The sequence below is a fragment of the Ahaetulla prasina genome, chromosome 4 (genome assembly GCF_028640845.1).
Source record: "Ahaetulla prasina isolate Xishuangbanna chromosome 4, ASM2864084v1, whole genome shotgun sequence".
Classification (NCBI taxonomy): Eukaryota; Metazoa; Chordata; class Lepidosauria; order Squamata; family Colubridae; genus Ahaetulla; species Ahaetulla prasina.
This window is the reverse complement of record NC_080542.1, coordinates 129145642-129433999: the sequence shown is the minus strand read 5'-3', so window position 1 is coordinate 129433999 and position 288358 is coordinate 129145642. Positions and strand designations below refer to the sequence as shown.

The 288358-nt window shown below is 37.6% G+C and overlaps 1 protein-coding gene across 1 annotated transcript; it reads left to right on the top strand.

Annotated features, from left to right (window-relative positions):
- Positions 1-78043: 78043 nt before the first annotated feature.
- Positions 78044-250549, top strand: NRP1 (neuropilin 1). Its single transcript, XM_058181143.1, is given in 22 exon segments — positions 78044-78239; positions 78471-78577; positions 78884-79030; positions 82154-82328; positions 144362-144543; positions 151800-152027; positions 174567-174722; positions 177529-177695; positions 204435-204593; positions 207144-207288; positions 211599-211933; positions 218686-218830; positions 220299-220382; positions 223776-223835; positions 234576-234737; positions 237618-237889; positions 240759-240852; positions 242062-242118; positions 245488-245748; positions 245751-245781; positions 245870-245979; positions 247270-250549. Coding segments are annotated over 20 exon segments (2937 nt in total). The 5' UTR covers positions 78044-78239; positions 78471-78577; positions 78884-78963; the 3' UTR covers positions 247317-250549.
- The last annotated feature ends 37809 nt before the right edge of the window (positions 250550-288358 follow it).

Sequence of the window (288358 nt, the reverse complement as noted above, 5' to 3'; positions counted from 1 at the left end):
CCTCACCAGGCTCAAGGTTGACTCAGTTTTCCATCCTTCTGAGATTGGTAAAATAGGACCCAAATTGTTGGGGGCAATACTCTGACTCGGTAAACCACTTAGAGAGGGGTGTAAAGCACTCTGAAGCGGTATATAAGTCTAAGTGCTTTTGCTATTGCTATACTCATATAACCACTGTGTGCACCAGCATAAGCTAACCATGTTTTTCCAGGTTGTACTCCACAATAGTGTAGCATAATTCTAGGAGAAGATTTAGTTTAGATTTTAAGGGTTGCTGACAAACGCTGTGTTTGTGCTGACACATGCTCTAAACCACTTTTCCCTCTTCAAAAGCCACAGAATAGCAGAACCCTAGTGTTTAGAATAAGGCTGGTTTCACGAATGCTTAAAAACCATGAGAAAGGACATATGGCATATACAGTCAACATGGTGTTAATAAGAAAGATTTTTCCCAATGTCAATTATATTTTCAGAATGGGGGGGAGGATTCAGATTGCTATGGGTAGGAAAGTGTTCAAATGCACCCATCTGTTTGTACAACACTTTTTAAAATTTTGCATAGCATTAAAAATGTACATTAACTGCAAAATGCAGATATTAGTTCTGGCTTCTTCTGCTTCAGTTATGGACTACTTTAGGCACTACAAAGGCCTCTTCTCTTCCTACTTTCAGTAAAGAACATTTTAATTGTGTTCCACTGTTTTGATTGTTTTTTTTAATTGCTTTACTTCTGCTTTAATGCTTTATTGTCTTATTCTTTCATAGCCATTTTTAATATTTGCATTTAGTATTAATACTTCATGCTCCATTGGGTGTATGCCTGGATCAAAGAGCATGGTAAGGATGGAATGAATAAGTAAAAATAAACTGACATGAAAACTGCACTTTACAAAAAGTGTTATCTCTCCCAAAGAGACAAGAAAAGAGATTCTGAGAACACTAATTCAGGAAGGCGGCTTCAAATGACAAATATTTAACCTGACTTAACTTTATGGTGATGGTATATCTCTTAAGTAGCAGCCTAGACAATATTTTTGAACAGATGCAAAGCACCAAAGTATATAATGGTTTTCAGTATATATGTACATATGTTTGCAGCATTAAACAGCTAGGTATTAAACAGCTAACTTTCAGCATTAGGACTTCTGGGAAGAGTTCAGTATCAGAGAATCTGAACTCAAAGAAAACCTGTTCTGAGTGTTTAGCCTGGGTGATTTTCATTTCAGAAATGAAAAGTCAGAGCTCTATAAAATTTACAGTCCAGAATATTCCTTTCTCTTCCCCTTCATGATGTTGACCTTCATTCCATGGTTACCAAGCATATTTAGTCTCTATTGCAAAATTCCTATCTCTGCAAGTATTTTCCCTTTTACTTGTAGGTCTCTCAAACCTGCCAAACCCATACCATTTTGGCTATTTTGTTTTATTGATTACACTTATATTGATCATTCAATTATAAGGTTGCAGAGCTGGAAAGGCTATCTAGCCCAATTAGTCCTCTCTGACGCTCAAACTCAAATTAAAGCATCCGCAGAAGGATGGATGCCTAACCTCTGCTTAAAAACATCCAGCGAAAGGGAGATCAACATCTATCTTTGGTTAACTGGGTTCACTGTCAAAGTGTTTTATGGTTGGAAGTTTCTACTAGCATTTAATCAAGAATTAATGGACACAAGTTTGACATTAGGACTCAAAACAAGGGCAGAGTAATAGCAGAGCATTTTAACCTTCCAGGACTTTCCATTACTGATCTCAAAGTAGCTGCTCTGGAACAAAGGTTTCAAGCTATCTCAGGAGGTCTTTATACAATGGGTTTTTAACACTTGTACTTGTACAATAGTATACTACCTGTATAAAAACATTCTGAGGTAGCAATTAAGATATGCTAGAAACTAGGAAACCGTGTTCTAATCCCATTTTAGACATAAAGCCAGCTAATGACCTCAAATCAGTCACACTTTCTCTCATCTTAGAAATTAAGCAATGGCAAACCACTTTCTTGCCAAGAAAAATCAAGACTCCCCCCCCACACACACACATACACATATACACAGTAGTGGGATTCAAGTAATTTAACAACCGGTTCTCTGCCCTAATGATTTCTTCTAGCAACCAGTTTGCCAAACTGCTCAGACAGTTAACAACCGGTTCTCCCGAAGTGGTGCAAACTGGCTGAATCCCATCACTGCATATACACAAAGATATTTGTAATTTGTCTCACACACAGCCTGTATCTACAAAACCACTCTGTCTCTGCCCTTTTCTCCTCTATCACACCCCAGTTGTAATCCTACCTCAGTTTAACCACTCCACACATCTGATGAAACAGACTGTTCTTCACAAAGGCTTATGCCTTTTAATAAAATGTGTTGATCTGAAAAGATGTTACCTGACTCCTGATTTTTAATCTATCTTCCAGATTTGATTTGATATGATATATATATATATGAGATGTGATGTGATATAATTTCATTACTTTGTGTCCTGCACTCTGGAATAATAAAAAACAGTCCGTATTCTGTCTAAAATGTCATTTCAGATTGTTCTTGTGTACCCTTTCAGTCTAACCATGCCCAGTTCCTTTAGTCGTGCTTGTTTCTAATCCTTTGGTCATACGTATTGCCATTCTCTAAACTTGTTCCAATTTCCATGGATGTTTTTTAATCTCACTCACCCCTCAGTTTAGGCCAAAACACCCAGCCATTCCTGGAGAAAGGAAAAGGAAAAGTAGGGATTTCTGGGGGGCGGGGGTGGAATCTTAGCCAAATGTTCCATTTCAATACTAATTGTGAAAGAAGTAGAAAAACCTATTTGGCGGGGACTGGTCTTGGAAAAAGCATAGAAGACTGATTCTTATTGAAAAGAAAACATTGGTCTTAAAAGATATTTTAAACACAATTTGCTCCCTTAGGATGGATGGTTGCTTTGATGTTCTGGATTAGATAGAAAGAAATGCAGCACCAGAAGGCTTGAAACTCTTGATATGGAGACAACTGAAAAGGATGAAGTGTTCTTTCTAGACCACAGTTTCTCAACTTCAGCAACTTTAAGATGAATGGACATCATCTTTGTTATTTCTTCATTTCTGCCATTCTCTGTGGCCCTCTAAGATGTTCTCTTATCTCACCAATCATTCTTTTTTCAAAACAGGTGGAAATTAAACTCAACCACCTACAATTTGGTTTTTGTTTTGTATGACGTTCATATCCATGAACAATGGTTTTAGTACTTAAGAGATTGTTATTATTGGTTCATCGTACAGTCAGCCAGACATTTAAACTGGTTTTTAGCATGTCAACCTATAAAGTCCTTTTCAAGGGTCTGGTATAGGCTGATGTTCTTGTTTGGTGGTGTTAAATGTATCATCACAGGATGTAAGCTGTGCTGAAAAAACCTGTCATTATAATTGGTTGATGGTGATTTTGTCAATGCCAATGGTATTCAAATCATGCTAGAACAATCAGTTAGAACAATTAATAAGTGGAACAATGTGCCTGCAGAAGTTGTAAATGCCTCAACACTGGAAATTTTTAAGACGATGTTGGATTACCATCTGCCTGAGATGATGTAGGGTTTCCTGCCTGGGCAGGGGGTTGGACTAGAAGGCCTCCAAGGTCCCTTCCAACTCTGTTGTTGTTGTTGTTGTTGTTGTTGTTGTTGTGATGATGATGATGATGATGATGATGATGATGATGATGATGATGATCCAATTTTTGTGGGATTATTCCCAAGGCACCTATTTCTATTGGTACTTTCTTTGCTTTCGTTTGCCACAGCCACTCTATTTCTATTTGCAGGTCATTTTATTTCGTTATTTTTGCCAGTTCTTTCTCTTCTATTTTTCTGGTCTTGAGGTACTGCCACATCCATTGCCCAGACTTTTTTGTTTTTCTTACCAACAATTATTAAATCTGGTTGTTATGATGGACATTACCTTACAGATGACCCCCATCCCGTTAAAGACCATGGAGTTTTCATGTCAAATGATCTAAGTGCCAAAGCCCACTGCAACTACATAGCAAAAAAAGCTCTAAGAGTTGTAAACCTAATTTTGCGCAGCTTCTTTTCCAAAAACACCACACTGCTAACCAGAGCATATAAAACATTTGCTAGACCAATTCTAGAATACAGCTCGCCTGTTTGGAACACTCACCACATCTCTGACATCAATACAATTGAACGTGTCCAGAAATATTTTACAAGAAGAGTTCTCCATTCCTCTGAAAACAATAGAATACCATATCCCACCAGACTCGAAATCCTAGGCTTAGAAAATTTGGAACTCCGTCGCCTTCGACAAGACCTAAGCTTAACTCACAGAATCATCTATTGTAATGTCCTTCCTGTTAAAGACTACTTCAGCTTTAATTGCAATAATACTAGAGCAACTAATAGATTTAAACTTAATGTCAACCGCTTTAATCTAGATTGCAGAAAATATGACTTCTGTAACAGAATCATCAGTGCTTGGAATACTTTACCTGACTCTGTCATCTCTTCCCATAATCCTAAAAGCTTTAACCAAAAACTTTCTACTATTGACCTCACCCCATTCCTAAGAGGATCATAAGGGGCATGCATAAGCGCACAAACGTGCCTACCGTTCCTGTCCTATTGTTTTTCTGTTTTTCTTTCTATATATATGCTTATACCTCCTTATAATCTTTTGTATGATTCCTACATATATTGTTCTAAATAAATAAATAAATAAATAAATAAATAAATAAATAAATAAATAAATAAATAAACAAAAAAAGATATCTGTTTAAATTCTAAAGTCCCAGAGCAGTTTAGCCACTTCATTTTCTATTACTTCCTCTACTTTATGGTCCCACCAGTTCTTGCTTATAGGCATATTTTTTTCAGATCTTCCAATGCACCATTGTTACTACTTTGTCATGCTGTTACTTGTAGTCAGTCTGCATGATCTTGCAGCAGATAACCTGTTGATTCACTATTTCTTTAGCTTGTTTGCAGAGGCAGCATTTGCTTTCTGTTTCGGTTTTTCAGTTCTGGCTTTATATGCATTTGTTCTTAAGGATGGGTCTTGTACAGCCAGAATTAGCTTTTCACTTTAGTCTTTCTTCATCTTCCCTGCTGTTGGCCATTGTCAGGTCTTGATATTGTCTGCACTGCTTGCTATTTTTTTTTTAATTTACTGGCTATGTCAAATTTTGTCTTTCATCTTCTTCACTGTGCTTCAGATATTTTTCCAATGCCCTTTTTTCTTCTTCAATTATCTGATGTACTCGCAACATTCCATGTTTACCCATTTTCCTTGATAAATAGAGTCTGTCAACATTGCTGAAAGGATGAAGGCTATCATTCACTGTCATTATTTTTCTGGTCTTCCTATTCAGGGCCCTAAATTCTCTTTGGGTTCATTTTTCTATCTGTGTATCTAATTGCCCAGATGTTAATTGACTTGCTAGTATTTCCTTCACTGAATTTGGACTTTATTATTATTAAATTTATTTGCTGTCCATCTCATGGTTGAAGGCGACTCTGAGCAGCTTATACAAAATTGTATAAAAGATGGCTAGGGTCTATTTTCTGTCGTACCACAATGAACAGGAAAACAGGTTTCTGCTGAATGCTTTTTAAAAAAAAATCTTCCTGAAGTTTAGAGAAGGTTAGTGTTTTGTCCATGAAATGAATTACACAGGAAGATTGTACACACCCTTTCTTTGAATGACTTCAAGAAAAGGTTAGAGAGCAATCTGTCCAAATCCATTTATCTGAGTTTACATAATGAGTTGGAGGTTGGAATTGTGGTCCTGAATGGTCTTTTCAAACTCATTATTCTGTGATTTTTTTGCACAAAGACTGATGGTCAGTTCTGAGTCTAGCATTAGTATATATCTGCTTCCCCCAACATGTTGGCCTCTGAAGCTGTTGAGCTGCAATATCCCTCAAGACAAGTGGTAGCATATATAGTTGAAGACGTCATAGATAGGCACATATTACTATAATGAAAGAGATTTGGTATTTTATAGCATTTTGCTTCTATAACATTTCTTCTAGCAATTATTATTAAGAACTTCTGGAAGACAATCCAACCATAATTATCTCCACCCTTACACTCTGCCAAGCCTAGCATTAAGCAAAAGCAAAGAATCAACCAATATCAAGTGACTGCAGTTGGTAGCATTTATTTAATTTTTATGCTACAATTTCCATGAGGGATTATTTCAATTTCTTCTTATAGGATACAGTTAGAAAGCAGTATGAGACTCTATCAACTGCCGCTATAGTGGGTTTTTTTTATTATTTGGACAAGGACACTCTTTATTTCCTCATAGATCTCTCAAAGGCCTAAACTAATTAGCACTTATTAGAAAACAAATTAGAATGCATTTCATTTCTCCATATGGCAAAAGTGCAAACTACAGCACAAGGCTAGGGTGGTGACAGAGCTAGTTTAATGATTTGCAATGAATAATTTATTTGACAAGTTGTGTCTTTCTGTCTGTTTTTGGATTGTACCAGAACAGATTATTTTAAGAAAAACATTCAATATTCAGAATGATTTAGCTGCTAAATTCATACTAGCATGCAAATAAATGGCTACACATAAAGAACACTTACATATGAAAATCAGTCTTCATGTTTTCATTTGTATGAAATGTCATGTAAGATTATCCAAGGGATAAAAGCCTCAGAAGTGGTGCCTGACTTCTGAAATTAATTAATACACAAGTTGTAATGTCACAAAAGAATAAAGATGGGGGGACCTCAATCATAATAAAGTTAATGTGGCTACCTTGAGATTAGCTATGATGCAGTGGTTAAAGTTTTGGACAAGGACCAGGAAAATCCAGATTTGCATCCATCCTTAGCTGTAGTAGCTCCAGGAGTGACTTTGGACCAGTCATTTTTAACAAAAAAATTTTTTTACTAAATTGTTGTGGGGGACTCCTTTTTCTCTTTATGAAAAAGTTAGATACACATCAAAACAATTTCAGAAATAAATAATTCTATATGCTATTAATAGGGAGCAAAGGAACAAAGAACTCTGAGAAAAGAAAACTGCAACTTGAGGAAAATGATGGAAGACATAAATCTATGGGACTGTCACATTCCACAAACTGAATGATCATGGAATGCAGAACCTTATCCCAAACCTATAATTTTGCAATTGGACAGGATTACTCATCAGAGAATGTGAGAGGGAAGATTCAGTTATGTAAAAAATATATATATCAAAAACAGCAGTACAGAAAGGACAAAATTACCATAACTATGAATTATACATGTAAATATTGCTGTAATTCAAATTTGGTATAGCCCAAGTACAATCCACAAAAACCTACATAAAGCATACTGAAATGAGTGGGAGTTGTACCAAAGCATAACATACCTCACCATCTTCTTCTTTCCCCCCCCTCCATCACACTCCTCCACCCCAGGGAAGGTGGACATAATAATTTCTAATGAAACTAGACGTGAATGTGTAGTTTAACATTATGGGCAGGGCATTAAGTACATTGATCTTCCATCACTTCCTAATTGTCTGAAGTAAAGTCTTGAGAATTTCCCACTAGAGTATGACTTCAGGTTAGAATTCAATTCATGTTATATTTGTTTTGTTTTGTTTTTCACATTTCTAACCCATCCATTCCTCTCCTTATGAAGTCAAAACAATCCAACACTCTTAGCAGTTTCGGTTTTGACAAGTCTAGAGAAAAGAAAGACTAGGAATGATATGATAGCAGTATTCCGATATTTGAGGGGCTGCCAGAAAGAAGAGGAGGTCAACCTAGTCTCCAAAGCATTAGAAGGCAAGGCAACATACGCTGGATGGAAACTAATCGAGGAGAGAAGCAACTTAGAATTAAGGAGAAACTTCCTAATAGTGAGAACAATTAGTGTAATAGCTTGCCTTCAGAAGTAGTGAGTGCTTCACCATTGGAGGTTTTTAAGAACAGCCACTTGTTTCAAATTGTATAGGGTCTCCTTTTTGAGCAGGGGATTGCACTAGAAGACCTCCAAGGTCCCTTCCAGCACTGTTCTAATTCTGATTCAATGTACAGGACTAGAATAATGATATCCGGAATTGGTGGAAAGTTTGTAATAACAGAATTTTGTAAAACACAAGAGTACAGCTAAACATTAGTGCACCAGCAGGTTTTAAAATTAATGCAAAAAGGACACAAAAAGGATAGCAAAGAATATGAAGATACAGGATCAAACTAAATTGATGAATAAAACCAATTTTAAGATTGGCAAGAAGATAAAGTAATTGGGTATTACTATGACAAATATGAATTAGATATTAGCTCAAAATAATTACGTTAAGACATGGAATGAAGACTATTTAGTTCCTTGAAGTACACATCAATGTATATAAATAGTCAGAAACTCAATATACAATCTGATCTTTAGGAACATCTGCTTAATAAAAATAAGCACTCAAAATACTATGTTCACTGAGATATAATTCTATTAGTCTGAGATAACTATAACCTTATAATTATAGCTTCCTCTACAATATATTGTGCCAATCTGGAATTGTTGCTGTAGTCCTGTGTTTCACAATATCAGAATTTTTAGCAATTCTTCCATCCCTGAGCCAATTTAACTTCCTGCTAACCTGTAGTTCAAGAAGTAATGCTATGAACATCATATTGTAGCAATGTATTTTCCTACAGAGAGCCAATTTGGTGTAGAGGTTGAGGCACCTAAAACTCAGGAGACTGTAAGTTCTAGTCCCACCTCAGAGAAAAAGCCAGTTGGGTGACCTTCAGCCGGTTACTCTCTCACTTTCTTTCAGCCTTAAGAAGGAGCTAATGACAAACTGCTTGTGAAATCTTGCCTTGAAAACTGCAGGGACTTGTCCAGGCATTCAATAAGAATCAGCAACCGTTTGAAGGCATAAAAGGAAAAATTTTCATATCACCTACCATCATCTCAGTTCTCTGAACAAGTCCAGGCACCAGTTATACCTCACTACCCTCTCTCAGTGTGCTTTTTAACTGAGCTGGTGGCAGTTATACCACTCTCCATCACTGTTACTAGGATTTTTTTCCCCTCTGTGCAAAAATATACACATGCAAAGAAGAAGGGACAGAGCTGGGGTACAGGCTGAATATGTTTCTCTATTATATACTGGAAATGTTTCTGTTTGCCTTACTGTACTGAATACTCAGTATAGGAGGATCTACTTCTAGGAATACATTTCTGTGGCTTTAAGTGAACACCCAAGTAACAGTTCTAAAGTCCATGGAGTTGACCTATTTAAGTTATTACAGCATAGGTTTCCTGGACAGACGATTTCATTAGATGCAAAACAATGTGCAACTGAAATAATCATAAATAAAGCTATATTGGTCAGAGTTAATTCTTTTGAATCCCAGCATTTCACTCTTGCTGGAGCCCAGGTTCTCATATTTTTAGCTGCCAAAAAAGCCAATGCAATCAAAAGGATGCATCAGAGAGAGAGTTTCAAGATCTGTGAAATGATAGTATTATAGCTTTATACTGCACTCCTGAGACCACACTTGGGATACTAGCAATATCACTTAGACTTATATACCACTTTCAGTGCTTTACAGCCCTCCATAAGTGGTTTTATAGAGTCAGCATATTGTCCCCAACAATTTGGGTCCTCATTTTACCCACCTCGGAAGGATGGAAGGCTGAATCAACCTTGAGCCTAGTGAGATTTGATCTGCCAAATTGTAAGCAGCCGGCAGGCAGCAGCCGGCAGTACTGCAGTACTAACCACTGCGCTACCATGGCTCATTCTGATCAATTCTGGTCACCATGATACAAAAAATACATTGAGACCCTAGGAAAAAGTGCAGTAAAGAGCAACAAAGATGAATAGGCGACTGGAATTAAACTATACAATGATCAGTTAAGAGAAACAGGTATATATATTCTAACAAAGAGAGGTGTGACACGAGAGCAGTCTCCCAGTACTTGAAGGGCTGTCACAGAGAAGAGGGAGTCAACTTATTCAACAAAGAACCTGAGGGCAGGAAAAACAGATGGAATATTCCTAAAGAGAGATCCAACGGAGAAATTTCCTGACAGTGAGAACAATTAATCAATGGAACAACTGGCCTCCAGAACTTATGGGTGCTCCATCACTGGAGATTTTCAAGAAGAGATTGGACAATCATTTGTCCAGAACGCTATAGGATCTCTTGCAATGGGCAGAGGTTTAGTCTTGACTAAAAGCATCCAAAGTCACTGCCAACTCTATTGTGCTCTGATATCTCCAAAATGCCTAGCCCACTTTAGTCAGATACTTGAGTTCCATGAGAGAGTTTTGCAAGCAGGCACTTTGTTGTGGTTGTTGTTCCATTGTCTTTTGCTGCAATTTGTTCTATTAATTATGAAAAATAAATACTAGTTTCTAAGCTTTCAGTATAGTAGATGGGTATAATAGAATTTCATAGTGAACAGACAATGAGTATCAAATAATCATGTACTCCATTTCTTTTTTTTTTTTAGAAACAAACTTCTTTTTGTAAATTGGCAGCATATGAGGATGTACATTATATAAGACCCTAAGTAAATTAAAATAGTCACCTATCTTAGATTATGTTACTCAAGAGATTTTATTATTGACAGTAAACAGATGAGCTCAATCTCTGGCTGCAGTGTGACATAACTCAGACTGTTGGAATTAAACATGTTTAATTCAGCCCAGTCCACCAACAGTTTAAAGATACCATTACAATAATCTTTGGGCTGTCAGAATATTACTCTTCTCCAATGATGTCTTTCATTAACCAGAAAAATGGAACAGCAAAGTGTTTATTCTGATAGCTTTGACAAAGCACATATTTCACATCTGCTTCAAACAAGATGGCAGGGCCAACCTCATAGGACAATGGACAGAATACAATTAAATTAGAAATGTATAGATCAGTGTAGACTATTTAATAATCATGGCAATCAGATAAAATGAGCTATCTTTGAACAGATCAATCTAATGCCCATATGTTATTTATAGCATAATTACATAAAAATTTTGATACAGATAATGACCTAATTCTTTTAATATAGGTTGAGCTGTCATGTCCTTGGTGAAGTTAGTTATTTGCTTGCAGACATTTCATAACTCAGCTAGGTAACATTATCAGTACAAGTGAGTATGGAGTTTGCTCCCAGTAGCTTTCCCTGGCAGTTTTAGTAGGGGCATGATTTTCTCCTTCGTAGTTCTTTGACTAGGGAAGTGTTTTCTGCTTGATTGTTTGCCTGTTGCTAATCCCTACTTATTTGGGAGTTAGTAGTTTTTTGCTTTCTTCTTAGGTTTTTTGTTTTCTCTTTTGAATGGTGCATATTTCTACTTAAGCCTTCTATGTTTGGTTGCAGAATCTGTACCTTTTGTACTGACAATATCTTTTGTCAGTGAGTTCTTAAAAGAACTATTATAATCTAATTGCTGCCTCTGTAGATTTTGATCATGAGATCAATATCCAGTTCATCTGCCATGTGTGTACATTTTTAATCCTCTGCCTGGGGTTTACCATCATGGAGTAGTCTACACTTCATACCCATATGTATCATACCCATACCCATATCTACACTTCATACCCATATCCAATGCCATATGCTAAATTCATAAAATAAATAAAGGATGTGTAAATATGGTTTATTTCTATGTGTCTACTGTGTCTGATTTATCTGAATGCCAGGAATTCCTTAGCATTTTTTTAATTTAGCTTGGTCTAGGATCTGGATCTTTTGGTTTACTTAAGAAGTTTTGGAGGGCTTTAGTTAGCTTGTATGCTATAATGATGCCATATGGTTGTAATAGCCCACCAGTTGTTTCTGAGACATTTTTGATGTATGGTAATGTTGTCCTTTTCATAGCTTGTATTGATTGTGCTTTAGTGGGTTGAGTTGTCAGGCACTTTTTGGTCAAGTTATATGGGGCCCATTTTGTTGAAAGATGTAGCCTAGGTGGGTGTTTTTTTTTTTCTAGTGTTCTGGATTGCTGCAGAGTATTTGTCCGAATAATGTTCCTACACAGCTCCTCTTGTGAGAGGTTGGGTTTAGAAATGATGCACTTTACTGTAAGTTGTGTTTCAATAAATTTTATTTTCTAATTTCCCACTGTTTCCTCTGTTGATGAGGATATCCAGGAAGCTAGTGAGTTGTTGTTTTCTTCTTCCCCTGTGAATTCCTTCAAAGAAATGTTATTCCTTTGAAGATGTTGTTGATAATTTTGTGTGTCTTTTCTAGTTTTCTTATTATGACAAAGGTACCACCTACACCAGATTCATACTTCTGGTTGTCTGAGAGAGTTCTAGATGCTGCATTACAGTCTCTGCTATGCATCCTAAAAAGAGCAATAGCATTTAGGCTTATTTATTTTATTTATTTATTAATCATATTTATATACCGCCCTATCTCCCAAAGGGACTCAGGGCGGTTTACAGGCAATTAAAAACAGATAAATAGAATATAAATACAATATAAAACATTTAAAAAACTTATTCTAAAGCCCGTCCAATTAAAAATAAAGATAAAACCCAATTTAAAACCCAAAATTTAAAATCTAGCTCAGTCCTGCACAATTAAATAAGTATGTTTTAAGCCCGCGGCGGAAGGTCCGGAGGTCCGAAAGCTGACGAAGTCCGGGGGGTAGATCGTTCCAGAGGGTGGGAGCCCCCACAGAGAAGGCTCTTCCCCTGGGCGTCGCCAGACGACATTGCCTCGCTGACGGCACCCTGAGGAGACCCTCTCTGTGAGAGCGCACGGGTCGGTGAGAGATATTCGGTAGCAGTAGGCGGTCCCGTAAGTAACCCGGCCCAATGCCATGGAGCGCTTTAAAGGTGGTCACCAGAACCTTGAAGCGCACCCGGAAAGCCACAGGTAGCCAGTGCAGCCTGCGCAGGATGGGTGTTATACGGGAGCCACGGGGGGCTCCATCTATCACCCGCGCAGCCGCATTCTGGACTAACTGCAGCCTCCGGATGCCCTTCAAGGGGAGCCCCATGTAGAGAGCATTGCAGTAATCCAGGCGAGACGTCACGAGTGCGTGAGACGTCACGAGTGCGAGACGTCACGAGTGCTTATATACATCCCATAGTGCTTTATCACATTCTCTGGGCAGTTTACAATATAGAAGCATTACTTGCATATTGCCCCAAACAATCTGAATCCTTAATTTACTGACCACAGAAAAATGGAAGTCTGAGTCAGCCTTGAACCCTGTCAGTACCAAACTCCACACTGTGGGCAGAATTAGCCTGCAATCCTGGACATTAATCGCTATGCCACCAGAATGGTGAATCCATAGATATTCCTCTGATTTGTTGAACTGTATGTATACTGAGAGCAAACCCCACATTGACTCACACTGATGATATTACCTAATCACTAGTGCAAGGGTCAGCAACCTTAAACCTCAAAGAGCCACAAAGGTCCTAACCAAAAGCCCCATGTTCAATTCTGGAGCCAACCAGAAGTCCGGTTCCCACACCATAAAGTCTCCCCCTAATGCCCCTTTTCCTCTACCTGTCCTAACCAAAAGCCCTATCAATTGTGGAGCCAACCAGAAAACCTGCCCCTTGCCATAGAGTCTCCTCCAGGCCGCCATGCTTCCCACCCACTCCAATTAGAAACTCCTCTCAAAATTGTGGTGCTGACCAGTGACAGGGAGCTGCAGCAGAGGGATGAAAGAGCCACATGCGGCTCCAGAGCCCTGGTTGCTGACTCTAAGTGGATCACTAGTGGATAATAGTGGATACTGAAACAACTGCAAGCAAGCTTAGAGAGCACCAAGGACTCCACACAATCCATTTAGGAAATTAGGAAACTATAAAGTTGGAGGAGGTACAGAAAGAAGTGGCCAAAATAATCAAGAAATGTGTTTAGAATATAAGGGACTGTTTGTTTAGGAAGTGGGAGAGAGAGAGAAGTGTAGGGAGGGAGGGAAAGGAAGGGAGAAGGGGGAAATAATTATAAATTAGTTTATTGAGAAAAGAGGTTTTTAATAAGTCAGTTGTCTTATGGGTGTTGCATGGTGAACCAGTTTGCAATCCTCTAAAGTTTCAGAATAGAGATCTGGAGTAAAGGAACAAAGAGATCCAGCTTAGTCTTGCTTTGTCCTTTGGCAATAGCTGTGAAATCTAGTTTTCACACAGAAGGTACAAAGTTTCATCTCAAATTATAGAATCATGGGTTAGAAGGGAGCAGTCTAATCACTTGTCCAAGGCAGGAGAAGTTATACCATCCTGGACAATGATGTCAAATCTTTTCTTAAAAACAGCCAATGATGGACTCACAACTCGGGAAGGCAAGCTGTTCCAGTGATTAATCGTTCACATTAATCATATTGATATAATCATCATATTATATTATAGTTTATATCAGGGGTGAAATGCTCCCAGATCGGACTGGATCGCACTATCTGGTAGTGATCGTGGCTGGTAGTTCGGCAATCCGGTAGCAATGGCTAAGCAAAGCTCTGCCCACCTGCCCGGGTATCATTACTTCCTGGTTTTAACGAGGAAGTAATATGTTTTTTACCTTCTGTGCATGTGCAGAAGGTCTGCATGCACATGTGACACACGTGCACGCAGTGTGTGAACTTCCGAGCCGGTTAGGAAGGTAAGTAGATTTCACCCCGGTTTATATATTACATTTATATAAAATTAGGCCCTGTGAAGTATTCCAGCATTAGAAAAATCATCCTATAAGCAGTTCAAGTACTTAGAAAAATGCTACAACTAAACTTTTAAAAAAGCAAATATAAAAACAATTTGTGCTAAGCAATGGATCTGCTTACTATGGTATTAAGCAAATTAGGCAATTAACTTACTGAACCACTCTGCAAGGAATACAAACATAGCACTAATACCTCTAGTAGACTGCATAGCAATTCCTGAAATTGAGATGCCTGAAAGATGTTATACTCAGAAGAATTTAAAATTATTAGTTTTTCATTGGTTTGATGCCTGCAAACTCAAAGAATATGACTGGAAAAGGACAAAGACAATGTTTTAGCAAATTTTGATTGCAATTTGTACTTCTTTATGTCTCAACAATGTGCATAGGGTAACAGCAGTTATTCAGAAGTTTGAAAGAACAATTATAACTACATTTAGGTTAGTTCAAGCTGAATAAGAAAGAAACCTTACAACCTCAAAGTTTTAGGGATTATATGTATCTCAACATTTTTGAATCATAGTCCTGCATATCATAGTTTTCTGGGTTACATACAATATATTGCAAATACTTATTATCAGTATTATTATAACCTACAATAGCACCTACAGGATAGCTTATCTGTGTCAAAATGCGTCAAAATGCGGCACAGTCCCTGCCATGAATTCATGATGCCTATTAATAATAATAACAGGGAAGGGACCTTGGAGGTCTTCTAGTCCAACCCCCTGCCCATCCAGGAAACCCTACACCATTTCAGACAAATGGTTATCATTTAACATCTTCTTTAAAATTTCCAGTGTTGGAGCATTCACAACTTCTGCAGGCAAGTTGTTCCATTTATTAATTGCTCTAACTGTCAGGAAATTTCTCCTTAGTTCTAAGTTGCTTCTCCCTTTGATTAGTTTCCACCCATTGTTCTATGCTCAAGTGCTTTGGAGAATAGTTTGACTCCCTCTTCTTTGTGGCAACCCCTGAGATATTGGAACACTGCTATCATGTCCCTCCTAGTCCTTCCTTTCATTAAACTAGACATACCCAGTTCATGCAACCGTTCTTCATGTTTTAGTCTCCAGTCCCCTAATCATCTTTGTTGCTCTTCTCTGCACTCTTTCTAGAGTCTCATCTTTTTTACCTCGTGGCGACCAAAACTGAATGCAATATTCCAAATGTGGTTTTACCAATGCATTATAAAGTGGTATTAACACTTCACGTGATTTTGATAGACAGCAAAACATTTTTTTAAAAATTAAGTGTACAGTGAATATTTATTTACTTATTTATTTATTTATTATTCATACTTTTATACCGCCCTATCTCCCTAGGAACTCAGGGCGGTGTACAGCCATATAAAAACACATAAATATACAAAGTAAAACATTAATCTAAAAAACTTATTATATAGGCCGAATATTTAAAATAGAAATATAAATAATAAAACCCGATTTAAAACCAAATAGAATAGATATTATTCAACTAACTCTGAAGATGTATGTGATTTAAACCTTATTTATTTATTCTAGATTGATTCAAAACATAGTGACTTTTTACAGAAATATTAATGTTAAGCAATTTAAAATCACTAAATAAATAATCATAAGAGGTATAGTATTCATCCAAATAGTCTCCTTTCTTCTCTAGTATCAAATTATCTATGTATCCTTAATTTCAAAAAGCACTGCATTAATAAATAAGTGATGACCGGATGTAAAGTTTTCAGAGTTGGAGGATTGAGATGTTGACAGGCCATGCTTCTTTCAGCAAGACAATGAGATATTAAGAAGAATTTCAAATATTGCTAACACTGATTTAATAATTATAGCGATAATGGTCCATGAACAAGTCCAAAATCAATAGACAAGATTCAGCTTCAAGAGAGAACAGCTTCTGCTGTAGTAATGATTTTACTGACCATCCTGTATAGGATTCCATGGAGAGCCATTCAAATGTCCCAAAACAAGTTCATTAGGAATTAGTGACCCAGCAGGGTATCAAAAGGGCATGGTCAACAAAGTCAAGTGATATTTTATTAGAAATAGGTGCTGCTCTGCATTTGCACAATTTTCTAGAAAAAAATTCAATCTATCCCGTAAGATCTCATCAATCTTCAATAGGTTTGGGACTCAAAATGGGAGATGTGCTAGTTTTCTTTTTATGGGGGAAGCTCTCCTCTTTGGGATGTAGCTCAGGTGCTCCAAAGGAGACAATGCAACATATTGTCTAAAGAAATCTAAGGGATTTTTTTTTATTGAAAAAGTTTTAAAAAACAAAAACATTTTTCCCCCTTTTCCCCCCCTCCCTCCCAGAAAACCCCCTTCCTCCCTCCCTTCCCCCCCCCCCCCGGCTTCCCGGGTCAATCACAAGGTATTGTTATACATAAACCAAACATAGAATAAAATTTTCCCTTCCAATCCAATTAACCTCATCCAAAGCTTTTCATCTCCCAACCCCCTCCCCATTACATAAAATAACTTCCTAATTATTTAAAGGCAATCTGATATTTCTTAATCTGATATCTGTTTTGTAGATAATCAATCCATTTTTTCCATTCAATTAAATATCTTTCCTGCGTATTGTCTTTTAAAAAAGCTGAGATTTTAGCCATCTCAGCCAAATTAATGACTTTCAGTATCCATTCTTCTATTGTAGGTACCTCTTCTTTCTTCCAGTATTGTCCAATCAACAGTCTTGCTGCTGTTATTAAATTCAGAATCAGTTTAGTCTCAATCCCTGTACAATCCGTTATAATTCCCAAAAGGAAAAATTGTGGCAGGAACTTTATCTTCTTCTTCAGTACATTTTGAATAATCCACCAAATTCTTATCCAAAAGGCCTTAATTTTCTTGCAAGTCCACCAAATATGAAAATATGTAGCGTCATCACAATCACACCTCCAACATTTCGCTTGGATATTAGGATACATACATGATAATTTTTTGGGATCTAAGTGCCATCTATAAAACATCTTATAAAAATTTTCCCTTAAATTCTGTGCTTGTGTAAACTTAACATTTCTAACCCAGATTTTCTCCCATGTTTCCAACATTATTGGTTCCTGAATATTCTGTGCCCATTTTATCATACAGTCCTTTACCAAATCCTTTTCCGAATCTATTTCAAGCAACACATTATACAATCTCTTTATATGCTCCTGGGTCTGATTTCTAATTTGCTTTATTAAATTTTCCTCCCTTTGCATTATACCAATTTTTTGATCTTCTTTCCATCTAGCACTTATTTGCCCATATTGAAACCAAGTATAATTCCTCCCTTCTTCATTTAATACCTGTAATGATTTTAATTGCAATCTACCTCCTTCAGCATACAAAAGTTCTTTATAAGTAATCATTTCCTGTTTCTGTTCTATATTTATATTCTCTATTGCATGTCTGGGGCTTGCCCATATAGGAATCTTGTAATCTAATATATATTTTTTCCAGACCCGCAAAAGAGCACTTCTCAACACATGATTCTTAAAAGCCCTATCCACTTTTTTTTCATAAAATAAATACGCATGCCATCCATATAACAAGTCATAACCTTCTATATTCAAAATTCTTTCCTCCGTTAAATTAAACCAGTCACTTATTACTGAAAGGGCTACTGCTTCATAATATAGTTTAAAATTAGGCATTTTTAAGCCACCTCTTTCCCGTGAGTCCTGTATTATTTTCATTTTAACCCTCGCCTTTTTACCCTGCCATATAAATTTATTAATCCCAATCTGCCAATCCTCCAAATTTTTATCTTTCTTAATTATTGGTATCATCTGGAACAGAAACAAAAATCTAGGTAACACATTCATTTTAATAGCCGCAATCCTTCCCAATAGCAACAACTGCAATTTTTTCCAGACACTCATATCATTCTGAACTTTTTGCCATAGCAAGTCATAATTATTCTTATAAAGTTTCTTGTTCGATGAGCTAATATAAACCCTAAGTATTTAACCTTTTTTACCACCTCAAATCCTGTCATTTCCTCTAGTTTTTGTTTCTGTTGTATAGACATATTTTTGATTATCACTTTTGTTTTATTCTGATTTATTTTAAATCCTGATACCTTTCCATATTTATCAATTACTTCCAACAAAAATCTACTTGAATTTATAGGATTTGTTAAAGTAACCACTACATCATCTGCAAAAGCTCTAACTTTGTACTCATATTGTCTAATCTTAATTCCCTCTATTTTCGTTAATTCTCGTATTTTATCTAATAATGGTTCCAGAGTCAAAACAAACAATAGTGGTGATAAGGGACATCCCTTATCTAAGGGATTTTTGTATGCAACCCAGAAGAGGTTGCAGGAACTGGGTTTATCTAATCTAGTAGAAAGAAAGATGGGGGGGGAGACACACATGATAGCAGTGTTACAATATTTAAGGGGCTGCCATAAAGAAGAAGGTGTTGTAGGAAGTCAGCATCCACTCCTCTCCTAAAAGAATGAAATATTTTGAGAAATATGTTAAAAAGGCAGAATATTATGTTTTCCTAAAGGGAGAAATGGAAAAACGTGTTTTTTTAGAGGCAGGAAACAGACTCAGTCTTTCTTAATAGCCCCAGCAGGTACGGGGGAGGCATTGCTACCAATTTGCCTTCCATTGAGGACCTGTATACTGCACAAATCAAGAAGAGGGCCATGAAAATATTTACAGATCCCTCACATCCAGGACATAAACTGTTTCAACTCCTACCCTCAAAACGACGCTATAGAGCATTGCACAACAGAACAACTAGACACAAGAACAGTTTTTCCCCAAAGGCCATCACTCTGCTAAACAAATAATTCCCTCAACACTGTCAAACTATTTACTAAATCTGCACTACTATTAATCTTCTCATAGTTCCCATCACCAATCTCTTTCCACTTATGACTGTATGACTTTGTTGCTGGCAATCCTTATGATTTATATTGATATATTGACCATCAATTGTGTTGTAAATGTTGTGCCTTGATGAACGCATCTTTTCTTTTATGTACACTGAGAGCATATCCATCAAGACAAATTCCTTGTGTGTCCAATCACACTTGGCCAATAAAAATTCTATTCTATTCTATTCTTTTAGTAATCCATTCAAGACAGGATATTTTGAAACTCTCTGCAGCAAAGTTTGAACAAAGGCAGAAGAGTAGGATTAGCCCTCACTCAAGATCCATTAAGCCACAATAGGAATTGCCCAATCCTTTCAGAATACAAGCCCCTTCATTGCATCATCTCAGAGCAAACCAAACCTAGGAGCTCAGACAAAGGATTTGCATTTCATCTTTTGCCTATAGAGCCAGCTATGACCCATACATAACCCCTACATGGCCACATAGGAATCTGACAACAGCCAATAGAATAGATGTTCTTGCACAGGTACAGGAAGCTCAATACAAAACCCAGAGAAGGTATTTTTAAAGCCCATTTTCAACAAAGTCAAGTGATATTTTATTAGAAATAGGTGCTGCTCTGCATTTGCACAATTTTCTAGAAAAAAATTCAATCTATCCCGTAAGATCTCATCAATCTTCAATAGGTTTGGGACTCAAAATGGGAGATGTGCTAGTTTTCTTCATTTATGGGGGAAGCTCTCCTCTTTGGGATGTAGCTGAGGTGCTCCAAAGGAGACAATGCAACATATTGTCTAAAGAAATCTAAGGGATTTTTTTTTTATTGAAAAAGTTTTAAAAACAAAACATTTTCCCCTTTTCCCCTCCTCCCAGAAAACCCCTTCCTCCTCCCTTCCCCCGGCTTCCCGGGTCAATCACAAGGTATTGTTATACATAAACCAAACATAGAATAAAATTTTCCTTCAATCCAATTAACCTCATCCAAAGCTTTTCATCTCCCAACCCCTCCCATTACATAAAATAACTTCCTAATTATTCAAAGGCAATCTGATATTTCTTAATCTGATATCTGTTTTGTAGATAATCAATCCATTTTTCCATTCAATTAAATATCTTTCCTGCGTATTGTCTTTTAAAATGCTGAGATTTTAGCCATCTCAGCCAAATTAATAACTTTCAATATCCATTCTTCTATTGTAGGTACCTCTTCTTTCTTCCAGTATTGTCCAATCAACAGTCTTGCTGCTGTTATTAAATTCAGAATCAATTTAGTCTCAATCCCTGTACAATCCGTTATAATTCCCAAAAGGAAAAATTGTGGCAGGAACTTTATCTTCTTCTTCAGTACATTTTGAATAATCCACCAAATTCTTATCCAAAAGGCCTTAATTTTCTTGCAAGTCCACCAAATATGAAAATATGTAGCGTCATCACAATCACACCTCCAACATTTCGCTTGGATATTAGGATACATACATGATAATTTTTTGGGATCTAAGTGCCATCTATAAAACATCTTATAAAAATTTTCCCTTAAATTCTGTGCTTGTGTAAACTTAACATTTCTAACCCAGATTTTCTCCCATGTTTCCAACATTATTGGTTCCTGAATATTCTGTGCCCATTTTATCATACAGTCCTTTACCAAATCCTTTTCCGAATCTATTTCAAGCAACACATTATACAATCTCTTTATATGCTCCTGGGTCTGATTTCTAATTTGCTTTATTAAATTTTCCTCCTTTGCATTATACCAATTTTTGATCTTCTTTCCATCTAGCACTTATTTGCCCATATTGAAACCAAGTATAATTCCTCCTTCTTCATTTTAATACCTGTAATGATTTTAATTGCAATCTACCTCCTTGAGCATACAGAAGTTCTTTATAAGTAATCATTTCCTGTTTGTGTTCTATATTTATATTCTCTATTGCATGTCTAGGGCTTGCGCATATAGGAATCTTGTAATCTAATTTATAAGAATATTTTTCCAGACCAAAAGAGCACTTCTCAACACATGATTCTTAAAAGCCCTATCCACTTTTTTCATAAAATAAATCGCATGCCATCCATATAACAAGTCATAACCTTCTATATTCAAAATTCTTTCCTCCGTTAAATTAAACCAGTCACTTATTACTGAAAGGGCTACTGCTTCATAATATAGTTTAAAATTAGGCATTTTAAGCCACCTCTTTCCCGTGAGTCCTGTATTATTTTCATTTTAACCTCGCCTTTTTACCCTGCCATATAAATTTATTAATCCCAATCTGCCAATCTTCCAAATTTTTATCTTTCTTAATTATTGGTATCATCTGGAACAGAAACAAAATCTAGGTAACACATTCATTTTAATAGCAATCCTTCCCAATAGCGATAACTGCAATTTTTTCCAGACACTCATATCATTCTGAACTTTTTGCCATAGCAAGTCATAATTATTCTTATAAAGTTTCTTGTTCGATGAGCTAATATAAACCCCTAAGTATTTAACCTTTTTTACCACCTCAAATCCTGTCATTTCCTCTAGTTTTTGTTTCTGTTGTATAGACATATTTTTGATTATCACTTTTGTTTTATTCTGATTTATTTTAAATCCTGATACCTTTCCATATTTATCAATTACTTCCAACAAAAATCTACTTGAATTTATAGGATTTGTTAAAGTAACCACTACATCATCTGCAAAAGCTCTAACTTTGTACTCATATTGTCTAATCTTAATTCCCTCTATTTTCGTTAATTCTCGTATTTTATCTAATAATGGTTCCAGAGTCAAAACAAACAATAGTGGTGATAAGGGACATCCCTTATCTAAGGGATTTTTGTATGCAACCCAGAAGAGGTTGCAGGAACTGGGTTTATCTAATCTAGTAGAAAGAAAGATGGGGGGGGGGAGACACACATGATAGCAGTGTTACAATATTTAAGGGGCTGCCATAAAGAAGAAGGTGTTGTAGGAAGTCAACATCCACTCCTCTCCTAAAAGAATGAAATATTTTGAGAAATATGTTAAAAAGGCAGAATATTATGTTTTCCTAAAGGGAGAAATGGAAAAACGTGTTTTTTTAGAGGCAGGAAACAGACTCAGTCTTTCTTAATAGCCCCAGCAGGTACGGGGGAGGCATTGCTACCAATTTGCCTTCCATTGAGGACCTGTATACTGCACAAATCAAGAAGAGGGCCGTGAAAATATTTACAGATCCCTCACATCCAGGACATAAACTGTTTCAACTCCTACCCTCAAAACGACGCTATAGAGCACTGCACAACAGAACAACTAGACACAAGAACAGTTTTTTCCCAAAGGCCATCACTCTGCTAAACAAATAATTCCCTCAACACTGTCAAACTATTTACTAAATCTGCACTACTATTAATCTTCTCATAGTTCCCATCACCAATCTCTTTCCACTTATGACTGTATGACTTTGTTGCTGGCAATCCTTATGATTTATATTGATATATTGACCATCAATTGTGTTGTAAATGTTGTGCCTTGATGAACGCATCTTTTCTTTTATGTACACTGAGAGCATATCCATCAAGACAAATTCCTTGTGTGTCCAATCACACTTGGCCAATAAAAATTCTATTTTATTCTATTCTTTTAGTAATCCATTCAAGACAGGATATTTTGAAACTCTCTGCAGCAAAGTTTGAACAAAGGCAGAAGAGTAGGATTAGCCCTCACTCAAGATCCATTAAGCCACAATAGGAATTGCCCAATCCTTTCAGAATACAAGCCCCTTCATTGCATCATCTCAGAACAAACCAAACCTAGGAGCTCAGACAAAGGATTTGCATTTCATCTTTTGCCTATAGAGCCAGCTATGACCCATACATAACCCCTACATGGCCACATAGGAATCTGACAACAGCCAATAGAATAGATGTTCTTGCACAGGTACAGGAAGCTCAATACAAAACCCAGAGAACGTATTTTTAAAAGCCCATTTTCAACTCCATTTTGTCAGCTGCCCAGAACCACAAACCCTGGTGGTTCTTTTCATCAATAAATGGACCCACTTTCCAATCATCCTCCAGCCTCCATTTTGTCTCCAGTGTCTTTCTCCCAGCTTGGAACTGAACCAAATGGATATTTCTTCCCATAGATTTGACTTATTTTCCAAAACACCCAGAAGCAAGACAAGAAGCAATGGATGAAAAATTAACCAAGGAAAGAAGCAACTTAGAACTAAGGAGAAATTTCCTGACAGGAAGAACAATCAACCAGTGAGACAGCTTGCTTTCAAAAGTTGTGGGTGCTCCAGCACAATATATATATATTGTGCTGTCTTTGGTTGTTCGGGTTTTCTCCCGTGTAAAATTGGAAGTGTCTTGGCGACGTTTCGACGAAGTCTCATTCGTCATCTTCAGGCTTCAGCTTCGTGCTTCTGGGAGCAATGTGTGATCGCAGCTGTTTCTTCCTTTTAACTGCTAGTGGGGGTTTGAACTGATTGGGTGGGAGCTTGGCTGTGCTCTGATTGGATGGGCGGGGGGTTTGTGCTCTGATTGGCTGGGGGTGTGTCCTGTGTTGGTGGGGGCTTGTTTGTGCTCAGTTTAGTCTGTGTTGCAGGGGGATTTGAGCTGGTGAGCTGCATAGCTGTTGTTTGGCTTTGTGGTCGTGCTACATCTTCATAGTGGGTGTCGGTCTGCTGCATATATGGATTGGAGGGGTTTGAAATGGCTAATTTGCTCATTGAGAATGTAACAGCGATGTACTTTTTAACATTTTTGCCATATGGCGAATGAATGAATGAGTGAATGAATGAATGAATGAATGAATGAATGAATAAATAAATAAATAAATAAATAATCTTAATATTTGGCTCCATCCCTAGGAAGAGATTTCAGTACTGAAAGCCTGTATTTCTTTTTTAAAAAAATTTCAAGTTCACACATAGGATATTTTTCATACTAACAATTGTTCAGACAACCGCTGCCTTGAAAGAGGCAGTGGTGAGACCTCTCCTCAAGAAGCCTTCCCTGGACCCAACTGTTTTAGGTAATTACCATCCAGTCTCCAATCTTCGCTTCACGGCGAAGGTTGTAGAGAGTGCGGTGGCATGTCAGCTACCCCAGTACCTGGATGAAACTGTCTATCTAGACCCGTTCCAGTCCGGTTTCCAACCTGGTTACAGTACTGAGACGGCTTTGGTCGCGTTGGTGGATGATCTCTGGAGGGCCAGGGATAAGGGTTATTCCTCTGCCCTGGTCCTATTGGACCTCTCAGCAGCTTTTGATACCATCGACCATGGTATCCTGCTGCGCTGGCTAGAGGGGTTGGGAGTGGGACGCACCGTTTATCGGTGGTTCTCCTCCTACCTCTCTGACCGGACGCAAACGGTGTTGACAGGGAGGCAGAGATCGACCCCGAAGTGCCTCCTGTGTGGGGTGCCGCAGGGGTCGATCCTCTCGCCTCTCCTGTTCAACATCTATATGAAGCCGCTGGGTGAGATCATCAGTGGTTTTGGGGTGAGATATCAGCTGTACGCTGATGACACTCCGCTGTACTTTTCCACCCCAGGCCCAACGAAGCTATCAAAGTGCTGTCCCGGTGTTTGGAAGTCGTACAGGTCTGGATGGGGAGGAACAGGCTCAAGCTCAATCCCTCCAAGACGGAGTGGCTGTGGATGCCGGCACCCCGGTACAGTCAGCTGCAGGTGCAGCTGTACATCAGGGGCGAGTCATTGGCCCAGACGGAGAAGGTGCGCAACTTGGGCGTGCTCCTGGATGGACGGTTGTCTTTTGAAGACCATTTGATGACCGTCTCCAGGAGAGCTTTTTATCAGGTTCGCCTGATCCGCCAGTTGCGTCCCTTCCTTGACTGGGATGCCCTATGCATGGTCATTCATGCTCTCGTTACATCTCGCTTGGACTACTGCAATGCTCTCTACATGGGGCTCCCCTTGAAGAGCACACGGAGACTCCAGTTAGTCCAGAATGCGGCTGCGCGGTTTATTGAGGGAGCAGCACGTACCTCCCACCTAACACCTCTCCTGCGCAGACTGCACTGGCTACCTGTTGTCTTCCAGGTGCGTTTCAAGGTATTGGTTACCACCTTTAAAGCGCTCCATGGCTTAGGACCGGGATATTTACGGGACCGTCTTCTGCCGGCTTCAATCTCCCAGCGACTGGTGCGTTCTCACAGAGAGGGACTCCTTAGGGTGCCGTCAGCCAAACAATGTCGACTGGCGGCCCCCAGAGGGAGGGCCTTCTCTGTGGGGGCTCCTACCCTGTGGAACGAGCTTCCCCCTGGACTCCGACAATTGTCTGACCTTAGGACCTTTCACCGTGAACTTAAAACCTATTTGTTCCGTCTCGCTGGACTGGCTTGATTTTTTAAAATTTTAATTTGATTAATTGGGGTTTTAAATTTTTAGTAATTTATAGGGTGTAACTATGTTTTAGTTTTGGCCAACTGAATGAGTTTTTTAAGGGTTGTTTTTAATATTGTCTTTTTTCCTGTATTTTAACTGGCTGTTCACCGCCCTGAGTCCTTCAGGAGAAGGGCGGTCTATAAATTAAAATATTATTATTATTATTATTATTATTATTATTATTATTATTATTATTATTATTATTATTATTATTATTATTATTATTATTATTATTATTATTACCTGTTTTATGGTTTTGGGGAAATGATATATAGGCAAACCTCAGCTCCCTTTTAGAACAATACTATTTTCCATTTATGTTTCTAGTTTCCTGTTTGTACATTCTGGTCAGACCAGTCTCGTATTAAGCTAAAGTGAGGAGAGTACAGGATTTGTAATCATCCTTAAAATGTTTCTTGGCCAGAAAATGCTCCCAATTTATATGATGCATTACCCATGCTATGTTCTAAAACACCGTGCTGGCCTACACATATAATTTATGCAAATTACAACCATATACAAATCCTATTCTTTGCATCCTGAACGATTCCTTGACCTCCCCCCCCCTCCCGTTGGTTTCTCTTAGCAAAAACATAGCTGCAACCTTCTTATTACCTCTTTTAACAGCATTTCCCTAATCCTTAGGCAGCATGTAAATCCTTTTCCTTTCTTTGAAAATGTTTTCCATATTACATCCTGCTTTCAGAGCTGTATTTCAAAGTGTCGTTTTAATCCTTTCTATTTTAGTGATAACCTGGAATATTGTCCCCGTCTTAGGCATTCCAATCACATGCTGCTTTGCTGCATATGAAGCTTTCGAAGAGGAACAAATGCTTTGGCAAAATGAACCCTGAACTCTGGTGACTTCAAAATTCTCACTGTGGGTATATTGAATGCAGCCTGAAAAGCTTAACTTAAGTTCATTAGTAACACATTTACATTACAGAGTTTGCACTGGATTGCTTTTCAAATAAGAAGCTGGAGTTGGAAGAAGAAAAGGGAGAAAAAGGAAAGGAGGTTAAGACATGAGCTCAGAACCGAAGATGTTAAAAGCCCACCCAAAATAATTTGATGTTTTGTGGGATACTGCAAACAATATAAATACCATTATAATAACTATCCATGGGATATTGATGGATATGGCATTCCCTTGATTTGATATATCTGAATACTTCCAGGTCATGGTAACCCTATAAAAGTTAATGTGTATTTTCCTTTTTAAATACCACTTGTATACTGGAGAACTAGTACCTGCAGTGAAATTGCTTTTAAAAAGTGAGTTCAATGCCCTTTAAAAATGTTCTAATAGAAAATGAGATTATTCTTGATTGTTAGGAAATGAGAATTTGAAAAAAATAATAATCTGATGTTATTTATAAATTATTTTTTTAATTTTATTAAAGTATAAAATACCAGTGAAAATAAAATAATGGGAAAGAGGGGGAGAGAAAGGAAAAAGAATAGGATAAGGAGAAAAGAGAAAGGGAAGCATTGACTTCCAGCTCTTTTTAGCATATTAACATTACAGTATCAACATTTTATTTTTACATATTTAATATTTAAATGCTTAAATGGAGAAAGCCAGTTTGATTCAGTGGTTGAAACACCAGTTTAGAAACCTGGAGACCATGTGTTCAAGTCTAGCTTAGCCATTAAAGCCAGCTGGAGGTATGGGTCAGTCATTTTCTCTCAGCCCAACTCACCTCACAGTGTTGGTGTTGTGGGAAAAGTAAGAAGGCGAAAGAGTGTTAGATATGTTCTCTGCTTGAGCTATTTAAATAAAAAAAAATATATTAAATATTAAATAATAATAAATAATAAAGTTAAATACAATAAAATATGTCCTATTCATTTCCATAATAACGAACTCGTCAAATCATCAAAACCCAAAGTCAAAGTTCCAATTTTTTACCATTCAAAAACAAAATTCATAAGCAGTTTCCAAGTAGAAACAGTTTGATGAATTATTTTTTTTGAGTACAGCATTTAATTTAACCATTTTTGCTTTTTCTATTGGTTTGTTTCCATCCTTCATCCATTGTGGTAATTAAAATATCTTTCCATTTTTGTGTTGTCAACATATATAACAGCAAAGCTCCAGATTTTTTTCAAGCACTTTTTCGATTAAACCTAAACAAAAAGTCTCTGATTTAATTTTAATATTCACTTTAATATTCTGTTAAAATATGAATCTTACCCCAGTATTTCTTTGTTTTGTCACAAGTGCATGAAAGATAGCAAAAAGTTCCTTCTTTGTATTTACATTTCCCACATACATTTAAAAAAAATTTCTGACAATTTATCTAATGTTAAATACCAACAGTACATCATTTTATAAAAAATTTCTTTTAGATTACAATTTAATATATGTTTTAAACTCTTTGTCCATATGTTTTCCCATTGTTCAAATATTATATTATACCCAAAATTCTTTCCCCACTGAATCACGCAATGCTTCACTTATTCATTCTCTGTTCAATACAACAATACACGAGCTCACAATAGATTTAAACTTAAAGTGAACCGCTCCAATCTTGATTGTAGAAAATATGACTTCAGTAACAGAGTTGTTAATGCCTGGAATGCACTACCTAACTCTTTGGTCTCATCCCAAAATCCCCAAAACTTTAACCTAAGACTGTCTACTTTTGACCTCACCCCATTCCTAAGAGGTCTGTAAGGGGCGTGCATAAGATCACCAGCATGCCTACCATTCCTGTCTTAATGTTCCCTTTGGTTGTATTCCATTTATGTAGTTATTTCATGCTTATACTTACATATATTGTAGTGTTTGACAAAATAAATAAATAAAAAATAAAAATAAAAAAAATTCAATAACAATTTATAAACCTTGGCAATTCTTTTGATGACACTTAAGATTAGAAGTAGTGTTGTTGACAATATGTAGAAGAGTGACAGCATTCTTATCAGAATGCAGAAAGTTTGAGGAAGTTATTTTTAAACTCAGAGAACAAATTGGAACATATTTTCACATTTGCAGTATACACTTTTTTTCATAATTCAACCCCATTTCTACAGAATATGCTGAAGTTGAATACTTGTAACTAATTTTAATACTAATTTAATAATTTTAAATGGGGGCACTTTAAAATCATCCTTGCAAAATTAATACATTTACAGATAGTCCTTGACTTACAATAGTTCATTTAGTGACTGTTCAATATTACAATGATACTGAAAAAATTATTTAAGACCATTTTTCACATTTACAATCATTGCAGCATCCCCCTGGTCACATGATCAAAGTTCAGGTACTTGGCAACTGACTCATATTTATGACGGTGGCAGTGTCCCAGGGTCATCTTTTGCAACCTTCTAACAAGCAAAGTCCATGGGGAAGCCAAATTCACTTATGTAACCATGTTACTAACTTAACAATTGCAATGATTCACTTAACAACAGTGGCAAGAATGGTCATAAAATGGGGCAAAATTCACTCAGCAAATGTTTCACTTAGCAACAAAAATTTTGGGCTCAATTTTGATCGTAAGTCGAGGAATACCTGTATATGTGAATGAATGTATCAAAATCAAAATGTCAGCATTCCAGAAAGTCCCTAACTCCAAGTTAAAACTCTGAGGCAGGCATTTCTCAAAGTTCCATTTTGTTAGAGTAGATATACTGGCACATCTGGGAAAACCAGAACAGTAAACAGATTAACAGTAAACAGATTAAGGGGCATGCATAAGAGCACAAACATGCCTACCGTTCCCTGTCCTATTGTTCCTCTTCATTATATCCAATTAATATAGTTATTACATACTTCTGCTCATATACATGCTTATATATTATATAGTTATTTCATGTTAATGCTTATATATACTGTTATGACAAAATAAAATAAAATAAAATAAAAGATTTACCTCAGTAAATCAAAACCCCAAATCCAGCCCCTTCACCCATCAGTCTGTCACATGGTCCAATCACCATCTGTCCCAACTTGAGCCATCCCTGCAACCACTCCTCTAGATGCATAAACACCATGACCTTGACCGAAGGGAAGAATGTTATTATGTCTAACTACAATCACTCTTCTAAATTCCCCCTCCTACTTTCCCAGGTCATGGAGTTGGCAGCATGGAAGCTTCTGGTGCTAATATGGCTTCCAAAGCTAACACAAAGTATATTTTCTTTTAAAATATGTATTTCAATACATATTTTTTTTCAAAGTACTACTGAAATTTATAAAGTTAGTATTTGGTTAACAATAGTATTTGGGACTGAGAACTCCAAACAATGCAGTCATAAAGTGTAATATCACATATTGGGCATGACCATCAGTGAGCTTCTCCGTTGACTTTGCTGATTGGAAGCCAGCAATGAATCCACAAATGGCAATTGTGCTGCCATGTCATAATTGTGAACCAGTTGCATAGTGCCTGAATCATGATCTCATGACCATGGAGACATTGCAACAACTGCAACTGTTACGTCAGACCTTAAAGCCCAAGAAGGACATGCTGAGTTATGTCTAAGCTATTTTGCTTATTGTTCTTTACCTATAAACAGAAATCTAAAGCAAACTACTTGCATTATTAAAGATATACTGTGAGAGGTTCTAGGAAGAAATTAGGTTCTAGGAAGAAATGCTGATCCTCTTTCTCCCAAGCAAACTAAATTTCACTGAATCTTAGTCCTCTGGAAGACAGTCCCTCCCTTATGGGAATCCAGATTGCATTCCATCTCATATGTGTACCCATTACAAATATCCTTGTTCAGTGGCATGTAATTTTGAATGATCACTGAACAAGGATCAGTTGTATTTAAATGCCCACAATTTGCATTCTTACAACGTTTACACACATCAGTGTGTGTGTATGTGTGTATTTCAGAATATTTACTTTCAAAGTATATATTACTCTACATATTTCTAAATGGTTGAAATCTATATTGTGATTGATTTACTTGGGCAGAATTATATTCAACAAACCTGAAAGCTCTCACTAAATACCAAACTTCACAGTAGTTTAAAAGGTATAGATCAGTTTGTAAAGGCCATTAAATGGATGGCTGAAGTGAATGATACTTCAGTGAGATATATGCAAATAAAACAACTAACAACGATTCTGTAGTTTTGCTTTGCTCCAGAATTAAAGCCTAGGACTATCTTGAAAAACAAACTTTGCTTAGCCATAAAATAGAACAAGTGAGGATTAAACACTAGTATTCTGCTAAAATATAAATAAAAGAAAAAGCTTCGTACAGTAAGTGGAAAAAGCATACACAAGATATAATCAGTGCCCTCCTGGCTCAGACCCCTGGCCTTAACAATCTATGTTTGTTCTCACAGTGGCTTGCAGAAGGAAGTCCTCTAGTCTCTAGCAGATGACCCTGCCAACAAGACTAATAGCCATGGATCCCCATGACTTCTATGAATTGGTTCAAACCATTTTTGAAGTCAGCCAAGCTGGTAGCAGTACCAGTTATCATGGTACAGTGGTACTTTGGTATATAACAAAACAATAGTACCAAACAAATTTTTGCCATAAGGAATAATGTAGTGAGTTACAAGGCAGGCAACACTGACATGTTTGAGCTTGTGCATTGAGTACCAAACAAACAATGAGTACCAGGATAAAATTTTCATGTCAAAAATGCATTAAGTACCAAATTTGATGAGTTTCAAAACAGCTGAGTACCAAATACAGGGTTAAAATGGTTAAACCAGAAGAAACAAAGAAATACAGGTAAGGTAGAAGAAAGCTGAAAAAGACAAGAAACTTGAGAGAAAGAAGGTGTTTTGAAAAGATGTTCTTGAATACCAGGAAACAGAGCATGAAAGATGCTAAGCTAAAGGAATGTGAATAGGATATTGAAAGGAAAGAAAGTTATGATACTGTACATGAGAAACATCCTTTCCATGGGCTGGAAAATTAAAAATGTAGGAACTGATTTAAAAAAAAACCTAAAATACATCAAGAGAGAAATTCATGGTCTGGGAATAAGGACACTCCAAATTTACTATCTAAGCTGCTTCTGTTCTGTGCTCGTATCAGTTTGATTATAAGTCAGTTTAAGAAATTGCTGGATGTACTAAATGACTTTGGATCATCTTGCAAGTTCCAGTTGCAGACTGCCACATTGTTCCATTGGACAATTCCTGCTGTTATGCCTCTAATTTTTGTCTTCCAGGAAAGTCAATCACCTTTCCTGTAGGCATTTCTAGAGAGAAGAAACAGTACTGCATTAGGTGAGATTGAAAATGCATTGCTAGATGGATTCTGATGGCTGATTGCAAATCAGGGCATATATTATTAGAACCCTGTCCTATTTAGATGTTTTTGAAGTGAAACTAAATAACATTCCAATAAACAAGGTTAATGCCAAATATCTCATCTATATTTATCTTGTAAAATATTAATATTATATATAATGTTTCAGTGTTCCTATTTCGACAACAATCTCCCAAACATACTGGCAATTTTGTTTATTTGTTGGTTGGTTGGTTGGTTTTATTCCACTAGTAATATTTTTTTGCAAATATATCCAACCAAATTTCCTCCTTCTATTTTTCCCACAACAACTACCTTGTAGGGTAGGTTGGGCTAAGAAAGAGTGACTGGCCCAAACACACTTAGCTGGCTTTCATGGCTAAGGTGGGATTTGAATTTATGAACTAGACCAAACTTATGAACTTATGAACTAGACCAAACTACTTCAGTATTAACAAATCTTAGATTTATAACAATATACAAATGGGGGGGAAATGCCTAACATAGATATTATGTGTAGTTCCAAGGCATGTGACTTCAGTAGTCACTCTGGAAAAAGAGCAGCTCCCTATATACATACATGGACTTGTCTTTTAAAAGGAATTATTTCCCCAAACAAACTATAGCAATAGCAATAGCACTTAGACTTATATACCATTTTACAGTGCTTTACAGCCCTCTCTAAGCAGTTTACAAAGTCAGCATATTGCCCCAACAATCTGGGTCCTCATTTCACTAACCTCAGAAGGATGGAAGGCTGAGTCAACCCTGAGCCTGGTAAAATTCGATCTGCCAAACTGCTGGCAGCTGGTGATCAGCAGAAATAGCTTGTAGTACTGCACTCTAACCACTGCACCACTGCAGCTCATCTATAAATATAATTGTTGTCATACATTCATTCACTTCATCATGAATTAGAGAATTGTAACCAGGTGTGTTTTTAATTTTTTTTTAAATTATTTGGGTCTCTATGTTCTTTCTTTTTTAAAAAAATATTTTTTTATTTTTTTTAACAAAAAAGAACAACAATAGATAACATACATTGACATAAAGCATATATTCCTTCTTTACATCAACTTCGTTTCCTTATTCTTCTCATATTTATATCCTTATTCCCCCTCTCGTTTCTTTTAATTGTATTTTTCTTTTTTGTCCCATTCTCTCGTTTCTTTTTTCTATCCTATCTATCCTTCTAACTATTCATTTTCTTCCATACATTGCCATTATGTGTGTGTGTGTGTGTGTGTGTGTGTGTGTGTGTGTAGGTCTTTGGTTATTTGAGTTTTCTCCCACGTAAAATTGGAGGTGTCTTGGCGACGTTTCGATGAAGTCTCATTTGTCATCTTCAGGCTTCAGCTTCGTGCTTCTGGGAGCAATGTGTGATTGCAGCTGTTTCTTCCTTTTTAACTGATAGTGGGGGTTTGAACTGATTGGGTGGGAGCTTGGCTGTGCTCTGATTCGAGGGGGGGGTTTGTGCTCTGATTGGCTGGGGGTGGGGGCTTGGTTGTGGTCATATTAGTCTGAGTTGCAGAGGGATTTGAGCTGGTGAGCTGCATTGCCGTTTCCTGGCTTCGCGTTCGTGATCGTGCCACATCTTCACAAGAACTCAGTCAAAAAAGAGGAACGAACTTCTTCCCTGGTCCAACACCTTAAAGACACAGGACACGATATTGACTTTAAAAAGACCAGAACTATCGCCAAAACTGAACACTTTAACAACAGAATAATCAGAGAAGCCATCGAGATAGAAAAACACCCACACAGCATGAACAAACGAGATGATACTTCCCGCCTACCAGCCATTTGGAAACCCGCCCTTGTTGACAAATGAGTCCCTGGCACAAGGAATGACGCCAGACCCATACTCGTGAGGTCCACACAGGATGTCGCCACCACATATCCGCCCAGAGGGCAGACCCAGGCCCGCACTGATCGTGAAGCATGACCAAGGACCAGAAGCCAGACCGCAGCTGCAACATTAGTCATTTCAAATCCCTCCAATCCATACATGCAGCAGACTGACACCGACTGTGAAGATGTGGCACGACCACGAACGCGAAGCCAGGCAACGGCAATGCAGCTCACTAGCTCAAATCCCCCTGCAACTCAGACTAATCTGAGCACAACCAAGCCCCCACCCAAACAGGACACACCCCCAGCCAATCAGAGCACAAAAAAACCCCATCCAATCAGAGCACAGCCAAGCTCCCACCCAATCAGTTCAAACCCCCACTAGCAGTTAAAAAGGAAGAAACAGCTGCAATTACACATTGCTCCCAGAAGCACGAAGCTGAAGCTTGAAGATGACGAATGACGTCGCCAAGACACCTCCAATTTTACGTGGGAGAAAACCCGAATAACGAAAGACCTACATACAAACACCCGCAAAAAACTCAAAAAACATATATATATATATAAATATAAATATAAATATAAAGCTTTTCATCTTTTTTCATCATATAGTGTTTCTAGTCTCTAGCCAATTATACAATTTGTTCCATATTATGTAGTACTCTGACTCTTCTTTTTTCTTTTAACTTCTTTGATAGTTTGTCCATCTCAGCACATTCCAAGATTTTGTTTATCACCTCCTCCTCTGTTGCTATATTCTCGTTTTTCCATTTCTGTGCGTAAACTATTCTGGCTGCTGTTATTATATGTAAAATTAAGTATCCTATTTCCTTACTATATTTCGTGTTAAATATTCCCAACAGGAAGGTTTCTGGTCTCCAGTCTATATGTTGATTAAGGGTCTCTATGTTCTTTCAAGCAGAGGACTCCTTCCAAGTGAGTGTAGTCTAATTACAACAATTCTAAAAGAGTTTTCTCTTCTGGAAAGCAAGATCCAAGGCTGTCTTAGCTTGAGATTGATTTCACTATAACAGTAAAACTTTCTTTCCACAGCAAGAATTGTATATGTATATGTGCAACAGTGGAAGAATGAAAACACCCCTTCAGAGGAGGAGGCAATAAGGAAGATACTAGACTGTGTGGAAATGGACAGACTAACGCTAAAAATAAAAGATAAAGAAGATACAGAATACTATTCAGCATGGAATAGATTCTATCAATGGTTAGAAACATGAGGTAGAAGTTGGAATGCGAAAGAATCAGGTTAAGTGGATATGGAAAGAGATATTATTTTTAATATCGATATAGGAATATGACCATTAGAATGATAGATAAGTTGATATGCTAAATATGAAGGTCAGAAACTATCGTAGCACTGTTTAAAATAGTATATATGTTATTCTGGTTTTGTTTTTTAACTTTTGTTTTAGGGTAAGTGGAATGCCAGGACAATTACACTATTCCATATATTCATATGTAAACAATAAAAATATATCTTAAAAAAACTTTCTTACTTAAGATAGTTGTAACCCAATTCCCAGTAGCAACTTATGGCATTTTCATACTATTTCTGTGCTGAAATGATTCAAAGGAGATCTTTCCACTGTTATTATGGCAAAATAGTAGCTGAAAGATTGTAGAAGTTGCTAAAAGATGCTATTGAACAAACACAGTCTTGACTAACTTCTGTATTTTAGACATTAAGAGTCTAAAGGCTATGGAAGTAATTGTTCAAACATATTGTCTTCTCCTTTTGTCATGAATACTTCTGTTCTTAAATTGAACCCTGGGCTATCAGCTGATTTTCCTTTGGCTACTACTTATACCACTGAATTGTATCCCGAATTCCAGTGATACTGATTCAGAAATTATGATTGGAGCTAAAAAGCCAGAAAGGAAACATGAATTTTAATAATAAGTGGGGCTAGCAATCTGGATACAGGGCATTACTAAACAGTTCTGGAAATAAGTTTTCAGTTTCAGAGGGAAAAGCTAGAGGCTAATTCAAAGTACTTTATTTCTCACACAAACCTGGAGCCCTTGTAGCTGTCTTCAAAAGCAAATCTTAGCTATTACTTGGAGTGAAAAGGATGAGACACAGAACCTGTATCTTTCTCTCATGCTTGTTTCTAAATCTATATCTATTTCTCAACTGTTTTTGTATGAAATAACCTTTGAGTTTAATTTCACATGAAACAAACCTTGATTTCAGGCTCTGAAAACTCAAAAGGTCCTGGATGTAAGCTATATATCAAGTAAAATAAAAATCAGCCTACATTGGAAGAGGTAATGTAATCCTTGACAGTGTGTTCCTTAAGTTAAACTCTTATCTTTCTGCAGCATTAGAACAAAGACTTTGATCATTGATTGAGGCGCTTAATCGCTTAAAGGTAAGTTTAATGAATTCTTCCTTTCTCAAAATCAGTTTTTGGGTGATTGAATACAGTAGGTAATTAAATAAGCTCATCAGTTTCTGAATCCCAAAAACAAAATCATAATGAATAACCAACCAACATAATATATAAAATGATACTTGAAGCTAATTTGATTATAAGATAATGACATAATCATTTGATAGGTACTCTTCAATTTATGACCACAATTGAGCCTAACGTTTCTGTTGTTAAATGAGACATTTACTAAGTGAGTTTTGCCCCATTTTACAACCTTTCTTGCCACTGTTGTTGAGTCAATCACTGCAGTTAATAAGTTAATTACCCAATTGTTAAGTGAATCTGGCTTCCCCATTGACTTGTTTGTGAGAAGGTCTCAAAAAAAGGTGATCACATAATTTTGGGACACAGCAATGGTCATAAATATGAACCAGTTGCCAAGCATCTGAATTTTGATCGCATGATCATGGGAAGCTGTAAAGATTGTAACTGAAAAACAGTCATAAGTCACATTTTCAGTGTCATAACTTTGGTCACTAAATGAGTTGTAATGAGGGTGAAGGTTCGTTTTCCAAGCTTGTAGGTTGGTTTCTGAACATATCATTACCAGGCTAGGTAACATTTTAGAGGAGTTTAGGGGATGTCAGTGTTCTGCTGATAAGAACTACATGTACTCAAGAACTTGTGATTGGCCAGGTATGGGTGTGGCAAGTGAGAGTCTTGTAATGTATCTTATGATGAGTGAGGTGTGTGTGTGTCAAGTGAGGGTCTTGTAATAGATCTTGTAGTCATTCATCAGTGGGAGTCTTGTGGTGGGTCTTATGAAGAAGAGGATACATCAGGTGAGGGTCATTAGAAGATGAAGGGCTGGTTGGGAGGGCTTGTATGGGTTAGTTGAGGGTTGATGCTGTCTCTGGTTAGCTGTGTGGTTGATTTGGAGTCTGAGGGGCTCATAGGCTAGTTGTAGGTCAATATGTCTGTTGATGGAATTGCTTGTGGAGTACCAGGATTTGATGAACTCAAGAGTGTGGTGGATAGTGGCTGATTATTTTTGTGTTGCTCCAATCAAAGTGTGTGATTGGTGTCAGAATGGGTAGAGGTTAAGAATTTGGGATCATGTCATTGACTGCCATTATTCGCCACTACTGCAGAACTGCTGTAAATCAAGAACTATCTGTAGTTACAATTAGTCATTTACAAGTTAACACAACAATCTTAAGCAGTTAATACTCTACGGGCAGTTTAATACATTGAATTCAACGAATAAGTAATGGAAATGTGATGTGAAGATCTTTACCAAACTAATAAAAAGTTTAAACATGCTAACAGTTTTCAGCTTAATTTGGAAATCTAAGTCCACAGAGTTAATCAGAGGCTGATTATACAAGGAAAGAATAGGAAGACTAATGGACTAGTTTAAGAGAAAGATATGTGAGGGTTTGTGGTGTGGTGTTTTTTTGGTTTTTTTTTTTGTTTGTTTTGCGGGAATTGAGTCTGAGGGGAAAAATGCAAGAAATAGACAAAGAAACATTTCATAGCTTCTGAAAGAAAATGAGTTCTCTGTTCTTATTTCATCATATGGTTTTCCACATCACCACGTGTATATGATGGCTTAGCAACTTGGAGGATACAAAAGGAAAAAGGAGGAAGAAGAAAGGGTGCCATTTTCTCTAGAGGAATGCTGCTTGTTAGAAACAGTGTTTTTGATTTTGGCCATTGCCAGAATATTGAAGCTCATCTACCCCTGAGCCAAGCCTAAAAGTGCAATTCAGCAAGGTGGAAGAGAGACCCAATCCAATAACAAAGCAACTCTGCAGTAGGAAAGGATTAGTGTTTAGCTAGCATACCGAGTATTTTCCTTTTAAATATTCAGTCTATTTATTGTTGAGTAGAGAATGAGTCCATTTAAGTCCATTTAAGTATTTTTATATAATTGCTGACAAAATACTCAGACATGATGATTTATATTCTCATAAGATGCAGTAGTTAAAGAAATATATTGTGTTTTGGGTAAAAGGAATAGTTGGAAATAGTGGAGAGCAAAAGAACCCTACAATAACTATTTCCGTGTCCTCTTTTCCTAAGAGACATACATTTCTAAAATAAACTCTAACAAACCAACAAAGCTCATAACATACACAAACACATAAACACATTTTGTTCAAATATTCTCAATCTTTTGAATGTTTTATTTTCAGGGAAAGAAAGAATTGCCTCCTTAAGTATATTTAAAAAAAAAAACCCACATGGTTCTTTTCCAGCATCAGCCCTCTCCTAAAACTGCTTTCTCATATTTTCTTTCCAATTTAGTTGACTCTGGTCAAATAGATTCAATATTAGAGAGATAATTTAAATGATTCAGTCATTTAAATGTTAGTCTGAGGGAAATGGGAGGTTCAGAAATGTGAAAAACAAATTAAAAAAATTTAAATAGCCTGCTGAATTTTCTGCAGTATCTATGCAAAATTTGTGTAACAGATTTCATATGTAAAGATTTCTAATTTCTCTTTCAGATCGCAGAGAAATTACAACTGCTCATTGCAACTGTTTAGGCAATGGTGATCTGGGCTCCTTTGCAAAAGGAAATATGGGACATGTGTAATCTCCAGAAGAAAATAGAAAGTAAAAAGGGAAAGAAACTCTTTTTCTGGTTACTCTTTTTAAAGTTATTACTTTTAAAGCCTTTTATGACATGGGCCCCAGTTACCTCAGGAATCGTGTCACACACAACTCATGAGATTGGCCCATTTTACACAAAAGGGAAGAAGGGGCCTGCTATGAACACCATTGGTCAAGGACCTCACCTGGTAAGGTCCAAGAAAACAGCCTTTTCTGCTTTGGCTCCCTCCCTGTGGAACATTGTACTTCTCAAGGTGAGATCCATTGTCATCTACTTGGCTTTTCAGAAAGACCTCAAACCTAACTTTGCCAATTGACCTGGAGTCTGGATGGATGCGTGTCATACTGGGGTGGTTAATGGACTGACACTTTATGCATATCTTGCTCCCTTCCTTCCCATCTGTATTAATTGTAAGTCAATTTTAAAGTTATTTTTGTTGTTGTTGTTGCTAATACATGTTTATAAGTCACCAAGCCTTGCCTCTAGGCAGGATGAGCAGCAAATAAATTTAATTCATAAATAATAAATAAATCTTGGATTCTTTAACTGTTCACGTGAAACAGATGTGGCAACTAAGAAAAGATTTATTAAAGTTAAATATATGAAACTCCAATAGTGATGGTGTCTTAATCTAAAACAAATGTATGAGAAGAAGAAGAAAATAATCCAGATCCTGAAGTATACTTACTTGTCAAATAACAAGGAAGAATGTAAATCCACATCTTGTAGAGGACAACTCCTCTATCAATTTCACCCAGACAAAAATGTTATTGCCAGTTTTCTCCAGATCTTCTGCAGCCTTGGATATTTGATTGTTGCAGTAGTGACAAGCAATTAGCTTGTACTTCTATATCCTAGATTGAAAGGCAAGCATTTAAAAATTTAGAATCTACAAAGACAGAGCGAGAATGCACTGTTGATAAAAGAAGCCGTGAAATCATCGGGACTGACAAACCGGTGGACTATGAAGACGTATACTGTATTCTAACAAGTCTGATTTTCTTCAGTTCAAAATGGAATAACAATTCTGCCCCATCAGGGTTTTTGTTGTTGTTGTTTGTTTGTTTTTTGGACTACATGCGGGATCCATTGCACACTAAATTTGGTTGCCTTCTAGGAAAGTACATTCCTCTACCTTATTCTTTCTCCATTATGGGTAAATTATTGTATATTTTGCCTGTCTGGATTCAGCTTAAATGTCTGAGACTAAACACTTCATTTCCTCTTTCATCATTGTCACTTAGAAGGTTTTCATCAGGCTTAAGCAGCAATAGGTTGGCAACAGTGCACTGTGAAGAGCCATTGGTCCTAAAAGTAGTTCTCCAGGATTGTTAAAAGAATTTATATTTGTATACAAAGCCAAATCTTATTTTTCTAAAGTTTGGTACTTTGCAGTCCAAGCCATGATTTTGTAACTCTAATTTTACAACTACATCACATGAGTTCAGTTAAAAGAGTTCTAGAAAGTAAGTAGGAAGAGTAAATGCTTACCAAACTTCCCTCAAATTGTATTATATGATTATAAAAATCAAAATGACAGTACTTTGTGCAGCCATTTACATTTTTAAAAAATAATTACAGATAGAAATTAAAGTTAGAGTAATAAAGCCACAGTGATAAAATAAAAACTTCTCTCTGTGTGTGTGTGTGTCTGTGTATAGGTTTCTCTATATATAGAACAGTTTTTCAGCTATTCTGTTAGCCATCTGTCTTGGATTCTCAGAAGGAAGGACATGACAAGTGGCTGCTACCAGCAGAGAGATATGATCTGTCACAATTGGGTGACATCCAGCTAAGCCATTACATTTTCTTCCTTCGTAAGTCCAAGCATATAACATTATTCTTCTTATTGGAATAATGCCATGTCTTCACATAATGTAAAGTAGCAATCCCAATAAACTGGAAACTTGCTTTGTAAGATATTCTAAGATCCAAAGAATGATCTTTCTAAATCATATTCTCAAGTATTCTCTTTTCAGCAATGTTAGGCTACAAATATTCACTTCATAAATTTTAAATGTATAAGACCTAAGATTTGTTCAGATTGGAAACTTGAATCATAAGTTTCTGATGTAGAACTAGCAGGACACTCAAAAGTTAGAAGAGATGATGAGTTTATATATTATTGAAAGTTGTTAGAGCATGCAACAACAAGCAAAGTCTCTCTTGCTTTTTTTCTGCATTGTGAATATGTATAGTTGAAAGTTGTTCTTCACATGCTAGCGGACTTGTGCCAGATATAAGCGTCTCTAGCAAGCTGGTCATATTATAGATTCCCCCTCTACGATAATAGGCTATAATGGTCACCCTCCTAGCCATAACAGGCAGGAAAAGGGTGGGAAAAAGAAACTCAGATGTTAACATTTTGAGGATGAAGTTATATATAACTAGATTCTTATATGCTGATCCTAGTCATTACTAGGTCTGCAGAGTAGTCCTGCAATAAAAGCTACTCAGGCAGTCATTGAGCTTCCCATGAGAGTTCCTAAGTGCAGTTTGAATTCCTAGAGAGAATTATTACAGTAACTTCTGACTATTTCATATATTGGAAATCATGAGAATTTGAGGTCAGCTACTACTTCTCTCCTTTTCAACCTATAAAAATAAGTAGGTTGAAAATTCATGCTGTGCTACTTACTAACTGGATTGTAGAAAATTTAGTAAAAGGAATTCTTTTTGAAAGCATTAAATTTCCATAGGAAATGTGGGAAACAGTTCAGCTCTTACCTACTACAAATCTACTTAGAATGTATAGAAGCTATGAGTAATTTTCAGGAATTTAGATGTTATCAATATGCTTATGACAGCAGCTATAGTCCTGGTCATCAGACTGAGATTATGTCTAGAGGTTGATTGGAAGTTCATGAATGTTGGTTTCTTGATTCTGGATGACATTGAAGATCCCTTCTCATTGAAGGAGAAGATATATGGATAGGATATACACATGTATTCATCCCTTTTTCTTGAGATCCATTAGAGGATTGTGGTGCAATTGACCAAGATCTACTTGGTCCAGTATATGCAGCTCTTCTTAGAAAGGGAATGCCTTACTCCAATTGGTGCAGTGGGCTCAGTTACAGCAGCTGCCACCTCGCTCATGCCTTCTCATCCAAGTTGCTGAGTGTTGCTCGTGTTCCTTCTGCCACAGCTATGCAGCCTTTTCTTCCAATTCTAGCTATGCCTTGGCACTCATAGCCATGGGACCCCAGCACTGTGGTTCCCTTCACTCCAACCAGTAGCCTCTGCTAATATCAAGAAGCCGGCAGCCAGGTGGGAGGAGGCCAAAGATGAGTGCAAAGTGATATGCCATTTCTGGGCCAGTCCAGCTGGTGGGTGGACAAGCAGGTGGCCTTCAGGGTAGAGTGCTGCACTGGGCAATGTGTTCCCCAGTCACAGACTGGACATGGGGCCCAAGGCGGAGCGGAGGGCAAGTGTGCAACAGGCACCCGGAGGCCCTGTGGAAGCCAAGAAGCAGGCCCGAAAGGCAGTTGAGGCTCACCATCCACAGCCCCACTGAGGCCACCCTTCGGCCGAGCACAGCAGGTCTGGGGTGGATTTCCCCTCCCCTGCTGTTGTCCTTACTTTCTAGTTCCAGTCCACAGTACTCACACCACTCTGCTCACTGTGGCTGTCTGGAAAAGTAAGTCCCGCACTCAGCTGAAGGTCGTGGGCCAGTGGGAGAAGCCAGCTGGCAGAGAGGCAATGCAGGAAGCACAGCCTTGTGTTCTCTGGCTGCTGGCAACTGACGCCCAGCAGCTGTGGTGAATCTGGGCAGGGAGCAAGATGTGGGCTGGTGGGGTTGAGCGGCAGCAGCTCACTTTCCTTTCTTCCACCAACCATGGGAGAAAGGGAAGAGCAGGCTGGGATCAGGGGTCATGGCCAGCCGGGAAAGCTGAACCACTGCCCAGCCCAAAGCAGGGCCCGAAAGGCAGCTGAGCCTTGTCATGTCCACACACACACCAAGATGGCCCTTCAGCCAAGCACAGCGGGCCCAGAGAGGATTTCCTTCCACCACCATTGGCCTTTCCAATTGCAGCCCACAGGGCTCACACCACTCTGCTCCCCATGGCTGTCCATGAAAGTAAGGCCCGCGTTCAGCCAAAGGGTGGGGCCCGATGGGTGGTTGGAGTGATGTGGGTGGGGCAGCCTCATGGTCCTGCCCAGGCTGAATTAATTGCTTCTGCAGGCCATATCTGGCCCACAAATCGTAGTTTGAGGACCCCTGATTTAGGGTTTTAGTACTGATGCTGAAGGCCTTTAATACTATAGAACTTCAGAACTTGACAGAACACTATTCTCAGTCTATGAGAGTAGAAGGGATGTCTTAATATCCCATGGTTGGATAAAATAGTTTAAATAGGTATGAGGAAAAGGAGCTTCTTTATTGTGGCACCTTAGTTTTTGAATACACTTTCTTGGAGACCAGACTGGTCCTGATATCATCTATCTACTGATATTACATATTAAATTGTGCTATTGCTCTCACACTCAAGATTCCACAGCCCACACTTGCCCTTTGTCCTTAGCTTCTATGACTTTTTTTTTTTGCCTATTGCTTTTGAACAGCACAATGGCCTAGAGGTGAAGCTGCTTGCCTCCCACTCAGAATTTTGAAAGTTCAAAGCTAGGCAATGACAGCTGTTTCTCTATCAGGGCTTACAGAGAAAATATCTGCTGCAAACTCCACTTAGGTGTTGGGAAGGGCATCCAGCCAGTAAGCACTCAGCTCCATCTAGTCACCTTGACTCCACCCCAATAAAAAGGAATTACAGGGTTACAAAAAAAAATGCTGTTATTGCTTTTACTTAGTTTTATTCTCTTACTGGTTTTTAATGGATTCTAGGCCTCCACAAGATTTTCTTAAGATGAGACTCTGATTTAGTATCACCTTTTCTAAGGTGTGACATGACTCATAAATATTCAGTTCTGAGATTTGAGGTATAATCTCATGCCAGTTAGTATCCTAATCTTATATTAGGAAGCACTAAACTGATGTCTGAAGAGATGTGGTGGCTCAGTGGTTAAGACACTGAGCTTGTCGATCAAAAGGTCGGCAGTTCAGTGGTTCAAATCCCTAGTGCTGCTTAGTGGGGTAAGCTCCCATTACTTGTCCCAGCTTCTGCCAACTTAGTACTTCAAAAGTACCTAAAAAATGCAAGTAGAAAAATAGGGACCACCGTTGGTGAGAAGGGAACAGTGTTCCGTGTGCTTTTGGCATTTAGTCATGCCGGACATATGACCATGGAGACATCTTCGGACTGCTAGCTCTTCGGCTTTGAAACAGAGATGAACACTGCCCCCTAGAATCAAGAATGACTAGCACACATGTGAGGGGGACCTTTACCTTAAACTGATATCCTAACAATCTTCATATAGATATTTACAAATATGGTTACAAACATATATGATCCAGCCATTATTAATTATGGCTAAATCAATGTATCCTTGTCAGCACCTTTGGATTTTCAAAGAAACCATTGACAGGATTCATTCCAGCATCATAAAAGTGTGAAAATCCATTTTATGGCATTATGCCTGGAAGTAAAATATACCTATCCGTTGTGCTACATATTCAATGGAGACATACTTTGAACATTCAAAATATTTCTGAAACATCTTAAAGTAATGATGCTTAGATATTTTACAGTTTTATGGAATGGAAAATATATAGTTTTGGCATAGGCTATAGGTACAAAGCAATTTGAAAACATGACAGTATCACCACAAGAAATAAGGACATTTTTATTCTTCAGTTATTTTTTTTAAAAAAATTACTTATGTGGTTTTATTTTTCTGAAGATATTTAAAACAATGGGTCAATTCTGATCAAGTTCAAAATCTATCATCACTTTTAAGACTTTTTAAAAAAAACCACAGATCTTAATCTTTCTATGACAGGCATATTTTGGAAACTAGGAACAGTAATTCCTCAGTAAGATATGTTCATCAAAAATGTAAAACATTATAAAAAATTCAGATGTTTTGGTGCAATAGAGACCCTCAGCTGGCATAATGTCATCCTCAGAATTTACATACTATGATGTTATTTCTAGTGCGCCTTTTTCCCATTCATTTACAGTGCTTCTGATTTCAAAAGTTCTCCAGCTCTTAAAAGGAACTATGGTAATAATTATTTTGATCTGTTATCACCTTGCCAGATCATGGTATTTCAGGTTTTTTGTTTTGAGTAAATTTAATTCCTTATCTTTTCAGCTTCATAAAACAAAATTCATTTTGAACAATAAAGTATAAATAATGCATTTCTATTTTTGAATATGTTCTTGGATATGACTGCAGTGTATGAGAAAAGCAGCTATAATTATGAATGCAAATGATTTCACAGTTATTGCAACAGATTTTGTTTATATATGTTAAACTGTCTTGAAAAAATAGCCTGCTTTCTCAAGAAGAGTTTAAGCATCTTTTTTTTTTTTTTTTTTTGAGAGAGAGAGAGAGAGAGAGAGAGAGAGAACACTGGAGTAACAACTATGAAAAGTAGGATATTTGCAGTAGGAAGGACTGAAATGTGCTTGTTTGGGTCATATATACTGTGTTTCTCAGATAGAAAAACTGTTAACTTGAAAATGAACAGAAACGTTAATTATTTTAGGACCCATTATTGTCAGAAATTCTACTTCTATTCTATTCTTGCTGAAGTGTAGGCTGCCAAGATCAAAAGTAGCCTACAACCTGAGAAACAAGGATTTGGGATGATTTTAACTCTTTACCATCCACAATTATTTCCCTGAAATTCTTGAATGATGCTATATGTGTATACACAGAAATAATCACAATTATATTCAATGACGCTTAAACTCAAAGACTTGTAGTTGCTCCAACAAACATTGGAAGTTTTAAAAACAGATTGGACAATGATTTGTCTGAAATGGTATAGAGTAGGGGTGAAATGCTCCCAGTTCAGACTGGATCACATGATCTGGTAGCGATGGCGGTGGGTGGTTCAGAGAACCAGTAGCAAAAATCTCTGCCCACTCCCCGCCTAGCTGAGCCACGTGATCATTTTTTTTACTTTTTTTTTTTACTTTTAAAAGCATTTTTTCTTCGACCGAAAAAATGCTTTTAAAAGAAAAAAAAGCCTCTGATGATCGTGTGGCTCAGCTGGGATTGTCAGAACTCTTTAAAAGCATTTTTTCTACAACCGCTTTTGCTGAAGAGGGTGTAAAAGGTTCTGGCGACCAGGCAACTCAGCTGGGTTCATCGGAACCCTTTAAAAGCATTTTTTTCTACAACCTCTTCAGCCAAAGAGGCTGTAAAAATGCTTTTAAAGGGTTCTGGCGATCCTAGCTGAGTTGTCTGATCACTAGAACCCTTTAAAAACATTTTTTCTACAACCCCTTTGGCCCAAGAGGTTGTAGAAAAAATGCTTTTAAAAGGCTCCTCTGGCAATCTCAGCTGAGTTGCCTGATCATCAGAGGCTTTTAAAGCATTTTTTTACAATATTTTTTTTTTTGCATTTATATCCCGCCCTTCTCCGAAGACTCAGGGCAGCTTACACTATGTTAGCAATAGTCTTCATCCTATTTGTATATTTATATACAAAGTCAACTTATTGCCCCCCCCCAACAATCTGGGTCCTCAGTTTACCTACCTTATAAAGGATGGAAGGCTGAGTCAACCTTGGGCCTGGTGGGACTTGAACCTGCAGTAATTGCAGGCAGCTGTGTTAATAACAGACTGTCTTACCAGTCTGAGCCACAGAAGCCCCTGTGGGCTCAGACTGAAGAGGTAGAAAAAATGCTTTTAAAAGTAAAAAAATGTTGGCCACGACCACCCAGTCACATTAAACCCCTCCCCGCACCAAGCCAGGCCGATAGAACCGGTAGTAACAAATTTTACATTTCACCCCTGGTATAGAGCAGTGTTGGCGAACCTTTTCAGCACCAAGTGCTGAAACGGGAGCATGCGCATGCAAACAGGGGAGCTCCAGAAACCAAATGCCTGCGCCGGTAACCTGATCTTCTAGTTTCTGGTGCGCATGCGCAGACAAAGACTAGTTGGCCAGCGCTTGCACGTGCCCAAAACCAGAAGCTCAACTTCCCTGCATGTGCATGCACACCAGAGAGCTGCTCTTCCGGTTTCTAGTGCTCCCCCATGTGAAGACCAGCTGGCTCATGTGCATGAGAACCTTGAAGAGCAATAGGCGATTGCTGGCATTCCCAGATGGCTCTGTGTGCCACTTCTGGCATGCATGCCATAGGTTCGCCATCACGGATATAGAGTTTTCTGCTTGAGCAGTGGGTTGGACTAGCAGACTTCCAAAATCCTTTCCAACTCTGTTATTCCGTTAAGAAAAATGTATATAGGTTTTTAGATTAAATGGCCTCACTTCAGGACAGTTCCATTTTATATTTTTACTCTTCATAAATGTAGTAGTTAACTACCTAGTTATTAAGAACAATTAAAAATTTGGTAGCTATGTTTGGAAGTGCTCTATGGCTGCATCCAAAGCTTTTACAGTTCACCCATCTGCTTAGTTCCGCCAATTGGGCTTTTTTAGGGAGATTTCTGGGAAATTAGCATATTGTATTTTGTCTTCTCAGTTGTGGCACTCCAGATATAGTATAATTTCCCTGGAGGTGTTTATTAAACTGTAGGAATTTGTGAAAACATACCTCTGTTTTTTCTTAGCACTCCTGGGTTGCCACCATCACAGTATCGCTGTGTATTTTTATAACATAATTATGATTCTATTGCTGGCATTTAATTTTACTTTTGGTAGAATCTGAATGTATATTTTGCATTTCCTTAGATGCTTTCAGCAAAGATGATCCATAAAAATAAGATAATGGTTTTGGCTTTGGAAACATATCACTATCAAGCTGCTTTGTCAAGGAAGTTGTATGTTACTTACGCACCTCATCCTTCAAGATATGAAAGTTTATATTTCAAAAGAAAGAAGGCTCCATGTTTCCTTATTTTGGCTAGCCCTAGAAATCTTCTCTCTGTTGTTTGATAGTAAAGAAGAAGTCTCAAAAATGGCATTCAAAGCTTCAAAAACAAGTAGTAGGCTGTAACTAAAGACATCTCTTTTCGCTTGTAAAGATAATAGCAACAGCACTTAAACTTATATACCACTTTACAGTGTTTTACAGCCATCTCTAAGTGGTTTTAAAGAGTCAGCATATTGTCCCCAACAATTTGGATCTTCACTTTACCCACATTGGAAGGATGGAAGGTTGAGTCAACCTTGAGCCTGGTGAGATTTGAACTACAAAATTGCAGTCAGCTGGCAGTCAGCAGAAGGAGCCTGCAGAACTGTACTCTAACCACCATGGCTCATAATAGTTGTCGTGTCCACTCCTCCGCTGACGGCCGGGTCGGGGAAATCCGAATCAGGCGTACCTCTGCAGCTCTGCCAAAGTCCTAGCAAAGTTCTCAAGGCAGGCAGGAAACCAGAAAGTGACTTCAGCAAGATAAGGTAGACTTTGCCTGACTCAGAGAATGCCAGAAAGCAGATCCTTTATATAGGCCATGGGGTGTGGCTCCATGACTCAGCATTTATTCAGGCCTGCCCCTCCCTTCCTTCTGTTGCCGCCGCTTATCAATTCTCCTGAAGTGAGGGTCACTCCAGTCTGCAGCTGTTGGTAATTGACCTTCCTCAGGCTCACATGCTGTGGGGGAGGGGGAGGGGTCTAGTTGCTCCGTTTGCCTGGGCATGGAGCCAGAGCTGGGGGCTGGAGGCACTTCTTCCTCCTTGGCCTGTCTGGGCATGGAGCCAGGGCTGGGGCCGGGAGGCATGCTAGGACATTCCTCAGCGTTCGGAAGCAGATAAGATGGGCCCGGCTGCGGGGAAAGCAGACGAGGCACAACAATAGTCTCATAAATTGTTTAAGAAATTAAAGGCACAGCTTATTGTTCATTTGAAAAATAAATTCCAAAATGGCTGTTTTATCCAACAACGACATGATTTTGACCCCACCTGACAGCTTCAGCTCACCAGTTGTTCTCAAAGCTCAGCTTCTAAAACTGCTTACAGACTGTTCCTGTTATCAGTGGATCTTGGGGGATGATTCTGCGACTTTTCTTAACTTCCAAGAGTCAAGTAGACAAATGGAATCCTGTTCCTTCTGTTATTGAGTTGGAAAAAAGTCGGCCATGACTTCACAGGAAGTCCTGTGAAGTTTAAACAATATGTTGTGTTACTACCTCTATCATCTATATAATAACCTAGCATGACATTGTAATCAATTAAAATTGTCATATAATAAATAGTTTAGTTTTAATATGTTTTTCCCAGCTAATTTCAAGTTAGAGGGATGAAGTCAGGAATAAATGTGTTTATTTAAGGCCAACACAGACGAACATGCCGACAAGTGACATATCACACTAGCAAATAACTCTAGTAAGAATATTTAAGGCCAACATTTCAGTCCATTGCCCATTGCATAGCACTTTGTAATCATTTTCCTATTCTAATTCATAAGCTATTGAAAATATAATAAAGGTGAGAAATGAGTTCCATTCCAATAGTCAGTATTTATAAGTGAATTTAAGAGGCATATCTACATGTTGGGCTTATATTGTAACCATTATAGAACAAAATAGTAATATTTGTATTCAAGAACCTCATGGATCATAACAATTTTTTGGTTAATATTTATATTACCACTTTTGCAAACTGTAAAAGCTGATTATTATACCGGAACGGATCTACACACTTGAAATGGAGGTAGAAGTGCTGTTTATTAAAGTAGCCCAAAGGTTTTAGGCTTCTGTGAAAACATGAAAAAACAGATGCTTAATCTGCTTATTAAAGTTAATACTGTTTTTAGGTTTAAGCAGAATTCAAATGAAATTGAGCTAGTAGAATTAGTTTAATGAAGGACAACAAGCTCCATTGTCTAGGGTCAATCTTACATTCCTCAGTATAGAAAACACAATAAATAAAAAAACCCTGAAATGTTACACAGTGATCAGTACTAACAAAATGTTTCCACATTTGCCAGAGCTGGGAAGAACAGGTATTTGTAACCTAGGAAACAATAGCAATATTTGAAAAAGTGGCCGTTCTCTAGCTATTGATGCAACTCTGGTTAACTCTATGACAAGTTTCTACCTATTGTTGCAGTTCTGTTAACTATATGCCAAAAAAAAAATGAACTGCCATCATGTGTAATATGTGAATATCACTGCATCTGTAATATTTTCAACAATTATGTGACATTTAGAAAGCATGTAATAAGTCATACAGTACTGGGACAGAAATTACTTTGAAACTATAGGAGACAAATGGTTAGAAGTCTCTCAATCTTCACTTACAGATCAGCATAATAACTTTGCACTGAAGGTGAAATTTTAATAGAATAACAGAGTTGAAAGGGACCCTGGAGGTTTTCCAATGCAACCCCTGGTCAGGTAGGAAGCCTTATACTATTTCAGACAAATGGCAGTCCAATCTCATCTTAAAAACCTCTAGTGTTGGAACACCCACAAATTTTGGAGGCAAATCATTCCACCGATTAATTGTTCTAACTGTCAGAAACTATTAGGTTCCTTCTATGTTCCTTCTGTCCTTGCTTAGTTTCCATCCATTGCTTCTTGTCCTGCTTTCAGGTGCTTTGGAAAATAGGTTGATCCCACCTGTTTCTTTGTGGCAGCTCCTGAGATATTGGAACACTACTATCATGTCACTCCTATTCCTTCTTTTCATTACACTAGACATACCCAATTGTTGCAATTGTTCTTCATATGTTTTAGCCAGAGGTGGGCTTTATATAATTTAACAACCTGTTCACCCCAGCACTGAAAATTTGAGCACAAGCACACACTTGTTACACTCATGAGTGCACCTTCTGTGCATGCACTTTGCTCTCTCATGCACCCTTGCATGCATGTGCACAGCTGAAAAAATGCAGTTAAATTGGGTGGCTTAGCACCAGGGCAGGTGGGCGGGGGCAGGCTTACCCACAGGTACAATTACCATTTCACCTGAACCGGTCCGAACTGACTGAATCCCACCCCTGGTTTTAGCCATTAGTCCCCTAATCATCTTTGCTGCTCTTCTCTGCATTCTTTCTAGGGTCTCAACATCTTTTTTATATCATGGCAACCAAAACTTGATGCAATATTCCAAGTTTGGTCTTACCAAGGGATTATAAAGTGGTATTAACACTTTGTGTGATCTTGATTCTATCCTTCTGTTAATGCAGCCTAGAACTGTGTTGGGTTTTTTGGTAGCTGCAGCATACTTCTAGCTCAAATTTAAGTGATTATCCCCTAGGACTCCAAGATCCCTCTCGCCGTTACTACTACTGAACCAGGTACCACTATTCTATACCTGTTTTGGTCTGTTTTTTCTTGCCTAAATGTAGAACTTTATTTTTCTCATCACTGAATTTCATTATGTTACATAGGGCCCAGTATTCCTGACTGTCAAGATCCTTCTGTGTCTTAAGTCTATCGTCTTTAGTAAATTATATCCGCAGAATTTCACTGATCCCAATAAATTTGTTTTTGCAAACCCATGTTGGCTTCTGGTTATAACTTTGCTTGCTTCTAGGTGTTTGCAAATATGTTGCTTGATTTTCTTCTCCAGAATCTTTCCAGATATTGATGTCAGGCAAATTGGTCTCTAATTTCCTGGATTTATTTTTCCCCTTTTTTGAAGATAGGAACCACATCAGCCCTTTTCCATTCATCTGGTAGTTCCCTGGAAGTTCCTGTATCTTTGAAAGATACAGTTCATTGATTCTGAAATCATGCCTGCCAGTCCCTTCAGAATCTTGGGGTGTAATCCATCTGGTCCTTGGTGATTTGAACTCATCTAGAATGGCTATATGTTCTCTTACCATTTTCTTGCTTATTTTGACTTGCATTCCTCATCTGCATTTTACAGGGTTTGTTTTTGTTTTTGACAGATTGGGCTACAAAGAAAAATAAGTTAAGCAGTTCTGCTTTCTCCCTGCTGCTAGTCAGCGTCTTGCCATTTTCTCCCATTAGTGGACCAATCATTTCCTTGATTTTTCCTTATTTTTTACATGTTGACAAAAGCTTTATTTGTTATTTTTGTTGCAAGCCTTATTTCATTTTGAGTCTTAGCTTTCCTGACTTCATCTTTGCAGTCTTCGGCTGTCTGCTGATATTCTGCCTTAATTATGTGCTCCTTTTTCCCTCTCTTTATACTTGTCCTTTTTACTTACAGTTTATCAGATAGCTCTTTGTCCAGCCATGCTGGTTTCTTTTGAAATCTCTTTTCTCTAATTTCTCAGATAAATCCTATCTCTCTGCCTGGTTATCAGGACTTGTGAACTGAGTCATTGGTGGGATGCTGCTGGTTTAACAACCGGTTTGGTGAGCATGCGCTTCGCACTGAAAATAGAGCATTTAGAAGCTCAGTTGCTTATCTTGCAAGTCAGCAACAGTAAGTAGAACAACGAGGGGGGGGATCAGCTGTGCCATGTAATTGAGATGAGCTCGAAAGCAGGAAGTAAAGGACAGGATATGGCAGGGGCAGGTGGGCAGGGCCAGCTGATTGTCAGAGCTACTGGTTTGCCTGAACCGGTCTGAACCGGCTGAACTGATTGCAGACATACAAAATGTATGCACATAGCTTATATGTATGTGGTTTAGATCACAGGTCTCCAACCTTGGCAACTTTAAGCCTGGAGGACTTCAACTTCCAGAATGGAAGTTTGCTGACTGGGGAATTCTGGGAATTGAAGTCCTCCAGGCTTAAAGTTGCTAAGGTTGGAGACCCCTGGTTTAGAAGACTATTGGCACTGTTCATCAGGCGAAATATAGCTAAGAGATTATGAATAAGATTGTGAGCCACCAGCTGACTTCATCTTCCATGTGTTGAATTAATATCAATTTATTGTGTGAATAGAGCTGCAATGTGAGTGGATTCAGAGAGACCCAGGTGTAACCAGTCTAGGGAATCATCATCACCTAACTGTAATTCAAAGGCTTAAAGGAGGAAAAGGACAAAATAAACTACATATTTTGCTAGTGAGGAACTTTTTTCCTTGTCTATAGTTGATTATGGCTGACAGCATTCTCATTTTTTGGATCAATAGGGCAATAGGTTAATATCATGGTTAAAGAACAATCATTGAGGAGCAGAGCTGCACTGCAATAGTTGACAATGGCAAGAATAAGGCAGAATTTTATGATCATTATTTTTTTCCCTCCGAGGACAGATAAATAATTTCCTGCGCTTTATTTTACATGCACAGTGCATGATATTTTCCACAAATGCACCACTGAATCTTTGAAATCACTATAACTTTAAATAAAATCGTCTTTTAAAACTTTTCAAGTTTTTTAAAAAAAAGCTTTACAACTTTTCAGCAAGTGCATTCTTTTTATAATTTGCATATGACCATATAGCAGAATAAATTAATTAATATTAACATTATTAACCATATGCCTGATTTAACCCTTTTCCCATTCAAAACATATTCAATGTTAATATTTGAAGACATTTTAATTGGAAACATAACAAATAAATTAAAATAGTATATGCAAATCAAGAGCGGCATAATGAGCCTGCATATTAGTAAAATACTGTAAATAGGTGGTGAATGAGTTTGTTTATCCTTCATGTAGTGCAAAACTGAATTTTTTATGAACAATTATATATATTTGAAAAAAGTGCTTGGAATATACTTCTAATTTTAAGGAAAGCAAAGCTTGAATATTAAAGCCAGGGATAAATCTTTGTTTCTCTCTGCTTGTACTTTTTGATATTTTATTTATTATTTCAATTTATACAGTTGCCCATCTCAAATATACGACTCTAGATAGAAGGAAATTAAAAAAAACAATGTAAAACCTCCATACAATACAAAATCAATAATTTAAGAACAATAAAAACCATATAAAACCATACAACAAAATCCATGCACAAGATACTCTAACATCCATCAATAACAATCATTACAAGCAAGCTCTATCCTAGGTCCCTATGGCTGTTGGCAAAATCATATTTCCAGGAACTTATGGAAAGCTAGCAGGGTTGGGGCCAATCTAGTCTCTGAGGTGAAGAAGTTCCAAAGGAAATGAGTCACAACAGAAAAGGGTGTCTTCCTAGATACTACCACTTCCTAGGTGATAGGGCTCATCATGTCTCTTCTGCTAGACCTGATTGGACATGTAGCAATAGCACTTAGACTTATATGCTGCTTTACAGTGCTTTACAGCCCTCTCTAAGCGGTTTTACAGATTCAGCATATTGTCCCCAACAATTTGGGTCCTTATTTTACCCATCTCAGAAGACTGGAAGGCTGAGTCAACCTTGAGCCTGGTGAGATTTGATCTGCCAAATTGTAAGCAGCCAGCAGTCAGCAGAAGTAGTCTGCAGTACTGCACTCTAACCACTGTGCCACCAAAGCTCATGTAATGTGATTGTACAGAAGTATTCCCTAAATTAGCCTGGTCCCATGCCAAGGGAAGGCATCGTTAGCATCCCGAATTTTGAAGTTCATTCCATCTTCTTTATGAAACATTTTTTGCTTCTTTATAAGAAAAAGTACATACAAAATTTTGTGTGCAGGTTTGTTTAGTACGCACATCTTGAAATTTCCTTTAACATAATATTGCACTTTTTTTTGTAATTCACAAATCACATCAAGCTCTGACATACTATATTTGTTTTAATAGAAACATTCCATTGTATTTTTCTACAATAGAAAAATTTTGACCACCTCTAAAATAAATAAATTATTTGCTTCTATCTCTAAGATTTTAAAATACCTTCTTACAGATATATTTTCTGTTACTTCCATTCAGTCTTGTACAGTTTGTAAAGACTGGCTAGAGAACTTCGTCAAGTTTTCTTGGTAAGATTTTTCAAAAGTAATTTGCCACTGTCTCCTTTCTAGGGCTCAGAGAAAGTGACCATCCAAAGTTCACCTGCAAAATCAATGAGGAAGTAAGATTCACTTAACAATTCTGTGATTCGTTGAACAACTGTGGTGCTTCTGAGAAGAATCTGACAAGAAGGTTTGTAGACTTGCAGGGCCAGTGCAATGTGCAACATGTTCATACCACTGTAATATAATATAATATAGTGTTATATACAGTGGTGGGATTCAGCCAGTCTTGTTCAGATCAGGCGAAGGGGTAGTTACAATTCTGCGTAGACCCGCCCACCCCATCCCGCCCAATCATTCCTGCTGCTGCTCTCAGTCACCGCTCGGGTCCCCCCTGCATCTCCCCCCTGCCTGGATTCTCCACAGCTGGGGAGGGCAACTAGGGAGCACGACACTACGCCACCCTCATCACCCCTCTGAGATGCAGGCTGTGACTCTGTCGGTGAGAGTCAACCACCTTTCAATCTGATCAGCTGGGAGGCTGCTCCCCCTTCCCCCGCACCTCTGCAGTACATTTTTAGGCTGGAGAGCTTCCTGCGAACTCCTGCAGCAACCACCATTCCCTCACTTACCTGCTTTCCAGGTCAGTTCTCTTGCATGCAGGGCAACAAAAGAAAACCATGTGACTACCACATGGTCTTTGTGGTCTTCGCTTTGTGGCGAAGGTTGTTGAGAGTGTGGTGGCATGTCAGCTTCCCCAGTACCTGGATGAAACTGTCTATCTAGACCCGTTCCAGTCCAGCTTCAGCCCTGGGTAAAGCACAGAGACGGCTTTGGTCGCGTTGGTTGATGATCTCTGGAGGTCTTGGGACAGGGGCTGTTCCTCTGTCCCGGTCCTATTAGATCTCTCAGCGGCTTTTGATACCATCGACCATGGTATCCTGCTGCGGCTGTTGGGGGGTCTGGGAGTGGGGGGCACTGTTTTTCAGTGGTTTTCCTCCTATCTGTCCGACCGATCGCAGACGGTGTTGGAAGGGGGACAGAGATCGACCTCAAGGCACCTCATATGTGGGGTGCTGCAGGGGTCGGTTATCTCGCTTCTCCTGTTCAACATCTATATGAAGCCACTGGGTGAGATTATCCGTGGTTTTGGGGTGGAATACCATCTGTACGCTGATGACACTTAGCTGTACATTTCCACCCCTAACCACCGCAATGAAGCCGTAGACATGATGTCCCGGTGTCTGGAAGCCATGCGGGTCTGGATGGGGAAGAACAAGCTTCAGCTCAACCCACCCAAGACAGAGTGGCTGTGGATGCCAGCATTCCGGTACAGCCAGCTTACTCCATCACTGACTGTTGGGGGTGAATCATTGGCCCCCAGGGAGAGGGTTTGTAACTTAGGCGTTCTCCTGGATGATTAGCTGTCCTTAGAAGAACATATGACGGCCGTCGCCAGGGGAGCTTTTTATCAGGTGCACCTGATTCACCAGTTGGGTCCTTTTCTTGACCGGGATTCCCTTCGCACGGTCACTCATGCCCTTGTCACTTCCCACCTGGACTACTGCAATGCTCTCTACATGGGCCTCCCCTTGAAAAGCACCAGGAAGCTCCAACTGGTCCAGAATGTGGCTGCGCGGGTAATAGAAGGGGCACCGCGATGCTCACATATAACACCTCTCCTGCGCAGCCTGCACTGGTTGCCGGTGGTCTTCTGGGTGCAATTCAAGGTGTTGATCATCACCTTTAAAGCGCTCCATGGCACAGGACCGGGTTACTTACGGGACCGCCTACTGCCACCTATAGCCTCCCATCGGCCTGTGCGCTCCCATAGGGAGGGCCTCCTCAGGGTGCCATCAGTCAAACAATGTCAACTGGCAGCCCCCAGGGGGAGGGCCTTCTCTGTGGGGGCTCCAGCCCTATGGAATGAGTTGCCTCCGAGGTTGCGCCAACTCCCCGACCTCCAGTCTTTTAAATGCGAGCTCAAGACTTTCTTATTCCACCATGCAGGGCTAGCTTGATGAAATTTTAAGTGGGGTTTTAGGATTGTTTTACTTTAGTTTTAATTTTAATTGGCCATTTTATAATCAGTTTTTTAATACGCTTTTTAATTTTTGTCTATGTGCATGTTGTTTTTACTTGGTTGTGCACCGCCCTGAGTCCTTCGGGAGAAGGGCGGTGTAAAAATCTAATAAATAAATAAATAAATAAATAAAATACCACTTAAAAAAAATCTTCAGTCGTATCTTCCAACTTTGCAATATCTCCAGCCCCCCCTCAACCAGAAGTTGGAAGGTCTGACTTTTTTAAAAAAACTGGTGGTCACATAGTCTTTTTTTGTTGCCCTGCAAGCAGGAGAATGGAGCTGGGAAGCAGGTTAGTAAGGAAATGGTGGTTGCTCTGGACTGGTGTGGAAGTGGGGATTTTGCATTATGATTGGTCATAAATAAGTAGGAACAAGTAAAAAGGAATGTAAAAGGAATCCTTATCTGTGGATCAGCGTTTCTCAGTCTTGGCAAGTTTAAGATGGGTGAACTTCATGCTGCCTGGGGAATTCTGGGAATTGAAGTCCAGACACCTTAAAGTTGCCAAAGTTGAGACGCATGGGTCTTCACTAAGGTTTAGGATTTTCCATTCCTGTTTTATTTTGGTGTGATTAAATATATCAGTTATGGTTTCCTTAACAAATAGTAATTAAAGCAGTATGAACTGGACTTTTTGTGAGAAACTGAAATTAAAAGTTGATCTGTGCTTTGATGATTAGATTATTTATTATTTATTATGATTAGATTATTTATTTTTATTTATTTATTTATTTATTTTGTCATAACAGTATATCTAAGCATAAGCATGAAAGTAACTATATAATATATAAGCATATATATATAAGCATAAGCATGTAATAACTATATTAATTGGATATAATGAAAAATGAAAAGATTAGATATGGGATTATGGAAATAATATAGACAAATGTTAATCTTAGAGTAAGAGTTTGATATATTTTTTACTTATATCTGTACCAAAGAAACTTGGTACAAAAAGTCATTCTTTTTTGGTTTTCCTTCTTTTCCTCTTTCCTTCCTCCACTTTCACTCTTTTTCTTTCCTGAGCCTTTTCTTTTTTCAAATCTTTTTATTTGTTTATCCCTTAGCCTTGTATTTTTTGATGTATGAAGGATTAAATACTCAGCCATTTTAATTCTACATTCCTTATTTACAGGTATCGTATCAAAATTTAGAATGAAATCCACTGAGAGCCATCTCATATAAGGCAGACTCTATTTATCAATAGAAAAGAATATTTGTAGCTCAGGGTTGAACTGTGGGGTTCTTGGTGCTTTCTGAGATTGATGATTTTCTTGTAGATGTTTCATTACTAAACTAGGTAACATCATCAGTACTAAAAGGGAATGGAGTTTGCTCTTATTTTCATATACCATATTTTTCAGAGTATAAGACGCAGCTTAGTTTTGGGAGGAAAATAGGGGAAAAATTTTTGCCTACCTGGTATTCATCTGGCTAGCGTTCTTAGTCTGCTCAGCTTCAACACATTAGTTTGCTAGTTTTAAATGAGCGTGCATGCTTTTTATTCCCTGCTTGGGGATAAAAAACAGCTTCTAAAGCTGATCTTTGGAGAGAGAAGCAATGAGAAAAGCTGGTGAAGCTCAGAAGATCGCTTCACTCACTAGCACCTTGTTAGCGACAGTTTCTAAAGCACAGCTAGGAGTTGGAGGGAGCAGGCAAAGTACGGAAGATTGCTGTACTTGTTGGGGCTGAAAAACAGTTTCTAAAGCACAGCTGAGAATTGGAAGGAGCAGACAAAGCCTGGAAGATCACTTCACTTGCTAGCACCTCATTAGGGCTGAAAAAACTTTCTAAAGCAAAACTGAGAGTCAGAGGGAGCAGGCAAAACATGGAAGATTGCCTCATTCGCTGGTGCCTCATTAGGGCTGAAAAAAGCTTCTAAAGCACATCTGAGAGCCAGAGGGAGCAGGCAAAGTGCGGAAGATCATTTCATTCACTAGCGCCTTGTTAGGGCTCAAAAAAAGTTTCAAAAATGCTACATTTGGATTATAAGATGCATCCAAAATTTCAGCCTCTTTTTTTGGAGGGTGCATCTTATACTCTGAAAAATACGGTACTAGTGGCTTCCCCCTGTCAGTATTCATCACTTGCTTCACAAAAAAGTGTTTTGATTGGTGCCAGGTCTCTGCAGCCTCAGGCAGAGAAGGACTATTCTGCACCTCTCCCTCAAATGTTATTTAAAGCATTTTTTTAGGAACCTCCAACATGCAAACTGTGGTTACGCATCCTAAAATGAATCCTCTTTATCTGGAGCTTCAAAATTTGCTGTTTGCTAGGAAGATGTGTAGCTAAAAGTCAGTCTACATTTAGTGTACATCTGACTTTGGGGTTATTTCTTCGTAAGCAAACAAAAGTGTATTTTCTGTACAGTTCACACCCCTTGCTCACTGGGTCTGGATGTCACAAAGCAAAACCCACATTTTGTAATTAACCCCTACAGCTCATTTTGATTGGCAGAGTGTTGCAGGAGGCTGAGTGCTGTCATACCCCCTGCCGACACCCACCCAGCCAGTCATTAGGGCACAGAACTGGTTGCTAAGAAATTTGCAGCCCACCACTGCTCTAAGATATCTTCTGATTCTAAAGTCTCCAAAACAAGGGAATTTGCTTAAATTGAGAGTGTGTGTGTGTGTGTGTGTGTGTGTGTGTGTGTGTGTGTGTGTTTCTCAGGAATAATGGAATAACAGAGTTGGAAGGGACTTCTGAGGTCTTCTAGTCCAACCCCCTGCTCAGGCAGGAAAACTGAGGATGCCAAAATCTGAGTAGAGGGCCTGGGAAAGGTATCAAAATAACAAAAGAACACTTAGAAGGGACTTTGTGGGGAACCCTATACCATTTCAGAGAAATGGCTGTCCAGTCTTTTCTTAAAAACTTCCAGTGATCGAGCACCCAAACGTCTGGAGACAAGTAGTTCCACTGGTTAATTGTTCTCACTGTCAGGAAGTTTCTCCTTAGTTTTAGGTTGCTTCTCTCTTTGTTCAGTTTCTATCAATTGCTTCTTGTTCTGCCTTCTGCTTCTTTGGAAAATATATTGCCCCCACCTTCTTTGTGGCAGCCCCTCAAAAGCCTGTTTTGTGACTTGCCTATCACGGTCTCGGGCAAAGCATGTAAGCCATTTCCTCCTTTCAGTGGTCTATGAAAGTACATCTATAGTATGTAGATGCAGATAATAAAGTTGAAAAAAGGTGAACAACATTTTTACAGAACTATAGATAGGTTGATGCTGGGCATGACAAGGAGTGGCTGGAAAAGGAGGGGCCGGCCAAGGCACCCCTTGACGTAAGTAATGTTGAGTTGGCCACACCCACCCAGTCACATGATCACCAAGCCACTCCAACCCAGTCACATGACCACCCAACCACACCCGCCCAGTCACATGACCACCTAGCCACACCCACCAAGCCACACCCGCAGAACCAGTAGTAAAAAAAAATTGAATCCCACCACTGGGATTCATATATGTATATGGGAATGTGTGCTAGTTATTACTTATCTGGATTTAAGGATTTCCTTTTCTTTTATTTTGAATTATTGAGATGTATTCTGTGTTTCGGGGTGGGGGGCTCTGCCAAAAGGGGCTCATTCAATCTCATTGTACACATGTTGTACATTGAACAATAAAGATTTGATTTGATTTGTAAAATGGGACAAAATGCACTTGCTTAGCAACAGAAATTTTGGGTTCAGTTCGAGGTGAAATCCAGCAGGTTCTGACAGGTTCTGGAGAACCAGTAGCAGAAATTTTGAGTAGTTCAGAGAACCAGTAAATACCACCTCTGGCTAGCCCCAGAGTGGGTGGGAGTGGAGATTTTGCAAAATCCTTCCCCTTCCACACCCACCAAGCCATGCCCACAGAACCGGTAGTGAAAAAAAATGGATTTCACCATTGGTTCAGTTGCAGTCATAAGTCAAAGATTACCTGTAGTATAGACCAATTCTAGAATACAGCTCGCCTGTCTGGAACCCATACCTCATTTCAGACATTAATACAATTGAGCGTGTCCAGAAATATTTTACAAGAAGAGTTCTCCACTCCTCTGATTACAACAAAATACCTTATGCCACCAGACTTGAAATCCTGGGTTTAGAAAATTTAGAACTCCGCCGCCTTCGACATGACGTGAGTTTAACTCATAGAATCATCTGTTACAACATCCTTCCTGTTGAAGACTACTTCAGCTTCAATCACAACAATACACGAGCACACAATAGATTTAAGCTTAATGTGAACCACTCCAATCTTGATTGCAGGAAATATGACTTTAGTAACAGAGTTGTTAATGCCTGGAATGCACTACCAGCCTCTGTGGTCTCTTCGCAAAATCCCCAAAGCTTTAACCAAAAACTATCTACTATTGAGTGGCGTGCATAAGAGCACCAACGTGCCTACCGTTCCTGTCCTAATATTCCCTTTGATTGTATCCAATTTCATATAGTTATTTATTATTTATTTATTTATTTATTTATTTAATTTTTATACCGCCCTTCTCCCGAAGGACTCAGGGCGGTGTACAGGCAAAAATAAAACAGATAATACAATATACAATTTAAAATGCAAATTAAAAAACTTATTTTAAAATTAGCCTGAGAAGTTAAAATATACCATAAACTAAAAACCCCATTTAAAATTAATTAATAAAAATTTAAAATTAATAAAATTCAATTCAAGCCAGCCCCGCGCGAATAAAAAGATGTGTCTTCAGTTCGCGACGGAATGTCCGAAGGTCAGGTATTTGGCGTAAACCCGGGGGAAGCTCGTTCCAGAGTGTGGGAGCCCCCACAGAGAAGGCCCTTCCCCTGGGGGCCGCCAGCCGACATTGTTCGGCGGACGGCACCCTGAGAAGTCCCTCTCTGTGAGAGCGTACGGGTCGGTGGGAGGCATGAGGTATGTGGTTATCACATACTTATGATTATATTTACACATATATTGTATAGTTATTTCATGCTTATGCTTATATATACTGTTGTGACAAATAAATAAATAAAAATAAATAAATAAATCTGATTGCTCTATTCAAGTCCACTGGTTCTCCAGCCTGAATTTATGCATAATGGAAAGAGGCAATGGCTACATGTGTTATATTTTCTGAATTCTGCTTTCAGCTCTCTGTATCTTCATACATGCATCTGAAAAGGCTATTTTTTTACAACACAGAAAGTAACAGCATGGTTTTCATCAAGCCTGTCTCAGGTGCAGCCTCTGAAGTTTATTAGAACATTACTGAGATATTAAAAAAAAAAAGAACAGTACTCTCTATGGATAACAAAACTTGGGTCCAATCCATTGTAATCATTATTCTTGGGATGTTTTTAAATATTTCATGTGAGTTCCTGTTCTGAAATCCCCCCATTTTGGCTCTGATGGTTTTGCTAAAACTTTTCTGAATTGATTATGCTTAGAAGCAAGTGATACATTTTTGACACCTCTTTCAAATCCTCAAAGTGCATTTCTTTTTTTATTCTTCTGCTGTTTCAAAACCTATGCTTTATACTTCCTTGACAGAACTTGATCCAAACACGAGTGAGGAATTTAATATTTATGCAAATGGTTGGCCACTAATACTACCTCTAAGCCATGGACAAATAGCAGGAATTCTACTCTCTGCAGGATATTTAAACAAGAGCTAATAATGGAACAGCTGAATTTCAGACATTATATAATTTTTCAGATTCAATCATTCAGTAAAAGTTGTATTATGCTGAGATGATTTCTAAAGCCTAGAGAGGATTTCATTTTAAACCTAGCTTTATAATATGCACTCATAGTATCACATTTTTTCCCTTTTTACAGCCCACCAAATCAAATAAGTTGTTCACTATCAAAGGTCTTATGGAGCCGGTCCAGATGGCCTTTCGGAATACAGCAGTCTACTTGTTAGACATATAATTTACAAATAAGCCTCTTGAAGAGATCCTTCATTAAGCTAATAAGGTGTCCAGTTACTCAGTACATAGAAGCTAAAGGATGGACAGCATTTTCATAAAAAGGAATAGGTTGTAGCTGCTATGGCAACCTGGATGATTCATTCCATAAATTTTTCTTAATTATCCAGACCTCATGAATTCCTCAGTTTTATTGTCAAAAGGAAAAATGTTTAGAAAATTAAAATAATTTCATATTATTTGAAATAAGTATTTTTATTAGTCCTATGTGGGGTCGTAAATATAGTATCTATTGGCTGCTCATTAAAGCATTCACATTTTCAGATTCATATCTGGAAAGAGATTCAATAACTTTAATTAATCACCAATTGGTGCTACTTTCATGTACTTTACAAGCTGTGAAGTATCTTTTCAGAATTGAATCTCAATCACCATACAAGCTTACTTATTTATTTTAATCCCACTCTTTATTTACACTGCTAGAGTATAATTTACAAAATTATAAAAGTTGAAAAAGCAAAGTCAATGCAAAAAAAAAAAGTTGTAAAAAATAATAAAGCAACAAGCAGGATTAAAATTATCTTTTTTTAATGGATTGAAAAATGGCTTGCCCATAATACAAAAATGACAATAGAATAAATGTCATGCAAAATCTTAGAGTTTGTATACTAAGGGCCACTATAAAGGTGAGGATGTTTGTGTGAATTCATAATACAAATGCTGCAATTTAAATATCTCCAAACGCCAAGTTGCAAATATTCAATGAGAACATTAGTTTGATGACATCATCACATATTCTATTGGATTTACTGCTGACCATTCCACTGCAGAGAACAGATTTTTCATTAGTCACCTCCTCAATTAGAGTACATCTTGGTAGAAATACTCCTTGACATACAAGGAGTTTGGCAACTGTTCCAAGTTAGGACACTGAAAATAATTACTTATAACCGATCCTTGCACTTATGACTGTTGCAGAGCTCCGATGGTCATATGATTAAAATTAAGACGCTTGGCAACTAGCATGTATTTAGGAAGGTTGAAGTATCCCAGGGTCATGTGATCACCATTTGTGACCTTCCCAATTGGCTTCCCACAAGCAAAGTCAGTGAGGGAAGATGGATTTGCTTAACAGCTGCATAATTCACTTAATAACTGTAGGCATTTGCCTCACAAATGTAAAATAAAATTGTGCATGACTCACTTAACAATTGTCTTGCTAAGCATTCTGGTCTCAACTGTAGTTGTAAATTGAGGACTAGCTCTATGTTAGTAAAATATCTAAAGAAAACCTGATAGTCCACACTTATCCCTTTGCTGATTTCTCTCTCCTAGTAGTAATTTGTTAATGAAATAGTGACAGAAAAGGTTTTGCCATCCCTGGAACCATAAATGATGAAACCTGACCATTATTGCAATCTTTCCCTGACAATCTATGGGCAGGCATCATAACCAAAGCTTCTTTTTCTATGTTTCCAACACAATAGTCTCTTTAAACATCTCTAGTTTCTGGTTTTTCTAAAATATCTATTTAGGTGACTCACCCAGTGAATGCAGAATAGTATCACTACACTTCCACAAGGCATCTTGGGTTTTGCTAAGTTTGTGCAAGAAGAGAATTTTTGCTCTGAAGGCACTTAATATCTATGTCAAACCTTTCTCTTTGCAACTATAACCTCGGTTTCTCAGTTGTCAGAAAGGAGTAGTTGATATTGTCTGGGTCTTCGAAGCTAAACAAGACAAAGAAAACCAAGAGGATTTCAGCTTGACATGAAAAATTTTTAGATGTAACCTCCACTAGCGAGAAAGAAGGGATCATATCATCTCCAATCTCTCTTAACTCCTGGGATAGGATTATTTTGTTACTGGCTATTTTTGTATAATTACTGAGTTTTCAACCCTAACCAATACTTATTTAGATCTATGCATGACTTTCCATTTGTTACTTATGATTTCTATTACTTGCATTTATTCTTCTGTCTTATTGTAACTTGCATTTTGATCTTTAATCTATAAGAGCTAATTAATTCCATATTAGATTTTGATTGCTAGCTTCCCCAAAAGAAATCATTTGTTTGCTGGCTAATTCCTCTGAAAAGAAATGCTTTTGAACATTGTTATTCAAGATGCTTTTGTGTGGCTTTGTAAATTACTTTTCTTCAAAGTGATTGTTCCATGCACAGTTAATAGATAGATTTATAAAAATGAACTATTGCTAAAGAGCTTACTTACATGTCTGTCAGATTATCATCTGAATTCTAGTCATGCTTCATGAACAACTGTGGTATGGCTGTGCAAAGCTTGGGTGAGTTGATTCAATCTAAGGGTGGTTTGAATCAGTAACTCAAAATGAATTGGTAGGCTGGATTGGAGCAGGCATATCATTGTCCTGACTGTTATTTTTTCTTCTAAGTCAGGGGTGTTAAACTCGATTTCATTGAGGGTCGTTGTGTTTGACCTTGGAGGGTCAGGGGGCATGTCCAGGGGTGGGGGTGGCCATTGTGCACATGGTAAGTTCGAAGTCATTCGTGTAGGGGCACCTGTGGTTGTCAAATGCTAAGGCAGAACTTCCCTGAGAACCTTCCCTCACTCTCATTATAATCTCCTTCCTTCCTTCTCCTCTTCTTTTTCCTTCTCTCTTCCTTCCCCTTTCTTTTTCCTTCCCCTATTTCCTTATTTTTTCCTTCTTTGCTCTCTTCCCATCTTTTCTTCTTTTTCTTTGCCTTTCCTCTTTCCCTTTCTCCTTTCCTGTCCCTTCTTGCATGCTCAAATACAAAAGGGGAAACATTTCTCCCTTTTTTTTTTTAGTTTGTTTTGCTAGCCCTCTATCAGCGAAAACGGACCTCGGGGGGGTGAGTGATGGCAGAGGGACTGCAGGCCAGTCCTTTGCTTTTCCAGGCTGGCCAAATCTAAGCACCCTGCAGGCCAGATGCGGCCCGAAGCCCTTGAGTTTGACACCCCTACCCTATGTGATTGTGTGTGTATGTGTGTGTGAGAGAGGGGGGGCCGCGAGCAAGCTGTCTATACCTGGAAGTCATCTGCTTCTAAATAAAGAGACTGCCATGACACAGACTGGCATCTCCTTTACAGACCATGAGATGGTCCTCATTGCTTCTGATGCTTCCCTTTGAAGAGGCAAAATGGAATATGTTGCTTCTGGTGCTCAGAATGAAATGCCGATCTGAATCCTACCTGTTTAGAGAACACATATCAAACAAATCGAATCTGAGACAGAGAATCATTGAGTCTCCCATAATTTATCAGAAGCAAACCCATTCAGCAGCTTTTTCATTCCCCACAATTCCACATGGTGCAGCCAGCTTCTACCGGTAGCATTCGGTAAATGGGTCTGGCCATTTCATGTGAAACAGGAAAGTATACTCCTGCAAATGTACTCAAGTTCATAAATAACACAAACATACATTTAGTTGAAAAGCCATTTAATATCAGCTGTAATAAGTGACAGACAAATTATGATGAACACCTATTGAAGAAAATGAAATATGACTCAGAGAAATGGGAGCTGATCTGTAATGAATGCAGTACAACTGCTGTTTACCATGATTACTGTGTTCAATCTGAAGGGAATGCATTAAAACAGGTCGAATCATGATTATAGCTCCAATTTTCCTAATAAGTTTGTATCCCTTCTGGTATTATTATGAAAAATATAAAATGCTTGCATTTTTGTTATGGTGTTCAATAATGGTACAATGTCAATTTATAAACGCACAAAGGCAGATAGATTATATTGATGCAAAGTTTGTTATCAAGCCAACCAAACTCAGACTTAAAGCAAAGGGCTTTTATTTTTTATAGCCTTTTTTAAAAAAATATCTCGTTATATATTTTATTTCAGATTGAACAGACGCCTCTCTTTGTTATTAAGTCTACTTTCCTGAAACACAAACATTAGTATTTAATTTCTTTTGCAGGCAGAATAAAAATTGATGATAATAAGCTAATTGTGTAAGTTAATTATCTAATTATCTAGGGCTGGCTCTTACTCCCTGTGAAGTCAAATGGGAATTTTGTCATTAGAGTAAAAGGAGACATATTGTGGTGAAATGTTACTGAACTCTACTAAAAAGTTAATGAAAATGACTGTATCTGGTGGTACCTGATACTGTAATAGTGTAGATGCTAAGTAAGCAACAACTGAAAGTCTCAGAATGGGAGACCTCAAAGAGTTTTCTACAAGTCATTCTGAGATTCTCAAGGGAGTAGAGTATGAAAGGATTAATACAATCAGCAGCTGCTGGTAATAGTCTATTCTGATGCCACAGTAAAGCAGAGGGGTTGATGTTCTGTATGGCTACAACCAAATCAAAATAATAGAAATTAAATGCTAGGAAAAGATCTTCAAGGTTCTAGGCATGTTTTCTATTGAGAAGAGAATACTCACTGACAGCAGTTTTCATGTAAGTAAAAGTAGCTATGGAGGGGTGAAGGCAAAAATCCAGTGGCACACTTTAGCATCTCATCATCTATGGGCCACAACAGGAGTCTAGGGTATAAATAGTGCGATGACCCAGTGCAAGGCATAAAGGCAACACAGTCAGTTGATAGTTCAAGTCGCTCCTTTATTGCTCCAACTTTCCTTCAAATGTTACCACGTTATGGCAAGTCCCAGAACAAAGTGAACACACAGACACACACACCTCCAGCAGCCTTTGGCTACAAATAGTCCAGCAAAATGCTGTGAGCACAGTGGCTGCAAAGTAAGAAATCCAGCAGGGCAAGGGAATAAGTCAATGAGTCCAGGAAACAAAAGAACATGGCAATGGTTTTAGGAAGCAAAGTTACAAGGCAATTAAACCAGGAAGCAAGAAATAAAGCAAAAAGTCCAGGAACTCCAAATGTCGGCAATGGCACACAAAACTCCATGAAATTAGTGCTTGTTCCTGACAAACACCCTTTCCCACAGCGTCTCCTTATGTCTTGATTCCCAGGTGTGCCTTGTGAAGAGGGGTGGGACGCTCTCCTCCCGAGTTGTCAGGTTGGCCTGACAGACAGTTAACTTTGCCTGCTCTGCATCTGGTGTCAAACTGGCAACCTGTGGGCCGGATGCATCATACGCAGGCCATGCCCATTCCAGCTCCATGAAGGGGGAAAAAATGTCATGATACGTCAGTGACGGCAACGTGACATGGCGAGTTTCACACCCATGATCTAGGAGATTGCTAATGTGATGTCAGTGTCTTCTGCCTTCCTTCCCTCTATTCTCCTGGTAGAATAGAGTTAGCTAGGAGCTAGGCTTTGCCTACCTTATAAAATATTTTTATAAGGGATGCAGTGGCTCAGTGGCTAAGGCACTGAGCTTATCGATAGAAAGGTAGGCAGTTCAGTGGTTTGAATCCCTAGTACCGCATAATGGGGTGAGCTCCCGTTATTTGTCTCAGCTTCTGCCAAATCAGCAGTTCAAAAGCATGTAAAAAATGCAAGTAGAAAAATAGGGACCCCCTTTGGTGGGAAGGTAAAAGCGTTCTGTGTGCCTTTGGTGCAGAGGTGAAATCTAAAAATTTTTCCTACCGGTTCTGTGGATGTGGCTTAATTGGTGGGCGTGGCTTGGTGATCAGATGACTGGGTGGTCGTGGCCAATAACAATAAATAATAAAAATAATAAACAAAGTATAAAAAAACAATAAGAGGTATCAAAAACCAACTTTCACACTTTACACACACACAACACAACACAATTGACTCACACACAATGTAAAAGCAGCTGCACTTCACACTTCACACAGCCACAAAAAGCTCAAAAACCAGCTTTCACACTTTACACACACACACCTCTCTCTCACACATACACACACACACACACACACACAAAATGCCACATACGGCTTTCTGAGATTTTGTGTGTTTGTGTAGTTAGAGTACAGAAACACACCAAATTTCAGAAAGCTGCACTAATATTTTATTTTTTTATTTTATTTTATTTTATTGTGGACTTCAAATCCCAGAGTTCCTCATTCAGCAAAGCAGGAAGTCAAAGCAGGCTGTAATCAGTAGCTGAAGAAAAATGCATGTCGTGCCCAAAAGGAGCAGTAATTATAGGTAAGTGAGGAAGGGAAATTGGGTGGGCATGGGTGGGGGCTCTTGTAAGTGGGGGCTGTTAAAAAGTGAGTTTAAAAGCCTGTGAGGATCAGGAAACTCCTCTGGGATCGACAGAGGCTTTTAAAACCTCATTTTTTTTCTTGTTTTCTTTTTCCCTTTGAATGAAGAGGGTTTTTTTAAAAAAACTTTTAAAGGGTTTTGATTATCTCTGCTCAGCCCCGCAATCATCAGAGGGTTTTTTGAGTTTTTTTTACTTTTAAAGGCATGTTTCGGCTGAAGAAAAACTTTTAAAAGTAAAAAAAAACCATCTGCTGATGGTGCGGCTCAGCAGAAGCAGGGGGGGTGGGGCCAGGGATTTTTGCTATCGGTCCTCTGAACCAGCAGCTACCTGATCGGGTGAGCCTGTGCAAATCGGGAGAATTTCACCCCTGCTTTGGTGGTTAGTCATGCCGGCCACATGACCATGGAGATGTCTTTGGATAGCGCTGGCTCTTCGGCTTTGAAATGGAGATGAGTACTGCCCCCTAGAATTGGGAACAACTAGTACATATGTCCGAGGGGAACCTTTACCTTTACCTATAAAATATTTCTTGCAAATAAATATTCTTTCTGTTATAGCTATGAAATGTGCTTCACTACTTCTTCCTTATGCTAAATTTCTGAGGAATGCTCACACATTTATGCAAAGATCTTCAACCTTCACTCACTGAGGGCCAAGATCTGTTCTCCATCATACCAGGGGACATAATAATGGATTAAATTACAGCAATATTGGTTCTTGAAAGTTAAGAAACAGGGAAGTAGATCTGATTACCTATAGAGATAGCAGACCCTTTTTCACTTAATATGTTCAACCAAGTCAAGCCACCTTACATGGTGGATACTTTAATTTAGATACCTGCAAAAACTAAGTGTTTAGACTTCATGGCCCAAAGAATCTTTTCAAACCCAATGGTCTTTTCCTTACTATTATTTTACACTGCCTATCATATAATGAAGATAAGGGTCTTTTCATCAAAGATGATAAGTTGTCTGGAGGCTAAGTCATACAATGAATGGCTAAGGGAACTAGGTACGTTTAGCCTAATGAACAGAAGGCTTAGGAGAGAACCTGATACTTGAAGAGCTGTCACCGGGAAAGGGCATTGATTTATTCTCTGTAGGACCTGAGGGCAGGGCAAGAAGCAATGGGTAAAAGCTCAGTAAGGAGACGTCCAACCCTGAACTTTCATGAACAGGAAATTTACTGTCATTGACAACAATTAAACAATGAAACAGCTTGTCTCTCTGAATTGTGGGTGTTCCATTGTCGGAGGTTTTCAAGAAAAGACTGGACAAACATTTGTCCGGGAAGCAGTGATGAAATGTAAAATTTGTTACTACCGGTTCTGTGGGTGTGGCTTGGTGGTGGGGGTAATGTGACTGGGTGGGCGTGGCCAATTTTTTTTTAAAGCATTTTTTCTACAACCTCTTCGGCCTAAGAAGTTGTATAAAAAATGCTTTCAAATGGCTCTGGCGATCCCAGCTAAGTTGCCTGATCGTTAGAGGCTTTTCTTTTAAAAGCATTTTTTTTGATCAGGCAACTTAGCTGGGATCGTCAGAGGAACCTTTTAAAAGCATTTTTTTTAACAATCTCTTCAGCCGAAGAAGTTGTAAAAACAATGCTTTTAAAAGCCTTTTGGCCAAAGAAAAGATGCTTTTAAAAGTTAAAAAAAACAACTTCTGATGATCGCGCGGCTCAGCTAGGCATGGGGGTGGGCAGGGATTTTTGCTACCGGTTCCCCGAACCACCTGCCGTCATCGCTACCAGATCGGACAATGTGGTCCGAACTGGGAGCATTTCACCACTGCCAAAAAATATAAGGATTCTGCCTTGGACAGATAATTGGACCAGAAGACCTCCAAGATCTCTTCCAGCCCTATAAGTCTATGGTTTTATAAGGTCACACAAGTATTATTGTTGCAGTAAAAGAATAATAAAGGTAAGTTCTATATCATCACAGCTTTAGTTGGATTATATTACTAGGAACACACTATAAATCCCTTCCAAATAAATACCCTGCAATTGATAGGGCACTGACCGTTGAATCACATTCTTCATTCCACAGCATTAGTATCTTATTAGATGCTAGACTTGTAGATTTGATAGCTGTGGCAGATCCCTTACTGCCCAGTTCTCCTTGCCCAAAACACACCTAATAATAATGTGCTAGGCACTATGGTAACAAAGGATTTTCTACCCAAGATTGAGTGAATATATTTGTGGCTCATAAGATACAAGACCTATTGCATGTATATCTACTCTTTTATAATAACACACCATATAACCTTCCAATGCAAGTATCTTAAGTTTATTTTCATTTATTTTATCTTTATTCCAAAATAGCACAAATAAGTAAGACTTGTCATGATTAATCATCTGCCAAGCTTATTTTTAAAATTATTTTATTCTTAGCTTGTTGAAATTCATAAAAAGAGTAAACTTCAAATGTATTTAAACACATTGTTTAACTGATAAAATATCTTTGCTTTCATCTGCAGTTTTATATTATACAACGTAACTTAAGGCATTTGTTTTTAAGACTGAACTAAAGTTTTCCAGGAAGTAGGTTTATAATCAGAGGACAGAATAATTTTCAAAAGAATATTGTAAATATGAAAATCAAACCAGAGAAAATCTGAACCAAAATAAAAGTCTCTAAGCTCAGAACAGAATCAAATTACAGAGTAAAACAGAAGGTCAACTCATCCAAGTTGTCCAAAATACAGGTACATACAACAGAATATAATGTGTTTCTGTTAGGTTACTAATACAGATCAGAATTCCAATTCACTTGTACATGTTGATACTAGAAAAATTAGAAAAAAGGTATATTTAATTTATTGATACATTCCAGAAAATTATATTTTTCATATATAGTTTTCCATGAAATTGTTATTTAATAATCAGCATATTGATTCAGGGATAGTCTATTTAAATTTATTTACCCTAGAACTAGATAGTCCTTTTTTAATCTGAGGTCATTTTTGACCTTTGTTGTGACCACATTCAAAAGGGTAGGCAAGACATGTCAAAAAGGTAGACAGAGATGGGGAAAGAATTAAAAGCAATCATCATTAAATATTTAAAGATATTTTAAAAATCAATTCAGTGTCTACTTATGGCAACAAATTGCATCACTAAGTATTAGTAGTAGTGGGGGAGTGGCTTGCGCAAACAGAAAATACTATTATTTATGGTCTTACATGTTCTCTCATTCACTGACTTTCCATTGACTAATTTTGAACTACTAGAAATCTTTCTATTGACTATTGATGAGGCTAGCTGTGTCTTGATGGGCAAAAAGAGTCATAAAGTAAAGTATTAAAAGGAAAAAGCTCTTTGACCATCACAAGTTATTGCCATGGCATAGGACTACTTGACTTGGGTTCATCAAAAATGTATGTCAAAGAACCAGTGCAACATTCAGTATAAAAAATGTAAAACTAGAACTGTTGATAATGTGTGAGTTAACATTACCAAGAATGATGATATTGATGATGATGATACAATATATATTAATTCACTGATGACAGCAGGATTACATTGGACTTCTGAAAATCAAGTTTTAGTTTTCACTATTTTGTGAACAGATATCACAAATTTAAATGTTTTAGAACCTCATGAAAATGGGAGCCTTTTTTTCCCCTCTCTCTCAATATTAGAATGGAGTCCCTGGATTCTTAATCAAAACAGCTAGAATGGTGGGTGTGTCATCCATCATAAGTTACAGTTATTTTGTAGAATAAGCAAAGCATCAAAGCATACAAACTATTAAGGAAACTACAATATTGTTTTGAAGAAGCAAAAAAAAAAACTATTAACAAAGTACAGATGAGTTCTAATTTATTGTCCCTTGGCTTCATAGAGATAATGAGATAGAACGAAATTAACTGAAGAAGAAAACCACGATTTTCATATGATAGGTATAACTTTTTAATACCAGCGACTTCTTTTCCAGATGTCTGCTCACTGAGCAAAGCCACACTTACAATAAGCCTCTGTTGCTCTTTAGCACACATATTTCCCAAAATTACTTTAAATATGCAATGCACAGCTTTAACCTTGCCTATGTTTTCTCAGGAATAAGCTGCAGAGAGTGCTAATTTAGCAATTATGAGGAAAGATTCAACTCATTGGTTTGTATTATGAAGCACGTTAACAGCTGGATTTTCACAGCATGTTAACCCACTGCTAACTTATACGGATGTCATTTAAGGAAAACAAAGAAAGAACTTGATGCACTAGTTATAAAATATGCATTACTCTTAGTCCAGTAAATGTATAAGTATTGCATAAGATACACTCAGGGACTGGCTAGAGATGAAGAGTAAGACAAGGCTGGGATGGAGTCTACCATTTTGTCTGACTCTGGTGCCAAATTTGACATGGATGAGCTCTGAGAATACAGTCGAAGATAGTGCAAAAGGCTGACAAGATAATGGTATTGAGCTAGCACAGCTCACAGTGTAATGGGCTGAGAGTCATTGAGGTGTGTATTTGATTGTATACAGTTTTCTTGGACGTCAGGGACAGGATCTTCTTTAAATGAGAAAGTGTCTATGAGCATCTTCAGATGTGCTGAGTTTAAGATTGCACTCAAGAAGAAAATGAGCTATAGGATCCATATGGTTACCACACACAAATGAAAAACGTTTGTAGTTTCGCTGTCTATGTCTGCCAACTGTTACAATTGTTTGAAAAGTATTTCAAACAAATTTATAACTCAGTGTGTTGAATAGAGATTTATGCTCTAGCTAGCCTAGAAAATGAAGTGTATTCCAGACACAAGCAATTTTCTTCCCCACCATCTCTGCATAGAATTGGCTGATTTTTTTTAAAAAGCATACTTTCTGTGACCTGTACTAATATATTTATCCCTCATTTGCTATATGTCAGCAATGTTGTTCAGAAGGAGGTAGGGGATTGTAATGTAATTCCATGTTAATCATCACATATTACTTGAGAGAAACTTTTCTTCCTTTTCCTACTAAGATTTCTGTGCAATAGTTTGTTTGGATCAAATGTTCTATTATGATTTATTTATTTTTGCACAGAGGAAAAAAATATGCTATTTATTTACTTTCAGTCTTTTTTTTCCTCTTTGAAAAGTGTTCAAAGATGATAAAGTAAAGCTGTAATAACCCATATCACTTCCAGAACCACAACTGCTGCCAAATACTACTGTATGATTGACAAACAAGATTATTAGTAATTGCAATTACTTAAATAATTTTAATTTAATTTAACTTACTTCAAATCTAGTCTAGGCCACTGACACTTCACAGTTCTGCTTTTCTAGCTTTTTCAGGTGTGGTATCTGGCTAACTTTCACTGCTACCCATAAAAATTGCCCACCCATGATTTAACACCACCAAAATAGTTATTTGTTGCACCAAGTATTGATTTGTCCACTTCAAAGGAAGTAATTTAGTTATTCAGAAGGAAAAGAATCCTGAATTTAAGACTCTCAAAAATCAGGGAAAAACCACCACCCCAACTGCCAGAATTATACATACTCAAAGAATCCTAGGTTTTAGTGTAATCCTAATCCTAACCTTAAAGTTAATTCTAAATTAAATAAAGTGAAAGCATTAATATACTTGTACTTCGTTTTTCTGAGTTTTATAACATTAGTGCACTTTGCAGAGCCTCTAGTAGAAACTTTAAAAAAAACAAAAACAAATTCATTTCGATACAACAGAAGGTTGGAAATGAATTATGTAAAGAGGTTCAGGAATCTGTTGTCAATCTGGGTGTCCATGAGCAAGATAACTCTCCAAAACTGAAACTAAAACAAACCAAATTTGGTATGATGGAGGAAACCAACAAAAGAAATTATGGGTTTAAAAGTGGTCGAATTGTGAAAGAGAAAATAATTCTCTTTCAGTGATGGCTAACCTTTTTGCTGTCGCGTGCCAAAAGGGGGGGGGAGCGTGGTGGGTCACGCACACGTGTGCCCACACCTATAATTCAGTGCACCCTGTGCATGTGTGCACAACCCCCACTTTTGCACGTGATGGCACGGTGGGCCCAGTAGGACCATTTTTTACCCTTCCCAGGCTCAGAGGCTTTCTAGAGCCTGGGGTGGGTAAAAACAGCCTTCCCCATTCTCCCAGAGGCCCTCTGGAGACCAGAAAAAGCCTGTTTCCTGACTTCCTGTGGGCCCGGAAGGCCTGAAAATCAGCTGGCCGGCATGTGCATGCATGCTGGAGCTGAGCTAGGGCAACGCTCACATGCCCACAGATATGGGTCCACGTGCCAAGGTGGCACAGGTTCGCCATAACAGCCGTAGGGAATTCTTACAGAAGAGGCAATAGGTCAGGGTTCAGAATGCTACTAGAATTCTCCATTCTAAGTTTCTTGCCTTCCTTCTGGATACATGACCAAAAATGGAATCAATGCAGTCCATCTGTTTCCATCTGCACACAGAAGTGTAGATCAATTCAACACAAGGGAGAGCATAAACACACCCATACATAAAAGCACATACAACACATACCTCTCACACAGAATCAAATACAGAGACTTCCTACAGCAGGGGTATCAAACTCGATTTCATTAAGGGCCACAATAGGGTTGTGTTTGACCTCGGAGGGCCAAGTGGGTGTGGCTGGGGTGGGAGCGGCCAGCTTGATGTTCTGCAGCCCTCTGCCAGAGAAAATGGAGCTTGGGAAGGCTGCATGCGGTCCTCCTGAGCTCTGTTTTCCCTGGCAGAGGCACTGCGGGCCTTTACTGTTTCCAGGGCGGTCCCGCAGGCCACATCTAAACGCCTTGAGTTTGATACCCCTGTCCTATAGCCTTTGCTATTGATGGAGCTAGAAAGAATTGTAGGAGCCATGTTCTGCATGCTTTTGCTAACTTGATGAACCTGGGCAAGGAAACAACTAACAACAAATTAACTTCCTGATTCTGGGGTGAGCATTCATCAGCACAGCTTGATTTTAGATACTAGTCTTAGTGAATCTTACAGGGGACTTTTCAGCCAGGAAATGCCATTATCAGCTATAGTTGTGTAGCTTCAGCTAGGACCAATCCTCTCATTCTAATTCTGTGCCTTACATTCCTGATGTTGCAACACAACATACAGAAACTGTCAGTTAAAATCAGTCTGCATACAATATTCACAATGGGCCTGAAAAAAAAAATAGAAGTTTGATCCTGTCACCCTTTGCTAAATACATTAAGTACCAGCTAGGATGTTGGGAGGCTTGTTTATGGCCATGTGGGGAGTCATCTGTCATGGGCAATTCAGAGACTCAAGAAATCAGCAGGCTGGATTCCCTAATTTCACTATTGCGGTGCTTTAGTTCTTCAGAGCAGGTAGCAGTTCTGCTTTCCAAATGTGATGGCCTCGATCTCAGTTCTGTATTTTCTCTTTCTTAGGTGAACTTGCTACCAAGAGTAGTGTTTCTTAGCTTTAGCAACTTTTAAGATGCTTGGATTTCAACTTCCAGAATGTCCCAAGAATTGAATTATCAAGGCTGAGAAATACTTCTCTGGATTCATTGTACCCCCCCATTGCCATCTATCAGCCCCTTCATCCCCTCCTTCCCTCTAGCGAAGCAGGAAGGCGGCACGCCCTCTGCTCTTCCTCCCTCTGCTCTTCCTCGGTCTTTCTCTAAACATTTCTGCTCCGGATCTACAGTAATGTCTTGGACCTTTTATTTCAATCTCAACTATTTCTGTTTAATTGAGAATAATTGCCAGGGTTGATCGGATTTACCTTTTTATGGTTTCACATTGTTTATTGTTTTATTGTTTCAACTTTCATTCTTCTATCCGCCTGGGCGCTGCCCTTCCCTAACTGAGAAAGCGCTAAGGAAATGTGTGGCATTTCTCTCCGCAGAGCCCACCAGGAGTGTGAGTGTGTGTATGGGGAGGGGGGGAGAAATGTGCGCGGTGTCGCTTCGCCTTATCCTTGCTGTTTATGCTGACACAAACAGATTTACACGCGCGCACCCTCCACAGCGATCCGCCACCTCAGTTTCCATCGCGGGCTATATTCCCGATTATTTGAAGGAACAGGAGGGAAGCAGCCACGAAGTGGGCGAGCGGAGGGAAGTGCTCAGTGGCGAGCATCGGAGGAGGGTCCGTGAGCAGAACACGCCCGATCCCCGTGGGCCATAAGGCGCCGCCGGTGAGTTAGGAGGCGGAGGAGAGACTAAGGGAACAAACCTGAGGCAGGTGTGAGGTGCTGGAAAACTGCCAACGTACAAGGTGTAGGCGGCGGTTTCTCCCTCAGAGTACAAAGCTTCTGCCCCGGGGGTTTGGTGGGGAGGTGGGTTGCTGACGAGAACTACGAGCGAGCAATTGGCGAGGCTGAGAAGAGGCTGTGCGCTTTCAGGCTCGGGGTCAAAGCTGGGGGCGTAACCTAGGGGCGGATACCGCTGAACTGGGCTTGACAAGGAAAAAGTGGAAGGAGGACAAAGCGCAACAGCGCACAAGCTTGAGGCCAGGCTGTTAATGCCCGCGATCGTAGAGGTCTCTGTGGGGCGCACTGACCTCTGAGTGGCTGGCAGGAGGCAGCGCATCCGTTGATGAGAGCCAGACGGGCGCCAAAGATCTATAGGGTGGCGAGAGTCTTGAAGATGCTGCACTAGAGCCGATCTTGCACACTCTTAACCACGGAGGGAGCAGGGCTAAGGGGAAGAGACGCTCGGCCCTTTCAGGTAACCGGGCCGTTTTGACACCTTTGGAGAGCCGCGCGGAGATTGAGAGCTTGGATGAACCCCACAGCTGGCCCGGACTTTTTTCTGTGTGCACTGAGTAGCCATCTTACACCTGGAGGGGAAAGAGCCACAGGGATGCCCTGAAATACCCGCGTGGGGTGATCGGCTGGCAGAGTAGGTGGGCGTGTTGGGTTGACGGCAGTCAGCCAAGGCGAGATCTGGGAGCGTGCTATCCGCGTCTTCAGACGGGCGCTTCAAGCCATGTCAGCCTCACTTCGCTTACCTGCTGCGCGAAGACCCCCTGCTTCTTCAGAGGCGGTCAAATAGCGGAGCAGGAGAAGGCGGCTCCCCATAGCCGGCGTACTCCTGCCCGCCTCCTCTTGCTTCGGCTTCGTGCGTCTGTCGGTCCCTCCCTCTCTGTCTCCAAGCCTCTCCACCCCTTTCTCCTTTTCCACCCATTCACCCTTCGAGTAGATTTCGGGGCTTTGGTGAATGTGGATTCTTGTTTCGTGGAGGGGGGGGGGAGACGGACGGACGTGGGGGCGGAGAAGGGGTGGGGACTCGGGGCTTTGGAAATTGCGTCGGATCCTCTCTTATTGCCACTGATTTGGGCTTCTTCTCCTTAGGCTGGAGGAAGGAGCTGCTTGGCACTTCTGCCAGCGTTCCCACCGCCGCTGCCAGCCGCTTGGATCAGCGCAGGCAGAGGCGGCGTCCCATAGCCGAGGGGCTTTAGGACTGCAAGCCCCCGCCGCGTTTGCAGGGCGCACGAGGCGTCAGGTCAGTCGCGAGCGAGCGAGCGAGCGCCGGGTCTGGGCACTGGGCAAGTCTCGAGCTCCCCCGAGGGCAGATCCGTCTCCCTCCGAGGGGATCGCCAGGGTGGAAGGTCTTGCGCCCCTCCTTCCGCGTCTGGCGAGACGATCGGGAGGTGAAGAGGGCAAGAGGGAGGGGAAGAGAAGTTGGGGAAAAAGTCGCCTCTTGCCTTACCAACTGCTTTCCATTCCTCCTCAGTGCTATAGACAGGCGCCCTGCTGAGCTTTTCCCTAGGAGAGTTGAGAACCGGCTTAGGAGAAGAAAGCGGCGAGGATTTCCGCGCGCTTCGTCCATCTGTTCCGCGGGTGCGACTTCGTTATTAGTTTTTCCGCTGTTGGCTTCCCCCCCCCCCACATGTTAACCTCTATTTGAACATGGCAAGGACAGTATCTCCTGGAAATGGATTCAGTGTGGGGAAAAACACAGGAAACCAGAGCTAAATGACAGGATACGGGAGACTTAAGGCGATAGTCGAGAGAGAGAAAGGGAGAGAGAGAGAGAGAGGAGAGAGAGAGCGCGCCTACTGCAATCGACAAGACTTCTGGTGCTACTACTACAATTGTTGTCGGCTGAATCAGTTTTCTTTTTCTTTTTAACTGCCCGTGCTGAAGGAGGATTTAAGATCTGAGAGGAATTGCGTGGAGAGATTGGATAATCTTGTTCCCTTTCTTCAGACCTCCTGTATCCGAAGATGGCCTGGGGTCTACTTTTGCACTGTGCAGCCCTCACAGTCGCCCTTGGCAGGGCTTTGAAGAGTGGTAAGTGACTCAAGATCACTTTCAGGTGCATCCAGATTGCATTCTGCAAGTTGGAAGTCCCTTTGCCTGAGATGATGATGATAAGCCTGAAACAGGTTTTAACTGTATTGGCTAGAAGGAAAGGTTGATGGATAACATGCTGGGTATTCATCTAGAATTACACCTAATCAACACGCTTAGTCTGTCAGCCCTTCCTTTTTGGCTCCATATTCTAATGCAATATGTAACACTGGGCTTACGGCTTTCACATAATAGCCAATCATTTTAATGTTTCCTTCCTTTGGCAGCTGCACAAGATTGTCCAGAAAAATTAAACAGATGAGTATTTCAAATACCCAAGTATTGTTCACTACTGAGGAAGTGAAGGCTAAGGGAGATAGAGGTATATAGCTATATAACCATCTTTGCTAACTATACAAGTACAATTTCCCTTGCTACAAAATGAAAAAAGGTTTGAGTTTACAGACTGCAAGGAATATAAAGCATTCTTCTTCGCAGGCAACAATTCTATGAAAGAATTCCCTCAAACAGTCTTTGTATATGGCCTTAGGGCAATGCTTGATAGCAGCAGCTTCAAAACAGCATGGGTTTCTGGCACAATAGTGGTCAGGCATCTGGAATATCTCATTATATTATGCATTCTTTAAAATGTTGTTACTTAGGAGTGGCTGGCATTTAACTTGCATGCATGGAGTGGGGAAATCACCTGGGTTTTTCCTCTCAGAACCAAGTCTAAGCAGTTATTAGCTAATTACTAAATATTAACTTCTTGCTTGACTAGGATTTCAATCAAAGTAATTAAATGAAGGGACATCTTCCTCTGTACTTCGGGTGGTATATTGTTTTAATAAGCGACTGCATGTAGTGTGTGTGTCTTACAGGAACAGATTTAAATCACATGTTATGAAGGAAATTAATCTTTTTCCAATATGAGGAAGTTGGCTAATTTGGTCAAAACTCAACAAGTTCTCTTGTTTGCTTCTTCAGTAATGTTACAGTAGGATCTGGAAATTAGTGGTGCTTTGGAATTAGATCTTCTCTTTCAGTTGTCAAGTCTTTCTTTTGGGGGATTACAGGTTCAGGCTGTGCATTTTCAGTTATACATGAATAGTACCGAATTTAACTGGGAGGTATAAATCAGAAGAGGCTCATTGAAAGCCTGGTGGAGTGAGATGTGCTAAATGCCTTTGTGCCATCAACTAATATTCTTTGATGAGCCCGATCTAGGAAGAAACTACAATGCTACCATTGAGTCTGAGTAATTGTGGGCAAAATATTTTTAGCCCCACTGAAGTCATCGCAGTTCCTTGGATCTGCAACAATTCAACAGATCCACAAATGCCAGATCTTCCTCTGTCCAGTTCAAGTGTCTGCAAAATTAATTCATTAACCGTATTTAGAGCTAATGGTCCAAAGTCATTAGAAACTGCTTCTCTTAATCAAGTAAGAGAGAGAGATTTCACAGAGCCAGAGAGTCTTAACAGCCCACATTATCTTATTATATTATCACTTTCCCAGGAGATAGCGATTAAAGTGTTATTGGTGGTGAGTCCACTAAATGTTTCCTGGAGTGACTCTGTCAAGTGATTTACTGGTTTATTTCAACCATTTCACATATTCCAGAATATGCCGTGTTGTTTGCATAGTATTAGAGAAGACTTAATGAAGTGGGATAGTTTTCTTCCTAAGTCTGCTACAGATGGCAAATCATGCCAGATTGTCTCTCCTACCACATGCAAGAGGTTTGTACAGGAATATCATTGGCTGTTCACTTTGAACTCCTAAGGACAACATCTTTTGTTCTCAGGGAAGACACATACTATGCAAACTGCCAAAGCAGGGATAAATAGGAACATGCAACCAACTCAAAAATCATAATTTGTTGAAGGAAATAAACCATTTCATTCTCTCCTAATTTTTGGCAGATGTTTCCTATAATTGCTGTGGTTGGTGCATTTTATGTCCTCTTTCTTTCAAACTGACTTTGTTTTCAATAGTAAAATTCTGCACACCAATAATTTCACATTAAGAACTATTGATAACTATTTTCATATCACCAATTTCTCTTAGAAGCAAGATTCCAACCTGTGTATGCCATTCCTGGGAAAATGTTATGCATTGCAAAGCTACACATGCTTGGTTGGGTGATATTAATGGAATATCAGTGTCATTGCAGATTAGTGGTCCATAATTTTTAAAACTAACCAGTGCAGACTCACAAGCAATAATGGCATTATTGACACTGGAGGCTCATGAGTTGTCTTTTCTTCCATCTTTATAATTCTATAAATTGTAGTTAATCTTAACATGAGTCAGAGCACTTTTACTCAAGAACAACGCATGAGATTTGAAAGACTGGGGAAGGCAGGAATTTTGTAATTGGAACTAAAGTTTGCTTTGTTTTCCTTTCCTTTCTGCTTTGCTAACCCTTATCTGCTTCCCAAGCAGCATAGGTGGGGGAAAACTTCCGTAATGGAGCTAAGTAAACCTTTGCTGTTTTAACAATGTGCTTTGTTGCTGGGTAGTCTGGATCTCTGGAGCACAGATAACTTCAAATTGCTTAGATTTAGTATCTGATAAACCAGAAAGAGAGGGATGCTGTAAACAAGCCAGATTGTCTAATGACAAAGAACAGGCTCATTATCAGAAAGCTTAACAGTAAGGGGTGGGGGGTGGCAAAAGGCACTGTGTTAGCTTCAAGTTGCTTCCTGTGTAAAATTTAATATTTAATAGCATTGTAGCAACATAATCTATAATTAACTACTTATTGTATACTACTGTAGTATACTACTATGAGTACTGTTAGTACTTTCTATTCTGTAGTCATTAGGTAACAAAACCTTAATTTGGATAAAAGGTATTCGGTAAAGTTACCTGGTTTGCATGTATTTTTAAAAATGATTTGAAAGAAGATGAAGTTGATTCCGCTATTTATTTTGTTTACAGAGAAAATATATATATATAAACAACTGAATAAACAATTGTGCAACCTATGGGAAAGTAAATATATTAGCTTGAGTTGACCTGAGCTGAAGTACTGAATGGCCTATTATTTATAAGATGGATCGATCAAATGATGTGATTTCAATATAATATATGTATGCTTGTGTGTTTTAATTGCAGATCGATGTGGTGAAAACATAAAAATTTTAGAGCCTGGATATCTCACCTCTCCTGGCTACCCTAATAGTTACCATCCAAGTCAAAAATGTGAATGGTTGATTCAAGCTGCTCAGCCTCACCAGAGGATTATGATCAATTTCAACCCACACTTTGATTTAGAGGACAGAGAATGCAAGTAAGTGAAATTGACCTGTAAGGGGGAACCACAGCACCATCTAGTGGACAAAAGACATTGAGGATGTCTTATTCAGGGGGTAGGGAGTTGAAACAGCTTATAAGTGTGAAATTATGTGTGCAAAATTCATTTCTTGGTGATGTGACTTCAGATTGGACCACATGTAAAAGCAAGTACACATTTCATAGTAGACACTGTCATAGTTATAATCTTAGAATCCATCTGCTTATTTTGTTGGGAACTTGGACCAATTAGCAGTTATTTCTTCTGAAACTTGCAGGAGAAAAAAGGCAACTGCTTCTTTTTTTAAAAAAAATGTTATAGTTATGAAAAGAAGAACACAGTCATGTTTTTTTAAAAAAATAAGCTCAATTTATTGACTAATTGTATATCATTTTTTGTTCATTTGATGGCAGTGATATTTATAACAGAGTGGAACGAGGCTTGGGTATACATGTATTTTAGAGATTTCCCTTAGAAAATATTGGTGTACTGTCAAGAAAAGTATATCGATTAACAGAAATGATTTTTCAATACGAATTGCTGAGTTAGCTGAGAATTTTACAATTGTACTGATAAGTATATAGTTTATAGAATGCAATGTGCAAAATCTTTATAGCACTAATATCTAATTAAAAGTTAGTTGTGGTTAAAGTGTTTTCACTGGTTAGGTCGCTCTTTATTATGGAAGCTCACTAGGTGACTTTTGGCTAATATTTCAGTTTTCTTGTTGTGAAGGAAATTAAGATAATCACATACTTGCACCTTAGAGAAACAGCACAATGTAAATGTAATACATCAAGTGATCTCATGCCAAAGTAGCGTTCATTCTGAGATCGGTATGAAATAATTTATTTAAGCAGTACTCTCACAACATCGATTGAAAGTAAACAGGTAAAAATGTATTCCATCAGAGAGTATTTGAGAACTAATTTGCCCTCTGAGTTTATATGTAGAAGATGGGAACCATTAGCTTCCAGATGTTGTTGAATGTTCCCAGCAGTTCTAACCCACATAGTCAGTTTAAGGGGTACTAACATAGTAACTGAGCAGAAATTGGAAGTTCATAGATTGCTCATAAAGGTTTTGTTATATAGGATGTATAATGTGACTTCTATGTGGTGGCATAGTGGTGGTGCAATGGCTAGAATGCAGTAGTGCAGGTTAATTATGTATTCCACTGCCAGGAGTTCGATCCTGACCGGCTCAAGGTTGACTCAGCCTTCCATCCTTCTAAGATTGGTAAAAATGAGGACCAGATTGTTACTCTTAGAGAGGGCTATAAAGCACCATGAAGCAGTACATAAATCTAAATGCAATTGCAATGCAATGTGCGAATAAGCTCAAGCTCTTCCTGTGATATTGAGGTTGTGAGTCTTTGTAATATTTCTATTGTTACAAATGGGATAAAAGATAATTGTTTGTCATAAACCAGACTCTTATCTTGTTTCTGACTGGGGACTATTTTTGTTGTTTTTGTTACAAAACTGGAGAACCAGATTCAAAATCTTATCATTGCTGGATAAAGTGATTAAATAAGGAAATGTTTAGCATTAATTATCTTACCATTAATAGACCCACCTTTAGACAAAGTGAGGCTGTGGCCTCAAGCAGTAAATGTTGTATATTCTGATATTCTGAAGGAACACCCACTATGATTGCCTTGCATTTTTAGCACAGGGAACAGAAGAGATACCCTTTCTTCCAATGACCAATGCTTGGTTTTGTGAGCTTTTTTATAATACACTCTACTATATACCCTTGACTTGGAAAATACAACTTATCCAGAATGCAATTCCATGACACATTGCAATGTGCTCTGCATTTGACACCTATGCTTTGCAATCCATACCAGTTATCAGAAAGTTTCCAGGTAAAATTCAAGATATTGGTTGTCATCTATAAATCATTTGCATGGCTCATGACCATCATTACCTACACAAGTGCTCTTCTTTTCTCCAATTGTCTTTGTCCTGTAAGATAGGATGAGATGGGCATGTCCCACATCCCTTCCATTAAAGAAGGATTGTGGGTTGCCAGAGGTGTGCTCTGTTGCCACTCCTGGCTTCTGGAATATCTATGGATAGACCATAGAATCATAGGATTGGAAGGGATCTAAGAGGCATTCCGTTCCAACCCCCTGTTCAAGGCAGGAAACCTTGTACTCTGCAGGTCAAATGGTTGTCCAGGCTATTTTTTAAAATCTCCAATGATGTAGCACCCACAACCCCAGGAGGCAAGCTGTTCCATTGATTAATTGTTCTCCTTGTCGGAAATTTTTCAACTTTCTCCTTAGTTTTAGGTTGCATCTCTCTTTTTTGTCCTGCTTTTTGTCCTGCCCTCTGGTGCTTTGGAGAACAAATCAATCTGCTCTTCTCCATGACAGCCCCTCAAATACTGGAAGGCAGCTATTATGGTACCCCTAACTATACCTACTTCCCTTAACTGTTCATCATATGGTTTAATCTCCAGAGCCCTTACCATTTTTGTTGCTTTTCATTGTACATTTTCTATGGTCTCAGGCCTTTGTTTGTATCCTGATGACCAGAACTGGATGCAGTACTCCTGTGTGGCCTCATTAGTGGGGTATAAAATTACAATATCACTATTTGTGATCTAGATGCTATCCTTTTTTTCATACAGTCTAGGACTGCATTGGGGGTTGTTTTTTTTTTTGGCAGCTGCAGCACATTGCTGGCTCATCCCTACAAAGACACCTTAGATGCTCTCCCAGTTACTACTGTTGAGTCAGGTGCTACCTAATCTATAGCTAGGCATTTGGTTTTTACTGACCAAGAATGACTTGGAAAATACAACTTATCCAGAATGCAATTCCATGACACATTGCAATGTGCTCTGCATTTGACACCTATGCTTTGCAATCCATACCAGTTATCAGAAAGTTTCCAGGTAAAATTCAAGATATTGGTTGTCATCTATAAATCATTTGCATGGCTCATGACCATCATTACCTACACAAGTGCTCTTCTTTTCTCCAATTGTCTTTGTCCTGTAAGATAGGATGAGATGGGCATGTCCCACATCCCTTCCATTAAAGAAGGATTGTGGGTTGCCAGAGGTGTGCTCTGTTGCCACTCCTGGCTTCTGGAATATCTATGGATAGACCATAGAATCATAGGATTGGAAGGATCTAAGAGGCATTCCGTTCCAACCCCTGTTCAAGGCAGGAAACCTTGTACTCTGCAGGTCAAATGGTTGTCCAGGCTATTTTTAAAATCTCCAATGATGTAGCACCCACAACCCCAGGAGGCAAGCTGTTCCATTGATTAATTGTTCTCCTTGTCGGAAATTTTCAACTTTCTCCTTAGTTTTAGGTTGCATCTCTTTTTGTCCTGCTTTTTGTCCTGCCCTCTGGTGCTTTGGAGAACAAATCAATCTGCTCTTCTCCATGACAGCCCCTCAAATACTGGAAGGCAGCTATTATGGTACCCCTAACTATACCTACTTCCCTTAACTGTTCATCATATGGTTTAATCTCCAGAGCCCTTACCATTTTTGTTGCTTTTCATTGTACATTTTCTATGGTCTCAGGCCTTTGTTTGTATCCTGATGACCAGAACTGGATGCAGTACTCCTGTGTGGCCTCATTAGTGGGGTATAAAATTACAATATCACTATTTGTGATCTAGATGCTATCCTTTTTTTCATACAGTCTAGGACTGCATTGGGGGTTGTTTTTTTTTTTGGCAGCTGCAGCACATTGCTGGCTCATCCCTACAAAGACACCTTAGATGCTCTCCCAGTTACTACTGTTGAGTCAGGTGCTACCTAATCTATAGCTAGGCATTTGGTTTTTACTGACCAAGAATGACTTGGAAAACCTGGCTTTTTAAACAGTACACGAGCCAAGAAGTTTTGTGATCCTGCCAAGTGATGACTGATGAAGGTTGTTGATGGCCAGACTGATGTTTTATGTACTTCCTCATAGCATCATTTCATTTTTATAGCTTCTGCAATTTGATTGTATGTTTCTGATGAGTTTTTATCATAAGGCACCTTGAATCTTTCTGATCTGGTGGCATTTTAAGTGTAACAAATAAAGAACACTTGTGTGGGAGGAATACTCTATATAGGTTGCCTCAAGAAGCAAAATCTCTGTGGCTGGGCCTAACTAATGAATAGACTGCTTCTTCTGACACAGGTAAGTGATTGAATGATTATTGAGCAGGAACTGTAAAATAAGGCTACTTGGGTAGGGTATTTGGCAGGTGGAAGAGAAAACACCTTGATGATCTTAGTCTGATGAAAAGGAGCTTGAATCTCCATAAAAGTAGCCTCTGACATGTGACCACACGTGGGACCAAAATTTCCATTGTAAGTCATTGCGGTCGTAAGTCAAGTCATCACAAGACTGAACCTGATTTTAATAACATTTTTATGGGAATCATGTCACCATGATTATTGAGCTAATCATGTAGTCATTAAGTGAATATAGTTTCCCCAGTGAATCCAACAAAAAGTCGCAAATTGTGATCATGTAATCGCAGGATGCTGAGACCAATCATACATGTAAGCCAGTTGAGAGTATCCAAACTGCGGTCACATGACAGAAAGCTGTGTTGCAACCGGTCATAAATGTGAATTTAAGTCGTAAGTGGCTTTTTTGAAGGTTGACGTAATTTCAAACCATTGTTAAAATGAGCAGTCATAAGTGGAAAACTACTTGTGTGGATCAATGGAGTCACAGTTGCTAAATGTGACAATCAAGATTTTAAAATGAGCTTTTTAAATAAATTTTTAAAGCTCCTGTTTTCTGAGCATGTCTTTTTCCTGCAATTCAAAGAAGAAATTTACATTGTTGTAATATAAATAATTTAGTATTTATTTAGAAAAGCTGCTGGATGGCAATGTAACAGCATAGTAATTGAGATGTTATATTATAGCACCACATGACCATCCTGTAGAGGTAAAAAGTTAACAAACTTGGCTTGGTGTAGGTGTATTGCACCCATGGGCATAATGTATTTTTTCTTTTCTGCAGAATATTTGCTCCCTTTAGTGCATGCTTTGAAACCTAATTAGTGTCTTTTTTCTTTTTACTCCACTCTAATTGGGCAGTTTTGTTGTCAGGCAAAGATAGGTAATTTTACAGCCAAAAGCTTTGTAGGCAGACCTACTTAAATTGGCCTTTCATTGTACAACTTAAATGCTTCCTGTGTTATTTTTGTGTTCCATTTTAAATACTGACCCTTTGACTTTCACATTACGACAATTAAACTCAAATGAAGAGATTTGTGTCAAAGGAGCAAATCTGCCTCAAAAAAGAATTTCACAGGAAAATTTAAAAACTATGTTCAAACCATAAAGAGCCTCACACTTTTCAAAAATTGCTATTATTATTATTATTATTATTATTATTATTATTATTATTATTATTATTATTATTATTATTATTGCCATATTCTAGGTGGTAAAACGCTATATTAGTGCATTTGTCAAAAAGTCTTGGGTTTTTAGCATTTAAGCAACCTATTATTTTCCAGTTCTTGGTTTTGGTTTATTATCACAGTTATATAGATAAAAGATACAATATTGCAATCAAAGCAGTTGATGTATTAGTTTCAAAACCCCCACACATCACATTTATGCATGAGTGTGTGTGTGTGTGTGTGTATGTATATATATATATATATATATATATATATATATATATATATATATATACACACACACACACACACACACACACATACACACATATATATACATACAGACACACACACTCAAACCAGAGATAACAAATTACTGCTTTTGATGAAAGAAGTACAAATAAGGGTTCGTGTTTATTGTTACATCTTAATTGCATTTGCCCCTTAATAACAGTTATGGAGACATTGGAAGGTGGTGGTAATTGTCACATTGAAGCTGTCTGAAGAGCAGCTACAGCCCTGCCTGGGTCTGAGCAAACAAACTCAGAGGCCTGCCCAACTGAGACTAAACAATTCTCTTGTTTTTATTTCAGTCTGGCTTCAGTAACAATCAGGGTGCTGCATTTGCTGCTTCTGTTGTCTCCTTAATCATCTTCCTTTAATGCAAATCTGTTTTCTTCCCTTTTAAGCCGCTTTCATGTCTCCAGGAATTTGTATCTGAATTTCTTTCCATTTCACTAGCCTCTGTTCCTTGTCTGGGCCCAGCAGGCCTTTTGCAAGTCTCTCTTTGTGCTTATCTTTTTTCTTGCTTCTTATCCTTCTCCGCCCAGAGACGCCTAATCCCTAATAGGCTGCAGTCCTTTTCTCAGTTAGTATCCTCTATGTCTTCACTTTTTCACCTTTTATTTCTCAATGATGCCCTGATTTGTACAGCTGGACTTGCCCCATGCTTGCAAAGGGTCATTCATCAAGGGATTGGTCTCCTTACAGTACGAGCAGTTAATTGAGAAGTTACAGGACCACACAGTCTTTCTGGGTTATTTATAAAACTAAGCAGCATTCTAAAGATACAAAAGTAGGGGAAAAAACTTTGAAACTGCTCCAATATCTTGTGAATTTCCAAAATGCAAACTTATTTCTCCAAATGATCCATTTCCTTTTAATTTTTAATTACAAATGTGGAGGACAGCTGGTTAAATTGCTCCCCAAAACATTTAAATTCAAAACACCTTACCTTCATCTTGCAATCCTTATTATGCTTGACGACTCTGAGAAAAAGGGAATTTATGATCTGGATCCAAAGTTCTGACATCACCCCTCTCCTTGGTCATGTGACTTACTTTTGGCACTTGGCAGCATGGACATATTGACAGACTCTTTGCATGATCCCACAGTCATGTAATACCATTCTTATGATGGTTTTGAAAAAAATCAGATCTTATTTCTGGTTTTTGGCAGTGCTCAGCCATAGCTAACAACGGGTTCACTTAATGTTCTGGCATTATTTAACGAGCATGCACTTATGACTACGTCACTCATTTAATGACTGCCACAAAAATGTTAAAGTGGGTCATTTATGTGATCTACCCATTTTGCAACTACTACATGTGTAATGATCAACCTCCATTATGGTCATAACCTGAGGACTACCTGAACAGGAAGTGAGTGCATACAATTTTTAGAGTAGTGATAGAGGTATCCTCAGGAAGATTTTTAAAAGTCAAAATGGTGACCATGATTATACAATCAAAGCTCCATCGCTGTCAATATCTTGAACATTTTTTGTAATCCGCAAGAGAGAGAGACAGAGGGAGACCCACACACACAGAGAGAGAGATACCGAGAACATCAGAAATCAGATTGAACAGCTTGATTATATTTGAGATGTTTTAGCATTACACTTTCATAACTACATTCCAGTTTTGTTTCTTTGCTCTTCCTTAGATATTCTTTGGGTAGAGTGTAATTTTAAAGATCTTGTGAAAGTTTCTATCATGTCATTTTTATGTTTATAATTGCCTTTGGGAGGAGAAAGCTATTGCTTGTTTTATAGAAAATTCCGCATGGTGTAATGGTTGATGAATTCAAATCAGGGAGCTCCACTTCAAATCTGCCATCAATCATGGAAGCTTCCAAGATAACTTTCAACCAGTTGCCCTTTCTCAGCTCAACTTATCTCACAGGGATTGCTGTTGTGGGGTAAAAGGAAACTATAAATCAAGGAAAGAAGAACTGTTGGAAATAAAAAGAAAAATAATTGCAGGAATGTTCTGAAAATTGTTCTAATCTACAGACCTGTGAAGCAAACTCTAAACCTTAAAAACATAAACACTGCATGCAGTATTATAATGCTGTATGTTAAACAATGTACATGAATGTTTCAATTCAATCATGTATATTTGTGATATATTTATGTTCACATTTGAAATTTGGTCTTAAGACAAGATGGTATAATATATAATATTTCTGTATTGATTCATTGCACTTTATTAGCGTTGTTTATGAAGAACAAGAGCTAATGTACGTAGTTACAATGAATAGAAGAAAATATTTTCAATGCTTATGTTTTCATGTTTGTGCCTTTTGCAAATATTTTGGGGGTGCAGTTCTGTAACTAATAGGATTTGTTTACTCTAATACATTAGCTATATATATTCTTTTAAAACTTTATTCTTTAAAACTTTATGTCTGAATAGTAAACAAGAATGTCACTGATTCACAGGCCTTTGGATTTATGGAAGTTTTCCGGTTTCCCAGCAATGCAAACTATCAGCATGATAATTTATAATGGCTTGTGACAAATGCTGCTGAGCTTAGAGGTGTGTGGTTACATTCAGATCAAATGTCATCAACTAGGGAGCAATAAAAATTTCACAGACACTAGGTTAAAAACATTAAGAAAATGGATGTGAAGTTTCAGACAACAAAGTTTTACAAAGTAGGATGGAATCACTAGTGGAAGTCAAACAGTGGGGTTTTTGCAAACAAACTATTCATCCTGTCCCACTGGTAATACTATTGTTTTATAGGTAAAAATTATTAATATTGAGCTGGTTTAATTGACCGTAGTGTTTGACGGTTCCTAGGTTTGCATGCCATATTGCCAGATCAGTTCATACTGAAAATTCATTTGGGTTTTGGAAATATTGAAAGTGTAACAGGAAGGCCTCAGCAGTTAATTGTTCCTTAAATTGGTTTTAACAAGAATAAGTTACATAGCTGAGATTAAAGCTATACAAGGATTGTAATCAATTATTTTAGCTCTTTAAAAAGCTATTATAAAATATGCCTGTTTATATATATATATAAATAGATGGGTCAAAAATCTAAAACAGATGCTGCAGTTAGAATTCTGAACCGGAAATCACTCAGTATCATTTACTGTTGGGCAGGATTATGGATAACATAATTTTGCCATAAATCAGTCTGGAAAAAAAATTCTAAAACTCATAAAACAAGGTGGGATTTCAGACATAATGAAATCAGAGAAAATATTATAAAGGTTGACACAGATAGTTGTGATGTAAATCTTTTCAGATTTACATTTTAACCAGACTGAAAATGAATTCCATCACTTGTTTATTCTTTTTTCAGCCGCCATTATAAATCACCTAATTATTCAGCCAGAATACTAAAAACTTTCCAAACAATTCTGTAATATGCAGTTGAAACATTGATTGATGAAGGCTAATCTGTATTGTTGATGTTTGCCAAGTTAAGATATAAGGCTGTGCATGTTTTTTTCTATCTGCTTTTTTCCCTGGAGTAATTCAGGGGCCAAAATAATTGCAGAATCAGAGCCAAAAGTGATTGGCTCTCTATATTACCTCTTTCCAAAAACTTTTTTTTCTGATCTAAAACTCTTATTCTTAGTTCTTTATTCATTCTCTTTCTTGCTCATATAGCAGCTATCAAACAAGGGACAGGTCATTCTTGTCAGAAATCCGAACAGCTTGCTCGGAGGATATTTTTTAAATTAGACATTGGCTACAAGAAAATATGCTGAAGGTAACATGCTTCTTAGAACTATAAGTTCATCTTCAACAACAACAGCATCACATATTTCCTTCAAGAGGACATTTTTACCATATTAAAACAGGGCTAGTCTGACAGGTTACCCAGGGAGAGAGCATGAATAACAGATCAGTTTGAATTCCTTCATCTCTCATTTTACAAATTGAATCTGGGCTGTACACTTAGCTATATTCAACACATAGTTGGAATGAGCCCAACTCATCAGGCAATCTGTATAGTGCTGTCTAGTTGCCCTGTCCTTGCCATTTATTTACCACTACTCCAATTTATATGTAGTACACAAAATGTAATTAATGCCAGTCAACTTGATTTTTTAAAAAATAGGTCTTGTCAAACAAACCTGATTTCATGTTGTGATGAAATTAAAGTTTGGCTGATGATAGTAACAGAGTTGATATAATGTCTTTTGACATGTCCATATGATATATAACAGCTGGTTAAACAACCGTACTCAGTATGTGTTCATTAATCAACCTGTTGGGCGGTCTCAAATTGGATGCTACAGGTTTGTTGTAGGGGTGTTTGATCCAATATTTTTATATACAGTCTTCATATGAATATGAAGAAGGGTTGCTTATCATATTTGCAAAAAACACAAAACTAGAATAAACAATATTATAGAAAACAGATTTAAGATACAGTTAATTTTGTCAAGTGGGAACCGTATTTAAAATTATTTATATGAAGTAAAACAGACATACTTTAAGCCTTTAGTACAAAGAGAGAAGATTGTGATAAGGCATAGTTTGGAAGATATATTTAGGGGGGAAAAGTGTTCTAGATGTTCTGGAAAAGTAGCTAAAGATGGAATTCCTGAGAATTGGTCCAGCACATCTGGCAGCATCAGACTGAGGAAGACTTTCTTTATGGATAATAAATTCCATGTGATCCAATTTTTAGAGAGATGCTAAAAAAAATAGTGTAAATTTCAACTGAATTAACAAAACCATGATGTCCACATCAAAGAAAAAAATAATAGTTTCACTATATTTTGCACCAGCCAAACTAACTTTTATACTTTATGTTCTGGACATTTAATTTAAAGAATTGACAATCCGAACAGCACCCATCGAAGAGGCTACAGGATGGTTAGACTGAGAAGTCTAATATTTAAAAGATTGTCATGTAAAGGTAGTATAGGATTGTTTACTGCTACTCCTGTAGTAGATGAGACTGGATGAGAATAATAGCCAACATTTTGTCATGCAAGGACTTATCTTTTTTTTCCAGATCTTTATCTCATGAGGTATTTAGAATAATTTGAGATTCTAGTGGATAAAGAACATTAACATATTTGCCCTTGTTCCAGAGGATTCAATTTGTCTTTTATAGACAAGTGTTTGTAAAGATACTTTAATTTTGGCGTGATTGTCTTATGCCTCTGAGATTGTAAAAAACCGGTAATTATATTATACAAGTAATCCTCAATTTATTAGCACAACTGGGAATGGAAAATTCATTGTTAAGCATTAAGTGAGCACCATACAATCACATCTGATTTAACTTTAAAATATAGAATAACAGAGTTGGGAGAGACTTTGGAGGTCTTTTAGTACAACTGCTTGAGTAGGAGACCCTACACTATTGGACAAATCTCTTCTTGAAAACCTCCATTGATGGAGCACACATAATTTCTTGAGACAAGCTGTTCCGCTGATCTCACTGCCAGGAAATGTATCCTTAATTCTACATTGGATGTCTCTTTAATAATCTTCCACCCATTATTTTTTGTCCTGACATCAGATGCTTTGGAGAATAGTTCATCCCCTTTTCCTTGTAACAGTCCGTCAAATAATGGAAGACAGATTAACAGATTAACAGAGTTAGAAGGGACTTTATAAATCATCTAGTCCAACCACCCGCTCAAGCAGGAGATCCTACACCATTTCTAACAAATAGCAGTCCAATCATTTCTTGAAAGTCTCAACTGATGAAGCTCCCACAACAGCAAGCTGTTCCATTGGTTGAGTGATCTCACTGTCAGAAAGTTCCTCCTCATTTCGAGGTTGATAGTTATCATGTTATCCTAATCCCTCTCTTCATTAGAACAGACATACTTAGTTCCTGCAATCTTTTGCCATACCGTTTAATCTCTAATTTGTTGCTCTTTTTTTTTTTTTTTACATTTATACCCCGCCCTTCTCCGAAGACTCAGGGCGGCTTACAATGTATAAGGCAATAGTCTCATTCTATTTGTATATTTTTTTTACAAAGTCAACTTACAAAGTCAACTTTGTTGCTTTTCTCTGCCCTCTCAACATCTTTTTTATATCATGGTCATCAGAACCCAAGTGTGGTCTTACCAGTGTGATATAAAGCACTGGCATTTATTTATTTATTTATTTGTCAAAAGTTCAAGGAAATAAGTAACAGTATAGACATAGACATGGACACATAAAAAAATTGGCACATATAATAGGATATAAATAGGCAAAACATAGCCATAAACACATAGAATGATTACATATAAATAGGGACAGTAGGACCGGGATGGTAGGCATGCTGGTGCACTTATGCACGCTCCCTTAGGGACCTCTTAAGAAACATGAAAGGTCCACGGTAGACAGTTTAAGGTAAAAGGTATGGGGATTAGCGAGACTAACAACAGGATCAGGTAGAGTGTTCCAGAAATTTACTACTCTATTGCAGAAGTCATATTTCCTACAATCAAGATTAGAGCGAATTACATTGAGTTTGAATCTATTGATAACCCTTGTGTTATTATGGCTGAAATTAAAGTACTCATTTACAGGTAGGACGTTTTGGTAAATAATCTTATGAACTAAACATAGGTCAGAACATAGACGGCATAATTCGAGGCTATCCAGACCTAAAATTTCAAGCCTGGTGGTATAGGAAATTTTATTTCAAGCAGAATATTTGAGTACTCTTCTAGTAAAATATCTCTGGACCCTCTCTAATGTATTGATGTCTAAAATACAGTGAGGGTTCCAGGCAGGGAAGCAGTATTCAAGTATAGGTCTGGCAAAGGTTTTATATGCCCTAGTTTGAAGTATAGCATTACCAGAGAGAAAACTTCATAAAAAAAGATTGATAACTCTTACCGAGTGTTTTGCAATGATGTATTGTATCATGTGAGCTTGATATTATTTCTCTGTTGATACTGTCTAGGATTGTATTGGCTTTTTTGGCAGCTGCAACTCACTGCTGACTCATACTTAAGTGTTGGTTCACTAGGACACTTAAATCCCTCTCACAGTAACTACTTTTGAGCTAGGTGCCATCTATTCTGTACCTGTGGTTTTTCTTGCCTAAATGTAAGACTTAACTTTTCTCACCGCTGAATTGCCTTTTTGTTGGATAAGGCCTAGTATTCAAGTCTATTAAGGTTCTTTTGAAGAGTTTTTCTTCTAAATTGTTGGCTTCTCTTCTCCCCTGCCCCTTCCCCCAAGTTTAGTGTCATCTGCAGATTTGATACTTCTCTTTTGTCCCTTTGGCTAAATCATTTATGAAAATGTTGAAGATATTGGGCCTAAGACAGAACCACTGCATGCCTGCTCCATTTAGATGTAGTTCATTGAGTGCAGTTGATCAATCAGTTGTGGTATTGTCTGTAAGTAAACTATGTCCACAGTATTTTCCTGATCCACCAATTTAGTCATTTTGACAAAGAAGGCAATAAAGGTTTATTTGACATGATATGTTATTAACAAACCCATGTCGACTTCTAGAAATAGCTTTGCTTGTTGTTGCTGGCAAATCTGTTGCTTGATTATCTTTTGCAGAGTTTTTCTGGACTGGTAGGTTTGTAGTTTCCTGGATCCATTTCCCCCCCTTTAATTGAACATTGGAACCACTTTAACTCTTTTCCAATTGTCTAGTAGTTCCCTGGTGTTCCAGGAGCTTTGAAAGAGTTTGTCCAGTGATTCTGATGCCTTTTTGCCCCATTCATTGAACAAGACATCACATATCTGCAACTTGCAACATTCCCTGCTGGCATCCCCATTGACTTTGGTTACTGGAAGCCAGCTGGTAAATTCACAGATGGCAATGCAAAATACTACAACAGTGATAAGTGTGTGGACCAATCATAAATCCCATTTTTAGCATTATTGTAACTTTGTATGGTCACTAAACAAACATTGTAAGTTGTTGTTGTTGTTGTTGTTGTTGTTATTATTATTATTATTGTTATTATTATTATTATTATTATTATTATTTAGATTTTTATACCGCCCTTCTCCCGAAGGACTCAGGGCGGTGTACAGCCAGATTATAAAAAACAATACAATATACAAATTAAAACAGAAAGTTAAAATAACATATTCTATAAATGGCCGAAAATTTAAAACCATTAAATTAACCCATAAAATTCATAATATACCCCAATTAAAATTATTTAAAATTCAAAAAGTTTAAAAAATTTAGGACAGTCCCGCTTGAATAAACAAGTGCGTTTTCAATTCACGGCGAAAGGTCCGAAGGTCAGGTAGTTGACGCAAACCAGGGGGAAGTTCGTTCCAGAGGGTAGGTGCTCCCATAGAGGCCCTTCCCCTGGGGGCCACCAGCCAACATTGCTTGGCGGACGGCACCCTGAGAAGATCCTCTCTGTGTGAGCGTATGGGTCAGTGGGAGGCATAAGGTAACAGCAGGCGGTCCCGTAAGTACCCGGGCCCTAAGCCATGGAGCGCTTTAAAGGTGGTAACCAAAACCTTGAAGCGCACCCGAAAGACCACAGGTAGGCAGTGCAGACTGCGCAGGAGCGGTGTTACACGGGAGCAACGTGTGGCTCCCTTGATCACCTGTGCAGCTGCATTCTGAACTAACTGAAGCCTCCGAGTGCACTTCAAGGGTAGCCCCATGTAGAGAGCATTGCAATAATCCAAACGAGAAGTGACAAGAGCGTGAGTGACCGTGCATAAGGCATCCCGGTCAAGAAAGGGGCGCAACTGGCGAACCAAGCAGACCTGGTAAAAAGCTCTCCTGGAAACGGCCGCCAACTGATCTTCAAACGACAGCCGTCCATCCAGGAGAACGCCCAAGTTGCGCACCCTTTCTGTTGGGGCCAATGACTCGCCCCCAACAGTCAGCTGCGGTTGCAGCTGACTGTACCGGGGTGCTGGCATCCACAGCCACTCCGTCTTGGAGGGATTGAGCTTGAGTCTGTTTCTCCCCATCCAGACCCGTACGGCTTCCAGGTACCGGGACAGTACTTCGACAGCTTCGTTGGGGTGGCCCGGGGTGGAAAAGTACAGCTGCGTATCATCAGCGTACAGCTGGTAACTCACTCCAAAGCCACTGATGACCTCGCCCAACGGCTTCATATAGATGTTGAACAGAAGAGGCGAGAGAATCGACCCCTGAGGCACCCCACAAGTAAGGCGCCTCGCGGTCGATCTCTGCCCTCCTGTCAACACCGTCTGTGACCGGTCAGAGAGATAGGAGGAGAACCACCGATAAATGGTGCCTCCCCCTCCCAAGCTCTCCAACCGGTGCAGCAGGATACCATGGTCGATGGTATCAAAAGCTGCTGAGAGATCTAACAGGACCAGGGCAGAGGAACAACCCCTATCCCTGGCCCTCCAGAGGTCATCCACCAACGCGACCAAAGCTGTCTCCGTACTATATCCAGACCGGAAGCCAGACTGGAACGGGTCTAGATAGACAGCTTCATCCAGGTACCGGGGAAGCTGCCATGCCACCACACTCTCTACAACCTTCGCCACAAAGCGAAGGTTGGAGACTGGACGATAATTTTCCAAAATAGCTGGGTCCAGGGTAGGCTTCTTGAGAGAGGGTCTCACCACCGCCTCTTTCAAGGTGGTGGGGAAAACCCCTTCCAACAATGAAGCATTTATAATTCCCCAGAGCCAGCCTCGTGTCATCTCCTTAGTGGCCAGCACCAGCCAGGAGGGACACGGGTCCAGTAAACATGTAGTGGCATGTAACCTCCCCAGTAGCCTGTCCACGTCCTCGAGAGCCACAGAATCAAACTCATCCCAAACAACCTCAACAAGACACGACTCTGTCATCTCACTTGGATCATCGCAATTTTGGTCCAAACTATCCCGAAGCTGAACAATTTTATCGTATAGATAACCACAGGGTGGCCGGGCGGTTATCTGCCGACGCAATGAGGGTGGAAACATAGGAACGTTTTGCCTCCCTCAGTGCCACTAGGTAGGTCTTCGAAAAAGATCTAACTAGTGTCCGATCAGCCTCGGAACAGCTGAACCTCCAGGTACTCTCTAGGCGTCTTCTCCGATGTTTCATTTCAAGTTGAGGATTATCTAGGTCCTGCTTTGAATAAACATTATTTTGTTATATATTCAAACTCCGGTGTACAATGGGAAACCTCCATTGTCAAATTATTTAAATAATGTTTTGCTAAGTACTCATTTATAGCCTGAGGAATTGAAGGAGTTGCCAAATATCGACAATTAAAGTCTTCTTCCCATGAAGACTTTCATTTATTTAAAAAATGCTACATCTAAGAAACATTCCAATAGAGCAGAAATCATACTACAGAAATAAAATTTAATAGTACCCAAACTACTTCCACTGGTATTTATGCATGGTTTCATTGATTATGGTAGATCTAAATTCAAATTTATTGAAGAATTTTACTGTTTCAGAGTCTCTAGTTAACAGAGTTGGGAAAATTTAGTGCAGGTGGTCCTCAACATATGTCCACAATGGGGACCAGAAATTCTGTTGTTAAGCAAAGTTGTTAAGTGAGTCATGCCTGATTTGGCAGCTTTTTTCCCATGTCTCTTCAATGAATTACTCAGTTAAGTGAATCGCGTAATCCTTAAGCAAATCTGGATTCCCTCTTTACTTGTTGGAAGCTGGCTGGTGATATCATGAATGGCAATCACATGATCATATGACACTGCAATGTCATAAAGCATGCCAATTCCAAGGCCCCTGAATGTTGTTCATGTGACCCTGTAATACTGCAATGGCTGCATATGTGAGAGCCGGTTGTAAGTCACTTTTTTCACTGCTACTCAGAGGTGTGTTTCAGTAGGTTCTGACTGGTTCTGGAGAACCGGTAGCAGAAATTTTGAGTAGTTCAGAGAACTGGCAAATGCCACCTCTGGCTGGCCCTGCCCCTATCTATTCTCTGCCTTCCAAGTCTCAGCTGATTGGGAGGAAATGGGGATTTTGCAGTAACCTTCCTCTGGAGTGGGATAGGAATGGAGATTTTACAATATCTTTCCTCTGCCATGCCCATCAAGCCACACCCACCAAGCCATGCCACGCCCACCAAGCCACACCCACAGAACAGGTAGAAAAAAAATTGAATTCCACCACTGGGCTACTGTAACTTTATTCACTAAATTAATGAGTTTGAGGCCCACCTATTCTAAATTAGCTGGCACATAGAGAGGAACATTTAAAATAAAAGTTTTGAAGTTTATAATATGGACTATATAAAACAGGGATGTCAAACTCATATCATCACATTGTTATCTCATGACAAATCGCAACTTTTTCTCCTTCGCTAAAACAGGGATGGCTGTGGCCAGCACATGATGCATCCAGCCCGTGGGGCGTGAGTTTGACATCCCTGATATAAAACCTCAAGAACAAGAATTCAAAAAGCAGAACAAAAGTCATAATGCTTCCCAAACCGAAAATCTAGTAATTGGATTTTTTCTTCTCCCATAATTACGCTTTTTGGTGTTGATTTAATTTAAACAAGCTTTTCTTCTGTATGCTGGAAAAATATCTGCTTGCTTAAACTGTAACTTGTTGCAGTCTCTGCCTGTTAATGATTATAATGCATTATGTTGGTAAAAAAAATACAATGAATTTGTTTGCAGTTTGTTAATATTCACTAAATGTTTTGTTAAATTTTATGTTCTTCTGTGTAAGTTTAAGGTAATAAGCACATAGACTTACAGAGTGAACATTGTCCATACACACACAATATAACCATTTCTATAGAAGTTCCAGGGATAAATCTAGTAATTAAGCCATAATAGTCATCTTAAGCTGATAATTAGGTTTAAAAAAGAACACAAGACAGGATTAGTGTTCAGATCATGTTCCAAATACTTCTTAATTGTCTGTTTGTAATCAATCCTGATTACAGGAGGCTGTGATTTGGCAAACAAAAAGAATTTCGAAAGCTTTTTCTATATTATTTTTCTATTTAGTTGGCTTGATTGTAATATTTAGCTTGGATTTCAGGGGCATACTATCAAACAAATTTGGCTTACCATCTCTGGGAATTTTTCAGAAGAACATTAGAAGCCTGCCTAAAGCTCATAATTTTAAGTTTTTAATACAATATTCCTCAGAGCTTGCTGAAATGAGTAAGCTGTATTCCTATTGAATCGTACAAAGAATGCTGAAAATTGAAGTAGATCTTTGTGTTCTCTGCTCCCCGTGGCCTTCTAGTTTCATGACTTATTCATTGTCTGGTCTTTACTGTATTCTTAGTATTTATGAGTTCTTAAAGTTAAATAACAAAATAAGTATTTGGAAGAAATGCCAGGTTCCCTATCATGGGAAATAAATATTTGCAACTTTTAAAGAGACCCATAGTCTTTTCTTCAATTAGAAGCAGCAGCTATATCCATGGTAAATTTCCCCAGGATACCACATGCATTGATGTCATAATTAATTGACTGAATTCACGTATCATCCTTGGGGAACATGAAACAGCTTAGCACAGTGGGAGAAAGCACCTATTACATGAATGGAGGCTGCATACAGTGAGTCCCTTCCGATCCTAATAAATAATATTGGTTAAGTTTGAAGAATGGACATCCAGGTAGTCCACAGTGTGAAATATTCAAGAATGTCTCTGTGAGACAGATAACCGATCCCGTTCAAACAGAATTAGCATTTACACAACCAATCAGAAAAGATAAATCCATAAATGTGTATGGATACTGGGACTACAGCAAGGCAGCCATGCTAAAGGTGTAACATATACACATTTAGATTGAAGCACATTTATTCAACATCAGATATTAATATCTTGGCATCTGTAGTCACAATGTTCATGATAGCATAATATCTTACATTCAGTGTGTGTTTTGCCCCATTTTACAACCTTTCTTGCTGCAGTTGTTAAATGAATTACTGCAGTTGTTAAGTTAGTAATATAGTTGTTAAGTGAAACCGGCTTCCCAAACTACTAACTTTGCTTGATAGGAGGTTGCGATCACATGATGTCAGAATACAGAAACTGTCATAAATATATGCCAATTGTCAAGCATCCAAATTTGATCATCTGACCATGGGAATGTTGTAAAGGTCATAAATGTGGAAAAACAGTCATTTTTTTCAGTGACATTATGACTTTAACTGTCACTAAACAAATGGTTGTAAATTGATGACTATTTATATATCGCTTGGCTACTCATTTAGCAATATTTGCAGATCCCTCGCATCCTGGACATAAACTGTTTCAACTCCTACCCTCAAAACGACGCTATAGAGCACTGCACACCAGAACAACTAGACACAAGAACAGTTTTTTCCCGAAGGCCATCACTCTGCTAAACAAATAATTCCCTCAACACTGTCAGACTATTTACTGAATCTGCACTACTATTAATCGTTTCATAGTTCCCATCACCAATCTCTTTCCACTTATGACTGTATGACTATAACTTGTTGCTGGCAATCCTTATGATTTATATTGATATATTGATCATCAATTGTGTTGTAAATGTTGTACCTTGATGAACGTATCTTTTCTTTTATGTACACTGAGAGCATATGCACCAAGACAAATTCCTTGTGTGTCCAATCACACTTGGCCAATAAAAATCTATTCTATTCTATTCTATTCTATATACAGCACAAAATGTCTTTGTTCATCAGGCATATATTCCAAATTACAGAGTGGTTGGTTGGTTGGTTTGTTGCTATTCCCATACAGCCCTTGGGAACTTTATCATCATCATCCTACAAACTTTTATTCATTTCTATATTCATATCTGGGCTCAAATCCAGAATGTCTTTACATATATTTATATCAGACATTGTAGGTTGTTCTGTTACAAAACAAGATGCCAAATGCATTAAGTAAATGTCTCAAAATATTTTTGAAAACTAACATTCAAAAATAAAAGTCTTACATTCTATTATATGAACAGCTGCAGTTTGGGTTATATATACATAGACTTCAAAAAGAGATAGCACTCAGTTGACTAATATAGGATTTAGGCCAAATGGTAACTTAGAAGCTTGATGATTGGGGATGTTAACTTTAGGAAATATGTGGACATAATAAATACATAATATAATAGCAAATTTTATCAAGCCAAATAAATACATGGATTAAAATGAAAATTGACATTTATATACTAGTAAAGCTAATATCATCATGAGAGATAGAGTTATAAATTTTTTTGTTTATAAAATTTTGTTTATAAAATTTATCTGTAGAAATGGCTATTACTGGGGAAAAAAATACAACTGATTGAACTATATATTACCCTAAAATATGTTTAGGCAGAGTAGTGCAAGCTAATAAAAGATATTTTAGGATGCAATTATCTAGAAGCAATTCTTACCTAACTCAACCAGGACAATAACTGAGTTATTTAATACAATGAGCTTTGCCTTGTCAATAGTTTAAATCTGCATAAATTTACATATGAATAAGAACATATTTAGTGGTGAAGAAAGTATACTCTCTGTATTTTTAAATTATACTTGCCCTTGTCACAATGGACATCATTTTAGAAAAAGTATTCTTTCCAGCTGCAAACCATTTCTAAGGAGCTGCTTGCTTTGTATGTTTTTTGTGAGTATTTATTTACACTTCTTTAATGTTGGAAAAATAAGAGCATACCCATCTTAAATTACAACAGGCCATTGGTCTGTCTTTGTGGTATTTCAGGTCTTTAGACTCAAATCAGATGAGAAGGGTTGAGTTAAAGTAGTGATGTAGGAATGGAAAAATGCAAGAATCCTTTCCTAATCATGATGTAACCATGGTCTAAGTAATTGTGGTTAACTTCTTAATCTAATTCTGCTACATTTCAACTCAGTAACCCTCTTCATAGAATAGAATAAAATTTTATTGGGCAAGTGTGATTGGACACACAAGGAATTTGTCTTGGTGCATATGCTCTCAGTGTACATAAAAGAAAAGATACATTCATCAAGGTACAACATTTACAACACAATTGATGGTCAATATATCAATATAAATCATAAGGATTGCCAGCAACAAGTTATAGTCATACAGTCATAAGTGGAAAGAGATTGGTGATGGGAACTATGAGACGATTAATAGTAGTGCAGATTCAGTAAATAGTCTGACAGTGTTGATGGAATTATTTGTTTAGCAGAGTGATGGCCTTCGGGAAAAAACTGTTCTTGTGTCTAGTTGTTCTGGTGTGCAGTGCTCTATAGCGTCGTTTTGAGGGTAGGAGTTGAAACAGTTTATGTCCTGGATGTGAGGGATCTGTAAATATTTTCACGGCCCTCTTCTTGATTCGTGCAGTATACAGGTCCTCAATGGAAGGCAGGTTGGTAGCAATTATTTTTTCTGCAGTTCTAATTATCCTCTGAAGTCTGTGTTTTTCTTGTTGGGTTGCAGAACCGAACCAGACAGTTATAGAGGTGCAAATGACAGACTCAATAATTCCTCTGTAGAACTGTGCTTCTTTGTGCTAAGAAAATATTGTAACTTCTTTGTGCTAAGAAAATATTATAACTCCTCTGTTTCTGTGACATTTGCATAACAGTAGCCGGGACAGAGATCTTAAATCTGGTTGCTGTGCCAACATGTTGATGCTTTAGCTTTGTAAACAATAGTAAGTTTTTATGAAGTATATGTGACCAGTGAGACCTCACTGCAAAAGGCAATTGACAACTGCCTTTTTGACATGGAGAGACAAGCAGCAGAAGAACTGGGGACTGCAGTAATCAGAAAGCTAGACTGAACTCCTGTAGAATTTCTGGTTTCAGGCGAAATAAGAAACTGGTTACTTTATTCGGTTTCAATCCCTGATGTATTTCGATAGCCAAATGTGACTCTAGGTATGCTGGTATGTTAGACCCCAATTAAAATTTTGAGATAGGAAGCCCCTGAATTTATGGTTTATATTATGTTGTGGGCTGTGGTAGGCAATATAGATAGACAGCATAGCTACAACAGCATTTATTGTCTTAACTGGAATGACTGCTGAACAACAGGCAAATTCCTGTAATTGATACCCTGGGCCCACAGGGCCTCAACCTATCATAATACTTGAAAAAGCCCACCCAAATATGAATGTTCTAAGTTTCCCTTCAAAACAGTTAAAGTTAACAGTTAGGATCATCTAAAGGTTAGTTTCACTTTAGCTGGGCTTAACACAACTGTATCTATTCAATACATAACACCCCTCCCCCTTACAATAGTTCTCACCCTCAGTTTATTCAATGTTCATAGTCTTTAAGATAGGCTGGGGGCCCACGGATCCTGGGGGACTGCCATAATGTTACTGGAGAGTCCTGTTTAAGGAAAGTATTGTCCATCTCCACTTGGACAGAGTCTTGATGGCTGTTTTGGTCTCCTGTGAGTGGTGGTGGCTCTATGGCCCTTGGTACCTCCATTTCTCTGGAGGCAACCATGGTTTGTGTAGGCAGACTCAGAGGAAAATAGTTCTCTAGTGGCTCTGATAAAGCCTTGGGATCGTCAACTGGCACTGGCCCGGCCTGCTGATGCCATAACTGATCAATGTGGCATTGGATTGTATGATCATCCCCCAGAGTAACCTCGTATGATAATGGGCCCATTACCTTAATTACCCTGGCTGCCACCCAAGGTGCCCCGACTCCCATAGTTCCTGGCCCAGACCAATTCACCTTGCTGTAAGTTCCGTGGTGGTGGGGAGATTGGCTGAGCCATCTCCACTGTCTGAGTGAAGTTGGTCGAGCTTCATTGTGAGCCGGCAGCCCCACTTCAGCTCCGCTGGACCTGTTGCTTTACTGGGTATTGTATGTTGACACAGGAGGAAGTTCTCCAGGCAATGATTCCAGTCCCATTCATCATTCATTTGAATGCCTGACCATTTGTTCGGCCTGACCTTTGGTCACAAGGTGGAATGGAGCGGATGTTACATGCTAAATCATGTTGGCATTGAGGAATGACTGAAACTCTGCTGCCATGAATTGTGCCCCACTGTTGGACATGATTAAATCTGGCAGACCATGTGTGGCAAATAGCCAATGAAATTCTTGGATGACCCTGGTTGTTGTCATCGATGAGACCAGTATCACTTCCAACCACTTGGAATAACTGTCCACTACTTCAGGAACACTTGCCCCTCGAAGGAGCCTGCAAAGTCAATGTGCACATGAGACCATGGGATCTTCCAGCAGTGCACTGGTGCTTGTGGTATCTCCAGTCAGGTTTCTTGGCAGACCTGGCAACTCCTTACTTGCTTCTCTATGTCTTTGTCTGGCCTGGCCACCAGCTCCTGGCTATAACCTACATCCAAACAATTCCTGGGTGCCCTTTGTGTAGGGAATTCAGCACCTTGGAGCAAAGACTGGGTGGAATGATGATCCTGCTGCCCCAAAACACACATCCCTTGGGGGCTGACAGTTCATTTTTTTGAGAAGTATAGTGTTGGAACTCAGAGCCTGGCCAGATGTCTGGCTATCCCCTTAACACCCAGTTAAGAATGAGACTATTGCCTTATACACTGTAAGCCGCCCTGAGTCTTCGGAGAAGGGCGGGATATAAATGTAAACAAAAAAAAAAGAATGTGGCTAAGCATTCTTTCCATGGTGGTTTTAGCTGCAATGTCCCTTTCATGTAGGGGTACATCAGGCAGGCCCTGGATTACCAGAATACCACAAGCTGGGGCCAGATCTGGCCAGTCTGTGATAGAGGCAGTTGGCTGAGAGCCAGACCATTTCCTTATCCAGCTTGACTAGCCAGTACGAGTATGCAGCCATGAAAATGGACCATCTTAGCATTTGTGGCAACAAGATCTGCGATGTCTGTTCGTCAGCTATGATGAGACCAAGCAGAAGCTTATGGTCTATAAAGATGGTAAAGTTTCGTCCATATAAAAAGTCATGGAACTTCTTAATGCCAGCCACTATGGCGAGAGCTTTCTTGTCTATCTGGGCATAGTTCCTTTCAGCTGATGATAACATTCTAGAATAGTATGCGATGGGGACCTCTGTACCATCTGGCATCCTGTGGCTTAGTACTGCCCCAATGCCGTATGGTAAAGCATTACAGGCTAGTGTTACCAGTAGGGTTTCGTTGAAATGAGCTAGGACAGAGTCCAAGGATAGCAATAATTATACCGTCTTGAACTCTTTGTCTTGAGTGCTCGACCAGAGCCAGGGTGCTTGTTTGTCCAGTAGGCGGTGCAGTGGGCAGCCTTATGCTTGTTTGTCCAGTAGGTGGTGCAGTGGGCAGCCTTATGCGGTAAGAAGGAGTGGTAAAAATTGAGCAAGCCCAGGAATGCCTGGAGCTCCCCCTTGGATTTTGTAGTTGGGGCTTGCTGACTAGCCTTTAGCTTTGCTTCAGATGGGTGGATTCCGGCAGCGTCAATATGGAAACCCAGGAATTCTATGGATTCCATGCCGATCTGGCACTTTTCCCTCTTAAGTTCCAGGCCTGCCTCATGAAAGCATTGGAGTACTGCATGGAGACATTCTGCCAGGACTGCCACTGATTTACCTGCAATCAGGATGTCATCAAAGTATGGGCAGATGCCAGGAATGTTCATCAGTGTTCGTTTCATTATACTTTGGAACAACCATGGTGCTACACTTACCCCAAACTGCAATTGTCGCACCCGGAGTGCACCTCTGCAGTATATGTTTAGAGCATGTTTAGGCTTAACACAACTACATGTATTCAATACATGACAGTTTATTTACAAGGTTCCAAAATAAAAAAGGATTTTATAAGAAAGAGAACCTGGAACATAGAATTGCACTTCTTTTTATAGTTTGCACAACAAAGATACTTCAAAGTAAAAATTGGTTGGATTAGGCAAAATCATCTGTCTAGTTACATCATGAAAAATTAGACATCCAATATTATATAAGCATAAGAGTTGAAAAGAACATTGTATTCTGAATAAAAGCAAAAGAAACATTTGCAAAGGGGAAAAAACCATCAAAATGGATATTGGTAAATATACATTCAAATGCTTTCCCAACCACTGGGCTCAAATCCTTGCTTTGTTTGTGTAAACTTGGAACAACAGAAAACTAAAGTATTTTATTTAGAATACTTGGTCAGTCCTAGTTTTTAAAAGAAAAGGCTTTTTTACATTCTTCTTGAAGTTTAAGGATTATGCAACTTATTAGCAATGAGTTTGAAAAGAAAAAAGAAATAAGGCTAATTAAAATACAAGAAAACCCATAGTAGTTAACCAGTACAATAGTAATACCATATTGCAAGTATTGCAAAGTCCGTACTGCGTGATCCTCACTTTTCATGGCTTCATTAATTTAACCAACTACCATTTGCTTGCTTGTATGTTGGATTTAACTGTAATGCAGCTAAGGAGATTCTCTACAGTTACCACAGTGGTGTCTGACCTTGGCAACTTTAAGACCTATGAACTTCAACTCAGCTCCCTAGTCAGCCATTCTGGCTGGGGAATTCTGGGAGTTGAAGTCCACAAGTCTTAAAGTTGCCAAGGCGGATCTCAACAGCTTACAAATGTTAAGAATGATTTATGAAAGATCTAGCCTAAGTTTGACTAAGTCAATTTTCAGCAGAAAGAGAAGCTTTTTAAATCTAATTTAAAGCATGGACATAAATACTCATTTGAATGCTTAAATTCCATTTATTTTGTCGCATTACAGTGCTCCCACCAAGTAGTTGCGGATAATATTTCCAAAGATAGTGAAATTAGAAGCAGAGTTAAGCCATAAATAGAAAAGTTGCTAAATAGTTCCTTTAAAAAAATCAAAAAATTACATGTACTGCTTTTTCAAATAAATGTAACACATTTATTTAGCTGTCTCTTCTATAAATAAACCAATTACATTTTCTAGCATGGTAATCATTATCTCTGGTAGCATTAAATCTCAGTAGGAATACTTATTCAGTGTTTTTAGAGGCTCAAGGAAAATTCAGTCTCTCCTGAATATGTTCTCAGGAGATCACAATTTATTCCATTTCTCCTAATTTGGCCATGAAGACAAGCCCTATAAGCAGAATGCAATAGTGAATATAGAACACTGAATTTGTTACATGTGTGAATAGTCAGCATTAATGATGCAGTAGAATTTGTTGCTGTTGTTCAGTCATTAAGTCATGTCCAATTCTTCACAACCCCATGAACCATAGCATGCCAGGCTCCCCTGTCCGCCATTATCTCCTGGAGTTTGCCCAAATTCATGTTCATTGCACTGAGGACACTATCTAACCATCTGATCCTCTGCTGGTCTCTTGTCCTTTTGCCTTCAATCTTTCCCAACATCAGAATATTTTCCAATGAGACTTCTCTTTTCATTTGGTAGCCAAAGTATTCAAGTTTCAGCTTCATTTCCTGTTTTTCCGAAGAATGGGCAGGGTTCCTTCCAGCCACTTCAGTCTTTCTGGATCTACTTGTAATTGCCCTTTGCTCATTTCCTCTTCTATGACCTGAAGGACTCATCTTCCTGTATCCTATCTTTTAGCCTTTTGGTACTGTCTATGGAGTTTTCTTGGCAAGGATACTGTGATGGATTGCCATTTCCTTCTCCAGTGGACTCTATTTGCACAGAAATGTCCACTATCTGTCTTGACTTAGCTCCTACTTTTTTTTTGAGCCTCAAAAGCTTCTTCACCGCACCAAGGCGGCAATCCAGAAAAGGGCACATTAGTATACAGTAATACTAATTTGTATAATAATATATGCAAAGAAATAGCATGCAAGGTCCCAAGCATGTCCTACCTTGCAAATCACTGAGGATCCCAGATTCCTATTCTGGTGTAGGGGTGAAGGAATGGAAGCATAGAGATCAGGGGTGAAATTCAGCAGGTTCTGACAGCTTCTAAAAAACTGGTAGTGGAAATTTTGAGCAGTTCGGAGAACCGGTAGCGGAAATTTTGAGTAGTTTGTAGAACTGGCAAATACCACCTCTGGCTGGCCCGAGTGAGGTGGGAATGGAAGTTTTGCAATATCCTTCCCCCAGGAGTGGGGAGGGAATGGGGATTTTGTAGTATCCTTCCCCTGGAGTGGGGTAGGAATGGATATTTTGCAGAATCTTTCTCCTGCCACGCCCACCAAGCCATGCCCACCAAGCCACACTATGCCCACCAAGCCATACCCATAGAACTGGTAGTAAAAAAAAAAATTGGATTTTACCACTAATAGAGACTCTCCTTTTCTGTTTTGGGTAATTAGAAACCATTGAATCATGCTGTTATTTAGGGCCCAGAAAAAAAGTTTGTAAAATTACAGCTCTGTTTCTCTTCAGAAAATATTTCATCTTATGGCGGCTCGCATTTTTAAATGCATTTTGTTTAAACTTTTTAAACAAAAATATCATAAGGTTTTTCGTTTAACTATTTTATTTGTTATTTAATGGCCTGCCTGACCATTGAAAATGAATTTAAGAAGTGGAAATAAAAACTTGTTAATGCAACAAGGGATAAGATGATAAAGGAACTAATCTGCCTTATTGTGGGCTCTTATGTTAATATTTGTTTTGGTAAAGGAAATTTGAATTTGGTCATATTTTGCATTCTCCCTGATAACAGGCCTCTGCTGAACTGGAGTTCTGGGGAACTTGACTGGCTTGAAATGTGCAAGATTCTGATTTTTGAGGGGGGGGGAATCTTCCCAGTAAAAGCTTCAAATTAAAATAATGTGCATGAATTTAAAGCTACAATCCTAAATTGATCTAGGGGAGTTCAGACCAAAATTACTTTGACTCCTTTGTCATCTTCATTGTTTGGCTGTTTGAATGCTTCTTTTGCTCGGATGGATGGATAATTCCATTTTAGACAGCAGGATAACAATACAAGGACGAACAATACAGATTAAATGTACCTATACATACTATGAATATTAAAATTGATGTTATTTCTTCACAAGGCATACTAATTTAATTTATTCAAGATGACAAAATTCCAGAATTATTATTTTTTTCTAGCAGAAAGTACTTTTCATATTAAGCTACTTAAGAGTAGTAATTCTTCTTTCACAGTGGAATTGCTATTCCTATGCTCTGGTTAATGTCTTCTGTAGCTGTGTGTCCTTATTTCTGAGTTTTTGGTATAACAAGGAGACCTTAAGAGGTTTGTCCTCAATCTCATTTGAGCAGCAGTAAAGTTCAGTCATATGTTACTCTGCCATTTGTTCTCAGAGGCACCAAGTAGTATCAACACAATGTCAGGCTATAATGATCATATGTTAAATTTAAAATCTAAATATGCAAAAAAATATTATTGAATTCTTCATTCTTGAATATTCCTGTATTACAGTTGTTTGTTGCTTTTTTAGCACCTCAATAGTGTGATCTTGAAACCCCTTCTTGGTGCATTTCATTAATACTCTGTAAAAATATCAATTGTTTCTCATTTCATTAAGCTGAGAAACCTGAGAAAGGAAAACCATGTACAAATCAAGATTTTAATCCAATATTTGGAAAAGGTTTTTAAGATACGGGCTTTTCCCAATTAAGTTTAGTTATGTTGAAATGAAAAACTATAATAGATAGATACCCTGTGTTCCAAGCAAGATCGGTATTAGCACAGTGAAGCATTTCTTCTTCCTTTGCATTAGACTCCAAGTCTTTCCCTCTCCTTGTACCCCAGAGGTTGAAGGAACAGAAAATCTAGTTATCTAGTGCTCTTTATGTGTGTCATTGATGACCTAAAGTTATCTCCCAAGACAGCTTCTGGATTTAGTACAATAAGAAAGACATTCAGTCTTTAGATGTCTGTAGCTATGTTCTTTCCTCCCACTCTCTCCTCTTTGTATTTCTGAAAAAAGAAAAACTTATAGCAATTCTTGAGTTCAAGTCAAACTCGGATGAAAGAAATTTTCAGTGGCTGTAATAGCATCCCACATCTCCACCTCCCCCATCACCCCTCTTGATTTCTATAGACATCTGCCTTTGTAAACACCATGTCAGAGTCCAGCAGAGACGTTTCATATTCATTGTTCCTCCAAAATAAATAAAAGAGGCAGAGATTACATGAACTGGATAAAGACATCCCATTGCTAATAACTGAGCCATGTTTGTAATTGCTAATAACCAAGCTATGTAACAATCTGGGAATGCTATGAAAATGTTGATCTGGCCTGAATTAAAAGATACAGATGGAAACCTTATTGCATATTTCTCCAAAATTGAAGCTGAAATTTCAATGGGAGGTAGGGAAAGAGAATGTCGTGATTTATGAGTATACTCACATTTGTTTCTAGACTTTTTGAAATTGTACATTTATACTGAGATCTTTAGTGACTGATGCTAATTAATTCTACATCAAAACTGATAGACATTATATTTTACTTTATTAAAAAGCAATGTGTCTACTGAATTATGCAGTGTTTGTGTAGTCAAGCACTGTTTTTATTATTATTAATGTTATCTTTTCAGCCTGTAATGATCTCTTGGGTTGTAATGATGATGCATTGATAGCACCAGTGGAACCTGAATGGAATTTTTGTCCCCTTTTTAGCAATTTCTGAGGACAGAATTTATTAAAAAGTAAAATATTTTTTAAGCATTATGGAGATACTTTATACCGATTTCACTGCTTAGATTCTAAAATTATATTGGTCTAAATCTGTTTCATCAACTCCCTCTTTTGGGGTCCACAGCAGAGGTGGGTTTCAGCAGGATCTGACCAGTTCTGGAGAACTAGTAGCGGAAATTTTGAGTATTTCGGAGAACCGGTAGTAAAAATTCTGACTGGCCCCGCCCCCATCTATTCTCTGCCTTCTGAGTTCCAGCTGATTGGGAGGAAGTGGGGATTTTGCAGTATGCTTCCCTTGCCATGCCCACCAAGCCACGCCTACAGAATCAGTAGTAAAAAAAAATTGAAACCCACCACTGGTCCACAGGCACTAAATAAATGAATCCATGGACCATAGCTTGTCCATACTCATTTTTTAATTTCTCTAAAAGGAGTAGCTCACTGACATTTTAATTAAATATGTTAAGCAGAAGTAATAATGTATGACTTTTCCTTTCTGAGGAATTAGCCAAAAGGGCCCAAACATTTTTCAGGATTCCAAGAGATTTTCCATACCTTTCATGCAGCAGTAGTAAGCAACAAGCAGCATAGAATGTGTTCAAGCATTGGTGGTATTCAGCCGGTGTGGACCAGTTCGGACAAACTGGTAGTGGCAACCCAGCTGCCCTGGTGCTACGCCGTCCTATTTAGCCACATTTTCTAAGCCATGCACATGTGTGCAAGCCACGCACACAAACAAAGCACATGCACAGAAGGCTGCGTGCATGCACGGAAGGCGCACAAGTGAAGCGAGCATGCACATACATTCACATTTTGGGTGCGTGGCAAACCAGTGGTAAAATTATGCGAAACCCACCTCTGTGTTCAAGGGCACAGCAGATCTCCTTGACATGTCAAGTTATACTGATAACTTCCATAAATATCAAGCCATTATTGTGAACGACTCCCACCTTTTTATTAAACTGTTAACACATGAACAGATATACATACCTCACTGGGAATCCAGCAGAATTTTGAAAATGCCATATGAAATAATACCTCTGCTACAAAAATTATAGAGGTCAATGTTTCCCTTTGATAGAATAGGAATAGAATAGATGAAAAAACCATCCTGTCTCCTCAGATGAATTTCCTGTTTATCAAATATAAAATTCCTTTGAAAAATGTCTAGACTGTTGGGATTGTATTTACAAAACAATCTTGTGTTTATTCAGCAGTAAACTTTATTTTGTTCAATTAATGTGCTTTTTCTAAGAATGTTTATGCCCCAGTTTTTCCACTGGAATGTTCTCTAAATGTTATTGGAATTCATATCACATTCTTTACATTCAGCGGGCTGAATACCAGAGATGGACAACCTCTGTTCCCTGGTCTTCCTTATACTGCTTTTAGAGTCATTTCTGATCTGTAACTGTGTCTCTTTAAATCAGTGTTGACTCCTGGAGATTGCCTGGATTGGACCCTACAGTTTTGTTGACATGGAAGCATTTGCCATTGCTTATTTCTTAGGTCTGAGAGAAAGTGATTGTCCCAAGATCACTTTGTGTTTAAGGCAATTTACAATCTCCTGATTTCTAAACATTTTTCCAAGAAAACTTCAGGAATTGTTCAGGCAGTTGCCAGAAGTATTGTTTAAAATTGTAGGGAATTCAGATAAACAATTTTGTTTGGAAAAACTTGTGGGTTTCTTATACAGTAGTGCTTTTAGCCTAATTAGTACATGATTGGTGTTTTGTTTTTTTTCTAAAAGTGAGTCATATTTATGTGATATGTGCAAGAAATAAAAATGATGTTTGTGTAACTACTGGCAATCTTTTATAATTGCTCTGTAACCACAGTGGAACAAAAGCCTAACTTTTCAAGGGGATATTTCATTGATTTTACTAAAGTCGCATAAACTGAAAATATAGCCCAAATTAACTATGGTTCTTGCATTGACTAATCTCCTGGTTTTCACTTCATATGTTGTAATTTGTATTTAATGACATTTCTTCTGAACTCAGATAAGTAGGTTAATTATTATCATGTTTCCTAACTGAAGTTAGAATTAGCATGTTTTATAATTAAAGGACTCACTAATAGAAAATGGAAATATTAAATTGCCTTTTCCAGATGGTTTGACATTAAAGAAAGGGGAGGAAATGCCAACTAATTCTAAGAATTACTGTTCCAAAAATTATGTGATGATAGCAACAATAGTCTATCATAAGAATATAGATGAGTTCAAACCAAAAGACCATTTTGTTTTGAACAGAATCCAAGCATATGTATATGCCTCTGAGGAATTTAAAGGGATTATATGGACAAGCCCTTCTGGCATGTACTGTACTAAATATTCAGTATCATGTTACCATTGCTGTTTCACTTGGCTTTCAGTTGAGGTTAGATAAATCAGTTAAATTGATCTAATGCTTTAACATTTTTATTTTATTGCTTTTACATTCAAAAAAGGACAAAAACAACAAAGCAAACAACAAAGAACATAATATTAGATAGAAAATAACTCAGGCAAATTTTAGACTCATTGTTACATTACACCTTCACTATACAGTCTTTTTTCCCTTACATTAATAAATAATTCATAAACAGAATATGGGCACATGTTAATCCAAGAGCATAAATCTACTTTCCAACTACAAGATAGTCCTTGACATACAATTGAAATGGAGTCTGCCCAGTGGTGGGATTCAGCCAGTTCACACCACTTCGGGAGAACCGGTTGTTAACTTTCTGAGAAGTTTGGTTGTTGGAAGAAATCATTAGGACAGAGAACCGGTTGTTAAATTAGTTGAATCCCACCACTGAGTCTGCCTATTATGGCAGTATGTTGTGACAGTTATAAAGTATCACAAATTTTAATTCTAACGTTTTGTAAAGTAACTAATATATATCTATAATGGTGTCTGGAATTGGCCTTGGGAAATTGGGCCCAGAGACACTACCTAAGGAAGGGTTAGATAAGAGACAGCATAGTCTACAGCTGGATAGTGGATAGGCAAGAGAAGCCATGATGGTGCAGTGGTTAGAATGAGATATTGCAGCCTGCCAGGAGTTCAATTCTGACCGGCTGAAGGTTGACTCAGCTTTCCATCCTTCTGAGATGGGTTAAATGAGGACTCAGATTGTTGGAGGCAATAGGCTGACTCTTTAAACAGCTTAGAGAGGGCTGTAAAGCAGTATATCAGTCTAAGTGCTATTGCTATTGCAATCAAAAGAGACCTAGTTAAAAGAAAGACAAGGACAGACGCAGCAATCTGTGTATTCATACTTACAAGATTCTGTTAATATAGCCTTATAATGATCATGTTTCCTTAGCAGTATTCTTAAACTGTTTCTAAAAGAAATATTACTGATTTTAATAATCCAAAACACATTTGCCATGCCGTAATAATTAATGGGTTTTAAATGCTATTAAGGAATCTGGTGCAAATTATGCAATTCAGAGAAGTTATAATTCAATGTGCTGCCATTTCACAATTATAGGCAATCCAAATTCATCTTGCAATGCTTCAAATAGTTTAATAATTCGATAGGCAAAAAGCTGGTTCAAAGTACCATATCTGTAACGTCCAATAAAAAAATAAATGCCCTCCTGTAATTTTCAAACTCTTATCCTAGAATATATATATACCATCAATAGTGGGTTTTGTTTTTTTCAGGGTCATAGCATTCTTTAGAGAACTCAAAAGAATGTATGTATGTATGTATGTATGTATGTATGTATATACACCCATGGTAACACTGAAAGTCAAATTAAAATCTGCAAAATCATCTGCTGGCCATAATTTAAATAAAATTCAGCAGGTTGTTCTTCCATTAGAAAAATATGGTGATATCTTAAACTTTTAAAAATAATTTCAAGTATATCAATCTTTTTAAAAAAAGTTTTGTATTTTTATTTTTAAATATACATCAATATTAATATCTACAGGAGATGTAACATCACTCAGTGTGTTATTTTATAGCAGTGGTCCCCAATCTTCCTGGCTCCACAGACCAGTACCAGGGGTGGCGGCAACAAGGAGAGGGAATGGTTTCTCATGCACAAGCTAATCCCACAAATTTGCAATCAGCATGCTTTGCGCTCTTGCGCGCTACTTACGCAGCCCAGTTCTCAATGGGCTACACATTGGTTGCAGTCCTCAGTCTGAGGACTGAGGACTCCTGTTTTATAGGGTCTCCTCTATTCTGTGAGAGAGGACTTCTGCTTGACACCAATGTTGGAAAAGCTGATTGACATGTATAGTTATGCAAAGATGAGAACTGATATTACCAGTGCTATACTCATTCAATGACAAATATACTTCTGATTGAATCCAAATTTAAATTTGTTCCCAAGAACAGATAATCCTTTCTAATGGTTGCTCTGATTGTTTTATAAAATATCCTACAAGTTAATTAACATTCATACTTTGTTATTACATTTACCTTTACATTATGAAAGAATTTTTTCTGTTTTTACAAAAAAAAAAATCACAAGTGCTCTTTTGCAGTGATCTATGATGACAACCAACTATAAGACACAAAATAAATTGATTAGTAGTTCACAGTTAGAAGGTATTTTAACATAGATTGCACTAGTTAAGTTTCAGATCCAAATCTGCATTGACTGAACTGACAAAATGGTGAAAAGTTAATACCTTAATAATAGGTGAAAATTTGAAGCTGCCAGATTTATGGATTGCCTTGTACTTAGAAAGCTTTTAGAAGTTCTAGATAAAGACTGCTTGCTTGGGATGCCTAGGGATCATGGTCTTTATAAAAGGTACACATCATAACCCTCTCACCAAAAGTGCTATTGGAAGACTACGTGTGGTATTTAATCTATAACCTTTTATGTGCAGCACCCTACAGTGGTCCACAACACAGGAAATCAGGAGGCAAAATGATCAAAAGTCTGTTAAATGTCACACAACAGGACAATGTTTTAGCCTATTACCCCTGATGCTTGCTTGCTTTCAATAATAGCAAGGCTCACACTGAATGAAAAATACAAATTTTATTTTAAACCACTCCATTTCCAGAAGCCTGCTTTTGAAATTTATATGCCTAGCTAAAGTATTATATAGAGATGCAACAGCAAATGTGTTAGATAGCTTTATTCCTAATATACACATTTTTCTAGTACTTATTGCCTTGTTTCTTAGTGCTAAAAATCAGTAAACTTCTCTCTACAAGTATTTCCTGAAGTTTGGTACAACCAACTACTTCATCTCATTCTTTGTGTGTCTGTGGCTTCATTCTATCATATTTCTTTGTGGGTCTCACAAATCTGAGGACAGCTGACTTTCATTCAGGGAAAAAATACTTAAACTGAAGATCCAGAACATGGATTTGATCTTTATATATCTACAGCAGTTCATTCCCATTGTCTCAGTTGATATTCTTTTGTATTTATTTATTTATTTTATTTATTTATTTGATTTTTATACCGCCCTTCTCCCGAAGGACTCAGGGCGGTGTACAGGCAAAATAAAAACAGACAAGACAATATACAGTATAAAATGCAAGATTAAAAAACTGATTATAATTAGCCTAAAAATTTAAAATGTATAGAAAACTAAGACCCCATTTAAAATTAATAATAAAAATTATAAAATCAATAAAATTTAAGCCAGCCCCGCGCGAATGAAAAGATGTGTCTTCAGTTCGCGGCGAAAGTTCCGAAGGTCAGGTATTTGGCGTAAACCCGGGGGAAGTTCGTTCCGGAGTGTGGGAGCCCCCACAGAGAAGGACCTTCCCCTGGGGGCCGCCAGCCGACATTGCTTGGCGGACGGCACCCTGAGAAGTCCCTCTCTGTGAGAGCGTACGGGTCGGTGGGAGGCATGTGGTAACAGCAGGCGGTCCCGTAAGTACCCAGGCCCTAAGCCATGTATTGCAGGTAGTCCTTGATTACAACCATGATTGAGCCTAACATTTTTGTTGCTAAGTGAGACAGCTATTAAGTTACTTGTACCCCTTGCTTGCCACAGTTATTAAGTGACCTACTGCAGTTGTTAAGGTAGTAAGCTGGTTTTAAATGAATCTGGCTTCCCTGTTGATTTTGTTTGTCAGAAGGTCACAAAAGCTCACATGACTTCAGGATATTGCAACCATCATAAATGTGAATCAGTTTCCAAGAATTTTAATTTTGACCATGTGACTGTTGGGATGCTGCAATGATCATAAGTGTGAAAAACAATCATAAATCACTTTTTTCAGGGTTGTTATAATTTTGAACAGTCACTAAATTAACTGTTGAAAATGGAGAACTACCTGTACTTGATATTTTGATCATAAACTGGAGAGCTACTTTCTGCAGTAGTGACTCTTAAGTACCACCGATTATTATCATTAAAATAAATCATTATAAATAATTAAATAATTACAGCAACATAAAAAGTGAGAATCTAAATCTGGCTATATGAGATCTGAATCATTTTAGTCAACTAAATATTAATCTGCATGGATACATCTATGCTTGCATCAATGAGATTTGGAAAAAGTAGTTGGAACAGGTTTCAAAATGAATAGATATTACAACCATACCTTACAAAGGCATTGAATAAGGACTGCCATACTTACAATTTGGAGTTCATTTTCTGTGGGACCATTTTTCTTGTTCTGGATTTATCTAGTCAATATCTTCTTCAGAATGTTTCTATGCTCATGCACCTTGGTCACTTCTAAATTATGCAGCACATTCCTTCTGCAGTATTATTTGATCTGATTTCTCCATTTTACGGGGGGGGGGGGGGGGGGAAGACACTCAGTTTTAACCAGGATTTTAGAAACTATTTTAAGGAACAATCTAAGACTGTGTTTAGTATTTTTTTAATTTGGGTGCATTTACATTGTCAACTACTTTGATCATCCGACATAACATCCGGCAAGACATAAATGAAATAAGCACACAATAAATAGTAATACAAATAACCTTGTGATGTCCTTGGTGGTCTCCGAACTGGGTTGTTTGCTTGTAGACATTTCATTACTCAACTAGGTAACGTCCTAAGTGAAATGACCTTGCTTTTTCTTTTGTAAGTGTGGGAAGGCTACTATTGTCAAATAGTATTATATCAGCTTTGCCTATGGTGTTTTATCTTAATACAATAGTATATTTACTGTCCAGTTGTTAACAAAGAGATCTTCTATTCGTAATATTTTTCAAGTACTGAGCACTCAATCAGGTCTAAAACTGAGAAATAAGATTGTTGCTGACAGACTATTATACAGGAATAGTCCCTTTTTCATCTAAAATAAATTCCTATTTTCAAAGAAAGGCCATTTTTAATATTCTTTAGCAAAGCCAGATAAAATAAATATTGAATATGACTATTTCTTATATGCATTAAAAATTTATTACTTTGGGACATTTAACTGAACTATAAGAAATATCAGGGTAGTCTTTAATTAATGCTGAGGTCACACTGGCCATTAAATGTGTTGCAAGATTGCAACTAAATTTTTTTCCCTTTTCAAAAGTAAGTGAAAAGATCCTGAATCACCCATCTCAAACAAAAAAGAAATTCATGAATATCCCTCTTTGAAGAGATATTATGTAGAAGTCAACTAGATTTAAGGGTTTTTAGTATTACAGCCTATATTCTCTACCCTCATAATTAAAACTCATGTCTGTGACTGGGTGTACAATAGACATTTTCCAATATCTTGGGAATTACACAGCCAACTCTTATTAACACTAATGGGAGTTATGTGCGTAAGTCCCTGTTCATTTAGACAAGTCTGTGCCCCCAAGCATTTATGTGTTATGAAGAGATGTTATTGTAATGATGCTTATTATGGACAGATTTGATGTAATTGGAAGGATGGCACTATAGTTAATGTCACAGACCACATTGACAGACATAAAGTGGCTGAGCTGCTGAGCATCTCTTTGTTCTTTTTATTAAGTCTCAGTGTAAACAGAAAATTTAAAGCTGTATCTGCTGAAATTTCTTAGAATGTAGGCTGAATAGAACAACAGGGACATTACAACTAAATATTTGGTACCATCAATTTTTATATGATACCTTATATAATGGACATGCCATACTATTCTTAAATACTGCATTTGTATTCAAGTCACCCAAGGATGAAATTCTCTGCTTTATATCTTGGCACTGAACTAAAGTGTCCTTTTTCACTGAGTATTTATGAATTGCCAGTCTCCCATAAGGAATATTTGACATCAGTTATTTATTTCTTTGTTTTATTATCTTTATTTCTTGGCCTTACTGCTTTTTAAGTATATTTCATTGATTCATATTGTCTGAACACTGTTAAATTACACATACACATGCACATGTGCATACACAAGCACACACATAAACCAGTTGCCCTTTATTTGTGAAATATCACATTTTAATGTCAGGTGCCATATTTTCTATAAATGTAGAACCAAAACAAAATAATTAACGTGTTTGGTTGATCTCCTTGTTACTTAAATTTTCTGAACAAAAGGGTCATCATGCAATATGGTATGATCAGAATCAAGATGGATTGCCATATGGCTTTTACAATGGTATGGGCAGTATTGCTAAATTTTAAGATTTTCAGGAAGGAATAGGAACAACATTATCATATAATAAACCTTTTTAAAAGTATGCTTATTTAAAACAATATATTGTTTTAAACAGGAGTATGAATTTTCTTATAGATTAAGAATTTGTTAAAACACAAAACAAGAATAGAAATCAACCCAAATTTCTCCTCATGTTTCTGCCTACAATTCTCAATCATGCAGTTGTCTACAAAATATCTGGAGGAATGAAGATATGTGATCAACTTTTGCAATAGAGGAAAGGGTAAAAGGTAAAGAAATCCCTGTGGATTTTACTCTGCTAGTTGTTTCCAACTATATGGGGTGGTGCTCATCTCAATGGCCATTTCAAGGCCATTGAGCCAGTGCTGCCTGAAGGCATTTTCATGGTCATGTGGCCAGCATGATGTAATGGACTGCTGTTACCTTCCCACCAAAGTGGTACCTATTTATCTACCTGCATTTACATTATTTCAAACTGCTAGGTTGGCAGGAACTGGCAAGAATGAGAAGTTCCCCCAAATGGGCACTCGGGTCTTGAACCTGGGCTACCAGTTTCTCAGTTGACAAGACCAATGTCTTAACCACTGAGCTATTATGCCATCCCAACAGAAGAAGAATAAGCACAAAATTACCTGAAAGAACTGGGATGAATTAGAACTGCTCAATATTATGGGGCAGGGATTAAAATTTAATCTCAAGATCGCATCCTCATCCCACTGTATGCTTTTATTGGCCAAGTGTGATTGGACACACAAGGAAATTGTCTTGGGGCATATGCTCTCAGTGTACATAAAAGAAAAGATACATTCATCAAGGTACAACATTTACAACACAATTGATAGTCAATATATCAATATAAATCATATACCTGTGGCCTTCCGGGTACGCTTCAAGGTGTTGGTGAATGTCTTTAAAGCGCTCCATGGCATAGGGCCGGGTTACTTACGGGACCGCCTGCTGCTACCGAATACCTCTCACCGACCCGTGCGCTCTCACAGAGAGGGGCTCCTCAGGGTGCCATCGGCGCGACAGTGTCGTCTGGCGACACCCAGGGGAAGGGCCTTCTCTGTGGGGGCTCCCGCCCTCTGGAACGAACTCCCCCCAGGACTTCGTCAACTTCCGGACCTCCGAACCTTTCGCCGCGAGCTTAAAACCTACTTATTCATCTGCGCTGGACTGGGTTAGTGTTTTAATGGGTTTTAATGGGTTTTAGTTCTAAATTTTAATTGTGGCCAATTTTAATAAGTTTTTTAACTGTATTTTAATTTGTATTTATAGTATTGTATTTTTACTTGGCTGTGAACCGCCCTGAGTCCTTCGGGAGAAGGGCGGTATACAAATTTAAATAATAAATAAATAAATAAATAAATAAGGATTGCCAGCAACAAAGTTACAGTCATACAGTCATAAGTGGAAAGAGATTGGTGATGGGAACTATAAGAAGATTAATAGTAGTGCAGATTTAGTAAATAGTAAATAGTTTAACAGTGTTGAGGGAATTATTTGTTTAGCAGAGTGATGGCCTTCGGGAAAAAACTGTTCTTGTGTCTAGTTGTTCTGATGTGCAGTGCTCTATAGCGTCGTTTTGAGGGTAGGAGTTGAAACAGTTTATGTCCTGGATGTGAGGGATCTGTAAATATTTTCACGGCCCTCTTCTTGATTCGTGCAGTATATAGGTCCTCAATGGAAGGCAGGTTGGTAGCAATTATTTTTTCTGCAGTTCTAATCATCCTCTGAAGTCTGTGTCTTTCTTGTTGGGTTGCAGAACCGAACCATAAAAGTATTTCTTCTCATCGGTATATTTTTCTGTTCACTTTTGTCAAATTTTCCAATTTGTCCAGTGATTCCTTGGGTAGGTTCCTGCAGGTTTCTTGGCAAGATTTTTCGGAAGAGGCTTGCCATTACCGCCTTTCTAGGGCTGAGAGAAAGTGAACCAAGGTCATCCAGCTGGCTTCAGGCCCAAGGTGGGACTAGAACTCATAGACTCCTGGTTTCCAGCCTGATGCCATAACTGCTGTACTAAATTTGCTCTCTTGTCAATAATATGAGTTTATATATCTGTAATATTATATAGGTATGTTACAGACTGGCCACAAAGAGTTAGCAGTATGATCATGCACTGAAATAATTCATCAAATGCTAATTCTAAAAGATTCAGGAGAAGGTTAAAAAAAAATGAAACAGAATTCTTCCAATGTTGCCCAGATTTGAACTCACCTAAAACTTTCTGTGTAATGTTGAGAGAAGAAAAACATAGATACTATGGAAATTTGGAAAAACTTATTTCAAAACTTTCTGTTTAAATCAGTAGGGGGGTCAGAAGTGAGGGGTAAGACTGCAAAAGCATATCAAAATATATGTGTCATCTCTTTTATGTATGCATCATGGTAATATGTGCAGATGCAAAAGGTATAGTGTTTATTCTAATGAAAGCAAGCAAGCTCCTATGAATGCCTTTAAAAGGCATATTACTTAGGTCCAATAACAGAGAATGGCATCATTGGGACTTGATTTTGAAATAATAATCCTAGGATTGTTATGTGTTTCAAGTTATTTAATTCAAATTTGTTCTAATTTGGACAATCAATTCTTTTCCATATTTTGATCAATTCTTTACCATATTTCTTCAAATCAGCCCAAGATTTATTCTGAACTGACTCTTATAGTGGTACAAATCCAAAGAACATTAGATGTAAATGGGAAGTAATTCTAATTTCTCTCTCTCTCTTTTAAATCAATTCCCATTTTATCCAATTGACAGTGGGATTTAAATTGCTTTCACTTTGCAAAACAGATATTAGGTCTTTGTGGAAATCTCATTGAAGACTTAAGCTCTGTGAAGTTGTGAAAAGAAATCATGGTAACTGATTGCTAGTCAAAGAATGCTTTAAAAGATACATAAAGATCTTCTTGGAATAATTATTGTGATCACAAGATGGTGATCTTTGAAAGATATAAATTCAAAACCTTAAAAAATAATCATGTATTGAATTATTTAAATCCATAATATGTTGTACGGTAATAGCTTTGAGATTTATTGGGGAAGAAAAAGAAAACACAGGTTCTTCTAGATTACTTTTAGGTTTTCTTAAAACTTCAAAATATCCATTACAGGAGTTTATAAAAATTAGAGTTGATTCTGAAATTGCAACTGTTGCATTGTTTGTGATTTGCCATGTACCATATAACTTTAAAATAAGCCCATTTAAGTTCCTTAAATTTTAACTCCTGAGAAGAAAAAAGAAAGAAAGAAAAAAATGAATCTCCTTGGTTTTCTGTTACCCAGGAGACCAAATTAAGTTTACAATTAATGATGACTATGTATATTTTATTGGTAAATGGGGATTTCTAAATGTGCCTAGAGAGGATGTTAACTATTTCAGACATGCAATCAAGAACAGGATACTGTCTCTTAAATACTTTTTATGAAGGAGCAAATGGGTTTTTCTCACATTGTAAAATTTCAAGATGAAATAGCTAGATCAACCTTCCGTAGAATGAGAAAAGCTTGAAATGTACATTAAACAACAAGCCATCATGAATGTCTGTTGTTTCTGAAGCTTAAAAGCAACACAAACTTGATTTCCTGTATATGCTTAAGTTGGATTCTGTAGCCAAAATATTTTTTAAAATTATATTAAGCTGTATTCTTTTAAAAAATCTGTAATAATACAATAATAAAATAGAGTGCAATGATAAAAGGGGATAACTTTTTAATTGTCTTTTTTTTTTAGTGTGAGCACACTGGCCCACATTAAAAATGGAATTCTGTTGCTTGCTATCAAGAGAAAGTTTATATTTAGCCAAACACATAAACACATAAATAAGACACATATACACATGCTATATACATTCATATACCTGCAGCATATATATATACACACACAGTGTGTGTGTGTGTGTGTGTGTGTGTGTGTGTGTGTGTGTGTGTGTTTGTTTTCTGAGGTTTTCGCGGGTGTTTGTATGTAGGTCTTTGGTTATTCAGGTTTTCTCCCACGTAAAATTGGAAGTGACTTGGCGACGTTTCGACGAAGTCTCATTCGTCATCTTCAGGCTTCAGTTTCGTGCTTCTGGGAGCAATGTGTGATTGCAGTGTTTCTTCCTTTTTAACTGCTAATGGGGGCTTGAACTGATTGGGTGGGAGCTTGGCTTTGCTCTGATTGGATGGGTATTTTTTGTGCTCTGATTGGCTGGGGGTGTGTCCTGTTTGGGTGGGGGCTTGGTTGTGCTCAGATTAGTTTGAGTTCCAGGGGTATTTGAGCTGGTGAGCTGCATTGCTGTTGTTTGGCTTCGTGTTTGTGGTCGTGCTACATCTTCATAGTGGGTGTCTGTCTGCTGTATGTATGGGTTGGAGGGGTTTGAAATGGCTAATGTTGCAGCTGCGGTCTGGCTTCTGCTCCTTGGTCGTGTTTCCTGATCAGTGTGGGTTTGGGTCTGCTTTCTGGGTGGATGTGTGGTGGTGACATCCTGTGTGGACCTCGTGAGTGTGGGTCTGGTGTCATTCCTCGTGTTAGGGACTCGTTTGTCAATAAGGGCAGGTTTCCAAATGGCTGGTAGGCGGGAGGTATCATCTCATTTGCTCATGCTGTGTGGGTGTTTTTCTATCTCGATGGCTTCTCTGATTATTCTGTTGTTAAAGTGTTCAGTTTTGGCAATAGTTCTGGTCTTTTTAAAGTCAATATCATGTCCTGTGGCTTTAAGGTGTTGGACCAGGGAAGAAGTTGGTTCCTCTTTTTTGACTGAGTTCTTGTGTTCTTCAATGCGTGCACTTATTCTTCTGTTGGTTTGTCCGATGTATGTGGTGGGGCAGCGGAAATCCCATGCCTCCCAGAAGGTAACAAGGAAAACAGGTTGTGAATAGGATGTATAGCAGTGGTGGAATTCAAAATTTTTTACTACTGGTTCTGTGGGTGTGGCTTGGTGGGCATGGCAGGGGAAGGATACTTAAAAATCCCCATTCCCTCCCCATTCCTGGGGGAAGGATATTGCAAAATATCAGGAGCCAACCAGAGATGGTATTTGATGGTTCTCCAAACTACTCAAACTTTCTGCTAATGGTTCTCCAGATCCTGTCAAAACCTGCTGAATAGCACCCCTGATGTATAGCATCCCAGACAATTCTGTGGACCCTGATCAAGCAGAGCTTATATGCTATGTCCTATATAAAAGGAAGTGAACCAGCAATGATCTTTTATTCCATCCTCACCAATCTCTGCACTCCCTTCCTGTCTGAAGCAGTAATGCTTCCAACTAGACTGTAATGCAATATGCAATACACTTTTGATCTTCCCACTATAGAAAGTGGGAAGGACAGGGGAAGGAAGATGAATTTTTCTCATGCAATGCAGAAAATGCAGGCACAACTGTGCCCACTTAACCAGTGTTTCACTGTTAAGCAACCAAGATAGCCTACTTGTTAGCTGCACTCCAGAAACTTGCTGCTAACCACCTCCACAGGTGAATAATTAATACATAGAAGTGTGTGGCTGTGCTGACTGATTCTTAGAAAACATGTAAGACAGGGGTGTCAAACTCACATCATCACGGCAGTGTCACGTGATATATCAGGACTTTTCCCACCTTCACTAAACCAGGCATGGGCGGGACCAGCACTTGATGCATCCAGCCTGCAAGCCAGCAGTTTAACATCCCTGATGTAAGGTATATCTAGTAAGTGTGTATTGTAAATATTAGCATATCTAATTTTAATCCTGTTAATTATTCCATTTTTATTTTAACAAATTATTTATGTTTGGATGATTTATGTAGATTGACAAAAAATCAATTTAATTTCATTTTAATTAATCTATTTAATTAATCCATAAATTAACAACAAACTTTTCTGGATGGATATAAAAATTCTATCCAAATAAAATTATTGCCACCTATTTTGAAGAAGGCAGAGATTTCATTTTTATTAAATGCAAATCTGACAGAAGTTAGAGAAAGCATATATTTGGTATCTAGAGTCCTCAATTTATAACAGTTCATTTAGTGACTGAAGTTACAACAACATTGAAAACAGGTCTTATGACCATTTTTCACACTTACAACTGGTCACGTGATCAAAATGTGGATGCTTAGCAATTGGCTCATATTTATGACAGTTGCAATGTTCTGAGGTTATGTGACCACCTTTTGTGACCTTCTGATAAGTCAGTGAGGAAGCCAGAGTCATTTACCAATCATCTTACTAAGTTAACAAGTGTAGTGATACACTTAACACCATGCCCAAGAAAGATCGTAAATTGGGGCAAAACTCACTTAAAAACCGTCTCACTTAGCAACAAAATTTTGGGCTCAATTGTGGTCATAAATTGAGAACTACCTGTACTGGTGAAGGTATTTAGAAATCAGGAGACTGTGAGTTCTAGTCCTTTCTTCAGCATGAAGTCAGGTGGGTGATCTTGAGCCAATTACCACACATTTTTAGCACTAGGAAGGAGGCAATGGCAAAGCATTTCTGAAATCTTCTCAAGAAAACTGCAGTGAGTTGTTCAGCTAGTCACCAGGGTTGCTTGACTAGAAGGCAAATATACAGAGAGGGAGGGAGGGAGGGAAAGGGGTAAATTTCTATTGAAAATAAATATTTTAATATTTTAAAATCATCTAGGTTGATACATACATAGAATATATTAAATGTGTTTATGAAGTATGTATTTTTAGAGGTCATAGATTTAGCATATGCTTATCAGTAGGGGGTTTCACTTACCTTCGCTATCGGTTCGGAACTGTGAGTGCATGTGTATGCTCGCTTTGCTTGTGCGCGGCCCTTTTCTGCATGTGCAGAGCATCTGTGATGATGTCTGGGTGGGTAGGCGGAGCCTCCCGCTGCCACCGCTACCAATTCATCTGAACTGGGGCGAACTGGTAAAAACCCACTATTGATGCTTATGCAATTCACAGAGCTGTATCATACATATCCATCCATTCTGCAGTTTTAATGGTGAGCTGGCACTTGACTGTAGTGTCATATTACTGACCTTAACTAGCAGGCTACTCCTGCATTTTAGCTACTGTGAAGTTTTATTGGCCTTCGTTTCCCCCATACTTACTTCTTAAAGCTCATATAAATCACACAATCACATAACTCATAAAATTTGTGATATTTGAATGATATATGAAATAAAGAGAAGCCACTAAGTTGGCTTTAGTGGCTTCAGATTTCTATGGCACGTTTTATCGTAATATCAGTATAGTTATAATATTTACATTTTAGTTTAAACAGCACACGCAGTAAAAGCAGCAGTAAAATTTACTGAACAGGATTAATTTTTATAGAGAAATTATGATGAGTGCCATGTTACATTTAATTCTGCTTTAATGTGTGTCAGCAAGTTTAAAGCAGAGCATTGGTGTGCTGCAATATGTATTACGACTTTATTAGGAGAATTTAGATAATGAGATTAAGCGGTTGGCAGTGCAATCTTTTTTTAATCCACTCAGATGAAGGTTCTACTTTCAGTGAGATTTACTTAGAAGAAAGTAAGGCACCCTGTACTTGTGTAAATGCTTATATGCATTTTTATGTGCAACAGGTATATTTCAAGACAGAAAAGAATCCTTGGGTTTGTGGAATTTATCTGTACTCATATTTAAATCCTGACAAAAGTAGGGGATTATTTTTGCTGGAAATTACACTAAGAACTAAAAGTGACATTAGAAGTATCAAATCCTCTTCCATCCTCTGTGAAATTTCCTATTTTATTTCAAGCATTGAAAACCTGAAAATTGTAAATTACAATAGTAGTTTATCAAAAGAGGGCTGTGAAAATATCTATAGACCCCTCACATCCTGGGCATAAATTGTGTCAATTTCTACCCTCAAAACCACAATATAGAGCATTGCACATCAGAACAGCTAGACACAAGGACAGTATTTTACTGCATGCTATCACTCTGCTAAACAATTAATTCCCACAACCCTGTCAAACTATTTACTAAGGCTGTATTACTGTTATTCTTCTCATCCTTCCTATTACCTATCTCCTTTTCTACTTATGACTTTAACCTCGTTGTTTAATAATAATAATAACAACAGAGTTGGAAGGGACCTTGGAGGCCTTCTAGTCCAACTTCCTGCCCAGGCAGGAAACCCTACATCATCTCATACAGATGGTTATCCAACATTTTCTTAAAAATTTCCAGTGTTGGAGCATTTACAACTTCTGTAGGCAAGTTGTTCCACTTATTAATTGTTCTAACTGTCAGCAAATTTCTCCTTAGTTCTAAGTTGCTTCTTTCCTTGATTAGTTTCCACCCATTGCTTCTTGTTCTACCCTCAGGTGCTTTGGAGAACAGCCCGACTCCCTCTTCTTTGTGGCAACCCCTGAGATATTGGAACACTGTTATCATTGTATCTTTACGATTCATGTTGTTTTATTTATTTATTTATTGAATTTATATTGCCGCCTATTTGCCCATGGCGACTTATTTAGTTTCCTAATATGATTTTGATTGCTTACTTAGTATCCTATGATTATAACTAAATGTTGTATCTTATGATTTATGATGAATGTATTTTATGATGATTATGATCATGATTTATCACTTATATATTTTATCTACACTGAGAACTTACACACCAAAGACAAATTCCTTGTTTGTCCAATCACATTTGGCCAATAAAGAATTCTATTCTATTCTGTTCTATTCTATTCTGTTCTATTCTATTCTGTTCTATTCTATTCTATTCTATTCTACTCTGATCACAAGTTTACATGGTAAACTGGAAATTACCATCATAGTGTATGTTTTCATGCTATTCTTCATTCCACAAAAGTACAATTTTTTCTTCATCTGGTCATAACATCTGCACTGAAGAAAAGTGTGGAAGGAATGAGTCCTTGCATACATCTTTCAGACAAATACAGATATCTACTGGTGTTGTAAGTTTTGATCCATTGCCCGGAGAAGTTATTATTTGTTTGTTTGTTTGTTTGTTTGTTTGTTTGTTTGTTTTTCAATTTGAACAGCCACCAATCTTAAATCAGTGACTGGGTGGTGAACGATTATTAAAATAGTTAAAACACAATGCAAAAATACAAATAGCAGCCAAAGATTACTATAATCTGTTAGTATCAACATAACCAGACAACAGAGCCCTTCACATATTCAAGATCCCAAGCCCAGACACTTAGCCAGATCTTCATGGTCTTCCAAAAGACTAGCAGGATCAGGACAGAGAAGGCACACTTCCTGCTCCCTGCCAGCCAACATTTCTTGAGTGATGGACGTGAAGAATGTCTATTGTGCTAGATTGGATTGGAAAGGTTGAAAGAAGTTCTCTCTTCAAGTAACCCAGACCCAATTAATCAGTGGAAAGACTTGTCTCTAGGAGTTGTGGGTACTTAACATTGGAGGTTTTAAAAAAGAGATTGGACAACCATTTGCCTGAAATGGTATAGTATCTCTTACTCAAGCAATTGGACTAGAAGAATAACAGAATAATGTTATTCTGTTAAGTCATGCGGTGCTTTAAAGATGACAGTCTGCACTTCAGATTGTACCTGGAAAAATTCTAGCAATCATAGAAAGGGGCCAAATACTTTTCAAGAAATATGGAGCAATGTGGCTTTACCTACTTTTTTATATTCTCTATAAAAGTGATCTAGATGAAGACTAATCTATTTCTTTATGTACTATTGCTATTGTGATTAAAAGTATCTGACCTTTAAAAAAAGCTTTGATGGTGGAAATAAATTTGCATTTCAAAGAACACTATCTAAATGTTGCAGACTGTATGAATGCCAGAAAAACTGACTGCAGAAATATACAGAGGAAGCTATTAATTCATGCTAATGATGTATGCAGGTGGCCAAGTCTTTGTATATTCTGGGTCGGCTCACAGGGAGTTCATTATAGGATTTGAATCCAAGTAAAAGCTGTGGAGCAGTACAATCTTTTGTGTGCTTAGCTATTGGCTTTAATGGCCTATAGTGTTACTTAGTGGAATTCTTTATCTACCTATCAATCATTCTGCTCCATTTATAGATTATCGTTACCTGATTACCCTGGAGGGAAATTTCTATAAACTACATTATATAGCTATAATGCATGCTGACAGTTTGGCTCTTCTTGCTTTCCTAAACATGGATTGTAGCCAAAGAGATGATCGATGAAGCTAAATAAATAAAGAATTTCAAAAGTCTGAAATGCATATGAGAACATACAAAAGGCAGCAATCTTTTTAAAAGAAAAAAAAGTAATACCAATGTAATTGGCAGTTTTTCTTTGCTGATTTCTTTATTTGAGTTAGCTTTTTTGTGTGGTTATTTGCCTCAGCCAAAAATGTTCTAAATACGTAAGGAATGAGAAACACATAAGAGAGCCATCTCTGTTGAAACAAGAACAAGAGAAGGGAAGGGCAATGAACTTAAAACAAAAGGAGATTGAGGGATGCTTAGTACACTGTTTCCCAATCTTGGTCATTTCCATAGATGAGAACTTTATATCCCAGAATTCCACAGGCAATACGATCTTGGATGAAAATTTAGGGAGTTGAAGTCCATACATCCAGAAGTTACCAATGTTGGCAAGCATTGAGAAGTTCTTTCATTGAGCATTGGATTCGATTAGATGAATGAAAAACTAAATAGTAATTAATTTCACTATTTTAACAAAATTTAAAATAACTGTTATTAGATAATGTCCTGTTCTTTTTGAGATGTACTGTAATATATCTAATAAAATATAACTACAATTTCAATTCTTTTGGACAGCAGAAAATGGCCCAAACTAAGATTTTACAGTGAACTGTTGAAGTAAACAAGTTGTAAATAACTAATATTTTCCAGATGACACCTTCATACTTGGAGAGTTAATTTGAAGTAATTTAAAGGTATGTGAATTTCCCAGAAAGATTTAACTTTACCAAGTTGAGTTGGAGAGCTCTTATCTACTCTAAACTGTTTAGTATGACATTATTTGAAATTCCTACATTTGTGAGAATTTCTTATTTCATACAAATAGAACTTTTTCCCAAGAAAAAATACAATAACATTTATGACATAGAATAGAATAGAATAGAATAGAATAGAATAGAATAGAATAGAATAGAATAGAATAGAATAGAATAGAATAGAATTTTATTGGCCAAGTGTGATTGGACACACAAGTAAATTGTCTTGGTGCATATGCTCTCAGTGTACATAAAAGAAAAGATACATTCATCAAGGTATTTCACATCATTTTACATCATTCATTTGATGAATGCATTTTTTTCTTTTTATGTACACTGAGATTTCCTTGTGTGTCCAATCACACTTGGCCAATAAAGAATTCTGTTCTGTTCTATTCTATTCTATAAGGGAAAATGGTGGTGGTAGAACCTAGAGGAGAAATGTTTAAAATTAAAATACTCATGAAACACATCTGCTATCGTTACCATATTAAAGCTTGATTAGCTTGGTTAGAAGTTAATACTTCTAGCTGTAATGTGAAAGTATTATTGTGTTTCATTCAAATTTCACAATCCACTATACTTATTTTTTTTTTTTTGTCACAACAGTATATATAAGCATAAGCATGAAACAACCACACAACATATAAGCATATATATAAAGAAAGGAAACAATAGGACAGGAACGGTAGGCACTTTTGTGCTCTTATGCACGCCCCTTATTAAGGAAGGGAGGGATGGAGGGAGGGAGATAAGGAGAGAGAGAGAGAGAGAGAGAGAGAGTGAAAGAGAGGAGCAGGGAGGGGAGGACAAGGGGAAGGGAGTGGAGTACTGGTTGCACATCAAGGTGGTCATGCAAGAATCCACAAATACATTAGTGTTCATAGATATCATGCCACTTAATTTACGGTGCTTTAAACTTCAGTGAATGTAGAACAGTATTCAATAATTTTGGTGTGCTCCAGATGCTATTCTATTTAAGGATTACGAGGTTGGGGTCCAACACATCTGGAGGAAACCAGGTTGGAAAGATTGGCAAAGAGGGAGAATGCACGATTGCCTGCCATTTATACAAAACCTTAACTTTCCAAGTGAGAAAAGTTCATAGAAGAGAGCTTAGAGGAACTCTGTATTCTTTCGTAAGTCTAGTGGGAACCTTTCCCAGACATTGCATTGCTGAACCATAAAATTAGGACTGTCTAGTAGCAGCATGTTCACCCACTGATTGAAGAATTGGAAAATAAGGGGAGAGATCACTATATTGCCCTTTAACTACTTTCCATATAATAACAAGGCATACACTGCCTTGTTTTAAAACTCAGACATTTTTGCAGTGCTAGAGCTTCTAAAAACATGGAAATCTGAATTCTCAGGAGAATCCAAGGAGTGCAAATGTGATTGCTTGGTTATGTTTATTTACCATAATCTGGGCATGAACCCAAGTGCAAACCACAAGTAGTTAGATTTTGTTTCTCTTTCTTTCCAAAATGCCATTGCTGCTTATCACATAAAACACACAAAGCTTTAAGTAGTGCTTTGCTACATATTTGTATAGCTATGCTCTCATAGATCCTGTAGAGCTATAATGTTGTAAAATATTTGCCAGCCACTGGGTAGCAATAACTGAGCAATGATTTTGCTGGCTGAGAGAGTTACAGTTGCAGGCTCAGCCTCCTAGGATGGATGCCAACCCTGTCTGGGTATGTTGTTGAAGTGACACATTTAGTCTCCTTTGAGGAATGCCAATGTTTCTAATGCATCCCTGGCACAGCATTTTTTAATGACAAACTTATGGAGTGGAACTGGTACCAACTCCAGAGGGAGATGCAAGCTGCTTCTCCTGTCTTTTCCAATAATGCCCCTACTTGCAAATTAGAACCATATATTTTTCTGTTTTGTTTCTAAATCTTAAACTTTGTCTTCACAAAGTGTATTTTTTTGAAAATAGAAATATGGAGATGATCCATAATCATATTTTGGAGTTCTTATGCAATAGTTTAATGTTAATTGACTAGAGGTTCATTCCTCATAATAAACATCAAGTACTAGTTCTGATTCCAGAAATTTGTAGTTGTTGGATGTCATCCTTTTAGTATGAGAATCCTAAGCCATTGGCTTTTTTCAATTCCCCTTTCCCTGTCTACATATTTGCACAGCTAAATGTGCGATACAACTGTCATGAAATGTTTGATTTTGTTAGACTAGAAACTCTACAGAGTCTGTTGCAGGCAAGAGTATATTATTTGGAATTTTTACATCTGTAAAAACAATTTGACTATTTATACAGATGAATCTGAAGGTTGGGGAATCATCTTTGTTCTGCTTGTACAGTTGTGAAATTGTCAAGCATTATAAAAATCCTTCAGCTCTAAAATTGATTTCTAGAAGTTTTTAGTTTTCAAAAAGGTTTATCACACGTAAAAATTCTAACAACAAATGAATACAAGTAATGCTGCTATTATATTAGAATTCAGGAGACAATTTTGATTTTCAGTGGTTTACATGATTAAGGGAAAAAGTGCAAATTACTCTGTTGTGGATATTTGAGCCTCAGCTGACCAATGCTTGTTGATGTATGGAAGAATACTCTATTTGTCCTATATAATTGTCAAAAAATTCCTATAGCAAATGTTGTGCTGACCAAGCATGCCTGACTTGGTTCTTCATGAGGCAGTGTTGGCTTGGCCAGGCCTTCACACCAAATGCCCTGATAATCTCCAGGGCAAGGCATAAAACAGTTGCCCCATTGGGCATGCCAAACACCCAAGAAATTGGGTGCAAAGAAGTCACAAAAAACCAAATGCTCAGGGAGACCCATCTGCCCCAGCTCAATCATGCTAATCCAGCCACTTTCACTGTTCTGAAGTCCCCCATGCCAGTCTGGATATTAACAAGGCAGTTGCTGGTGATGCCAGGCTTTATTCTGAGGCCACCAGACCATTCTCCAAATAACACAATGCCTTGTCTAACTCATACGTGGCCTTATTATGAAGGTTTCCTGGGTGTTTAGAAAAAACATATACCGTATATACTCGAATATAAGCCGATCCGAGTATAAGCCGAGGTCCCCAATTTTACCCCAAAAACTGGGGTAAACTGGGGACTCGAGTATAAGCCGAGGGTGGGAAATGAGGCACCTACCGGTTGGGGAAACCCTCCCTCCCTCAGCTGAGAAGGCTGGCGGCTCCCCCGCCCCGCCCTCTCACTGCACCGGCAGGGCTTCCGTCCGGTAAAATGTGAAAAAAGAAAAAACTCGAGTATAAGCCGATATACTCGAGTATAAGCGAGGGCTTAAAAAACAAAACTCGAGTATAAGCCGTATAGACCCGAGTATAAGCCGAGGGGACGTTTTTCAGCACAAAAAATGTGCTGAAAAACTCGGCTTATACTCGAGTATATACGGTATGCATCCAAGACCAAAAACAATACAGGGAATAACTTCAAATTTCAAAGTTTCAAACATTAATCTTAGATAATATGCTTCTTATAATATATTCATGTGAAGTAAACTGTTGTTTCACTCTTTTCACAGGCATTAAAAAGTATTTAAATAATGCATATGGTAGTAAGGTACATGGGGAGGTTCTGGTTATAAATCAATTGTTTGACATTGATGGTCTTCTTGAATATTTACTAGAATTATTCTTTTAGTGATTCTGCTGCAACCTTCATTAGCTACTCTTTGAGTGTCACTAGAAGGTCAAATGCCAGCCTTGACAATTTCATCTAAGGAACTTAGAAAACTTGTAAATAAGATGAAGAATGTTAGTGTTATTGCTCCCAGGAATTTGACAGCACATTAATCAAATATATCTTTCTTCAACTGTTCTCCATTTGGCCTCCAAATGACCAACAGTTTAATATTTTCAGAGACAACAACTCACATAGTACCTATCAGTTAAGATGGAGCCATGCTGGTATTGAAGCGATAGACATTGATAACACAACTCCTAAAATCTTTGTAAAGTACCAAAGGCTAAACTGTTTCCACTTAAATGGTCTGCCCCAGTTCTAATTAATTAGAACTGCAACTCCTATAATTCTCCCAGAATTATGGAAGTTATGCTAACTAGAGAATTCTGGGAATTATAATTCCAACAGATCTGGTTCTAAATTGATCAAGATTGCTCTAAGCACTATTCCTGTTCCTAAACCAGTATTTCTGGCATGTTGCTAGAACCTGCATTTTTACAAAATGCCTCCCCATACTTCTTATTGAATACTGATTTCTATTTTCGGGTTTCTATTTTATCCAGAAATAAGAGAAACTTTCCCAAAATTTCTCAATGCAATTAATGAGAGTAACATCACTCCTGGGGGGAAAAAAAACCCTTTCAGATTGAAACATGGGGACCCCAGGATGCCGTAGACGAGTGATGGTGAACCTTTTCAGTACCGAGTGCCCAAATTGGAACAGGCATATATGTGTGTCCATGTGCATGCACATGCGCTGGAGCGCTGGAAACCTGAAGACCAGGCCAGCTGGACTTCGGGTTTCTGATGTGTGCATGCACGCTGGCCAGCTGGTCTCTGTGTGCACCAGAGCACTGGAAATCCAAAGAACAACTGGCCAGCACACGCATACCTGTTTTTTGATTGTTTTCAAGCCATTTGGGGGATCATTTTGGGGGCCAAAATGGCCTGAAAAGGACCAGAAAAATGGCCTGTTTTTTGGCCCTTTTCGGCCATTTTACAAGCTGTTTCCTGGCTGTTTTAGAGGCCATTTTCAGGGCGTTTTCTGGCCGGTGCCTGTGAAGACATGCCAGAAACCAGAAGAGCAGCTGGCGACGGTGCATATGCCCACAGAGAGGGCTCTGCGTGCCACCTCTGGCACATGTGCTGTAAGTTCATCATCACGGCCATAGACATGGAAAAATAATTGTATGACTAGAGTTTCTTACATTCTTTCACGATCTTGCAATTAACAAGTACGCTATGCTCTAATCAAGAAAAAAAATATCATTTAAAAGAATGTCTAATTTTTTGGGTCTATTTGAATTATAATTTATAAAAAAGATGAAGAGAATTTTCCTCTTGCAGGCAGGATATTGTATATCATTATTATAGTGCAGTGTAATGTAGTGCTGTATACTGTAGTGTATCAGCTTTTAAATATTCAGTAACAAGGCATTTTATGTCATCTTCTATTCTTTTTAACTAGAAGTATTAGGAAGCGAAGTTTGTGACCTTATATATGCATTTTATATATTGGGTTATACTTTGGAGCTGTGGTGGCACAGTGGTTATAATGCAGTATTGCAGGCTAATTTTGCCGACTGCTAACGGTTCGATCCTTACCATCTCAAGGATGACTCAGATGACCTTCTGAGGTCGGTGAAATGAGCACTTAGATTGTTGGGGCATTATGCGGACTGATTATGTAAACTGCTTAGAAAGTGCTGTAAGGCATTATGAAGTGGTATATAAAAGTTTAAGTCCTGTTGCTATTCCACTTCTCCCATATCTATCCATAATATGGTAATCTTCAGGTAATCAATGTTTTAAATACTAGCTCATCTACTACTTCAAAGAAATATTTCTGAAAATGTGAGTTGGGAGTTTGCTGAGTTAATTTCATTACCATTTTGTCACCAAGTAAGTTATTTTTGGATAGCTATAACTAGGGAAAAAATTATTATACTTGACAAAATTGAGAGAAGCAAAAGGGGAGCAAAACAGAAAAGCTAGATGACCAGTTTGAGTAATATTTATTTATATATCTTTCAGGAGTTGAAACTATCTTACAATTTTTAATCTGAAAATTCATTCTGAATTATTCCTAATCCATCAGATTAGAGTAGCATTATAATCTCAGATAGTTTTCGTTTCAAGCAGCTGAATGGCTAGTTTTAGAAACTGGGGCCTCTTGTTTCTTTTATTTAACTTTTCAATAGTTATTTCACAATTTTAATAGAACCATCCTGTAATCATTTGGCATTTATGAGCAATAAAAGAAGAGATAAAACCCTCAAATTTATCTGCATCCATAGAAATACTGTTCTTCTTATCAGTAAACTTGCAGCACCTATAATCTAAAGCATGGGATGAGCAAAACAATTTCCATTCACAGTATTTTTCAAGACAGAAGGGCAACTGTAGCATCAAGCAATTTTTATAATCTCTTTTGTAAGCCAGTTTAATCACATGAAACATCGGCAAAGCTGTCTTCAAGAGAGCATTTCTTCTTTTTGTTCCTTTGTCTTTGAAAAAAAAAACCCACAAAGCTTGTACACAAAGCTGATCAATGGCGACGAAAACATCAGTGTGGAAGAGGAAATGCTGTTAGCACAATGTTTCACATATGTTAATGCTTACAGTGCCATCAGTGTCAGCTTTATTTTCAAATTGATATATACCAAAGCTGGCATACAAATTTAACTGGTGAGGTAATGTCATTTTTAATTTACAGAGCCTTTAACTGTCCACTTTAACTAGTGATATCATCTTCATAGTGCTCTCTAAGGTCTCCCGTAAACATAACTAATGGACCCCAGACAGTTTAGAACTTAATTGTTAAGTGTGGCAGTGGTCATCATATCTTTTTTTCCCTATTGTTCACTTCAAAATTGTCAAATACAGTTTAAATTATTGTCATTTTTTAAAAAAAGTTTCCTATCCATTAATGTAATTGGGAGCTTTTTCACATAGGTAACAATAGATGAAATGGCCAGAACAAATTAATATAACATTACTTTCAGGTATAGTAAGATACCTCAAACTGCATCTCCAACGATCCATCTGTTAAACTACTGAAGTTCGCAGATGACACAACAGTGATTGGTCTCCTTCAAGACAACTATGAATCCGCATACAGATGGGAAGTTGAACAACTAGCCTCATGGTAACAATTTGGAACTAAACACACTCAAAACTGTAGAAATTGTGGTAGACTTAAGGAGAAACACTCCCATGCTACCACCCCTTACAATACTAGACAACACAGTATCAACAGTAGAGACCTTCAAATTTCTAGGTTCTATCATATCTCAAGACCTAAAACGGACACCGAACATCAAAAACGTCATCAAAAAAGCATAACAAAAAATATTCTTTCTGTGCCAACTAAGGAAGCTCAAACTGCCCAGGGAGCTGCTGATACAGTTCTACAGAGGAATTATTGAGTCTATCATCTGCACCACTATAACTGTGGTTTGGCTCTGCAACCCAACAACACAGACACAGACTTCAGAGAATAATTAGAACTGCAGCAAAAACAATTGCTATCAACCTGCCTTCCATTGAGGACCTGTATACTGCATGAGTCAAAAAGATGGCTATGAAAATATTTACAGACCCCTCGCATCCTGGACATAAATTGGTTCAACTCCTCAAAAGCTATAGGGCACTGCACACTGCACAAAAAACTGCAGGAACAGTTTTTTCCCAAATGCTATCACTCTGCTAAACAAATAATTCCTTCAGCACTATCAAACTATTCACCAAGACTATTAATATTAGTCTTCTCATCATTCCTATTACCCATCTCCTCCCACTTATGACTGTATTGTATAACTGTATAACTTTGTTGCTTGTATCCTTACCATTTATACTGATATTGTTTCCTAGTATGATTTGATTGCTTATTTGTACCCTATGACTATCATTAAGTGTTGTACCTATGATTCTTGACAAATGAATCTTGTCTTTATCTACACTGAGAGCATATACACCAAAGACAAATTATGTATGTCCAATCACACTTGGCCAATAAAGAAATCTATTCTATTCTGTTTTTGTTCTGTTCTGTTCTGTTCTGTTCTGTTCTGTTCTGTTCTATTCTATTCTATTCTATTCTATTCTATTCTATTCTATTCTATAAAATAGGATTGTCCAAATAAACATTCATTTCATGCATTTAAAAAACAATTCCTAAGGGTAAATTAAAAAAAAATATCTCTAGCTTCTTCATTAAGAAACAACAGCATAAAACAATACCTGAAATGCAGTTTCCTAAGAATGATTTTTTTCTTTACAAGCAGATACAGACACTTTATTTTTAATTAAATCAACATAAACATTTTGGCTTGATGTAATCAGCTTTAAAGACTACAGGTGTGTGGGTTTAATTGTATGCAAAGTTATGGACAGCACACATTCAGTTCACATTCAGTCTAGGAAAATGAATAATATGATTAAGGACAAATCTCATAAAAGACTATAAACAAGAGACTGGAATACACGCTTAGCAGAAGAAAGGTGATTTGATTCTTTCCCATCATTTTCAGATCTAATTAGTTGTCATTGTTTTTCATTTCATTTTGATAATTGCAGGTTTCAGCAATGAATTTTTTGGGGTGAGTCCTCCCCTAGATTATGTTAGAAGTTGGGCAAGGATTATGCAGCGGAAAATGAGCCTTATCATAGTATTATCCAAAGAATTATAATTAAGAGTTCTAACCGTGGCACACATTCATTTAGATGCCTTTAGCCATTGTCTCTTCCTGATATAAACCTGCTTTGATCTAGAAAGCAGCTTTATATAATTATGTTTGCATGAAAATGTAAAGAAAATTTTCCCAAATGAGTTACAGCCTGGTTAATTATGTGATGAAATATTTCATAGCAACAGTGATGACCCACTAGAGCTAAACACATGTAATAAATTCCATTTAATCAATACAAGAGCTTAAGTCATACTAAAGTCAGGAACACAGACCTGGTAGATATGACTATGAAAAGCCAGAATCCATAGCTGCATTGAATTGATATCAGGATTCTATTAGTGACCTAAAGATTCCCAATTAGAAGCAACACTGGGAAAGGAACAATACCGAAACATGAAAAATTATTACTGCCTCATTGATATTGCCAGGAAATACAAAGGGGTAGAGCTTCAGTGGCAATAACATACCCACCATTATTTATGTTTTGACCACTTAATGGTGGATGCCAGTATTCTTGAATTATCTAAATGGGACAGCTTGAATGTGGAAAATGTAAACATTCAACTACCTCTAACGGAAGGAGGTTAATTCACTTCTTAAAAAGAAGCAACTGTAAAAGCCCATAAAGGATTTGAAGTATGACTTGATGTAAATTCTTTAACATCTGTTCTACCTGGTGAGAGATTTTCCCATCTCATATGGTTGCCATAACAACAAAGAAATACTTCCTAGCCAAATAGATCCCATTTCTAGAAAGTGCCTGACAACTAAGTGGAATGAAGATGGATATTTTAATCCAAGATAAAGACTGAAAGAGTGGGAAAAGAAGGTCAAAGGGAAAAATGTTTGGAAGAAGAAAATTTTGGAAGTCAGAGAAACAAGAACAAAAGAGTTTCGAAAGGAGAGCAGAGGATAAGAGACTGGAAGGAAATGAATCAAGAAGGAGTAATAAGTTACAGAAGAGAACAAAATGCACAGGAAGAGTAGAGAGACAAAGAAGACAGTGAAGAAATATAATCCACATCTTCCCGTATTTATCTAATAGAAACGTTTAGTGCTGATGGTAAGCTTAGGTTACTGATGCTCTATTTTAATGGAATTTAGATTTTGAAGTTGCATAATAGAAAGAATGACTGTTTTGAACTGTGGTATTGGAGAAGATTCTAAAAATTCCATACATAGCCAAAAAGAATTTTTAAAAATGAGTGTTTCTCAACCTCAGCAACTTTAAGATTTGTGGACTTCAACTCACAGAATTTCCCAGCCAGCATGCAGGCAGGAGAATTCTGGGGGTTGATACCTTAAAGTATCTGAAATTGAGAAACAGATCTCAAGGACCAAATTAGGGATAGATTATCCTGGAGAAAAACTGTGTAACTACTAAAAGTCAGTGCTGACATGACAGCATATAATCAATCAAACACTCAATGAGTAATGCTGGGAAAGTATCTCCAAATTAAGTTTTAATCAGATCTGAGTTTCAATAGCTGGGGAGTCGCCCAGAGTTCAATGTAAGATGGGAGGCTATAAAAATGCTTTAAATAAATAAAGGTTTTTAAAACTCACATTTTTCTATAATCATTGAACATAAAAGATAGAATAACAAGATTAGAAGGGATCTTGGAGGTTTTCTAATCCAACTACCTGCTTTGAGCAGAAGCCCCTATACCAGTGATAGTATACCTTTTTTTCCTTTTTTCCACGCGTGCACACTGACACCCATAATACAATGCCCTCCTTGAGGCCCCTCCTGCACATGCACACGTGACCCTCACCCCCGTGTATGTGCACACAACACACACACACACAAATCACACATGCGCACATAACCCCCATTTTGATGCTAGCAGGCCTCCCTGAAGCGTCCTGGAAACAAAAATGGGGACACCGAATCCTCCCATCCCCCACACATGTACACAAGACGTCCCACCCCCGCGTATGCACTTGCAACTCCCCCCCCAACCCCACCCATGCATGAGCATCTCCCAGCAAAGACCTGAAAATAAGCTGGCCAGCGGGAGGCACACAATCATGCGCAGTGGAGCTGACCTGGGTGTCAGCTCGCGTGGCCACAGAGATGTCTTCACATTCCACCTGTGGCATATGTGCCCTAGGTTCACCATCACGGCCCTCTACCATTTCAGGCAAATAATTGTCCTATCTTTTCTTAAAAACCATGGAGCACATACAAGTTCTGGAGGCAAGTTGTTCCACTAATTGATTGCTCTTACTGTCAGTAAATTTCTCCTTAATTCTGCTCCTTATTCTGCCATCAGGTGCGTTGGAGAATAGGTCAACCTCCTATCCTGTGGCTACCTCTCAAATATCAGAAAACTGCTATCAATTCATACCTAGTCCTTCTCTTTGTTAGACTAGACATACATAGTTCCTGCAAATGTTCATCGTATGTTTTAGTCTTCAGTATTCAAATTTTGCAGTGCAGTATAAAGCATTACTATGACTTAACATGATCAATACTATCCCACTGTTGATGCCGTCTAGGATTGCAATGACCTTTGTGGCAGCTGCACTACATTGCTGGCTCTTACTTAAAAGTTTGTCCACTAGGACTCCTAGATTCTTCTCACAATTACAGTTGTGAGAAGGCACCATGTGCATTTGCTTTTTCTTGCCTAAGTGTTGTTGTTGTTAGTTGTGAAGTCGTGTCCGACCCATCGCGACCCCATGGACAACGTTCCTCCAGGCCTTCCTGTCCTCTACCATCCTCTGGAGTCCAGAGGACTTAAATTCATGCCTATTGCTTCAGTGACTCCATCCAGCCACCTTGTTCTCTGTCGTCCTCTTCTTCTTTTGCCCTCAATCTTCCCCAGCTCTTCTCCAGTGAGTCCTTCCTTCTCATTAGGTGGCCAAAGTATTTCAGTTTCATCTTCAAGATCTGGCCTTCTAAAGAGCAGTCAGGGTTAATCTCCTCTAAGACTAACTTGTTTGTTCACCAAGGGACTCACAGGAGTCTTCTCCAGCCCCAGAGTTCAAAGGCCTCGATTCTTTGGTGCTCAGCCTTTCTTATGGTCCAGCCTTCACAGCCATACACTGCAACTGGGAAAATCATAGCCTATACGCACTTTTGCTGGCAGGGTGATGTCTCTGCTTTTTAGTACTCTGTCTAGATTTGCCATAGCTTTCCTCCCCAGGAGCAAGCTTCTTTTAATTTCTTCACTGCAGTCCCCATCTGTGGTGATCTTGGAGCCCAGGAAAATGAAATCTATCACTACCTCCACTTCTTCCCCACCTATCTGCCAGGAATTGAGAAGGCCGGATGCCATGATTTTAGTTTTCTTAATGTTGAGTTTCAAGCCAAGTTTGCACTCTCCTTCTTCACCTCTATGAAAAGGCTCTTTAGTCCCTCTTCACTTTCTGCCATTAGAGTGGTATCATCTGCATATCTGAGATTGTTGATATTTCTCCTGGCAATCTTAATTCCAATTTTTGATTCATCTAGCCCCGCCTTTCTCATGATGTTTTCTGCATATAAGTTAAATAGGCAGGGTGACAGTATACAGCCCTGCTGGACTCCTTTCCCAATTTTGAACCAATCAGTGGTACCGTGTCCAGTTCTCACTATGGCTTCTTGACCCGCATACAGGTTTCTCAAGAGACAAATAAGATGGTCTGGTACTCCCATCTCTTTAAGAACTTGCCACAATTTTTTGTGATCCACACAATCAAATTATGTTAAACCTGGTGGTTCTGAGGATTATTGCAATAGCAGGAAAAGGGATTAATTCACATTCCACAGTACAGTAGAGTTCTTTACGATATAACTGATTGGATCAGTGTTTCTCAACCTTAGCAACCCTAACTTGCTAGCTAAGGAATTCTGGGAGTTCAAGTCTATACATCTTAAAATTTCTAAGATTGAGAAACACTAGGTTTAACTCCTGAAATCTTCATGGACATCTCTGTGAGGTTTGTTGTCATCAGTGCAGAAGTGTGTTGCTTTTGTTTTGTCTCTGTGGTCCCGAACGTTTATGTTCTATTTTCTAAGGTTGTTCAATCTAAAGTCTCCATTTCTGGAGCTTTCTGGCAATATTCTATACAAAGATTTATGAGAACTGACTGATTTAGCCTTTAAAGAACAGCCAAAATAAATGCCACTATTTGTTGGTGTTCTTCAGGGTTTTGTGTCCTATTAATGTTTCGTAATTTGGTAACCTTTTTTTTTCATTTTTGTTGTTTATGTGAATTTTGGTTAATAATTGGGGTCCTTAATCTTTAGTAACCTAAATTCTCATTTATAATCTGCCATTATGAAATTCTTAGATAATTATGAAAATAATCTTTTAATTTCAACTTTGGGAACTAACTTAAACCTGGATGGACAGTTTCAATATAACTGGTCTACAAGTTGACTTGGCAAGAAGCAAGTCCATATTTTTTGCTGTTTTATATGCCTCTGTTATTTTACAATCTTTTTGAGATTGATAAAATTGATTGTTTAATATACTCATGCAGCTGAAGCAGAGTTTCATTTTTATTATTGCATATTTCTGTTTTTATTATTTTTTACATACGTCTTGTTTGTGTGTAGGAGACAGAATCAAACCATTCTACTGAGCTTCTCAACCCTTAAGCAAAGTCCATTTTTATATTATCATAGTCATTTTAAGTAATATGATGTTAAAAAATACACGGATGTGTAACAATTAGGAAAGCAACAAAGCAATAAAGGTAGCATAATGTGTGAAACTTCCTTTATTATTCTGTGGACTATACACTTGCAGGATTGCATATCAGAATACAAGTATTGTACAGAAATTAAAGCCAAAATGATGTTTTAGAATTCAGACAAGAACACCACCATTTGAAAAGAATTTAGTGTATTATGTATTGATAACAATGCCACGATAGACAAAGGAATGCAATTTAATAATACAGAATTGTGCTCACGAGTTTTCCTTTTTCTTGTTAATTGGTTACTTTAGCTGATATTGTCTGTAACCATAATGGTGCTATTCTTCCTAATAGTTCCATCTCGCCAGATGATGTCTACCGACATGATGTAGTCCATTTTAATTTTTTTTCATTTTGTGCACATCTTTTAGGATAATACAGCTTCCAAACACGCTAGCATTATTTTTTATTATCTGTGCTGCATGGTTGTGTTCTTAAATTAATTAGTTTTCTTTTTTTTTTCTTCCCTGGAAGTTAAAAAAATTTTTTTCTTCAATTTATCTACCAGGTACGATTATGTTGAAGTGATTGATGGAGACAATGCAAATGGGCGAGTGTGGGGAAAGTTTTGTGGCAAAATTGCTCCCCCACCTGTGATATCTACAGGACCATACCTCTTAATCAAGTTTGTCTCTGATTATGAAACTCATGGAGCAGGCTTCTCCATTCGCTATGAAATTTTTAAAAGAGGTGAGCAATCTGCTTAATCTTGTCATGCTAATTGTTTTTAATATGAAATATTGACAGTGGGATTGTTCAATTTGAAGGTCACTGTTACTTGGAGAGAGGAGAATTAAAAGGAAATTTAATGTCAACTTAGTTTCTAGAACATTGCTTTCATAGGACTGTGAATCAAGTCACTAACTTTTAGTCTGTTCTGATACAAATATAATTATCTTTTGCATTCTGGTCTCATAATAGCAAATCCTATTACTCTGGAAAGCTACAATCATGATGAATATAACCTATTATTTGCCTGTAATATGTTCACAAAGTTTTGTTACTAATTTGAGCCTTCATGGGTGAACATCGATTTAGCAACTTTTGAATTTTAAATAAGTAGATCAGCAAATTTGGTATTTTGTACATATCTCTAATTTAAATTAATAAGCTTTTTCATTTAAAAATGGTTAAATGGTCAAAACAATAATAAAGAAATGCAAACTTCTGAACCTTATAACATAAGAGAAAGAGAAAGAAGAATATTCCTAATTTTATTGCTGATTTTACTAACGTAAAAGAGGGAGTCAAACTATTCTCCAAAGCACCTGAGGGTAGAACAAGAATCAATGGGTGGAAACTAATCAAGGAGAGATGCAACTTAGAACTAAGGAGAAATTTCCTGACAGTTAGAACAATTAATCAGTGGAACAACTTGCCTGCAGAAGTTGTAAATGCTCCAACATTGGACATTTTTAAGAAAATGCTGGATAACCATTTGTCTGAAATGGTATAGGGTTTCCTGCCTGGGCAGGGGGTTGGACTAAAAGACCTCCAAGGTCCCTTCCAACTCTGTTATTATTAAATGTGATTTGCAAACTTTTTTTTACAATTAACTGTTTAATTAAATATTTGTTGAATGCAAAAGGTCAGAATTAAATAATTAGCTTCATTTGAAACTCCTGCTTAATTGATGCATCTTTTTCTTTGCCTTTAATATGTTGGTTATAATATTACAAATATTTTCCCAATATGGTAATCTTTGTTAACTCACTGTGTCCATTGTGGGTTGAGAATGGATGGTATGTAGAACATCAGAATATTTTTTAAACATTTGCTGCTAGAAAGTTCTAGAAAGAGTGCAATAATCAACATAGGCTTCAAACACCACCTGATTTATTTCAGTGAAGACAGATGAATGCAAGCATTTTTGTAAACAAAATGCCACATGAATGGGATATGGAAATTTTTCTGCTCTGACAAAGACTGGCAAATGGCTTCTGTCCCATGATTAAATTCTTTTTGAAGTAATTTTGTGAGTAAGGATCACAGTCACTTTTGGAATAAGCCTTATGTTTGCTTGGATGTAGAATGAAGAAATATTTGGCATCCAGGAACATGCTCTGAACAAAGCTAAATAATGAATAAAGTAAGGCAACATTTCACCCTATTCCAAGATGTTAATTTTTATAGAAAGATTTTGCTTCCAGGACAAAACATTTAGAGACCTAACAAGTTGGATTATTAGTACCAATTAAACAATGATCTTTTAAGGCCATGGTGCATAAAGATCTAATGAAAGATCTCTGAAACCAGAGAATTTGCAGAAAGTAAGCATTTTCAGTACAGATTTTTTCCTGATCTCAGTGACACTCAACAGTTTATTGATTTCCTTGTATGATGTTTTAAATCTCCTTCAGAAAGACATTAGGTACATTAAGGCAACATTATAAATGAGAACTTGCACACTCAAAAGTCAGAATATTTAAAGTTATTGCCCCCAAAGTAATATTAATTCAGGTTTATGCCATAGTATGTCAAAGTGGAAATGCTATTTCTAGGTTCAGAAATGAAGAAGTTCCCATGCACATGTCTGGTCTGAGAATTACAGTTGCTGTAAAAACATTTTGGTTTAGTGCAGTGGTGGGATTCAAATAATGACTGGCTGGGTGGGTGTGGCCATGGTGGGCTTTGTTATGTTCGGGCAATGAAGAGGCAGGAGATCAATGAGTGGCAACAGCTCTTTAGTTTATTGTGACCCAGCTAAACACAACCGGCAAAAACCCCTCTTTAAATACTCTTTTGGTTGAGGCTTCAACCAATCAGCAACGTGCAATTTTCCCGCCCAAAATTCCCTCTCGAAGTTCAAAATACATTACAGGCTTGGCCAGGAGTTGTGACAGGCAGCAGTTGGCCTCCTGCAACTCCCTGGGAGCAAAAACAGGCCATGGGGCGGCACGCTGCACCCTCCCACACCCCATTTTGGGGCTAGCAGACCTCCCTGCACTTACCTGGGAGCTAAAAGGGGTGCATGAGGACTTCTGGAAGGGGCGCGGAGGGGTAGGGCCAGCCAGCAATTTAACAACCGGTTCAGCTGAAGTGGTGTGAACTGGTTGAATCTCACCACTGATTTAGTGGTTAAGTTTGATATAATAGTTAAGGCACCAGGTTAAATATCAGCAGTTCTAATCCCACTTTAGGTCCAAAGCTAGCTGTGTGACTTTGGGGCAGTCACTCTCTCTCAGCCCAACTCATCTCATAGGGTTATTCATGTGGGGAAAATAGCAGAAGGAAAGAGTATTTGATATACTTGCCAGTTTGAATTATTTATAAAAATAATATAGATAGTCCTTAGTTTACAAACAGTCACTTAATGACCAAAATTACAGTGGATCCCCAAAAGACCCATTTATAAAGTTATGACAACTGCAATTGCACATGCATGCACAGACACACACATACACACATGTGAATGTAATTTGGTCATTTGGCAACCTTTACAGCCATTTTTGATATGCTGTGGACATGTTTATTTATTTATTTAATTAAATTTATTAAACGTGACTGCAATTGAGATGCTTTTTGACAGTTTCTCAAATTTACTTCCAGTTTCCAGCAAAAAATGCTCACTGGGGAAAATTTATTTGCTTAATGACTGCAGATGTCAAAAAATTGGGTGTGATCACATGATGCATCAATTTACAACCACAAAATTGGTTGTATGATTTATGATCGATTTATGATCGTAATTCGAGAGTCAAGTTATACTTGAGGTCTACTTGTAAAAGTGGGATCAAAAAAATCCAAAAAATAAAACTGAAATCTGTACTTAATATTTTAATATTAAATTGAAAGAAAAATATGTGAATATTCCCCTGTGAATTATAGGACAATGAGATAGATAAATGAGAATAGAAAATTATCTTACACAGCTTGGGTGACAAAGCTGCAAAATCCTATCACTATCTGTTTCATCTCTACTTCATTTTCATGTTCATTTTGTCCTGTGAATTAGGACATTGTAGCACAAATTAGGCTATAGGATGTCATATGGTTTTAACAGCTTTTTAGAATTCATTGCTGTGTTTAAAAATGATATCTTTAATTTATAGTACTTTTGTGGTTCAAAATGGAGAGTCAATGACTAAATGACTCTCCATCTAAGAATTTTCTATAAAAGTCTATAATTCCCAACTGCAGCATAAATTTCACATATTGCACAGGTAAAGTAGTTGAGTAGAAGTTAATCTAGATAAGAGATGAATCTCTGAACTTCCATAACTATCTAACTCTATCTGATCATTTAACTGATTGTCCAGCAGTGTTCAAGTCCATCCAGCTTGCTGCTGCTTTTTCATTTTCCATCATTAAAGCCTTCTCCAGAAAACTAGATGTTCACATAATGTGTCCAGGGGTGGGCTTCAAAAATTTTAGCAAGGGGTTCTCTGCCTGGTTGCTGGTGGACACGGCCATGGTGGCCATGCCAACTAGGCCTCCTGCACCATGGTGGCCGGGGGTTTTTGCCCTTTCTTCAAGCCTCCAGGAGGGTGGAAAAGATCTCCCTAGGCTCCGGAGGACCTCTAGAGGCTGGAAACAGGCCCATTTCCAGCTTCCCAAACTTCTGGTTGGCCCATTTTTCACCCTCCCTGAGCCTCCTCACACGCCCTGCACTTACCTGCACCCAAAATGAGCCACGTGGGGATCCTGGGAGGGGCAGGGAGTGGTGGGCAGGGCCAGCCAGGAGTGGGATTTGGGGGTTCTCCGAACTGCACAGAATCTTAGCCAGAGGTTCTCCCGAACCCCTGCTAACCCCCAGCAGCCCAACCCTGAATGTGCCCAGAATAGCGTAGTCTGACCCTAATAAAGGAGAATATTTGCAACTCAGATAATGATATGAGGGGTTGGTGCTCTCTGAATTTGCTTGTTTTCTTGCAGATTTCATTACCCAACTAGGTAATGTTGTGATTTATGTTTACATTTAACATTTTTTTGTTAATTTTTTGTTAATTTTTTTTTTAAAAAAATAATTTTTTGTTAATGTTTAAATTTAACATTTAGGTAATGTTGTGATTTAGGTAAGGTAATCATTTGATCAAATCAAATCAGATTTGATCCAGTTTTGTTTTCCTTTACTAAGCTTTAAAAAAAGGGCAAAATATATTGAAATCTAAAATTTGACGAATCTCTTAGTCAATATTTGACTAAGCAAAAATTTAAACAAATATGAACTAATCTTTTGTCTTTTTTTGCTAACTTTGGATTGACGTGATACTGAGTAGGCAGGAGACCGCATGTTCTGAATTATTTTACACCATTGCATACTGTGAGTTTATTTATAAACATAAGCAACAGACTAGAGTTGTCATTAGTTTTATCAATGAATAGATAAATATGGCCATTTGCTTAGATTAGCCTTCATCCAAATTTAATTTAAATTTAAAGACCTTGGAGTTTTCATATAAAATGATCTAAGTGCCAAAGCCCACTGCAACTACATCGCAAAAAAGGCTTAAAGAGTTGTAAACTTAATCTTGCGTAGCTTCTTCTCCAGAAACATAACACTACTAATCAGAGCATATAAAACATTTGCTAGTCCAATTCTTGAATACAGCTCGCCTGTCTGGAACCCACACTTCATTTCGGACATTAATACATTTGAACATGTCCAAAAATATTTTACAAGAAGAGTTCTCCACTCCTCTGAATACAACAAAATACCTTATGCCACCAGACTAGAAATACTGGGTTTAGAAAATTTAGAACTCCGCCACCTTCAATATGACCTCATAGAATAATCTGTTACAATGTCCTTCCTGTTGAAGACTACTTCAGCTTCAATCGCAACATTACACGAGCACACAATAGATTTAAGCTTAATGTGAACTGCTCCAATCTTGACTGCAGAAAATATGACTTCAGTAACTGAGTTGTCAATGCCTGGAATGCACTACCTGACTCTGTGGTCTCTTCCCAAAATCCCCAAAGCTTTAACCAAAAACTATCTACTATTGACCTCACCCCATTCCTAAGAGGTCTGTAAGGGGTGTGCATAAGAGCACCAATGTGCCTACTGTTCCTGTCCCAATGTCCCCCTTTAATTGTCGGAGCGAGGGGAGAGGGTTGAGGGAGGGAGGGAGGGAGGGAGGGAGGGAGGGAGGAAGGAAGGAAGGAAGGAAGGAAGGAAGGAAGGAAGGAAGGAAGGAAGGAAGGAAGGAAATTGCATTCCAGAAAAAGAGAGAAGGAGAGGGAGAGGGAGAGGGAGGGAGAGGGAGAGAAGGAGGGAGAGAGAAAGCCTATAACTTTGTCAACTAGGAAATCCTAAGTGTAGATATACAGTACAGAACATCTGTGGTGAAGCCCCAGGCCTTAATATCTCTTGTCATAGGGGAAAATTCTCTATCTGAAAATGTAGAAAGGTCATGGACAATTTAAACTATAAAACAGTATTTCCAAACTTGGTGGAGTCCAGATATATTAGGCTGCAATATCCATCATCCCAGTCTGTATTGTTACGGGACAATAGATTTATCTTATTTTGGAACTACCTCAGTGTATGAATGGAAATCAGATAACATAAAAAAAAATTCTGAAGGCTGCAGCTGAGAAAGGAAAGATTAATTTTCTAATATATTTGTGGAATTCAATGTGACCTACATTTGGAACAATTTGTTCCAAATATATAACTGATCCCAGGCTTGCAAACCTTTAGAAAGGTGGTCAAGAGCTGGCTTTTCTCCTAGGCCTTTGAGTTAGGTTGAGTGGAGTCCCAATTGAATGAGTTGCAATATATTTTGACCCAGTTGCCATTTTATGTTTTATTTATTGTAGTTTTTGTCTTTATGTTGTGCTTGTTGTAGGAAGTTTTTTCCCCCTCCTCCTATATGCTGTAGGGTCGTGCTGTTGAATTGTGTGACTACATAAATGAGAGTGAGTGAGTGAGAGGAAGGAAGGAAGGAAGGAAGGAAGGAAGGAAGGAAGAAGGGAGGGAGGGAGGGAGGGAGGGAGGGAGGGAGGGAGGGAGGAAGGAAGGAAGGAAGGAATTTGCAACACAGCAGGGAGTTATCCTGATAGCAATGAAATTTGGAAACAGACTCTCATTCATTCCCATATGGGGAAGTGTTTTTTCAAATCTCCTTGCTGCCTCTTATAGGAACAGCATCTTCATGTATACATGTCTGCACCAATGTTGCAGTATGTGAATCAGACAGTGAGTAGGACAGTTGTTTTCCACATCTGTTGTGATTGCATCAGAATAAGTTACTTCAGCAAATAAATTAGAAGTCACAGGGGCTGTGGACATTGCCCATCCACGTGGGAAGTTTGTAGCACTATAATAGAATTGCTTTGCACAATACTGAAGTTAGTTAGATTTGATCAACATTGCTAGTAATCAAACAATTTATCATACCTTCAACTAACAGCATCACTTTACTGGTGCACCTGTGTCAACACTGCTCAGAATGAGTCAGTCACCCTTGATACAAGTACGAATTACCTTTCACATCTAGTTTGTCAAGAAGGCATAGGTCACATCTGGCAGACTTACTGAGCCACTATTCTAGGAATATGAAACCATTGTTCCATCGACCAAACACCACACTCCCTTTTCTTGCAAAACATTCTGTTTTACCAATAAAGAGCTGTCAACCTGAAGATTTAAAGATATAAGCTTAAAGGGACTATAATTATGTCTCTTGGGCTGACAATATTTCTGCAGTTTACACTTTCATTGTTCCCATATGAGATTGTCATAATTTTTCCCTCTATTTCAGAACTGGCCCAAGTTTACTTTTTCAGCTTGGTCTGGTAAAAAATTTGGGCTTCGTGTAATAAATGGGAATTGCAATGATCAGTATTAGGAACAAGTTCGCTAATATAGGGATTAACATGGGGCAAAAAGTCATGCTGCTTTTTTTTTAAAAAAAGGAGTGGTATAATTAGTTTTCTTGCTAACTGTAAGAATCTTACAAAAGGGGATATATGTTGTTGTCTCTTTTGTGATGCAGGACCAGAATGCTCCAGAAACTTCACATCTATGTCTGGTATGATCAAATCACCTGGATTCCCTGAAAAATATCCCAACAGCCTTGAATGTACTTACATTATCTTTGCACCAAAGATGTCAGAGATTATCCTGGAATTTGAAAGCTTTGAACTGGAACCAGATACAAATCCTCCAGGAGGCGCATTCTGCCGTTATGATCGTTTGGAAGTCTGGGAGGGTTTCCCAGAAGGTAAGACTCCTACCCCCAATAGCTACCATGATGTTACTGATACCATGGTCAGCAAGGGTTGGTTTAATCAGCGTTATAGTTAAAGTTAGGAGATAAAGGAGATATTTTAATATTATCCTTGAAATGTGTCTAGATTTCAAGATATTAGGCTTTATCAGGGACAAAGGAGTCAGGCAGAAATGTATTGAGTTTCCTATGCTGTCCATCAAACGAAATGCAATTCTACTTCTATTTTAATGTCGTTAAACTGACATTCAGCACCCTATGCTGAATATGGTTATGATGAAGATTATAAGAATTTTCACAAAATAATGGTAAAAAAGATACAAGGTTAATTCAATTATATATTATAGACTGGTACAGAATTTGATCCTGCTAACATTGAGTTCTGCTGTAACAGTAATCTTACATCAAATTCTTGCTGATGTGGGCTAAAGAGATAAATTTTACATGTTGTTAGCAGTAATGGAGAGATGATATATGGTGTTATTCTGCTGCTGTTGGTTAAGTTTAGACTACTGTGAAGTGTTCTATAGGGAGTTAGTTTTACTCTCAGAAATTGATGTTGTTGCAAATTATGGCAGATATTACAGTATTTTGAAGCAATCATGTTAGCTGCCAATTGGCTGATGAGTCAAGATCAGGGTTTTGTTTTCGGCATAAAAGGACCCTAGGAATTTGGGACAGGTCTTTGCAGGCCCAGTCCATCCCTGAAACTGATGGGGAGATTTTTCTCCATGTGCCAAAAACCATCTAATGCCAAAAACCATCTAGTGGGTGTGGTCGGTCGTGTATCCCTGAACTTTTTGAAGTAGTCTTTTCTGAAGCTTGTGAGGCATTTAATACTAAATATTTTAAATTTCTTTTGTATTTCTTGTATGAAGCCTGGATGAATGGCTTTAGTTTCTGTTTTTACCTATTCCTCCCTCCTGTTTTGTTGTGTATGATTTTCATATTATTTCTATTTTAGCTGTTATATTTGTAAGCTGTTTAGAGATGTTTTTATATAGAAGGCAGTATAAAATATAGGCAATAATATTATATACAATTATTATAATCATCCATAATGTAACAGTTAGCTCAAAAAAAATGTAAAGGATCCCCTCGCACATATGTGCTAGTTGTTCCCGACTCTAGGGGATGGTGCTCATCTCCATTTCAAAGCCAAAGAACCAGTGCTGTCCGAAGTCGTCTCCATGGTATTGTGACTGGCATGACTAAATGCTAATGTCGCACGGAATGCTGTTACCTTCCCACGAAAGGTGGTCCCTATTTTTCTACTTGCACTTTTTACATGCTTTCAAACTGCTAGGTTGGCAGAAGCTGGGACAAATAACGGGAGCTCATCCTGTTATGCAGACTAGGGATTCGAACTGCTGAACTGCCAACCTTCCGATTGATGAGCTCAGCATCTTAGCCTCTGAGCTATGACGTCCCTTCTAGATAGCTCAAGGACACTGCATAAATCCATGCAGGGGAACTCTATACACTCTTGGGCATTCAAGTATACACATACACATACACATACACATACACATACACATACACATACACACACACATAATGAAAAATCTATTCCTCCTCTGTCCCTGGCATGGGTTTCCAGAATATTCTGTATGATTCCAGGCACTATGTTTTCACTTTCCCTGTTCCCCCTCATCCTTGCCACATCACAAACTATTAATTGCAAGTTGTTGCCAACATATTGTTCCCACAACCCATTGTTCTTTCTCTTTTTCCTTACCACTGTGGATTGGGATTATTTTTAGGAGGCTGTTACAACTAGCTGAATGAGTGTGAAACATGATTTAGAATGTAAGAGGTATGGATCCACTTTCCATCCAATGAGGCAAAAGAGGGGAAAATTTGGTCCTTGGCTAAAATAAAAACCAAGTGAGGGAAGAATACAACTAAAATCCATGAAACATTATTAAATTGAATAATTCATTGTGAATTAGTCATTTTCTCATAGTTCTCTTAGAGGACTTTAAGAGAACTGGAGAAATTCATAGCTGATCAGTGGATATTAGCATTGATGGCTACAATATGTGATTATCTTAGTGGTGAAATTCAATTTTTTTTACTATTGGTTCTGTGGGCGTGGCTTGGTGGGCTTAGTGGACATAGCAGGGGAAGGATACTGCAAAATCCCCATTCCCTCCCCACTCCTGGGGCCAGCCAGAGATGATATTTGCCGGTTCTCCGAACTACTCAAAATTTCCATTACCAGTTCTCCAGAACTTGTTAGAACCTGCTGGATTTCACCCCTGGATTATCTCCTGAATCATAGTCAACAACGTAGTCTAAGCAGCAGTTCCAGGGAAATAAGTCAAAAAGAGATAACTTCTGATCAATGTTTCTGAGGAAACTAAATATATCGGACTGACAACTGTCTGGTCAGCTGAAAGATGGATTAGATGGGTTTTTAGCCTGCTCTGGCAGGACTCTTTATGTTCCTATACACACAGCCAACATTTTAATAAGAAAATGCTTACCCAGAATTTAGTTTGCTCAAAGTCTCATTGAGATAAAGAATTTGTTTGCACACATACTAAGCGGATTAAGAGCAATAACCCTTCTAAATATTCTTCATAAGATTTCTAGAATAATTAATGCCTTAGGATTTCTTCCAAAGATCAAAACTATTCATTTCCCATCCCAAATTTAATTCAGATTAAGAGGCTAGTCTTCTCCTATTTCTCCTGAGTGGAAAAACAAGTGGATAATTTCCACCTATCACAAGCTACCCCATTTCTGTTTTGGGACTATTGAAAGACAATCTCAGTTATTAACTGGCATTCTTCAGGACACCAACTCTGACAACAGAATACAGAATCAAAACTGTAGATCAAGATTTTCAGAAAAAAGACAGCCCTGTAATATTATTGTCCCCAAAACTCCTGATTTCATAATGGTATGCAAACTTCATTGCTAGCTATCTTGGTGGTATCATTTCAATTTGTAGAGTCACCTTTTTGAATTTTCTCTCCGTATAATAACTTGTATGTATCATACACAGGTAGTCCTCTTTTAGCAACTTCAATCAGGTCCAACAATTCAGTCATTAAGTGAAGTGGTCACTAATTGCAACTGTGCTTACAGTTTTATACAGGACAATATATATTAATTGATGGTTACAAGGTATGAAAAGTCGTAAATATGTACCAGTTGCAAAGTTACTTTTTCGTCACTGTCATAATTGCAAATGTTATTGTCTGAGGCAGTCAATAAGCAATGATTATCTTGGGAATAGTTTTATATCTGTAAGAGACCTATATAAATAATTTAAATAGGATCTACTTATCTATCTATTTAAATAGGAACTATTTTATCTACTTCCAGGTTAAATTAATGTGCAGCTAATCCTTGATTATTCATTTAAAAGCCAATCAAATGTTAACAGGGTTGGAAGGGACCTTGTAGGTCTTCTAGTCCAGGAATCTCCAACCTTGGCAACTTTAAGCCTGGCGGACTTCAACTCCCAGAATTTCCCAGCCAGCTTTGCTGGCTAGGGAATTCTGGGAGTTGAAGTCCGCCAGGCTTAAAGTTGCCAAGGTTGGAGACCCCTGTTCTAGTCCAACCACCCCACCAAAGTTATAACCAAAGTTATAATGGCACTGCAAATCCTCACACTTTTAAATAATCATCACAGCATTCCCCACTGTCACATTGCCCATATTTGGACACTTAGCAACCGATATGTATTTACAATGATTGCAGTGTCCTGGGATCACATGATTGCAATCTAATTAGTTTCCAACAAGGAATGTCAAGGGGGAAGCCAGATTGACTTAATGATAAGATTATTCACTTAACAACTGGGTGATTCACATCATGATCATAGCAAAATAGGTCATAAAATCAAGCATTGCACATTTAATAATGCCTTGCTTAACAACTGAAGTTTCAGTCCGAATTGTGGTCTTAAGTTGAGGACTAGCTCTATCAAAAGTCCCTATTAGTAAGTAACAATGCAGCTGGAAAAACAATAACTAATTAATTATGGTCAGTATGGACAGCATGGTAAAACAAAGCTAAAATGAATGTAGATTTTCCAAATCATTATGTTAGACATGCCGTTCTGAGAATATGGAATAAATTCAAATCTAGATTGAACCGGAAAAACCTTTGTGACTCTCATTACAAGAAGCATTTTATAAATGATAGAAATGATAAGTAAGCATAAAGGGTTAGTATTGTGATAAGCTAAAAAATTTTCATGGGGGGTATAAAATCAAACCAAATTAAGATCTGATAAAAGAATATATTTGTCAATGATTTGCTTATACACAATTATCAGAAAGATTTAAAGTAGATAAAATACTTTAAAGTTTCGAACAATCTAACACTGAATTTGAAACAAAACTATGTACAAATAATGAATATATATTGCTAAAATGAAATTTGAGACAAAAAAACTAAATAAAATTATAAAATGGGCTAAAATTGATTACAGTAAACAAATTGAATAATGGGAAAATATATGATTGAAAGGGTTAAAATTTATATTAAGCTCTAAATTTAAATAGAATTTTAATTATTTTTTATATCTGATATAGAATAGAATAGAATAGAATAGAATAGAATTTTATTGGCCAAGTGTGATTGGACACACAAGGAATTTGTCTTGGTGCATATGCTCTCAGTGTACATAAAAGAAAAGATACGTTCATCAAGGTACAACATTTACAACACAATTGATGATCAATATATCAATATAAATCATAAGGATTGCCAGCAACAAGTTATAGTCATACAGTCATAAGTGGAAAGAGATTGGTGATGGGAACTATGAAACGATTAATAGTAGTGCAGATTCAGTAAATAGTCTGACAGTGTTGAGGGAATTATTTGTTTAGCAGAGTGATGGCCTTCGGGAAAAAACTGTTCTTGTGTCTAGTTGTTCTGGTGTGCAGTGCTCTATAGCGTCGTTTTGAGGGTAGGAGTTGAAACAGTTTATGTCCAGGATGCGAGGGATCTGCAAATATTTTCACGGCTCTCTTCTTGATTCGTGCAGTATACAGGTCCTCAATGGAAGGCAAGTTGGTAGCAATTATTTTTTCTGCAGTTCTAATTATCCTCTGAAGTCTGTGTTTTTCTTGTTGGGTTGCAGAACCGAACCAGACAGTTATAGAGGTGCAAATGACAGACTCAATAATTCCTCTGTAGAACTGGATCAGCAGCTCCTTGAGCAGTTTGAGCTTACTGAGTTGGCGCAGAAAGAACATTCTTTGTTGTCCTTTTTTAATGATGTTTTTGATGTTAGCTGTCCATTTGAGATCTTGCGATATGATAGAACCCAGAAATTTGAAGGTTTCTACTGTTGATACTGTGTTGTCAAGTATTGTGAGAGGTGGAAGTATGGAAGGGTTGTTTTTTTTTATAATGTTTTTATAATGTTGATATTTGGTGCCAGAGAAATTGTCTAGAATGTATGAAGGTACTTCAAATTTATGTGGAATGTGAATAATAGGAAGAGACATTTTATAATATTTGATGAACATATAATAAAGCCAAACATTTTGGTTAGAAATACACTCACTAATTCAAAACATTTTAAAGTGAAACAAAAGGCTTTTCTTTTGGAAATAACAAACAAAATAACAGACAGAACAAAAAAATCATGGAACTTTGTTTTTATTCTATGACAACTGCAACAACATTATTATATGCTCAAAAGTGGAAAGATTTACCATTATCCACAATGCAGGAATAGTAGGTAAGGATGACCCCACCTGCAGACATGGCTAACCTTCACTGATTAGTGAAAAGACATCTATATTTATTGCTAACAGAAAAACCTATACTTTTTTCGTGAATTAGAAAAAAATTGAACTGATAAGTTCTGATTTTTATGATTAAGAAAAAAAATTAGATAATAGAAATAAGAAATTTTTTTTGTAAATATAGAGTAAGATAATTTTATAACCATGCTTGTATTTGCTGATAAGAAAATCAGAAGTTACATTTTTATATTTATTTTCATATTTTGTTGCATCTTTTTCTTTTTGTCATTTTCTTTTTCTTTCTTCTTTTCCTTTGTTAGCTTTTTGTTAATTGTTATCTGCTTTTTCAAATTTTTAATAAAACATTTATGTAGTGTTTAGCTTGTCCGTTGTTACAGCTTTATAACATAATGCAACTATGCCTTAAATATAATAATTAGCTTCTCTCTTTTGAAGAAAGGTTTATGGTGTGAATACCTGCAATAATCTTTACTGCAATTGATGTGTGGGGAAAAGACTAGTTAGAAAACTTATTTGAAATATTTCTAAGTGATTAGTGTCAAGGCAATTTCCCCTAAGGTAGCAATTTTCTGGTTCAAGAGAATGATGGAACTGAAACTATTATGCTCAAGTATTATAGTTTTTCTAATATAGCTTCGAATTTTAAAAAATGTCCCTTATTTAAGCTGTAAACATTTTAAAAATGTATTTCTGTAACTACTTATCCATTATATCTTTTCTAGGATGATAATAGTTTTGAACTGTGTTTTGAATTATTTAGCATGTGTAAGCATATAAATGTCATCTTTTTATATAAACCATTATTTAATATTCCATATTAACTTTTTCCATTAACTGATGACAATAAATCTACTGGGCATAAGTAGTATATTAACAACTAGACTGTGCCTAGTTCAGAAATAATTTGAAGGAAGTGCTTCAGACCTTTCACAAGCTTGAGTACAATACCAGTTTGGCTATTCATTAAATCAGGCTATTACTTTTCAGCTGTCCATATGACGAGTAAAATTACACTGCTGCTTTAAGAATTACCTTAACTTTAATTAGCTGTATTTTTTTTAGATAGAGCCAGTTTAATGATTAATAGAGAGGACTCTGCTCAAGCAATTCTTTTGAATTCTTTTTGTAGCATTCACAGCCCTATTAACAATAAATATAACATTGGACAATATTTTGCTATCATAGATTTTGGTCTCTTTGCCAAAGTATGTTATCAAAGAGACTATATTCTCTTTTATGGCTTTAGAAGATTAACGTTGAATTTCAGAATGTTCAAAGAAAAGCTCAGGAGAAGCTCATCCTGGAAAAATCGAACATTTATATGTTTTTTTCTGGTTTTTGTGGTGTGAGTCTTTGTAAGATAGGCTTCCATCTGTCAAGGATAGGCTTTGCTATTTTATAACAGATTCCCTTGATTTCATAACTGAACAGCATGCCTAAATCAATTCATTAAGAACATTTCTTGCAAGTAGCTCAAGTCAATGCCACAAAGTGATATGTAACCTCGAAAATGACATTTTTGAGGTCAACATCAATCTATATCTTCTTTGTTAGTGTATAATCTGCTTGTAACATACCATTGCCAATAAATTCATTTTATAAAACATTTTCTGGATATTGGCCATCCTACTATTAAATCAGAAATCATAAGAGATACAAGTTCTACAGGTGAAAGGAAAGAAGGATAGTACTCCATGAAAGTGATTTGGTTTTGTTTTGTTCTGTTTTGTTTTTTATTTCAGAGAAGAAAGTAGCATAATGGATGAGGAAGAGATGCTTTGAACAACCTACGTCTATTAGATTTGTCACATTTCCATTTATTTTAATAGGAAACATAACAGTGGCTTCATCCTATTCTAGCAATTGGATTATGCCTGTATGAAATCTCCAAAGTGTCATTCAATTGCTTAGCTTTTAGAACACCAGACATGTGATTTGTAGGTTTGTGCAATATTTTGGAATCTGTCTCCAAAAAATACTTTGGATCTCACAGGTGTTAAGATATATAGGTACTCCTTGATTTACCACTGGTCACTTAGAGACCACTTGAAGTTACGACCAACCCACCCAACAGGGACTTACAACCCAGATTCAAAGTTCTAATGCTCAGGCCACCTCTGCAGATCACACTTCGACAACATGCTCACATTTACTGCCATTTGCAGCATGTCACAGTCATGTGATCATGTTTTACAATGGTTTTACCATCATACTTCTTGTTTTTGGCAAAACCCTGCCTATAACAAACCATTAGTCAGCATAACAACCATGGCATTTGCTTAATGACTGCTACAACATAGGTTGAAAAATCAAGTCCGTCATGTGAATGACCAGTTTTACGATTGTTATGATATACAAGCACAATGAGCAAACTCCGTGTCTTGTATTATTTCTTATTCCTTCATGGCAGACACCTGGTATTTAAAGCTGACTATTTTCCTGCAGTGAAATTCATTTTTCCTATGGTTTTAATTTCTTATACCAAGAGACAAAGTAATGCAGAAAAGGTATTTTTCACTTTCCTACTCCCTAAAGTAAGATTTTGTATTTCCCAATTACACAACTCCAGCTTTAGAATTGATGCTTTAAAAATGAGACCGAGTACTGTGTCTTAAAATGTAGTACTTTTTAGAAGTAACTTAAATGGGTCCAAACTAATCTATAATTTCAGTTTAAACAGTTAAGAGTAAATGTGCTCTGCTGAAATCTATTTGACCTTTAGCTCACAAATTACAAGGCAAAGAAGGATTAATAGCAGCTTTCAGAAAAGACTGACACATACTAGCTAAGCAAATAGTGATATAATCTCATAAATTATTGGTCAAGACATTTTCCCTGCAGTGAATCATCTGACTATGGTCACTTTTTACACTACATTAAGTAATTTATTGTCATGTGCAAGGGTTTGGGTACCTGAAATTGAAAATAAGGAGAATGTTTCAAGTATGTTCTGTACTTATGTAGGAAGATTTTTTAAAAAAACCTGTTTTCATCCTGCTCAACTCAAATCAATATTGCATTATCTCAGTACAATAGTCTTACACGTTGCATCATAAAATCTCTTACCTCTTAATATGATATTCTACAAGGTTTTCATCTGCTGAATGTACATAGTTATATAGGAGACAAACTGAACTGTGAAAACTGACAAACATATTCAAATGAATTAAAATTCAATTTTATAAAGGCATGATTTACATGGAACTTTGAATTGGCTTCAAATAAGTTTGGTTTTATTACTTAGAGACAACTTTTTTGCATGGAATATCAGATCTATAGCCTAGAAACTATAAAAGAAGGCAGTGGCAAATCACTCATACTGGCAGTAAAACATGTGCCCATCAAGTAATCAGAATAAGTACTGCAGTACAATTTAATGGGACTCCTTTTTTCCCCCTAATTAAACTCGGTGGCTACAGCGATCAAAAGATTTAGTGAAAAAGAGCTAAACACAGATGTTTGTTCATTGAACAGAAGGCAGAAATACAATGAGAGGAGAAGGCTGGATACTGACTAGTCCCATGTAAGTTAAAGCACAAAAATTCCTATATATTGTTTGTATGCACATACTGTAGATGCATATGACTGACTCACACATAGAAGAGAAAAATAAGCCACAAATGGGAGGAAAATTATTCTGTAAAAACTTTGCCAATTTCTGAAGTCCAGGTTAGCAAGTCATTCAGAGTTGTGGTGATGAAGTGGTTAGAATGCAGTATTGCAGGCTAACTCAACTCACTGCCAGGAGTTCGATTCTGATAGACTCAAGGTTAACAGCCTTACATCCTTCTGAGATTGATAAAATGAGGACTCAGATTTGTGGGGGAGATAATATGCTGACTCTATAAATCACTTAGAGAGGCTGTAAAGCACTATGAAACAGTATGTAAGCAGGGGTGAAATGCTCCCGGTTCGGACCAGATTGCACAATCCGGTAGCGATGGGGGCAGGTAATTCGGAGAACCGGTAGCAAAAATCCCTGCCTCCCCCAACTGCCCATGCCTCGCTGTTCCTCTTCTCTGTCCCTGAAGTGTTCGGTGGTGATATAGCTGCAAACGGCCTTAAATGACTGCCGCGGCATTTCAAAGGGCTGCACTACAGCTGATCAGCGCTGTAGGCAGCTAGTAGACCGGTGCCTCTATTTTTAAAGAAGGTATACCTGTGCCTGCCAAAAAAAGGCACTTGGTAAACTGGTGCCTCTCAGTAAAAGGCAATTGGTAGACTGGGGCCTATATTTTTAAAGAAGGTAGACCAGTGCCTCCCAAGTTTTGTATACTTTATTATTTTTATTATTTATTATTATTGATCATGCCCATTCAGTCACCTGACCACCAAGCCACACCCACCAATTAAGCCACACCCACAGAACCAGTAGGAAAATATTTTAGATTTCACCCCTGTATGTAAGTCTAAGTGCTATTCAGCTGGCAAAAATAAAACAAGTGCCACATATTGACCAAAATTTCTTTCTCTTTGACGAAATTTCTTTTTCTGATTTCTCTTCAGATTGTATAATATGTTGCCTTTTTTGCCAATTTTTTTATTCATAGCTTTCACACAGAAAGCCCGTTTTGTGTAGTGATTAAAGGCTCCAACTTTGTTGAGTGCTGGTTCTTCCTTACACACAAAGCCAGCTGGTTTACTTTGAGCCAGTCATTCCCACTCTGCCCTAGGAAAAAGACAATGGTAAATCATTTCCAAAACTTTTATCAAGAAAATTGCAGAGATTTGCCCATGTTGTCTTCAGGAATCAAAGGTTCCCGGTTCCCCATTAAATAATAAATGGTCAGTATTGCATTCACTCATTGCAAGTAGCATGTTGACTATGATTTGCAACTGCCATTTTGAATTGAAAAAAAATTATATATATATATATGTGTGTGTGTGTGTGTGTATATACATACATACATACATACATACATACATACATACATACATACATACATACTTGTTTTCTAAGGTTTTCACGGGTGTTTGTATGTAGGTCTTTGGTTGTTCAGGTTTTCTCCCATGTAAAATTGGAAGTGTCTTGGCGATGTTTCGACGAAGTCTCATTCGTCATCTTCAGGCTTCAGCTTCGTGCTCACACATTGCTCCCAGGAGTACAAAGCTGAAGCCTGAAGATGACGAATGAGATTTCGTCGAAACGTCGCCAAGACACTTCCAGTTTTACACGGGAGAAAACCCGAACAACCAAAGACCTACATATATATATACATACATATACAGTATTTGAAAACAGGGGGGAAAGGGTACTGGACTGTTTGTTCAAATTTATTGCAACTTCACTAACTATAAAATGTTAAAAATTCACTAATTAGTATTGGAGTAGAAAATCAACCCAGACATTTTTCATATTGAAAAGGCTTTTTAACATAATCATTCATGGTAGGTGAATTGTTACAAATAAAACAATGTTGTATAGAAATAGGAACAGGACCTGGACTTCTTAATAGAGGCATGTTTTGTTTTTGCTAATTTACTTACTATACAGAGAACAAACTCTTTGTACTTTCCTAAATCATGGCCAGAAGAACATTGCCATTAGAATAGAAAGTACCTGTGTTTAACTCATAGAATCATCTATTGCAATGTCCTTCCTGTAGAAGACTACTTCAGCTTCAATCACAACAATACAAGAGCAAACAATAGATTTAAGCTTAATGTTAACCGCTTCAATCTTGATTGCAGAAAATATGACTTCTGTAACAGAGTTATTAATACTTGGAACACACTACCTGACTCTGTGGTCTCTTCTCAAAATCCCCAAAGCTTTAATCAAAAACTGTCTACTATTGACCTCACCCCATTCCTAAGAGGTCTGTAAGGGGCGTGCAAGCGTGCCTCTGTTCCTGTCCTATTGTTTCCTTTCATTATATCCAATTAATAGACTTATTACATACTTATGCTCATATATATATGCTTATATATTATATAGTTATTTTCATGCTTATGCTTATATATACTGTTGTGACAAAGATAGATAGATAGATAGATAGATAGATAGATAGATAGATAGATAGATAGATAGATAGATAGATAGATAGATAGATAGATAGATAGATAGATAGTAGAAGGTTGCATTTGGTAAAATTTGTTCAACAAAGGTTCCACAAGGAACAAAGTGAAGGAGACCTGAGGAGAGAGAAAAATGAAAGCACGTAGTGGATCGCAAGAAGGAAACATAAAGGGTTATTTTGGAAAGGTTACTGCAGAGTTTGAAGAGAAGTTGTGAAGGGAAATAAGGCTTTATGGGTAAAGCTGTTGAGAGAGAAGGAAGGGACAAGTATATTGATTTAATTCTTGAGAGTGGAGAAATGATGATGGGGAAGGAACAGAATCTGTGTAGTGTTTGGCTCCCAGCCATATGGAAATTGTGGTAAGAGGCTCTTAGGCTTAGAAGCTTTAGCCAATCCTGTTATAGGTTTTAACTAGCAAAAGATTTGTTGTTCTTAGCTTCCAGAGGCTAGTTCACTAGCATATATCTTCAGTGAATACCTCTAAGACTATTATCGTAATGGAAAGGAAATATTTCATACTGAATGTGAATTATTTCTTTGGTGGCACATAATATGAGCAAAGGAGGAAAGCTTGAAGCTACAAAGCATGGATAGGAATAGAACAGTGTTTTTCAACTTGACAAGTTTAATATGTGTGGATTTCAACTCCTAGAATTCTAGGGAATATTAATTCAGAATAGAATATATATATATAATGTAATTAAACCATATTTTCAGGGCTTTGTGCTTGTGCGAGCAAAGCGTGGTCAGAGCTGCCGTCTCTCTATAAATACTGGCGGGGAGGTGGCGAGTGTTTCTGTGAGCGGGTTGGTTTGCTGAGTGGTTGCATCTTGATTGGTAGATGGAGTAGGTGTTTGCAGATTGGTCAGCTGTTTTGTAGCATTCTGTGTGGATGTGGTCCTAGTCTTTTGTGTTGTAACGACCTGGTTAATGGGCTGTGTGGAAACATCCTGAGTTCTGGGAATGTGACCTCCTGTAGTGGTAATGAGCTTCCTGGAAATGTCCTCATCAAAACGTGGCCAAGATACTCTCAACCTTACACAGGAAAAGACCCGAAGAGATAGATAGATAGATAGATAGATAGATAGATAGATAGATAGATAGATAGATAGATAGATAGATAGATAGATAGATAGATAGATATTTGTTTGTTTTCGTAGGTTTTCACGGGTATAGGTATGTTGGTCTTGGTGTATTTGGGTCTTTTCCCATGTAAGGTTGAGAATATCTTGGCCACGTTTCAACGAGGTCTCAGTCGTCATCTTCAGGCTGGTGCTTTCAGCTTCGTGCTTATGCAAATGCCGTTCTGCGCATGCGCAAATCACTTTTGATGATGTTCGTGCCAGTGGGTGGAGCCTTCTGCCAGTTTTACTACCGGTTCTATAGAACCGGTCCAAACCAGGGACAACCCACCACATACATACGTGTGTGTGTGTGTGTGTGTGTGTGTGTGTGTGTGTGTGTGTGTGTGTGTCTTGGCGAATTCGGGTCTTTTCCTGTGTAAGATTGAGATTATAACATAACATAACATAACATAACATAACATCAGAGTTGGAAGGGACCTTGGAGGCCTTCTAGTCCAACCCCCTGCCCAGGCAGGAAACCCTACACCATCTCAGTCAGATGGTTATCCAACATTTTCTTAAAAATTTCCAGTGTTGGAGCATTCACAACTTCTGAAGGCAAGTCGTTTCACTTATTAATTGTTCTGACTGTCAGGAAATTTCTCCTTAGTTCTAAGTTGCTTCTTTCTTTGACCAGTTTCCACCCATTGCTTCTTGTTCTACCCTCAGGTGCTTTGGTGAACAGCCTGACTCCCTCTTCTTTGTGGCAGCCCCTAAGATATTGGAACACAGCTATCATGTCTCCCCTAGTCCTTCTTTTTGTTAAACTAGACATACCCAGTTCCTGCAACCGTTCTTCATATGTTTTATCCTCCAGTCCCCTAATCATCTTTGTTGCTCTTCTCTGCACTCTTTCTAGAGTCTCAACATCTTTTTTACATCGTGGCGACCAACACTGGATGCAATATTCCAAGTGTGGCCTTACCAAGGGATTATAAAGTGGCACTAACACTTCACGTGATCTTGATTCTATCCCTCTGTTTATGCAGCCCAGAACTGTGTTGGCTTTTTAACAGCTGCTGCACTGCTGGCTCATATCTAAATGGTTATCCACTAGGACTCCAAGATCCCTCTCACAGGTACTACTATTGAGCAAGGTACCACATATACGGTACTGGTGCATTTTGTTTTTGGCCTAAATGTAGAACCTTACTTTTTCACTGTTGAATTGCATTTTGTTAGATAGCGCCCAATGTTCAAGTCTGGCAAGATCTTTCTGTAACTTGAGCCTATCTTCTGGAGTGTTGGCTATTCCTGCCAGCTTGGTGTCATCTGCAAATTTGATGAGTTCCCCATCTATCCCTCGTCCAAGTCATTGATGAAGATGTTGAAGAGTACTGGGCCTAAAACAGAGCCTTGGGGTACTCACTGCATACTTCCTCCATGTGGATGTAGTTCCGTTGAGGACTACACATTGAGTGCGGTTGGTCAGCCAGTTACGAATCCATCTGGTGGTGGTGCTGTCTAACCCACATTTTCTACTTTATCTAGTAGTAGGTTATGGTCTACTTTATCAAATGCTTTACTGAAGTCCAAGTAATTTATATCGACAGCATTCCTCTGGTCTACTAATTTTGTCATTTTGTCAAAGAATGCGATAAGATTAGTCTGGCATGATCTGTTTTGACAAACCCATGTTGGCTTTTGGTTATTACTTTGTTTGCTTCTAGGTGTTCGTGATTCGTTGCTTGATTATCTTTTCCAGAATCTTCCCGGTATTGAGGTCAGACTGATAGGTCTGTAGTTTCCTGGATCTGTTTTTCCTTTTTGAAGATGGGAACTACATCAGCTCTTTTCCAGTCCTCTGGCAGCTCCCTGTGCTCCAGGATCTTTGAAAGATATAGTTCAATGGTTCTGAGATCACGTCTGCCAGTTCCTTCAGAACCTTGGGGTGTAATCCATCCGGTCCTGGTGATTTGAACTCGTCTAGGGTAGACAGGTGTTCACTTACCATTTTCTTCCCTATTTTAACTTGTGTTTCTAATCTGTTTTTTGTAGTGCTGTTTTTGATAGGTTGGATTGTTTTTTCCTTTTGTGTAAAGACAGATGCAAAATATGAGTTAAGTAGATCTGCTTTCTCCCTGTTGCTTGTCATCTTCTTGCCACTTTCTCCCAGCAATGGGCCAATTGTTTCCTTGACTTTTTTCTTGTTTTTAACATGTTGGAAGAAGCTTTTTTTGTTATTTTTTACTTTTGTCGCTAGCCTTTGTTCATTGTGAGCCTTAGCTTTCCTCACTTCATCTTTACAGGCTCGGGCTATTATCTTGGCAAGATAATCAGATAATCTCAACCTTACACAGGAAAAGACCCAAGACCTACATACCTATACCCGTGAAAACCTACGAAAACATTATATATATATATATGTATCTATGTATGTATGTATGTATATATATATATATATGTATGTATGTATAACTTTGATTATTTGGGTTTTCTCCCGCGTAAAATTGGAAGTGTCTTAGAGATCTTTCGATGAAATCCATTTCGTCATCTTCAGACTAGGTGTTTACAGCTTTGTGCTTCTAGGAGAAAGACACTTCCAATTTTACGCGGGAGAAAACCTGAATAACCAAAGACCTACACATGCGCGCACACACACACACACATATATATGTTTTCTGAGGTTTTCACGGGTGTTTGTATGTAGGTCTTTGGTTCTTCGGGTTTTCTCCCGTGTAAAATTGGAAGTGTCTTGGCGACGTTTCGACGAAGTCTCATTCGTCATCTTCAGGCTTCAGCTTCGTGCTTCTGGGAGCAATGTGTGATCGCAGCTGTTTCTTCCTTTTAACTGCTAGTGGGGGTTTGAACTGATTGGGTGGGAGTTTGGCTGTGCTCTGATTGGATGGGGGTTTTTTTGTGCTCTGATTGGCTGGGGGTGTGTCCTGTTTGGGTGGGGGCTTGGTTGTGCTCAGTTTAGTCTGTGTTACAGAGGGATTTGAGCTGGTGAGCTGCATAGCTGTTGTTTGGTGTTGTGGTCGTGCTACATCTTCATAGTGGGTGTCAGTCTGCTGCATGTATGGATTGGAGGGGTTTGAAATGGCTAATGTTGCAGCTGCGGTCTGGCTTCTGGTCCTTGGTCGTGCTTCATGATCAGTGTGGGTTTGGGTCTGCTTTCTGGATGGATGTGCGGTGGTGACATTTATTTATTTATTTATTTATTATTTAAATTTGTATACCGCCCTTCTCCCGAAGGACTCAGGGCGGTTCACAGCCAAGTAAAAAATACACAATACACTATAAATATTAAAATACAGTTAAAAAACTTATTAAATTGGCCATAATTAAAATTTAAAAATAAAAAAACCATTAAAAACCCATAAGCTTAAAAAACTAACCCAGTCCACCGCAGATGAATGTGAGTTTTAAGCTCGCAGCGAAAGGTCCGGAGGTCCGGAAGTTGACGAAGTCCTGGGGGGAGTTCGTTCCAGAGGGCGGGAGCCCCCACAGAGAAGGCCCTTCCCATGGGTGTCGCCAGACGACACTGTCGCGCTGACGGCACCCTGAGGAGTCCCTCTCTGTGAGAGCGCACGGGTCGGTGAGAGGCATTCGGTAGCAGCAGGCGGTCCCGTAGATAACCCGGCCCTATGCCATGGAGCGCTTTAAAGACGTTCACCAACACCTTGAAGCGCACCCGGAAGGCCACAGGTAGCCAGTGCAGCCTGCGCAGGATAGGTGTCACTCGGGAGCCACGAGGGGCTCCCTCTATCACCCGCGCAGCCGCATTCTGGACTAACTGTAGCCTCCGGATGCCCCTCAAGGGGAGCCCCATGTAGAGAGCATTGCAGTAGTCCAGACGAGACGTCACAAGGGCGTGAGTGACTGTGCACAAGGCATCCCGGTCTAGAAAGGGGCGCAACTGGCGCACCAGGCGAACCTGGTGGAAAGCTCTCCTGGAGACGGCCGTCAAGTGGTCTTCAAAAGACAGCCGTTCATCCAGGAGAACGCCCAAATTGCGCACCCTCTCCATCGGGGCCAATGACTCGCTCCCGACAGTCAGCCGTGGACTCAGCTGACTGTACCGGGATGCCGGCATCCACAGCCACTCCGTCTTGGAGGGATTGAGCTTGAGCCTGTTTCTCCCCATCCAGACCCGTACGGCTTCCAAACACCGGGACAGCACTTCGATAGCTTCATTGGGGTGGCCCGGTGTGGAAAAGTACAGCTGGGTGTCATCAGCGTACAGCTGGTACCTCACACCGAAGCCACTGATGATCTCACCCAGCGGCTTCATATAGATGTTGAACAGAAGGGGCGAGAGAATCAACCCCTGCGGCACCCCACAAGTGAGGCGCCGCGGGGTCGACCTCTGCCCCCCCGTCAACACCGTCTGCGGCCGGTCGGAGAGATAGGAGGAGAACCACCGATAAACGGTGCCTCCCACTCCCAATCCCTCCAACCGGCGCAGCAGGATACCATGGTTGATGGTATCGAAAGCCGCTGAGAGGTCTAATAGGACCAGGGCAGAGGAACAACCCCTATCCCTGGCCCTCCAGAGATCATCCACCAACGCGACCAAAGCCGTCTCAGTGCTGTAACCGGGCCGGAAGCCGGACTGGAACGGGTCCAGATAGACAGTTTCCTCCAGGTGCAGGGGAAACTGATATGCCACCATACTCTCTACAACCTTCGCCGCAAAGCGAAGGTTGGAGACCGGACGATAATTACCTAAAACATCCTGTGTGGACCTCGTGAGTGTGGGTCTGGTGTCATTCCTCGTGTTAGGGACTCATTTGTCAATAAGGGTAGGTCTCCAAATGGCTGGTAGGCGGGAGGTATCATCTCGTTTGTTCATGCTGTGTGGGCGTTTTTCTATCTCAATGGCTTCTCTGATTATTCTGTTGTTAAAGTATTGTTAAAGTGTTTGAACTGATTGGGTGGGAGTTTGGCTGTGCTCTGATTGGATGGGGTTTTTTGTGTGCTCTGATTTTGTGCATTGAAGAACACAAGAACTCAGTCAAAAAAGAGGAACCAACTTCTTCCCTGGTCCAACACTTTAAAGTCACAGGACATGATATTGACTTTAAAAAGACCAGAACTATCGCCAAAACTGAACACTTTAACAACAGAATAATCAGAGAAGCCATTGAGATAGAAAAACGCCCACACAGCATGAACAAACGAGATGATACCTCCCGCCTACCAGCCATTTGGAAACCCGCCCTTATTGACAAACGAGTCCCACACCGATGATGAAGCATGACCAAGGACCAGAAGCCAGACTGCAGCTGCAACATTAGCCATTTCAAACCCCTCCAATCCATACATGCAGCAGACTGACACCCACTATGAAAATGTAGCACGACCACGAAGCCAGACAACAGGAATGCAGCTCATGTATATATATATATATATGTATATATGGATATGGATATGGATATGGATATATGTATGTATGTATGTATATATGTATTTGTTTTCTGAGGTTTTCACGGTGTTTGTATGTAGGCCTTTGGTTATTCGGGTTTTCTCCCGCGTAAAATTGGAAGTGTCTTGGCGACATTTCATCATTTTCAGCCTACTGTTTACAGCTTCGTGCTTCTAGTAACAATGTGTGATCCAGCTGTTTCTTTCTTTTAACTGCTAGTGGGATTGGTTGGGAGCTTGGCTGTGTTCTGACTGGGTGGAGGTGTGTTCTGGTTGGTTGGGGGTTTGGCTCTGCTCTGATTGGAGGTGGGGTTGGCTTTGTTCTGATTGGATGGGGGGGTGTTCTGTTTGGGTGGGGGGGCTTGGTTGTACTCAGGTTAGTCTGAGTTGCAGGGGGATTAGAGTTGGTGAGCTGCATTGCTGTTGTTTGGCTTCACGTTCGTAGTCGTGCTACATCTTCATGGTGGGTGTCAGTCTGCTGCATGTATGGATTAGAGGGGTTTGAAATGGCTAATGATGCAGCTGCAGTCTGGCTTCTGGTCCAAGGTCGTGCTTCATTATTGGTGTGGGTTTGAGTCTGCTTTCCGCGTGGATATGTGGTGGTTACATGCTGTGTGGCACTCGTGAGTGTGGGTCTTGCATCATTCTTCATGTTAGGGACTCATTTGTCGATAAGGGCGGGTTCCCAAATGGCTGGTAGGCAGGAGGTATCTCATTTATTCATACTGTGTGGGCATTTTTCTATCTCGATGGCTTCTCTGATTATTCTGTTGTTAAAGTGTTCAGTTTTGGCGATAGTTCTGGTATTTTTAAAGTCAATTTTATGTCCTGTGGCTTTAAGGTGTTGGACCAGATAGCGGTTTGTGTGTTTTCTTCTGGTAGATGGTGTGTCCTAGGGAGCCATTGGATTTCTAGAAGACTAGAACTATCGCCAAAACTGAACACTTTAACAACAGAATAATCAGAGAAGCCATCGAAATAGAAAAACGCCCACACAGCATGAATAAACGAGATGATACCTCCCGCCTACCAGCCATTTGGAAACCCGCCCTTATTGACAAACGAGTCCCTAACACGAGGAAAGACACCAGACCCACACTCACGAGGTCCACACAGGATGTCAACACCACACATCTACCCAGACAGCAGAATCAAACCCACACCGATGGTGAAGCATGACCAAGGACCAGAAGCCAGACCGCAGCTGCAACATTAGTCATTTCAAACCCCTCCAATCCATACATACAGCAAACTGACATCCACCATGAAGATGTAGTACGACCACGACCACGAAGCCAAACAACAGCAATGCAGCTCACCAACTCTAATCCCCCTGCAACTCAGACTAACCTGAGCACAACCAAGCTCCCCCCCACCCAAACAGAACACACCCCCATCCAATCAGAACACAGCCAATCCCACCATCCAATCAGAGCAGAGCCAAACCCCCAACCAATCGAACACACCTCCACCCAATCAGAGCACAGCCAAGCTCCCAACCAATCAGTTCAAACCCTCACTAGCAGTTAAAAGGAAGAAACAGCTGCGATCACACATTGCTCCTAGAAGCACGAAGCTGTAAGCACCAGCCTAAAGATGACGAATGAGACTTCGTCGAAACGTCGCCAAGACACTTCCAATTTTATGCGGGAGAAAACCCAGATAACCAAAGACCTAGATATAGATATAGATATAGATATAGATATAGATATAGATATAGATATAGATATAGATATAGATATAGATATAGATATAGATATAGATATAGATATAGATATATCAGGGTTTTTTTCTGAAAGGCAGAGAAGTTTGGATACAAATAAATGTTAGAACAGGATACAAAAGGGCCATCATTGGAAAATGGCACTTCTAGACTTCGGCTTTCTTTACCTTCCCAAAATGGGAACAACGAATCTTTCCCCAGTAAGGATGGTGTAGTAAAGATGGCTATACAGCAGGTAACCAGATGACAAACCATAAAGTATTTGATAAGTTAATAGTAGTAGTTAAATTACACTTGGAAGCTAGTAAGAAGCCAATGCAAAATCCACAGAAGTGATATAAAAACAGGCAGACATCACCATTTCCATTATCTTTCTTTTTCTATTTTTAACCACAATTTATAGACATCTGTGAGCATTATAAACTGGTTTCAGAATGTCGCATAGGTGCACAAATCTATGGATAAGTAGATTGAAAACAATAAAAGTTACCAATTTTATTTAATGTTGCGGTCACTAAGCTACCAACATAGCTAAGCAAATGTGGTGGTCAATGGGCACTTTTTGCTAAAAGCCGGACAGTGGCATTAAATGACGGAAATTGGGTTCACATGACGATGGGACGAATGTCCATAAATTTGAACCAGTTGGGTTGGTTGGGTTTCCAGATAAAATCACTATGAAAAAGAAATGATGAATACTGTACTATAATCCCATTGAACGAAGTCAACAAAGACCTGATCTAACTGTGTATGTTTGATATCACCTAAATACAACACTTTTAATATATACATTGTGATTTTTAAGGAGGGCCTATTCTGGAGCAGGATTTGAGTTGTTACACTCTATGTATTTCTACTATTTGGCATATCATGGAAAGGATATGCATATGTGATACTGCTTATATAAGCAAAATATTGTTTATATTTTGTTCAACTTTCAATTACATGTCCCCTTAGTAAGGCATAGATACCTATCATCCTTAATGGAAAAAACAGCCAATTGGAATTTCAATCACAGATTTTCTTATTTCCTTCTGAACTCTAATATATCTATTGTAAGCAGAACTGCTAAGTTTATAATTAAAGCAATTAAGCAAAAAATCCAATACATCAATACATACATACAAGAGAGATGCATTTGCTTGACTATGTATATTACCAGATATGTATTTTATCACTGTATTTCCTTTTATCTGTTTTATTATGGAATCATATTGTGTACTTTACATTCTTTTTTTTATAGATGAGATAGTAAGAATAATCAAATAAAAAATTATTCTAATCTACACAGTGAAAATTCTCTTTAAAAAATTCTTGTGCTATGTATTTCTATTTTTTCTGTATTGTTTGGTTTAATTCAGTGGTGGGATTCAGCCAGTTCGCACCACTTCGGGAGAACCGGTTATTAACTTTCTGAACAGTTTGGTGAACTGGTTGTTGGAAGAAATCATTAGGGCAGAGAATCAGTTGTTAAATTATTTGAATCCCACCACTGGTTTAATTCTAAAAGATAAGACACTGTTTGTTTTATTTCAATTTAACTTTCCTTCTTGTCAGCTTTTCATTTAGAGTGTTTTATCTCCTAGACCTGCTTGTGAAAGCAAAATCATTTGTTTGTTCTTATGTTTGTCCTGAAAAATGTTCCTTCATATTTATAATCATCTGTCTTACTACTTATGACATCATACTAAAATACATTATCTGGAAATATATGTTGTTTATTCCTATATCTTGCATTATTAATTGAATTATAGTTAGATGGATTAGTCTAATTTGTTTGTAATGTCTTTTACCCCGTGTTCAATCATAATTCCATTTTATCATATTTGTCATAAATGTATAATTTTTAATTTAAAAACTTAAGAAAATAATATTCATGTACTTCCATAATTATACTTTTTGTATTTTATTTCAAAATGTCACTTTAATGTATGTCTTCTTAGTTCTCTAAGAATAGATCACAAAATTCAAAAAAGTACCCTGCTTCCCAGAAAATAAGACATCCCCTGATAATAAGCCCAGTTGGGCTTTTGAGCACATGCGCTAAAATAAGCCTCCCCCTGAAAATAAGCCCTCCCCAAAAATATTTAAACGCAGAGCTGGAAATCAGGTAAGATGGCAAGAGGAGCCCCATCTTCCTCCATACGTCCCAAAATAATAAGACCTCCCCGAAAATAAGGCCAAATGCTTATTTCAGGATTCAAAAAAATCTAAGACAGGGTCTTAATTTCGGGGAAACATGGTATGTAGTCCAGAGTGCAAAAAATTTATTTTATTAAAGATATCTAAACATATTTTTCAAGTATCTGTAATTGGAATATTGTGAGAGCAATATTTCTGTTGCAGAGCTGAACAATAGATTGTGTCCTGATTAATAAGATACAATCACTGGAGGATACTTTGTACTTCCTGTCTTATAAGTCTCTTTTCCTATAATCTCTTGAGGAACTTCTACTGATGCACACTTGTATTGTTAGAAAGATTTAACCATTTGTAGTTGGAAAGATTCATTCAACCTTTTTCTTCTTCTTATATATATATTACTATCTTCCTTTCAGTTGGTCCTCACATTGGGCGATACTGTGGACAAAACACACCTGGTCGTGTCCTCTCATCAACTGGCATTCTTTCCATGGTTTTCTATACCGACAGTGCAATAGCAAAAGAAGGTTTCTCTGCAAACTACACTGTGGTCCACAACAATGTTCCAGAAGGTCAGCGTTTTAGTCATCCTTCAGAGTGCTGCATAAAATATTCTCTGTATCTTCTCTCCTGCTGAGTGCTGCATGAAACATATGGAAACCATGGATAAATAAGACCTGTGTCCTTTGCATGCACATGTTTTTAAAACAACTCCTCTCATTTTCAGTGTCAAGAGACATGTCCTATTAGTTCCTGTAAAAAGTCATTAAGTTATAGAATTCCCCTACCCTTGTTGAAACTGAGAACATTAAATTTAAACAATGAAATCCAATCTATATATAAATTGCCCAAGACTTCATAAATTATAATTATTTATGTATATGGTCTATTCTTCAAGTACACTGCAACCTATATTTGGCATCTCATTGCTGCAAAACACTGAGGAGGAATATCAGTGAGATTGGCTTGCAAAATCAGCTCATTTATTTTTTTCATTTATAGAGTATGAATATAGGAGTATGAGGATATATTAGGCATTAAGTTGGAGGCTTGAGCATTCTTATACAAGTAATGTGTTCCACCGCTTAACTAATTTTTAACCATTAGCTAAACCTAGACTGCTCATAACACATTGGGTCATCGCTTCAGAGATATTTCCTACCTAAACAGAAAATGACCATGAATGGGAGAAAAAAAAAATGGGAGTGGGAGAAACTTCCAATTTCCTGCTAGCTTTCCTTGACTTTCCTTGTAGAAAGCTTGCAAGGAGTTTCAGAAGTGTCAATCACATGACTCCAGATAATCGTGACAGCGCTGCAGCTCTGAAGAGTCACAACTTTGCTAAATTTGAATTCTAGGGGAATCATAGGTCCCATATTTTGTACACATTCTGTACAGAATACCTCTTCTGTACTGTTCTGTAAAGAGGTATGTCGAATCAAAAACTGTTGCACTATGATGCACAATTTCATCCAGTGAAGGTTACAAACAATCAACAGACACAAGTGTTTTTCTAATATATAGATTTCTCACAAACCTGTTTTTAATTTTTCATGACTAAAAATAAGAACATGTATTATTTATGCAAACACAGAACACTTTTCACCTTAAATCTAATTACTCAAACAAATATGGCCATTTAAAGACTTTGTTAAATGTGGATATAGAAGGTAGGTAGGTGTACAGAAGGTAGCTAGAACTGATATATAGATTCTACTCTCTTATTAACAATTAAAATTAAATATCTTCAGAAAAGATATGAACTATTAAAATATCATTCCATATTTAGCCCATCTGAAGACAATGCAACTAAAAAACATGAAGCCATGAATAATATTACAATAACAACAATTCAATTCAACAAAGATTCATAGGGAAACAACATTTCTGACACTTTTCATTCTGCATATAAAAATTACTTAGCTATAAGTAATTTCAAGATAGAACTAAAGATCAGAATCAGAAAAAAAGGGAGGAAGGATCAGGAAAAAAGAGGAGGGGGGAGCTAAATTTAGAAATAATGTCCAGGAAAAAACAGCATAACCAGGAATCCCTCTATAGCGAGATTAGAAATTACCACTCTAATAAAGGAGAATATTTGTAGGTCAGGGTTGAAATAAGGGGTCCTTGATTGTTTTCTTGCAGACATTTCATTACCCAAACTAGTTACATCATGAAATGTCTCCAAAAAAACAACTAAGTTCAGAGAGCACCAAGGACTAATTACCACTCTGAACAGAAAGTTATTCTACTTCAAAATTTGGGAATCTCAAAAAGTGGTCTGTTGTCTTTCAAGAATTATGAATCCCATCTATTGCCAAGTTATCTGCACCTCGCCTGGTATCTTTCGCTTGATTTGTTTTTTTAAGCAAAATAATATTTAAAAAACAAAAGAATGCTTATTCTCTTTTTTTATGGAGATAATTCTTCAGTTAATAAGCTTGAGGGCTCTTGATATGAAGCAGCTTTATAGGAGATTCTACTTTAAGTTTCAGGAGCTCTTAATTGCATAATACAATTTCAGCAGACAATATCTAAAACACACTTTCCATTTTCAAAGTAGCAACCCTTATCTATATAAAATCCTGATACAACCACTTATAATTTTTTTCTTTGGCTTTATAAAAATATAAGCATGGGGAAACATGCTGACCAACTAGATCCAATTTGATCTTTTCTAATAAAATTTTACACACAATTTAAACTGCAGTGAAGATTAATTCTATTCATCACTTTGTTTGTGCTTTCTTATGTTATTATACCATTTATTGCTACACAAATGTTTTCTTTGTATGAATTTAACACTTGTTATAAGGACTAGACTGAGGTGAAGTAAAGTGTGTATGAAGAGCAGATAGAAAGGTTGCAAAGCAAAAAACTCTAATCAAAACAAATACACCAAATACAGAAAATTATTCAAGGTGAATTGGTATACCTTAAATAGGCTAACTTACCTAATGCATCCAAACTCCAGACCCCTTGCTCCTGTGGGATTGAAACTTGGCAAAATTGTGGTTTCTTCAGCATGGTCACATGGCTGTACTACCACCACAATCAGCCATGGTCATATGATTGTCATTGCCAGTGACAATCTGCCAGCTTCCCACAAAGAAAGTCAATGGGGAAGCCAGCAGGAAGTTGAAAGTGCTCCTATTTCCATTTTTCGTTGTCCTCATATAGTCATTCTGTTTCTCCGTTTAAGTAAGGTAATGTCTCTGAAATGATCACACAACAGGTCATGGATTGTCTAGCATAATCCTAAAAACTGAAATCAGAGCTATCTTTATATTGCAGCAGTTGCTTATTTATAAAGCAACATAATAATTCCTGCCTAAAAGGGATGCAATAAGAATATCAATGCTTAATTTTTTTGTTCAGACTTCCAGTGCATGGAACCACTTGGAATGGAATCTGGTGAAATTCATTCTGACCAGATTACTGCCTCTTCCCAATATAACCCCCAGTGGTCATCTGAAAGGTCCCGTTTAAATTATCCTGAAAATGGATGGACGCCTGAAATTGATTCTACTAGAGAATGGATACAGGTAAGAAAAAAATCAAAGTGTGTTTATAAAAGGCATACAAATTTGTTTTGCAGATTTTCAAGGATAGCAAACAGACTAATTAAAATGGTAAAGAAATTTTCCAGGAGGTTTTTTTTTTCTTTTTACTTTTTAAAAGCAGGGGGGGGTCTATAGAAAATATAGATTCTATGTCTGAATGTCTTCACTCTTTACATCCTCTATTAGGTTTAGATCACAAATAAAACTAATTCTCAAAGGTATAAAGGGAAAATATAGAAAAGGTCAAGAAGACCCATTCTTTTCCTTCCTGATTTTTTTTTCAGTCTTCTAGGCACAAATATCAGATTTTGTTTTAATGGGAAAAGTCAATATTAGTTTAACAGGCACTTAAAGTGAAATGCTCTGATGAAACAGGCTTGGTGATGAATGATACTCAAGAGTTGCTTAGTACATGGATACACAACTGAACATTTTACTCGTGACCTATACTTTTCACAAAATTAGACCAAAGTTGAAATTGTATATGCTTTTTTTGTATACTAGAATATTAGACTTGTGTCCATGAATCAGAAGTGGAGCCAAAGAGCAGCTTCTTTTGTAAATTTAAAAATGAAGCATGAAATGGAAGACTAGAGCCCTGTTCATCAGAGGTGAAAGAAAAAAAGTCGAGAAGTAGTTAATAAGCTGGTGCAAAGTAACCTACATTCAGTTTGGCAAAAACATTTGCACTCTGAAAGAGATGTGGTTAGCTTTGTCAATGCAAAAAGACAATGCATTTTTTCTTAATGAAACTATGCACTTTGCCTTAAGTTACTGTGGGTCATTGCTGTGAGAGAAAACTTCTTTCTGCCTTTTCTGCCAGACCTTTCAAAAATGTTTTCCTAGCTGAACCACTTCAGTAATATTATATAATTCATTCTGCATCATGGAAAAAAATGGGGCATGCACCCAAACATTCTAAATTAAAGAACTTCAACATGTACTAGAGGATTGCCCTACAGTTCAAAGGAAGTATCCAGCCAAGAAAAGCTTTGGCAGTTTTAGCAAACTAACAGTTTGCAGTCTGTGAAAAGTCCCAAAGTGCTTGCTAAAGCCATCTAGAAACATTTTGGATGGAACCATTGAATTTTCTTCCTTGAGTGTCCATCACTGAAGAGTTTCCTCAGTCTCCTGTAATGCAAGATCTGCAGTAGAAAGCTGGAGGGAGTTCTAAAACAAAGCAGCACAAAGCAACATGGCTGGCTGGTTTGCTTTCATCTAGAAATGTAGCCCGCAAAGTATCATAAAGAAATTTCTGAGGGGTACCATATCATTTAGTTTCTACAATTAGTCCTGCATGGTTTTGTGCAGACCTCGGTCCATATGTGCGGGAGGTGCATTGGTTGCTGATTTGCTTCCAGGTACCATTCAAGGTGCTGGTTGTCATTTTTAAAACTTGGGAACAGGTTATCTGAAGGATCGTCTCTTGCCATTCACTTCCATCCGTGTTCTGACCCAGTTCCCCAGACATGACAAACCCTCTGCAGTTGAAGCAATGATTCTTTTATTGGGAGCGCCAGCAAAAAAGTTTCTCTTTCACTACAGGCTAACAAGTCTGTCTGACAGGGAGATGAATAGTTGTCTACCACACCTACAGTATTCATCTCTGCCCCCGGCCTTTTATTCCCAGAACTAGGCTGGGGCTCCGCTAGCAGTGGTGGCTCTTCCTTTGCAAGGATCAGCCCACAGATTTTCACTGCTTTCCTCTCCTCTGCCTTCTGCACCTCTGTGTGACAGGCACTGTACCCAGCTGTTCCTTCTCTTCCTCATCAGCCACCTCCACACCTGGGGATTGTTGACTCTCCATCTGAGGACAGCCCAGGCTCCACCTCTGTCTCTCTGCCAGCTCCATTCCCTCTTCCCCCTCAGAGCTTTAAGGTTGCCTTGATGCTGACCCTGATTTTCACACCTCATCCTCATTTGATTTGGCTGCTGGAGGGCACGGTGCTGACAGGTCACAACAATCTGACTCTCTAGAATGGGGTGGCAAGGAATCTTGAGGGTCCTGTACCCTAAGGAGGTACATCTGGGGGGACCCAGAAAAAGGGACTTTTCCGCGGTGGCTCCCTCCCTCTGGAACATCATCCTTCCGAAAATTAGACTAGCCTCCAATCTGACACTTTTTCGGAATGCCCTCAAGACATGGTTCTGCCAACAGGCCTGGAGAACCCAGAGTGGGTTGGAGCGCATTAAATGGCTGGCATTAGTTTGTGTTGTCGCTGGGGTGGATGAGGGGTTGTTATTGTTGTTGCTGTTGTTATTTCTTTTATATTGTGTTTTTACTTCCTGTAATCCGCCTTGACTTGCCAGGAGTGAGAAGGCAGCAATATAAATTTTCCAAATAAATAAATAAGGGTGGATGTGCCAAAGGGTGTTGATGGGATTCTGGGAGACCCAGACGAAGTCATACATGAGTTGCAAGAGGGGAATACAGTGATGTGGTGCAAGTTCGGATAGATCAGATAATGAGGACACTGGGTGCATGTAAATAAAAGGAAGCATGGGAAATAAGGCATGGATGAGCATATTTGGGGGGGGGGGTGAGCAATGGGAGGCCGGGAAAGAGGTTATGGGGTGCATATGAGTGAGGCATGTGAGAGGTGAGGGAGACTTACCCAAACAACTTGCATCCGTCTCCTAATTTTTTATACAACTGAAAATCCAAAACATTAATCATTTATGGCAATAAAAACCTATTTGGGTAATTGCTGTAGAGCTGAATCAAAGTAATGCTACTAAAGCACCAGGTCTTTTTTTTTTTAAGAGTCTGATCAAAATTCATAGGCTTAATTAACAGAATATTTTTTTCTCTTACAATGTTTAATTAGAACTTTCCCTTTCCTCTTTAACTGTGATCCAAATACATCTGAATACAATAGGATCCAAAGCAAAAACTTTTGTATTTATTAGAATATTAATGTAGTGTTGAAAACTTCCAGTAGTTTAAACAAATGGGCCAATATTCGTGTTTTTATTGTTTTCCAAAGGAAATACCTAACTGACATATAGGAATAATGCATCATTAGTCATCAATAAGAACATTCATATCCAATGTTTCCTTTGAGATTAGCTGTCTGCAAGAAAGCTTACAAACTTTTTTGAGTAGTTATCAGCATGTGGAAGAAAGACAGAGGAAATCTTTCATTCTTCAACTTTTAGTCCACAATGGGACTCTCAAATGTCCAGCTTTTGAGACCTCAGTACAACCTGAGCAGTTAAAAACCATTTACTTGGCAAGAAGTAAATATATTCCCACTTTGGTGTGGCAAACCAAAATCACTTAATTCTGACTCCTAACGAATAAATAACAGGAAAATTCAACAAATCTTGCCTGCAAAGAAAAATAAATGCACTATTTATTGCCAATTATCTCCACAGATGTGCATTTGTATTGTTATCTTTTCATCCAACTTTTTCAAGAGGAAAAAAAACACATTCCAAAAAAACCCACTGATTATTCATCACCTTGATTGTTTTAGGTTTTTTTTTTAAAAAAATCTTGGCAGAAGCCTCCTTGATACCTAAACTCCATCTTTTGAGAGGTAGGTTTTGCTTATGGGTGTTTAGGAAGGAATGTATGACAGGGAGGTTAAAAACAAGCAATAACATGACAGTAGTGATAGTTAAGGAAGGAGCAACATGGTGTCCTAGTGGTGAAGATGCTCGCCTCACCCTCAGAAGGTTGAGAATTCAATACTAGGTAGCAGCAGATATTTCTCTCTCCGTACACAAAGAAAAAAATATCTGTTGCAAACTCCGCATAGATGTTGAGAAGGGCATCCGGCCACTAAATTCTCAGATGTTCTTAGTCGCTCCAATTCTACCCCAATTAAGGAACTATAGGATTGTAAAAAGTAAAAAAGTGATGGTTAAGGCAGCTATCCCAGGAACTGGAAGTGGAAAAGGCTGTTTGTTTGGCCTCAGTGTTTAGAAAAGGTTTTGCACTCCAACTAATTGTATTGAACCTTTTTGCTTGGTCAGTGGACTTAGATGGCCTTGCCAAATCAGTCATTCATGATTTAAAAAGGTAAAGGTAAAGGTTCCTCTCGCACATACGTGCTAGTCATTGCCGACTCTAGGGGGCGGTGCTCATCTCCGTTTCAATGCCGAAGAGCCAGCACTGTCCAAAGACGTCTGCGTGGTCATGTGGCCAGCATGACTAAATGCCAAAAGTGCATGGAACGCTGTTAATAGGTTTCAACGATATAAATAACCACAAGATAGCCAATAAAGACATAAATGCATAAATAAATATGACCAAGAGTAATTGAGAGTGGTAAAACATCTGAAAAAAATAAACAAAAAGTAACATTTTAAAAATAAAACAACAGGTTTAAATAACCTCAAAGAACCATGAAATCGGGGGTGAAATTCAGCAGCTTCTGACAGGTTCTGGAGAAGCAGTAACGGAAATTTTGAGTAGTTCAGAGAACCGGCAAATACCACCTCTGGCTGGCCCCAGAATGGGGTGGGAATGGAGATTTTGCTGTATCCTTCTCCTGGAGTGGGGTGGGAATGGAGATTTTGCAGTATCCTTCCCCTGCCATGCCCACCAAGCAGGGAGCCTATAGAACTAGTAGTAAAAAAAAATTGAATTCCACCACTGCATGAAATTATAGTTCTTAGACTGAAATATTAAGAGGAATAATCAAGAATCATTCTCACTGGAGATAAAATACAAAAGGGTTATTTCAAGTTTACCAAAACTGAGTCTGTACACCTATGTGTGTTCTATTTATGTTTCAGGGCCATTTCAAATTGGAGTAGAACATTCTTTTTTATTTTCAGGTTACCTATACATTTAAATAAGAGCAAGGGGCTGTATAGCTGAAGTGCAAATCTAACTGCCCCTCGTTAACATAGTGTTTCAGGAGAAAAAACAGTTTAGTTTTTCTGGGTCTGTATTCCAAATAACAAACATGTTAACAGGTACCAATGACCAACAGCACTAATTCTTAAAACCAGTAAGAAGGCCAGCATAAGGGTTCCACATCTGTTTTTAGTGAAATCTATTCCTGTCTGTGGTATTTAAAATCTAAGGAACTCCTGTTATTGTTCAATTAGAATCCCAAAGGAGTAAAATGTTAATCAAATCCATAACATCAAGGATTTTATTATTATACTTTCAATACATTCCTTTTAAAATGCTGGCAGATTTTTTTTCCTCTGGCAGCAATAATTAAATTTTTAAAACACATTTAATCTGTTCATTTAGAACCAGTAGTTATATTTCAGAAACATTGTATTTAAATAACCTCAATAATTTAGAAGTCTTCAAGCAAAACCTGTATGTTTGTAAACATAGTTAGCACCTTCTATTTCTAGGGTTTTGAATTGGCTTGTTACTGCTTTTTTTAGCAATTCCCAGTCATGATCTTTGCTTATCCACATTTCCTTGAAAAGGAATATAATCTGGAAGAAAATTATATAAAAATTGAAAATTAACAGCTTGTATGACTGTATGTGCTCACACAGAGGAATTTCAAAGTACACAGATGGCAAGAGAATGCATTACTTATTATGTCAACTATTATACTGAACTGAATACGTAAGAGTGTAGAAGAGCTACTCCTGTGGTCAGATTTGTGTATGAAATCAAAATAGTTGTTCTAAATCTCTCATTTATATATACAGATCACTAAGTCATGTTGATGCATGCTTGAAGATTCCAGTCTAATTATAAAGTTGTTTGCTTATAACCCGCTTTTCAAGCAGTATTTTTCCTGGGCAGTTTACAGAAAGTTCAACAAAAACAATCCACATTTCAAAATAAGATAAAATAACTATTTATTTAATCAAAAGCAAAGACAGATTTTCAGCAGGACTGAAGTAGTAGTAGTTGTGGTAAACGTTGAATGAAGTGTATAGAAAAAAATCTTAAATATTCAGAGTTATAGTAGTGAAATGGTATTCATTGATTAAAAGAGGGAGGGAGGGAGGGAGGAGAAAGAAAAAAAAGAGACTAACTTTATTATTGAGTATTCTAATCAGTGGTGGGTTTCAAAATTTTTTACTACTGGTTCTGTGGGTGTGGCTTGGTGGCTTGGTGGCAGGGGAAGGATACTGTAAAATCTCCATTCCCACCCTACTCCAGGGGAAGATTACTGCAAAATCCCCATTTCCTCCCAATCAACTGGGAATTGGGAGGCAGAGAATAGATGGGAACGGGGCCAGTCAGAATTTTTACTACTGGTTCTCCGAACTATTCAAAATTTCTTTTACCGGTTCTCCCAGAACTGGTCAGAACCTGCTAAAACCCACCTCTGATTCTAATCATTATGATCAACACTTTTGGAGATAGATATAAATATACATATTTGCATATACATACACTTATGCATATGAGGTACGTTTTGAAATATGAGCAAAATAAAAAAGGCCTCCTCTGGAATTTTACAGATCAACATTGTGCTAGTAACTAGTGAACTTTTTAAAAGGTATAGTCAAACCAAGAGAATGCTGAACTAACAAAGTAAAAGGGGAAACAATGTTTTGCAGATGTGTTTACAGGTTACGGTTGTGTACCAGACCAGTGTCAAATAAAGCTGGAACCAGATGTTTAAGTACTTTTCCTTGCATCAAGAATGGTTCCCATTGCTCTTAAAAAGAAACTCAAGAGAGAACTTAAGCAAGGAAACACATGGAAAAACTGGTGAACATAAATGCTAAATTCTGAGGTGGCAAAGAGAAAAAAAATTAACTATTACTAGTTTGTTTTATTGCTAGAGATTTAACTCATTGGAAACCATAGTCACATTCTTACATTACAGAATAGGACACATTTGTCTAAAGCCTATTTTATTTTATTCTCCTATATCACATTCTGATTACTAGCAACCGAAGCTAAATAAGAAAAACAGCAATAGTCAACGCTTGCTTTTCCAGATTATTGTTTGAATGAAAACATCAAAACATCTACAGTCATTATTGTCATGTCTTAAAATTGATGTGTGATATTAAAATGTACATATGTTGTGGAAATCCTGACATATTAATGCTTGACCTAACAAAAGATCACAATAACACCCTAAAAACACGTCTAAAAAGATTTAGACATTGAATCTAATAAGACATAGATTCAGCCTCTTATGTGCTGGATAGAAATGTTCAGTATATGTAAGTTTTATATTTGATAACACATAGGCTGTTGAAAGTATAAATCAAATACAGGCGTGCTACTAGCAGAACAGGGACTTGGAATTCTTAAGTCCAAATAAAAACTGATACTATCACAGAAATATTTATCTATCCAAATTGGTTCCAACAATGGCCCAAATGACTCCATCATGAGGAAGCTGTCTGAGGAGGCAAGGAATGCATTTGGAATGAAACTGAAAATAAAACTTTATATGGATTGAAAGAAATAATAACCAGAACTCCAGTATCAGCCTGAAATATATGCAGTACTGCAAAAGTATTTATTCGCTTCCCATCTACATGCAGTCAAATAAGTTAGGCAGGGAAAACTGGTTAAATAGATCAGCTGATTATGAAAGAAGTGTACCCAAACCCTTAATCTTTTCCAGCTACAGAAATGAGCCTATTGTGAGAGGAGTAGTCCAGAGCTATTTACAGGTAGTCCCAATTTATAATCATTCATTTAGTGACCATTCGAACACTAAACACTGAATATTTGACAACAACACTGGACTTATGACTGTTTTTACACTTACAATCATTCCAGCATCCCCATGTACACATGATCAAAATTCAGACACTTGGCAACTGATTCATATTTATGACAGTTGCTGTGTCCAGAGTCATGTGATCATCTTCTACAACCTTCTGACAAGCAAAATTAATGGGGAAGCCAGATTCACTTAACAACTGTGTTATTAATTTTACAACTTCAGTGATTCACTTAACAACTATGGCAAAATTCACATACAAATGTCCCATTTAACAACAGAAATTTTAAGCTCAGTTGAGGTTGCAAGTCAAGGACTATCTGTATTTATTCAATGTATGTAATCATCTTACCTATAGTATATGACCAACGATATAAAACAACAGGACAATTTCTATATAAGAAAAATAAGCTAAAACATTTATCTATAGCTACGATGGTGACTTCCATCAACAATAATCAACACAGGCATTGCATAGGTTATACCACAGTTATTATACCTTGGATAAAAGTAAAATAATAAATAAATATAATCCGCCTTTCTGCTCTAGGTGATAGAACTGTTTCCCTGAGCTTAATAATATCCATTTTTTCACTAAACTTAAACAAGTTTGAATAAACATTTAGAAAACTCTCTCAGATAGACAATTACAACTGAGTCACTCAAATCATTTAAAAGGTTGTTTTAGAAGGATTCATTCCATGTCTATTGATAAATCAGCATATTACATGAAGTTGTAATGTTGCTTAATTCATCATGTGAAATCAGCCACTCTAATTTATAAACCAAAGTGTATTCCAAATCCATCCAATTACATTTTATTCCATAAACATAGTTAAACAAAACCATAGTTTAATACAATATATAAACACAGCCAATCATTTTCATAGGCTTCCGCAGTATAGTTATAATTTAATGCAAATTTAGGAACAGGAACAGGAATATAAAGATTTTTGGACAAAAGTCAACACATAAACAAATTATTTGCTTTAAAAACAATGCATTCAGTAATTTTGGCGCACAATTTTGTAAAATGAGCAGGATATGTATCTTCTCCAATATATGTTCTATTGTTTGGAGAAGTACTCCAAAAGGCATACTTTGCAAGCAGAATTTATCAGACAGGCAAATTTTTGGTGAAAGGCTAAAGGAATAGATGATGTAAAAGTTGGTAGTTAACTGCTACAAGTCAGAGTAGACTAAGGTGGGCAGCCCTTTGGAGATAAAAGATAGATTTTGACTTTTGAGAAAATCACATATGCTGCCAACTGCTGGCAAGGAGAGTTGCCCAGTCACAAATAGTCATGAATGCAAAACATTCATTGACAATAACAATAACAATATTGCTTCACATAGTGTAAGCCGCCCTGAGTCTTCGGAGAAGGGCGGGATATAAATGCAAATTTTTTTTTAAAATGTATATGCCGCCTGTTTTTCAGAAACTCTGGATAATTTGCAATTGTTGCTGTAATTATGGAGAAAACTAACTGGTGAGATTACTCCTTACCATTTTATCTTTGCTCTCCCCCCCCCCAACACATGGGAACTCTTTCAAGCAAAGTGCTGGCTTGCAGCCACCTGCCGTTATTATTTTACAGGGATTATGAAATTAGAGGCTGGTATTTTTTAGTTTTCCATTAAAAGAAGTCTTAAAAATAAAATCAGATGGGTTGCAAAGCTTGGCAAGTTTCAAATGAGTTGGCTGAATTATATTGCTTGTTAGTATATTAAAAAATATTCAAGGACCTAAAGTCAAGAGACAAAGCAATGAGTTATGGCCACAAATAATAATTATTATTATTATTATTATTATTATTATTATTATTATTATTATTATTATTATTATTATTATTATTATTTATTAGATTTATAAACCGCCCTTCTCCCGAAGGACTCAGGGCGGTGTACAGCCAGAGTAAAAAGAAACAATATACAGTTAAAATAAAATTAAAAAACTTATTATACAGTGTGGCCGAAATTAAAATAATTAAGAATCTAACCCCAATTAAAACCAAAGAGAAATTTAGAATTTAAAACTAAACAATTTAAGAAAGCCCCGCACGAACAAACAGATATGTTTTCAGTTCGCGGCGAAAAGTCCGAAGGTCAGGTATTTGACGTAAACCAGGGGGGAGTTCATTCCAAAGAGTGGGGGCCCCCACAGAGAAGGATCTTCCTCTGGGGGCCGCCAGCCGGCATTGTCTGGCGGACGGCACCCTGAGAAGGCCCTCTCTGTGCGAGCGTACGGGTCGGTGGGAGGCATGAGGTAACAGAAGGCGGTCCCGTAAGTACCCAGGTCCCAAGCCATGGAGCGCTTTAAAGGTGGTTACCAAAACCTTGAAATGCACCCGAAAGGCAACAGGAAGCCAGTGCAGTCTGCGCAGGAGAGGTGTCACATGGGAGCTATGTGTGACTCCCTCTATCACCTGCGCAGCTGCATTCTGGACCAACTGAAGCCTCCGAGTGCATCTCAAGGGGAGCCCCATGTAGAGAGCATTGCAATAATCCAGGTGGGAGGTAACAAGAGCGTGAGTGACTGTCCATAGGGCATCCCAATCAAGGAAGGGGCGCAGCTGGCGAACCAGGCGAACCTGGTGAAAGGCTCTCCTGGAGACGGCCGCCAAATGATCTTCAAACGACAGCCGTGCATCCAGGAGAACACCCAAGTTGCGCACTCCCTCCTTTGGGGCCAATAATTCGCCCCCAACAGTCAGCTGCGGCTGCAGCTGACTGTATCGGGGTGCCGGCATCCACAGCCACTCCGTCTTGGAGGGATTGAGCTTGAGCCTGTTCCTCCCCATCCAGACCCGTACGGCTTCCAAACACCGGGACAACACTTCGACAGCTTCGTTGGGGTGGCCCGGGGTGGAAAAGTACAGCTGAGTATAATGTAAATGTCCTGGGGAAGAGCTTCTGAATGCAAATTGATGAGCCACTTCTTTTCTGATGAGCTTACAAAACTTAGTGTGAATATTACTGCTACATTTAAATGAATGTCGTCCCCCCAACTTTTTATGGAACCCATTTCATGGAGGACCTGACAGATAGATTCTACATCTGGAGTCCAGAGCTGAATGGATGGATGATCTATATGTAGTAGAGGGTAACTTCATTTGCCTTTATCTAAAAAACCCTGGAAAAGTATTATTCAACCCATGTTGTTGTTCAGGGATAGGGGGAATTGCTCTGCAGAAACAAAGATTTTGCCCATATTGTGGTTTCCTCATAGTAAAACAAAATGCCTGTTATAATTTCCAGGAATGATAATAAAAAGTGAAATGACATAAATTGAATAGCATACTTGGTTTATCAAATGTTGATCTGAAGAGGGATTAAATAAATTGATTGTGAATTTTGTACCCACATTTCCACATTTCAGAGGAAAAAATTTTTAGAAAATGGTTTTACCTTAGCTGCACCTTATTACCAGTGGTTGTTATAGAATGGTATTGGATACTTGTTCCTAAAAGCAAAGAGAGAGAGAGACAAAGAGAAAGAAAAAACAAAAAACAAACATTCACTCCAAATTTTCATTGCCTGTCCCTCAGGCACATGTACAAGATGTTTAGATAAGTTCTCCTATAAATGCCAATCTAAACAACTGACTGAAAAGAAATATAAACTTGCTGTAAAAAATTATGTTTCATTCACCAGCCAACTTATATATGAGTGTGTGTGTGTGTTTCTGCCTACTATGGAAACAAACATTTGTACAGATGTTAAGGTGGGATGCCATATGACAAACTGCAATTATTTTTAGAAAATCTTTTTTAAAATGGATTTTTCTTGGAAATCTTGCTAGAAAAATCCTTTCCACATCAGTGCATTTCAACGTTCGTTTTTCCCCCAGTTGCAAAATGATAAATATTAAAAGAATAGAGTGTTGTTTCATAAATTGAATGAAAAAGGAAGTAAATTACATTTAGAAGCATTTGTAATACTATATCAAAAAATCAATTCAGAAGTACTTTGGAGCTCACATGAGCAAAATGCACTCTGCTATTTGTTGTAACAATCCACCTTCTTTAGGCTTCTACATAAACCAGAAGGCATATGCTCATAAAGTTTCATTAACTTCTTGAAGCAGTGTTATAAATAGAGTTAGGTACACACACCTAAATATAAGAGCACGTTACAAGTTGTGTCCAAATATTAATATTTAATTAAATATTAAATACTAATCAACATTGAATTGATAGCATACAATGGTGTTACTAGCTTAGCTTCACCAGGCTTCACTGGGCAGATATGTAACACTTCACTTTTCAAACAAAAAAAATATTATGGGAAATTCTGGTCAATTTAAGGTCAATCTAGGTGTTCATGTGCTCATAGAAAATTAAAAAAAACAATTTTCATAGAAATTTAAAATGGGCAGTGATTACTTTATTTCCTTTTTCATGCTGTCTTTATTTCATATAGCAGAAAAGTTTCTTTAATAGTAGGCAAAAGTATTATATGCCTGATTTCTTATAAAAACTGACTTCACACATACTACTTATTGATATGATCACTCTTCAGTCATACATTTAATCAATTTCCTACTCTGTGATCTTTTTAAAAATGCAAAGTACATTTAGAAGATTTTAGGTGCTGTGGCACCTAAAGAACTCTTGGACCATACATTTTCCATGTCTTTATTCCAATTTGATGAACCATGATTTATTGACTCACTAGAGAAATAGATCACGGTTGACTCAGCCTTCCATCCTTCTGAAGTCGGTAAAATGAAAACCCAAATTGTCAGGGCAAGATGCTGATTCCGTAAACCACTTAGAGAGGGCTATAAAGTACTGTGAAGTGGTATGTAAGTCAAAGTGCTATTTTTATTGCTATTGCACAACTTGTTAAGCCTTAGATTAGAGTTTACGAAATTCAGTGTCTTAAGTTTATCAACTGTGCTAACCCTAAAATAAAGATGTCACTTTATGCCTAGGGATATGCAGTTATAGGTAGTCCTTACAACCATAATGGGATGAAACCTCTAGTGTTAAGCAAGGAAGTTGTTAAGTGAATCACATTCAATGTTACAACACTTTTGCTAAGGTGGTTAAGCTAATCAACATGATTGTTAAATGAAACATGTACTCATTAAATGAATCTGGGTTCCCGCATTGATTTGGCTTGTTGGAAACTAGCTGGAAAGATTGCAAATGGAAATAATGTAATCCCGGGTTGATGCAATATTATAAACCCAAACTACTTGCCAAGGGCCCAAATTTTGATCATGTGACTATAGGGACACTGTAACAATAATAAATTCTAGGAGTCATTATAAGTCATTTCTTCCAGCACCATGGTAATTTTGATTAAACAAATGTTAGAAATTGAATGCTATCTGTATTTGAATTGAATTACTTACTCCAATGGACAGGGATCCTATTCATCGAACTTCCCCATGGGTGATTAATACCCGTATCTCTTCCAGGGCTTCCATAGCAACTGGGTGAGGCTAGGAAATGTTGAAGCTTTTTTAAAGAACCAAATAAATGTCTCATGGCTGCTGCAGTACTCATTTCAGTACATTTCTGAGAAGCTTTTTCTGTTTGGAGTTCAAATAAAAACTCAAATTAAGCTCAAGGGAACTTGTTTCTGTGTAAATAAACATACAAGTGCAACTTTCATATTGCTGTGCCAAAGAGAATCTCTTTTGACTATGTTTTAGGCTCAGAATTTGTTATGCAAGTAGTGTTGGTGCTACATATTATCACAAGGTAAAATATAGGTTTAATTATATTGTAGTTCATAGAATCCTGTATTTCATTCAAATAATATATAAAATGGGGGTCTCTGTTCTTCTAAAACTTAAACAGTCATGTCATGACTTGATAAAGTGATACGTTCACTTATCCATTAAAAGATGTATTACTGTGACTTTGACAAATCCTGTTTATTCATGTTTTTCGGTACACAAACCATAAGCAGCAAATCTATTGCTAGCTATCAGAAAACTGTGTGGCTCCTGTGAATTTTCAACATTCATAAAAAAAATGGCAGAGCTGGCTAAAATAAGTTGGAATCCAGCTAACTAATCCTACAAAACTGTGAAGGGTCACAGGCTTTTTTTAAAAAAGTTTGTTGGCTTTCCTTATTTGAATGAATGAAGAAATTGAATAGATGCTGCATTTCCCAGTTTGCAGGTAGAATAATGAGGAAATTTGTCATGCTGTTCTTGAAGCCTGACTAGAAACAAAAATCTGTAGCCCTAAGTGATGGATATAAGCAAACCTGACAGGATAAACTGCTGGTGATGAGTTTTCTAGTAACAAAAATTATTTTTTGAACAGAGAGGATCACAATCTATATTAGGCAAGCCATAAAGTAATAATGAATGTACTGGAGCCGAAGTAGATCAGAGAGACAGCAAGATTCAAAATTGATAGGAGAGCATCTTCTCCTTTGCAAAATTGAAGCTCTCTTATATATTTTGCCTATATTAGTTTGCAGGCTGTATGATGATATAGGATAGAAGGGTTCAGAGGCCATCTGAGTCATTTTGTCTCTACCAGGTCCCATTAAGTCTCTTGTTGCCTGGTCATTCTATGTCTACATCCATGTGTTTTCCAGGTTTCTTTTATTCCTCCACTGAACTTTGCCCTTTTTACAACTCCCTCGTAGGGATAGGGGATAGGAGGTCAAAAGGATCTTTGCTTGAGTGAGTTAACTACTTGCCCTTCCAGAATCAGTGCATTCCACTGTCCTTGCAAGCTTTTTCTTGCTTTTGTTGTTCTTCTCACTTCCTTTCATCAGAGGAATCAGCAGAGAAAGCAATGCAATTCCATCTTAGATGAACCTGAAACGGTTTAGTTTTCTTCCAGTTTAAAACATTCCTGAAAAAGAATTCCTCTTTTTAGATTTTACATCTGCCCGACAAACAAAAGTCCCTTACAGCTTTGTTTTTTAAGAAAGAAAAAAGAAATATCCCACACTGATTAAACGAAATCCATCTCTGTTGTCTTTTACAAAAGGAACCAGACTCAGATGGGATGTTTAAAGTAAACATCTGACAAGCAGCTGGTACCTATGTAGTTCTTTTGCATGGCCTCCTGTGCTGAACTCATTAGATCAACTTTATTACGTCTGTAGTATGTTCATAACTTTGCTTCCTTATGCAAAGATGCAGCTGGATTGCAGATAGAGATCCTTGTAAAATTTTACTGAGATCATATTGAAGAGTTAATATGTCTTCAAAGAACATTGAACCTATATTCCTTGGTCAACCATGAAGAGTAATTGAAGTGTTGGATTAGGACAAGGAGATTCAAGATCACTCTCAAATAGTCTCAAATAGAATGAGACTATTGCCTTATACACTGTAAACCGCCCTGAGTCTTCGGAGAAGGGCGGGATATAAATGTAAAAAATAAAAAAATAAAAAATAAAAAAACTCTTAGCAATTTATGGGCTAATTTTAAATCGGTCACTGTTATATTCAATTTACCTCACAGGATTGTTGAGAGAATAAAGTGAAAGGAGATTCTCTTATGAATTGCTTGAGCTTTGTAAGAAATATACTATATAAATAAAATAATCCAAATATAAGTATATGAACTGAATTTATGGAGTTACCAAGCAATTTTAAATGCCATACTTCTTTTTAATGGTACAGAAAGTTTCAAAACATTTCCTCCTGCCAAAAACTTACTACCCAGCCTTTAGTTCCAAAATATTGGAAGTATTTTCAGTGGCAAAACTGTGTGAAAAATAAAGTCATTTATTTATTCATTGCAGCTTTATTTCCATAAAAGCGCCCGTATATTTTCCAGGAAAACGCTCACCTAGATAGACTGTATAGCAAGACTTTGTTTAAGCACCTTTAATTTTGATAGGATATTCTGGTCCAAGAATATCCATACTGAAAATTTAGTGAAGGAGGGAAATGGATACATGAACATCTGGCTTTCCTGGATAAGGAAGGAATGAGCTGGATGAATAAAACGCCTGTTCTCTTTGCTTTTAACACGTCCAAGCAAGCAAGTTCACGAGAGGTAGGGATGTCATGATTTCAGGAAAGGATTCCCTACCAGCAGAATGAACAAATGTTTCAGCAAGTCTGTAGAGATAGTCAATCATCCAGGTCATGGTTCTCCCAAATGTGCATTTTTTCTAAAAAGCAACTGGACTTTCTTTGAAAATAACATATAGACCAGGGGTGCTATTCAGCAGGTTCTGACAGGTTCTGGAGAACTGGTAGTAGAAATTTTGAGTAGTTCAAAGAACTGGCAAATGCCACCTCTGGCTGGCCCCAGAGTGGGGTGGGAATGGAGATTTTGCAATATCCTTCCCCCAGGAGTGGGGAGGGAATGGGGATTTTGCAATATCCTTCTGCTGCCATGCCCATCAAGCCATGCCCACAGAACCGGTAGTAAAAAAAATTGAATTCCACCACTGATGTAGACTTATAGCACTTAGAATTATGTACTCCTCCATAGTGTTATACAGTGGGAGTAGTTTACAAATATCAGCATATGGCCTCCAACAATCTGGGTCCTCATTTTACCGACCTCAGAAGGATGGAAGACCGTGTCAATCTTGACTTGGTCATGATCGAACTCCCGACTGTGGGCAAAGTTTGCATGCAATACTGCATTCTAACCAGTGGTGGGTTGCCCCCGGTTCGCAAGAACCAGTAGTAAAACTGGCAGGAAGTTCCGCCCACCGACCCGGATATGCGGTCCTGTTGCGAACCAGTAGTGACGGTATGTAAAACCCACACCTGATTCTAACCACTGTGCCACTAGGGCTCCTGAAGAAACTTCTTGGATGAGAAGTAAAAGTGTCTTCAAAGGAAGAAAAAAAAAAGTCCAGTTGTCTTTTGGAAAAAGCACTTTGGAGACAATCTAATCAAACCCAAGTAGGAAACTTGGTAAGAAGTCCAACATGCCACAAGGAACCAGTTATCTTCTCTTGTTTATTAATTCACCCAAGTTTCCTGAAAAGCGTTTGTTGTAATTATAACTGAGCTCAAGTCTGCTTGGCTCTGCCTGGCTGAATATTAAAATGCATCAATTGTTTAATGTAGATAATACAAAATTAAAATTATTAGGATAATAATTTGAAAAGACAGTATTTCTTGCCAGCAATCAGAATCCCTTGTAATCACAAGCAATGCTTGTCTCCTACAAGAATGACTAGCAGAAGGGCTGCAAAAGTAGGGGAGGATATGGAAGAAATCCAAAAAGTTTGGGACATTTGTTTCTTACTTTTGAGGATTTCTGAAAGCTCAAATTTCAAGAGCACAATTCATTAAGAGGCTTTCACGGTTCTATAGTCTATGGACTCTGTTCCAGAAAGGTTTTCATCCTGGCTGTGCTAAGCATTCCGCTGCATTTGAAACTACAGGATTAAGTGGTGGTTTAAAATCAAATCTAAATCACACAAAAAATATTCAAAATGTTAATTAAAAGGAATTAGTTTCTGAATAAGCTATAGCTTGCAAAGGATTTCTAAGAACCTTGGAAGAGACTGGGGAGTTCATTCATATTTCTTTTTCTGCTGACCCAGTGATTGTGAAATATCTTAGGTGCGCATTTGCAAGCTACCTCATTGCCAAAGCAAAGCTTTTGGCTTTGGAACAGGAATATTGTACAATCAGCCATGCTCCTTGCAGATAGAAAGCAATCTTTTTCAAAGGTGCCAGCAGTTAATCAGCTTCTGTTCCTAACGCAGAATAACTTTTCAATTGCATAAAAAGCTGATTACTTTGGATTACAATGTTCCATGTTGTCATAGAAATGTGTTGATTATGCTTTCATCTCCAGACTTTAAGATGTTACCAAACAAGAAGTGAACCACAAAAGGATATTTTTTATGACTCTTTTGAAAGTATGTGTTGATTTTAACAAAGTCCATTAAGGTATAATTTAAAGAAATACCTGAAGGGCATTTCCAATTTGGTTGCAAGGCCAAGCAAACAGTGCCATAAATGTAGACTTATGTAGGTTCCAGGGGATATATTATATACTGCATATTTCTGAACTAATTTTATTTTTCATGGCCTACGTGTAAAAAAGGAATCCAAGCTAATGTATACCAGTGATATTTTTACCTCCCAAGATAGGAATAGCATTTTTCTCTTATTCTCTTCTTTCACATTTAATTTTTATACTTTCCATGCTGGAACAATTTTGAAGCTGAAATTTGGAAGTATCTCAAGCCAAAATGTGTAGTGTATGAACCTGCTATACTGAGTCCTGTTTGTCTCTCCATATCCGAATATTGATTGCCAAGTTTTATAGCTACAGCAGATTTTATTATTCAAAAACAGAACCAGATGGAATGCCAGTTCAAAGAACATGTCAGAATTAAATATTTCTCTTTTTAATTAGTTGCTTCTGATTTATGCAAGAAAAAATTAACATAAGACAAGGAGAATGTGCCATACATCCAGATGTGACACAGCCTAGACAAGCACTGTCTTTTCCCTGTCAAAAAGATAGGTTCTCTTGCACACACCCCCCAATTTGGGGAGGGGGTGACAGGACTTATAAGCGTGGCATTGACAAATGGCAAAGACCTGCCTTCACTCCATAATGGCAACATTTAAAAATACTCACCCATTTTAATTGAAAATTAGCATACCTTCTACAGGGGACATAATCTATCATTTCTGTAGCTTCGTTTTTTTCTGCCGCAAACAGTATTTCATAATCCTTTAGACTTCAGTCAACTCAATGAAGGAGACTTGAAGGGCATTTACTTCTACCAAGTGGCACTTCTTTAAAGATTTACTCTGCAAATACCTTCCTTATAGCAAGAATGTAAGCTAGAAAAACTATACATGTTGTAATTCCTGGATCAACAGACTCATACAACGCAGATTAAAGTCCTTTCAGCTATGGAAGTTCCATCGGTGATTTAGGATCACTCATTTTCTTTCATAGTTTGTACTCGTTTAGCAGTGGCCCCATTTGATCATCATTTGCAGTTATCTCAATGATGAAAAAGTAATTTTATCACCAAGCCTCAAATTTACAACCTATTCAGGTCTGTAAAAGAAAAGAAGCTATAAAGCAAAGGAAGCTTTGCTTTACAGCAAAGTAAGGAAGATTATAACCATAGTTATATGGTTATAGTGGTGGAATTCAAAAATTTTAACTACCGGTTCTGTGGGCGTGGCTTGGTGGATATGGCATGGCATGGCTTGGTGGGCATGGCATGGCTTGGTGGGCGTAGCTTGGTGGAGGTGGCAGAGGAAGGATACTGTAAAATCTCCATTCCCTCCCCACTCCAGGAGAAGGTTACTGCAAAATCCCCATTTTCTCCTGATCAGCTGGGACTCTGGAGGCAGAGAATAGATGGGGGCGGGGCCAGTCAGAGATCGTATTTACCAATTCTCCAAACTACTCAAAATTACCACTATCGGTTTTTCAGAACTGTTCAGAACCTGCTGAATACCACTTCTGGTTATAACTATAGTAAGTAACTATGATTAGAAGAAATAAGATTATAACCATAGTTTCATTTAGCAACCATTTCATTTAATGGTTGCCAGTGTCAATGGTGGTCACTAAACAAGGACTATATTAATAACTGAATTCCACCATTCTTTATCAAGTAGAGGTGAGAGAAGTACACATATAACCTACCTGTATTCAGCATTCAGAACTTCACCAGTTGGAAGTAAAATGATAAGTTTATGTATTTTTTCATTATTTTCTTCTTTTTTTAATCCCCAATTGAAAAAAATGTTGTTATGACCATATCCCTTTTGGAATAAGGAAGTCAAAAATATTGAGAATAGGGACGCAGGTAACCTTAACTATAAATGGTTGCCCCCAAGAAGTAATCAAACAATATTTTTCCAATTACCGGTAAAGTGCTAAGGAAACTGGAAAAGAATGTCTACTATTACAGGTACTCCTCATGTTACAACCATTGGTTTAGTGACCACTCAAAGTTACAACAGCACTGAAAAAAAAATAACTTATCACTTGTTTTCATACTTATGACAGCTGCAACATCCCCATGATCCTGTGATCAAAATTTAGGTACTTGGCAACTGGCATGTATTTATGATAATTTCAGTGTCCCAGATTCATGTGATCATGTCTGCTATCTTCCCAGCCACCTTCCAACAAGCAAAGTCAATAGGGGAAACCAGGTTCATTTAATGACTGCATGATTCACTCAGCAACTGCAGTGATTCACTTAAAAACTGTGGCAAGAAGGATTTTAAAATGGGGCAAAATTCACTTGCCTTGCTTAGCAACCGAAATTTGGGGCTCGGTTGTGGTCATAAGTTGTGAACTAACTGTAATTTTCCACTCTTGTCACTGAGTAGCATGACTATTGTCTGTTGCTTAAAATCTGTGTATTAAAACTCATAACCTCATTTAACTCATCTGACACTGAAAAAAAAAGTGCTTTTGTTCCCTTGCTGATTTGGGGGGATGTTTTATGTTTTTTTAAGCAAGAGATTAAGTTCTCCTTACTACCCTCCCCAGATTCCCTGAAAAGTGAAACTTTTTATGGAAAGTAGAAGTCTGTTGTCTTTTCTACATAAATGACATGCTTTCAGATATTAAGAGCTTTGCACAGTCTATAAATTCACATGCCACTCTGGCAATACATATTCTAAACTATCGTGGGACATCTACTGTATGTTTCCAAGTTTATTTATCTAAAAGAACAAATGTCCTTCTGGCTTTTAAATAAGGGCATAAGAAATTGTTGCAGAATAGCACAAAGAATTTTAAATCGTTAGGCTTAATCTAGGGAAGAATTTTAAATTGTTAGGTTTAGTTATTTTTTATTTTTATTTTATTTATTTTGTCACAACAATATATGTAAGTCATACAGAAAGGTTATATAGTATATATACATATATATGAGTAAATATTAGGAGGTATAAGCATATATATATATAGGAAGAAGAAAAGAAAAACAATAGGACAGGAACGGTAGGCACATCTGTGCGCTTATGCACGCCCCTTATGGTCCTCTTAGGAATCGGGTGAGGTCAATAGTAGAAAGTTTTGGTTAAAGCTTTTAGGATTATGGGAAGAGACCACAGAGTCAGGTAAAGTATTCCAAGCACTGATGATTCTGTTACAGAAGTCATATTTTCTGCAATCTAGATTAAAGCGGTTGACATTAAGTTTAAATCTATTGGTTGCTCTTGTATTATTGCAATTAAAGCTGAAGTAGTCTTTAACAGGAAGGACATTACAATAGATGATTCTATGAGTTAAACTTAGGTCTTGTCGAAGGCGACGGAGTTCCAAGTTTTCTAAGCCTAGGATTTCAAGTCTGGTAGGATAAGGTATTTAGTTGTTTTCAGAGGAATGGAGAACTCTTCTTGTAAAATATTTCTGGACACGTTCAATTGTATTGATGTCAGAGATATGGTGAGGGTTCCAAACAGGTGAGCTGTATTCTAGAATTGGTCTAGCAAATGTTTTATTTGCTAAAATAAAATCTAGGGAATAAAATAAAATAAAATAAAATCTAGGGAAGTTTATAAAAATTAGGGTTGTGACAAATGCATAATTTCCCCTATTGATTTCTGAAATGTTGGGAATAATAAAACATCTACTCTTTTGTTGTTTTCAAATATGAAGTGTTAAAAGAGATGTCTCTTGAACTGGACCTTCTGAATAGGTGATTCTGGTTTCTACTATAGTTGACTGATCTAGGAAAGATACATTGGCTCAGCTAGAAATAGACTGCAGTTACATATTATAGTAGTTTGTGATGTGATCTGTTTAGTTGTGTCTTGGCATCATGTGTGAATTTAGCCATTGTGGTTTACAAACCGTGCTTTATGGTTTTGTTTTATTTCCAAATTAGGCCATTGTTGTTTAGCAAATTACAATGTATACAAATTATGGCTTAGCACAATGCATGAAACCAGCCAGAGGTATGTACATGATTCTGACAGTGGCCCTGCAGGAGACCAGAACATATTAACATCATGTGACTACTGCATCCAACTGCTAAATCAGAAGGATAATATGTCAGTTTATTGTAGAATATTGTGAAAATAAATATTCTATGAGGATTGAAACAGTCAGGGATGTTTTAATACAGAACAGGTCTTGCTGCATAAGGAAATGACACAATTCTCTTAAAATATTGACTTTTCAGCATCTGGGGTCAAGTGACAGATTATGCAGTTTTCCAAGCTGCAAGACATGCTCACAAATAAAACGCTTCCTGTTAATCAAACTCCAGCTCTTCATCTTTCATTTTTTTCAGGCAGCAGTACAAATAAAGCTACAGCAAAAGTGTTAAAAGCCGGGCATCAACAGTTGCTCCCTTGCCACAGCAGTCTCAGCTATGTTTTATTATGCATGACAGATTTTCATTTTCAAAATGAGTCCTTTGCATTTATGGTGCAGTTGTGCTTGCATGATTGTAGGAAGCAGGAAGATTCATTTCACACTGTGTTGTGCTCACAGACTGTTTAACCACCCATTTGGCTGCATGATTTACTGCACAGTAGCTAAATACACTACTTTACTCTTGCTAAATGGACTCTGAATGAAGCAGGAACTTCAGACTTGAACAATTTGGTTGTCCACCAAAATCAATGCAACCCACTAACTACCTATATGGTTCATTATTCATTACCTTGATTTTAAAAAAAAAATCCTTTCACAGAAAAAAAAATCCCTGAAGTTTATTTAGTATTTATAAGACAGTCTTCTAATGGTGGTGGGCTTCATTTGCCTTCTTCATCACAATATAAGCAGACCTTTCAATGTAGTTCTGTCTATAGCACAGATTAAAACTTGAGCTGTCAAAATATACTGTATATGCTATTAGGCAAAATTTCTCATAACTGAATCAAGCCACAAAGCATGATTAGTTCAGTAAGCATTTTGCAAGAAGTATTTTACACCAATACTGTGGCTAACTACATTTTAATACCCCAGATATTTTGGTCTTTAAAAATGGTATGAAATCCTTACCTCACAAGCACACTGGCCCACTACAACCCATTGGGTTAATGGTTTTTAATAGAAGTAAACATGCAATTTCCTCTTGCTAACAAAACCATCAGGCCATCTTAATTCTATGTATACAATCAGGCCATAATAGAAAAGAAAATGTCATCACAGTCTTTTTGCTTGATGTAGAATTCAACATAGTAAAAAGAAGAAAATATTGAACAAAGAAAGCTCTTAATCTTGAGGATGAAGAATAAAGGTGTTTTTAAATTGGGCTGATACTATAGAACTTTCAAATATCAATCTCTCAGACTTCTCTTGCGCACATGTTTAAATCATGCTTTTCTGCCAGGTTATTTGATGTTCAGAATCAGATATACAGTTTTTCATCACTGCATTCCTATATTATTCATCTTAATGTGAAACAGATGTTTTTCCCGATAAAAAGGCCTAGAAAAGAAGGTAGGAAAAGTCAAAAGAAAAGTAGGTGGGAAAGAGGAGAAAATAGCTGCCAAGCAATTATTTTGCTAACATAGAGGAGATTTCCCAAAACCTGAAAAACGGTATCAGATTTTTAAATGCCCCCATGAAAGAGATAGAAAAGCTTGCTTCTGATCTAATAGTCTATAGCAGCAGTGGGTTTCACATTTTGTTACCACCGGTTCATCACGCGCACCTTCCTCACGTGCGCCCAGCCTTCTGTGCATGCACTTTGCTTCTGCACATGCTCACAGCCTCAACACCTTGCCTAAGTAGGATGACATGGAGCCAGGCTGGGTGGGCGGGCCCATCCATGATTTCTGCTACCAGTTTACCAAACCAGTACAAACTGGATAAATACCATCTCTGGTCTATAGATAATAGAGAACCAGAGTGTTCACTGCAGTCCACAGTTAAATCTTATGTAGATAGCTATAACATGCTGATTCCATATATAGATAGTCCTTGACTTACAATCATTTAGTGACTGTTCGAATTTTCAACAGCATTGAAAAAAAACTACTTAGGATTGTTTTTCATAAATATGACCTCTGCAACATAAGAGCTGTGGTGGTATAGCTGTTAGAATGCAGTACTGCAGGCTACTTCTGCTGACTGCCAGCAGCTCAGCAGTTCAAATCTCACCTGCTCAAGGTTGACTCAGCTTTCCATCCTTCCAAGGTTGGTAAAATGAGGACCCAGATAGTTGGGGACAATATGTTGCCTCTTTAAACTTCTTAGAGAGGGTGGTGTAAAGCTCTGTGAAGTGATATATTAATCTAAGTGCTGTTGCTATTCCCTAGTCCAGTGGTCTGCAAACTTGGCTCTTTTAAGACTTGTGGACTTCAACTCCCAGAGTTCCTCAGTCAGCAAAGTCCACAGCAAAGCTGACTGAGGAACTCTGGGAGTTGAAGTCCACAAGTCTTTAAAGAGCCAAGTTTGCAGACCCCTGAACTAGTCATGTGATCAAAATACAGATGCTTGGCATCTAACTCTTATTTATGATGGGTGCAGTAATTCACTTAACAGATGTGGGAAGAAAGGTCACAAAATGGAACAAAATTCACATAACAACTGATCCTCTTAGCAACAGAAATTTTGGACTCAGTTGTGATTGTAAGTCATGGACTATCTGTAGTAAATATTTGTAATGACAGACTAAATAGATTAAAGAGGATTTTTAAAAAAAATGCTGTACCCCAGTTCTAGTCACCATCCCGAGTGAAATTTGTTTTGCTTTTTTGGCTTTTTAAGCGTTAAGAGCTTTTACATTACCCAAGATGTTCTTCAATCTTGTTGACATAGATGTTGCTTTCTTCTTTTTATTTTGATATTTTATTTTCTATCTCATCAGTTCAGGAATACAGATGGATTCAGCATGGACTATCCAAGGTGGCATTTTGTTGTGTTTTTGTTATTGTGGCATTGAGAATCAGCTGCTCCAGTTAAGCAAATGTATAATTTAATTACTGAGTATCAATGCAATTAAATCATTGAACAATTGGATTCCGTTTCAAGAGCTGTTTTCCTCTTCCTTTCACAGAAACTGGGTTTTAATTTGTAGAACTCATATTATGGGCTATTTGCCTCACTTCATTCACAATAAAGTACTTACTGGTTATTTATGAGAAAGGAGAAAAAGAAAATAGGAATTGTTTAAAAAAAATCACCCACATGAAAATTCCACTTACAGACATTTTAACTCACTTCAAAGAAACTCACTATTTCAAACTTGAAGGAGTTGGGGGTTTTTATTGTTTGTTTGACATGTCTCTATTCTTTTAAGGCTGGTTTATAACAGCTCTTCAGGTTGAAATTTCATATTTAACTAGATATGATGGAAATCCTGAATCAACACTACAGTATCTGGGAGACACATCAGTTCAAGTTAATCTGGACAATATCTCTAACTTTATACCGTAGACCATTTTTCTTTCACAGTAGCAGTTTTCTTTTCCCCCAATGCTCAAAATATTTTGAATAAAAAGCATCCTGATTTTGATCACATACCTGTAAAAACAGAGGTGAGAACCCCTTTTCTATTAGTAGAGTGCTCAAAATAACTTGCCACCCTTATGCCTTGGGGACAAGAGAAAGATGTGATTTTGATTACAGGTAACCCCTGCTGGGACAAACAACTTGGTCATTAAGTGACGCAGTCACTAAGTGAAACCACAACTTGCTTGTTATCATATTATTCTTTGTTTTACAGACCCGTGAAGGTCATAAATGCAAGGATTGATCGTAATGTTATTTTTACACCACCATCCTAACTTCAGACATATATTTAAACATTTACAAACATTTAAACATTTCCAAAACTTTAGACAAGCAAACTTCTCTAAAATCAGAATTGGGAACAATGCTTCTCTCTCTGATCTCAAAAGCTTTGCTCTGTAACTTTTGTGCCCCAAGATTCGTAGTTTCCTAGTGATTGTATATTATCTAGGTAAATCTAAATAGCAGCCTGTCTATCTTCAACAGGACTTCCTTCATATTTTCCCTAAGAGATTATGTTGATTTAACCCATCCATCCACCCACTCTCTTTGCTTTTGGATATATGACATGCTTCCAGGAAAAAGGATGCTTGATGGACACTAGAGACATGCAATCTGCATCCGGCATGCCTCAAAATAATTAAAAAGCTTGACGTGTGGTGGATATTTAAGACAAGCAATTTCAAAGTATCCTTCTAATGTCTGGGTACTGTTTGGAGAATAATCTCCTAGAGAATTTCACCATGAACAAAATATAAGCCCGTAGATGCCATATTTGTAAGATAAGAAAATATTTTATTTTACATTGTCATTCTACTTTGAACATTCAGTTATTGGTAGGTATGTATTCCCAGCACAGTCTTATGCCATTTTAACCAGTTTGATAAAAGGATTTGAATTTACAGTAATGGAAAGGATTGGATTTTTTTGGAAAGGGGTGTTTTATTTTGATTTTGGTTTTTTCTTCCAAAGTGATTATTTAATATGGAATCCATGCAGATTGTAAATTAGCGAAATATATATGTTTTGAAATCTTCCAGTTGCAATAACAGCATACTGAAATATGCAATAGATAAAAATAGATAGAGAAATAGTTACATAAATGATATATAGATATAGATAGATGATATATAGATAAATGATATATAGAATGATATCTGGTAGATATACAGATATATATATAGATATAAATATAGACAGATATATAAAGATATAGGTATAGGTATAGATACTGGTAGATATAGATAGAAATAGATAAACCGGTATAGGTGAATAAAAATTGTATGCATCTAAGCAAATTAAATTCTCATGAATACAAAATTGGAAATTCCGGATTTCATCTTAGCAAAGTATCTTATCAGCCTGCTGAAGTGTTGCTCAAATGGACAAAGGACATTTCTGGCTCTTCAGACCATATACACATTGTCTACCATTCTTCCCATTCAGAGTTAACAATTGCTTGCATTTATATATTGAAGAGATATATTTTTATTGTTGGAAGATGTAGATAGACTACATTATGCCACAAAAGTATTACTAGAACAAGATCCTGAAGCAGATGGCATAGCTGAATCAACAGGAGGACCACTAGCAATAACAGGATTATCTTATCACATCCTAAAGAAGCAAAGTGTTACTTGTTCAGCATATGAGACAATAAAATATAGATTACATGTAATCTGTTCCCTTCTTCTCCTACCTCTCCTCTTTCCTTCCCACAGGTAGACATAGGCGTTCTCCGCTTTGTATCTGCCATTGGGACTCAAGGCGCCATCTCCAAAGAAACTAAAAAAATGTATTTTCTGAAAACATACCGAGTGGATATCAGTTCCAATGGAGAAGATTGGATATCTATTAAAGATGGAAACAATAAACCTTTGGTAATATTTTTCATCTGTATGATGTTCTTGACTATTTGTATAAATTCTGCATTTAGTTACAGTTTTTTGTAAAAGGCATCCCTGCAGATTTTATTCCGCTGGTTGCAGCCGACTGCTTGGGGTGGTGCTCATCATCGTTTCAAGGCCATTAAGCTAGCGCTGTCCAAAAACATTTCCATGGTCAGTGGCCAGCATGACATCACGGACTCCTATTACATTCCCACCACAGTGTTATCTATGTATTTACTTGCATTTATATGCTTTTAAACTGCTAAGTGGTCAGGAGCTGAGGTGAGAACAGAAGGTCATCTCATCATGAGGCATTCAGGTCTGGAGCAACCACACTGCCCCTGAGCCACCAAGCTGCCCACAGATACTAGTGTTTTAAACAAAATACTAGGTACTTGAGGATCAATTATACTTATCCCTATTGGTCATTTTACTAATCAGTCAGAAGCAATGTGACAATAAAATAGCCTCAAAAGACAAATTCTAACGCACTAAAATAAGTCTTATAGTTTTTCCCCCCAATCATTTATGCTTTTTTCTTGCTATTGCTCTATCACTCATTACTAACTTATAGACGCAAGAATGACAGAGTAGTTCTATAATAAAATGCTTCATTGCTGCAGCATGGAAAACAAGAAGATTAAATCACCAAAATGAAACACTTTTAAACCCATTAATGGTAATTGTTGATATTTAAATGCTTTCCCAAGCTAAACATCCTTGTTTCTTGTCTGGATTATGTCTAATTTTATTAAATTTTAAGGGTTTATATATCATACCCAGTAAATTTTTGAAGCATGAATAGAAGAGTCATGTGTTTCCCAGTTAATTACGACTCCTTAATATGAAAATATTAAAGAAGTTTTCAGAATGGAACCAACTGAAAGTTCTCATTTTCACCAAATTAGCATCATGTAATTATATTTGAAGTTGTGTGCTGCTGCTTGCTTGTCTTCTATTTTACCAACAAGTAGCAATCTTTTAAAAATTGGAGAAAAGGAAATGCCGCATTGAAATGTTACATCAGATGGATATATTGTCCTCCATTTGATATAGGTTCCATGATATTTAGCATAATTGGTCAGTCAAAGCTTTGTACATTTTTCCAGATATGCCTTATTTATTTTGGAAATACCTTAAAAGTCTTACACAAACCAATCTTTGTACTTTTGCTGCACTTCCTTTATCATGGATAACAGATAACCACTTGGCTGTTTCATCCTGTTTGTCTGAAAGACAGCCAAACTTTACCACAGGCCTTGGCCTAACTTTCCTGTGCAATTAATATTAATAAGTTAAACAGATGGTTGATACTAAATAGAGTTAATGTTTGCAAGAGATTCCTGCTGATCTTCCATTACTACTTCCTTCCCATTAAAAAAAAACAGAAAGAACAATTTTTAGCAAGACTATTATGAGAGAAAGAGAGACAATAATGTTTTAATTGTCCTAAAATGGAGACATAGATATTTCTAGCTGTCCAGTCCCAAGAAAGTAGAAACAATTGAACAATTAAAACCCATTTATAATGGATAAATAGCAGCTAGAATCAATATTACAGTTGATTGCATTTTAGCTACTTAGCACAGGTTTAAATGACATGGTCAACTTCCTTTACTATATTCTGCTCTAAGAAAATACAAAGCAGGAAAGTTGGGGAAAGATTTAAGAAATTACTACCCAACAACGGAAAAATGTCTAACATCAGGAAATGGAGACTTTGCATTGTCTAATGAAAAAGGAAATTAGTCACCTTCCTTGAACTTAGTCAATGGAGAATTTGACTTTCTTATAGGCGTATTTATGTCTGGGTTGTAAAAAGCCAGACAATAGCAAAAAAATTTCTAAATTTGTTTGTTTGTTTGTTTAAAACATTTATATAGTGATCCATCTTCTAACCAACTCTAGGTAACTCCCAATCAAAAGCTAAACCAAAAATAAAATCATACTAAAGTTATAAAACTAAACATTAAAATATATATATTTGCTTCCAACTGATAATCTTCTGGATTTTTGCATCCTAAATACACACCCTATTATAATAATCTTTCTTAACAGAGCAGAATAGATGTTATCAGTCTTTGAATGCCTTTCTTGATGTTTAGAAAAATAATTAGTGAAACATAGAAAAATAGAATACTCAGATTGTACTAAATATTGGAAGTATAATAAGAAAACTATGTATTGGAATTATTCATAAGAAAGGAAGGTAGCCTCACCTTCAATGAATCAAAACAATATATCCTAACTTTCAATGAGTCAAAATTTGTGTTCTTATCTATAATTCAATATTGTTAAATTTTATCTAAGTAAAAATTGTCAGTTATAAGTTACCATATGGAACCGCAGGAATTCAGTATCCTATATTTACTCTGGGTGATCCTTTTCTTCTATAGGAATGTGATCATTTTTGGATTTATAATTATTACTATCATTGTTATCATCAGTGATTTTTGCAATATAACTCTTATGTTTATGTGAGTAAAAAAACACAGCTGAAATATTTTTAAGGAATCTTTTAAATGTTTTCTCATTCTATAGTTATTTATGGGGAACACCAACCCAACCGAGGTTGCTTATAGATCTTTTCCCAAGCCAGTTCTGACACGTTTTATTCGAATCAAGCCTGTAAACTGGGAAACTGGAATATCACTGAGATTTGAAATCTATGGCTGTAAAATTACTGGTAAGGACTATGAAGAATTTATCTTATTTTTTGTTTTTAAAGGAGTGATTGTCAGGACTGATCTGCACTTTTACTATATTCCGCTTCACTCCAGCTTGACAAAGAAAAGGATGATGGTGGTGAAATAAAATGCAAGGGGGGGGGAGATGACATTCATCTTCATTGGTTCCCGTGAGACATTGCTCCCCCCCCTCAAGGACACCCCGAGCAGATGTCCCAGCATGGCCTACTAGTTCCCATAACAAAATGAATAGAAATTATAGGTGAATGTAATGGACTATGGGTAGCCCATGGGGAAAGGCGGGAGGGGATTAACCATGCTTGTTTTTGTGCAGTAAGTTCAGAGTTTGGTTTCGTTTCTTCTGTGCCAATGTGGTTTATTCAGTAAAGTGTATACTTTTGGTAAAATAATGTCCCAGGAGTTTCTTTTTCTGGATTTGCCAATTGGACAATTGACAGTGATATCATTACATGTTTCCAGGTAAATAGTTCCTGGTTACCCTAAAAAGACAGCAGATTGTTATTGTGATTTTCTATTGTTTCAAATGTGCAAATCAGTACTTGTCTTTTGATTTACAACCACCTTAAAATGTTAATGTGTTTGTTAGTTAGCACTGGGAAAATATTTAAAAAATAACTGTATATGTATAATATGTATAATTCATAAGATGTTTTATAAATAGATCGTATAATCGGCCTGCATACAAGTACATGCACACACAAACATGCACACATGGAGGGAGGGAATGAGAGACAGCAAGAGCTGGGGGATGGGACTAGCATATATGAGCAGATACAAGCAAAAACTGAACAGGCACTAGATGGAGTAAATAGCTACTCAAAAAAGTAGACTCTGTTGCCATCTAGGGTTTTTCTGAATTTGTGCAGATTAAACTCGTAGAGTACTTGCAATACATGAAAGTCCATGAAACCAAATACTAACTTTGTGAATTAGGAAATGAAACCATGTAAATAATAGCCACATCCGTAGACACGAACAATGCAGAAGCCACGTCAACCTCTCAATGTTTATCCATTAGTATAAGGAGAAAGTTAACATTAGACAGAATCCATCATTTATCCTATTTTACATAAGAATAGAATAAATAATTTAGTTACTAATTTCTTTTCAAATCAAACCGGTCCAAGGCTTTGGAGATAATGTATACAGAAGATTAATAAAAATAATTAAAATGTTTTGTGCTAGTCTACCAATCATCTGGAGTCTTTCTTCTTGTAAGATTTTCCCGTTCAGTTATCTGGACAACAAGAAATAAAGATCTTGTTGCATATGGACGGTATGCACTTCCTTATGTCTAAGTGAATGCAGAAATGTAAGCTTTTTACTTGTCATATCTATTATAATGATATGTGCATTCCCATTGCATTATTCAGATAAAGAGGGTGTTTTAGAAGCGAGGAACAAGAACATAGATTAATTAAAAGAAAAATTTACAAGGAGGTTAATTCTATCTTTCTAACTAAAATAAAATCCATTAATCTAAGCTATTTCATTAATCAGATTAATTGCATATTTCAAAACTGTTGCAAGCATATTTTCCAGTGTTTCTGTCTTTCCAAAAAGAAACAGCTTTGATTAGGAAGGAAAATAACAGAAAGAGATGGATGGATGGAGGAATATGGTACAGATGATATAATCTATTTTTATCAAACAATATAATCAAAAATTTAACACAATGCAGTTAGCTGCAAAAATACTCAAGAATGGAAAAAAATCCATCTCAAAAATCTTCATTAATACTGAGAAGTTCTGCCTTCCAATTTTCTGAAAATATTCTATCAATTAAAGAAACGTCTGATGTGGAAGGGTTTCCTCCCCCTCGACCTATTTTGGTGTTTTCAGAATACTTTGGAATTACTTTTGAATTTGTCCTGGTGATGTTTTGAATCAACATCACCATTATAAACTGGCCAAAGATTTTATTGCTGTTGGCTTTATTGGTATTATTATTCCTTCAACACTCTATTCCATTACTATGTAGCCCTCTTGGCTTATGATTTGTACTTTACTGATGGCCAAATACTAATCTCTGGTTCACTTATCCAGAGTGAAGGCCAATCAATCATTCAGAGTCAAAGAAAGTAGAAATTTGTCACTTTATTTCTGATCAGAAGCAAAGGGGCTTCCTCTGCTGAATTTAGTAACAGCAAAAACAAAAGAGTAAGAGGAACTTTAAGTCTGGCTTGCATTCTATTTTTATCCCCTCAGCTGAAAGAGATTCAAAGCAGAAGTTCAATCTGCTTTGGTTATAAATTTCATTTTCTAGATTGCATGTGGAACTAGATGTGTTTGCCAGGTTTTTCTTAGCATGAGCTAGTCTTTAGCTTGCAAATAATTATCTCCAGAGTTCATTTGGACACACACACCCCACCCTGTGCGCCCCCAATCCAAGCCTTCAAGTCCAAGTGCCCCCACATTGCCTTCCTTTGTTCCAGGTTTATTGCAACAGATTTCTATATGCTTTCCAAACCGCATCCAATTCATCTCGCTAGAGTTTCTCTGTAGGGTCTGCTTTTAGGTTTCTTATCAAGTGAGTAGATCTTGTTCTGATCTCCATGTTCTGAGTTTCTATGCAGAAAAAGAAGAAAATACCGTATATACTCGAGTATAAGCCGAGTTTTTCAGCACGTTTTTTGTGCTGAAAAACGTCCCCTCGGCTTATACTCGGGTCTATACGGCTTATACTCGAGTTTTTGTTTTTTTTTAAGCCCTTCGGCTTATACTCGAGTATATACGGCTTATACTCGAGTTTTTTTTTTTTCTTTTTTTCACATTTTACCGGACGGCGCGGGGAAGCCCTGCCGGTGCAGTGAGAGGGCGGGGCGGGGGAGCCGCCAGCCTTCTCAGCTGAGGGAGGAGGGTTTCAACCGGTAGGTGCCTCATTTCCCACCCTCGGCTTATACTCGAGTCCCCAGTTTACCCCAGTTTTTGGGGTAAAATTGGGGACCTCGGCTTATACTCGGATCGGCTTATATTCGAGTATATACGGTAAACTTAAAGAATATATTCCTTTTTGAATCAAATACTTTCAGGGTTGGAATTTGGAGTCTCAAGACCTCATTCCCCTCTCTTTTTTTCAATCAAATTGAATGCGAGTGATTAAAATTTGCAGAATGTTTTGGCTCAGTGTGACATCACTCAAGAAGAGTTTTGGCTAAGCCTAATGAGTCAATCTACGGCTCTGTAACAAGATTTTTGAAATGGCAATTCTATTTTAATTCACTCAATAATACACTTCTCTGCAGATGATGGTAGCAAAGCTGATAAAAAGAATGATAAAAAAATCTCAACCAGCAAATGCTCTGTCTTACACATTGGAAAAAAGAATCTAAACACTAAATACAAGCTCGATGGACATTACCTTACAGATGACCCCCACCCTGCTAAGGACCTTGGAGTTTTCATATCAAATGATCTAAGTGCCAAAGTCCACTGCAACTACATCGCAAAAAAGGCTTTAAGAGTTGTAAACCTAATCTTGCATAGCTTCTTCTCCAGAAACACTACACTACTAACTAGAGCATATAAAACATTTGCTAGACCAATTCTTAAATACAGCTTGACTGTCTGGAACCCATACCACATTTCAGACATCAATACAATTGAACATGTCCAGAAATATTTTACAAGAAGAGTTCTCCACTCCTCTGAATACAACAAAATACCTTATGCCACTAGACTTGAAATCCTGGGTTTAGAAACTTAGAACTCCGCCGCCTTCGACATAACCTCAGTTTAACTCATAGAATCATCTATTACAATGTCTTTCCTGTTGAAGACTAATTCAGCTTCAATCACAACAATACAAGAGCAAACAATAGATTTAAGCTTAATGTTAACTGCTCCAATCTTGATTGCAGAAAATATGACTTCAGTAACAGAGTTGTTAATTCTTGGAATAAACTACCTGACTCTGTGGTCTCTTCTCAAAATCCCCAAAGCTTTAACCAAAAACTATCTACTATTGACCTCAACTCCATTCCTAAGAGGTCTGTAAGGGGCGTACATAAGAGCACAAGCGTGCCTACCATTTCTGTCCTATTGTTTCCTTTCGTTATATCCAATTAATATAGTTATTACATACTTATGCTTATATATATATGCTTATATATTGTATAGTTATTTCATGCATATACTTATATATACTGTTGTGACAAAATAAATAAAAATAAATAAATAAATAAATAATGGTTAATACTTGAGCAATAAAACTATTCAGAAGTGCTATGCATATTGATATGGTAGGGATGTATATACAAACCATGTACTTTCTTTTGCTTTGGTTTAGATTATCCTTGCTCTGGCATGCTGGGTATGGTGTCCGGACTCATCACTGACACTCAGATTACAGCATCAAATGAACTGGATCGGAATTGGCTTCCAGAAAATGTCCGTCTTATAACAAGCCGTATAGGATGGGCACTGCCACCCCCGGTTGGTCATACATATACAAAAGAATGGCTTCAAATAGACCTTGGTGAAGAAAAGATAGTCCAGGGCATAATTGTCCAAGGAGGTAAACACAGAGAAAACAAGGTCTTCATGAGAAAATTTAAAATTGAATATAGCTACAATGGATCAGACTGGAAATGGATTATGGATGCCAGCAAAAAGAAAGCCAAGGTAAATTTGTAATCATGCATGGTGAAGAGCACTGTAGGTGCTATTTATCTCCAGGATTTTGATCTGAATGCAAAAAGCTCATTTTTGGTATCTCCAAATAAAAATAGCAGGTGGCACACTAGGCCTCAGTCTGAAAGGCTACAGAGCTGCTGCAGCTAATGTAGAAAATAGGGATACTATATTTTTCGGACTATAAGACGCACCTAGCTTTTGGGGAGGAAAACAAGGAAAAAAATCTGCCTCTGCCTCCCAGCATCCATCGGGTATTCATTTGGTCTATTTGCCATGGCCCATTTGCCGCCACCCATTTGCTGCTGCAACCCTTTGCTGCCATGGCCTGTTTGCCGCAGGCCATTCAGCGCAGCCCCATTTGGCATGGCCCATTCAGCGCAGCCCATTTGCTGCCACAGCCTGTTCACCGCCATCACCACGGCCCATTCAAGAACAGCTGATCAGCGCCACAGAAACCACCTTCCCCTACCCACTGCAATTTTCACCGTATAAGATGCACAGACTTTTCCACCCACTTTGGCGGGGGGGGGGGCAGGGCGGAGTGTGACATACTCCAAAAAATATGGTAGTTTATACCTAGAAAATTTCTTTCCATGAACTAACAGTGAACTAGCTGTTGCCCTGCATTTAAGCTATTAGGAAAATATTAATTCAAATGCTTTTATCTTAACTTACATAAAGATAAAGGCTTTATGAACCAAGCTTAATTTTTTACAACTACAAGGATGTGTTTTAATACTTTCTTAGTCATATTGTGGATATAGTTAGCCACTGCCACCTTGAAGAGTTTTGCTATTATTTTTATACTTTGGGGTATAGTCTATAGCCGGGGTCTCCAACCTTGGCTGGGGAATTCTGAGAGTTGAAGTCCACCAGGCTTAAAGTTGCAAAGATTGGAGACCCCTGTTCTATAGCACTAAGACCATTTGGTGGCTCCTGTCCAAGTGTTAACCCTCTCTCATCCTAGTTAACTATCATACCCTTTGTCAATGTGAAATGTATAACTCAGTGGTGGGCTATAGGTAGTACCAGCAACCAGCTCTAATTTACAATGGTTGTAGCATTTTGTGGTTATCTGATTGCAATTTGCTACCTTCCTTGTTGACTTCTGATAAGCAAGTCAATTAGGGAGGTCATTACTGAATAATTCACTTAACAACCATGGTAAAAATGTTTGTAAAATTGATCATGTGATAACTCAATAGCCACTCAATTGCTTAGCAACTGAAATTTTGTTCCCAATTGTTGTAAATTCAGGACTATCTGCTCTAACTGTACATGCAAAATGTCATCTCTTTGTTCTCATATGGAGCTTTTAAAAAATCCATGATGAACTATTGCTTGGCCATATGACTAGTATCAGGCACAATATAAAGCAGTTTGCTAGAACTTCGGCCTGTCCAGAAATTGTATCCATTTCTTAACTTCTATAGGAAGAAAGTCAACCATGGATCTATTTTCAGATGGCCTTGAATCTGAAAATAACAGGCTCATCATAAAATGTAAAAAATAAATAATTCCAGCAATGGGATCTCACACTGTATTTTATTAGAAATGCAGATTGTCCTGACATAGCCTTCTAAATGAAGCCGAAATAGCATTATATCTTTTTGCTGTGACATACCTTGGGCTACTTAGTCTTCTGATATTAAATACAGAGTATTTGTTCTTACTGTCAAAACTAGCAGTCCTGGCAAAATGAATGCTGGCAGACATATTATGTCCATTCAGGGTCTTAATTTCTTAGAAAAGTGAGCTTTCAAAATCTACATTTAAAAAAAAAGTTTTATAACATGCATAATCCTAGTAAATATTCAGAATATTTAAAATTGTTCTGTCTGCAGGGAAATTGGATAAAATCCTGAGATAATAGAAAGCTAGGAGAATTTAAAACAGGACTTGGGCATTTTTAAAATATTAATTAAGCTTGCTATATGTAATGCTGACCACACTGATTAAAAGAATAAATTAAAAGCAAATATCTTTCTTGAAAAGAAACATAATTTACTGAATGTATTCTTAGATGGAAAGCACCATATGATAGATTTTTACTTTTTCATATTGCTGTAGTAATCAGCTGAACTGCTATATTTACTTAATAACTTTGCTCCTTTTTTGTACGACGTATTCAAAACAAACAAAACACTATTCATTATTATATTTTATTATCTAAACAGTAATTAAGGATGGATTCCATAGTAACAAGAATGGGTCTCTATGCGTATCATAGATAGCTTTTTCTTTTATAAAACGTATGTATTTATTTTTATTCGTATCACTCATTTTGTAAGGAACTCAAGGTAACATACAGAGCACTCCTTATTTTTCTCCACAACTGTTCACCTGTGGATTAGGTTAGGCTGACTGGTTCAAAGTCATCCTTCCAGAAGGAATAATCTTGAGGACAAAGGGGAGACCACTACCAAGACAAAAGACAAATAAATGAAATTGGAGCCAGAACAATATTCTGAGAATTGGGATGGATTTTAACTGCCATCTGGAAGGAAATGAAGGATACTGTGGTACCTCATCCATTTCAGTTACAACAACGTAACTACAGAAATTGGGAAAGTGTCTACAGTAACTGAAAAATAATCAACATAATATAATTTCACTGTCATGTCTTGCAGGAACTTTTAAATGTAGGAAGAAAGATAGCTTTGTATCTAGAAAGCTTCTCTGCATATTACAGAACCTTAAAAAATAGCAGGAACACCAGCAAAGTTTTCCTTTTTGAAGAGTTGGGTTGCGGGAACGTATGCAAATAGCTTGTGATTGATTTTTTTTTTAGTTTCCTACGATATTGATAAGTAGATAGAGTGTTTCTTAACTTAATTTTTGTTCCTTGTTCTCAGCTTTTTGATATTGCAGAAATAGGTATGATTTAAAAGCTAGATTGGTTGGTAACTACATTATTAAATTATTATCTGGTTTATAGACTGTATTGGAGATGTTTCCCAAGGTCTTCTGAAAAACTGATAGTGAACACTGGGACCCAATTATCGGACATATTCATTTAAGAAAGGATAGTCATTCCTTCCAAACTGCACAAATTCTTTTGTTTCCAGCCTTGCTCTGGTACAAAGACACATAGCAGTAAGAGCACACACAGTTGCTTTCTATCATTTCAGCCAGAAGCACAAAATGAGAGCAATAATTTATGTATAATTATGACCTTGATGCATTCCAGAGCTTCCTTTCTCTAGAGTAGCTGCTACCACCCAAATAGCAAGCACTGTTAAATTTCAAAAGGAGACAGACTTATCCAGAATGCTTCAAAGAATACTAAACCCTAATCTGCTGCTTCTGTCCTTTCTCCTGCTTAATTATATATCCCACCATTGGAGACATCCTTCTGCATGTTAATGTCTGTGGCCAAAAGACGAATGGAAAGAGATCTCTGAATTGAAAAGAATTGCTTTTTTAATTCCTAAGTAAACATTTCATCAACAGAGACCCCAGTGAAGTTTGTTCGACTCCTATAATAAAAATAGTGATTAGTCTTCACAGTCCCTATGATACTTAATATATTTATTTAGGATAAACTGGATGAGTATGATAAAAATTTCATGTCCCACACATCTAATATCTGAAGGCTACTTAAGGGAGCATTAAATTTCTACTGAATTCTATGCCCATTTGTCAGTATGCTGTTCTGAAATCTTTTATAGAAAAGGTTTCAAAACAGGTCATTATTATATTTTACTATCTAAACAATAATTAAAGATGGATTCCATAGTTACAAGAATAGGTTCCTACACTGTAAATATTCTTCCATTTATAGAATGTGTTTATTTATGTATTTACTTTTATTCATATCACTCCTTTTGTTAGGATCTCAAGGTAACATACAGAGAACTCACTATTATTATTTTTCTTCATCAGTATCAACTTTAGGGTAGGTTAGGTTGACTGGGTCAAAGTCATCCGGTGTAATGGGCAGAAAGAATAACCTTGTGGAGCAAGAGGAAGAGCCACTACCAAGACAATGGCCAAATAAAAGAAATCTGAATCTGGGCCAAAACTGTAATCTGAAAAAGCACCTCAGACAAAACCCTCCCTAATTCTCATGAAAGCAAAGGTGCGGGAAAACACATTCAGAGTTGCAAGATTTTGTTGTTGTAATCTTAGAGTAGTATTACCTTGCATGACTTTGACTTCCTAGTCTGGTCTACTTTGAAAGCCTGCATCCAGTGAATTTCTGAGACTGAGATAAACTTGTCTTTGTCGAAAGTCTTCATCACATACTTAGCACACTTTTCTCATGGGACTTTTACGATAGTTGAAATTTGAATTTTACTATGAACGATGATGAGTTTTTTATATATAAGTAGTTGTACCCTCTGATGTATTTTCTAAATGCTCTCAATATACCAATCACTTCCCATTTTTAGATTTGAGCAGGAAATCCATATCTTTGAGCACAAAAGGATTTATTTTTGGATAAATATGTATAGAGTTTATACATAGAATACCTATTCATATGCTGTTATAAAGTATATGGTTTATACCTCTAAATAAACACCAGGCATAGAATGCTGAAAAGATATATGAATGTATCATTCCTTCAAACATATTTTGGCAATTTTGGCACCCATGAACTCGAAATAGGCTTAATGAATGAAAGGAAAATAGACAAGGAATAGACAGGTGACCAAATCATACTGAGGAATTTCTAGATAACAAATAATCTAAATACAGGCCATAAATCAAGAGCCAAAAATACAATGCTCTATATCCATGATGGTGAACCTATGGCACGTGTGCCAGAGGTGGCAAATGGAGCCCTCTCTGCTGGCACACGTGCCATCGCCTGAGATCAGATCTCTGTGGCATTTCTTTCATGAGCTTCTGTTTCTCTGCAAACGACGAGACAGAAGCTCACAAAAGAAAAAGATCTTTCCTCTTGCCATGCTGCTGGAGTTTGGATGCCCCGCCTCCTGCCGGTCTTTGGGTCTTTGCTGCGCATGCACGCATGTCCACACATGTGCCTGTTTGAACACATGCACATTCGCATATGTGTTGCACGTTTCAGTTTGGGCATGTGCACAGACACCGTTTGGGCACTCAGTGCCTAAAAGGTTCACCATCACTGCTATATATGAATAGGATTGACCTAAATATTTTTGCAAATGAAATTTTAAAAGGGCAAGAAATCTTTCAACTTCTGAGACATTCTTTTGAAGCACAAGTAATTGGCCCATTCAATTTATGCATCATTCTGATTTGCAAGAAGGCTTTTTCTTCCAAAGAAAAATTCATGTGCTTACGTAACTTACTACAGGAAGTTCTCGGCTTAATGATCAGAAGTCTTTATAAATTGGAGCCCTTATGTGGCCAGAAGTTAACTTCCCAGTCTTTTTTGCAGAAGTCATTAAGTGAACACTGCAGATATTAAGCAAGCACTACAATTGTTAAGCGAAGCCACTCATTTGAATGAGTGTGTTTTGATGCAAAAAACTGCAAAAATCATTGGAAATCATGATCAACTGATCCACCCAACACAGAGTCAGGGCATGCCCATTTATGCCAACAAGGGAGCACTTTATGAGCTGTAAAGCACCCATTCTGTGCCTGTCATTACTTTGAATGGTCGTAAAATGTCTGCTCATAAGTTGAGGACTACCTATGGCTAGTCAAGGAAGAAAACAGAATTATAAAATAAATGCTTAATTTAGCATATAAATTAGATATATTGGGTGAAGATTCTCTATACTTTGGCTACTGTCAAAAACATTTTACATTTAGTTGAAGTGTTCCTGCCAATATCCCTGACACAAAGCAGTTTTCCCTTGGAAGCATTTCTCAGTGGTTTCCATAGAGCTGACATGAAAACTAAATCAAGCTTGAGTAGTAACAAAGCTAGTAAGAGGTCAGAAGTATGAATCAAGATGAATATGGTTGATTTCCATATTATGGCATTTTCACAAAAATCATTTGAATAATTTAGTAGTTTTATTCTCATCTTTTCAGTGACAGCTTGAACAAAATATATTTTGTGCTAGTTCAAAAATTCTTTATTACATATCATTATCTTCTATTGTAGAAAAAGTTAGGGATCTACCACATGATTGGCTTTAAATAGCTATGTTTCCAAGGGCAGGTTAACACTTAAAATTAAAAAGTCTGGGCTTCAGAAAAATTCTGGTTGAGATTTGTGTTATTAATACAATGAAAACTAATGAGGTCCAAATCAAATATTTCTATAGTTGACTGGTTTTCCAAGCAATCTCACAAATACTGTAGCTGATTGTATTGCAAGTAGTTTATCTTTCTTAGATTTAGTTTTAAAGACATCTGTTATTTTACAGCAACTATTGTTTCTAAAATTTAATTTGCATACTTGCAATATAACTGTAAGTATCAGGATAAAATTTCTCTCTTGAAATTTTCCCTTGTAACTACGTGAATAGTGACTGACATTTAGAAGAAATCCTTCCCTGAATATATCATGTATCATATATCATGTAAATTCCAAATGTGAGCTTCATTAAAAAGATATCTCATTAAAACATTTTACTTTCCTACTAGTCCTGATGAATAGATTTCTGGAAAACAAGACATGAAACTTCTTAGAGAGTCTTCAACTATCTTTTCTTTCTTTTATTTTCTTTGAACAGTCAGAACTGTGATTACTGTTCAGTTGTTAAACAAATGTGGGGGGGGGAACTGCCAGCTGGCTAAAAATAAACCTATTTGTGATTGTTAAAGCAGTACAATTTTGTATGTATGCTCTATAGATTTTTGAAGGCAACACCAACTATGATACTCCTGAACTTCGCACTTTTGACCCGTTGACAACCAGATTTATCCGTGTTTATCCAGAAAGAGCCACACATGCTGGATTGGGACTAAGGTTGGAACTGCTTGGTTGTGAAATAGAAGGTAATTGCATAATCTCTGATAAATCTGTGTCATTGATTCCTATAGTGCTGATCTATTGATCCTCCATTAACTTTTAATATTTAGTGTGATCTTTATCAAGCTTTCCCTTTCTTCAACTAGAATATTAGACTTTTGTTTGATGCTAGCAGAATTCAACAAATTATGCAATATATGTAAAGTCCTTCTTCTCCTCCTCTTCCTCCTTCTTCAAAATGAAAAATGAAGACATTAGTAAATAAAGGGGTCATTTCAATATGATTAATCAATTTAATTACAATCTCCTATATATTTAAATTAAAGTTTTCTTAAGATCAGAGCCTTTCTTCAGGCACACAATTAATACATTTTATTAGATCTGTGGATTAGAGATATGCAGACTTTCCCTGCAAAACAAAATGAAGTGAAAATTCTAGGAACAAAATTTTCTAAAGCATATGTGAAGTTCAAAGATGGGGCAACTCCCTTCATAAAAAACCCCTTTCCTTGCATAAACCTGAGTAAATCTGATTCACATATTTAATCAATATGAAGAACATTGAGATCAGGGTTGCACGCTTTGATTAAGAAAAATGAGCATTGTTGTTCACCATATCAAGCTTTCAATTTCTAAAGACTCATTTAGAGGCAGCTTGTCCATGTGAGCTATAACTGACTTGATTCAGAAGCTTCACGTACAAATCAGTTTCTCCCATGAAGATCCTGCTCCTGTAATGGTTTCCACGTTCATTTAATTGGCAGTACATCATTTTGATGAGGAACACCAAAAAACCCAAACCAACAAAATCACAAGCAACTAAAATTCTTGCTAAAATGGAGAATGTGGAAAGCTCTGCAGACATACCATGAGATTGTCTTATTGTTTTTATTGTCTAAATCTGTAGATTCTGGTATAACTTCAACTCTGTCCAGATAGTTTGCATTAATTTGTCTTAAAATGACAATATATCAGGAACTGTGACTTTGAATTTGATTTGCGTCATCTGCTACTGGTGGAGTTTTGACCAAGTATGGATTTTGAAATAAAATTACATAGTTGATAGAATCATATATACTAGGAATAAATAAATAAATAAAATAAAATCTTTTCTTCCATGTATGTGAGGAATAAAAGCATTTATTAGAGTTTAATTTCACAAAAGAAATTATCCACCTTGCTCTTCCTATTTCTATCCTTTGCTCTCGTATAACAATTGTCCAAATGGAAATTTGGAGAGATAAAAAAGAAAAATCAGTAAAAAGCATCATTTTAATTATTAAATCTGTTTAAATAATTTTAAATTATTATTTTATTTAAAAGGATTATTCTTTTAAATAATTCTTAGTATTTTCACTTCAAGACTTCCTCAATCCAATACTAGTACTGAGACTGATTCTCACTGTTCCCAGGTAATGTGTATGCATTCTAATACATTTAAAAGCTCTGTGTTTAGATCTATCTTAACTGAATCAAGCTGGGATTTTTTTTCAGTCCCTACTTCAGTCCCAACCACTGCTGATACCAGTCCTGTGGATGAGTGTGATGATGACCAAGCTAACTGCTACAGTGGAACAGGTGATGACTTCCATTTGACAGGTGCAGAAACCATCCACATTTCATTCCAACTCAGTTTTCATTCAAATCATTTTCACAATGCCATACTTGTTTTATCTTTATTGCTTACTAGAAAAATTATGACATATTCATGCATAATCTACAACAAGGTATTGAACTTAATATTCATACTTAAATATACTTGCTCTGATATATCTGTAAATTTGAGCACTTTAATATGCCTGCCTTTTAGTTCTTTTCATTAATAATTTGATTTAAATCTGCTTGATTAGACATGCAACCTGAGTAGATTAATTAACTGAAAATACTTCCTAATTGAGGGATGTGGACAAGTATATGTTGCCTATAGGTATCCTACAGATGAGATATTTTAGCTTTCCTAGAATAGTGTGAGCAAACGTATGCCTCAAATATGCCCAAATTGACCAGTACTATTACTTAGCAGAAAACAGATATGAAACAGGTATAACTAAAATCATGATACATAGTTAATTTGACCTATCTGTGAAACTAGGAAGGTTAGTAAAGATTGCAAGGAAGTGATGTTTAGTTATGAATGAAAGGAATAAAATGTATATTAGAAAATATTATTTGGTGTAATTTTGGGTTGTGGTAGATACCAATGAATATTGATAATGGAAGAATCATGATAGATTTGGGGAGAAATTATGCAATAATCTAAAAATAAGAGCCGGGGGAAAACCATTCTGCTAGGCAACTTGAACAGATTAATAAGAACAAGATAAGAAAATAAAAAATAAACAATCAGGCTATTTGGAGACCAAGAATAAATTAAAATGATGACTATGTGACAAATATCTCTTTAGAAAAAATCTTTGTTTCAAATGCATGGTTTAAACATAAGTCAATGAATCATACAATTTTAGAATTGTGAGCTACCCAGAGTCACTTGGTTGAGGTGGGCAGCTAGAATGAATGAATGAATGCATATGCACCAAGACAAATTCCTTGTGTGTCCAATCACACTTGGCCAATAAAATTCTATTCTATTCTATTCTATTCTATTCTATTCTATTCTATGAATGAATGAAGTAAAGGAACAAACATAGATCTAAAAACAATGAATGGATGAAATATGGATTTAGATATTGAAAGTACAATGTAGTGAAAGACTGTGGATGAGAAGAGAAGTGCTTATAACTGCTGCAAAAATGATGAGAGAAATAAGTTATATAAAGCATGTAGAGAAGAAAACATAGTTGCAAAAATGTTGACAAAGAGCAAGGACTTTTGAAGATGTGGGGGGAAAGTGGAGAAAATTGATAGTACGGAAATAATGCTGGAAGTAAACGAAGAGTCTGAGCCAAGTAGGCCTAACAGTGATCAGATTTAAAATTAATTATGGAATAATAAATAGTAATTAGTCAAAGATGAAATGAATGATAAAATGTTAACATCCAACAACAAAACAAGAATAAGATATTCATAGGCAAAATAGGATGAGTTTTTTAAGCTATACCCATTCATTGTACTCAGAGATGTTTTGAAGACTCTAGAAAAAGAACAGATGATGACACCATAACTCAATAAATGTTAACATGTAATGCCTGTATGAAAAGTGCAGCTTCATTGTATATTGCAGTGAGGAATATGTTGTCTGAAAATTAATGTATCAAAGAACAAGGTTGATGTTTTTGACAGGGAAATCAAGTGAACAATTCCAAGTTTTACATAAATAGCTTAAGAAATTACAGAAATATTCTACTATGTAGCAGGTAAAGATGAAAAATGAAAATGAAAAGGCAAACATGAAAAAAAATGTATGCATATGTGGGTAATTTTGTGCCATTTTATTTTGCTGAAGTTGATTAAAACAAGAACAATGATTAGTATTAAATTGTAAAATTTAACCAATTGCAGTACAACTTTAGCCCTAATGAAAATCCTGGGATTTATTGTTTAAAACACAATGTGTAAATAAGAAAAGAGAAAGAGATATTCCCCCCCCCCAACAACCTTTTAATACAGAAGTATGCTAATCACTTGTAATTTAACTGTTTTAGCTGGATTGCTAAGTAGGCTAATGCAATCTTGGCTGAAATCCAGTTTATTTATAACCTGAGGTAGTTTTCTTCCAAATTCCATTTAGCAAAGACATTACAATTGGAGCAGAGAAAGGGGAGGGGGTCCTACTTTTTCCTTTTCATTAATATTTAGCCTAAACTGGAACTCAGTAGTAGTCTGTTCTTCCTACTTCAGAGATGCATTTAAGTCTGTACTGCACATCTAAGCATTAGCAAATTAAAAGAAGCTGCAAAAATCAGAGAGCTAAAATGGTGTCTGTTTCTTATATAAGCTACACTTTGGTTAGCTGATGAAGTGGTTGGGAATTTTCTTATCTCATAAAACTTTGCATCTGATTTGTTAGTTAGGATTTGTCTGCTAATCAAAGTGATATCCCTACCAATGAGTGACTTCATTTTCATCCTGATGAGTTATTGTCCAATTATAATTAATAAAGTAATATATAGCTGGACAGGTTAATACTTATTCTTTCTTACATGGTAGTGCAGCTCCCAACATCACTAAATGCTTATCTTCTCTTATAATGTGTGATTCATTGAGGGCATAGATAGCCCAAATGAAATTCATTCTTATTAGGCATCACATAGCGATAATTCTTGGTTTCCCTCCATCCCACCCAAAATTTTATGGAAACAATTAAAGTTTATTAAGTAGTTTGAACTACTTTTTTAAAGACATCACAGTTAAGCAAGCTCTCAACATTCTCAGTTCCAAGACATGGATATTATGGTATTTTCCATGGAAACATTCCATAAGACAATATACTACATGAAAAAATTGTGTCTATCACTTTAACAGTTTCTCTTCAACACCAAGACAAAGGAATGGGATTAGATATTACACAGGTGTCAAACTCAATCACATCACGGGCCAGATCGTGACATATCGTGACTTTTTTTGCCTTTGCAGAACCATGGTTGGCATGGCCTGCGTGTGATGCATCCAGCCCGCAGGTCGCCAGTTTGACAGCCTGAATCATTAGAGAGACCTCTTTATAGGATCAATCAAAATCAAACTCACAGTGTTTCAAACTTTTCTTGTGCCAATCATTCTTGTTTAGTTTTCTTACATCATTATTAGCAGATTGTGCTAATGGAGGAATAATGATAGAATTTAGCTAACAATTTTAAATTCAATTTTGGGGGGGGATGAAAAAATGTTGTGTTATATTCAGGATAGCGTGTTTTTCAAATAAAGAGTCTCCTGGGGGGAAAAATATATAAACCTTGATGATTCAATTTACAAATAAGATGATTAATGGGTGGATTTTGACTTTTCTGTGTGTGTGTGTGTGTGTGTGTGTGTGTGTGTGTGTGTGTGTGCGTGTGCATGCAATTTTTTTTTCAGGGAGTACCACAGCTACGATTACAGAAAAACCAGTCCCAACTGATACTACAGTTCAGCCAGGTAGGCTATAACATTAATTGTCTCTGGATAAAATACACTACATTTCTGAATTGTGAGTTGTGTCAACAACAATTTAAATGAATTGCAGGATCTTCCAACTTGCCTTCGTTCAAAGTGTTTGAAGGATAATGGAATATCTGAATTCTAAGCTCAATTCATGAAACGCTTTCCTTCTTTTATCCAAATGTGTATACAGTAAAAGAATGAAGGTTGATGTATGCCAAGTTGTGACAATACTATGAAAATATTCAGCAGCTGAATTGCAAAGCTGGGAGAAAGATGATATCTTGTCTATGATACATTATGTGTTTGCAAACCAAAGGGAGAAAGGCCATCGCGAACAGAAATAAAGTTCAGGCTATTTATATCTTCCACTGTTTTGGAAAAATTTGGCCAGGTTTTTTTTTTCCCCTCCAATTATACAGCTGGCAGTTTTACAATATTCTTTCCTAGGTAGACTTCTTTGAAAGATTTTATGCAAATTGCTTAAACTTGAGCAGAGATTAAAAAAAAGTTATTACTGGCAGCTGGTCCTTTCTCCTCAATCAATACAATAGCTAATAGTGGTTGAAAAAGCTCTTAATTTGCAGTTTCATTGGGCTATTTTATTATCCTGCATGGAGAGAGAAGCGACAGAAAGTCCCCCCCCCCCAAATTCTCTAAGTCTGATCAGCAGTTTTAAATGCTTTGTGTTAATAATTGTAAAAAGGGGGAAAGGTCACTCCTCCCGTTACTCCCATTTCCTTTATTAAATGACAATCAGGCACAGCCTCAAAAGTAATTTCACAGGCTATGTGTCTTTGTGTGTGTTTCCGCCTTACTGAGGCTTTGCTATAAGCAAAAATTTTAAAAAAATGAATGTATCAATAATGAAAAAGCTTCCATAAAAGACAACAGTGTGACAAAAAGCAATCAGAGTAAAGTAATTAATTCCAAGATTTTGTCTCTTAACCTCTGAATTTCCTTGTCATAAAATGCTTTCCGTGCTTTAAATTAATTTTTCTTCCTCCAAGTTTATTCAGTCAGCATATACTATTGTGAGCAGCATCCTGTTTTTTTCTATCTTCATAGTGTTAAAAAAAAAGAAGCTTTGTTGAAACATTACTTCGAGGGCTATTTTTTTTCTTGACAATAATCAGTGTTTCAGTGTTGTTTGATTTCTTTGTAGCTTGAAGGCTTGCCTGTAGAGATTCTCAGTCTTCCAGGTCATGGTTGTCTCAAAGGTTCTTTTTCAAAACGCAACTAGACTTCGTTTTTCTCTGAAAATGTTTCGCTTCTTATCCAAAAAGCTTCTTCAGTTCTTCAAATCTTCTTCAGAAGTCCTGAAGAAGCTTCTTGGATAAGAAGCGAAACGTCTTCAGAGAAAAACAAACAAAGTCCAGTCGTCTTTTGAAAAAAAATCTTTGGGACATCTTCAAGGCTTATTTACTGAAACTTATGATAAGGTATTACTATTGGTTCTTATTGTTATTGGTTTCTCATTTGAATATATGTGTTTTATTCACATTTCTTAAGCAAAGAAAGATATATGTTTCTTTAGAAATGACCCCACTTTTATGCGATTGCTGAGCAGTTTTAGGAAAATAGAAGTAGGGCTGTAAAGCTAATCTTAAATGTAAAGATAATGTCGTGTCCCACTCCTCCTCTGACGGCCGGGTCGGGGAAGTCCGTATCAAGCGTGCCTCTGCAGCTCTGCCAAAGTCCTATCAGAGTCCTCAGGGCAGGCAGGAATCCAAGGTGTGACTTCAGCAATCCAGATTAGACTTTGCCTGACTCAGAGAATGCCAGAAAGCAGATCCTTTATATAGGCCATGGGGTGTGACTCCATGACTCAGCACTTATCCAGGCCTGCCCCTCCCTTCTTTTTGCTGATGTCGCCTCTCAATTCTCCGGAAGCGAGGATCTCTCCAGCCTCCAGCTGTTGGTAATATTAGCTCATGACTGGCTTCACATTCTTCAGGCTCACATGCTGTGGGGGAGGGGTTTAGTTGCTCGGTTTGTCTGGGCATGGTGCCAGGACTGGGGGCTGGAGGCACGTCAGGCCATTTGTCTTGCTCGGCCTGTCCGGGCATGGTGCCAGGGCTGGGGGCTGGAGGCATGCCAGGACATTCTTTAGCACTATCAGTGTCTGCAGGAGATAAGAGGGGCCCGGCTGCGGCGGGTGGAGCGAGTGAGGCACAACAGATAAAGGTTCCCCTTGCACATATGTGCTAGTTGTTCCTGACTCTAGGGCACAGTGCTCATCTCCGTTTCAAAGCCGAAGAGCCAGCACTGTCCGAAGATGTCTCCATGGTCGTGTGGCTGGCATGACTAAATGCCAAAGGCACACAGAACACTGTTACCTTCCCACCAAAGGTGATCCCTAATTTTGTACTTACATTTTTTACATGCTTTCGGAACTGCTAGGTTGGCAGAAGCTGGGATAAGTAATGGGAACTCATCCCGTTACACGGCACTAGGGATTCAAACCGCTGAACTGCCGACCTTTCGATCAACAAACTCAGCATCTTAGCCACTGAGTCCCTCCTTAAAACTAATCTTACTCTACATCTAATAACAACACATGTAAAAAAAAAAAACCCAGGCAGATCATATGACTGTCAAAACTTAGTTTGTTGCATCCATTGTCAGCCATTCAATCATGTCTGATTCTTGGTCTTTCTATGGATCAGCATTCTCCATGCCTTCTTGTCTTGCAGTACCTCCTTCAGATATGCCATATTATCCCATTGTCATCCTTTATAGTGTCCAGTCAAAGTCTACTAGGGGAGGCCCTTCTACTTTTTCCACTTGATTTTTTAAGTGAATGAGCGCACATGACATGGCCAAAATATGACAGCCTTTATTTAGCAATCTTGGCTTTGAGTGATATTTTTAGTAAATCTTGTCTAGGACTTCTTTATTTATGATTTTTGCAGTCCATGGGGTGCGTAATAGTCATCTCTAGCATCACCATTTGAATAATAGTCATCTAGCATCACCATCCACCTTTCTCCTATCTGCCTTTTTCAGAGTTCGGGTTTTACAACCATAAGTGGCATTTGGAAAAATTATTGCATTAACTAATCTGCATTTGGTTGGGATGGTGCTATCTTTACTCTTCCAGATGTTATTTATCCTGGACATTGCATTTCTTCAAAGGACCATATGCCTTCAGATCTCAGGACTGTAGTCACCACATTGGTTGATTTTAGAGCCCAGAAAGATGAATTTTTATGGTCTCATTGTCAAGTTGCACTATGAGCTGTGTGTTCTCATCAACCATCATTATCTTCTCTTTTTTTTCCTTTTTCCTTTTTCTTTTTTCTTTTTTTTTTCTTTTTTGTTGACATTAAGGTGCAATCCAAATTTTTCACTTTCATCTTTGACTCTCAGGATTAGCCCCTCCACATCTCCCTTGTTTTCCTCAAGCACTGCATTCCTGCAATTTTCCCTGCATTACTAGAATGGAAAGTATAAATCCTAAAAGACTTTTAAAATAAAGTGGGAAAATATCCAAATCACTCCTCTACCCCCATCTTAAAAACCCAAGAAATCAAAAAATCATGACTTCACCGATATTATAATGTTAACTTTTTCATTGTAGCTCATAGTCAGTCACAAAATGCAATTCACAGCTATAAGGTTGCCCGCTTCTATTACAGAAAAATATGTCTGTGTCCTTCTTTGTAATTATAGGTTATGATAAAAGTATCAGGTTGGTATCTCTATCAAAGCTCCACCTGTACTTTTATGTGTATTACATTTTTAAAAAGCATAAAAACCAGATAGCACCGTCATGATGTTCCTCTTAAATTTTTTGACCAAAGTTTTGCAGACTCCTTGTTTGTAGATAAGTTATTCTCTGGAGTCTTGTCCAACACCAACGTTCAGAAGCATTGATACCTTTTCAACTCTTTTCAATTTAATATCTAATGTATTTAGAATTTAGTATCACAGGGAATACCATGGCTTCCATAATTTTGATATTTGTAGGCTTAGACACATCGTGTCTCAAGTACTAGTCAAGGGCATAATCTTTATGTTTGTTCCTTTTAGTTGATCTAAAAAAGAGTATTTACCACTCCAATATCTTTATTATCAGTTCTAAAGCTGGATGCTCTGCTTGTTGTAAAAAGTTTAATCTTTTTTTATATTTAATTTTGATCCTATTTTCAATGCAATGAGTTTTTTCCAGAACCTCTGTATTTTTGACTGTCAGAATAGCATAATCAGCAGAGTGCATGTTATGAATATTTTTTCTCCAACTTTAAAATCACATTCATCTTCTTACAATCCATCTTCCTTTAATATATATTCAACATATAGGTTGAATAAATATTGCTTTACTTTTTTGGCAACCTGGAGCCATTTTGTCTTGCCATGTGCTATCTGTACGATGGCTTTCTGACAGGTTGCAGATGAGCATCTTGTATGTTCTGGAATTCCCTTTTTTCATAAACTCATTCCACAGCTTGACAAAATAGACTCAATAGAACATCTTTCTGCAATCAATGAAGCACATTAAACTCATTTTTTATTATTATTTGGCTTTCTCTGTTCTCCAGCAATAATATCATCTGTCATCTGCATTGGATGATCCTAAGTATTATTTTGCAAGGAAAATTAAGGGTATTATACAATAGTTTGCACATTTTCTTAAACCTCATTTTGGAGGGTACTGTAAGCTTGCATTTTTGGAGAAGGGAATTAAATTCATTCAACGGCTTTGCATTTAGAAAGCTTGGAACATTACATTTCAAACCAGTATTTCTCTGTTTTGGCAATTTGTCTGGGCTTCCCTGTGTTGGCTAGGAATTCTGGGAGTTGAAGTATGCACATTCTCAAGTTGCCAAAATTGAGAAACACAACTTTTGGCTATTGGAGTCCTGTTGGATTGAAATGCTGTATGAATTTACTTGATTAATTAATTACAGAAAAGTAAACTTGACATATGTCATTATGATGCTTTGGCTTCTCTGTCTTACTGTCTCAGAATTCTTAGTCAGTTTAACAGAATATGGCTACCAAATCTGAACTGCAAAAATGTGTACAACCAACGGATTGCAAAAGAGTTATTTTTTCCTACCTCTCTTTGCTGCCATCTAGGTTTATCTAGATTTTTCCAATTCACATCTTACAGTCTCACACTCTTTAACCTTAATGTACATTAGACTAATCAATGTTTTCCATACTACTAAAAGCATTTCAAAAGTAGAGTTTGCAACAGCACCGAAGCATGATCCATCCTTTTCTATGACTTTCCAGCAATTAAAATGCCTATTAAAAATGAAATATGTCATAGAGGTGACTATTTTGAATTATGTCTATTCATAGTTAGACTTACTTGGTGCTTGGTAGCTTGATGGTTCCATTGTTTCACCATTACTTCAAAACTGGCTATATTAGCTGCATCATATTCCTTTACTTGCAGCAAAGCTGTCAAAACATATCAAAACTGGGTGGGCCAAGAAAGATGAACGACATTGCAAAGGGCTTGGCTGGCTGGCTGCTCATGTGGAGCATTAATTGTTCCAGCTGTGAACAAAATGTGGCCAAGAAATGCAGCTGCTGGCTACTCTCATAGGCCAGATTTGTTTTAATTACACAATAGCATGTACGTCTGTGCTTTCAAAGGGTCTTATAGAGATTTGGATGGTGAGATTTTGTCCTCAACTTTAATTTAAACAGCTTGTTAGGCATCTATCGTTCTGCTGCATTTGCTGCTTATCTGGAAAGCTGCAAATATACAAACTGGGTGGTTTGTGGGGGTTTTGTTGTGGGTTTTTATTTTTCTTCATGTAATCAGGAAGCAAGATCGGGGCTGTATGAGAGTATCCCAGTTGTATTGGCTCAGGCATCAGAAATGATGAATGAGAGAATATATGTCTGAGATTGCTTGGGAATGCTTTATACAGAGTAAAATAATTTGGAAGATTGCAACATGGCAAGTTTCTGCTAACCCAAACTGGTATTTACTGACAATTGGTCTTTGTGATACTCTAAGAGAGAGTGGAAGGCAGACTATGTCAGCCTCTCAGAAACAGCAGGAATCTTGTATAATGCTGTGTATAGCTAACATTGGCACGTGCATCATAACATGCATTCCACTGCAGAACTTGAAATAAAATGCACATTTGTTTTAAAATGTTTAGTTGGGTATATCAGACATCAGTTGCTTTCAAGTGTTTCTGCTATAATCTATACTAAAATTAACAATTACATCAATATACAGTTAGATATGAGCCACGATGGCGCATTGGTTAGAGTGCAGTACTGCAGGCTACTCCTGCTGACTGCCGGCTGACTGCAATTTGGCAGTTTGATTCTCACTGGCTCAAGGTTGACTCAGCCTTCCAGACTTCCCAGGTTAGTAAAATGAGAACCCAGATTGTTGGGGGCAATATGCTGACCCTATAAATCACTTAGAAAGGGCTGTAAAGCACTGGCAAGCAGTATAGAAATGCTATTATTATTGCTATACATCAATACAATATATGCAACCATTTGTAATAACTATGACAGTGGGGAAAAAATGACTTATGTCCTGTCCTCAGCACTATCACAGCATCTCCATGGTTGTGTGATCAAAATTCAGGTCCTTGGCAATCTGCATGTATTTATGATAGTTGCAGCATTCTGGATCAGTGATCACCATTTGCAATCTTCCCAACTGGCTTTTGAGAACTTGTCAATGGGAGAAGCCAGAATCACTTAATGGCCACATGATTCACTTAGCAGTTCTAGTGATTCACTGAACAAGCATGGCAAAAAAAAGAAAGTCATAAAATTGGGCACCTTTTATTTAACAACTGCTTTGCTCAGCAATAGAATTCTGGTTACAATTGTGGTCATATGTCAAGGGCTACTTGAATATGAGCAAATGATATTCTTTTACTTAGGGAAAGAATTATGCCCAAATGTAAGCAATGGATACAGGCTTTCTAAATTCATATAGAAGCTATATACTGGTGCAGGCTTGAAGTATACTTAGCAATTCAGTATTACAACTTTCAATAAATAGTCAGCTCTTCTCTTTTTTTCATTCTACTTCTCTGTGTCCTCTAGTTTTAAAAAGTTTAAAATACTCTTAAAATGTTCTCATGTAACTGATACAGCTGTGCCAACCACAGTTGATAGCACAGTATGACAGAAATGCTATCAGTATGCTATGTATTCCTGTTAAAAAGCACTGAATGCCTGAAGCTAAAATATAATCCAATATAACAGCAACATAATATATCAAACATGAGCTCTTCAGTTCTCCCATGATATATATAGGAGTTGCTTTTCCTTTTTTTAAAATTAGGGATATTTTTTTAAAAAATGAATTGAGTTAGCTGAGTCTTCAGGCCTTGACAGGCCTCATTATTTGGAAAGGAACAGTAGAATTAATTCATTTGGGAGTTATCCAAGGTTATGGGTGGACACTTTCTTGTAGTTCATCATCATAATAAAAGAATTTGGCATATTTTGAAACTACGGATTAAAGCAATCTTCCCATTATGTTGAATGACTTTATTTTTAAATTCAAATTCCAAGTTCCCCTGAAAAATAATAAACAGTTACATATAAGACGATTTGGCAAACTGGGAGAAGCTGAAAGCAAAACATGATCTCACCCTGGCCAAAAGAAGTTGCATAACACCACACTTTTCATGCTGTATAAGGAACTTTATAATCTGCTTGGTTGGCTGTCAGCCATATTGTCTTTTCTTCTTATCCAAAACTATTCGTATAACTGCTGCCATCTTGTGGGCCAATTGAGGAGCACATATAAATATATAATTATATATACTTTGCTCACATAAGAACAAAGCCAAAAAAACTCCAGCCTGAAAATGATGAGTGAGATCTCATCCAAACGTTGACTAAATACTTTCAATCTTACACAGGAAAAGACCCGAACGTACCAAAATCTGCATATATATCCATATGTATATAGATTATCTATCTATATCTATCTACCTATCTATTTACCCATCTATCTATATATAGGTATGTATGTATGTATGTATATAAAAACTTGGTATATATTGAGCAGGATTGGCAATATATTTATACTTCGTGAAAAGCAGAATAGATAAGTAGTCAACTGATTTGACATTCCCAAGTGGGAAGGACTATATTCATTTGGAACTATTTTATGATTCTTTTCAGTTTTATTGTGAATAATGCAAAGAAACCCGCGCGGTGTACCTCTAGCGGCTCTTTAACTAGGCCTACTGATAAGTAACTTGTGCAAAGTGCAGGAAAGGATATATCCTTTTGGAAGTAATTCAGTGTGTAAAACTAGCATCGGCATTTGGATGTGTATCTGAATCCAGATCCAGATTCCAGATATGAACCCCGTTACCTGATTCTGCAGTTCATCAACCTGTTTCATACATGAGTGGAGATGCAATGGGGAGATGCAGAAAGTCTAATGAAACCAAAACATAACAAATCATTCTTTTAATACAGAGAATAGCCTTTCTGGAATGCTGTGAAATCCTTGAAGTAGAAGCTCAGGAAGCAGATGGGGGAAACAGATTATTTAAATGTAGAACAGGAATTCATATATTGTGGAGAGCTTTCTTTGGTTGCCAGACAGGTTCTGAACTCCATCAGGAAATTCTCTTAATATAGTTTCCATATGTGGGATATCCCTTTATATCAAAAGCAGACGTGCAGGGAAAACTTTGATATATATTTGAGAGTCTCCATTTGTACAATAAGATACAGGAATGAATTGGAGGATGTGATAGAGTTTTAAACCTTACTTAAAATAAAATATTACATTCAAGATGCATCAAGTGCATGGATTTGCTTTACAATGGATTTTCTGCTTATCTAGTCTAGAATTGTCTGCAGACTGATAGAAGCTCTTTGGGAATTTATCAAAGCAGATTCTTTATTATGCTTTGCTACCAGATATTTTTAAATGAAGATACCCAAGCATGCAGATTGCCAGAGTTGGCAGAACATGGTACTGTGGTTGGTGATATTGGCAGAATCATTGATAGCTTAGTTCTGAAACAGAAACAAAGAAAAATATAGTGTATATTCACTTATATAGATGTACATAACCAATTGGGTGCACAAATGGATGTAATACATAACCAGTTTCATAAGATCCATGAGTTACATCTCTGATGAAATGAGCAAAACGTAGAAGCCATAGCATATTTATAATAAAATTACAAGTGGAAAAAAAAATGTTTACTAGCAGACCCAGTTTACATAGGAAAAATGGATGATAGTGGGCTGTTCCTTATGGTTAGGTTAGTATCATATACCAGTTCTTTTTTAAAATAACTTTTATCAGAAGATAAAAATACAGGAAAAAATGATATTAGAAAACTAAGAAAAAGAAAAAGTTCAGAAAGAGAAAAAATGTTACTTCTGACTTTTTTTCAGTGTAATAAAATATAAACACAATACAATCTCAAACTTTTGCTTTACAGATCACCTCAAACTACTGCTATAGTAACAAAACCATCTTAATTATCAAAACCTAAAATCTAGGTTTCACTTTTTTCCATTTCAAGCAAAAATCAATTTTCAGGTAGAAACAAAACTAGATAAATTCTTTTCTTTAATTAAAACAGTCAGTTTCCCCATCTCTGCTAACGCCATCACTTTTACCATATAGTCTTCGATTGTGAGAATTAGTGTTCTTTACATCTTTACACAAATAAGATTCTTGCTGATGTCAATATATATAACAAAGTTCCAAATTTTCTTTCCAGTTTTTTGTCCATCAATCTTCAAAAGAAAACTTCTGGTTTCAATTTTATATTTATTGTAAGAATCTTCTGAATTAAAGTAAAAACCTGGTCTCAGTATTGGTACCATCCACCAGTTTTTGAGCAGGCAGAAAAATATGTAAGATTAAAATTTACTGTCCCATTTATGATTTCTATTCAGGCCCAATGAAAGCAAAGGTTCTATATTTTATGTGGCTGCGCTCAGGCAGGATCTGCTTCATACTATGGTTAGATGCAAGTGGGGAAAAGCCTTAAATGTTCCAGTTCATCCAAACTATAGTTTATTACCATATCAATGGAAGGGGTCTTTGTAGTCTTTTACCCAGCTCTGCCTCTTGAGCAATGCAACACTGACCATTCCTCTGGCTAATATGGAAGAGTTTCAGCTCTAGCAGTTTCCCCGGCACTGATGCCTTCATATCCCTGGTATAACAGGCAATTGATGAACCATGAAGACTTAGATAAGTTCAGACTTAATGATCTCATGGGACAGGTTCTGTAGATCACTATTTCTCAACCTTGGCATTTTAAGATATGTGAACTTAATGCTGGTTGGAGGATTCAAGAAATCCACCCATTGTATAGATGTATAAGTATAATAAGTATAGATGTATAAAACTATATCTTTAGATGATCATATGCATGACTCCATTTATTTCAACATGGGACAAACCAGTTTGACAGTGCTTGAAGGCCTTCTTAAGTTGACTGAGACCTTAAGCTTACTGTTATGCCATGGTGGCTTTGTTGTTATAAAGCTGTCTTTCCCATGTTATACAATGATTCAGACCAATGCTATATGGGAATGCTAAAAAATGGTAGAAAACCCATTGATTCCTTTCCCACTCCAGCACAGTGCTGTTGCTATTTTATGTGGATCACTGCATGTAAGTCAATGCAGTAGCTATCAAACGAACTATTGACAATTTGTTAGAATTATCTTTAGTTACATTTTTGAAAAGAAGTTAAAGTACAGTAATGGTTTCACAAATTACATCTTGTTTTCTTTCAGCCATCCATTATTCCATTACTGAAGAACTTCCAGCATATGGTTTCAACTGTGGATTTGGCTACAGTTCTCAAAAGACAATTTGTCGCTGGGAACATGATGCCCAGCTGGACTTGAGATGGGCAGTACTCACCAGCAAAACAGGGCCCATTCAGGACCACACAGGTAAAGTAGGATTAACAACTGATCCAGTGACAAGTGGGGGGAAATAAATATTGTGTTTAAAATAAAAGATCTGCCGGGACTAATATTTACAGATAGTCCTTGACTTACAACCAGTTGCTTAGTGACCGTCTGAACTTACAACAAATCCAAAAAAAGGACTTAAAATTCAGGTACAAAGTTCCATTGATCGCCCTCCTCCATCAGGCACATGATTGCACTTCAAGCATGCAGCAACACAATCATTTGCAGCATCCCACAGTCACATAACCACCCTTCATGACGGTTTTTTGCAAAACCAAACCATAGCAAACAATGGGTTCACTTAAACAGCTGATGCTACTGTCATAAGACTGCTGTATTCACTTAACAACTTCTGCAACAAGGTTGTAAAATCGGGTGAGTCATATGATGGACTAGTTTGATAACTGTTACGACTTATGACAGGCCCCATTACAGTTGTACCTTATACCTTGTATATGTATGTCAATTCTGCTTTGCCTTGATGAAAACTATGGTGTCATTTCAAATCCTATCCTAAAATTAATAGATTTAATAACTGTGCATAGTTAATCTGGTGCTTTTAAGTGTATGTGCATTTTCTTAAACTTGCAAGATCACTTAACTTCAGCTACTTCTAAAGATGTTTTTAGAAGCTTTGTTATCAGGTGGAAACCCTCATATAGTGAGATTTTAGGCCTTCTAAATTTCTGTTCTTCTGAGGGCAGGAACCTTTAGAACAAAGGGTGACATTGTGACCCATGTTTCAATTATTCATTCTCTTTTTTCATTTATGTAGATAATCAGAAGTACTAGCAATGAACCTTCCTTTCCCATTTCCATTTTCTACCCCCATCCCCATTTTACTTAATAAGAATGACAAGGAAATTGGGCTCCTTAAATTTAGAGACAGTTCAATTGAATCTTGAGACAAGTCGGTTTAGTTTTTAAGGGATAGGGAAAAAAACTTTAAATACTTTGACTATGAATGACACTGTACAAATAAACGGCATCAAATTAAGCAAAAGGCAGTTAGCTGAAATGAAGGCTGTAATAATGAGAAAAATTGATGCAAAGTAAAATGAAATGACTCAGTGAGAACTGACATTGAAGGGAGGTTAAAAGCCACGTTAGCCAAGGACTGACAGAATCTAAAAGGCATGCATACGTTCAGCTGTAATTAAGACAAAAAAGGCAGAGTTCTTGACCCAGAATTGCAATAATATTCTTGAAATGAAAAATATTTGAACTTTGCCATGAGTGTCTAGAGACAAGCGCGACTTGTCCTTTCACTGAAGGGTTGGGGAGGGGGAAATTATATCTCTTAAATGAGATTTTGTTAGGAAAAGATATTTGATGCTTTCCACATTTCTAAACTATAACCTGAAAATGCACAAGGAGTTATACACACACACACACACACACACACACACACACACACACACACACACACACAATATACCTGATATCCTTTTTTTTTTGCTTAACTATCTTCAGCTTTATGGTGCCGCTACGTAAAAGAACAAGTCAATTGCTATTTCTGCACCTTTTTACATAGAATAGCCATTTGACATGTTCTCTCTTGAAAAATGGTTTGACTATATATGGAAATGAGTACATGAATTGGTTGATTATCGATGAGCTGCGAAGACTCATTCCCAAAACTGCAGGCTGGAATGCAGAGAGACAACAGCGTGGTGGAAAATCTACCCTCACATACAGCAGCTAAATCCCATCAAATATAACTGATCCGGAATATACACAAACACCAGTTAAAGTATTTCTTTAAGGCCTGGAAATATACCAGGTAGCCATGATCCCTCCTGCCTATTCCTTCCCTATCCCAACCATTGGTTCTTTTGATTTGGGGCTGGTGAAGATCTGGTGGCTCAGATGGTTAGGATGCTGGGTCAGCAATCAGCAAGCCGGCATCTGAGATCCATGTCTTGCTATGTGGTGGGGTGAGCTCCTGTCATTCGCTCCAGCTCCTGCCGAACAAGCAGTTTGAAAGCATGCAATTTCAAGTGCCTCTTTGATGGGCAGATTAACAGGGACATGGAAGGAGCTGCTAATCGGGCATCCCCTGGGCAACAGTGATGTCTCTGGTTAACCCTTTCAATCCAGAAGTGCCTGGGTGCTCCTGATCCAAACACAAGTACAAAGAGAAATTCTTTGTTTTACCCAGCAAAATGGAAGGAGGATGTTGATGAAGATGGGGTTTCTGTACTTCCACATATGCCTTGGGTGATCTAAAGACATGAATTGGTGTTCTGCTAGCAACATTAACAATAACTTTCATGGTTTCCCTTCCTTTAATGTACAGAAGAAGCTATGGCTAAAGTATTCTTCAATCTACATTTAGAAGCAAACTTATCTGACATTCACTTTCCAAAGTAACGTGAGAGGGAGAATTATCTGCTCTTCTACTTGTTTAATGCATCCTCCCAATTCAATAACTTACTACAACGCCATGCAAAGAGTATATTTTATGACAAATTGCATTTAAAATATGTACATATTTTATAAGTGTTCTACCATAAAGCACAAGAAATACATACAGCACAAATGAAAACTGGATGGGATGAATTGATCTGAGCGGAAACACATCTTAATATCTCCACTCTTACTACCCAGCACATTGTTTCTTAGGAATCTCTCCATGCTGTTACTAAAATGATGCCTTACCATTTAGAAAATTTCAGTTTGTTTTGGAAGAGGAAGGAAGAGATAGGCATACCCATACATGCCAAGATATTTCTCAGTAAGCTTTTCAGTTGCAGCTCCTTAGAAAAAGCCTGTTAGTGTTTTAATGCTTGAAGTTTATCAGATTAAAGGGAGTCAAAATTTGGTCATTGTGTCTAATGAAGTGTTTTGTCACAATAGGAGATGGCAATTTTATTTATTCCCAAGCTGATGAAAACCAGAAAGGCAAAATTGTCCGCCTCATCAGCCCTATCATCAACCTGCAAAATTATGCCCTTTGCATGACTTTCTGGTATCATATGTCGGGCCCTCACGTCGGCACACTAAGAATCAAACTGCGGTACCAGATCCCTAAAGAATACGATCGGGTCTTATGGACACTAAGTGGAAATCAGGGAAACTGCTGGAAGGAAGGCCGGGTTTTTCTCCACAAATCTGTGAAACATTATCAGGTAGGCCAAGAAATTTAAGCATAATAGGGGGCTGGGTCAATAGCATTCCATGCATTGTGCATGACTGAATCCCCACGTTAAGTTAAGTTAAGTTATCTTTCGTGGGGAAGGAAGTTATAAGAACTAGAATAACAGAGACCTGAGTTTCATTAAGATACCAATGCAGTGAGCACAGGGTCCCAGCCAAAGCAAAATGGGATCCTTGAGTTTAGGCGAGTGAGGTTTATTTAGAAACAGACAAAAATATGATAGATCAAAAGGGTAGCAGTAGTTTACTTCTTCTTCTTCTTCTTCTTCTTCTTCTTCTTCTTCTTCTTCTTCTTCTTCTTCTTCTTCTTCTTCTCTTCTTCTTCCTCCTCCTCCTCCTCCTCCTCCTCCCAGCTTTCCCATCTTTCTTCCCCCACATCCTTCTCCTCTTTTTTTTTACTGTACTGCTGAGAATAAAATTAAGACTTCTAAACTCCAGTTTAAAAAACTAAACCTCAGTGGTAATTGGTTAAGTGTTGAAGTGGTTGAAGTGAACCTCCTCCACGCAGAACAAAAGGTCTCTTGCTATAATGATATGTAAGAGTGAGTTTGGAAAGCGGGGAGGAGATAAATGCTATCTTGGAAACAGCCAGATAAGAAAGGGCAGCTGCATAATGAGCAGAGAAAGAAGTTCAGCAGGGACACACACACAAATACACACACATACACCACCAGTTCTTAGGCTGCAAAGAAGACAAGGTGAGATTTGTACTTTCAGACTTGCAAGATTCTGTTAACACAACCTTACAATAACATAGAATTGGTCATGTTTCTTGTCTGGTCTGCCTAGAAAGGCTGACACCTGCTGATCTTCTGCATTCCTTTCCATAATACATACTTCTCCTGCTCCTTCCTTCATGCCCATTGGAGTGCTGGTGGAGGAACCCATTGGTGTTGCCATAATAATCAATTATTTACAAAGTGCATTTGTAATTAAACTAGATCCTCGGGTTGCCCTAAATTCATAGCTTGTTTACTCATGTCTGAAAGGATCTCAGGAGTGGGAAAGACCTAAGGATCTGCTGCCAATAAAGGCTGGCAATATTGATGTTTATTTTGCTTAATATGAAACAGCTTTCTAATGTGATGCTTCCTGATGTGCTTGGGGGCCAGCTTCCAGAGTTCCTAATCATGACATTCAAAAACTGTGTTGGCTAGAAATTCTGAGAGACTCAACATGTCTATGAAGCACTAGGTTGCAGAAGACAGACATAATCATATCATCATATCTAATTATATTTACACTATTTGTGTTTGGGAGAAGCAAAGACTGAATTATTCACTCCATATTAAATATGAATTTGCCATCTATACCCAATGGCATCAAATCTACAAGTGAAGGCAGTTCTGCTCTCATTTTCTTTCTTATGTTGTTTGTTTTTGGGAGGGGAATCCTTTTTTTGAGCCAACTTACTTATAGTTTAATATTTTATACATGAATTATATTATGAAAAAAGTACAGGAGTCAAAAATAAGCAAAATAGAAATACAGAATTATAGCAATAGCTAAACATCTTAACACATAAACATATTTGAAGAATTTCTTTGAAGGTCACAGGAGAATCTTCCAGAAGAGGGTCTTCCATTGCAGGAGACTCCTTATCATCAGCACCATCCATCAGATGGTGACATACCTGTACTTTAATCATACCTTTCATAAGACTTTGGTTTAACCATTCTGGACATTTTCATTTGAAGCTTAAAATAACTCTTCTTTCCACCATGGTTTATAGTTAAGGTGTATATTGGGAAACCTCTTACCTTTTCCTCCTCCCTCTTCCCCTTTCACTAAAGTGGTGTTCACATTGGGTCTATTTCAATTCACCATGGCCAACTCACCACAGCGAACTCATCATGGCCAACTTGCCATGGCCAACTCTCTGCGGATCAACTCGGCATGGCCAACTTGTCACAGGACAACTTGTTGCTGGCAAAAGTTACACTAATATCAAATAAATGATGGAATAGAATCATTAAAGAAAAGATGCAAAAGGAGGGACAGAATGTGAATGGCAAAAATTAAAATATTTTTAATTATTTTAAATAATTAAATAGAATTGTTAAATTGTGTCACAGTGAGTTGCCAAGCGGCAAGTTGGCCATGGCAAGTTGTCCTGCAGTGAATTGACTGTAGCAAGTTGTCATTTCCACTCAACATTGGGGGTCAGTAAGGCTCCACAGCCTTTTGTTCTTTTAATTTAAAAGAAATGGGAGGCAAGCTCATATTGGTCCCACAAGTATTTTTAATAAATAAAATAATGTGTGAGAGGAGTTCAGTGTTATCTTCACACTCAGAGGAAAACAATAGAGGAAAATTAAATTGGGGTTGCAAAAAGCATCCCAGATCACTAAGGAAAGAAATGAGCAACCTCACTTTGCCATCTGGTAAATCCCATAGCAGCCATTTTGAGAGAATGTCCATCTAAAAATGCCTGCAATCCCAAAAGATAATTTTGGATTATTAATTTAATCCACCACATGATAACAGAATTAAATGAAGGGGAACATGTTCCTTATTAGCTACTTCTGTAAAAATTTCGCAATATCAGTTATGTTGGGAATATGCAAACCTACAAAGATTATATTATAACTGTATGGATCTCTGAATGCTGATTTACCTCACAACAGTACAATCTGTTTTACACTTTACCCTGAGGGTAAAATTGCACTTTCTCTGAAAGAATTGTTTCTTCATAAAGTGGTACTTTCACATTACATCTTGAGCCTTGATAGATAACAGAAGATTGGTCTCTTCAATATATGCTTGCTTAAAAATTCAATAACTAGACTTTGTTCTGGCCATTAGAGTTTTAAACAGCAAAATGTAATTTATTTTTATCAGGTAATGGTGGAAGGAGAAATTGGAAAGGGAAATGGAGGAATTGCAGTTGATGATATTAACTTTGACAGCCACCTAACCCAGGAAGAATGCCGAAGTAAGTATGACTTGGTAGTAAATATAAAATTTACCATACTGAACATTCTGGAATCTACTGGTAATTGCTATTGTTGTTATTACATTTTTATTTCCACCTTTTTAATAAATAGTCAAGGCAGAGATTCTACCTATATATATAAAACATAAAGGTTACAGCAATCTTGTTAACAAATGTTGGACCCTGTATGTCAATAGTTGATTTACCTTTATTTTTTTCCTACCATGTGTTTTTCATATTTCTCTTCTGAATACGTTACCCCAAGAGCTTAGCCCTGTGCAAAAATTGGTGATTTCAGTGAGTTCAAACATGCTTGATTTGAGTAGTAAGCTTCATAGCTGATCTGGAGTATAGGACACCCTAAGTCTGCTTAAAGTATAAATAGGTTGACCATTCATAAAAACATTAGTTAGTGCAGCTGTAACCTTATAATAGTAATGCCAATCCCAGAATGAACTACAACAGTGGTTCTCAACCTTTTCTTCACTACGGACTCCCTTTAAATAGCTTCTTTGGCACAGACCCCCAAGATTTAACTCAAGATTTAAATCATAACATTTCTTCAAATCTTCCAAGAAGTCCGCAGACTATAAGTTTAGAACTACTGAACAACAATAAGCTATCCAGTACTACAAAAGTTAAAACCAATTAAAATTATTACAGCTGACAGCTTCAAAATAGTTTAGCCTTAAAGATCTGAGTGAAAAGATTGATACTAAACTTACTATAGATAACTTACTTACCTATAGACTAATTTTGGAATTAATTTCACATGTTTTTGGTCATTCAGGTCAAAGTCTTATCAAATAAAAGTTTAAACAGCAGATTTTTGTTCTAATATCCTTATATATGCATTGCAGTTAACATAATTATTTTTCATGGCTAAAGGATACTTATGACTGATTAATAGCATTGGTTTTCAAGATTATAAATGCAATGAATGAAACATGCTAATTTTATATGTGGATTTTCATTTCTCTGAGACAAAAATCCCCTGCTGATAGCACTAAAACTGTGCCATGCTATGGTAGAGAGGGCTTTTTTCTTCTTTGCTAATTTTCTAAAAATCAGGTTAATGAACAACTCCATCAAACCAACATAATCATACTTAGAAAAGAAAGAAAAATTCTCAGTATCATTATTGGCAGCATGATAACCTGTCAGTATTTGTCATTATAATAATCAATGTCAATTTTCTTTGCTTAACAGAATCAAATGATGCAGGGAATGAAATAGTTGAAGTAGAGCCAGATATTAATCAAACAGGTAAAATATATATATATAAATTAAAAATTTTATTTTTAACTTATGTAGATGATTGAGGGGACGCGGTGGCTCAGGGGCTAGGACATTGGGTTTGTCAATCGAAAGGTCGGCAGCTCAGCGGTTCGAATCCCTAGTGCTGCCGTGTAACGGGGTGAGCTCCTGTTACTTGTCCCAGCTTCTGCCAACCTAGCAGTTTCGAAAGCACGTAAAAATGCAAGTAGAAAAAATAGGGACCACCTTTGGTGGGAAGGTAACAGCGTTTCATGCGCCTTTGGCATTGAGTCATGCCGGCCACATGACCACGGAGATGTCTTCGGACAGCGCTGGCTCTTCAGCTTTGAAACGGAGATGAACACCGCCCCCTAGAGTCGGGAACGACTAGCACGTATGTGCGAGGGGAACCTTTACCTTTACTAGGTAAATGATTGATTGTGCCATCAACTTGGTGTTGTCTCTTAGCAAGCATATAGATTTTTTTCATGACATAATCTGTTTCTAACCTGGTCCTTCAACTCTTCCAATGGTGTATGCATCCCCATTGCAAGTAGGTCCATCCACATTATATAGATGACCCAGCTAAATAAAGTCATACAGTTATTACTAACATGCTTGTTTGCCTACAGCACTCAATATTATATTAATATTACATAGTGTAAGCCGCCCTGAGTCTTCGGAGAAGGGCGGGATATAAATTCAAATTAAAATATATATATATTGTTTACATGTTTTGCATTTTTTTAATGTAAGGAATAAATGCAGATAATATAGTAACCAATGTAACTTACAGTGTAAGTTTTTTAAGAGGATTATGTCAAATTCATCAATATCCTCTGTGGGCCTCTGTGGCTCAGACTAGTAAGACAGTCTGTTATTAACACAGCTGCCTGCAATTACTGCAGGTTCTAGTCTCACCAGGCCCCAGGTTGACTCAGCCTTCCATCCTTTATAAGGTAGGTAAAATGAGGACCCAGATTGTTGGGGGCAATAAGTTGACTTTGTATATAAATATACAAATAGGATGAAGACTATTGCTAACATAGTGTAAGCCGCCCTGAGTCTTCGGAGAAGGGCGGGATATAAATGCAAAAAAAAAAATAATCCATTGCTTACATTGTTTTTATCAAAATTGCCATGTTCAAATATCTATGAGGATTCTCAGTCATCCAGGTCATGGTTGTCCAAAGATGCTTTTTCAAAAGACAACTGGACTTGTTTTTCCTTGAAGATGTTTCACTTCTCATCTGAGAAGTTTCTTCAGTTCTTATCCTAGAACTTCTTCAGAACTGAAGCTTCTTGGATGAGAAGCAAAATGTCTTCAAGTCTAGTTGCTTTTTGAAACAGCACTTTTGGGACAGCCATATTTAAACATATCAACAGTTGCATTAATAGAATGCATTGTAGTGGCAAATCAAAGAGGTATTTTCCTTACAACTAGCCTGGACAGTGGTTCTGATCATTTTAATTCAAACTTTTTATTCTTCAGGAAGAAACATTAGAGAATCTAATTGCAATCTCTCCAACTCTCCCATAATTGCATTTGAATAAAAGGGGGGCAAAAGATGATGTGAAACAAAGCTTCCTATCATGTACTTTAAAAATCTCATAAATCATTTATGCAGAAGATTCAGAGGATCTCAAGACCATTGCTCTATCACCTAGAACTGGAATTCTTTAGCCTGAAAATACTGAACATCTGACATCAGCTATTGCTAGTTCCTAAGCTTTTAGAACAAAAACTATTTCAAAGGCATCTCTGCAAGCAACCAGAAGCAGTCATCTGGTAAAATTTGTGTTTTCCAGCTGCCTACACTTTCATAGAAAAAAGAAAGGAAGGAAGGAGAAAGAAAAATAGAGAGAGGGAGAGGGAGGGGGAGAGAGAGAGAGAGAGAGAGAGAGAGAGAGAGAGAGAAAGAAAGAAAGAAAGAAAGAAAGAAAGAAAGAAAGAAAGAAAGAAAGAAAGAAAGAAAGAAAGAAAGAAAGAAAGAAAACGGAATCCATCCATTATTTTTGGCTTACTACTCAGGGCACACTTAATAGGTGCCTAAGCAGTGGTCATGCAGTGGTCATGCAGTGACATCTGCAGAGACTATAAATAGGAGGCGGAACTTCCTGGTTTTTTGTCTTGGACAAAGCAATGAATTTGCGCGGGCAAACTGTATCAATGGAGGGAAAAATATATTCGTGAGTAATTCTGGCCTTATCTATAATTTCCTCATTATCTCCAGAAACTTGGCAGGCCCATAGGTAGACGTGGCCAGGACATTTATCTATGTAAATAAAGTAGAAGAGAAGGCCTTTGACTGACTCTTTGTTGGGAGTATTGGGGGAGGGAAACAGAACACCTACTGGTTCACGCAAACCGGATAGATCCAGCCAGATTTCACCACTGTTAAGCTTGCATTAGCTTAACATTAGCTTGCATTCACCACTGTTAAGCTTGCATTAGAAATAGACGGATTACATTGATGCATTACTGAAATCAAATATGCATTGGGGGCAGAATATTGCTTTAAAACTGCTTTTTTAAATATTTTGACTTATTCTCAGGGCATTTAAGAATTTATTATTGAAGTATTCTTGGTGATCTTTGTGAACTTACTTTAGAGAGTAAGGCGACTTTGGCTGAAAGGTTATTGCTTGGATTATACAACTTTCTATAATTCTGAAGTTTCTCCTCTGATCTATATTTCCAAGTCTTAAATGACACATGAAGGTGGTTACAAGAGATTAATTTAATACAAACCAGGAAGGGCTGCAGTTTGCTGGATAAATTACTGTAAAATGAAGGATAAGGTATTCTTATGGGGAGCAAATTCTATTTCACAAAATCAAATGCAGAATTTTTCAGCAGTGCTATATTCTCAGCTGCTGTATAATTTGAGTTTTACCTAGTCTTCCTGTGTCTTATAACCAGACAAAAGCAAAGATGCATTTGTTCCAGTTTTTGGAAAACAGAAAAAAAAAGATTTCTCTGCTTCCATTGAGTGGAAACTGGAGATGAAGCATTTTCTACAATGTAGTCCATAACTCCTCTTCCAGTACAGATGTAAAAAAGCAAAACAAAAAATCAGCCTCTTAATTCAGTGCCTAAATTTTAGGCACTATGTTTAGTGCCTAAATGAGGATGAAAAAATATATATTCTCAGATATTATGAAATATAGCAAAACACACACACACATACATCTACAAGAGAAATCAAGAGGCTTCCAATTCAGAATCAGTGACCTACTTAAGTCATAAACTCATAGCATCATCACACACCACCACTTAACTTTGTCTATCTTCTTTTATTTCATACTGCGTCCTATTTACCCAGTTTTGACTATGCTGCCACCCCATGATTTCTGTGTCTCTTTGTTCTTCTGTAGGATTTACTCCTGGTTACCGTGAAAATGGGGAGCCTTATAATGACAACATCTCCCGAAAGCCAGGCAATGTGCTGAAAACACTTGACCCTATTCTTATCACCATCATCGCTATGAGTGCCCTGGGTGTGCTGCTGGGTGCCATCTGTGGGGTCATTCTGTACTGCGCCTGTTGGCACAATGGGATGTCCGATAGAAACTTATCTGCACTGGAGAACTACAATTTCGAACTTGTGGATGGTGTCAAACTAAAAAAGGATAAACTGAACACACAGAATACGTATTCAGAAGCATGAGGTAGAGGAGGAGGAGGAGGAGGAGGAGGAGCTCAAACATTTCAAACCATTGAGACAGAAAGACTTATAGATCTCCCTTTTCTGTACAGGCTGAAAACTGCGTTGAAGACGCTGAGCCAAGCTTTTCTCAGGAGCTTCAGTGGGTGTACCAGATATTCTAAGACATGGACAACAATCTGTGTTAAACAATCTGAATCATGTACAGTCTACTTCTGTTTCTGAATTAATTTGAACTATTAATTAATTTGAACTATTCAAATGCTGGTGTTGAGACCAAGTATGATTGACTTAAGAGGGGTATTCTGTTTTGGTTCTGCCTTTTTTCTTCTTCTTCTTTCTTCTTCCCTTAGCCCCTCCATTCTTTGTTTTCATTCCTTCTGTCTCCCCTCCCGACCCTGAGCCCATAAGTACTTGTTTTTTTTTACTGTGCAAAAATCCAAGATGCTGTCAAAACATGTAATTTGGCAGGAGTCCATTGGATGGACATCCTGTTTGTAGCTGAGTGCCCAGAAGGAAAAACATCAGAGTAACAGCAATTTAATGGATTCCTGATACTGTATTTGTGTATAATTGCTTGTGTCGTGCATAGGCAAAGAAGGGTTAGGGTGTTTGTTTTGGGGGTGGGTGGGAAGTACTGTATAGTCAGTACTGGTATAGTGTGTCAACTCTGTTAACCAAGCAATACGGTCAGAATTTATTGGTGTTTCTCAGTGTTGTATTCCACCTTTGTGCTTGTGAATTCCATACAAGAGATATGTGCCATTACCTACAAACTATTGGCAAACCAGGCGTCCTGCATTGAATTATTGAATTGTAATGGGGAAAAAAGCAAAAGTCCTTGGCACTGGTTCGTTTATGTCTCCTCAAGTGCCTTTTTGTTGTATTGCTCCTCATTGCTTTATCATCAATTCCTTCTTTATCTCTCCATCCTTCTCTCTCTCTCCCTCTCTCTCTCTCTCTCTCTCTCTCTCTCTCTCTCTCTCCTTTGCCCTTTTTCTTGCCTAACAGCCACTGACTAACAAGAATTATATTTTGGCATAAGTAAAACCTTAGGAAGGCAAGATCTAACAAAATTTTGGCAACTTGCAGCTAATTCCTTCTCTTCTTATTTTTCAATTTCATGTTGCTGAAGCCCCTTTTTCTTAAAATCTGCAGTTTTGCTCCTATCCTTTTATCTTTTATTGTTCTTTCATACAGAATGTATTTTCAAATATAAGGCCTCTTCGTCTTTTGCTTTTCCCCTCTTTTGTCTCTGAATAGATTGTTACATAAGCATTTGCCATTGTCAAGGTAAGGAAAATGCAGCTCTAATTTGCTGGTAATGGCAAAAAAAAAAGAGAGAGAGAGGATTTTGTTACATTTTTGTCTTTTCTTGTATTGCTGTATTTTAAAATAAGGGATATGTCTTAATGTTATCTTCCAGAGTTGATCTTTGGGTTTCTTTTTAGCAGCATTAATTGACATTATCTTTTTTTTCTCTCTCCTTTAGTAAGCCATGAAGTAAGTCTTTTAATTCTGTCCAAGATGTTCATATAAATCGATGGCAATGAGAATTTGTTGTTGATGTTGAAGAGCAAAGAGTGTTTTTCCCATCCATATCCTAGCTATCCAGTTTAAGGGTAATTGTTTCTGTGCAGGACTCATTCATGCTAATGTAGAGGCATACTAATATTGCTACAAGTAGTAATGCATTGACTTTGCTAATAATGGATTTGCTTTAAAAAAATCATTGTATAACATATCCTAAACTGGATTTAAAATGAGTACTGTTAACATTCTAATGAGAAGGAATTGGGGTTCTTGTGCTCCTTCCATTCACTTAACAACAGTAGCCATGTTTTTAAGAATTAAGTCAATCTCCAAAAGACACATTTAACTCTTAAAGATCTTAAATCATAATAAGCATTCAGGGAACCATAAACTGATTTTGTCACATTGTTTTATGTGATATTCAAATGCACCTTTGATTAAAAACAGCTGGTGTTCACCATACCAGAGCAAACATTTAACAACTCTGCTCTCGTTGTAAATATGAGTTATCATCCAAAGAAGGTTTATTGAAGTAAAATATCTACCATGAAAAAAAAAATCACAGTGGCAAAAGAGTATATGAATCAATTGTTTAGTTATAAATTTACACTGTAATTGAATGCTCTACTAGTTAATTATCCCAAAGAGAAGATCAAATGCAAATAACTTTTACTGCACTTCTTTCATGTATATTTAGTTGCATCATGTATTGTGGACTCTATGTCAATAATCACATAGGCATCTTAAGATCTGTGACAAAAGTGCTTACAAACATTATTTAAGAGGGGCAGATTTCATTGCAAAAGCATGTACTTTCTAGAACTCAAAAAGTAACAGGTACAATATTAATCTTGGTATGGAAAAAAAGGATTTTTAACAATTTGTGCACATATGAACTGCCTATAAATCAGACCAGGTAATCCTCAATTTATGACCACAATTGAGCCAAAAAATTATGTTGTTACATGAGACATTTGTTAAGAAAGTTTTGACTCACTTTATGATCTTTCTTGCCATAGTTGTTAAGTGAATCACTGCAGTTGATAAGTTAGCAACATGGTTGTTAAGTGAACCTGGTTTCCCCATTGACTTTACTAGTCAGAAGGTCACGAAAAGTGATTACATGGCCTTGGGACACAATCATAAATATGAACCAGTTGCCAATGAATTTTGATCACATGAGCATGGAGATGCTGCCGTAACTGCGAAAAACAGTCATAAGTCACATTTTTCAGTGCTGTTATAACTTTGAATGGACACTATATGAGCTGTTGTAAGTCGAGGACTACCTGTATTAGGCTATGTAACTCGGTATTGACTATTATAATGGGCAGCAATTTCCAGGATTTTCCAAATTAAGTGTCATCTTTCTTCATTCACTTGTATGAAATGTTTTTAAAACTAGATATGCTGGTGCCTGAATTTATGTATGTAAAGATGTGCTCTAATATTGGGCTTTTATTACATTCAATACCATCAATTCATTATTCAACTCTTCAGTTACTTTCAGCCTATTTTGAAAAAATTCTCTTTACTGAAGATCATTATATTTAGCCTGATACTGGATAATATAAAAGCTGCATCATTGATTCAAGCATGTGAATAGTCACATTATGCTACTTTAAAACAGCTGAAAAGCATACATGCTTTTGAACTATCCCTATCACCATTCTTGAGCTGAGTACAATCCATGCTATCACTGTGTTTACTTAAAACAAACAGATGTGTTAGGCATTGTGCAGAACCCAAAGTAGGGCATTTTCACTACATCAGAGGAACTAATGGAGAATTTGTGACTGCCCAAATGTTGGATTCCAATTTTTATTAACCTGAATTAATTAGGCTAATGATGTTATAGTGCAGGGGTGTCAAACTGAAGGCCCATGGGCCAGATCTGACCTGTGGGGTGCTTAAATCTAGCCCTTGGGGCTAACCTGGAGTTACCAAAGGACTGGTCTGTGATGTCTCTGGCAGCCAAAATGGGGCATAGGGGCTGCATGTCCCCCCGTGCCTTGATTTGGCTGGCAGAGTGCTGCAGGAGACCATACAGGCTGAAAGGGGGACATGCAGCCGCAATATGTCAGTCACACTGTTGTTGAGCAAGAATTAAGGAAAATATGGTCAAGTTGTATACTTATATAAAGAATGCAAACACAAGCATTGTCCTCTGATAATATAAACATGATAGCATGAACAGGCCCTGCATATAGCTTTTATTTTTTTTCCCCTCTAGTTAAAAGGAAAATCACTTTCCTGGAACTCTAGGCTAATTTTAAATTATTTGATTTTGTTTAAACAACTGCGAGGTTAGTTGTTTTCTTGTCATTGGAACAGATAAGTTTTGGCAGCAGTCCACCTGATAGCACCATTGTGCATTCTCCATTTGTTTCAAATGTGGTAGTTAGCTTAAGCCAGCAAAAGTATGTAAGACAAAAGTATAGCCCATTGCAAACTTTCATTTTGTAATTCCAACCTAATACTTGCTCTCCATGCAAAGAATAATCTGTAACCAGGCATCTGGTAATTGTAGTACTACAACATCATGGAAAACAAAGTTCAGAATGTGTGATGTGTGTTTTTTTAGCACTGAGCGAATATGCCAGAGCAGAGGTATGAACTTAGTCAGATTGCTAATAGTATGAGCAAAGTAAGGAAACCCCGGTGATATAGCTGTTTAATCCTGGAGCAGAACACTGGGTTCTGATGTTGTAAAACAGAAACTGAATGAAAACTGCCCTTCAGCAAAAGAAAAAAAAATGAGACTGCAACTTTAAATGAAAAAAAAAATCTTGCACTGAAAAATATATTTAAGAATTATATGTTTATAAAGTTATTAATTTGTAAAGGCAGTGTTACAAAATGTTCAGTTTATATTGTTTTAGATTGTTTCATAATTTTGAAAGTGTAAAATAACATATTTTTTCTTTATCAAAAAAAAAACCTATAAAATTTCTTCTGTAGTAAAATGATTTCATTTTACTGGTATATGATTGCTTCATGTTTTGTATCATTATAAATTTTGTGCAAATTTTTTTACAGAAATTTTTTATTTTCTATGACAATATGACACTTTTAAATTGTTATTTCAAAATGAACAGCAAAGCCTTAACTTTAAATGACGTTTGTATTCTCGGACACTGAGTAGCATTAAAAAAAAAAGGATTGAATTGTAATTTAAATTTGCAGACAATGACTACTACATTCCAAAGAAACAGTTGAATTAAACATTTTCATAAAATACCCATACATTCATGACTTTTATTATCCTTACAGCTCTGTCAATTAAAAAATACATTAACTTTTAAGACATTCTTTAAGAAACACAATCGTAATGCATGTACTGCATATCCTAAACCGTCTGGCAATGAATATCACATTCAAAATTTACATTCAGGACTTCCAGAATATTCCACAAGACATTAAAGGACTGTCATTAGTTATCAGTTATTGAGGTCAAAATTCTTTATTGAAGCTCAGTTAAATTGGGGCCTTTACAGGGATAGCAGATACATTTTAAAATTATCTCTCATAAAATGTTTTCCATGAGAAGAAAATTTCTTGTTCCAAAATGGTTGCCATCATAGACCTAATCACTCAGCAAATGTCTTACCTATGTTTTTGTTAAATTTATGGGCATTTTCAAACAATGCAGCCACCCATGAATATCTGTTTGTGACCTAGAAAAATTATGATAAAGAAAAATGAGGCTTCAATCTGGCCCTTTAGTTTTCAGTCTTCTATTCATCTTTTAGTTTTTAAAAAAATCTAAATTACCATTAGGTAGGCTAGGGAATGTAATGCATGACAATGAAGATTGGCAGCCACATTGGTACCACACTGTCTAGTTCTGACCAGTTATGGATTAACCACTAAGCGAATCAATCACAGAAGTAGGACATCAAGAGAAGAAGAGTACCACAAAATTCTTATTCCTAGGTATCATGCCCCTAATTTATTTTGCTTTACCATCTTTGGTAGAGTGTTAAAAAGTTTTTTAAATATGATTAAAAATAGCTTTCAATAAAGTTTTGCATTTGCATTTTCCCTTTATAATAATTTTTATTAAAAATGCATTTAAACTGTTGAAAATTCGCATATTTTGTTGTTGTCCTGGTTATAGTAAAATAATGTGTTTATATTGCTTACTGCTATTTAGTGTTAATAAAGTTTTTAAAATGGTATTTACTTATTTATATAGTTGTGGGGGAAAGCCTGGAAGAAAACTGAATTTTTAAACTTTTATTTCACGTTCATTACTTCAGCACTCACTGAATCTTAATATTTTGTCAGTCAAGCAATGGGAAGGCTATGGGGGGTATTGTTGGCTTGTGTCTTAAGGCATCAGTGGCTGTAATCTAGCTTTGCCTTGATCTTTGAAAAACAAAACACCATCGTAACTATACATTCTTTGACCTAGCAGCCTAAATAAACAGTATAATTAACACGGAAAGAGGTAGTAGGCTGACAAATGAAGAAAATAGTGGCCAGATGCACAAAAGCAACATGGTCAAAATCAGGTTAGATCATAATGAGTTTTTCTTTATAAATTTTATGAGATTCACACAGAATCTAACTGGCCCTATTAAACATGGAACGGCAGTATTATTCTCTGGTCACTACCCACGGAAATTGGATGAACTGATTCTCCAACAAAGAAGTTGGATTTGACCCCCATGAAAACTGCAACGTATAACTGTCAAGCTAGTTTCAAAGCAAAGTCCTATTTCTTCAAGTACTCTATCCCTACAGTTAAAATCAGAAACCTATGGAAGGACACAATTCTAATAGCAGTCTTGCTTCGAGTGCCAGCTAAAGATTATGTGAATCATCTTCTGCCATCCAAAGATATGCATTCTTAGATAGATTCTGGAGGAGTAGCAATAGTGTCCCCTTAGTTTTGGCATCTTAGCCTATGCCTATTTAGTCTTGGCCTAAAGCTGACCTTTCTTCACTTTCAACAAAGACATAACCACTACCATATAATACCATATCCATATGGGATTGATCAGTGGTTGGATTCAAAAAAATTTACTACCGGTTCTGTGGGTGTGGCTTGGTGGGTTTGGCAGGGGAAAGGTACTGTAATTCTCCATTCCCTCCCCACTCCAGGGAAAGGTTACCACAAAATCCCTATTTCACCTGATCGGCTGGGACTCAGGAGGCAGAGAATAGATGCGGGTGGGGCCAGTCAGAGGAGGTATTTACCAGTTCTCCGAACTACTCAAAATTTCCACTACCGGTTCCCAGAACTGGTCAGAACCTGCTGAATACCACCTCTGGGATTGATCAATTGTGCAAGAACTTTATTCAACATTGGATTAAAACTGGGGAGACCCAAATTCAGCTTTAATTTAACCATAGAACTTCTAGATCAGGGTTCTCAAACTCAAGGCCCATGGCCAGATCTGACCTGTGAGGAGCTTAGATCTGGCCCACAGGGCCAGCCTGGAAATATCAAAAGGACTGGCCCACGGTGCCTATGCTAGCAACCCTCCCCCTACAGTCCGTTTTTGGCCTGGACAGGCTTCTGCAGCACTCTGACGGCCAAAACAGCCTGTGGAAGCTTCCAGAGGCCTCCCCTGGTCTGTTACAGGCCAAAATGGAGCCTCGGTGAGCCACATCTGGCCCGCCCCAACTCATCTCCCACGGCTTTACTGTATTTACTTTTTGAAGAGCTCCAGAGGAGGCTGACCCACATGGCAGAGAAGCAGAAATCTTTTATTCAGAAGCCCATGAAGATGTAAGAACTGAGATGTAAGGAAAACAGCTTTTCCCATCTGAATAAAAGATCGGCTTCTCCAGCATGAGGGCCTGCAGGCTTAGTTTGGGCATAGCCTGACCAGCAATGAGCAACCTCCTGCTTGCTGTTGACTGGCTAGTTCGAATGAGCAAGTTTAGGGATTGGGATGTGGCAGCCAATCAACAAGGCACTTGCAGTTCAACCCAATGAGACAAAGGAAGCAAGCTCCTCATTGATTGGCTGCTGCTGTCAGATCAATCCCTGAATCAAGAGGACTTTTCTACTTTTGGCCACATGGCCCCAACCAAAGTCTTTTACTCAGACGCTGTTTCCTATATAATGAGAGTGAGGGAAGGTCTCAGGGAAGTCCTGCCTTAATACTTGACCACCACAGGTGCTTCCCCACCCCGTCTCTTGCCACGCGCACCATGACCATACTCCCAGGCATGCCCATCCCCCAGCCCTTCAAGGTCAAACCCAACTCTGATGCAGCTCTCAATGAAATTGAGTTTGACACCCCTGTTTATATAACTTAAATATAAACTTGTTTTACTGAATTTTGGTAAAACAAAACAAAATGGGAAGACAATCCTATTTGGTGGTTGGAACTCATTGAAGGAAATTTGCGACAACAGAAATATCAATATCTTAAATACCCTCTAAGGGTCTATTGAAAAGTAGGCACTCAGTATATTTTGCTGAGGCCTTTTAGAATGCGGGTGAGAATGGAAGAAAAACACAACGTTAGGAGACTTGTCAGTATCTGTGCTGGCTAGGAAAATTGAGGAATGTAGATGTAAGAGTATCAGACTAAACAAAGGACATAATGGTTCCCATGCACTATATGCCTAGTTCCTATGCAGTACATAATATATACCTTAGTTTAATAAATAAATGTGAAAATTCTACTAAAACATTATCTCTCTCACAATTGAAGTGAATGGAAATGTTATGTAGGAACAATTCAATGTGGAAAACAAAATATCCAGTTAAATCTAAATAGAAATAGTCCTCATTTAGCAACCTCAATTAGGATTGGCCACTTAATTATTAAGTGAATAAGCTGCTAAGTGAAGCCACAACTTATCTTTATAACATTACTTTAGCCTTCCTTTCTTTACAGACCTGCAAAACCATAAAAGTGAGGATAGCTTATAATATTACTTTTTTATTATCATTGTGAACAGACACTAAATAGGGAAGTCGCTACATGAAGACTAATTTAAGGACCCTTATGGATTCACCTACTATAGCTATAATGAAAAAAAACTTGATGTTTGGTATTCTCTAAAGCAGTTTTTCAATCTTGGTCATTTTCAGATGCATGGACTTCAACTCCAGACTGGCTGGAGTTGAGAATTCTGGGAATCCACACATCTTGTTGCAAGATGAAAAACACTGCCCTAGACAGAGAACTAAAAAAATAGGCTTCACTGTAATTAACTAATATAGATAAACCAGAGGCATCAAGTTCAACAGATGGGGGGAAAGTAAGCTTTAACTAATCACAGTTCCATAAGCTGACAAATTATTAGGTAATAATGAGAGGATCTTGCAATTATCACTGTAAAATGAATTTGCTGGATTGCTAGAATCAAAAATCATTCATATGAATAAATTTAGCACTTACAAGATAATCAAAACTAAGCTTAGAATTGTGAGATGAAGGGGAAATGAAGATTTTTTTTTTAAATGGGAAATTAGAAATCAGAAAGATGAGAAAGATTTGATAAATTAACACCCAAAATGACAAAGCTAGCAGGAAAGTCAAAATTATAAGCTGAATACTAAAAGGATAATCTATTATTTAATTGAATTTTAATTTTTGAGGCATAAAGCTTGTCATGCCAGCCTTTTAAGTAGCATGTACTACTCTAAAGGAAACCACAGTTTTCCATATGTTTCTTTTTGGAAATATTGCAGAAGAAATATTAGCATTAAATAAGAGGACATTAACTTAAACACAAAGCATTTAAAAAAAGGAAAGAATTATGGAAAATAAAGAGGCATAGCTTCACAGCAAATAAATTTTGATTCACAGCACCAAAAGGCAAGAAAAGAGGTAGCGGATGGAAACCAAATAAAGAGAGAAGCAACCTAGAAGTAAGGAGGAAATTCCCCAATTGTAAGAACAATCAAGTAATGGAACAACTTGTCTTCAGAAGATATGGGTGTTCGAGCATTGGAGGCTTTTAAGAATAGACTGGACAGCCATTTGTCTAAAATATTATAGGATCTCCTGCTTGAGCAGGGAGTTGGACTAGAAGACCTCCAAGGTCACTCCCAACTCTGTTATTTTGTTATAGTTATTTTTCTGAGGTCCTTGGAACAAGTAGAGGTACGTGCCAAGTATCCCTTTTGTTCCAAAATGTGGAGTTGCCATGTCACAGGAATACACAACAGCATTCCATCCCACATTTGGCTAAGTTTCTTTAACTATGTGTGTGTTAGAAAATATGACATAGGGAAAACTTATATCTCAGCAGCTCCAAACATCTGATGCACGTTCTAGGCATCTATGTGCTCAGACGTTAATATTGTCACCACCATCAGCAAGCTGCAGATGGTGCAACTGTCACATCAATAGAATGAATGAACTGAAATATTTGGCTTGATTTTAATTGTTGAGAGGTTGAAGGGAGGTTGCTTGTTAGCTTATTTTATGGCAAATAAGAATTTTATACTCTCCAGAGGCTTAAGATCTTTATTGTTAGCTTATCTGACAGGAAAAACAAAGACCAAAACATTCACCACCTCCCAATTACCATTTTTCTGTTGAATTTATAACAGAATATCAATACAGTACAAAGATTTTGTTCTTCTGTAGTAGTTTCTGCTGTTGTTATCAGCATCATATCCCAGTTTTTTGCCTGTGAAGTACCAAATGATATATAAAAAGTAGAGTCTTTCACTTAGTATAACTTGTCAAGGACAATTAACAGGAAAAAAATCACTGCTTTGATTTTTTTTAGAACTGGTTAAGCATTTGATAGAGTGAATAGAAACAACAGTCAATGACAAAGCCAGAACTTTCTACAATCATTAGGTTTCCAGCAAATAAGTGTCATTTGTACCGCTATCATGGTACCAAAGGATGCTTCCGAGTGTTCAAAAACAACTTTTATAAGTCATAAAAAGTTCTTTAGTAAATCCTACAATTCCCTGAAAAATAATTCAGTTCATCCAAACTCACATTCAAAAGTTTAATGTAATTCAAGGAGTCATTTAAAAAGACTTTCAGTAATAACTCTTGGGAAAAATTGCGATAAAAATGTTCTGTCAGGGAAAACTTCTGCTTAGTTTTTCTGGAACGATTGAAATGAGGAGTAACTTCTTAATGGGCTTTGGGGGATCACATCCAAGCAGAAAACTTGAACACCAAATGCAGAAATATAAAGTAAGATTTTGAAGCATTTCTCTATGACTTGGCATAAACTCAGTATGATACAGACAACAAAATTATGCTGTGTGCTTTGTAGATTACACTTCATAGGAATAGCTTTTGACAGAAGTTTTCTTTCTGAATTCCCCTCAGCCACACACTAATTAAACTCTATGCATTTTCTAGTAACCCAAATTAAACTCTTGCAAGTCATTACTTTTGATTTGATGTCAGAGACTAATCTATTTTCTTGTTGTGTTTCTGCAAATATTCCAATCTGTACCATCATAAAATGAAATATGGCAAGAATTTTTAATCAGGTGTTTCCAGACTAGGTTATTGTTATGAAGATCCAGATGATATTATAGATCTGTTTTAGAGCATTTTTGCCACAGCATTCAAACTAACTGGATAAAATTCAATAATGAGAATGTATCTCCCTCTTGAAATCTCAATATCATTTTCTTTTCCTTTTCAGTTTGTAATTTATATATCAACCACTTCTCTGGTTTGTTTGCAAACTCAAAATGGTTTTCTTTACATACTTCATTCTTACTGCTAACATACCATAGATAATTGTCTTTGTAAAAGCTTAATTCGTTGAAAAATACTTATTTTCTCTGGAAATTTCTTTAGTTCATCTTCTTTTCTCTTTATCTAATCCAATTTCAACCCTGTGTTTTCATTTGACTCTTCTTTTTGGTTTCACTACTGTATTTGTTGTATAAAATAAAATGTCCATCAAATTAAAAAACATGGGTAAATTACCTAGAGCAATTTTAATATTTTTCTCAGAAGTTCTATCATTGTAAGAAGATCATTCCATTCTGATGTCCTATCAAACTTCTGTTCAATTTCTACTTCACAGAAATATTCTATTTGTTGATTGTTTATTGGATACAACTTTGCACAAGTTCTTAATTCCTCATTCCCCTTCTGCCAATTAATGTCTGCATTTTCTATTTCTTTTTTGGTTCTTCTTTGCTTTTTGGTTATCTCTTTTTTATTCACTGACTTTCGTAACCATCCATTTATTAATATTGGTTGGGGAAACATTGGGAATGTTAACAAATAGGCTTGTTAGACTTTATAATCTCCCTAAAACTTGACCACAGAACTCTAAAAGATTTTAGTTTCTGAAGCCAAAAACAATGGAGTGATTATATCATTGATACCTCTATGCTAAGCTCTGCTGGAACAAAAAAAAAGAAAAAAAAGAAGAATTGGCTGATCTCCCCAATAAACAAGATAACAGAAATATCTAGACTAGACTCAAAGCCAATATAAAGTTGCATGCTTAGATGTTGGAGCCAAGTCAAAAGAAATGGAAATTATGCTTGTAAGAAACAAATGACAACATGAAACAGCTGACAACATCCAAGGATTGCTAAAGATGGAGAAGAATGAATAAAGAAAGGATTTGTATGGCAGAGGTAAATGGATAACACACAAATCAGACAGTCATAAATATAGAAATCAATAAAAGGCCATCTAGCTTATTTCAGGCCCATCTATTCAGCACTGTTCCCTCATAATTTATTTATCTTCTTCCTACAAGGTAATTAGTAAATCTTAATCCAAAGTAGCAATGTATTACAGTAACACACCTGCAGAGGAAATGGATCCAGGTAAAGTCAGTATGCGATTCATAAGTAGTAAGGACCCCCCTTTAATTATTGTACCCCTAGATAATAGCCATCTAAGCCGAGAAATAGATTTTTCAAGATCAGACTAGTTATCAGCCATTTGAGGAATGTGACCAGAACACACACAATCTGAAGCATTTCAACTCTGTCTCCTATCCTGTCGCTGGATAGAGGCACTCATAATAATTCACAAATACAAATAAAAAGAAGTTTGTTTACAGTTTTAATGCTCTGGTAATGGACGCTATAGCAAAAGGCCTCCTCACAATGATCAGCATAAGTAAGAGAACTCCTTTCTTGTTTCTTTAGTATAATGTGTTTAAAAAGACTGTGTCGTGTCCCACTCCTCCGCTGACGGCCGGGTCAGGGAAATCCGAATCAGGCTTGCCTCTGCAGCTCTGCCCAAAGTCCTAGCAAAGTCCTCAGAGCAGGCAGGAGACCAGAAAGTGACTTCAGCAAGATAAGTTCGACTTTGCCTGACTCAGAGACTGCCAGAAAGCAGATCCTTTATATAGGCCATGGGGTGTGGCTCCATGACTCAGCACTCATTAAGGCCTGCCCCTCCCTTCCTTCTGTTGCCTCCGCCTATCCAGTCTTCTGATGCGAGGGTCACTCCAATCAGCAGCTGTTGGAAATAAACTTTCCTCAGGCTCACATGCTGTGGAGGAGGGGGAGGGGTCTAGCTGCTCCGTTTGCCTGGGCATGGAGCCAGGGCTGGGGCCGGGGGATGCTCCCTCCTCTGCAGCCTGCTTGGGCATGGAGCCAGGGCTGGGACCGGGAGGTGCCCCCTCCTCTTCAGCTTGTCTGGGCATGGAGCCAGGACTGGGGCCGGGAGGCATACATTCCTCCGTGTTCGGGAGCAGATAAGAAGGCCCCGGCTGCTGTGAGAGCAGGCAAGACACAACAGACTGTGAGCATGGCCAGCAATGTGAAACAATTATATCTGTATACTTCTATAACTCGGGGGTGTCAAATTTGATTTCATTGAGGGCCACATCAGGGTTGTATTTAACCTTAGGGGGCCGGGGTGGGCCTCGTCAAGATGGGCATGGCCAGCTTGACGTCACTCGTGTTGGGAGCACCTGTGCCAAGCCAGCAAAAATGACTCCTGAGTTCCATTTGCGGCTTTGATAGCCACCTGCAGCCCTGGGCAGTTAAAATGTTAAATTCCAAGTTCCATTTTCGCTGGCAGAGGCACTGCAAGCTGGTTCTTCACTGTTTCCAGGTTAGCCCTGTGGGCCAGATCTAAGCACCCGGTGGGCCGGATCCAGTCCTCGGGCCTTGAGTTTGACACCCCTGCCCTAACTTATCAAAGTAAATCATATCATGGGTTCTGGTCAGTACTGTTTGAAAGATGTGAGCAAGTCTGTGACTGGTGAAAATAATGTTATTCTGTTTTGATGCAAAGCCATTTCTTTTCTACAATTATCACAATAGCACTAGCAACAGCAATAATACATAGATTTATATACCACTTCATAATGCTTTCAACCTTTCTAGGCAGTTTACAGAGTCAGCGTATTGCACTCAAAAGTCTGGTTCATTAATCTGGGAAGGATGGAAGGCTGAATTAACCTTGAGCCGGGCAGGATCGAACTGCTGGCAGTTGGCAGAGTTAGCCTATAATACTGCATTCTAACCACTGCACCACTATGGCTTTTTCTTTAGAGACCTGCAATGTTGCAGAAATGCACAAAAGGGCAAAACTTGTGGCATGGGATCCTGAAGGCACCACTGATTCCATCTTCCATTTTTTTCACCAACAACCTTGTGAAAGATGACAAGGATGAGTCAATTTCACCACCCAATGAAATTGAAGGTAGATTTCCCTAATCCTAGTTCATTATTTTAGCCACTAGGTCATTTAGGCTCTACATTCCAGTCAGTGATGCATCATATGATTTAAATTCATCAATTAATGGTCTATAGAAAGAAGAAAATTATCAGAACATTACATTCTACATCTTTACAAGGATTTCATCCAATATTGAACAATTTCACTGAGTAAGAGCTAGTACTGACAGATTCTACGGTTTGAGACTCAAGATACCCATAATAATTAAGCCTTTAAGATTATTCCTAGCCTAATGACTCAGGAGCATTTTGAAGTGAGCTTCTCTTATTGACTGGCAGAAGAAGCGTAATTACTCTAAGGATAGATATTCTTCAAGTAAAAGTAAGCATGAGGCAAATAAAGGAAATATTACCCTGTGGGCATTTTAAGGAAGAATCAATGTTTAGACATTTGGAAGTTCCCAGAAGTTGAATGAAGCAGAGCAAATAAAACAACATCTTTCAGCAAGAGTTTCTTTGTCACTTCAGGATTTTATTAAAGAAGGCAAAACATGTCCCACATGCCCTAGTATCAATCTGCTCTTACTCATAAGGTTGGTCGTAGTCATCTCTTCTTATAAAATAGTGGAAAACAGGAGAAAAAAATTCTCATCCTGGGATGGCGGGCATATCTGAAATTATAAGAAAATGATTATCAGATCATAACAAAATGATTACATTCGGGATGCTATAAATCCATGATGGCGAACCTACAGCACGTGTGCCAGAGGTTGCACGCAGTGCCCTTCTGATGGCACACGAGCCATTGTCCCAGTTCAGCTCTGCTGCACATGCGCACACCCTTCCCACTAGCCAGCTGGTCTTCATGTCTCTGCTGTGCACGTGCAGGGCATGCGCGGGAAGAGGCATGCGTGTATGCATATGGGCAGAGTATGCGGGGAGGCACGTGCGCATGAGTGGGGGGGCAGGGGGCATGTAGGAGGCTGCATGCACATGGCTGGGGGGGCAAGGCGCATGTAGTGGGCTGTGCACACATGCTTGGGGAGGTGGGGGCCAGGTCCGCATTGCATTTTGGGGGTCTGGGGACACACACACGGATTCACGCGCACACATGCTCACTTTGGGCACTTGGTCTGGAAAAGGTTAGCCATCACTACTATGATATGCATCTGAACATAGCAGTTTGCCTGAATGTTGCTTTCAAAGAAAGGCAAAATGATATGCTCAGAACCTGAAAATAAGGTAGTGAAAAAAAGCCTGTCTCCAAATATCTGAGAACAAAGACATCAGGGGTGGGCTTCAAAAATTTTTAGCAAGGGGTTCTCTGTCTAGTTGCTGGGTGGGTGTGATCATGGTGGGCGAGGCCTTCTTGCTTTCCTCCAATACTCTCACATCTTCCCAGTTCTTCAGGACTCCTCAAATATTACTGGCAGATGCTCCCAACTTCTTCTTCAGCCTGGAGACTTAGTCATTCAAATTAGCTAGAAAAATAATATTCATTATTTCCATAGGTCTCTAAAAAAAAAACTGAGTTAGTGGATGTCACTATTGCTGAAACAAACAACATTCCTAAATGCATAATGCACCTTACCCTCATTTTTTTAATGGGCTGGTTTTAAAGAGAGGAAGGAAAAAATAATCCTGAAGCTTCTACCTTTGCAGGTATGCCAGCTCATTTCTCATGGAACTTTTGTGGTAATATATATAAGCTTGGCTATTATGGAACCCCATGCCTCTTGTCAGTTTTTATTATTTCAAATGAACTGAAGTTAAACTTTAGGAACTCCACAGAGTTTCCTATTGTTGCTCTTTGCCAAAAGAAGATCAATAAATAGTAGACATGCTGTGTTTTGGAGATGTTTATCCCCTTCTCCTGACCATTTTTTTTCTGAGAAACCCCAGGAACTTTTCGAAAAACCCCTATCCTAAAATACATCTCTCTGCTTTATTTGACATCAACACTAGCATCCACCTTTGCCATTAATAAGAGGAGCACACGTGTGCTTAATGCAAGGACAAACCTTTTACAAGAAAGCTGTGACAGCTAAAATGCCTCCATCAGCAGGAAAACAAAAGAGATCATAATTTATGGGATCGTGGGTTAGAAAATGCCACCCAATGCCATGCTAACCAATCTGGCTTTTATGACATTTGACAGGGTATTTTTTTTAAAAAAGAGGAAATGTCCACAGCTGTCAGATGAGTGCATCACAGGACAGCCTAGTTTAAATCCTCGTCATTGTCATTTTGCGCCTGAATGCATAATGACCTTTCACTCAAGTCTAATGCAGTTTTGGAAACATGGATAGAAGGAGGTCATAGAGGATCCACCCACTTTGGAATGGTTTTTATTGTTATGGGATTTTTGGCAGCTAAGGTAGTTTTAAGGTAGTTTTTTTTACAAATCCAGAGGCTCCATTTTAGCATTGGAAAGGAATATTTTAGCTCTCTGCTGAGCAAAGTTCAAGTTTTAACTCTGTTGCCATCTAGATATGCTGGGTATTGAGGCACCAGATGGTGAAATATGTCAAGGTTTAGGGAAAACTCAAAGATCAGATAAGGACAGAACAGAGATGATGAGAAGGAAAATTATCCCATCCAAAATTTTATCTTCACAGAAAAATCATCTTGCAACTCTTTAGAATCAAATGCCTATGTTCTCAATTCATAGCCACAGGACAGGTAGAAAATCATCAGGTAAAACATTATGCGTGCACCTAATGAAGTTCAAGATGTTAGTTTTTTTAGGTTAAATGCTGTATCTCATCTGCACTCACACACACACACAAGTGATGGGTTTCAAATTTTTTTACTACTGGTTCTGTGGGTGTGGTTTGGTGGGTGTGGCATGGCTTAGTGGGCATGGTAGGGAATCTCCATTCCCTCCCCACTCCAGGGGAAGGTTACTGCAAAATCCCCATTTCCTCCTGAGCAGCTAGGGATTCAGGAAACAAAAAATAGATGGGGGCAGGGCCAGTCAGAGGTAGTATTCATGGCCAGTCAGAGGTGGCGGTTCTCCAAACTACTCAAAATTTCCACTACTGGTTCTCCAGATCTGGTCAGAACCTGCTGAAACCCACCTCTGACACACACACATACATATAAATACAGACATACATACCAGAGACCCCTGGTATGGATCAAAAAAGTCAAAATGGTTATTGTGACTGCATGACTGAAACTCCACAGCTTTCTTGTATGTATTTACACATAAATTGAGTGGGAAACTAAGGGATAGCTTTGTATCCCTCTTTCTAAATATTCATGTCAAATCCAGAAATCAAGTCTTTTGGACCTTTGTTTCTTTTTCATCTCTTCTCTGAATCAAATGTTGGTCTTCTCACAATCAACCTCTCTTCTGGCTTAAAGACAATTGGTCTATTTCCACTCCATAGAGCCATCTTCTAGTTCATATATGTCACTTACGTGAATTTAAAGTTCTCTGAATTTAATGCTAAATTACAGCTCATGGAATTGATATAACTGTATATGCAGTGGTGGGATTCAGCCAGTTCGCACCACTTCAGGAGAACTGGTTGTTAACTGTCTGAGCAGTTTGGCAAACTGGTTGTTGGAAGAAATCATTAGGGCAGAGAACCGGTTGTTAAACTACTTGAATCCCACCACTGTGTATATGGTCTAGGATAGTAATGGCGAACCTTTTGGTGTTCAACATGTCAAAAAAATCAGAAAGTATCTAACTTGATACAACTGGCAAATTGCCACCACCATCACAATTGTTTACATTGTTAGAAGAAAATTCTAGTCTGTTCTGCAGCTGGGTAAATGAACACAGAACACCTGCCTGAAGAGGAAATGAAATTTATTCAACAGCAAAACAAACACATAATTCAGCTTTCGAAAGTAGTTAAAAGATTAGGAAGCTAAGGATGGGAGTACTTATAGTGACAATGGTCTTTGATCACGAAGTAGTGGGCTATGGTATAAAATATGTTGGAATTGTAAATTGAGATGTTCCTACCTGAGGATATTTGACATCCAAGAGAGAAAGGTCTGTTTCTAGTTCTGTGGAGTGTGACACCTTATGTGTATAAATCTCTTCCTTGGTGTGGAATTTTATGAGGGATATACTATTGGGATGCAGTGTTGTAATAAGGAGATTTCCCTTATTCCCATTTCTGTTTTATGTTTGTTTAACAGTGTCTGCTGACTTCCTAATTTCCCAATTCCCAATTTCCTGATTGCTTATTTGTACCCTATGACTATCATTAAGTGTTGTACCTTGGAATTCTTGATGAACATATCTTTTCTTTTATGTACACTGAGAGCATATGCACCAAGACAAATTCCTTGGGTGTCCAATCACATTTGACCAATAAAAAATTCTATTCTAGAGAGGCACATTTGATCAATTGCAGTCCCAGTGTCAAAGGTTTAAATTGTTTCTCTTTATTTGAATTTACTGATAGATCAGAGGCATTTCAAGCTAATATGTGATTTCGCTAAGAATGGGATATGCTTTTGAGAATAGTTGTGAGGCACGGGTGTATCACCCAAAACACTACGGTATGTCATTTTTGACAGCATGTTAAAGCAGATTTGCTATCACAGTTTTAGAAGATGTATCAAGTTGCTCTTTCAATTTGCAACATGAATATTTTCCTTCTTATGTCCATACATAAGGAATGCACTTATATTCAGACTGAACTAATTGTTTCTCATTCAGGAGCAGATATTCCCCCTATAGCAATTTACAGTGAACAAATCTGCTACATTCACTTTAATTTTCTCCTAGAGGACCTTCAGGCATTGGATACACTGATGTTCATGTATGCCTGTAAACACAGGAAATCTGTTATGGTCTACTATTTTGTGGAACTGAAAAAAACTGTTAGTCAAATTCATCAATATTAGTACTAATGGAATTACAACTGCTAATTATAGCTCATTATACTGTACTTGATGATAATAAAGACAACTTGAAAACAACACCTGCAAACCAAGAAAATATACAGGCCACGCATTAATCAGATGTATTTATAACAGAGCCTTCCAAATTAACATCGCAGATTTTCAATCCATTAAGGTAAGAGAGCAGAATATGTAGCTTGGGGGTGGTACTGCTCAATACAGACTCTGATTAAACTAACATCTTCATTCCAACTACAGAGAAACATGTAAAGCATCTGTATTTGAAACTGCATATAATTCTTTCATCTCTTAGAAGGCAAACAGAACAGATGGATTTATTTTTAAGCTCTGAGAGTGGCGGGTTGTGCCTATGTTCTTATGTTGTTAAATCTTCTGGTTTTCACACTTATTATACTCTGTATGACAGGATGCATTCACACCTGATGGGCAGCTTCACGCAATCAGTCAGCCTTTCCACAGTTGAAAAGTACAATTCTAGCATTAGTATACCTTGCCTTGTTTCCATTCGAACCATGCCCGGATAACAACGGCGTTGATACAACAATGGGTTAATTATTCAGTAGCAGCTAGAACCCAGCTATTGTTTTCAAAAATTACAACAAAGGAAATGATGAAGTGAGTCTCCAATGGAAGTCAACCTAAAAGAAGGTATGTTCGGTGAAGAGAAAACACCAGCCTCCTTGTAAATAAACCATAGCTCCTGATTGTAAGTGCGTGCAAGCTAGCTAAACTTAAAGAGAGTGCAGGGGGAGAGAAAGTGGAGGAAGATGGTAGATACCAGAACACGACAACAAAGAAAAGTCTGCAGAGGAAGTGCTGAGAATTCCCTTAGTGAAGCCTGTATAAACAGACTCCCCCACTTCTCCAAGTTGCCTGGTTGGGTTCCAGCTCTTTTATCGAGTACTAATTCAGTCCCTTGCCCAATGCAGGAATCCAATGATACACCATTCCTAGCAGAAGGCCTTTTTTACACAATTCCACTGAAGAAAAAAACAGTGGTCTTATCATAGGAAATTTATCCTGAAGTCCTGCCAATATCTACTTCCTTGTTCCTGTCATCCGTTGTTTTATACCTGTCTTCTGAAACAATTCTGGTAATTTCTGTGCTCTCTTCTACATAACAGCCTACTTGAAAAAGGCACCTGAGTCTCCTCAGATATGCCTTTTGCTAAGTTAAGCATACTCCACATTTGGAAGCATATATTCCTTTTTCCAGGGACGTGGTGGCTCAGTGGCTAAGATGTTGAGCTTGTCAATCAAAAGGTTGGCAGTTCAGTGGTTCAAATGCCTAGTGCCACATAACAGGGAGAGCTCCCATTACTTGTCCCAGCTTCTGCCAACCTAGCAGTTCGAAAGCATGTAAAAAATGCAAGTAGAAAAATAGGAACCACCTTTGATGGGAAGGTAACAGCGTTCGGTAGGCATCTAATTAGGCATCTAATCACACTGGCCACATGATCACGGAGATGTCTTTGGACAGCACTGGCTCTTTGGCTTTGAAACGGAGATGAGCACCTAGCACCTAGAGTCAGGAACGATTAGCACATATGTGTGAGGGAACCTTTACCTTTTTATTCTTTTTTCCACATCCTTTATTATCACGATTACTTTTCTCTGAACAAATTCAAGTTTGTTACCATGTTTCCCAAAAAATAAGACCCTGTCTTATTTTTCTGAACCCTGCAATAAGCATTTGGTCTTATTGCAATGCTCTCAAAAGCCCGATTGGGCTTATTATCAGGGTAGTGTCCTTTCTAAATTATAGCACTGGGAACTGGGTGTAATACTTTGGAGTTCACCAATACAGACTAGTTCTACTTAAGTTTCACTTACTATACTTCTTTACTACTTTCTACTACTTCTCTTAAGTTTCATACTATACTTATGTTTATGTAGCCTAGGCTTACATTTGGTTTTTTTTTAACAGTTGCGTCACATTGTTGGCATATGCAGATTGTAATATACTAAGGCACCTAACTTTTTCATATGTACTTCTGACCAATAAGGTCTACCATACCCTTAAGTCAACTGAAGGTCTATTGATTCAGCTCTTCACAAAAATTCCAGTTTCTCATGTGGCCCCTTGGGAAAATTAATTGTCCACCCCTGCTTTAATTCAGTAGGGTTCATAGGATTACTCCATGCCCTCATTTACTACATTCAACATTACAATTTGGTAGCAATGTTTGGCAGGCTATAGGAGCCTCCCTAAGGCTTTCAAAATTTATTATCGTACTCCAGGCCTTGAAAATACAGACCTGTTTTAAAATTCAAAATATACTGTTTTGTGTGCAAGGATTTGGCAGTTGTTGGGGAAATGAATTCAAATTGCAATTTATAAAATAATTTATCTTCAACGTGAAAAATAATGTCAGATATTTCAAGTGTTGATAGGTGGTAAATATCTAAACAGGTTCAAAACCATGATTTACACAATTTCAAACTTCAGTTTGGAAAAATTACCTGAGCAGTCTGAATTACTTCAGCCATACTCCCTGCCAAAAGGTAAATGGATTATGAACATATGATGAAGATCCGATGGTAACTTTTTTTTTTTGGTTTACATTTATACCCCGCCCTTCTCCGAAGACTCAGGGTGGCTTACAATGTATAAGGCAATAGTCTCATTCTATTTGTATATTTTTTTACAAAGTCAACTTATTGCCCCCCCAACAATCTGGGTCCTCATTTTACCTACCTTATAAAGGGTGGAAGGCTGAGTCAACCTTGGGCCGGGCTCGAACCTGCAGTAATTGCAGGCTTTGTGTTCTAATAACAGGCTTCTCTATTGCCTGAGCTATCCCGGCCCCTAACTTAAGATGCTTGTGTTGGAAACCAATTCAGGTGATTCTCTAAAAATCTATTCACCTGAAATTTCAACTGAACTTTGTGAGGCTAACTCCCCATAGATAGAAAGATAATGGATTTCAGCCTTACTCATTCCATAAAGATTATTATGGATTTATCAGTTCAACAAATAATCAGTAAAAAAAATTCCTATTCCAAAGTAAATATGATAGGGAAGGTGGCAGCAACAGCCTGGAATTCTGTGATAATATATTATCTTTGGGTGAGAATGCTGACAGCCTGGGACTCTTGGCATCATAAACAAGCCTGCAACCTACCACCTTGTCAGTTTTACTTAATTTGAGCCACCAGACAGCTGTTAGGAACTCAAGTTCTCAGGAGTGACAGACATTATGGCGTCTTTGGAGATAAAAGCTGTGGAGCTGATTACCCAACACAGGATGTGGGCAGCCTCTGTCTTTCAACAGCTGATCAATAAAAGGAATGCATAATCATCAGACCATGCAATATCTTCCATCCAATGTGCTTCTGTTGTAGTTATCAGACAGTTATTGTGCTGAATTTGCAGATGCAACCCAAGAAGTCTTAGGCAATTTCAAAAATAAGACATGGAATATGAGCTGCCTTCTAGTTATGGTAGATAGACACAATGACTATATGAATGAGAGGGCAGCAGTGTTCTCCAGAAAAGTTCTTTGATGACCACTAGGATCCTTGCCCCATATGACTTTTTAAAAGCTTCATTTTAATTAAGAAATAAATATGAAGCTGGCATACTGCTGTAGGAAGTTAAAACCCACCTAAATAGCCATGAAAAAATGTGGAACAGACCAAGTTTGCCATTCTGCTCAGAGACAGAAGTCATTCTATGGGTGCTTTCCCAACATTAAACTTAAATAGGTATACAATTGGATAGTGAGCTGTGTTATGCAAATTTGTGCTTGGTATTTTAATTCCTGATGAACAGAGATATTGTTCTTTTCAAATAGCAGCCTCAAAGATATGCACAGTCTCCAAAAAAAAAATTCCACTAAATGAAAGAGCAAACCCAGCAGATACTGTTTTGTTTTGTTCTGCATTTATTTCTCGGTGATTAAATCCCTGAATCACATTATTTTTGATTTACCTAATTATGCTTTCTCAGAGTATTTGACAGCATATGATCCAACACGCAGTGTGTAGGACTTAAATTTGGTTTTATTTCTCAGCTTAAAATCTTTCTCACCAATTCAGTGTCTTCTTTTCTACCTATAAATAGAGAAATTGTGTTCTTTCTGCTCCTCACATCAAGAGACTCATCAAGAGATTTGTATTACAGAGAGACTTCCAGTTTGGCACCATAGGTGATGGCGGTGATCTTTACGATCACCAACCTCTGGATTATGTGGAATCGCTAGGACAGCTTAAATCTGCTGTCCAGCGGTTCGGAAAACCCCCTCTTCGGGAGAAGGAGAAGGTGGTGAGCTGAGGGCAGAGGTTGAATTTCCCTAAAGCCCCTGAGAAAAAAGGGGTTTGAAGGGTTAAGTTCCCTCCAGTAACCCGAAGTGCTCCAGATCCGAGGATTCTTCTGCTTTGGCGGAACCAATCACCACGACCAAACGCCGAGATTTATTTTGGACAATAAAGGAATATACCGGACAGAACGAAAGTGGGAGAACTTTATGCAAGTAGCCAAGCCGATTCCCCGATACTTTGTAACAAGCTTGAAAACAGTAAAAAAATGGAGGCGAATTGTTAACAAGTTAACGAGTGGAAAGCGAAAGCGATACTTTCAGCGTTCCGTCTGCAGTTGGTAATTTGCATGTTACTTGCTGCTTTACTCTTTAACTCTTTGCTGCCTGCTGATAGAATCTAGGGGAGATTTTTAAATACTGCTTTAAAAGACTGTGTTTTTTAGAGGTTAAGAAGATTTAAAGTGAATATTAAGTTGGAAATAAATAAATATATAATTTTATAGAAGATGGCAGCCAAACAATTAAAGTCTACTGTAACAAAGAGCTCTGGAACTTTATCAGCTGGTGCCTCTCCAGCTCATACAGCAGAGACTAGAACATTGAATTTAGAGGCGTTACAAGAGAACTTAAAAGGCTTTATAGAAGAAAAATTTAAAGTAATAACTGATGAGATGTCTGAAATGAAAGAGCAGATATCAGAAATTCAAGTGGGAAATAAAGAAGTTAAAGAAGGATTTGTAATGGCAGTACGAAGTTTGGCAACGAATGTGATTTTATTGGAGGAGGAGGTTGAAGAAATTAAGCAACATAATTTAAAATTAGAAAATAAAATGGATGAATTTCAAAGTAAAATGGAAAAAACAGAGGATGAAATAGTTTTGATACAATATAGAAATATGGAATTTGCTCTTAGAATTCGAGGTTTGAAAGAAAATAAGGAAGAGAATTTAAGGGAAATTTTTTCTGAAGTATTTGCTGAGATATTAGCAGCTCGTCCAGCAGATGTGGCTTATCAAATTGATAAAATATATCGTGAATTCTTGGATAGCAAGGCAAAAAAGTTGCCAAGGGATGTTGTTATTTATTTTACAAACAGAACAGTGAGAAATCAGATTTTGCAAGCTTCATATAAGGGGAGAAGATTCAGATTGCTGGTCAAGATATTTTGATATTAAAGGAAATTCCACCAAAATGTTAAGGGCTAGGAAGGAATTTGCCTTCCTGGTGAATGAACTTAAAAACATCAGATTGAATATAGATGGGATATTCCAACTGGTATAATAGTATATTATGCAGGAAAGTATATCGTTTCAATACGGTTGGAAAAGCAAGAGAATTTTATGTTGAGGTATTAAGTTGGAAGTCTTCCCCATTGGAAGCTAGAGGAAGGAGGCTGAAGTGAAGGAAGAGAAGTGAAGCAGGTACAAGAACAGATTGTGATGGAAGAAGATTTATTACAAGTGTTGGAAATACCTACGACGGGTTTAGATTCAAAAGAACAAAGGTTGACAAGAGCTGCTGCTAAACGCAAGGAACAAGAGATGAAGGCACAACAACAACTGGCAACTACTACAACGGAAACAGTGGGAGGAGCAAGGCCTAAAGTAAAATGTGATCTGCGGCTGGTGTTCCAAAAGTTTCCTATCTTGGAATGTTAATGGCCTGAACTCACCGTAGAAGAGAAGGAAAGTATTTCATTATTTGAAACAATTTAAAAATGATATTACCTGTTTACAAGAAACACATATTAGATCTTGCTAAATGTTGGAGCTGCGATTGTGAAGATGCTACCTATTACCATATATGGTGGACTTGTAAAAAAGTTAAAGCATTTTGGATTAAAGTATGGTGGATCATGCAGAATATTTTGAAAAAGAAGATTAAGTTTACTCCGCAGTTCTTTCTACTAGGAATAATTATGGACTACACAGCTATAGAGACTAAATTGATTTTGAACTTAATAACAGTCACAAGACTTTTGATTGCTCAGTATTGGAAGAAAGAAGAATTACCTACAATCGAAGAATGGACACTCAAAGTATCAAATCTGGCAGAGATGACAAAAATCTCCGCTTATTTGAAAGACTATACACTAGAAAAATATACTCTAGAATGGAAAATGTGGATTGATTATATTTAAAATAAGTATCAGATAAAAACAATATTGAATAGCATATGAGTAAATTTAGGAAATATTTTGTATTAGATATATTTTTGAAGGAGAGGGGAATTGAGAGTGTGACTAAGTGTGGTGTGACTAGAGATTATAATTTAGGAATTATTTTGGATTATGATTGTTAGTTTTGATACCCTGCATTTTGTTCTGGGAAGTCGGGATGGGGGTGGGGGTAAGGGGAGGGAATTGGGGGTTTGGTAGAGATGGAGTGATGGTTAATGTACAGGGATTATTGAAGAAATATAATTAATGTAGGATCGGGTCTGCATAGTTACCATTTTAGAACGGTGAGGAGGGAGAAAAGAGAGATAGGAGGTAGGAAAGAGGAGAAGAGGAAGGAAGAGGGATAGTAGAGGGAGAAGGAAGGTGTAGGGTGGAGGGAGGAGCGGATGTAGATAAGAGAAGGAGAGGAAGGTTTGGAAAGTAAAAGAAGGTAGAAGAGGGAAGAGTGTTAAAAAGGGGGGTGGTGACTGGGCAAGCCCGACTAATTGTATATAACTGTACATTGGATGAATTATCTGATATGATTGTAAAAATAAAACTTTTTATGAAAAAAAAAAAAAGAGATTTGTATTACAGGGATAATTGCCTAATGTGAACCCAATATGAGTACCAGAGGTGGTATTCAGCAGATTCTGACCAGTTCTGGAGAACCAGTAGTGGAAATTTTGAGTAGTCCAGAGAACTGGCAAATACCACTTCTAACTGGCCCTGCCCCATCTATTTGCTGCCTCCCAAGTCCCAGCAGATCTGCTGGGTCTTCTTTTGTTGCCCTGCACAGGGAACGGAGCTGGAAAGCATGTTAGTGGAGTGGGGAGAGTATGGGGATTTATTATTATTATTATTTTATTTATTTGTTATAACAGCATACATAAGCATGAAGTAACTATACAACATATATAGTTTTTACATGCTTTATATAGTTATTACATGCTTATACTCATATATATACTTATATATATATATGAATATAAGCATGTAATAACTATATAAATTGGATATAATGAAAGGAAACAGTAGGGCAGGAATGGTAGGCACATTTGTGCTCTTATGCATGCCTCTTATAGACTTCTTAGGAAAGGGGTAAGGTCAATAGTAGACAGTTTTTGGTTAAAGCTTTGGGGACTTTGAGAAGAGACCACAGAGTCAGGTAGTGTATTCCAAGCATTAACAACTCTGTTACTGAAGTCATATTTTCTGCAATCAAGATTGGAGCAGTTAACATTAAGTTTAAATCTATTGTTTGCTCTTGCATTGTTGTGATTGAAGCTGAAGTAGTCTTCAACAGAAAGGACATTGCAATAGATGATTCTATGAGTTAAACACAGATCCTGTCGGAGGCGGCCGAGTTCTAAGTTTTCTAAACCCAGGATTTCAAGTCTGGTGGCATAAGGTATTTTCTTGTATTCAGAGGAGTGGAGAACTCTTCTTGTAAAATACTTCTGGACACATTCAATTGTATTGATGTCTGAAATGTGGTATGGGTTCCAGACAGGCGAGCTATATTCAAGAATTGGTCTAGCAAATGTTTTATAAGCTCTGGTTAGTAGTGTAGTGTTTCTGGAGAAGAAGCTATGTAAGATTAGGTTTACAACTCTTAGTGCCTTTTTTGCGATGTAGTTGCAGTGGGCTTTGGCACTTAGGTCATTGGATATGAAGACTCCAAGGTCTTTGACAGGGGTGGGGGTCATCTGTAAGATAATGTCCATTGAGTTTGTATTTAGTGTTTAGATTCTTTTTTCCAATGTGTAAGACAGAGCATTTGCTCGTTGAGATTTGTAGTTGCCAGGTTTTAGACCATTCTGACACAAAATCACGGTCTTTTTGAAGGGTAGCTGTATTGTTGGTAGTGTTAAACAGTTTGACATCGTCAGCGAAGAGAACACAATTACTTTTAATATGATCGCAGAGATCATTAATGTATAATATGAAGAGTGTTGGTCCAAGAACACTGCCTTGGGGAACGCCACTATTGACAGGAACAGGATTTGATAGGGCACTGCCTATTTTGACCACTTGTTGTCTGTTTGACAGGAACGCTGTTATCCAGTTGTGGAGGGGTCCAGAGATGCTGTAGGATTTTAGTTTGAGGAAAACTTTGTTGTGTACCACTGAGTCAAAAGCTTTACAGAAATCTATGTAAATTGCATCTATTGTTTTGTCTTGATCAAGATTAGTAGTCCATATATTTTTGCAGTGAAGAAGTTGTAAGTTACATGATAATTTTTTTACAATAACTTTCCCCTGGAGTGGAGTGGGAATAGAGATTTTACAGTATCCTTCTCTTGTCACGGCCACAAAGCCACAGCCAACAAGCCACGGCCTCAGAACTGGTAATAAAAAAAATTGAATCCCACCACTGATGAGCGCCAATACATGTACTTCTCACATAGCATCCATTCATTCAATGACGGTTCAAACTTGTGGTGCTGCAACAATGGAATTGTAGCCAGTCCTGAACTTACAATTACTGCGGTCCTTGTGGTCACATTTAAAAATTTGAGCCAGTCAACATTTAACATCATCACTCTCTGCCATCCTCCCAGCTGACACTCATCATCATCTTTGCCTCCTTCCCTTCCATTCAAGCAGTAACTACATTTTATTAAGCTGCCAACTTTTTTAAAAAAATAAGAAAAAAGAGAATAAAATAAAAATGCCATTTGTGCTAGAAATGGTGTGAACCAAGCTCAGAATCCTTCTTAGCCTTTGCTTCAGAAAACATTTGCAAAAGATGGGTTGTTATGTTGAAAACAACAACAATATATATATTTTTGAATCATTATATTTTTTCGTTGTAAACTATGATACAACTTCACTTTCAATATTGTATAAACAAATGCTAACTTTCTCCTTAAAACTGTTAGATATTGGTAATGACTAATCTTTAAACAAATCTAACACAATGACATTTTACCTTGTGCAGTTGAAAGTCAAGGTTCATACTTCTTTTGTGTGTTATTTATGATTTCAGTTGTCTCTGTAGTGCCCAGAACTTTCCTTTGAAGGCAAAAGAAAAGATTCAGCTTTAGTTCTTTATCTATAGCTTCATTCAACCATCGGTTGTGGTTGTGGTTTCTTAGAAAGCAACCTCTCTCTTGAGTTCTTTCTGTGTGTATTCATGTGTGTTTGTATGAAGATGAATGAATCAGATAATGGAGACTGAATTCCAAGTTGAACAGAAGAGTCTTTTCATTCCCCAAGCTCAACTTTTCACCACAGATGCTCAATATGCCACCATCAGATTGCTTATTCCCTTGTCTGAATGGCAATTTTTACATTGTCCTTTCTATCAACCACAATGCTTTAAAATAACAGGACTCTAGCTAATTTTCTATTTGGTTTGGTATAGTAAGGAGAATTCTCTGGTTACATTAGGTACAAATCTACAGAAATATCCAAAAGGCTGCCAATTTTTACTTGATTGTGATTGGCTTAAAAAAATGATTAGTAATGCCTGCTAGCTGATTCATCTTGCACTGATACTGTTATCTAGTTGGATTGTTGTTGTTCGTCCATTGTTTTCGAAGAGGACCTAGACATCTAATGGGTTGTGGGCTGTCCACAGTGTGGCCATACCAGGTGGCTGATATGGCCTATACGGGAACGGAATGTTCTGCCACATGTCAGACAGACATGTGTGGGCACCATTGTTGCAGCATTTGCACCTCTGGCTTTGTGGAGTGCTCACTCCTCTTGTGCTGTGGTTGTTCTTCTGTCTTCAAATATTTGGCAGCCTTGGTGGATCAACATGTGCCATGTTGATCAATCTTGTGCCAGGGTTTCCCAGGAGGTGGTGTCGATATCAAGGGACTTGAGAGATGCTTTCAGCATGTCTTTGTTTCACTTCCTTTGTCCCCCGTGCGATCGCTTTCCCTGAGACAGCTCATCAGCTGTTTAGGGATGCGATGGTCTGCCATCTATGCAACATGGCCTGCCCAGCTTGTCTGGGCTTTCATCAGCAGGGTGTGAACTGATGGCAGGCCTGCTCTGGAGACGACTTTCGTGTTTGGTACCTTGTCCTGCCATTGGATCCTCAGAACTCTGCAGAGGCAGGTCATGTGGAAGTGGTTCCATTGCCTAACATGCCTCCTGTATACAGTCCAAATCTCAGGGGCATACACCAAGGTAGTTAGCACTACTGCTTGGTAGACTTTGAGCTTTGTAGCAAGACTTATTCCACAGTGGTCCCACTTGTTGGTCAGTAGTCCGCCAAATGCAGAACTTGTCTTGCTGATTCTGCAGTTGACCTCAATGTCAATTGTCACTGTGTGAGAGATGGTGCTGCCATTGGTCCACTGTTTGCAGCTTTTGTCCCTTTACTGTGATGGCGGGCTCTTGGTGTTGGGCTTTCGGTGCCCATCACTTGGGTCTTCTTTGTGTTGATGAGGAGGCTGAATTCGCATGCTGCTGAGAATTTGTCCACGCTGGCTTGCATTTCCTGCTCTGCTCCACCATTCAGGGCACAGTTGTCAGCAAAAGGAGCTCTTGTAGCACAGTCTCCTTTATCTTGGTAACAGCCTGGAGTCTTCACAGGTTGAACAGTTTCCCATCAATCTTGTGTCTCAGGCTAACTCCCAAGGAACTGTTCTGGAAGAGGCTGACAACATGGCTGAAAACATTAGGCTGAATAGGCTTGGTGCCAGCACGCATCTTTGCTTGATGCCATTTGTAATGGGAAAGATCTTAGAAGCTTTTCCGTCCTCCAGAACACAAGCCATCATGACAGGTCCAGAACACAAGGTGTCATGCCATCTATTTGGGTAATGAAACATCAAAAAACAAGCCAACAACCTCACAGAATATCAAGAATTCCATGATTTCTCTTTATCTGGATAGTCTGTAATTCTCTTAATTTCTTTGGGAAGAAAGCCTCTTTGATGCCCCTTTGGGGTTTTTTCCCCCACTGGACTTTTGATCTTTAACCATAATAAAATAAAATATTGGATTCAACATACTGTATTTTTCGGAGTATAAAATACTCCAGAGAATAAGATGCATCTTAGTTTTTGGGGAGGAAAATAAGAAAAAAAAATCTGCCTCTGCCTACCAGCATCCATCGTATTCATCTGGCTAGTGTCCTGTCATTGTGTGAGAGAGTTGAGAGATGTTTGGAAACTGAAACAGTATTTGTTGTGTGAGCAACAAGGAGACAGCAAGGAGCCTGGGCGTGGCTTACCTCAATTGGTCTGTACTAAAGCTGCATGCTGTGCTGATTTCTGAAACTGAAACTGAAGCTGAAACTCCTCTCTGCTTGTGTTTTGCTTGTATTTACTACCACGTTGGAAAACCTGCTTTTTGTATTGTATATTTACTTCATGTGTTATATTATATATAAAGAGAAGTTATTGAATCCTGCTGAATCAGTTACTTGTGTGTGCTTTCTGGATGTGATTGCCGCTGTAAACTCTGACACATCCTTGCAGCAAATAACGAACAGCCAGGTCAGCTTTAGCACATTATTGGAGCCTGATTCAGCACAAGCAGCTAATTGGCAGATAGATCAGCCTCCTGGAATACCCCCAATGAGCTGTTCCAGACTGCAGGGATCGCCATAGACCATTGCCTCCTCCGTGCCTCGCGTTTTTGGCTACATTCGGTGTATAAGACACACACAAATTTTCACCCTCTTTTGTGGGGAGGGGAGTGCATCTTATACTCAGAAAAAAACAGTAATTTCCAATTATATTAGAAAATATATGAACAAATGAACATGGTAATCAGTATAAACAGATTTTTGGTTGCATTGTTCTCTGAACCTTTTTTTGTACAGTAATCTTTCCTTATAACTTTTTATTTCTTCCTCTGGGACTGAAGATAGATTGTGAACTTCAGAATCTTCCATTTTTGCTTCCTGAGCTATAGGAATGTGCATGCTTTGCAAATGATTTGGATCCATACAGAATATGCATGTTATTCACTTAAAGCAGACTGGAAAAAAGCTTGGAAAAAAGCTAGATTACTTTAATGAATTACCAGAGAAGTGCCACACTTTTTCTGAATTTGGGCAACTGTAGATCCAGTTTGGTTTAATGCTTAAGGTACTGCTATAGAAATCCAGATACCATGAATTCTCAATCTCCATCACAGATCAAAGCAGCTGGGTGACCTTAAGCCAATCACTCTATCTCAGTCCACCTCACAGGATTATGGTAGTGGCAGTAATGGATTCCACTTACCTTTGTTACCATTTCGGAACTGGGAGCGCTCGTGTGGGGCCCTTCTGTTCATGCGCAGAATCTTCTGCACATGCACAGATCGTCTGTGATGACGTCCGGTGGGAGGGCGGAGCCTCCTGCCGTCGCCACTACCGGTTCGCCCAAACTGGGGCGAACCAGTAGAAACCCACGGCTATGTTGTACGGAAAATAGGAAAGGGGAAAATTATATAAACAGCAATGAGTTGGACAAAATGAAAGGTAGTATATAAATCTAATAAACAAATTGTAAATCCAAATATAGCATCACATGTAAGAACTCGTAGTTTCATTCATGCAACAATTTTTCAGTGGTAAAATTGTGCAAAATATTTCATCCTCAAAAAAGAATTCAATGTTAGAATACATTTTTGAGCCAAAGTAAAAATGGGGGGGGGGGTAAGTTTTTTTTTTTTTGAGAAAATAATATAGTATGGTCACTACACTATATATAGAGAGCCTTAGGAGATTTACGCAGAAATATACAACCACAATTGTGGTACACATTTAGCACATCAGTTAGGATAGACGACACATATAATTCATTTTTAGAATAAGCATTATAACTATGATCTGTTGAAGAACTGAAAGCATTTTGTTAAAGTTTTGTGAATTCTAGGGGTACAGTACATCCCACATCTAGCTAGCTTCCAGTCAGTTCTCCTTCCTTTGGTTCAATTTGTTGTGTTTTTTCTTTCTGCTTAGTCAAAAACTCACATGGATTCATTGTTCGTCATGCTTAAATTTTGTCCTTGAATTAATTTTATACTGTGAATTTTGTACAATTTGTACAATTTGTCTGAGATGGTATAGGTTCTCCTTCTTGAGCAGGGGGCTGGGCTAGAAGACCTCCAAGATCCCTTCCAGTTCTATTCTATTCTGTTCTAATTGTTCAAGTCAACAATGGTTTAGCCTGGGGTGAGATTTCTTTGTCACAGGTTATCAGCTTTGATTTCCCAGAAATGAAAGTTCATTAGATGTACCGTAGTCTTCACCTTGGTGGGAGATGAATGGACATCTGAGGAGCCATAAAAGCCAGAATAACATCTAATTTCCATGAATATTGAGGTAATTATAGGAATGACCAGGCTGATACTGAAGGCAGGGTCAAACACATCATCAGTTTGGAGTCGCTGTGCCCCCTTAAGAGACCTAAGCCCAGCCCTTTGAAGTTCATTGATTCTTATATGACACCAATTTGCCTTGACCATTAGTAGTTCAGATTCTTGTGTATGGACAGAATGAAATAAATTTGTGGAACTTTTGAACTCTATCCTACATCCTGACTTCTTGTACCAGACACTAATTGTAATTCCCCTTGTCCATGAACAAAAAATACATCCTTTGAGCCTCTTGATCCATATTCCTAGTCTGTACCATTTGCTTATCCCCAGTTTACAAAAGTTAAAGAATGTACTGTTTTATCATCATTCTTTTAAGCCTGCAAATGGCTACTACATTGTTACTCTGTAAATGTATTTGTATTGTCTTTGGCAAATCTTAATTTCTGATCTTCTTGTTTCACATTCCAATGCTGCTATTAGAAATAAACTTCTAGTCCAGTGCCAGGTTGTGTTCCATTAACTAAACATTTTCTTTTTAAAGCATTTGTAATAAAATAAACAATAGACAATTGGACTGAATTTTTGCCAATATCCTTTGAACAAATTTTCTGTAGTCTGGTAAAATATAGTTTAATATGTTTAGGCCAAAATTCAAGAGCTATTTACTGATTGTAACTCTTGCATGATTGTAACTCTTCATGTGTGTAATTCTAGATACAGGAATCAATCTGATGGCCAAATATATGTAAATTAATAAAAATATTGAAGTACATTTCTACAATCAGCTTGATATTATAGTGTCAAAGCCTATATTTACAAGTTTTAATGTAATTTAGAGGATCCTCATCTATTTTTATGAATTTGAGCTTCTTGCTGGAGCATAAATATGGGAAAATTCAGAAACTAATTTTAGCTCTTTTGATTGATATTCCTTCTCAAGATGCCTTCCTTAATCATCTTTCTCTGTCAGTTAAGTTTTGGCGACAACTTATAACATTCTCTTTTTATGTCCTGAAGGAAACAGAATTGACAAAACCATGCAAGTAATCAACAGCAAATTTACAGGAAGGTCTAACTCATACAGGAAGCGGCTTCCTGCACCTGGCTACTGACAGACAAAAAGATGTGCAAGAGAAGCCAAAAGTATCTGGCAAAGGTCACAGGAGAGCAACAAACAATTCAGTCTGTTAGATCAGCCCCCTACAAACTGTCCAACTGACAAGTAACAGCTCTAGCTAGTATATTAGTAGTAGATGACCACTAAATGATAGCAAGGAATTTGTGATTTCTGCCTTTCTTTTGTAGCATCTAGAATTTTGCAGTCCATATTTGGTAGCTCTTCCTCCAGTTCACATTTTAGTCAACAGGAACTAGCAATCTTCTTCTATCACCAACTGTTACCAAAAGTATATTTGGTTTTAATACCTGAATAATTAATAATTATTTCCTTTCTGGAAATAATAATTATTATTATTATTATTATTATTATTATTATTATTATTATTATTATTATTATTATTATTATTATTATTATTATTATTATTATTACTCCAGGAAATAATTAATAATTATTATTAATTGCCAGGAAATTATTATTAATTGCCAGGAAGGAAACTGAGTTAATACATCATGAAAAAGCATAAGTTATCTAACCATAATTTATGGAGTAAACATCAATAAGTTTGGTTTATATCAGGGGTGAAATACTCCTGGTTCAGACTGGATTGCCCGATCTGGTAGCGATGGCGGCAGGTGGTTTGGAGGACTGGTAGCAAAAATCCCTCCCTACCCCCAGCCGCCCATGCCTAGCTGAGCCGTGCGATCATCAGAGGGTTTTTTTTACTTTTAGAAGTATTTTTCTTCGGCTGAAAAAATGCTTTTAAAGGTTAAAAAAAAGCCTCTGATGATTGTGCGGCTCAGCTGGGATAATGAGAACCTTTTAAAAGCATTTTTTCTACAACTTCTTTGACTGAAGAGGTTGTAAAAGAATGCTTTTAAAAGATTCTGACGATCAGGCAACTCAGCTGGGATCGTCAGAACTTTTAAAAGTACTTTTTCTAAAACCTCTTTGGCCAATGAGGTTGGTAAAAATGCTTTTAAAAGGTTGTGACAATCAGGCAACTCAGCTGGGCTCATCAGAACCTTTTAAAAGCATTTTTTACAACCTCTTCAGCTGAAGAGATTGTAGAAAAAATCCTTTTAAAAGTAAAAAAAAATTGGCCACCTCCACCCAATCATATTACACCACCACCACAACCCCATGCCCACAGAACCAGTAGTAACAAATTTTACATTTCACCACTGGTTTATATAATATATTTGTCGTGTCCCACTCCTCCGCTGACGGCCGGGTCAGGGAAATCCGAATCAGGTGTGCCTCTGCAGCTCTGCCAAAGTCCTAGCAAAGTCCTCAGGGCAGGCAGGAGACCAGAAAGTGACTTCAGCAAGATATGTTTAGACTTTGCCTGACTCAGAGAATGCCAGAAAGCAGATCCTTTATATAGGCCATGGGGTGTGGCTCCATGACTCAGCACTTATCCAGGCCTGCCCCTCCCTTCCTTCTGTTGCCTCCACCTATCAAGCCTTCTGATGCGAGGGTCACTCCAATCGGCAGCTGTTGGTAATTGACCTTCCTCAGGCTCACATGCTGTGGAGGAGGGGGAGGGGTCTAGTTGCTCCGTTTGCCTGGGCATGGAGCCAGAGCTGGGGGCTGGAGATACTTGCTCTTCTTCAGCCTGTCTGGGCATGGAGCCAGGGCTGGGGCCGGGAGATGCCCCCTCCTCAGCCTGTCTGGGCATGGAGCCAGGGCTGGGGCCGGGAGGCATGCTAGGACATTCTTCAGCGTTCGGAAGCAGATAAGCAGACTCCGGCTGCGGTGAGAGCGGGCAAGACACAACAATATTTTGCGGAAATCCATGGCTTATAAACTCTATATGGGGCTGCCCCTGAAGTTTATTCAGAAGTTTATTGAGGCTTCCCCTGAAGTTTATTATGTGTGCTTCCAAAGCAGCATGTTTCACCTCTGCTCCACAAGGTACAGTGGTTGCCAATCTTTTAGGATCTAACTTAAGGTGCTTGCTTTGACTACTGAAACCCCATGGCTTCAGGTTATTTGAGAGTCCACCTGACCCTGATTATATCTGTCTGTCCCATCATACCCAATGAGAGTCATGCTATGTCCCACAATTGTGGGCCTTCTTTTCTGTGCTACCCGTCTTAATGGTTTTTTTAAAAAAAATAGTATAACTATTTTTTACATTCTCATTATTTTTATATATATATATTAATTATTTGAATTTATATCCCGCCCTTCTCTGAAGACTCAGGGCGGCTTACACAGTGTTAAGCAATAGTCTTCATCCATTTGTATATTATATACAAAGTCAACTTTTATTGCCCCCAACAATCTGGGTCCTCATTTTACCTACCTTATAAAGGATGGAAAACTGAGTCAATCTTGGGCCTGGTGGGACTTGAACTTGCAGTTATTAACTTGTGTTAATAACAGACAGACTTAGTCTGCTGAGCCACCAGAGGTCCTAATTATTATAAAAAAAATATTTTATATTTTTGCTGTAAACTATCCAGAGTCATTTCTTGTAAGATGGGCAGCTATAGAAATGTAGTAAATAAGCCACAATAGCTGAGTCTCTTGATGTTAGATAAAAGTCAATGGAAATCAAGAGGGGTTGGACTTAGCCCATTTGTGGCCATGTAGAGATTCTAGGCTGATTCTTCTTTTTTTTTAAAAAAAATAATTTTTTATTTCCATTTTTCAACATCATATTTATGTACAAATTATTATCCATCATTAATCATTAATTTTTATTTATTACTGATTCAGGCCTGCCCGACTGCCACTTCCTTACTACACAATCTCCCTCTCTACCCTCTACTACTTTCCCATCCTTCATTTCCTTCACTTTACTACTTCCTCTCCTCCTTCTCCACTCCTCCCTTCTTCCACCCTATCTAACCCTCTTATTCCCCTCCTCCTTCTCTACACTTTCCTACCTACTTTCTTCCCTCCTTCTACTCCTCTCGCCTTTTCTTCCTGAAATGGCAGTCGAGCATCCCCAATATCATTTTAAATTTTTTAATTTCATATCTTCAAAAATTACTGTACATTAATAATCAATCCATGTATCATTTCCCCCTTCCCCTCCTCCCCTTCCCCCAGACTTCCCAGAGCAAATACCGGTATTATGACCAACAATCACAAGCTAAAGTATACTAAATATACATGATCTCCCACCTTAAAAATTTTAAAACTATAGAGCCCCTCACAATAAAAATAAAAAGATAGGAAAGAATAATAAAAAAAAGAAAAGAAAAGAAACAATACCAACTTCACATATTACTTCTTCTTACAGTCCATTTTTAAAATTAATCCATCTTCTCAAATTCAATTTTTTTTCCACTTGTATATACCTTCAAATTTCATAAGTCCATTTCTCAAATTACAGTCCATCTTCTCGAACTCAAATTTTTATCACTTATATATTTCTTCAATTGCCATAACATTTAATGTCCATTCTTCTTACAGTCCATTTTAAAAATTAGTCCATCTTCTAAAGTTCAATTTTTTCCCCCCACCCACTTGTATATTCCTTCAAATTTCATAAGTCCATTTCTTAAATTACAATCCAGCTTCTCAAATTCAAATTTTCATCATTTATATATTTCTTCAATTGTCATAAGATTTAATATTCAATCTTCCAATACTACTCCATCAATCAAATATCAAGCAAATAATCATTTAAACTACATCCACAATATAACAGTAAACAGTTAAAATCATTACATCCACATTATCTAAATTCATAAATTTCACTTTCCATCCTTCACAATTGAGTAATATCATCCCATAGATTTATACCATACAAATAGCAAATAACAAAAATCCTATAATTTATATCCTAAACAAATCAATTCCAAAAATTAACCATAATCATCATATTCACATCTTAAATATTCCTCCCCTCTCCCATTCTATTTTCCATCATTTCCAAACCAGTTAACTTAGCATCTAACAACAAAGGATTCCCACTCTTTAAAACATTAATATAAAAATGTCTCGCTTTCATAACTGAATTAAGAAAATACTTTCTACCTCTAAAATTCACTGACAAACCCATTGGGACTTCCCATCTAAAATATATCTGATATTTCTTAAACTCATCCACCAAAAAAGCAAATTCTCTTCTGTTTCTTAACATTTTAGGAGGAATTTCCTTCATCATTTTTATATCTTGTCCCAATATCTGAAATTTATTTTTATAAAAGGCTTGCAAAATTTCATACCTAACCTTTTTAGTTGTAAAATAAATAACCACATCCCTCGGTACTCTATTTTGTCTTGCCCACCAAGAATTAACACGATAAATTCTTTCAATATTAATCTCAAAATCTTCTGGCTCCACACCCTTTATCTGAGCAAAGGCTTACGTAAAAATCTCCTTTAAATTTTCCTTCCTATTTTGTTTCAACCCCCTCACCCTTATAGCATATTCCATTAATCTATATTGTAATATTACTCTTTCTTCATCTGCCCTATCTACTTTTGCCTTTATATCTTCCATCTTGTTATCTAAGTTCCAATTGTTTTGATTTTTTTGAATTTCTTCTATTTTCCTTTGCAACTCTAAATTAGCTTTATTAATTTCTGCAAGATCATCCTGCATCTGAATACAAGAGCTTAATATTTGCGCAATTGCATCCTTTACCATTTTCATTTCCCTCTTCTGCTCTTCCACCACTTCCTTGAAATCCAACATCTCTTTCTCTATTTCGTCAAATTTTTGATCTATTTCTAAAAAGTGACTCTCCAAAAACTCCTGTAAAGAATTTCTTACTTCCTTTTTGATTTCTTCTTTGAATTTTTGAATCTGAGCTGAAGAAATTTCAAAGTTTTTAATGACTTTTGGCACTATTTGCTTAAAAGCCATTAAAAAAAAAAAGATAGCTTAATAATAGACCAAGAAAAAGAAAGAAAAAAAATAGAAAAGAAAGTTTCAAAAAAAACTTATCTTCTAAATCACTATAATCCCAAAGAAGAAGAAAAAATATAAATCATAAGATTCTCATTTCTTCCATTTAGTCAGTATCTTCCTATATATCTTCTATTTCAACACACTTTTGGCACTATTTGCTTAAAAGCCATTTTTTTAAAAAAATATAACTTAATAACAGACCAAGAGAAAAAAAAATTCAAAAAACTTTTCTTCTAAATCACTATAATCCCAAAGAAAAAGAAAAGATATAAATCATAAAATTCTCATGTCTTCCGTTTAGTCAGTATGTTTCTATGTATCTTCTTTCTTCTATTTCAACACTAGCCGTTAGTAAGCATTTCTACTTTCGTTTTCAGTACACACATTCCACAAAACCGCCATTTGCTTTCTTCTCTCCTATCTTCGCAGCAAATAAATCCTCAGGGGCTTTCAGTCTTCTTACAAACAAGTGCTAGAACTCCAGTTTCTGCTCCGTCCATGTTACAATCCATCATAAATCAATTCCTGCCATGGAAATTGGACGCTTCGTTTGTTTGCCATAAAGGTAAATGCCTCACCCAGCCAGGAGCTTATCAGGTTATAGAAGGAGAACTTCCCGCAAGCTTTAAAAGCTTATTAGGGCATCTCAACCTCAACCTAATTGCTCATCTTTCCTTCTTTGCCCCAAGGAAAGAATTCCAAGCTGTCGGACCCAGATTTACAATGTCCTGACAGCTTTACAGACTAGGGAGTTAGCAGCTAAATCATAGCTACTCTCCATGAAGCGGAGCCAAACCGGAAGTCAGGCTGATTCTTCTTTTGACTCCACCCCCAGGTCCTGACCCTTCTCTTATAGTAGTAGTAGTAGTAGTAGTAGTAGTAGTAGTAGTAGTAGTAGTAATAATAATAATAATAATAATAATAATAATAATAATAATAATAATAATAATAATAATAATAATAATAATAATAATTTAATTTTTATACCGCCCTTCTCCCGAAGGACTCAGGGCGGTGAACAGGCAGATAAAAATAATACAATACATTATAATAAAAACACTATTTAAAAAACTTATTCAATATAGCCTAAATTTAAAATACAATACAAAATAAAAAATAAACACCAATAAAATCCATGTTTAAAAACCCTATTTAAGCCAGGCCTGCTCGGAAGAATAGATATGTCTTAAGCTCGCGGCGAAAGGTCCGGAGGTCTGGAAGTTGTCGAAGTCCTGGGGGAAGCTCATTCCACAGGGTAGGTGCCCCCACAGAGAAGGCTTTCCCCCTGGGGGTCGCCAGCCTACACTGTTTGGCTGACGGCACCCTGAAAAGACCCTCTCTATGGGAGCGTACCGGTCGGTGGGAGGCATGTGGTAACAGAAGGCGGTCCCGAAGATATCCCGGTCCTATGCCATGGAGCACTTTAAAGGTGGTAACCAGCACCTTGAAGTGCACTCGGAAAACCACAGGTAGCCAGTGCAGCCTGCGCAGGATCGGTGTTATATGGGAGCCACGAGTGGCTCCCTCTATCACCCGCGCGGCTGCATTCTGAACTAACTGAAGTCTCCGGGTGCACCTCAAGGGGAGCCCCATGTAGAGAGCGTTACAGTAGTCCAGGTGAGAAGTGACGAGGGCATGAGTGACTGTGCATAAGGCCACTGCATAGTATCTGCAACAAACCATTTTGATGGGGTAACCATAGCATTGCTTTGACTTTAAGGACTTAGTTTGTCAGACAAAAGATCTGGTTGTGTTTTTATTCATCATCATTCAGTTTACAAGATCAGCGTGGTATGATTAAAATGTTGGATTACGGCACCTTCATTTCACTGATAGCCTCATTATTTGAAAACAAGAAGTTTCTGCAATCCAAACAGGACAAATCCTAAGAAGAACAATAAAGCTTATTCAATTTAAAACATAAACTCCTGAGCCACCCCTTATCTTGTGATTTAATAGTCTTTATTCTTTATCATGCCAAGAAAATCCTATTCAGAAATGTCTCCTTTTACAGGTTTTCTTATATGATTTAATGCAATCTCTCCCCACCAGGAATTTGCAGCTACCCAGATTCGTCAAGAGTCAGGAAGCATATAAGCAAATTTTTATTTTTGTTGTTCACAGAGTCAGCTGGATGTTTAGGCCACCTATCCAGTGCTTTCCAAGGTGCTGGGATGGGCTGATATTGTTATTTGATGGTGTTAAAGGTATTGTCGCAGGATGTAATCCATTCTAAGTAAAGCTGCCTTTTGCATTGCAATTTTGTCGATGCCAATGATCATCGATGCCAACGATGCTGGTGCTCTAGAAGTTTTGAGATTGCATCCCAGGCACTTATTAATATTGGTAAAAAGGTAAAGTTTCCCCTCGCACATACGTGCTAGTCGTTCTCGACTCTAGGGGGCGGTGTTCATCTCCATTTCAAAGCCAAAGAGCCCGTGCTGTCCGAAGACGTCTCCGTGATCATGTGGCTGGCATGACTCAATGCCAAAGGCACACGGAATGCTGTTACCTTCCCACCAAAGGTAGTCCCTATTTTTTCTACTTGCATTTTTATGTGCTTTCGAAACTGCTTGGTTGGCAGAAGCTGGGACAAGTAACAGGAGCTCACCCTGTTACATGGCAGCACTAGGGATTTGAACCGCTGACCTGCCGACCTTTCGATCGACAAGCTCAACGTCCTAGCCCCTGAGCCACCACGTCCCTTTTATTAATATTGGTACATTGCTGCATTTTGTCACAATTCTACTTCTATTTACAGTTCTTTGTATTTTATTATTTTTCTCCAGCTCTATTCTGCTCTCTCCAAGTATTACAATGTTTATTCAGACATTTTGTCTTATTGATTGTTAAGTCTGGGGTATTTTCTGACAAGTGCTTGACTGTTTGGATTCTAAAGTTCCACAGCCCTTTAGCGTCTTCATTTTCTATTACTTTGTCTATTTTGTGATCTCACTAGTTCTTCCTTGCAGGCAAGCAACATTCCTTGCAGATATCTCCGTATACCATTGTTGCTACTTTGTCATGCTGTTGTTTGTAAGGAGTCTGGGTGATCTTCTTGTAACATTTAACTAGGTGATCCACAGATTCTTCAGTTTCTTTGCAGAAGTGGTATTTGTTGTCTACTCCTGCTTTGTCCATTCTGGCTTTGTATGCTTTTGTTCTTAAGCCTTGGTCTTCTGTAGCCAGAGTTAACCCCTCTGTCTCTTTCTTCAGATTTCCTGCTCTTAGCTGTTATCATTTTTTGTTGCTATCTGCTTTGCAAATTTTTTATTACTTTTAATAAATATAATTTTATATATAAATGCAAAAAAAGATATTTTTAATATCTTTTATAGTATTATTCCAAGAGATGAAGAGATACCTAGTTGGAAAATATTTGTTTGTTTCAATACAATGTACACAGCTGGACAGATCTACATGAGGCTCAAAATCCATTCAGAGAAGTGTCTTATATAGGAGACAATAAAAGAGGAAATCTCACTGGAGCTAACTTTACACCAGACATTCACACAGCTGACTGAATAGCAGGTGGTTGCAAGTATACCTTTCGTGTTGTCATATTCATTAAAGCTCCCTTGCCTCTATCTTCCTGGAATTGTAAATTGCACACCGGCAAGTAACTTGCAAGTTATGCAAGTAACCCTGAGCAAGGAGCAAGAAAAGCACCATTTTTCTCAAAAAAAGAAAAAAAGAAGAAAGAAGAAAAAAGAATGACGCTCAATGAATTGGGAAGAATTCTTTATTTTGTTTCTCCCTTTCTTCTGATCTTTGCAGAGTGTTTCCTGTGTCCAGAGGGCTGGTCAATTAAGGAGTTAAGTAACAAGGACAATTCTGTAGAAATGCAATATCATGTTATTTCTTCATTAGAACCTAAAAGGTGTATATATCTCTATTACGCA